We start from the raw sequence: 288,358 nt of genomic DNA on the forward strand, positions 1-288,358 counted from the left end.
AATACCTTACTTGTCTGTCGCTGGAACGAAATACATCACTGATTCTCCGAAGCAGTGATCCAACAGTTTGTTTGTAGGCTTTGAGAGGTATGTCGCATTACATATCTAGGCATAGGTCGTTTAACTCAGGCAATCAACGGGCCGCTGATCTGAGTACGCGGTAATAGCACCGGATTGCGATGTAGAAGTGTTCCACAGCATTTTCAGCAGGCCTATTTGATCTCTTAGACATGAACGCGAGTTCACTATAATGCTCCTCAAAGCAGCGTAGTACGGTTATGGCGCAGAGAACCGGACAATTATACTGCTGAAAGATGGCATAACCGTCGGGGCAGACAGCAAACAAGAAACGATGTAGCAGGTTTGCAGCTGGCAGCTGGCAGCGTGTCTTCGATTGCTACCAAAGGACCCATGCAAGTGCAGGAGAATATCTCACATAGCATAACACTGCTTCCACCAGCCTGCGTCGGTGGCGCGCTGCACGTTTCAAACTGCCATTCACCTCGATGACGGCGTTTGTGGAGACGACCACTGATCTAGTGTAGCATAAATGCGATGCACCCGAAGAGTCGACACGTTTCCATTTATCGACGATCGATATCCCTTTCCCACGTAAGTCGTAACTGACGATGTCGTTGCGTCAACATGTGAACACGTAGGGTTGGTCTGTTTCGGAGTACCATGTTCAACAATGTACGATGAACAGTTTGCTCTGAAACATTTGTGTGTGCACCAGCGTTGTGTTCTTGCGGCAGAGATGCCACACATCACTTCTGTCCTAGTTTACACAGCAGGCAAGTCTCTGAATCCCACGTTCTGCGGAGATAAGTGGGAGTCCCACTATTGAACGCCAAGTAGTAGTTTGATTGTCCTTCTACCTCTTTCTGCAGAATTCCACGACAATAACACGTGATTATTACATCACCTACGCCGTTTCCAAGCTACTCTTTCACAGGCTTTCCGTAATAATAATCTGCGCTTTGTCAAAGTCCCTTATGTCAATGTATTTCCCCATTTTAAATCCATGAGATCACCCGTCCGTTTCAGCTCCGCTTACATACATTTCTCACCGCGTCACGTGCCCGCAAGACGACCAGGCGGCATCCAACGTCGCGATGAGCAGTGCTCATAATGTTTTGGGCTTCTCCGTGTATTTCAAATAAATTAGCTAGCCAATCGTCCACGTATAACCACAGGTAGCTTGCTGGGATATTCAGAGGGATAAAATATGCTACAAGAGCTGTATCGAGGGGCAATAACTACGAGAGATTAACAGAAAGATAGCAGGAGAAAATTCTATACTCCATTTCATTAAGATAATCCACGAAAGGATTAACCTAAGTAGCGAAGTCTTGGGTGGGAAGACAGACTAGTTATAGTGTATGTCACCTATACCTTTTCTTCGGAAGCGTAGCTAAATTCAGAGACTTTTATACTGGTTTAGTACAGGGGGGGGGGGGGGGGGGGGATTTTGCGAACGGGCAGCCGGCTTCATCTGCTGCTGAGTGTGTGATACAAGAGACCTCGCATCGTGACTATGTTACTGTCTACCGCTGACGTCAGTGAATTCAGAGTACAGTCGAACTTCCTTAATGCATATGGCTTAGCAATATAAAGGCTTTTTAATTGTGGTTCAAGTTGCACAATATGCAAAATAATGGTAAAATATTATGAAGGAGAAAAAGAAAGGAAAGGTGATTCATAATTTACATACCTTACGTAATTTAAGAGATGAGAAAACTACAACAGTCACATTGCGACGGTCCTTTCGAACGTCACCATCTGACTATGTTGTGCTGGATTTACCACCGTATTCTCTTAATCTGTTCAGTGAGCTCCAGATGCGACAATCCGAAGCGCCTCTAGACGAAAGATGGTCAGGAGGACCAATACACATCTGACGTTGGTCAGATGTAGCTGCCCACAGGTATTCTCAGGCAGCGCGTGGACACATATGTCTGACGTTGAACTCGGGAAATTCTTTTTGTATTTCTACCATTATCTGGGTGGCTGATGGCTATCGATTGGGTGTAAATGATTTAGTTAACCTTTTCCCTTTGTTATGCTGCTGCTTCACGACGTTTATCAGATGGTACGGTATCAGACAATCCATTTTTATTTGTTTCTTCAGGGGCTTCGTGTTCCTCGAAAATCAGCATAGAACCTTGGAGAGTGCAATAATTTTTATGTTATTTTCATGAATCCTCAGTTATGTGTCATGCTGGAGGTCTTTTGAGGCATTATATGTAGAAGAGTATCATAAAGTAAACATACATCTCTGGTGATGCACCCTCTTTTTAATCAGATTTTTATGAATTGGGCTAGGTAAGCTACTTGTTCTGTGCAATTCCTTTCGGATCTAAAGCCTAATATCTCAACAGACTATCCGTCACAGAGCTCATGTGGCACAAACGTAAGCTTTCATATTATTATCAAAGATCACACAGGAGTGAAATAGGTCAACAGTGTTTGGGGATTGACGATTCTCTCCCAGGTTTCAAGATGGCCAATACTTTAGTTTTGAGTTGTATTTTCGGCATTGATTCTGTCGCGGGTGATTATTATAGTATTTGACAAGAATAAAAAGTACAGCAGCGATGCTGCATGAAATGTGTTAGAAATGTCCTTGGTAAGTTTCTGTAGGTGTACGGTACACAGGTAGGTCTGTTCACACAAATAGCGATAGGTGAGTTTTTGACGGGAACGAGGGGCCCAGATACAGTTCATCGGTGTTCAGATCAGGCAGATCTGGTGACCAAGCGATCACTGTGAGGTCACTGTTACGCTCTTCAAATGTCTGTAGTACGATTCTGGCCTTTTGACATGGACAGTTAACCTGCTGAAAGATGCCATCACCATCCGGCAAGGTATCGAGGGCGACAGGACTCACGTGGTCCGTAACAATTTTTGCCGACTCCACAGCTGTCACTATACTTCCGATTACAAACACAGGTCAAATGGAAATCCAGGTGAATGTTCCCCGAAGCATCAAATTCGTCCCGTCGACTTGTGCCCGTGGCGCAGTTCATACTGCAGCCTTGCACATGATCATCACATATTTCAACATCGTACTTGGTTTGTCCGATCAGGCGTTGGGCGTTCACGCCTCTTCGCCAAGCCCAGATCGGATGCTTGCATTCCATGTAAAGTACACTACTGGCCATTAAAATTGCTACACCACGAAGATGAAGTGCTACAGACGCGAAATTTAACCGACAGGAAGAAGATGCTGTGATATGCAAATGATTAACTTCTCAAACCATTCACACAAGGTTCGCGCCGGTGGCGACACCTACAACGTGCTGACATCAGGAAAGTTTCCAATCGATTTCTCACACACAAACAGCAGTTGACCGATGTTGACTGGTGAAACGTTGTTGTGATGCCTCGTGTAAGGAGGAGAATTGCGTACCATCACGTTTCCGACTTTGATAGAGGTCAGATTGTAGACTATCGCGATTGCGGTTTGTCGTATCGCGACAGTGCTGCTCGCGTTGGTCGAGATCCAGTGACTGTTAGCAGAATATGGAATCGGAGGGTTTAGGAGGGTAATATGGAACGCCGTGCTGGATCCCAACGGCCTCGTATCACTAGCAGTCGAGATGACGGGCATCGTATCCACATGGCTGTAACGGACCGTGCAGCCACGTCTCGATCCCTGAGTCAACAGATGGGGACGTTTGCAAGACAACCACAATCTGCACGAGCAGTTCGACGACGTTTGCAGCAGCATGGACTATCAACGCGGAGACCATGGCTGCGGTTACCCTTGACGGTGAATCACAGACAGGAGTGCCTATGATGGTGTACTCAACGACGTACCTTGGTGCACAAATGGCAAAACGTCATTTTTTCGGATGAATCCAGGTTCTATTTACAGCATCATGATAGTCACATCCATGTTTGGCGACATAGCGGTGAACGCACAATGGAAGAATGTATTCGTCTTCTCCATACTGGCGTATCACCCGGCGTAATTGTATGGGGTTTATTGTTTACACGTCTCGGTCACCTCTTGTTCGCATTGATGGTACTTTGAACAGTGGACGTTACATTTCCGATGTGTTACGACCCGTGGCTCTACCGTCCATTCGACCCCTGCGAAACCCCACATTTCAGGATAATGCACGACCGCATCTTGCAGGTCCTGTACGGGCTTTTCTTGGTACAGAAAATGTTCGACTGCTGCCCTGGCCAGCACATTCTCCAGATCTCTCACCACCTGAAAACGTCTGGTCAATGGTGGCCGAACAAGCGGCTCGACACAATACGCCAGTCACTACTCCTGATTAACTGTGGTATCGTGTTGAAGATGCATGGGCCGCTGTACCTGTACACGCCATCCAAGCTCTGTTTGACTCAATGCCCAGGCGTGTAAAGGCAGTTATTACGGCCAGAAGTGGCGGTTCTGGGTACTGATTTCTCAGGATCTATGCACTCAAATTGCGTGTAAATGTAATCACATGTCAGTTCTAGTATAATATATTTGTGCAATGAATACCCGTTTATCATCTACATTTTTTCTTGGTGTAGCAATTTTAATGCCCAATACTGTAGTATGGACGGCGATCTGTCACAAAACTTACGAGAAAGTAGAATGCTGGTGTAGGTACAAGTATTTCGGAGTACAACGTTCATCGAACATTATTGAATATAGGATTCCGCAGTAGACGAGCCCCATGTGTTCCCATCTTGACACACCGGTATCACCAATTATAATCATAGTGGGCATGGAATCATCGACAATGGACGGTGGAACGTGTCACCTGGTCGTATTATTGACGTTTCGTGTTACATTTGGTCGATAGTCGTTTTCAGACGCCGTCTTCCAGGTGAATAGCTGTTCGAAACAAGCAGTGCACCACGGAGGTAAGCCAAAGCCGCAGCATTATGCTATGGAGGACAGTTAATTGAACTTCCATGGAACCTCTGTTAATAATCAAAGGCACTGTCTCAGCTACGGACTATGTGGACACTGTAACTTCCTGGCAGATTAAAACTGTGTGCCGAGCCGAGACTCGAACTCGGGACCTTTTCCTTTCGCGGGCAAGTGATCTACTGACAGAAGTAACGCTGTGAGGACAGGGTGTGAGTTGTGCTTGGGTAGCTCAGTTGGTAGAGCACTTGCCTGCGAAAGGCATACGTCCCGAATTAGAGTTTCGGTCCGGCACATAGTTTTAATCTGCCGGGAAGTTTCATATCAGCGCACACTCCGCTGCAGAGTGAAAATCTCATTATGTGGACACTACCTTGGATCCACTTGCATCTCTTCACGCCTGAAGACTTCCCCGTAGCTTCCAGGAGGATAACGCTCCCTGCTACTATGCCACAATCTCGCTACTGTGGTTTAAGGAGGATTATAAAGAAATACTGATTATATCTTGGCCACCAGATTTTACTAATCTGAACACGTTAGCGAACATGTTCGAGGCTACTGGGCGCCTGCCCCGCGCCCATAAACCACCGTCCTATAATTTGCGGGTATTGTGCGTAGATGTCTGCCACCGAGTACCTCTGGACATCTGCCAAGGAATTTTCGAATCCAGGCATCTCAGAATCACGGCTGCATTGTGTTCTGAAGCTGAACCAAAATGCTGTTAAGCAGAGGATCTTAACATTCTGCCTCATACATGTATGCTACGGATTGCGAAAAATACAGTAAATACACATAGTGTATAACGAGTTTGGAACTATAGTTATAGCCTTATGACATCATGTGGTCTCTGCGTAGCTCAATATTGAAATAAAGTGCACAAAAATGTTATTCGGATATCATTAAAGACTTTGTAATTCCGCACAGTTTGTTTTAGCTATGCAGGCTAGAAAACAAAGGATGTACGTATTATTCCATATTGTACATAATTTTTCTGTTTACGAAACAGTCGTGTAACTGTTAATGAGTTTCTCTGGGAACGGCTACGACTTCAAAAAGATGTAAGCATGACTTTAAGAAATGGCTGGTCAGGGTAAAAGTTTATTTCCTCCTTTGTTTGTACGACTACCTCATCAAGCTTCAATCGCCGTAATGGTTAACAGCTGGAGTCTTTCGCTTCCCATATACAGTTACTGCACGAAGGTTTATTGGAACGCTTTCTTTGAAAACGACCTGTATGTTGTAACGGTATTTTCACGGGAATAGATGTTTCTGCGTAAACCGGTCATTGACATATGACATTTGTAAGTACGGAAAGCGTAAATAATGATAAATAAAACATTGAAACTGATTTTATTAGTGAATGAATGACACACATTCGAGAAACAGGAAATCAGCCTCTACAATACACACACTGAGATATACTTTCCTTACCATATTATACAACAAATGTTTCCTTATGGTATATGCTAGAAAAAAAGTACTTGCACAAGAGCCATTTCGTTTTAGAAGATATTGGAATGTACATAATTGTAAATAGCTATATGTGATACGCTTTTCTAATCAGCACCTTGAGATACTCTTCCGCAAAGAGTCGATAATCTGAAGTGTTCATGTGAACTATGGTGTTTGTTGAAAGGCGACTGTATCTCAGACAGAGTTTGCATTAGACGGAAGAGTTGGCAAACAGCGACTATGGACATACTAGTTTCATGCCTGCTACCCGAATTGATACACTTTGCAGAAACGTTAGACGAATCGTCCTGATCTCAAGGGGCATATGGCATAGTCCTGGAAAATCCAAAGTAATATTTATAAACCACGTTTTCAATTAGGTAGTAACGGAATTCAAAACCGAGTTTTGTCCGTATGTGACTCTACTACTCTAAAAAGTAGGACGATTCCAAAGCATCTTTCTTTAATCTGTACTAAGCTGAGGTAGTTTTTATTTCTACGTTGGTAATGAGAGTCTAGTAAGCCGATCACTTAATTAAAAAGCACTTCGATTGGCGTTCCGTCATAATTAGATGTGGTACTAAACATATGATCGAGAAATTGCTCCAGCACCAATAAGATCTCGCAACGTGAAAAGTGAGAACTGGAACAGACGATACATAGAAACTGATGATGAAAATATTTTAAATGCAGCAATCTAAGGAAAGTCTACTGAAGCACTCAGTACACGTATATTTTAGCGAAATTATTCAATGTCAAATACGTCCTATTAGATAGTGAATATTAATAGTGGTTTATATAGTTTCTTATAGAGCTCGTTAGATAAACGACTTTTAGATGTTACATCATTTCTAACACTGTACACAGGTAATGGAACCCCCAAAATAAACGAAAACTGTGGTAAGAATTTCATATTTTCGCATACCTTGCACTGTGAATACAGCATTACACGATACAAAACACTCAAGTCCATTTACTCACCGCCAGTATGAAGAGCTTAAGGGAATGTGCCGTAGCTGAACAGATGTATCACTTCGGTGTCAGATGCAGCCCATATGTGAAAAGTACTCACCTGAAACAACAAAAGAAACTGTCATATATAAAACAGGCGTTAGCTATAAACAAAGAGAACAGAAATGTTGTGACGTCACGTACAATTTGTAATGGTTGTCGTGGAATCAGAATATATGGTGTGGAATTAAAACATTACATGTTACGTTATTTTATAACAGAAATAGCCAAAGAGTTCTGTAGGGACAGTATCTTCTCAGTTTTCGAATGCACTGTAGTAATTACAACATAGCAACCAACAAGAAAACCTAGTAGTCAAAAGATTCGGAAAGCATTGCCACATCCATGTATGATGAACGGATGTTGCGGTCAAATGTGATTTACTACGTGAGCGTAGAGGCAGAGTGTTACAGGCAGCTGTACAGTGAAGATGGCGGCAGGTCGCTACTTAACCAATTTTGAACATGGGATGACTCTTCAGTATCGTACATACGATGTCTGCACAATTGTTAACGGTCTCAGGACGACCACGAGAGTTTGTAGTGGTGACGTGACGACCGTTCGTCTGAGTCATATAGTGGGATCAATGGTGTACTTGGAGAATGTGAGTCAGATCGCCATCGATGTGAGTGTGAATAGTTATGAAAGCATTTCTACCAAGGGCGTAAAGATACCCGAATATGGTTCAGCTGCAAACTACAGGTATCGCATTCTGTGCCTTTCCTTTTTTATGTATATATATTTGTGATGCCCGACTAGATCACGTAACAGTTTCAGTTCCTCTTTTGCCTTTGTTGTCTGCTGTTCCTCCCAGTACTCCCTCATTCTCTCTACACGTGGTTCTTTCTTGTTTTTTGTAATTCACGATACTGTCTACCTCGTCTTCCAAAAATACAGCCAAGTTTATTTCGTTAACCTGTTCTCATTCATCTGGCTGAGATTAAACTTCGCTTACCCATTACTTCCGATTTTTCTCTATATTTTTGTAGATCTTCTCGTTACTTCTCATTTTACAATCATCTCTAGTTTATATTGCTTCCACAATGTTTCTAATAGACTGACTTTCAAGTACCTCCAGCCTGTCCAACTTATAGTTCATCGTTAGGCTTCCTGGACGTACACCATGGCATGGTGTTTTATTTTAGTTTATCCAGATATTCTTCTTGTAAATAGTCTTTGTCATACCATATGCTCTTTCCGTTTTATTAACTCTTACACCTACTGCAAATTTTTCTAGTCGAATCTGTTGTATAGATTGTCGAAGATATTAAAATTTTCTTACTCGATATATTTTTTCTGTTTCTGTTTCTATGATTTTGGGTAGATATTTTATATATATATCACGAATTTTTTTTTCAGGTCAACGTTTGAGACCAATGTTATCTGCCATTTTTTACAGAAGCTTTATTTGAACAACTTGTTCAGTCAGATTTCCTGAAGTAATTACAAAATCATCTGAAAACACAGACTGTTTCCTTTAATTCCTCCCAGAATTAGACTTCCAGTTTACTGATTTTTAGCTCCAAAATTCCAGATTTTAAATTTTTTTCTACAATGCAGTTAATCTGAAAAGCTGATAAACCATTCCGTTGTCTATCTTTTGGTTTTATTTCAAACAGCTGAGACATTCATCCCCTAAACTAAACTGTAAATGTGGTAAGTGATAGAGTTTCACGAGCTATGTTTGATAATTTTGCTTTAGCGTCCAATTCTCTAATTATTTTACATATTGATTCTCTGTCTAGGTAATCAAATGCTTTGTTGAAGTCAATGAAGAATTATTGACCCTAAGATAAAAATCTGTTTAGAGCAGCGGTTGCTGTTTCGAAAACCTCCCTGATGTTCTCTTAGTTTTTTGCCTAAAGTTTCTACTACTTTGTCAAGAAATATTTTGGATAATGTTTTGAAAGCCACTGGCAAAAGTGACACTTTATGTAATTGTTGGAATGATTTTGTCTCTCCATTTATCTAGCGGGTGAATTAATGTTATTTTCCACTCTTCTGGAATCTTTCCAGTTTTACAAATGTTATCAAAAAGCTATTTGAATAATTTATAATAATAAAAATAGTAATAACAATAATAACAATAATCAAAATTGGTGTTGGCTCACATACAACACAAATTGTATTATTGATTCACTTAGGAGGTCTGATTGGGAATGAGAGAAGGACTGAAGGCTTTGATCTTGCCTAGTTATATACATGATACATAAGTAAATAAATAATATTTGGCTATTCAGTGTACAACTTAGGTTAGTTCGACTACTGCAGTTTCTTGAGTAAGAGTAAATCGTCGTCGTCTGCGGGAGCAGATGTATAGTGCGGCCATTCTATATCATCTTGTTCTGGAATTGCACCTATAGACGTTGAAATATATACACACAAAAATTCGTCAAGGTTGTACAGAATTACGTTACGTATGGTACTTACAAAACTTCTCAACCTCAGTCTGCTCTTACGTCATTAATGCGTATATGTGTGGGTTCACTGACGCAGTCACTATTTAATTTCAAGCTTCCTTACCGATTTAAACGGTGCAGTAATTATCTTCAGAACATAAAATATTCAAGCACTATGTCAAAGATATGCATTGTGAAATTCAGCGCCTTTGTGGGGTATTGTGCTGTAACACTTTACGAGTATGTTGTGAAGGTACTGTTAGTGAGGAGGATCCAGTGACACAATGCTACATTAGTAACTGACTGCATAGGAAAATAACACTGCTAAAGGCTTTCCTAATATCTTAATTGCACTTCTCGCTGGCTATAATTGCCATGAGTATCTTTTCTAATCTGAGTTACCAATTGTCAGAGAGAAATTTGTTTCATCAGCACGAAACGTCCTGATAGGTCGATCAGTGTAAGATAACAAGGAGAAAAAAACCTATAGTGCTCGAAATGAGGCAACTGGGACCTGAGAAGGAGACGAGTGAACGTTTTAACGCATTAAATTCTAGAAGTCAGTGTTTACTGATATATTTTTGTCGACTATGAGTCTACGTATCTTTGGTGTATTTTTCGTATTTGATAGCGGCTGCAGAGATAAAAATGATCATGAATTTTCATAAACAAACATGTGACCAAGTTGTTGATTTATAAAATTTAAGCCCGATGGCATCTAATCACAGGATTATATGTGTACGTGCTGAGCACATCATGTAATATAAATCCTTAACGTAGTAGTAAGAAGAGATGTGACATCGATGAAAATCAGTTTCAGGGAAGATAAATACGAGACCTAGATCAATTGGAAGGGTTCTACAAAAAAAGAGGAAATTGTATGTCTAATTTGATAAAATTTGAAATTTTCTGTTTCCTATTTCATAACGTACTTTAGAGTGTTTTGAACGTTTACATACATCCTACACTAAATACAGATAGTTTTAAGACGAACAAACAATTATTTTTTTATTTTGACATGTGGCAGACAATTTTCGGCATAATTGAACAGTCGTATCTTGGGAACAACACAGTGTAGAGTGCTGTAAATTGCCTTGTTTTGATGTCACTGTTACGTCTCAAAAGTTGGCACTACAAATAAACAAATCAGTCATTTGTCTCTGGCACTACTTAGTATGAATATATTGCTCAATCCAGTGATTTCTAAAATATACTTGTATATATTGCTCTTTTATGTGTGTATAAAATTACTTAGTATAAAAGTATGTGCAAGAAATGCAGATTTGCGTCAGCGGATTTGTCAGATCCGAATTAGTACCCGAAACTTCAGAAAACAGAGTGCAAACATTGAAGGAAGTGTAAATGACCACGATGATGTGCCTTAAGTGACAACGCCAATTTGTGCTTGGAGTGAGTTTAGACAAGCTGAATTTTCTGCTAAGCTTTAGTAGTAATGGTGCCAGTAAAATCTGTTTTCAAACCTTGGAAAATCCAGACCAGATACAGAAATGTTTGTATGAGAATACCCAGAATGCGAATTAATCCTTCAATAATATTGTGTGGTGCCGTGTGCTTAAGACTTTTTTGTTGCTTCGTGACCATAAGGTTAGCAGTGTTTGATGCTGTAATAACATTTAATGTCGGGAACTGTAAAAGGCTAAAGTTTCTGAAGAAGGTAAGTGTGAGAAAGGAAGGAAAGAAAGGAAAGAAGAAGGCAAGTGTGGACGATTGTGACACTGGAGAGGACACGGACTGAGGGCCAGCACAGTTTTACTACATGTTAGAGTCAGACCTAATAGTCTGAAATGAAGCAAATTTTAAAGCCCAATATCTCATAACTATTATTTGTGCTGTAAGTGACCCATTACCTAAAAAAGTACTGAACGTCGGAAAATCAAATTTGCGCGGTATGCTTACAGTAAGATTCAACACATATAAAAATATCCTATGTTTTTTAGTTTTTATGTTCATTTATTACAAAATTCTACCAGAAAAATGAAGAGTTAGCGAAAACTGTCATAACACAACTCATAATACAAGTTTTGTAATAATCCTAGTTCGATATATCTACAAAAGCGCATTTGTTACTTGAAAATTGTTGGTTGGTATATTAAAAATTTTCCGAGGTAATGGGTGACAATTTCAAGCTGACAGCATAGAGCATACAATCTACCGTCAAAATTGTTTAAACTTGCTGCGTAATATACACGGTCTATAGCGCATAGCTACTTCAGTGGTATGATGCATAGATGCGTGCTTCTTTCCATAAGACCCTCTCACCCCCACTCTCTCGCCCTCGACGTGCACTGTTTTGGCAGTGACGCTGTGCATGCTGCCGCATAGTTAACTGGAACAGCTTGGAAAGGGGGAGGGCAGGGAGCATATATCAGGCTATGCTTACCTGAACAGGCAGACACATGAGTGCAGCTGACGCTGTTGCACATGCAATGCTTACTTAATCAAAATAAAAAACTACTGAAATGCGAGTGCAGCCACAGGTAACAGCTACTTATGGAACGTAGATCCTTTGATTGGAGTCCACGCAAGTGAATATGAAGAGTCATCGAACGAATTCACGTGTAGGGATTATGAGAACGACAGCGGTTTGATTTTCAACAGGAGTGTACACACAATCATTTTTCTTCCTCTCTCAACGTGAAAAAAGTAGGAATCAAACAGAGAATACTAGTATGACGTAACTTTTGCTATTGTACTTGTAGTACATTTCGGAGTAAGAAAGTGAAGCATACACAAGAGGAGGAGGGAACGAAATGAAACGTCAAAGCTTGAGACTGTATTTCAGTGATTCAAATATCCAGTCAAATTTGTAAAGAACTTTGCAACAAACCCACAACTTTTGTAAACGCTGCTTAATATCCTGGCACTGGAAGTGGGATGACATCTGAGCTGGTTCCACAGCTGCTCAATCAAGGAAAGATCTGAGGAAGTTGCTGGTCAAAAGAGTTGTACAACATCACGCAGGTACTTAATAGAGGCAAGTGCCAAGTGTGAACGAACGTCGTCCCTTCGAAAAACGTCATCATGCTACTGTCACAGGACAGATAACACATTAAGGAATAGTACGTCTATGACATACCAGTGTGCCATCTGAGTTCCCTCATCCACCACCAGCTGTAACCTCATGCTGTACACTATGGCTCCCTGTACCATGACGTCAACAGTAACACCGCTATTCCTCTCCAAAACATTGAGAAACCAGGACCTCTTCTGAGGTCGATACCAAACTCGCCAATGATAGTATCTGGTTTTCCGGAGAACACAGTGCTGGCGTAAGCTGTAGCCAGCACTGCGGTCGGCAGCGAGATTGCAAGAAGATCGATAATAGGTACTGAATCAAGCGCACCTATCAGGAGAGAAGCCAAAGAGGGACTCGCAAGTAACGTGCCGCCAACGCCCTATCGGTCGCTGGTATTTGGATCGCGGCCGCGGATCGGAGGGCCTTGTCACCCAGTCAGTCACTGACAGTCAGTCCAGTCACAGACTGAGTCAGTCACATTCATAGTCAGCACAGTTACTAGCTTAGTGATTGTTCTAGTTGGCGTCTGTCAGTTCACATCACTGGTTACGAGAGTGTAATGTTTGTAGTGTAACTTCTACTTCACCAGCAGTGAGGCAACGTGGACTATTACGGAAGAACTTGTACCACCACAAGTAGCTTAAGACAAGTAGCTTCTTGTATTTATGAATTAAGAACCCTGTTAATACATATATGTGCAGCTGTACTATAGAAAGAGTATACCGGACACTATATAACCTCCTCTCCCTAGATTTCCATGTTAGAAGACTCTGTGTTGTCTACGAGGACACAACAGTGCCGACGAGGACACAAAACACAATGCTTTGACATTCTTCAGTAGTTTATGTTACACAGTCATGGCGTCACTACAAAGACAGTTGTTTGTGTTGTCGTGTTACAAGAGCCCTACGTATGAGAATAATTTCCTGGTCTGTCTGTTGCTAATCTGGTGCGGGATGATGCAGAATGCTGCAGGGAATTGTGGAGTTATCTATCACTAGATGTCTGAAATCTGTTAAAACCTCAGCCCACATAAATTAAATGACACTACAAATGCATGTAACTGATCCCATAGATTACAACGATGAATTGCGTTGGCTGCAGTCAGTTCCAGTATATTGGTCTCTGTCATCGTTTGTGCTAAACGTGCTTTGTTCCGTCTGAATTTCTTTAATTCCCTAAGGACCCTGGAAGATGAAGCGATACTTTACAGAACAGCTTAGTTACGATTCTCTTTTAACATAGAAATATTTAAAGAAGGAAGGTGTTTTGGCTTGAGAAAAAAAAATTGACTAGTAAACAGCAGAAGAACTGACCTTTAGCAGAAAGACGTTATGTATAAATTCATAAAAGCGAAGTTACCTTCAATAAACTTCCACTCAATTTCGCGAATGGGGAACATAGGAAACTTGTATGGAATACAATATCTGCATTATTTAACGTACTAAAAACCAACATTGCTGTGGCTGAAGGCAAAACCACACATACGTAATAATTACACGTCAAAAGCAATGAAACTATTTCCCAACAGAGAGAAACCAGTTACACAACTGGTGCTACATGTGAGCGAAAAACAGAAAGTATCTTCAACATACATGCTGTTGAAGCACAGGTAGTGACAAAAATTGTCATGTAATACACAGTCGATTTGCAAGAATGGGCGAATCATTAGACCCCATACAAAATGTTTGGATATCATAATAAAAATAGACAACAGCAGAATTATGTGCTTCTCACGAATGATTTATGTGTTTATAGTTTCTTGATTTTCTCGGAATTAGCTGCAACTATACCATATTCGAAAGTATTTCTTCATGAATCAGTTGTAGCTTGTGCCGCTGAACCATAGAGATTCGGATGTTTTTACGTTCATTTCACAGTCATTCATGTCTCTCGATAATTTACTAATGCTTTTAATGCTAAAATAGGACTATCTGTTTAATTAACCAGAAAAATAACTAAAAGTAATCAATCTTACCGGTGGATCTCACTTCATTAGGAGCGCTATTGTCATTCCAGCTATCAGGTGGTAACAATTTTCACAGTGAGTGTTGAGACTGTATATGGCAGACTGTACTGTAATCATTAACAGATGTTGTGTTTATATATACATTGACATCGTACCATGTCCTCCAGGTGTATCGTGTTTTGTGACAACCAGTGTATATGTAACTAGATATATATTGTTAGACACCCAGCACTTTGAGTCGCAGTCTGATACAGCATATGAAGTAACCACTCAGTATATGTAAGCTTGGCTACACAGTATGTGTGTGTGTGTGTGTGTGTGTGTGTGTGTGTGTGTGTGTGTGTGTGTGTGTGTGTGTGTGCGTGTGTATGTGTGCGTGTGTATGTGTGTGTGTGTGTGTGTTTTCTCCTTCGTCACTAAGGACAACAGTGTTCACACCTTGGAAACTTTGTTGCGTCCTCTTGTTCATGGCTGTAAATGTATCAGAGCAGGTTTTAATTACAGTCATCCAATGGAAGTCCTGTTACAGCTCTCATCATTCCTCCTCTGCCGTCTGTAGCTGCTGGCTTCGGTGACAAAAGGCTTCGTTCCTTATTACCAACTTGCAGTTTCAGTAGTTGAAGTGCCGGGGTTAGAGATTATTCAGGAGATATTATTTTTCAGTTTTATGTATTTATACATACACGCTGAATCTTCGAAGCTCTTTCGGCTCTTGAAAATCCTTGGAGCCATTCAATCGGATCCTGAAACACTTCTCATATGGCCATTACAATTCTTCAAATTTACGTTCTTGGACCTTACTTACCATATGCAAAATTTTCACGAACGTTCTTTTAGACATGTTCGATCAGTCGTTGCTGTGGTCACACGGATCTACCAAGACGTCTCTCTGTACAATTATCGTGCCTCCAGTGATAACAATGTACGATCCGATCACCTGGGAGAAATGCGCTTTAATTCTGTACTGCAATTCAGTCGATGACAAACGTTTATAGTGTGCTTTTTCCTGTCCTTCGGATTGAGGTTCAGCATAAAATGGATATGTTTTACAACAAAAAGACCTGAATGTAACAGCAATGATTGTTGAAACCAGTCCTCTTAAATGAAAAAGGTTATGTGATCTCGGCTTTTGAATGGTTTTTAACAATTGAAACAGATCGCCTTTCAATGCTCAGAAGAAGTAAAATTCAATCAAATGCATGGTACGCCTTCCTCTCAACTATTGCGAAGGCTGTTCGGTAACCACAGCGTTAGTAATGATGAACGAAATTCATTTAAAAAACAAAATCATTATTTTTAAAATATTGGTCTTTCTGAAAATTTCTCAATATTTATTCAAACCACTCCAAAAATAAGAAATTTTGAAGCTTCGTAAAACTCTTGTCTTTTCTGAACGATAACCTCCGCATTTGAGCAGATATTTGTTTTATCAGTGGGTCATATCTACATGATTTGGAACAAGAAGAGACCTTAAGGGGTCTTATACGCGAAATACACACGTGTGTGGCAACGATTCATAACGTAATTCATGCCATTTAGCGGCGACAGTTTCGAAAGATGTTATTTTTACGCAAGTACTGAAATTAGAATAATTGTTACGAGACTGAGAGTTTTAAGAACAGATTATTGACGAATTTGATCTATTGCTTTATTTTTTGCCGTAGATGGGTCAACGTATCAAAAAGACCTTAAACCTAAATTTTAAGCTGTTGTAGTGGTACATTTTTATCACTCTTTTGAGAGACTATAAAGGAAGCAGTTCTGAACGTATTTCTAGAAGTTCTCGATGTAGAGAGGAAGTAAATCAGCTACGAGACAATTTAGCGCCTTCCTCTACTGCACCCCACTCTCTTCTCCTCCGCAACGATCACCACATCTCTCCAATTCGGCGTGGGAAAAGATCTGCGGACGCCCTTGTATTTGCCGATAATTTCAACTGGGATCGTAGCTATAATTCTACTCGTACTCGGAAACGAGTAATTCACATGCGCCGACTACGGGCGAGACGTTTTAATCTCACAGAAAAGAATGAAAACAGGGTTCCTCAGGGCGTTACTGCGTCCATTCCCCGAAGATCCTGGTAGATCAGGGCAGAGCGTGTTCTCGTCATATTTCACTGCTACGTCTTGTAAGCCTGTATAAGAATTTAATGTCCTTTCTTCGCAACCGATTTGATACAGAGCAGAAAACATACAAGATCAGAGTCTCGTTAAGGAAGGGGATACGATTCTATAGTACAATGTGTTCATTGATGGAGGCCATATACACATACGGAAATAGGAAAGAAAAAAGCTAGAGTTTAAGCCTATACCTTGTTTGTACTGTGTAAGGCAATAGTGTAAAACCAGCGAGTAGATCAGCATAAAACAACAACATTCTAATGTATCAGATTTGTGGAAAGGGTTTTGGACTCCAGCCACAAAACAGGGACCAACGGCCTGAAGTAATTTGAGTTTGTGAATAGTGTTTCGTTTAATCTTTTCTCGCGAGCTTCTGTCAAGACTAGAATATTATCTGTGGTCTTGTCCACACGGACTATTTTTTTTACATCTTCAATGAGTTTATTAATTTGTTTCATACTTTAGTTTTTGTGTGAACTTTTTAGTGAAAAGTAGCTGTTTATAGACCTGATTTCAACAGAGTAATGTATTTGTTTCAAGAGTCTGAGAATTTTGAAACCTTAGCTTTCACTCATAACTTCGTAGAGGAGACATTAGTGGTACATTTTTCAAGTTTTCTCTTTAAATTTTCCGTGCAGACCAAATTCCATAGCGCCACAATCAGGTGATTTTACCTCTTACTGAAGTCTCTCTGTTCTTTCCCAATCAGTCCTGACTATATTTTTCAGCCTTTGTTTCGAGATTTTATGCAGTTTTTTATACAGCGTGGAACGGACAAGAGCGTGTTGCTGTGCCCAGATATAAGGAGAATTAGCGAGAGTCTAGAAGAAACTAGATATTCCTTGGCCACTGTCGACAGGCTTCTGGCTACTGCTAAGGCTGCAACGAGATTATTGCACCAGCGGCGAAAGCTGAGACAATTGTGGTTCTGTTTGAGTCCCCTGGAAACCCTGTGGACATCGCATGTTTTGATACACAAGACCTGTCTGTCTTCAAACAAGAGGGAATGCCAAGCAATGGTAAGTTGGCGTATCTCAGAAAGTGCAAGCGGGAAATGGTTGCAGTGGATGCGGCCTTACACCTTAGAGAAAGGTATCAAGTGTTGACAACCGGAAAGAAATGCCTCTTTGGTGGAACAGTGGCCTACTTTCCAGCCCATTCTGGACAAAGAGCAGTTTACATAGGAAACGACTGCACAAGAGGATGCTTACACTTTTCACTTGTCGAGATATATGCACTTGTAGAGTAATGAGAGTCACTACATCAGCTGACCATCACTGCCACACACATCAGTATCTAAAGCGGCTACACTGAAAAATGGTTATAGCAGAAAATTGTTACACTGGAAAATATTTACTATGGAAAAAGCTACACCAAGAAGTGGTTATACCAGAAATTGGTTGCACGGGAAAGTTTATTTATCCATTTAACCTGGTTATAATGGGAAATGGTTACATTGGAAAATGGTTATTTGGGAATGTGGCTATACTAGGAAATGTTTATACTGGAAAAATTGCACTGAAAAACAGCTACACTTGGAAACGCTGTAATATCAGGGAATCTGTTACAGTTATACTGTAACAAAGAGGTTAACATGTTAAAGTTTTCCGCAACATAGATGGCAATTCCAATAACTAAGACGTCCGGTGCTGAGGCCCCCACAGCATACATGCCACCAGTAGCTGAACCCTGTAGACAGCTGACACTCAGTGCACATATGGACTGTCATCTACTGATGTTGCAGTATAAATTGAATATACATTGTCTCACACCTGCATCAAGCTGTGATACATACACTGTCCTCTTCTGGTTTTAGAAGAGAAAGTCAATTCTAAATGTCGATTTATTTGCGGCAATTATCACTGCTGTGCCTTCTTATGATTACTGGCAGTAAATGACAATCCTCTTATACTGTGATATACTATTAATATTTTGTGTTCGAATCGCTATATTGTTAGGGTGATTTGGAATGTGTAGCAGGCCTCGTTTCGTACCTATACAAATGTGTATTGCTACAGTTCGGTATGCTATTTCGTCAATGTATGGTGTAGTTTCCACTTTGAGACAGCAGAAAATGACAACGTACCGAGCAGCAATGTGAAGGTAACACGCTATTGTGGAGTTGCTATAGTGTCTGGCAGCCTATGATATCAGTTTTGTTGACACGTTTTGACGAATTCAGCTGTGGACATTACAAAATTAACCTTGTCTAACCCTGTTTAAAAAGTGCAGTTTATGCTGTATGACACATCAACAGTAGCACTCATGTTTGTTTTGAAATTTTATAGAGCAGCTTTTATGTACACACATCAAAAAATGTTTTGCATCACCCCGGTTTCCAGAACTCCTGAAGATAGAAATTGGCTGTGAATACTGTATCACGGACACAGTCCCTTTGACTGTTCCGAGGTATCACTAAACCCACCCAAAGATGTAAACAACCATGCATGAGCAGCACCTGTTAGACGGAGGGGGTCCGACAGCAGAGCAGTTCCAGTCACTCCACCAGGAAGGAGGTACACGGCCGTGTTGTCTGAGGTTCAACCATGCCTAGACTGTCAATACCGCTGTTCAATCGCGTCCGCATTGTTACTTTGTAATAGGAACGGCTCTCAACAAGTGAAGTTCTGAGTGGACCAAAGCGATGTTGTTTCGACATGGAGGAGATATAGAGAGACAGGAATGTCGATGACATGCCTCTCTGAGGCTCCACTACTACTGCAGTGGATCACCGCTAACTACAGATTATGGCTCGGAGGAAACCTAACAGCAAAGCCACCATGTTGAATAATGCTTTTCGTGCAGCCACACGACGTCGTGTTACGACTCAAACTGTGCTCAGTAGGCTGCATGATGCGAAATGCCACTCCCGACGTCGATGGCGAGGTCCATCTTTGCAACCACGACACCATTCAGCACGGTACACGTGGGAGCAACAACATGCCGAATGGAGCGCTCAGGATTGACATCACTTTCTATTCAACGATGAGTGTCACATATGCCTTGAACCAGACAATTGCCGAAGGCGTATTTGGAGGAAAGCCAATCGGGCTGAAGGCCTTCGATACACCATCCAGCGAGTGCAGCAAGGTGGAGGTTCCATGGTGTTTTGGGGTGGCATTATGTGGGGCCGACGTATGCCGCTGATTGTCATGGATGGCTCCGTAATGGGTGTACGATAAGTGAATGCCATCCTTCAATCGATAGAGCAACCATATCGACATCATCTTCACGGACGACAGTTCGCGACCCCATCGTACTCATCTTGTGAATTACTTCCTTCAGGATAACGACAGCACTCGGCTGGAGTGGCCAGCATATTCTCCACACATGAACCCTATGGAACATGAATGGGTTAGATTGGAAAGTGCTGCTTACGGACGACGTCACCCACCAACCACTCTGAGGGACCTACGTCGAATCGTCGTTGAGGAGTGCAATATTCTGGACCAATAGTGCCTTGATGAACATCGATAGTATGCCATGAAGAATAGAGGCATGCATCAATGCAAAAGTACGTGCTACTGGGTATTAGAGGCTGTATGGTAGTACAACATGCAATGTGTGTGTTTTAATGAACAACAAGAACGGCGGATATTTTGTTTATGTTGATCTCTAGTCCAATTTTCTGTATAGGTTCCGGAACTCTCAGAACTGAAGTGATGCAAAACTTATTTTGATGTGTATATTTTGATGAATTTATCTGATAAATGCTTGGTACAGAGTAGAAACTATGCTTGTCTAATGATCCATAACATTTTGCAGCAAAGCCTGTAAGCAAGCTGTGTGGATTTCAATATGTGGTATATATTTTGATGAATGCATATTATAAATACATGATACAAAGATCAAATTATGCTCGTCTATCAACGAGTAATATTTTTAGTAGAGCCAATAAGCAAACTTTGGATATCTTAACGAGTAATAAAAGAAACTTAGATATGCAAATTGATAATGTGAAGCACTATTGTGCTTGTAAAATGTGGTGCAACAGCTGTGCTATGGTAACTCTCAAACGCTGACTGAACCTTAATCAGCACAGCCAATATGCAAGCCACCTGTATTCTTCTTTGATGTTACAGAACAGTTAAGTTACAAAAATAGTGTGAAATGTTTTTATACTAAAAGTACCACAAAATTTTATTTTAGAATTCTCATTGGCGATCACAAATCAGTAATTATACTTGAATATTACAACACGAAATCTCTCTCTCTCTCTCTCTCTCTCTCTCTCTCTCTCTCTCTCTCTCTCTCTCTGTGTGTGTGTGTGTGTGTGTGTGTGTGTGTGTGTGTGTGTGTATGAGTGTTTCTTTGTTTGTCTCTATACTTACAATCGTTACTTATGTTAATAAATAATTTCATTTCAGTTATAGGTTCCGTTTTAGAAATATCGGCATCCTGTATCTGTTTTATTGCACCACTGTCTGTGGGTATACCTCATGTTTGTCGTGTTCCAATAGTGACACTGGCTGTGTTCTCTGTATGTATTTCGTAGTATGAAGCTCTTCATGTGTATTACGAAAATATGCCGTTTAAGAGTTACTTTGGAATAAAACTCTTGTCAAACACCTTTTCTCCCAAAATGTTGTTTTATCAGTTCATTTGTCTTAAACCTTTGCTATGTATTTTTATGTCACATGTTTTGATCTGAGTTTCGTATTATTTGGTAAGTAAATATGGGAAGTACTACCTGCAAACGTTTTCGAGAGCCTTGAAAAATATTGCAGCCACCACTGAAAGTTGTTTTCGTACATAACTTTTAGAAGGTCTAAATCATTTATAGCTAAAAGCTATAACTGCTATTTACCATAACTTACTATATGAGTCTAGGTTACCATATGATGCATTGTCTTCTCAGCAGAAAAATGGTACTTGCTAAGGTGAAGCATTACTAAATAATTTGTGAACAACTCAGGTAATGTAAGTTCGTTCTGTGAACCATCAACAACACAGCATCAGTGTGAAATGCCAGCACCCTTTATGTACTTTAGATACGGAGATGTCACTGTAATACATGACAAGCTTCAGTTAAAAATCTCGCATAGGGAATATATAATTTGGGAATCATAACCTTATACAAAGTGTAGGCATAAAAATGGAATCAATTACATTCTGCTACTAGCCTGCATTCATTCAACCTGACTATTTCTTTGTGTGCTTGCTCCAACCCATACTATTCTACCCGACTGAAAGATTAGTTTCATTACATCGCTTCATTTTAGCGTGATGTGAAATATAAGAAGTCAGTTTAGCAATTTGTTTGTTTATCATATACGTTTTGTAAGTATTTAGGCATTAAAATAGTACTTGGGCACTTAATTTGAGGATGGACAATTTTGTTTCAGCCAGAAATTTGGGGCTTATGTTCATATTTGTGTGTGTCAGAAATAACATCGTGACACTTGGCATAGACATCGGAATTTTTGTGTTGCTGACATATGTTTGCGAAACATTTTAGGTGTTGAAAGAGGAATGCGATACTACCAAGCGTCATGGAATATGTAATTTCATGTACTATTGCGTCTTAAGCTCCACGCGATAAAATAATATTTCAACGTTCACAAGCGCTGCTTTATTTGTAAGTTCATGACATAAACGTAATGTGTGTGGGTATGGAGGGGGCGGGAGGGTGGCACTTTGCTGGCGTATTTTAGATGTAGAAATACTGGAAGTATGTACATTTTCCATAAATACTTCTGAAAATGGATAACAGCACTCTGATCGCTCAGCTACGGCACAGGGTCTATGTTGTGATAAACAGTTCCGTTTTAACTGGCTGGAAAGTACTGGAACATGTTTCACTGTCGGGTTTTAATGCCTGCCACCGCTTTAAGAAATGCGATGCACGGACTTGTATTGCGAATGGTGTCATAAATAAGGGGGCATGGCTGATCACATGAAAGATAATGGAGGTATGGCGTACTTCCATCTACTACTGTGTGGTCATAGCCCCATGCTTGTGGATAACTAGCATGGATTTTCTCTGATGCTAGTCTAGTGGATTTGGTCCAGAAGGTACTTAACGTTAATACTGCCCTTTCATACTAGTTCAACTCTGTGCCAGGGTGCATGAACCGTTGTGGCAGTCGCATCTCAGTCTCTTAGTAAATCATGACCACGTGTTTGCAATAAGTACGAGATATGAAGAACATGTTGGCCAGATCAACATTCGAGCCATATCATTATTCAAGTAGGTCAGAACTGCATGGAATGCCGCAAATCTTGCTTTATCTTCATAAGAAATAACATCACCGATACCTCGATGTAAAAGTGATGGCTGTTATCCAAATTACCAGCTATGTGCTGATGATGTGGCTGTTTCACGAATCTATTGGGATCAAATACCATCGTGCCAAATGCTGGACCTATATGACGATGTAGGCTTGCGATCTGGGAACTTTCGTTCTCCTCCGAGTAGCCATAAACGGTTATGTCAGTCGCGAGTACGTACTCTAAAGCAAGATCGTGTGGTGGCTCTCTTGTGTCCAGTGTTGCCGTTGGACGCACCACTGTTGCTGCGCCTCTCTCTTCTGTTTCGTCAAGAGAAGCCGCGAATACAGAAGTCGTTCTGACAATTTGCTATGCTCCATATCTCATTGTCATGTCTGTATCGGTATCTATCTCAAGGTACGTGACGGCGCTGTACGATACTGCACGATCGAATGAACACTTTCTCGTGTTAAATACGCAGTTTACATTGGTTTATGGAAAACTGGAGCCTACAAATGTTAATACTGTGACCACGGAACTGATCTCATTAGTAGTGGGACAGCAGTCCATGAAGATGTCATAGTTGGATCTTAAAGCATCGCAAAAGGTCTATGAATCTGTATTTTGTATTAACATAGCTTCTTCACTCTAAGTAGTTTACTACAACACATAGGTGAGGTTCCAGTTCTTGATCAGATAATGTATTTCGAAGTGGACTGTGTTTGTATATGAGTCGGATATTCAGGTTTAGGCAGACGATGAAACGAAGGAGTGTAAGAGGCATGCCAGTTAGTTTGTTCACAGCGTTGGCGTTGGTTGAAAGAACAAAACTCTTATTACAATGTCGCGTGCTCAAAAAGGTCAACGATTTACGAGGTACGTTCCATACTAATCTACAGCTTAATTTTTCCTATCAATCATGGGGTCCCATTTGACTTATCATTACAATTAATGTCTGCAGTATGGTGGTCTGACAGTAAGAGGCAGTACTACCACTAGAAGTGTAATCCCTGCTAAGCGCAGCGCATTTTTCATCTGCTGTCGTTACTTGAGTGGACAACTTAGAGCGTAATCATGAAAGAAATCACTGGACGACGTGTTTTCTGTGGAAGGGTGGTGTAAACACTGTGGGTAACCACAGGCGGCAGGCAGAGACCGTGCACCGTCCTGAAAATTGTTGTTGAAACACTCTCTTTCCCTACGACTCTGGAAACGACGGCTGTCAACACGTAAATGAGATTCTAGGCAGTAACACACCCACCTTATTTTCTGACTGAGCTCCTGATTACCACCTATTGGGCACTATGAGGATATCTGTGGGTCATTTCGCAGACTTAAGGAAACTGAGAGCAGCTGACTTGCGATGGGTTGCGCCAGAGAAGTGATTAGAGAAGGACCTTCAGAAGTTGAAGAGGCCACGTCTGGAGAATGCGGTGGGTATGGCGACACCCGGAACTCCATTTCAGAATTGGCAGCCATGTTTTTACCCGTATGTTGTCCGCTCACGTAACGATAGCTGTATGGAAAATAGGCTGTACTATGCAGAGATTACACTTCTAGCGAATGTCCTTACACGTATTGTTAGTACAACATTGTACTACATTGCTGCAACTGTAATGATAAGTGAAATGGCGGACCATCAATGATTTAGAAAAGTAAACGTTAACTAATATTGAGCGTCCCTGGTATCCACGTGGCCGATAATCCACATACACACACACACACACACCAAAACTTTACATATACACTGAAGAGTAAATATCCCTTTCTCAAAGAGTAATTAGTCTGCACTGGAGGAAGACTCTACATGACACGCAACCATACCGCTGTGGCTGGGAGCGAACCCTACGACAGACTACCAGTGGATATCACTTTCGGGGGCTCTTTTTGTGACAACGTCACGACGAATAAACTAATTCGGCTAGTTCAGATCTTTTGTTTTTTTTAGTTTACAGATACTGCTGTTGACTTGATTTCGATATCACATGATTCAGAATTCATTGAGAAGAGACTTTTTACCCTGTTACTAAACCTTATTTGACGTATTGTTTTATTCACAAGTAATATTGATACTGTAAAAGGAATATTCTACAAAGTTATGTTTATTTGGTCACTAACCAACTTTAGGCTTCTCAGGCGGTATTTAGGTGATACTGAATGTCAAAAACACAGATACCCCTAGCCGAGAGGTTGTAGGCGCTTCAGCCCGGAGCCGCGCTGCTGCTGCGGCCGCAGGTTCGAATCCTGCATTGAGAGTCGATGTGTGTGATGTCCTCAGGTTAGTTAGGTTTAAGTAGATTTAAGTCTAGGGGACCGATGACCTCAAATGTTAAGTCCCATAGCGCTTATCCCATTTTGTTATTGTTGAAGAAACAGATAAAGATGATGGACACAGATAATATTAGTACAGAAGACACAAAAATGACGCAATGCGTTAACATAGAAAAACATTTAGGAAAGCATTACACTTTTAGTCAAGTAGAAATGATTACGTAAAATAAAAAATGGGGAAACCATCGTTCTATGTGGAGGAACATATAACAAATGAGAATAAGACTAATTTACAATCTGAATCTAGCATTTGTAAAGAAAAATTATGTTAACAAAAGAAGAAAAAGGAAACTGAATCTGATTATTTAATTCTGAACTGGCAATGAATGTCATATAGTTATTGATTTCCAGTAGGGTGTTTCTACTATTCCTAAAAAAATGTAACACTTCACATACTATATCGTATGAATACCATACATGTAATGAAGTAAATGAAGTTCCATATTTTGTTAACAAAAGCAGAAACATAACAGTACTGGAAATCAACAAACGCGCGAAACGGAATAGCAGCATTCAGCGTTAAATTATCAGACTGAATTACCTTTTTTTTCCTTTCTGAAATTAATTTTCGTTACTAATACTTGATTGAAACGGTAAATTAACTTATTCCCGTTACCTGTTGTATATATCTCCATAGAGAAATTTTGCTTTCTCCTTTTCTAGTTTACGTAATTATTTATGTGACAAAAATGGAATTTTTCCCTATGCAATCACTCTATGTGATTTTTATATCTTCTGTACAGATAATATCTACATACGTCGCACATCATGTTTCCGTGTGTTTGCGATATTCATTTGTAATCCGAATGTGCCCTAAGAAGCCCAAAGCCAGTTCGTGCCCAAATAGATATAGTTTAGCATAACGTTAGGATATTTTCCCTTTTTAAAAATATTATTATTTTCTGAGAAGCAACGACAGAAATTTCGAAAAATAAATGGTTCAAGTGGCTCTGAGCACTACGCGACTTAACTTCTGAGGTCATCAGTCCCCTAGAACTTAGAACTACTTAAACCTAACTAACCTAAGGACATGACACACATCCATGCCCGAGGCAGGATTCGAACCTGCGACCTTAGCGGTCTCGCGGTTCCACACTGAAGCGCCTATAACCGCTCGGCCACACCGGCCGGCCAGAAAATTCAGTTAATTTTAAATAGCACTGAAGTTACAGATCTTGACCCTCGAACCACATCCCTGTAGGCAATCTGGCCATAGCATTATCTGATGGTTCAGCGTCAGTTACAAGTAGTTCAGCCAACTGTAGTGCCGTGTGCAAACGTACACGTGTCCCGTTTTCTCCATAGTAAATACCGGTCAGTACTTCTGTGTAACGTCAGCTGCCTGCTGTAACACGTAAGATGCATTGTACGTCTGTACACCTGTCTTGGATACCGAGAACTAGAAATCTTAAAAGTTGAGGTCAGGTTCTGGAGTTTCAGTGAACAGCAGTCACCTTGTCAAAAATGGTTCAAATAGCTCTGAGCGCTATCGGACTTAACATCTTAGGTCAACCGTCCCCTATAACGTAGAAATACTTAAACCTAACTAACCTAAGGACATCACACACATCCATGCACGAAGAAGGATTCGAGCCTGCGACCGTAGCGGTGGCGCGGTTCCAGACTGTAGCGCCTAGAACCGCTCGGCCACTCCGGCTGGGGTCACGTTGTCGGCACTTATCCCGCGCGCCCTCATTATGCCTCTGGTGCGGACGCTCCAGCCCCCAGTCAGGGGACAGCCAGGAAGGATTTCGCCGGCGGCCGCCCCCGCTATCTGGAGCGGCAGAACGGCCCACATTGGGCGCCGCTCACCTCCAAATAACCCAATTAATATTCATTTGGCGGCACCTCGCTTTGCGCCGCCACAGGTCGTTCGGGCTCTCCTCCAACGGCGACAGAGCTGGGTGTCCCGCCTCTCTGAATATGCACGGGGAACGCAGTAAAAATTTCCTCCCTCCTGAGCCATAACCGTTCTAGAGCTATTCGGAGCTACCACTTTTTACAGTCACTGTCAGTTATAAGCTTATCTTCATAACCTTAGCCCAGTGAGACCAGATACTGAGTCGTTGGTGTCCTGAGCCACCGCAGCTTGTTTAGGCTATTTTATAAAGAATATCCAGAAGACAGGTCATACGTTTAGATACCGGAAAAGGGAGACTCATAAGAGAAAACTGAAATGTTTGATCTTTTGGATAGTTCATACAGATATGGTACACAGATTCAGATGTGGAAAGCCACTGACTGAGACTCACCTAATAATGTTCAAAAATTTTATTTACTAACAATAGTTCCCCGTAGAACAAACGTTGCTTCTTTGAAAACAGAAGCTACTAACGTCAGTTGATATTGTATGTACTCAGTTCGAGCATGCTGGATGGCAGTAAATGCCAACTTACTATGTTTGAATGAAATTACAAAGAGTTGAACGAAACATTGTTTTTCTTCTAAATGGCGACCAGTATCGGACTTTTGTGCATTATCAAGCTATCTTTCCACATAAGCACTACCGTGCACGCTGGCCACATTGCTTGTATGAGTTGCTACATGGAAGACAGTACTTGCGTACTCTAACATTCATGGTGGTGTCTGTTTGTTCTATATCGTGTCTCCCTACCACTTTCGCGCAACGACGCCCTGAGAGTGTTCTTTAGGGAATTAACTATTTGAACCTGGGACCTGTTGCTGGTAAGGAGACGCCAGACCACACATGATATGTAGAATTCAGAAGAGTTCGGTGAGTCTAGCGATGATATAACCAAAAACTTTATGATCTCAGCATCAGCTCCACTGCACTCCCTGTAAAAGAATCTTAATACTAACTAAATTTAGTGGAAGGGGTTCAAGGCTTTCCTATTTTTAGCTAGCTGGTAAAATAACGTCGAAAAAGCAGTTACCTTGACCATTGGAAATTTTATTCTACTCACAAAACATCGTTTATAAATTGCACTATTAATAAAAGGAAGTGTTTTAATACAGGATGGTAAAAACCAATTGCGTTCAACAAAAATGTGAACGAATATTCCCTGAATGGGTTTCCAAGTTCTACAATGGATCAAAGGATGACCTATGCCATATCACATCTATAATCTAGGTTTAAATTAGGTTTCACAAAAGAGAAAACTATCAAAATGGTCTACAGTGACCCTCAATTATCTTTAATTACTTATCTAACTTATCGTAAATTACAGTGGCTGATGTGGCTTCTCAATAACTATATAACAGAAAAATCAGCGCGTTTCAGATTTTTACTTCAAGTGGCGAATGTGAGCAACATGAGCTTTAATTGACTATCGACACTAGTATTACACAAAAAGATGGTTTAACAGATGAGACTTCTGCAATTCTGAGTGAAGCTTTATGCGCTCAAAAATGCGGCATCGCGTGCGTTCATTACCTTGTCGGTGTTCGTCAGGGGGCGGCGCACAGCACAGCTCCGCTCACCTCGCCATCTCCGAAGTAACTCCTCACTTATCCTTACTACCATTTACCGAAGTTGGTTTAAAAAAAAACTATCTGACTGTGTTTTCATCTGAGCAATCAGGGTCACAATGTTAACAGTAAGCTACGCCTACAAAAATTCTGCCTATCCAGTGGGAAACGTTATACTTTTCGTGGTGGGGCAATGTTTATAAAGTTTGCAACGTAACAGAGACACGAGAAAGTCTCACGCTAAACCTTGCTGGTGGTGTGGCCCTTTTTATGTTATCGTAAAATCTATACTGATTTTCTGGAGGGCTCTAGCTTTTAACATGGGCTGGGGGGTGGTCCTTGACGTAACAGAGACGCGAAAAAGTCTCACGCTAAAATTTGTGTGCGGTGTGGCCCTAGTGGTTAGCTGGCGACGTGGGTGTCCAGTCCGTCCCTCATCGTAGGGCCTGCTAGCTAAACACGGTTCTGCTCTCGGCTTCTGTTCTCGTTTCTCCCCTCAGAACTGCGTCTGTCTCACGTTGGGAAGGTATGACATGCATTTAGGCATTCTTGTGTTAGTTTGTGGTATTCCACTTGCTCACTCGTTACTCGTTTTACTATGGTTAATTTAATGTCACGATTTATTCGGAGCTATGTGACATAGTACTGGATTTGCTTATCATGTCAGAGTTTTCATGGAAGGCGTTGGATTTGCCTGACACCTTAGATATCACCACCCTTCGAACTTAATTTTTGCACTGAATTTCGGCAATGATTGAATCGTTGTCTAAGTCAGTCAAACTTTTTCTAATTTTTCTAAATTTTGTTGCGTATTTTTCAGCCACATTATTCTGTGCTAAGCTAGTTGGTATTACTAATTTATATTTTCATATTCTTCGTATTATAATTACAAATGACAAGAGAGGTATATTTTTATGCTATTATTAATTATTAATTAATTTCTTTCATTATATAAGTGTGAAGTTTGTTTTTTAAGAAGTTTGTTATCGAAAGTGAGGAGTTTTTCACATCGATTTTCTTAGAAATATTGTTTTTATAAATATACTAATTAAGTAAAATCTATTCCTAACACATTTGCTAAATATCATGTGCAAGTAAAATGTTTTTGTTTCTAGACACTCATTTCAACATTGTTACCCTAACAAATAAGAATTATTTCCAAGAATTGCTTTGACAAAGAAATATACATACACAATTATTGAGATATTATCCTAACAAATGGCACAAATGTTAAAAAAAAGGGAAAACATCCAACAAGAACTTTTGTTCTTTATATACTGTCCATTTCAGAACTAATGACATTTTTCTCGACAGTCAATTTTTTTTACTTAAGTCCATACTCTCATCGAAGGGCCTTCTAGCATAACACGGTTCTGCTCTCGGCTTCTCTTCTCGTTTCTCCCCTTGGAACTGCGTCTGTCTCACGGTGGGAAGGTATGACATGCGTATTTAGACATTTTGTGTTAGTTTGTGGTATTCCACTTGCTCACTCGTTACGCGTATTACTTTGGTTAATTTAATGTCACGATTTATTCGGAGCTATGTGACATACTACTGGATTTTCTTATCATATCAGGGTTTTCATGGAAGGTGTTGGATTTGCCCGATACCTTACAGTACGATAGTCCATTGTTGCGTGCAGCTAAACAACCACTGGGCTGTCATACAAAAATATTATCTTGCACTTAGCCACTCATATAAGCAATGTGGGCAGAGTGTACATAATGGCGTTAAGGTAGGAATTATGAAGACGCTTTGATAATGGAAAAGACCTCGAAACTGGTCGTCATTTAAATAAAAATAAACTTGTGTGTAACTCTGACGGTTTTGTAATTTCATTGATATTTTGAAACTGAAATATTTAGTACAGCAAAGGTCATAGGCCTTTGGATTTTTACCACAAATACAAACATAGATAAAAGGTACAGTTTAAACTCTGACAGCTTCTACATACTCACTGACTTATAACACAAAGGATTTTGAACAATAACCAAATGCAGTCACTCAGAAAACTTGAAAATTGATGGCGACCATCTGTGTTTACCGGACCGGTAGTCCATTTAATTACACATGGTGAAAGTTCCACGAACTATTTGAACTATTTGAAACCACTTGAGCAACCGTTAATATGCCACCCTACGTAATGTTCGAAAACAATGACTTCCTTGGTGCAATGCAGCTGTTCGTCTGGATGAAAGCATAACGGTCATGATCATAGAACTTGTGTAGCAAAACCGTGACTCCTCCTGAAATGCTTCCACTTATCCAGGGTCCAACCTCATTGTCGCGTGTTCACTGTAATTTTGTCAACATGGCACACGTAAGTGACGTCAGCTGCGAAGCCGTATGTTTCCAACAATTCGATTTCACCGTCGTTCACTGAAAAGGCGAACAACTCCACTGTTTCCGAAATGCTTATTTCCAAATTCTAGGCTACATCTTTCCTTCCCCAAAGTCGCTTGTGTCGGTGGATTTCACGTTTTGATGCCAATATCGTCGTTAGAGTCACTCGCCATTCCACGCTGCTCGGCTTATATATAAGCAGCAACTAAAATGTTCCCGTTTGAGAGTAGTGCTGCAGTGTGTATGCAACATAGTGGTACTCCGAATGTATCATTTTCCTAAATATTTTCCCATTAAAATACTGTGTGTAATTTTTATATCTTCTGCACAAATGCGGGTATATAAGCACTGACATGCAGGCAAGGGATTGGAATGTCATTCGTCTTTTTACAACTTTAATGCGGTAAATGAGGGAATATGAGCTATGGCGACGCTATTACCAAATGCTTCCAGCAGGGCCACCGTGTTGTCATTCTTTTCTAGCCTGCCGAATAAAACCAGAAGACATCCATCGGAGAATGAAGAATGTGTATGTCGCTGTATGTCTATCGAAAACCACCGGTGTGGAATAGAGCGCGATTCCAAACAACACGTTGAGGGCAGATTTACGTCAGGTTGCCTAGGACCACTAACCCAAGACGCGGTTGTATAGTCTACTTGGTGAGTGGTTGCCTGTGTGATGCAGTTCAGCGTTAGTAAAACAGCATTAAAGAAACGAAAATCAACAGTGCATAGATGCGTTGACTCGTCAGGATGCTTGCATCAGTAAGGCAGAAGCAATGCACGGTCAGTTCTGAGTACACCAACACCAGCACGTGGACCAAAGAGGCTTACAACCAATATAGATAGGCTATCTATGCGTTAACAGCGGTGTGGGTGGCAGCAAGAAGCAGTAACGGTGGTCATATTTTCTAACGCCAGCACACTGAACGTATTAGTTAGGTGGATGCTACATAGGCTTTGTTTTGTGGTCCAAATGTAAAGTAATGGCTTTTTTCTGAATCATAAATCATGCCTCCTGTATGTTCCGAGTAACAAAAGTGGGTTTAAGGAAATGTCAAACGTCAATGGGGACATTATTTTTCCACGAGATTTCATATCTTTATGTATTCCCCATGTTAGGTATATATATATATATATATATATACAGCTGATTTACTAGGTTTGATCACCCAATGGTTTCCCCTGAATTTGGAGAGTAATTTCTTAACATATTCTTATGAAGTTCTTGTTAAAACATTACTTCACTTGTAGGTTACATCATTTGTGCCAAATTATATCATTGGAGACAGAGCAAAACAGAGACAACTGTACACAGATTTGATTTTCATTAAAAGGCAATAATGGCTCTTTCTTGTAAGCTGGCGTACTTGATGTAGAAATATAGTCTCACCTACATCTTAATGTCTAATAACTGTAATTAAAGGTAACAGAGATTTACTTATAATACAAATTGTAAAATAGTGTTCACAATCATTATGTTTTACTTTGTTTCTCTTTATTCATATTACGTTTGTCAGAGAAATATTAGACTGCCAGTAAAGATAATACGATTCAGTTTTATTTTATCCACTGATAGATGCCTCTTGAAAGCTCTGTGACTGTAAAGTCAATGTGAATCGTCCCCTTAGAAAAATTATACATAACTGTGCTTAAACTGACACACAATATTTTTTAGCGCAACGTAATCTGACTTTTAATAATCGCTACAAAAGAATGGCCCTGATTAATATTAACCTATACCTTTCACAAATCACTTACCTCACCAAAAATCTTCGTTACTCGAACTACTGCAATACAGCGAGCGCCACTACTGCCAAATAAATAAAAGATTCAAACTACTGAAGGCACTAACTACTGATAGGCATAGTTAGCAAATGAAAGATTTTGATAGAGAACAAACAATGTATTTACCTTAATAGTCATAATATATATAGCAGATCGTGACATCCAGTCTTACAAATTTCAAAACTCCGCCATCTATCTCCCCACGTCCACTGATGGCGGCTCACCTCCAACTGCGCAACACTACGCGCTGTTAACATCCAGCTGCCCAACACTACAATGGCGAGTATTACAACAATGCCAACCAGCCACTGACTGCACACAGCACAGCCAGTGATTTTTCATACAGAGCACTATGTGGTGTTACCAATAAAAAAACCTAAACAACCTACTTACAAATGGTTTGGCATGTTAAATTGTAACCAACTTTTATACGATGACAGCAGCAGGTTGACATCAAATTTGTGATGTGCTGTAGAATGCAGAATCATTTAGCATATTACACAAATGCATGAATATTCAATACCACTAACTTGATGTTAGGGGAAGAGATAAATCCTTTTTCCGAGAAAGAATACCTGACGAAATATGACATAACACATAACGGTTATGGCTTCTATTAGATGTGCCCAAGGCCCCACAGAAACAACAGAACAATAGACCAAGAACTGGTGTGAAGATAACTCCTCAACAGCAACGATAATTAAGTTTTCTAACCTCATTTTAAATGTTTATTTACTTTACTACTCGTTGCTTTTACACCAACGATCTGTTAAAAATACCTCTGATAACTATTTAAGGCAGTACTTAAAAGGGTGAAATGTCAGTCGCGTCAGAAGTAAAATAACAGAATGTGAAAGTCCTGGTATGTTCGTTATCGAGTCTGATAACATTTATAACGTCTTAGAGGACATGCGCCCCGAGGATCGATCACGTTTAGTGTTTGCTTGCCGTCCCACCAATTTTGGTGAATGGCTAGAACCAGTAGATTCTATTGAGACCCTCTCTTTGCTGATACGCACTTTTCAGCAATGACAAACCCTCTCTTAAATTTGGCTCAGTCGCACACAGGCATACTTTTCGTTGTACCGCGTTCGTCAATCTTGTACGCGAATGTGCGGCTGTGTGGGTCCCGAGGCACAAAAAATGGTTCAAATGGGTCTGAGCACTATGGGACTTAACATCTATGGTCATCAGTCCCCTAGAACTTAGAACTACTTAAACCTGCTGGTTCTAGAGCATGTTACGTTTTATAGCCCTTTACTTGAGATTTTCCTTTTTCATCTATCGTCGTTAACTAAATCCATTCATTGTGAAACTTGCCTGCTTGGTACTTGTTGGCTGTGATAGCCTTCTGCTGTTATATTAAACCTTTTCTTGTATTTAGGGGGCATGTATATTTATTTAAGGGCCATTGTCAAAGTCTCTGCTAGTGTGTACCAGCTGGAAGTCAAATTTAAATTGTGTGCCTTCCCAGTTTTTCTTGTATTTTGGCCGATTGTGTATTTAGTTGCTTAAGTGATTTTATTAGGGTATACAGATTAATAAGGGTTTTCCAATAAATACAGTCAGTGGCGTGACTTGTCGTCCTTTCGTATTTTGGTGGGCATTGTCCATTTATTTAAGAGGTTATCCATGCTTGGGAATTGTTTGTACCTTTAGTGACAGTCCTTCGTAATTCATATAACTGGTAAAATTCAGTTTGTTGAACCAGGTTAAGTCACGTCTATTTGGTATGACTTCATACTTGTATTTGGGTAATTATGTATATTCCTGGTTCTAAGCCCTGTTCTTAATACTATATATCATTTAAGTTTTTTATTAATGAATTTTACCTAATTGGGTACTTAAATTATTGTGAGCATTGTAACTCATTTTTTGACAAGATCCTTAATTTGAAATCATAATAATTGCTGTTAAGCAACAGAGTGTATTCCATGAAATGACGAAATACCTGGGTCCACCTTTCATGTGTTTCACCTTAAAATTATCCCATAGATTGTTAAGGGCAGCAGTGATAAATAAGATTAGATCGGCCTCAGTTTTTGCGGACATTTTGAACACAATCGCTGTAACATACTGCTGTGGGTTGCCATTATACAAATTTTGTAACTGAGAGAATGACGTCCGATTGCGGTCGACTTTTGAACAGTTATTGTGACTTAAATTGTTAAGGATGTTTAACAACTTATTCTAAGAATAGTTTGAAGTATGTGTCCAGCGTTTTTCTTAAAATTTTCTGAACTCTTCCTGTTGAACGATTTATGTCTTCACGAGTTGTGGGTACGTGTGATGCATGACGAGCTAAATAACATCTGTACCCAGTCTTTGCTCATACATACAACTAATTTACGACCGTTCACTTTCCACGGGGAGCGCCGCAATGGCGCAGATGCGGACTCGCTGCTACATAAAATCATGACGCAGGACTCTAAATAAAAAGTTTTCTAAGACAATTTGAGTTGCGCACCTCAGCACTAATGCAGCAGAGCTCTGCCGAACAAATGAAATCCCATTATCATAAAGAAAAGTCTTCAGATTGTATCTGAACTGACTGAACGAGGTCTCAATCATAATTTATTTAGCTGAACTTATAAAATTTCTTTGCCGTGCTATGCACAAAAGATGGAGCCGTTTTGCAGCAAGCCAGTTACAGAACATTTAAATTAATATTTCATGCCAGTTAGTGAATAGTGCAGCCAGAATAGTTAAAGTAGTGTTGAGAAATGCACATTTATTTCTCTAACAATTTTAGTTAATATTCAGTGTCAATATTTCACAGATGTTAAAAATTTCCATTTTCCATTTCATGCACAGTTATATAATACCAGCTTCAGATTATACACAATTTTAGCTTAGAAATACAACTTCGGGATGGTGAAATCATCCCATCCGAGTCGTAGGTGCTACTTATTTTTTATGCATCATGTTTTGGCATCTCGCATACTCCAGCTTGACAACGGCGTAACGTAATCGGTTCCTCGTGCGCTCGTAAGACTGCATTAAAAGTGGTCTCCTTGAAGTTCCACTAGGCTCTTGCGGCTTCATCCACTTTCCTCTGCTTCTTTCATTGACAAGGAATACGTCTGAATTTTTACTTCGATGCACGAGGTGTAGTATTTTGTTGTACATCATTACTTTAAAAATATCAGGTAATATTAAACGGTATTCGTCGTGGCAAACTATCAACAAGTTCATCAAGGCACTGTTCGTTCTGATTGTCCCACTCCTCCAGTGCGTTTCGGCGTAGATCCCTCAGAGTGGTTGGTGGATCACGTTGTCCATAAACAGCCCTTTTCAACAAATCCAAGGAATGTTTGATAGGATTCATGTCTGGAGAACTTGCTGGCCACTCAAGTCGAGCGATGTCGTTATCCTGAAGGAAGTCATTCACAACATGTGCACGATGGGGGCGTGAATTGTCATCCATGAAGACGAATGCCTTGTCAACATGCTGCCGATATGGTTGCACTATCGGTCGGAGGATGGCGTTTACGTATAGTGCAGCCGTTACGGCGCCTTCCATGACCACCAGCGGCGTACGTCGACTCCGCATAATGGCACCCCATAACATCAGGGAACCTACACCTTGCTGCACTCGCTGGACAATGTATGGCGTTCACCCTGACCGGTTGCATCCAAACACGTCTCCGACTATTGTCTGATTGAAGGCATATGCGACACTCATCGGCGAAGAGAACGTGGTGTCAATTATTAGCGGTCCATTCGGCATGTTGTTGGGCCCATATGTACCGCGTTGCATGGTGTCGTGGTTGCCAACATGGACCTCGCCATGGACTTTGGGAGTGAAGTTGCGCATCATGAAGCCTATTTTTGCACAGTTTGAGTCGTAAAACGACGTCCTGTGGCTGCACGATAAACATTATAACATTATCCTTAGGTTTCAGTCATCTACTGCAGTTGTAGCCCTTGGGCATGTCATCGACAGCTCCTGTCTCTAACCTAACCTAACCTAACCATGTCCGAACAACATCGCTTCAGTTCACTCCGAGACGCCAGGACACTTCCCTTGTTGAGAGCCCTTCCTATCACAACGTAACAATGCGGATGCGATTGAACCACGATACTACCCGTATAGGCATGGTTGAACTACAAAAAGTGGTTCAAATGGCTCTCAGCACTATGTGACTTAACTTCTGAGGTCATCAGTCGCCTATAACTTAGAACTATGTAAACCTAACTATTCTAAGGAGATCAGACACATCCATGCCCGAGGCAGGATTCGAACCTGCGACCGTAGCGGTCGCTTGGTTCCAGACTGTAGTGCCTAGAGCCACACGGCCACTCCGGCTGGCTGTTGAACTACAGACAACACGAGCTGTATACCTCCTTCCTATTAGAATAACTGGAACACATTGGCTGTCGATCCCCCATCGTCTAATAGATGCTGCTCATTAATGGTTGTTTACATCTTTGGATGGGTTTAATGACATTCCTCTACAGTCAAAGAGACTGTGTTTGTGATACAATATCCACAGTCAACGTCTATCTTCAGGAGTTCTTGGTACCTGAGTGATGCAAAAACTTTTTTCATGTGAGTATCTTTGACCAGCGCTGAATGAAATTCATGTCACATCGTTTTCTACTGTATTTTACAGTTATTACGAAAACGCATCATTACAACAACATTATGTGCAATTATTGCCGTATAGATGTACTAACAAAGTACAAGGGTACTGTAACCGAATATGTTATGTGCATGGTTATCTCATTATTGGAAATGGATTTACCGTAAATTTTCTTCACATGGAAATAGCATACCTTTTCTTAAATCTGAGAATCGTATACTTATCATCAGACTTATCAGAACAATAGCGTCTTGTGGAACTGAAACCCGGACGATAATCACTTCACACTAGAAGACAATACAGGCGTTTGAAAATTTGTGCTACAAAAAAATGCTGAAGATTTGATCGGTAGATCACGTAAATAATGAGGAGGTACTTAACAGAACTGGAGAGGAAAGAAGTGTGTGGCAAAGCGTGACCAAAAGAAGTGATCGGCTGTCCTGATACGCTCTGAATTATCTAGGGGTCACTAATTTCGTAGTCCTGTGGAGACCGGTGATGGAAAGGGGGCTCGGGGAGGAAATTTACAGAGAAACAGATTCCAAAGAATGTGGGTTGAAGTAGTTACTCGAAGCTTTAGGAAACCAGTAGCGGACTGAAGACCACAACAAAATGTTCAAATGTGTGTGAAATCTTATGGAATTCCTAAGGTCATCAGTCCGTAAGCTTACACACTACTTTAATTAAATTATCCTAAGGACAAACACACGCATTCATGCCCGAGGGAGGACTCGAATCTCCACCGGGACCAGCCGCACAGTCCATGACTGCAGCGTCCTTGACTGCTCGGCTAATCCCGCACGGCGGAGACCACAAGAACAGTGCCTAACGCCTTGCAGAAGTCAAGGAATATAGCATGAAGTGCAACCCGGCTTCACCTATTAATCATATAGATGAACTCTGCAGTACCACAGATAGGAGGAGAGAGCGGTGTCTCGCTCGTTACCACTGCGACCTTCCTACGTGTCCCAGTAGCGCCTGCTGCAGGCCTTGGGGCAGTGTTTCCACGGTAGGGGCGGGACGGACACGGCGGTCGCGTAATCGATATGCGGCGGCCGTCGCCCAGCCCCAACCCCACCTCCACCGCCGCCCCCGGCACGTTCGCCCCCAGGGGCGGCCTGCGGCCTCCGTAAACACAGCAGGGCAGCCACGCCGCCGCTGGCAGTGGTCTGCCCGTCTCTTGCCTGCTGCCCTCAGACCCATCAAGGTGCGGTCCGCTGCAACAACCCCTCGTCCGGTTGCCACCCAACTCCTCTCCTACCTCCCTGCATCGTCTCGTTTCTTTTGTTTTGGAATCTACTGCTATTTCGTCGAAAGTTGACACGCTGGGACCACTGAAGTGTAGAAATACTGTATTTAAAGAAAAAAACCTGACAAGTGCGAGTAGCAAACGTCACTTCATTATATTTGCACGCATGCGACTGAGCGCGCGCGCGTGTATGTGTGTGTGTTTGTAGGAAATAGAGAGAGAGAGAGAGAGAGAGAGAGAGAGAGAGAGAGAGAGAGAGAGAGAGAGAGAGAGAGAGAGAGAGAGAGGGGGGGGGGGGGGGTAGGAGAGAGAGCATGTGTGTCTACTTGCGAGCACATAGATTTTAGATATTTTTATGTATTAAGTCTTATTTTATGTCTTATTTCTTTTGCTACTTTTAACCTCGGTATCTGCCTCCTTAGCTGTGCGGTAAGTGTGTTCCTGCGATCTGGGTCGAATTCCACGTACTACCAGAAATCTATGCTCGGTGGTTGGAATAGAATGGGGTGTATTCGACACTATCAGATCACTTCAGGAGCTACTTGGTTGAAAAGTAGGTGACTGAAGATCTGGAAATCGGCAAAGACCGGAAAGCTGGTGTGTTGACTCCACAACCTTCTAAACTGCATAAAAGTAACGTAATATGACAGAGCATTACACAGTGGCTGCTGATCAGCATCACGCGGAGCTGTAGGCCTGGATGCCGAGTTATTAATTGTTAACCACAACAGTGTCGTAAGACATTGTAGTCCTGGCCCTGCGGACCTGGTTGTCATGTTCTTAAACCAATATGCCATAATCATCAAAATTTAACAGACGCAGAAAGAATGTACAGCGTTCAAAAGTACGAGACAGAAAATATCCTTTTGGGAACACTGCAAAGTAGCTTCCAGGTTGTCCTCTAATTTCGAAGCAGATGCCAGAGACTCATGATCAGCGAAGAAAATGAGTACATCATATCATTGTGTGCCACTCAAGAGATGGAATGACCTCACATAAAAAACATTTTATTCTTATTGTATGAGGTCATACAATAAATATAGGCAGTGACCTCACACTGACATATTATTCCTATATTATGAGGTTTATCCTATACATGATTTACATAACATTTCAGGGCGTCATAACCCTACGAACCGCCTGTTGTGGAGAACGATCTCGTAAGCATCTAAGTACCATACAAACATACAATGGTGACCGTAGAAGGCTAGAGGCATGTTGGATATTAAATGAAATAACAGGTTTACTGTTAACAGTCACTGTTTATTTATCTATACGACGCGTTTTAAACGTTTTAACTTCTATCATCTGGTGGATTTACATTTGTTAATATGACATTTGTGTGCCTGTTGTGCTACGATTTTTTGGAGGAACTTGTGGCACTGTCTAGTGGAGAAACAAAACACTATGTCAGAACGTGGTTTTGGGTTTGTCCACTAGACTGTGCCACAAATTCGTGCAAAAAATCGTAACACAACACGCACACAAATGTCATATTAACAAATGTAAATCCACCTGATGATGGAGGTTTAAAGCTTTGAAACGCGTCGTGGACATAAATAAACAGTGACTGGTAATAGTAAACTTGTTGTTTCATTTAATGTCAATAACAGTCAGAGTAAAGCCTAAACTAAAATGTGTTGGATGTAATAATCTGGTAAAGACTGCCACACAGGATCACAGTATATAGCAGTTTAAGGCATTACTGGATCAATATTATTATTTTTGGGGGCTCGAGATCAAAAATGTCTTCTATGACGACCGTATTCGCTAGTTTTAACGACCGTTTCAGAAAGCATGTTGCAGACTGTGAGATATATTGAGTTTCTCATGATTGTATTTCCGTCATTTTATGGAAGTGTCAGCAGATTAAGCTGCACAATGCTCTAGATATAAACTATGTTATTAAAGTGCACTTGAAAAGTGTTTTATTTTTATTTTATTTTACGTATTTTGGTTTTTGTACTTTCTTTCGAGTGTGACACTATTGATTTATTTTGTGTGACCACAAAATTTGACAACATGGTACAAAATATTAAAATTAATTTTCTCTGAGACAGTTAAGTCTCATTCTATTGTGCAGGAAGAAGCTAACTTTCGCGGTACTGGAGGAATCTACACTTACCTACATCTACGTCCATACTCCGCAAGCCACCTGACGGTGTGTAACGGAGGATACCCTGAGTACCTCTATCGGTTTTCCCTTCTATTCCAGTCTCGTATTGTTCGTAGAAAGAAGGATTCTCGGTATGCTTCTGTGTGGACTATAATCTCTCCCATTTTATCCTCAAGGTCTCTTCGCGAGATATACTTAGGAGGGAGCAATATACTGACCATAAAGACGCAACCACAGCACAAATTTTAATTCATATCTTCAGCTTCCAACACTATAGAGCAAAATGCCACCTCGAAATACGAACCATCCACGTCTTCAAATGGTTCAAATCGCTCTAAGCACTGTGGGACTTCGCATCTGACGTCGTCAGTCCCCTGGACTTAGAATTACTTAAACCTAACTAACCTAAGGACATTCTAAGTTCTAGGGGACTGATGACCTCAGAAGTTGAGTCCCATAGTGCTCAGAGCCATTTGAACCAATCAGTCAAGGTAGTACAGTATTCTTTCAGTGAATTACGTTGGAGCTCAGTGCATTCGACCGAGTGTGAACTGTTGGTGTTTGTATGGTCGTAGTTTCATAACTCAAGTAGCCGAAAGGTATCATTCCCATGAGGCTCCGTATCGAAACTTTATACCGTATACAAAGAAAACGGATAAAACTACATACGCTCATTTGCTACGTGAAGCGAAATGTATGTTGAATGATCATGGTGGATGGTCATTAAGGGGGATTCTGACGGGAAAAGCAGGACGACAGCTACGAAACCCACTACCCAACCGTGTGTCACACTCGCTAACCACGTCGATACCAAAATAACTCGAAAGGAGCTCCTGAAGTACGGAAATTCTGGCTGAGTTGGAATTCCAAAATCATTCATCATCTTTGATGCAAATGTCCATCACAGGAGATGTGGTGCTGAAGGCACAGGCCCTGTAGTATAGAGCAACTGAAAATTGCCACCAGATCGGATGAGATTTTTTCACGCTGTTTCCAACTTCTGACGTACTTTAAGTCCCAAGAGTAAAATATGGCGATGTTTCCGTGATGATTTTGTCAGCCATATTGTTATATTCTATTGTTATATTCCATGGATCCCATGGCTACTGCGTAAGGTCGTATTACGGCCAAGAATTATGTTAGCATTTTGCTGATGAGGTCCATTTCATGGTACAATGCTCGTTCCCCAACGGATAGTCTGTGTTGTAAGAAATCAGGATCCTGTTCACACAATTCGCATCTTCCACAACTTGCCAAGTGAGCATGAGGATGAATTGTCACATGTGTTCTGGTCAAGACAGTCACCAGATCTCAATATTATTGAGCATTTGTGGTCTTCCTCGGAGAGAAAGATGCGTGAACGCAGGCCACCTACATTCTATCGTGCAGGAAGAAGATAACTTTCGCGGTACTGGAGGAATCTACATCTACCTACATCTACATCCATACTCCGCAAGCCACCTGACGGTGTGTAGCGGAGGGTACCCTGAGTACCTCTATCGGTTCTCCCTTCTATTCCAGTCTCGTATTGTTCGTGGAAAGGAGGATTGTCGGTATGATTCTGTGTGGCCTCTAATCTCTCTCATTTTATCCTCATGGTCTCTTCGCGAGATATACGTAGCAGGAATCATATACTGCTTTACTCTTCGGTGAAGGTATGTTCTCGAAACTTTAACAAAAGCCCGTACCGAGCTACTGAGCGTCTCTCCTGCAGAGTCTTCCACTGGAGTTTATCTCCGCAACGCTTCCGCGATTACTAAATGATCCTGTAACGAACAGCGCTGCTCTCCGTTGCATCTTCTCTATCTCTTCTGTCGACCCTATCTGGTACGGATCCCACACTGCTGAGCAGTATTCAAGCAGTGGGCGAACAAGCGTACTGTAACCCACTTCCTTTGTTTTCGGGTGGCATTTCCTAAGGATTCTTCCAATGAATCTCAGTCTGCCATCTGCTTTACCGACGGTCAATTTTATATGATCATTCCATTTTAAATCACTCCTAATGCGTACTCCCAGATAATGTATAGAATTAACTGCTTGCAGTCGCTGACCTGCTATTTTGTAGCTAAATGATAAGGGATCTATCTTTCTATGTATTCGCAGCACCTTACACCTGTCTACATTGAGATTCAATTGCCATTCCCTGCACCTTGCGTCAATTCGCTGCAGATCCTACTGCATTTATGTACAATTTTCCTTTGTTACGACCTCTCAATACACCACAGCACCATCTGCGAAAAGCTTCAGTGAACTTCCGATGTCATCCAGAAGGTCATTTATGTATATCGTGAATAGCAACGGTCCTATGACACTCCCCTGAAATCACTCTTACTTCGGAAGACTTCTCTCCATTGAGAATGACATGCTCCGTTCTGTTATCTAGGAACTCTTCAATCAATCACACAATTGGTCTGATAGTCCATATGCTCTTACTTTGTTCATTAAACGACTGTGGGGAACTGTATCGAACGACTTGCGGAAGTCAAGAAACACGGCATCTACCTGTGAACCCGTGTCTATGGCCCTCTGAGTCTCGTGGACGAATAGCGCGAGCTGGGTTTCACACGACCGTTTTTTTCGAAACCCATGCTGATTCCTACAGAGTAGATTTCTAGTCTACAGAAAAGTCATTATACTATAACATAATACGTGTTCCAAAATTCTACAACTGATCGACGTTAGAGATATAGGTCTATAGTTCTGCACATCTGTTTTACGCCCCTTCTTGAAAACGGGGTTGACCTGTGCCCTTTTCCAATCCTTTGGTACTCTACGCTCTTCTAGACACCTACGTCACACCGCTCCAAGAAGGGGAGCAAGTTCCTTCGCGTACTCTGTGTAAAATCGAACTGGTATACCATCAAATCCAGCGGCCTTTCCTCTTTTGAGCGATTTTAATTGTTTCTCTATCTCGCTGTCGTGTATTTCGATATCTACCATTTTGTCATCTGTACGACAATCTAGAGAAGGAACTACAGTGCAGTCTTCCTCTGTGAAACAGCTTTGGAAAAAGACATTTAGTCACCCTCTGTTTCAGTACCCTTTTGGTCACAGAGTGTCTGGTCATTTTGTTTTGATCCACCTACTGTTTTGACGTAAGACCAAAATTTCTTACGATTTTCGGCCAAGTCAGTACATAGAACTTTACTTTCGAATTCATTGAACGCCTCTCGCATAGCCCTCCTCACACTACATTTCGCTTCGCGTAATTTTTGTTTGTCTGCAAGGCTTTAGCTGTGTTTATGTTTGCTGTGAAGTTCCCTTTGCTTCCGCAGAAGATTTCTAACTTGGTTGTTGTACCACGGTGGCCCTTTTCAATCTCTTACAATCTTGCTTGGCACATACTCATCTAACGCATATTGTACGATGGTTCTGAACTTTGTTCGCTGATCCTCAACACTATCGGTACTTGAGACAAAACTTTTGTGTTGAGCCGTCAGGTACTCTGTAATCTGCTTTTTGTCAGTTTTGCTAAACAGAAAAATCTTCCTACCTTCTTTAATATTTCTATGTACGGCTGAAATCATCGATGCCGTAACCGCTTTATGATCGTTGGTTCCTGTTCTGTGTTAACTGTTTCAAATATTTCGGGTCTGTTTGTCAACACAAGATCTAATATGTTATCGCCACGAGCCGGTTCTCTGTTTAACTGCTCAAGTTTGTTTTCAGATAAAGCACTTAAAAATATTTCACTGGATTCTTTGTCCCTGCCGCCCGTTTCCAACGCTTGAGTCTCCCAGTCTATATCCGGCAAATTAAAATCTCCACCCAGATCTATTACATGGTGGGGAAATCTACTCGAAATGTTTTCAAAATTTTCCTTCAGGTGCTCAGCCACAACAGCTGCTGAGCCTGGGGGCCTGTAGAGACATCCAATTACCATGTCTGACCCTGCTTCAACCGTCACCTTCACCCAAAGCATTTCACATTTCGGATCTCAGTCAATTTCCTTCGATACTATTGCACTTCTTATCGCTATAAACACGCGTCCCCCTTCACTGTCCAGCCTGTCTCTGCGTTAACATTACAATTTGAGTGTAGGATGTCATTACTGTTTACGTCTGGTTTCAGCCAACTTTCTGTCCCTAGTACTATACGGGCGTTGTGACCGTTTATTAATGAGTGCAGTTTCGGGACCTTTCTATAGACGCTCTTGCAGTTTACTATTAGCGCATTAATATTGTTATTGCCTGTTGCATTTAGCCTACTCCTACCTCGCCGCGTCTCAGGAGGCGTCTTGTCGGGCCTAGGGAGGGAATTCTCTAACCTAAGGAACCCCCATGTGCCTTCCACACGTACTTCGCTACCCTTGTAGCCGCTTCCGGCCTGTAGTGCACGCCTGACCTATTCAGGGGGACCCTACATTTCTCCACCCGATAGCGGAGGTCGAGAAATTTGCACCCCAGATCTCCGCAGAATCGTCTGAGCCTCTAATTTAAGCCTTCCAATCGGCTCCAAACCAGAGGACCGCGATCGGTTTTGGGAACGATACTACAACTGCCTGTACGAACTGAGGATGAATTCTGAACGCAGACGGCAGGAGTCATTGGTGCCGACACGAGCAACAATTTGCAGTCGGGTGCACCCAGTGCTCTCTACCGCCGCCGGCAGGGCATTCTCCACATCTCGGATGAGACCCCCCGGCAAGCAGACAGAGTGAAGACTGGCCGTCTTCCCCGACCTTTCACAGTGCGGCTGCTACGGTCGCAGGTTCGAATCCTACCTCCGGCATGGATGTGTGTGATGTTCTTAGGTTAGTTAGGTTTAAGTAGTTCTAAGTTCTAGGGGACTAATGACCACAGCAGTTGAGTCCCATAGTGCTCAGAGCCCCATTTGAACACCGACCTTTCCGCTATTTCCCTAAGGGGCTCCATCACCCGCCTAACGACGGAGCTCCCAGTAACTAATAAACCCCTCCCCCCGCGTGCTTGCTGAAGGAGCAGCCACATGTCCACTCAATGGCAGAGCGGGCGATGCCACACGGCCAGCTTCCACATTTACCCTCCACCTCGTGCGCCGCGAACGCAGCTGAACCAGCCACTGCCCTTGGGGAGAGGGTGGCCCAACAGCTCTCGGTACCCGCGAAGATGTCTCGACCGCAGGGACAGTGGGCGAAGCATGTAACACCTGGGGTGTACCATGCGAGGCACCAGACTCCCACTGCCGCTACACTCCGAGGCAGCAGACTGAAGACGGCTGACCGCGGCCATCAACACGCTCAGCTGTTCGCGAAGAGTGGCCAGCTCCTCCTGCGTCGGTACACAGCAGTCACACATCCTATCCATCCTAAGGAATCAATTTACTGTATAGAATAACACCTACTGGAGAACGTGGAGAAAGGAATATACACATGTGATAATGAAGGATGTTGGATTCAAGTAATTAATATAAAGAATCTGACTCAGGAGAGGAATTTACGGCGGACCACATCAAAACAAACTGAAGACTAATGGAAGAAAATACATCGCAACATCACTTAAGATGCTTTGATAGAAAACCAGGATGTGTCACGTGATCAGACTATGAAGATTAAGCAGGAACCGTCATCTCCTATCTCATCGTTGCACCAAGTTTCCAACATCTCTCTACAGCACCACATCTCCAACGCTTAGATGCTCTTTTCACCATAGTGTACACTCAATAGGTTGTTCATTTCAGTTAACATGTCTTCTAACTCCTCCTCTCTTCCACTAAGATCAGCGATGCTTTCAGCTTGAAGATGTTGGAAACGAAATTCATTGCAAAGGTGCGACGAGACGACGTCACCGTTTGGCTGATCAACTGAGAATGTTTTATCATACGCCGAGAAAATCTGCAATCACATTTATCACTGATACTATTTGACCATAAATTTTAAGTCCACTACTGAACCCAGTTTTTACTTTCGTCTTTGCTAGTTCGATGTATAGACTGAAAGGTAGAGAGGAAAGACTACATGCCTCTCTTACACCATTCATAATTCACAAAAAAGAAATATGTATCAAAGGTTAAACTTTTTTTTAAAAGACTACGGGATTCCTTTTAAATAATAACTGGAGAGATAAAAGCACGCTTCCATTTTGGACTAATCTAACAAATATAGAACTGTACGAATCTTTCTTTATGTACCTCCACTGACGTCAAACTGCGATTTGTTACAAATAATAGGATTGCGGCCATTGTAAGTAGCTTTTCCCTGTACTGAGCTGCTTAAACTCATCGAGTTTGAAGTACTGGACAGCACAATGCACCGGAACGTTTCGACCGCCAAACTAGGCAAATAGCTGCACACAATAGCGGGCCAGAAAGAACCGCATAATCCTCTATATAACCTAGGTTTGAGTGATGCCTCTCGAACTGCGGACGGACTGCACACTCACTGCAAATTGTTCGCATTTACAGCTGAAGCGCAAGTAATTAAGGGGCACTCCACAGTCCCGCAGTAGTACACTGCTGTGTATTTGTGAATTTATAGCAGCATTCTAGACAATTTATGTCAAGAGTAACATTATTTATATTCAAATTATCTCATAAATTATGATCATTTTTGTTTTGTATATGACTGAAATTATAACGTAAGTTCTCAGTATTTTTGGTGTGAAGTAAATGCAGTCGAGATAAGACGACATTTCAAAAAATAATGAACACAGTGCTGGAGTACAGTTGAGATTCTGTGACCATGTAAGTTCTAGAATTGATCATAAGGATGAATAGGTTGTAGGAAACTGGCAGGTCACTACTTGTTGAATGCTGTCAAACGTTAGGTTAATGGGATTCACAGTGGAACTGTTCGATAATTAGTAACATACTTTGTAGTTTGTTCCTTGAAGTATTGATGAAACTGTGAACAAGGTTTCGAGATAAATTACAATTGTCATAGAAAAATATTCTTCGAACTGGCCATGCAAAATGCTTTACCAACTAGTGTGTTTTTGGGACAGCATTGTTGCTAAGCCAGCCTTGGTGGGTATTTTCCAGGCGTTGGAATGATCAGAATGAGTAAATAATGAAAACAAAATTGTACTTTGCACACTGTGATCCCTCGATTGCCGGACACTCCTCATACGGTTGACCTCCGAGCTTTTTTTTTATTCTATTAATTATTTCCTCATGGCAGACAGGTCAATATTTCATCAGCCTACTTTAATTGTGTCGGAGTCGACTTTTTGTCTAAGAGTACGACGCAAACAAAAACAAGTCTTAAGGGTAAATAAATTTCTTAGCCTCTCAGTGCTATCTTTTAGATCACTTCCTGGAACCACAACTTGAGTTTAGTTGAGCGGGAACATACAAGCATTTGCAATAATTATTCCACTTGTTGGCTTAGTTCGCCGTTTTTTCCAAATATTTACGGTGCAGTCAAGTACTATTTGCTTTTACAACGAAATATCCTGACATATAAGACTATGTATTAGCACGTGCAGTTTGCAAAAGGAATGCGATCTGAAGCATTTTGTCAGTCGTGAAGTAGTGCTTGCCTTTCGTATTTCCTAACTTACTACTTTCGAAGAGGCGTCTCTGTCTGCAGCCAAATAGCAGAGATGTGTCCGAAAAATTCATATACTCTACAGATCTCTTTAATCTCTTCAGTCTCTTTAATCTATCCAATTTTATACTTCGCAACGTAGCAACAACACCTCTCTCGAGTGTTGAAGTCTTTCTCCGTTCACAGAAGTTGGTTTCATCTGTTGTAATTTCCAATACGTTACATTTCTTTTTCTTTATTGTATTTCAATTCCCCATCGGGGCGGGCTGGCAGCAACATATATGTTACATACCATTTTGGAAATAGTTGTAATAGAATCGTACCTATTCACTTACAAGCATATATTTCGAGATAACTGCCTTACCAAAAACATACATGTACCTGTCCTTGTCTCCACATATACAGGATGGTCCATTGATGTTGACCGGGCCAAATATCTCACGAAATAAGCATCAAACGAAAAAACTACAAAGAACAAAACTCGTTTACCTTGAAGGGGGAAACCAGATAGCGCTATGGTTGGCCCGCTAGATGGCGCTGCCATAGGTCAAACGGTTATCAACTGCGTTTTTTTTCATATAGGAAACCTGATTTTAATCACATATTCGTGTAGTACGTAAAGAAATATGAAGATTTTAGTTGAACAACTCTTTTAGCTTTGTGTTAGACGGCGCTGTAACAGTCACATAGGTATAAGTACGTAGTATCACGTAACATTCCTCCAGTGCGGCAGGTATTTGCTTCTTGATACATCACCCGTGTTAAAATGGACCGTTTATCAATTGCTGAAAAGGTCGATATCGTGTTAATGTGTGGCTATTGTGATCAAAATGCCCAATGGTCGTGTGCTATGTGTGCTGTTCGGTATCCTGGACGACATCATCCCAGTGTCCGTACCGTTCGACAGATAGTTACGTTATGTAAGGAAACACGAAGTGTTCAGCTACTTGTGAAACTTCACTCATGACCTGTAACAAATGATCATGCCCAAGTAGGTGTTTTAGCTGTTGTTGTGGCTAATCCGCACATAAATAGCAGAGAAATTGCGCAAGAATCGGGAATCTCAAAAACGTCGGTGTTGAGAATGCTACATCAACATCGATTGCACCCGTACATATTTCTATGCACCATTCATTGCATGGCGACGACTTTAAACGTCGTGTACAGTTCTGCCACTTGGCGCAAGAGAAATTACGGGACGCGTTCTATTTAGCGACCAAGCGTCATCCACCAACAGCGGTAATGTAAACCGATGGCTGCGACAAGTGGAACATCAGCGACCTTGGCGGGTTAATGTATGCTACGGCATTATGGGAGGAAGGATAATTGATTCCCATTTTATCGATGGCAATCTAAATGGTGCAATGTACGCTGACATCCTACGTAATGTTCTACCGATGTTAGTACAAAATGTTTCACTGAATGACAGAATAGCGATGTACTTCCAACATGTTGGATGTCCGGCACATAGCTTTCGTGTGGTTGAAGCGGTACTGAGTAGCATATTTCATGACAGATGGATTGGTCGTCGAAGCACCATACCATGGGCTGCATGTTTCTGTGGGGAAATTGATGGATATTTGCTATCGTGATACACCAACAACGCCTGACAACATGCGTCAGCGCATTGTCAATGCATGGGCGAACATTACGGAAGGCGAACTACTCGCTGTTGAGAGGAATGTCGTTACACGTATTGCCAAATGCATTGAGGTTGACGGATATAATTTTGAGCATTTATTGCACAAATGTGGTATTTACACGTAATCACGCTGTAATAGCATGCGTTCTCACAAATGATAAGTTTACAAAGGTACATGTATCACATTGGAACAATTGAAATAAAATTTTCAAATGCACCTATGTTGAAATCCGTTTGGCCTATGGCAGCGCCATCTAGCGGGCCAACCATAGCGCCATCTGGGTTCCCCCTTCAAGTTAGACAAGTTTCGTTCTTTGTAGTTTTTTCGTTTGACGATTATTTCGTGAAATATTTGGCTCGGTCACAATAAATGGACAACCGTGTACACATGTTATAAAAGCGAGATGCATAACGAAAAACAGAAGGCGGAGATATAGTATAATACGGCCTCGGTAGTAAAAATGACACAGAAAAAATTCCCTAGGATTCTGCGGTAGACTTTAGGGAGTAACATGGGAAACGTTGTTCAAGAATTCCCATAGGCACTGGATGATATCAGCTGCAAAATAATGTTGTAGGACAGATATTCAAAATCAGATACTGGGTTGTAAGGCGCATCCAGGAGTGGATATGTACTCAGATCAAATGGTTCAAATGGCTCTTAGCACTACGGTCATCAGTCCCGTAGAACTTAGAACTAGTTAAACCTAACTAACCTAAGGACATCACACAACACCCAGTCATCACGAGGCAGAGAAAATCCCGCCGGGAATCGAACCCGGTAACACGGGCGCGGGAAGCGAGAACGCTACCGCACGACCATGAGCTGAAGACACTCAGATCACAGTTTAGTAATAATAAAGAGTAGGCTTACACTTAAGAGGAGGAGATATATATAGAAATAGGATGCTGATATACTGACAAATGATTATGTGCACCTGATGGTGTATGGGGCTATAGATAATACGATAATGACTACCAGAGTAGACAGTTCGGTTTAAGGGGAACGGACGTCCGTGAAAGAGACTATTAAATAATTACAGTAGACAGATGTGTAAATAAGGGAATTAACTACGAAGAAACTTTGGTTAACAGAAGCAGTACTTCAAATGATTGAGGAACAAGACACAAATATTAACATAAGATTAAGCAAATATAACGTCTCTAAGACAGTGAAATAGGAAGGGGCTGTCGATTTGGAAGTCACAACATATTCAGTGTTACACTAAAAGCTTCAAAGAGTTTGGAAGACTTGCAGTCAAACAAGGCGTGAATGACTGATCAAATTTCTTCGGAATTTCTGAAATTATAAGGGAAAGTAGCGAGAACTCGATTACTCACGTAAATATGCAGAACTTACCAGACCGAACAAATTCCGTGAGAATGGATGGATAAATCAGAGAACGATGGCACCTGCATTCAGGTTTCTGACTGACATAATATGCAGATACATGTAAAAAATAAGGACCTGTTGGATGATAGTAAGGCATTCGTAAATGAAAAATCACATGTGAATAAGTTTTGATGTAATACTTCATAGTGAAGGCAAGAGTGAATAAACACCAAAGCAGCTCCAAAGGGTTACTCTACGTTGAAAGATCGACAAAAGAAAATGGTGCAAGCTGTTAGAAATTTTTAGAAAAAATGTAAGAAAGCTTCGTAATACACAATACATGCGACAACTGCTACGAAATTTCAAGCGACAAGTGTTTGAATTAAAAACAGCCTAAAGCAGGAAAGTACAATTTTTCCCTAAGTGGTCTAACTGTACACTGGAAAGCGATGCTGGATAGAAAGAATAGGCAAGGATTGGCATTAAATTCAGGGAAGAAGAACAGTATTGCACGATTCATTGATGACGTCGCTATCTCAAGTGAAACCAAGGAACTGTTGCAGGAGATTCTGAATAGAAAGAAAAGTCGCTTTGTATGTAATGGATAGGCAGTAAAAAGAAGAAATGCGAAAGGAACAAGTGGAAAGCGTCTACTTGTTTTGGCTAATCACTCGTCTATAGATCGATAAGAAGATTTGATTTAACGTGATTAAACTTATGCAAGTCATCCAAAAAAGTTTTTCATCTTAAATAAAGTGATAAAAGTGATTTTAGGAGTAGTTACATTTTCTTTACCGGACATTCAGAGACGAAGATAAGTGAACGAAATCCTGCAGTTAAAAGAAAAGTATTTACTGATAAATGGTGAAGGCGGCTCAGGTAAAATTCACAAGGAGCCAGAGGCATTGTCCATACGGAAACAAAGATCCGGATATGTGAGGAGCCCTGAGCCAGTCAATCTGGAACGGCAAGAGCCAAGAAATGAAAACATAGTAAAAAGGTAAGGTAAGGCTGGCAAACAGTGCTTTTTTGGTGTGTGTGCTGCTAGAGAAAGGTGCACTGAAAGCTTTAGGTATGCAGTGAGGATTTTCTGTGAAGCAGTAGACAGCGGTTGGCACATTGGCAAAAAGAACGTTCTGCAGGATAGTAGCCAGTTGGCTTTCCTAAAATGAACCGAAACTACAGTCTGAAGAATCGAGGGTTGCAAGTGGCCGATAAACTGTCACCAGAAAAAGAGATTTTTTTTAAAAATTCTTTTGCTTTGGCCAGAGAATACCATGCAAACAACTGATAAGGCCATTAATTGGCGGATGTAGTGTGACATCAGTATCATATAACGGCTGAGTTGACTTTTTCGAGAACGTAAGGACAGAAAATAAGCTGACTGGATTTGAAGTTTTATTGGCATCAGATAGAAGGCGGAGAAAATACACACATAAAAATATGTATCACCTCGGCTCCGGGAGACCTGTACAGAAAATTGGAATAGATATCAGCGAAAACATCATATCCGCTCTTTTTATTGCTCATGAAAACCACACATTGTATGTTGTATCACTATTCAGAGCGACCTTCAGAGGTGGTGGTCCAGATTGCAGTGCACACTGGTACCTCTAATACCCAGTGGCACGCCCACTTGCATTGATGCATGGTTGTATTCGTCGTGGCATACTATCTACAAGTTCATCAAGGCACTGTTGGTCCAGATTCTCCCGCTTCTCAACAGCGATTCGGCGTAACACACTGCTTGTGGTTGGTGGGTCACGTCCTCCATAACCAGCCCTTTTCAGTCTATCCGAGGCATGTTTGACAGGGTACGTGTCAGGAGAACATGCTGGCCAATGTAGTCGAGTCATTCACTAGATGTGCACAATGGGGAGGCGAATTGTCGTCCATGAAGACGAATTCATCGCCCGTATGCTGCCAATATAGTTGCACAATCGGTCGGAGGATGACATTCTCGTATCGTACACCCGTTACGGCGCCTTCCATTACTATCAGCTGCGTACGTCGGCCCCAAACAATGCCTCTCCAAAACAGCAGGGAACCTCCACCTTGCTGCACTCGCTGGACAGTGTGTAGAAGGGCGTGCAGCTTGACCCGATTGCCTCCAGACACACCTCCGACGATTGCCTGGTAGAAGGCATATGCTTCGTTCTAACTTCTAAAACCACGGGATATGATGTTTGGCTCTTTGTCACTTTACCTAGACTCTCAGCTTCTGGATCTTGGTACGTCAACTTTAGGAATTAATTCAAGGATGCAGAATAGCACACTTAGAAAGTAGCTGACCTGGTTAGTGGAGACTGGGGGAGGTCAGTGTTTAAGTTCACTGCAGCACAGTCCTAGATGTACGTCTGAAGGCACCTAGCCATGCCATAAGCAGTCTGCTCACATTACATTGACGAGCATGGTGAAATAACGTTCAGCCTACGTTCGACAGTGCAGGCACAGTTATAGTGATAGTTTCAACTTCTTCTTCAAGCCATACAGTCACTGTTAATCAAGCTTAGACAGACTGAAGTAAATTCATTAAACAAGAGAGATGATGTTTAGTATTCCACACCCAACGATGAACTTCAGCAGCTGTTATATGTACCATCACAATTTCATTCTTTGCCAACGTTTAACTGTTGATCAAGCATTTCATTTGTTTTTAATATTTTGTGTATGAAAACCACTGGAATAATTCAGTCCCACTAATAATGATTCTGATTAAAATAGTGAGAAGGCGGTCTATCATGATCATTGTTGTTGCATAAAATTATTATGAATGCTTCACCTTAAGTCTCACTGTCGGGGCCGAAAATTTCTAAAGTGTTAACTCAATCCGTTGCGTATATTTAATCCATTACTGATTATTGTCTCACAATTTCGACACATTCTATCCCAGGACATAGGTGAAACGCAATGAGTAACAAAAATGAGTAGAGTGATAAAACTTAATGTAAAAAATGTGGAGCATGAAGCGAAGAAAGTCTGCTGTCTTGCAAGCTAGATAACGCATGATGGGCGAAGCGAGTCGACAATAAGTTCATTAGAGACGGAGCACAAATTCGAGTTATGGAGGGATGGCGAAGGAAATCGGCCTTGCCCATTCAACCGAAACATCCCGGCATTTGCCTGAAGCGATTGAGGAAATCACGGAAAACCGAAATCAGGATAGCCAGACGAGGTTTAGAATCGTCGTCCTCCCGAATGCGAGTCCAGTGTGTTAATCACTGCACCACCTTCCTCGGTAAAATCAGAAGGCGAAATGATTCGTTACTTATGTGGTATTTGAGAACGACCACGAAAATTAATGTCGTTCATGAAAAAGGAATGAGAAGATTATCTAAAATACTGGAAAGGAATGATGTGGAAAATAATGACTAGAAGAAGGGGTACAATGTTAGGACATGTGACAAGATGGCGCGGAACAACTTCTTGGAAAGTGAAGGAATCAGCAGACGGTACAAACTGCAGCCACAGGGTATCCCACGTGCAATGGTTAATTTTCAGAGACATGACACAAAACAATTAGGAGCAGAAAAATCTAGTAAACATGGGCTCTGAAATGCATACCTACGAGCCCATTCTGTGCCGTGCAGAACAATCAGTGGCGCATTAAAACTGTTTCGTAAGATTCTCTGCAATCTCATTATAAGCCATCTATGAAAATATATCTATAAATGAAAATTCTGAAAATTCTTTTTCGAAAACTTCTTCCTCGTGAAGATGCGCTTCACATATACTGTTCAACTTGTTAGTAATACTGACTTTTCGTTGTGCATGGGTTGTGCATGTGAACAGTGCTGCAAGAGTTAGTGAAATACTGAGTTTGGAATAATGAAAATTAATCTTCTTACGAAATTGTCTCAACAATAGTTTCAGACATTCCAAACAGTTGCGTTATTTGTGACATAATGAAAACAGAGAGATCAAATTAATACTAATCATGAATGGTATTAGTTACGTGAGGGACAGAAATTTTCTCGAAGTAATAGTTCTGACAGACAAATATTTCAGTCTTTCCCATTCATTTGTGAGCTTGAAAAATTTCTCCATAATATCTTCTCCATCAGTATAATCAGTAACATGTGTTTACAAACAAGTTTCCAGCTCCATAAAAAGGGATTCACTCAAATTCACAAACATCAAATTTCCTTCGCTGAAATCTCAAATGGTAACAACTATGCTTCAAACAAGAATGCCCCAGTGCTGCACACTTGAAAGGCGAGAAAGCAAACCACATATAAATTTAAACACAGACTCAAAGATCTTATTCACATCTCGTATAAAGCGCTCATTCATCTTTGTCCTAGTAGAGCATTGGTGAATTATTTACAGTGGCAGAAAACATGTGAAAACATGACACCACAAATACATGTCTTGTTAGTGAAGACGGATCACAGCCTTAGTCGACAATAAGCCAGAAAAGGGAAGCCAGAGAGACGGCTGTTGGGACTGGAAGACATCAGAAGCAGTGCAGACACAGCGACGTGCGCAATGGGTCGTGGCGAAGCGTCCCCAGAACGACACGGGCCGTCCATCCAAAGCGTTGGAGGGGGTGGCCTTGGCCGAGCTCTGATGGCGGACGAGAACTGCTCGAACTACACGCACAGGCATCAGTCCAACCCATTCTCCCCCCCCCCCCCCCCCCAACCACAGTCCTCCTTCTCTCTCTTTCTCTCTCTGTCTCTCTCTCTCAGACACACACATACAAACACTAACACACACATACACTCACACACTCAAGAACCACGTTCATGACAAAGGGGTATTCCTACGATCCTAACCATCTGCACCCAAACTCTGTCTCTCTTTTTCGCAGTTTTTCTCGTCGGTGATCCAGCTGAGTTTGCTTCTCTGATAGACCCTGTTCAGTCAGACAAATTGTCTCCCAACCTTCTTACTTCCACTCTACTCGTCTCACTCACTAGTTCTCCCGACAGAAATAAGTCAATCAGAGAATAGTTCTCCTGACAGAAGGAAGTCAGTCAGCGCATTCGTTGATAAAATTTCATAGAGGGTGTAATCTTCTCCATTTCTTGCTGTTTCATAACGTTAAACTCAAGTTCTACATTGTTCATTGTTTTCTCGGTTCCCCCACATAATGTCTACATTCCCCAACATCATGCCTACACTACACACAGTATACGAGGCTTCGAACTTTACTAGTGGCAACTGTAACCTGTGATGATAGGGAAACTCTCTGTGTAGTGTGAGTGCTTGGGGTCACCTAGATTTGCGGCTTCATCCGACGTACGTATCACCATGATGACACCTCACTTCATAAGAGACTGCGGAGTGTAGTGAACAAATGCAGACCATGTACCAGACAACGTAGTAGCAATATGCTATGACAGTCTAAACATTTTAGGGCAGTGAACTTAACTGTTTAACGTAGGGTTAGGTATTATATGATAAATGGATAATTACAGAAATCGGCAATTCGGTAACCAGTGCAAGTATCTTAAAATTAAACACATTTTCGAATTAAGTAGAACGAAGTCTATGCTCGATAGCTCATATCACTTCCACAATGTTTCCTACATACCTTATTCGAGGGCGTGCTGAAAAATGGCAACTCCGAATTTCCTATGTGAAAACCCTTAAAACTTTTCAATTGAACCAAACGTTATTAACATTCTGCGTCTTTATTTCTCATGTCTACATATTTATCTCTCGCCCTGGCATCGAACACATTTCTTCAACAGAAAAATCAGTTTCTTGAATCTGATTCTTTAGTTTCTCACGGCGTACTTCTTGCTCGAACACCCCACGGGTGTACTGCCGGTCCATACAGTCCAACTGGCACAATACTTCGGCGATCAGACTGGCGCCATCGTCAGGTGCGCTGACGAACTGATCTCCTGAGGGTGGGATGTCGTCTTAAATCAACTCCCCTCGCGAGGCGTTCTCTCCGCGGTCGGCGCACTCCGCGGTCTGTGGAGCCGTCGGTGTAATTGCCTTGTCCGCCCTCGTCTCCCGCTAGCTTCCTTTGCTGAGCGTCTATTTAATGAGGCTCAATGCTGGCTCCCGTGTTCTGCTAAGCATGCCGGTGTGGCCGAGTGATTCTAGGCGCATCAGACCGGAACAGCGCTACTGCTACGGTCACTGGTTCGAATCCTGCCTCAGGCATGGATATGTGTGATGTCCTTTGGTTAGTTAGGTTTAAGTAGTTCTTAGTTCTAGGGGACTGAAGACGTCAGATGTTATGTCCCATAGTGCTCAGAGCCATTTGAACCAGGCATGCCCTGCTGAGGTTGTAGCCGAAATCTCTGTTGATGAGTCCGTCCCTGGTACGAATTTCGATAGCCTCTCTAACTACGATGTCTCAGTATTAGGATGTCTGTGACAGGACCCTGATAGGTTGGTAGTCCATTTCTTGATTTTCGGTCAAACAGTGCTCTGCCATCTGGCTGGCTAAGTTTGTACTGTGTGGAGGATGAACGATTACAGTGAACACAAGACATGGGATTGTTGCAGATGTCGCAGCGCTCGTGTATGGTCTGGCATTCTCATGCTGAAGGACCTGGTGCTCCATGCATGAACTAAGTCGCCCAATTCGAAACTCGATTACAGCAGTCTTTTTCTCAAGCATCGACAAAGTCACGTTTCACACCGCCATGTTACTCTCTACAATATGGAGCCCTTCAGCGGCAGAGAGCTGATAATATGTAGACGTGAAGGATAAAGAAGTAGATTGTTAATAACGTTTATTTTATTTAAAAGTATTTAAGAGTTTCCACACAAAAAGGATTTCATAGGCTTTATGCTACACACCACTTGACAAGTTTTAGGGAGCAGCTGACTGTTGCTAACAAAGGAAACTCCCCATCGCACCCCTCTCAGATTTACTAATAAGATGCCTCACCCGGATACTCCGTGAAAAACCGAAAGCAGCTGAAGCATGGAAACAGGAAGAAGGTGTACTGAACTTTGAAGAAAGCAAAATAGAACAGTGAACTTTCCAAGGACAAGAACTGCAATAAATAGCAGCCTAACACAGTAACAGTGTCATGGTTCAGTAGTTATGGAGTATAACTACCCAACGAGCGAGCCATGTTCACAACTCCCTGGCACCTTTTTTTTTTTTTTTTTTTTTTACAACATTATGAACTGTCCGTCTCGTCACTGAAATGTCTGTTCTCTTTCTGTCGTCTTGACAGTTTAATACAATACTTTGGTAACACTATATTAGTCATGTGGTAAGAATGCATTACTGTCGCATGTATATATGACGAATAGTGACAGCAGGCGAGATACCACATAGGCGACTTACAGAAATGAAAACAACAAATTATTATTATCGTATGCATCAATTACAGTAATACACATTTAGCAAAACAAAGAAATATATAAAAAATGAACATGTAAAATTATATATAGTACACAAGTTTTAAAACGGCTCAGACTACACTCGGATGTCGATGGACTCGATCCAGCGGAGTGCCTCGTGGAATGCTTGATGGAGCTTCTCAGTGCCACCAGGGAAGCGCCTGATTGGACAGTCATTCACAATGTGGCTCATTGTTTCGCTGTCGCCACAGTCACACACAATGTCACTTGAAACCAAACTTGTGCATGTTGTATTTGCACCTAGCCTCTTCAGTTCGATATCTGTTTAACTACACCCACACCTCCCTTGATTGGTGAAAGCCTGGAACTGGAACAGTTGGACTGTCTACAAGTTCGTGGTTTCGGGTTCTTGTAGCTTGCCACTCACGTTTCCACTCTGCGCCCTCGTCGAATCCTGTGGATAGCGTTTGGAATCCCATTTCATATGATTTGAGGCGTTTCCTGGGTAGTGATAGCAAATCGTCACGAAGAGGAATCGAGTTGTTTTCAGAAATTTGCTGACTGACGTTGTAAAGAGCAGCCTTTCGACGGAGTTCTGGTGGGCAGATGTCGGAAAGCACTGGCAGCCGGCAAGTAGGTGCAGACCGGACTGTACCACTAATTACTCTCATAACTGAGCTCAGTTGGACGTCTACTTTCACTACGTGGGCGCTTCGGATCCAAACTGGTGCACAGTATTCTGCTGCAGAGTATACCAGTGCAAGGGTACCGCTTGCCACCTTTCTCACAACGTTCACTCATGTTTGTATCTTCTTGGCCAAGTTATAAAGGTGTTTTTTGTATGTTAAAGTTCTGTCCAGAGTGACTCCAAGGTATTTTGGGCTTTCGTTGTATCTAACTGTGCCAAGAGGGCGGAACTGTGGACTGATCTTTGCTGATGAAAGGCGATTAGAGAGGTGGAACAGGCCTACCTTGGTTCAGAAACATTTGGTCTCAGTCGCCAAATAAACATCGTAACTCAACTTCAAAAACGTTACAAACATATGTTTTGACAGAGCACAGAGAAACTGTGTGACTGTGAAACTGTTGCGTTTATTTGTTGCAGCTAATGTGTCAAATTAGTATATTTTCATTTCAGTGGGAGTGATCACATTCTTATGAAAACCTATGTCGGGCAAGGGGGTATATCTCACTCACTTACTAGTTGTACAAATTAGGAGCCTCGATAAGAGATTCCTATCACGTAACACACGTACTGTCACTAAAGCCATGTATGATACACCAGACGTGTTTACCGGTGGAGGATTCGGTTGACTTGTCGCCTTGTCATCAAACGTATGCGATTCCCGTCCGAAGGCCATTTCCTTTCGGCCACTTTGTTTCGGTCACTTTCTTTCTTAGTAGGGCAGAATGGTTCAAATGGTTCAAATGGCCCAGAGCACTATGGGACTCAATTGCTGTGGTCATCAGTCCCCTAGAACTTACAACTAATTAAACCTAACTAACCTAAGGACATCACACACACCCATGCTCGAGGCAGGATCCGAACCTGCGACCGTAGCAGCAGCGCGGCTCCGGACTGGAGCGCCTAGAACCGCACGTCCACCGCGGCCGGCTCAGGGCAGACTGAACTGTCACTATAAGTCCCTACCAAACACCTTGCTAACGAATGTCACACCACGCCTCACACAAATTTGAGTAAATCGAACACCGAAATAAAAAATGGTACGAGGGAGGTTTCAATACGGCTCGCGCATTTGGCACTCCAAAATCGTGACCATTTTCTTTCTGTTTCAAGGTACCTACGCGGCGAAAAGGGAGGTGTGGGGCAAAGTGGGCAGAGGTCGCAATCCGAGACCTGGCCAAGATTTCCCGGCCCCACTGTCCAGAAATCAAGTAGAGCGTAGGGAACATCGTTTATTTATTTATTTTTCTTCTCGTTCTTGTTTTTATTTCTTTTTATTTATTATTTAGTTTTGGCATTAGTACCACTGAGAATTCCAAGAAACCGGCGTAATGTCAGACTAAAAATAACATTGCGATTACACTGAACAACAAATTTGAAGTGAAAGTGTGTAAATTGTATTTTTTGGAACATTCGTGTTCGAAAGTCTGACATGTGTTACACAAAAAAGTTATTTATGTCTGTCATCCTGCTTTCCCATGTGGTGAAGTTTGTATAATTTTTTGCTATAAATAAAATTCTCGACCTCTATTACTTATGTACTGTGTTTGACATCGTCCATCGCTGCCTGTAATTATTTCTGTCCAACTATTTCTCTGTTCCTTAGCAGTTGTCTAGCAGTTTATATCATAGCAAGCTGGTGATATGGATTTGTGAATTGAATGGTGAGTCTAACTTGAATATTTAATACTGTGACTAGGTGAGCGAACAGTGCACTTTTTTTACGTGTTAGATAACAGTGTGACAGGCAAAGAAAATTCGTGAGTTGAACTGTTTTATATCTTCTTTGATGCCATTTATTTGAAGTGCAGCTGATATCTGAACAGACTGTGGAAATATGGAAATGTTTATCCTGACCTAACGCTTAAGTTCCTATAAAACTGCTCAGTGCGGGAAAAATAATTACCCGTCAAAGTATCTTACACTTTTCGGTGAGGCATGTACATTCAATAAAATTTCCAGAGTTTCACCGAGGCCACTGACACTGTCAATGACGTCACGCCAGTCTGCCGTACGGGAAGCATTTGAACGGCCAACTACAGCGCACTGGGTACGGCGCTCGTAGCGGTGTCCTTAGCTTAAGACTCCCCCCTCGCTAATGAGCGAGCCCTTCACCGTAGACAGCCTGTTGGTTGCCGCCCGGCCGCTACTCTTGGCTGGCTCGCCGGCTTTTCCCTACCGAGGATGGCCGCGTGGCATTCTCTCTCCGGCTCGGCCGTCCCCGTCGAGCTGTTGACTCTGCCCGCCTGTTTATCTTGCGCCAAGGGAACCACATTAAGCTTTCACGTCTGCAAACACCAGGCGAGCAACGTTGCGACGCACAAGGAGTCCTGCATCTAGAGCGCCAAGAATTATTTTCGAGCATGAAATGCACCTCTAGCTATCGCTTGTCCACGACACTAACATCTGTAAAAATCTGGGCCGTTCTCATCCTCGCCTCTCAATATTTGTTGATGTCATCCGAGGTAAGGTTTCACATTGACGCGTCGACGGCCTACAAAAGATGTGGGTCAACAAATGTCATTACAAGGCACTTGGTACCATGTAATGACGTTCATGTCTGGGCGTAAAGCAGTTTAATCAGACTACCGCTTATTTAATGGAAGCGAATGACAGGTCATCTATACTTTAACGGGTTTCTCCTACACTTCAGATACTGGCTAAATAAAAGCCTTACTCCTCTTGTTGCGGAATACTTAGAATCTAATCAGTTTCCCAAAAGGACACTGTCTGCGCAGACATTCTCCATCTTGACTACCACATCACTGTAGTGAAGCCGCAATTTACATAAGGTGCATTCAAAAAGAAACGAGCCAGAGGCTGCTGAATGTAAATCACTGAAGCGATCGTCAAGATTGTATACTGATTAGGTTCCTTTCAGATTACGCTGATACAATAGCTCCCTACTTAGCAATCACATACAACCACTCGCTCACCGATAGATCTGTACCTACAGATCGGAAACTTGCGCAGGTCGCACCAGTGTTTCAGAATGGTAGTAGGAGTAATCCATCGAACTACAGACCTATATCATTGAGGTCGGTTTGCATTAGGTGTTGGAGCATATACTGTATTCAAACATTATGAATCACCTCGAAGGGAATGATCTATTTATACGTAATCAGCATGGTTTCAGAAAACATTGTTCTTGTGCAACGCAGCTGGCTCTTCATTCGCATGAAGTAATGGCCGCTATCGACCGGGGATCTCATGTTGATTCAGTGTTTCTGGATTTCCGGAAGGCTTTTGACACCGTTCCTCACAAGCGACTTCTAATCAAGCTGCGGGCCTACAGGATATCATCTCAGTTGTGTGACTGGACTCGTCATTTCCTGTGAAGTGATATCATGTACTGCCCCGGGAATCGTCCTGGGACCTCTGCTGTTCCTGATCTATACAAATGACCAATATGAGCAGTTCTCTTGGGCTGTTCGCAGACGATTCTGTAATTTACCGTCTAGTACGGTCATCCGAAGACCAGTATCAGTTGCAAAGCGATTTAGAAAAGATTGCTGTATGGTGTGGAAGGTGGCAGTTGACGCTAAATAACTAAAAGTGTTAGGTGATCCACATGAGTTCCAAAAGAAATCCGTTGGAATTCGATTACTCGATAAATAGTACAATTCTCAAGGCTGTCAATTCAACTAAGTACCTGGGTGTTAAAATTACGAACAACTTCAGTTGGAAAGACCACATAGATAATATTGTGGGGAAGGCGAGCCAAAGGTTGCGTTCCATTGGCACGACACTTAGAAGATGCAACAAGTCCACTAAAGAGACAGTTTACACTACACTCGTTCGTCCTCTGTTAGAATATTGCTGCGCGTTGTGGGATCCTTACCAGGTGGGATTGGCGGAGGACATCGAAAGGGTGCAATATAGGGCAGTTCTTTTTGTATTATCACGTAATAGGGGAGAGAGTGTGGCAGATACAGGAGTTGGGATGGTGCCTCAGAGGTTGCCCGCTTACGACTGTTCCACCCCAACAGCCACGCATCTTATAGGCGCGGAGCACATCGTAAGATTGAGGTTTTTTTTAGAGAGGTTGGCCTTCCTCGCAATCCAGGAGGTCAAGCCAAGATTACCATTTCCCGCAGCACACAACATTCCACCGCCGCGCCATACGTGGTCGCTGAAGCATGTCCGGGGGTTACGGTGACAGGAGAATGGCGGCGCTCACTAGTCCCCAGCTCAGGACCCCGGGGTCGCCAAGCCCGTACTCAGCGAATGAATGCTGAGCCCCCGGGGGCGAATGACAAGGCATCTTTAACGGGATTCCCTATACGTCCAGATACTGGCTCAATAAAAGTCCTTCCCTTCTTGTTACCGAATACATGGATACAAACCAGATTCTCAAAAGAAGATTGTCTGTGCAGAGGGTACTCAGTTTCGAAGCAGTCTACAGTGCCAGTGTACTGTAGCCGCAAGTAATGCAAGGTGCATTTAAAAAGAAAGAAGCCAGAGGCTTTTGAATAAAAACTACTGAAGGGGTCGTCATGGCATTGCCTACGTAAGAGGATGGCGTCCCTATAAGAACAGTGAATCCCATAATTCGCCGCTAGAAGGACATCTACAACTACATCATATGTCGCATGCCAAGTAATGGTGTATGACAGATGGTGCTTCTGATAGCATTAGTATATCCCCATCACCCTGTTCCACTCGCGAATGGCATATGAGAAGAATGATGGTCAGTAAGCCTCTGTATTGGCTCTAATTTCTAGAATTTTCTCATCGTGGTCATTACGGGAGACGTATACGCGAGTGAGTACACAATATCATCTACATAACTGGCGGACCTCACATACTACAACACATACTAGTAAGCTCTATGGGAAAACTATCCGATAAATTAGCGCCTTACCAAGAAAATATACAAACGTGAAATTAGTCTTCAAATCCACAAATAATATTAGCACAAGGCCATGTTCAGGAGAAGCTACATTAAAATCACAAACACTCATCACTTTAGCGTTTAAAAAGTATTCATGTGGGTATATTTCAAGGAAGAGACGATACCCCTAGTAAATGTTATCCAGGAATGCACTAGGTCGGCTATCAGACTCAATACTTCACTGGATAACATGTTATCCAGGAATTATTAGGTTTGCTTACGGATTTAGTACTTTACTGGATAACATTTACGTAGGGTGTCGTATGTTGCTTGACATAGGCGCACATGAACATGTTTTAAATGGTAAAGTCATGACAGCGTGTGGTTTTAACACAATGTGGACATTCATCGTTGATGACGGTTTTTTTAATTGAGGATGGTTGAAAACTTTGCCTAGTCACGCCAACTGTTACTCTGCGGTATTCTGCAACAGCTCCACATACCAAATAACATGTCATTTATATACACCAGAAGATACGACTTAAGAGTTGTGAAATCGGATATATGAGTCTCTCATCGACTTCAATAAACAGAGGGACAGCGGATTATTGGAGTTGTCGTTCAGTTTTATGTTTCAATAGTTTCATTTTATGAACTGGTCAATCAATCATGTGTGTTACTATTGGAGCCCAGAACTCCTCTGTGCCCTTGTGACAAATGGAGTGTGTAGCACATGGGGAGTCTGCACATCAAAAAGGCTGCTCTTGTATGCACAAAAATCGTCGCTCACAAGACATCTGCTTAAGTAGCTATAGCTATCTCTCTTCACGATCCTAAGGGACCTCCTAATTAGGGGTTCAGCAAGAGCATAGATGGGACAAGGTCTGAAATGGAGACCTCCCGCCCGCCGATTCTCTGGGCGTCTATTCTACCAAATGTCGCAGCCAGACGAGAGGCCAATATGTTACCACTGCCTAAGCTCATCACAGCAGGGTGTCGGTACGAATTTCTAATAGTACAGTAGCGACAGAACTCCGGAGCAGCACCTAACATACCTCCACCATTATCACCCACGAATCTTGACGTCGCAAAATCGTCACACCACTGCACTGCATTGGGGAAGTGCAAACCGTTGTAAATAAATATGTGATCAACTGTTTCCCGCCGTCCAGTGTGGCCGAGCGGTTCTAGGCGATTCAGTCCTGAACCGCGCGACCGATACGGTCGCAGGTTTGAATCCTGCCTCAGGCATGGATGTGTGTGATGTCCTTAGGTTAGTTATGTTTCAGTAGTTCTAAATTATAGGGGACTGATGACCTCAGATGCTATATCCCATAGTGCTCAGAGCCATTTGAACCACTTGAACTGTTTCCCACTGTGACTGGAACCCACTAGAGAACTCGATACTATACAATATAATTTTGTGATTACCAGCGGCACTTTCTTATGTGAATGATATGGTGGGGCTCAGTAGATACACTGCCGACAGAAAAACAGTACTGTACTCATTTCGGATACACATTATGCCATCAGCAATGAAAGGCAGGCATTTTTCAGCAATGAAATTCAGGCATACCATACTCCAACGATCCAGGGCAGTAAAGGGTCAGAGGTGTGGGATTCCGCAGTGGCGAGAGGGAACAGCGACAACGCTCTGCTGACGTCAGGCTGTGTGATGGCTGATGACCTGACAGTAAGCCTTTTCACGCCAGCGGCGCTCAGTACTGTGCTGCATCCTACAGTGGTGGATGCCCTCATTCAGTCTCAGGCCGGGAAGCCACACTGTATATACCGGCCAGCCGTAGCTGGACGCATTGCTACGCCGCGACTCCTTACAAATTATTCCATGTCCTATTAAAACTAGATGAGCCACTACATAATACCTACATGATTATCCGACACAAACACAAAAAGCTTTCTTTGACAGAACAACTCTAATGGTCCTATATATTGATGTGGACCTGAGGAAGATATTTCTGAAAGCAGTCGGCAAGGGAGAAAGCATTGAATGAAAGTAAATTGTAGATATTTGAAAATTCAGCGAAAAAGAAACTATAAGCCAAAGTCATCTGATTCTACAGGAGAATGATAAAGAGCAATGTATAGATGAACTGTGAGTTTAAGAAACATTTCATACAGTAGATATTGAAAAGAAAATGTGGAAGAGCCTTTCCAGAAGAAGAGACAGGTTAGTATATACGTATATATAGCATCTAGGAGTAGCTACAGTGACGCTGATAGTTGGGAAAGGTATAGCGTAGTGAGCCACGGCAGGGACCCTAAGCCGCGCGGGGTCGGCGCGTGGTTTGAGGCGCCTGCTTTAAGTAGTGTGTAAGTCTGTGGAGCGATGACGTCAGCAGTTTGTTCCCTTAGGAATTCGCACACATTTTGAACAACATGGGCCCATTGCTCTAATCATACTACTTGCTGTACGTCCGTGACATATCATCACATCATTCTATGAGCCCCAGTAGAACTATCCAGTCAATGGCCAACTGAGTTATTATGACCTGGAATGCTTGGGACGCACTGTGGCATGTGGTGTAAGAAACCTGTGGGATGGTCACTCAACACCAAGTCTGACCTGATACGTTTAAATACTGCCCAAACGGTCAGGCTATGTATTGAATTGGTGAGTCGTTGACACGGCGTCCACTGTAATGGAAATCTCTGCTGTCAAGGAGCCGCTGCTTGACTGGCATCCTGACTTGACAGCCTGCGTGTTGGTACCAATGCAGGGACCGAGGGTATTGAGGCACAGGGAGTTCGCCAGCACCAGACGGCAACAGTCAGACGAAAGTCTCGGGTTCGTACCTAGATGCACGTGGCACTGTAAGTTTAATCCCACCTTCGATTACCGTCGTCTACACTTTGACCTGGCCAAGCTGTTTCACAAGGAACTGGCGTAACATATTCGGTCTCCCTGGAAAACCAGCAACCCATGGCCACCGTGTTGAACCAACTGCTGACTGCCTCTCACCCTCGCGGCGCATACCATAGCAAGTGGATTCGGCGCCCCGTCCAGTCAGTGCCTACCTGACACTTGGCACGTACACGAGTCTTCTGTGATAAACTTTTTATTTTTTTGGTCATCAGTCTACTGACTGGTTTGATGCGGCCCGCTACGAATTCCTTTCCTAACCTCTTCATCTCAGAGTAGCACTTGCAACCTACATCCTCAATTATTTGCTTGACGTATTCCAATCTCTGTCTTCCTCTGCAGCTTTTGCCCTCTACAGTTCCCTCTAGTACCATGGAAGTCATTCCCTCATATCTTAGCAGATGTTCTATCATCCTGTTCCTTCTCCTTATCAGTGTTTTCCACATATTCCTTTCCTCTCCTATTCTGCGTAGAACCTCCTCATTCCTTACCTTATCAGTCCACCTAATTTTCAACATTCTTCTATAGCACCACATCTCAAATGCTTCGATTCTCTTCTGTTTCGGTTTTCCCACAGTCCATGTGTCACTACCATACAATGCTGTACTCCAGACGTACATCCTCAGAAATTTCTTCCTCAAATTAAGGCCGGTATTTGATATTAGTAGACTTCTCTTGGCCAGAAATGCCTTTTTTGCCATAGCGAGTCAGCTTTTGATGTCTTCCTTGCACCGTCCGTTATTGGTTATTTTACTGCCTAGGTAGCAGAATAATATAACTTCATTGACTTCATGACCATCAATCCTGATGTTAAGTTTCTCGCTGTCCTCATTCCTACTACTTCTCATTACCTTCGTCTTTCTCCGATTTACTCTCAAACCATACTGTGAACTCATTAGACTGTTCATTCCGTTCAACAGATCATTTAATTCTTCTTCACTTTCACTCAGGATAGCAATGTCATCAGCGAATCGTATCAATGATATCCTTTCACCTTGCATTTTAATTCCAACCCTGAACCTTTCTTTCATTTCCATCATTGCTTCCTCAATGTACAGATTGAAGAGTAGGGGCGAAAGGCTAGAGCCTTGTCTTACACCCTTCTTAATACGAGCACTTCTTTCTTGATCGTCCACTCTTATTATTCCCTTTTGGTTGTTGTACATATTGTATATGACCCGTCTCTCCCTATAGCTTACCCCTACTTTTTTCAGTATCTTGAATAGCTTGCACCATTTTATATTGTCCAACGCTTTTTCCATGTCGACAAATCCTATGAACGTGTTTTGATTTTTCTTTAGCCTTGCTTCCATTATTAGACGTAACGTCAGAATTTCCTCTCTCGTGCCATTACTTTTCCTAAAGCCAAACTGATCGTCACCTAGCGCATTCTTCTTTTCTATTCTTCTGTATATTATTCTTGTAAGCAACATCGATGCATGAGCTGTTAAGCTGATTGTGCGATAATTCTCGCACTTGTCAGCTCTTGCCGTCTTCGGAATTGTGTGGATGATGCTTTTCCCAAAGTCACATGGTATGTCGCCAGACTCATATATTCTACACACGAACGTGAATAGTCGTTTTCTTGCCACTTCCCCTAATGATTTTAGAAATTCTGATGGAATGTTATCCATCCCTTCTGCCTTATTTGACCGTAAGTCCTCCAAAGCTCTTTTAACTTCCGATTCTATTACTGGATCCCCTATCTCTTCTAAATCGACTCCTGTTTTTTGTTCTATCACATCAGGCAAATCTTAACCCTCACAGAGGCTTTCAATGTATTCTTTCCACCTATCTGCTCTCTCCTCTGCATTTAACAGTGGAATTCCCGTTGCACTCTTAATGTTACCACCGTTGCTGAGTCTGTCCTTCCGACAATCATACCTTTTTCGATGTCTTCACATTTCTCCTGCAGCCATTTTGTCGTAGCTTCTCTGCACTTCCTATTTATTTCATTCCTCAGCGACTTGTATTTCTGTATTCCTGATTTTCCCGGAACATGTTTGTTCTTCCTCCCTTCATTAATCAACTGAAGTATTTCTTCTGTTACCCATGGTTACCTTCTTTGTACCTATGTTTTCCTTCCCAACTTCTGTGATGGCCCTTTTTAGAGATGTCCATTCCTCTTCAACTGTACTGCCTACTGCGCTATTCCTTATTGCTGTATCTATAGAGTTACAGAACTTCAAACGTATCTCGTCATTCCTTAGAACTTCTGTATCCCACTTCTTTGCGTATTGATTCCTCCTGACTAATGTCTTGAACTTCAGCCTACTCTTCATCACTACTATATTGTGATCTGAGTCTATATCTGCTCCTGGGTACGCCTTACAATCCGATATCTTATTTCGGAATCTCTGTCTGACCATGATGTAATCTAATTGAAATCTTCCCATATCTCCCGGCCTTTGCCAAGTATACCTCCTCCTCTTGTGATTCTTGAACAGGGTATTCGCTATTACTAGCTGAAACTTGTTACAGAACTGAATTAGTCTTTCTCCTCTTTCATTCCTTGTCCCAAGCCCATATTCTCCTGTAACCTTTTCTTCTACTCCTTCCCCTACAACTGCATTCCACTCGCCCAGATTTTCGTCACCCTTTACACACGGCATTACCCTTTCAATATCCTCATACACTGTATCTGCTCATCTTCAGCTTGCGACGTCGGCATGTATACCTGAACCATCGTTGTCGGTGTTGGTCTGCTGTCGATTCTGATTAGAACAACCCGGTCACTGAACTGTTCACAGTAACATACCCTCGGCACTACCTTCCTATTCATAACGAATCCTACACCTGTTATACCATTTTCTGCTGCTGTTGATATTACCCGATACTCATCTGACCAGAAATCCATGTCTTCCTTCCACTTCACTGACCCCTACTATATCTAGATTGAGCCTTTGCATTTCCCTTTTCATATTTTCTAGTTTGCCTACCACGTTCAAGCTTCTGACATTCCACGCCCCGACTTGTAGAACGTTATCCTTTAGTTTATTATTCAATCTTTTTCTCATGGTAACCTCCCCCTTGGCAATCCCCTCCCGGAGATCCGAATGGGGGCTATTCCGGAATGTTTTGCCAATGGAGAGATCATCATGACACTTCTTCAGCTACAGGCCACATGTCCTGTGGATACATGTTACGTGTCTTTAATGCAGTGGCCTCCATTGCCTTCCGCATTCTTATGTCGTTTATCATTGCTGATTCTTGCGCCTTTAGGGGCAATTTCCCACCCCTAGCACAAAAGAGTGCCCTGAACCTCTATCGGCTCCTCCGCCCTCTTTGACAAGGCCATTGGCAGAATGAGGCTGACTTCTTATGCCGGAAGTCTTCGGCTGCCAATGCTGATTATTTATCAAAATTTAGGCAGTGGCGGGGATCGAACCCGGGACCCAAGACGTTTTGATTATGAATCAAAGATGCTACCCCTAGACCAGGGGTGATAAACTACTGGGAAATAAATAAATGTTTTAACTGCTTCTGGAGTTGATCGTCAATCATCCTGTCCACCTATCTCCACCAGATGTTAGTGGAACTCTAAAAAGGGACAACAGTAGAGACAGCAATGACCATGATATGCGAAACTGGTTACAGAGTGTTCCATTTATTAGTTACGTAGGATTGGAAAGATTACCACAACGTAGTAGAAGTGGGACGAAGTATCAAACCAGTTGAATAAGTGGCACACACAGTTAATCACAACTCCTTGTTCAGGGACACCATCTGTGTATTCCATAAAGCTGTGTATGTTGGTGGAACGGACCCAGGGTTTCTGGCAGCTCGTTACACAATTATTGAATTTTTTTCGTTCTCTTGACCCATGTAGTTAGATTCTGTATTGCACTAAAATAGTGCCCTACGAGGCAAATATTGAAGATATGCGGTCTTTGTCTTGTTTAGATTTGCCCAAGATACCTGCTGTTGCAACAGTAATGCCCTCTTTACACTCACATCAAAGTTCAGTGTGGGCGGCAATGGGCTGGTCGCGGCGGTCCTGTTTCAAGGCTATAGCGGTCAGAACACATGATACCTATTGACTTCAACGAACGTATAAAGATATTCTTCTTCTCGGGGCATATGAAGAGATTAATTCACGAGACTGGTCGATACTGACACGGTCTTGGATGCTACAATTGTCGCAGACATGAAAGAAGTGCACCAAGCTCCTAGAAGTCTTGGCCATAAAAGACAGTCGACGATGGTACTGTGGCGCATCGCCGTCCGCTGTACATTTATCATGGTAGTTGAAATTTTTAGTAGTACCAGTAGGAGAGCAGTTCTGGATTTGCCACGTGCTGCACTGTTCACAGACAGAACAGACTGAGCACCCAATGTTTAAAGTGTACGTGTTTCGTCCGAGACCTCTTGCGTTGGTTTTGCGTTGTGTGCTGTACGTTTAGGTTATCCTATACTGCGAGTTTCTTCATTCTTGTGTAGATATTTTCACAGAAACAAGGCTGACTATGGTAACAAACTATTGCTTTATACTGAGCATTCAGGTCCTTGGATCCTTATACCAAAATACTGGTGAAATTTTTCAGTGGAATTTTGGTTCACTGAGTATATTACTTTTAAATCAAATTAAATTAAGGTTAAGTATCATGACTACACCCATGCAATGCCTAGAATTCATAGTAAGACATACCGGAACGTGTTCTCTGTGGTTGTAAATACGTCCTCAGAAACACGACAAAGTTCGTTTCGCACTAACGGACTAGAATGGCAGAAATCTCATATCTGTTTCGTCATTTCTGCACGCGGAAACTCTCCGTCGTCTGCCGACCGCAACTGCAAAACGGATTCCTGTTACATAAGTTACTTGTGTTGCAAACATGCGACACACATTCACGCAGTTTCATTGCTCCAGTGCAAACAAATAATCGGTCAGCACACAGGGTCCACACTCGTATGGCTGCGGGACGTATATCGGCTGACGCTGATGTGAAGGAAATGAAGACCTGTTCGTGAGACCAAAATCATATTGTATAGGCAGTTCAGTCATACGGGTGGAATAATGAGGAAGAGTATAGAGAAACAAAGTAATATCGTGTGTGTTAAAGGATCTGGACAAAGCCTTTCGTGGAATAAGAACCTCTGAAATAGACCGAGAAATGTTTCAAATTGAAAAGCAACTTCTTCAGTAAAATGCCACGCTGGTCGACAAAGCACGAAGTATTCCATAAAGCTGTATTTCTGTGAGACAATATGTAGACGAAATGACGCTTGAGTCGTGCGGAAACAGGATTTGAAGAGAGTAGACAAGTTTAATTGTTTTCATACAGAAAATCGTCCGACGGGGAATGAAATTATAATTAAAAGGAAAAATAATACACGCTGTTCAGAAATATATATATTAAAGAAGGAAACAGGAGTTACAGTCTTAGCACTAGATAAGTGAAAATTATGCATGCCCGGACAATGAATAGAATTTCTATCACTGAAAAATATTTACGGTAGGATTAGCGCCTCTGTGGATCAGAACTTTTTCGGCGAAATAGGAAATTCTGCAGTTTGATGGTGTCTTTCTGATAGAAACACGCCGTTGCTCTCAGGCCGTGGATTGGTGGATCTGGTAAATTAATAGCAAAGTTTATCATGAGGCTTAGTAAGCGTGTTCCTTAGAAATTTTTTGTCCAGTGGTGTGGATGGATGGTATGCGCTGTTATTTATTGGTAAATATCTTACGCAAGAGGTGTCACGCGTTTCATACAAATGCATGAATACAAGTGTTACTCTGCTTATAAATGTACACAATTGCAAAAAAGAGGGCTGGAGATCTGGAAAAAATCAAGTTGCGGGATATTTCACAGGATTTTTTTCGGTCTTAAGCGGTATGTCGACACATTCTGAAGAACAGATCGATACATATAGTGAACAGAAATTGGTGAAATACGTGATATGATGACAAGTATCGAATTAAGTTTCTTAAGATAACATAGTATCGATGTATGAGATTAACACTCTAATATGAAAAATTATTGTGCAGTAGATGGTACATTTGTTGCTTCCAGAACATAAGTGCTCGAGAATGACTACATTAGGAATCGTAACTGATAAAACTAAATCATTTTGTCATTCATGTCTTCAAGACTGACTACATGCACATCTTCATAACAGTCTTCTTCACGTATGTTTAAGTACAGCTGCCTACATCCATTTGAATCAACATATTTGCTCTCCATCTACACTTACCTCTGTTAAACAATTAACTATTCCTCTTCAGCATTTAACCTGTCACTATATTGTCTTATTTTAGTTATGTCTGCCACAAAGCTTTCTATCTATCCGATTCGAAGCCAGTGTCATGATTCATTCTGCGCTAACAAATCTCCAAAGCTTCGACTTTAATTATGTCTATACTATTTTTTTCACATTTCATTCCCACTAACGCATAGCTCACTGAAATCCTGCTGTGAATGCAACATTGCATATAAAAAACGAAACCACAACGAAAGCTGTTGGTTGGAGAAGGAAAAAGTGCGACTAAAAACGTGTAAATCTTTTACCGGTGCGAAACGTGATAGACGTTCTATTTGGGAATTCTAAGGCGATCCTTATAACAAACCATTCGAAAAAAGGGTAAAGAACTAACTGATTCACCATACCAAAAGTACTTGGTTGGTTTGCGTAAAACACCATAGTTAATGCGAACTGTTTGTGAACTAGGGTGAAATTTTCGTAAGTTCATTTCCGTTGTTAAAACAAAATCATGGATTCGCGAAATCATGATGGAGCTACATTCTGTGAATACTCGTGATTCCTTTGGTTCATAAGGCTTGTGAAAGATTTTAAATTCAAGATCAGTAACTTCTGTATTAAAACGCAAATTTGAGATGTAGAATAACAGAGTACGCATCATAAAACTTACTATTTGCGGAGAGTTGGTTCAGGTTCAATCTCACTGTGCAATGGCTATGTTTATTAGTCACTTGATAACTTCCGAATCACGATAACAACGGCACGGCTATTTTCACGTGGGAGTTTGTATTTGCAGTTTACGGCCAAGATTACACTTCCAAATTATTTTTGATGTATTATGGAGTGCTTTTACATCATTGAAAGAGGCACACTAAGCAAGCCACAACGGCTGAAAGTAATATATTAATAAAGTAAAAGCTTTAAAAGCTTTAATTTTAAACAGTAACGTGAACACTCAGAATTGATAAAAGCTTTATTAACATCGTTCCACTTTAAAATTTTGTCTTGCAAAAAGGAGGATGTTTAGAATAGCCTGTTGTAGGCCAAGGCTGTAAGTTTGTTCCTGAAGGCCTCCGTACTGCAAGGACTCACATGGTATGTGGGCGTAGTTTTTACAGTAGTGATGTAAAAAGTGAGTCAGGCGTCAGTACGGAGCAGATTCGTGCACATTAAGTTCCACTGCTTCCACTGAATGACGTAGTTAGTAGTCACAAAAGAGTGTAAAATTCATTTGGAGACCACCTTTCATTACACTTGTAATTAGATAAATTTAGGTAAGAAAGACTATATATATATATATATATATATATATATATATATATATATATATATATATCAACACAAATGTGAGGTAAGACCCGGCGGAGGTTCGAATCCTCCTTCGGACATGGGTGTGTGTGTTCGTCCTTAGGATAATTTAGGTTAAGTAGTGTGTAAGCTTAGGGACTGACGACCTTAGCAATTGAGTCCCGTAAGATTTTATACACATTTGAACACATTTAACACAAAATCGCGCACGGTGCAATATCAGGTAACATGGAATAACAATGTGACTTCGACAAAATATTATGAAATTTCACAATTTCCTTAGTACGAAATAAAAATCTTTTAACGTAAAAATATTTCACTTTTTATGCGAACTAATACATCAGCATTCAGAAGTCGCAACGTTCTGGAAATTGATGAGACTTATTTAGACCAAACAACGCTACTTTGACTATGTTATTAGTATCAAAGCACAGCAGCCAGTTTCTTGTTCATTGGTGGATGTGTCGAAGCCTCTGTGTTTCTAAATACTCTTCAGTGCACATTTTATGAAAATATTTTCGGATTTCATTCAATTTATTTTCAGTGCAAAATGGTACAAAAGCATCGATGGAAACTAGTTGGAATTTCGCTTAACAGGAAGAAGTAGATTCTCGAAACAGTTCAAGAAAACCGCGGGTTGAGAGCAGAAATCGTTAAAGTGTTTGTCGTTGCTGACTCTACACTGTCGATATTAATTAAAAATAGAAATCAAATTACAGTAATACTGGAGCGTAGTATGTACGAGACAGACACAAAACTCATGAGAACAGCCAAACACGAAGATATAGAGACTGCGCCTTCAGTTCGGTTGAAACAAGGTAGATCTCAGAATGCTCCCTTAACAGGACCTTTTCTTTTGAAAAGGATGATGAACTTGCATGTCGTATGGGTATTGAAATTCGTTCAAATGCAGACGTGGTGGAACGTTTCAAGGAAAGGAAAATATTTGCGGTGATGTTAAAAAAGTTTTACCGACTATGACGACAAATTGGTTTCACTATACACTGGCTTCGATTCTCGAAGAGTATGACGCCGACGGAAATGACTTATTTCATCGGTACTTATCTAGTAAGACTTTAACATTTGGAGGACAATCGTGTTGATGGAGGAAAATCTCTGTGGAAAGAATCAACGTATTGGTAGATAAAGTTCGTTAAAATGGCTCTGAGGACTATGGGACTTACCTGCTGTGGTCACCAGTCTCCTAGAACTTAGAACTACTTAAACCTAACTAACCTAAGGACATCACACACATCCATGTCCGAGGCAGGATTCGAATCTGCGACCGCAGCGGTCACGCAAATACAGTTCGTCTTGACCTGAAAGACTATCCTAGACTGCCACCTAGAATAGTTTCAAACCGCCCTATTTGTACATATAGAATATTACCAGTGGAGTGGGAAGTGAACAAAACGAGTGGCTTGTTGCCACTTTGTTCATCAATAGATTCTTAGTCGGACAAGCGACTTTTACAAGCTGATAATCGTCCAACACATCCAAATCAGCCAATGAAGTATGATACTCAACACTTTGGTGGCTTAGGAACTGGTGGAAATTGAGAGTCAGCCAACATTAATTGAAATTTTGGGAAAGATTCTTTATTATTGGACCATTCCTCATAATCATTCCCTGAATTTCTTGTTGTCCTTCATGATGTGCAAACATGGCCGATTATGAGAGACAAGGACATTTTGGACTTCTCTCGTAGCTCAAATATCACACTATAGCAGACATCAATGACGAATTCGACAATCGAATTTACACTGCTTTATATACCCCAAAACGTAAAAAGAGCAGAATGTGGCAAACACGTGTAGCTGTTGAGTGTGTGTTCAAATGGTGGAACAGAAAAAAAAAGAAACAAAATGGATCGATCATATTAAGCAATTTGTCGAAAATTTGTAAATTCGAACGACAGCAAAATAATATATATTGTGCTATATACAAAAATAATATAATCTGCAATAATTTGAGAAACTGAGATGGACATCACGGATATAAATATGCAGGTCTCTCCACGTTGTGGGCCAAAATGTAGTAAAATTGAAATGGCATGCGACAAACCTCACAGTCGGCGTCATAGTGTTGCGAAACAAATTGACTGAAGGCCTCAAAGGGAAATATTTTTAGTACATCATCAATACAAATACAAATATGCCTAACAGGGCTAATTTGACAACTTTGTGAGGGACTGAACTATTTTATCTCACCCCTTGACGGAGTCAGGTTTGTATGAAGGTGTGCACAGCAGATGCGAGGTCGGCGCCAGACACATCGACCACCCATCGCCGACAGGATTCATGTTCCATGTTCTTTGGCTTTGTTACAAACAGCTGATGGCTTAAGCAATTCCTTTCTCCTAGCTGCCTGACATAATGTCTCAGGTATAACAGGACTGGCTGCTGAACCGGTTTTCCTTGGCTACCCCTCTTGGTGGCTACTAACAGGAGTGATTAATTTGCAGAAGGAAAGTCAGCATAATACTGGATGGTTGCAGCCAGACCAGGAAAATCAGTCGGATGGTTAAAGACTCATGCAGTGCACTGAAAGGTAAGTCTGTTGAACGTGGGGCATGAAGCGAGTGTGTCCCAAATGAGTACAGGCATCGAAATAGATGCAGAGAACTGTGTGAAGTCCAAAAACTGAAACAACAACCGGTTAGTATGCCGGCAGAAGGCAAACTCATTGTTCTTAAGATCCCTCTGAGTGCCTGCTGACCGTCTCACCGCTGATCCTTCTCCAACTGACGCCCCTATGTCATCACTGTCTCTTCACAGTCTTTCTGCCTGAGCGAGTGACTGGCGCTGTATGTCTTGCAGACCATCTCCTGTCCCACTGATGCCGTCACTGTCCTCCAGAATTCTTAATTTCATGCCGTATCAGCTTTGTGATAGGTAGGCCCAATTGGCAGTTTCACCGAACGACACATGACGTGGTATGACAACACACCTCACAGTCTTTGTGCAAGGCGCTGTCTTTAATACCGGCTTACTGCCTCACCTCTTGATATTCTGCTGTATCTTTTTCTGTAAGCGCATCTATCTATGCTGTAGTCATACACACACCCGTGGTTTTGTATTGGGTTTGTATCAATTCTTGCATCACTAAGTGAACAATGCCTGTTATTATAGACAAATCATTTTGTGTCCAAGTGTCCACACTTCAGGCACGACCTGCTACCCAAGGAAAATAAATTTTAATCACTTGCTTCTACCACATATGCTTTGTGGTACTAACCACCATAAAATCATAGTACTGCTAATAGCTATATTTATTACTTTGCAGGTTAAGTAAATACTGATGAAAAGCTATGCAGCACTCTCCTCTCAGTCACCAATAAATATATCTGCGCTCATATCCCCATGTACCAATATAAAGTGGAGTTTAACCATGGGAAGATCCTCGTAGTGCTCGTGGTAGATGTAAACAAGAATTGTAACGAAATGTAGGGAAGGCCACACAATGAAAATAAATGAAAGATATTCCGCACAAATGCGTAGAGAGACCCGTTATTGTTTAATTCTATTACTGATGAACGATATGTGAAGAGAGTAACGACCATTAAATATATGGTAATATAGTATACTATGGAACATTTAAAGTGGAACGACCAAATATACTAGTCGCAGTTAAGGCAGACAGCTAATTAAAACTGTTGAAAGAATTCTCAGTAAGTGTCGTTCATCGAAGAAGTAGCTTTCGATACATTTATTGGGATGTTACTAAAGGTTGCATCTCAGTCTGGGACCCTTTCCACGAACAATGTGAAGAGTAAGTAACGAACAGCGCATTGAATCACACATTCGTAAAGCAAACAAAAAAGCTTAACCTGTAGCATATCAAGGGGAGAGCCGCCCGCTGTGGCCGAGCGGTTCTAGGCACTTCAGTCCGCAACCGCGCTGCTGCCACGGTCGCAGTTTCGAATCCTGCCTCGGGCATGGATGAATGTGATGTACTTAGGTTAGTTAGGTTTAAATATTTCTAAGTCTAGGGGACTGATGACCTCAGATGTTAAGTCGCATAGTGCTTAGAGCCATTTGAACCATATGAACCAAATGGGGTCTTGAGTGATCCCAATAAAGACTTCGTTTCAGAACAAGATTCGTCAGAATCGTAGCATAACTTTGAAGTGACTTAAGAAGAAAGTGACATTGCCGGCGAAGAAGATGAATTTATTGGAAGGTCAGGAGGCAAACGAACAAGCTCAGTGTCCCCGGTGACTAGCTATCGTCAGTATAACATGGTCAAAGGACCTTGAGGGCCAGTGCACACTAGTGAACTTCTACCCACAATGAAGATTTCAACATTTTCTTCGATGACCATACTGTAGATACTAAATGCACGCTCGTCAATGCTGACGCTTCACGTGTTGTTCAGCATTACAATGTAAATGGTGCTATCAACAGAATGAGAATTTTTGTAATGCCCTCCTTATACGGACGGTTGTGGGAACTCAACTGTTCAGTATTAAATGTCGAATCATAACACATTCAGCCGTCTAAATTTTCACTTATTTTATTTGAGCAACCAGTTTTCGAACTACATCACGCCATCTTCAGGTCGACTGACCGACGTGTGGGAAGAATCCCAACTCAGGCGCAGTGAAAATAGAGGCGAGCATTCAGTGACTGGTATACGTAGATTTTCAGCTATTGCCTCGATGGTCAGTCATAAGAATTCGGACAGATGAAGATTCCGACAAAGGGAGAGAATGTTCTGCTGGAGCTTAGCTGCTGGAGGGAGTCATTTCCTGAAGCGTGGACGACAGACGAGAATATTCGTCGTGCAGATTCTAGTGCTATCATGGAACGGAATCGATTTGCGCATATTGTTCAGTTTTTCAGGTTTCACCTTCACCATGTACCATGGACCTTTCCTTTGGTGGGGAGGCTTGCGTGCCTCAGCGATACAGAAGGCCATACCGTAGGTGCAACCACAACGGAGGGGTATCTTTTGAGGGGTCAGACAAACGTGTGGTTCCTGAAGAGAGGCAGCAGTCTTTTCAGTAGTTGCAGGGGCAACAATCTGGATCATTGACTGACCTGCCCTTGCAACATTAATCAAAACGGCCTTGCTGTGCCGGTACTGCGAAAGGCTGAAAGCAAGGGGAAACTACGGCCGTAATTTTTGCCGAGGGCATGCAGCTTTACTGTATGAGGGTAGCATGGAGAGCTGCATCAAACCAGTCTCAGGACTGGAGACCACAACAACAATACAACAACATCAGGCTTGACGATAAAGTAACAAGTATGCAATTCTTGTTTAATTTCAGTGTACCTTTGGTCATCTAAAGAACCTAATCTGAATTACATTCTACATTGCTATGTTGACAAATTAAAAAGACGAAGGAAACCATGGGGTCTCTATCAGACAGTTATTTCGTAAACAACGTTCACGACTTATGCTTGATATGTTAAGGGTTGACGAAGGTATTGATCCAACTGTAGTGATAGAGGTACAAGATAGGCTTTTGCTTCATTACATTATTTAATTTTCAGATTCTGATACCGTACGTTCCTAGGTGTCATGTAACAAATTGCATCCTCCTACGTATATCATTTGAAAAAAAAAGTCAAGTTAGAGCAATTCGAGGTCGTTCTATTCTCCGACACTTTGCGATTAGGACAGCAAAGCGCGGAGTGGGTTGTATGGGAAGGGGGGAAGGGGGAGAAGGCAATGACAGTGGTAGACGAAGTACTCTCCACCATACACTACAACGAGACTTGTGAAGTACATATGCATATATATTAATGGGAAGCGTCCCCTGTGGACAATGTGGACACTAAGCGACATAGGTTGGAAACGTTTAGTACGTACAGTCTTGTTGAATACGAAGTCAGTATGTGGACCACGATGCCTGTGCTAAGATATGCCAAGCGGAGTAAAAGACAGCGGCGGAGGAGGAGTCTTTGAGGGAGTGCAGTTTTAATGGGCGTGGGCCTCTCGTTGGCAGCTATCCAGGCCGTCGCCGCGGGAAGCGTTCATCTCCTCCTAAAGAGGATGTGAGGCAGACCGCAGACGCAGCGCCGTGACGGACAGCCGGGAAATTAAACCGTGTATCTTCCCACACGACCGGCCGATAGTCTGCTCTCAGTAGCCTCTGTCAAATCGGCGGAGGACGTCCCCAGCACCAGAGGCGCCTCACTTAGTCGCAGCGCCGACTAACAGCTGCGATTACTCAGCGCAATAAATCACTACACGGAATGGACAAGCACATTTTAGTCAATGTGGTGCATCATACTGTTCAACGAAATACAAAATGATTCGATATTTATACCCTCATTTTATGGTACACTTCGAGCAATCGAAATTTTAGTTTCTAAAGGCAGTTTCCTCCAAATTTAATTACCTGTGACATTCAAAGACCTCGCGGTAAAGTAAGGACTATTGCTTGCGCTTCTACTACAGACTATGGATAGTCAAGAACGAATCGACAACCCTTCAATGGCGGAGAAGATAGACTTCAGGACAGTGACCAATACGGAGTTGTCGTTTGTAGCATTTTCCTTCGTATAATTAAATACGGATGTTGTACAGATGTTGCAGAGTTAACGCAACTGAAGAAATACGTACAGGAAATAACTTTTCGTGCTGCAATACATGTATAGATTCTCTTACCGCTTATATATGTGAAAGACCGTCCATTTAACATTCAGTAACAGAATTGATACAGTCCGCAGTCGATACTAGTTTTATAATAAATCCCATGAGAAGGAAAGTAACAGAAGAGATCATTAATGACGTATTCTATAGAATTATTAAGTAGTTCACTAAAAATAGGCCGCTCCTAAGTTCATTTCTGTACAAGAAATACACTCATACCAACAATTGATGTAGCACATGGAAAGGAGTGAATCAAAAGGATAGAGTGCTCCATATTTTTAGGTGTACATATTGATGGATAATTGAACTGGAAGAAGCATATTACTAAGCTACTCAAACAATTTAGTTCACCTGCTTTTGCTGTTCGTGTAATTGGTGAGCTTGGAACTAACATATCAGCCTTCTGATATATTTTACTTATTAGCACTCGGTTATGTTCAAATGGTTCAAATGGCTCTGAGCACCATGGGACTTAACTTCTGGGTTCATCAGTCCCCTAGAACTTAGAACTACTTAAACCAAACTAACCTAAGGACTTCACACACATTCATGCCCGAGGCAGGATTCGAACCTGCGACCGTAGCAGTCCCGCGGTTCCGGACTGCGTGCCTAGAACTACTAGACCACCGCGGCCGGCTGACTCGGTTATGTCTTATGAAAAACTTTTCCGCAGTAACTCATCACTTATAAAGGAAGTGATGATCGCACAAAAGCAAGCAGTAGGCATGATATGCGGTGTTCGTCCACGATCGTCATCTAGCTTACTCTTCAAGAAACTGGCTATTTTCACTGCACCAACCACATACATATATTCACTAATGAAACACGTTCTAAATACTTCATCAAAACTCCAGAAGAAAGTGAAATCCATTCGATAACACTACAGGTAAAATGGCCTCTATTACCCATTATTTAAGTTGTCATTAATCATTGGTGCAAAGCACAACCGGCGACCAGCTTAGAGACAGAAGTGATGACACTTTCTGCAGGACCTGACCATCATTTTGCAGGACAATCCTCAGGCACGTACAGCGCAAGCTGTAACTGATTTGTTTGACTGATGTGGCTGCGAAGTGCTACACCACCTACTACACTCTCCTGACTTAAGCCCTCGAAAGTTCAACTCGATTTCTAACCTGAAGGAAACACTTTACAGCATTCAATTCAGAACTGCTACAAATTCGTCGGGCAGTAGACCGCGCCGCTCGAACTGTCAACACAACCGGAACTGCTAAGAGAAGCCTACGACTTCCACATCGTTGACAAAGGGTTGTGCACAATTCTGGTGACTACTTTGAAACACGTATTTATTTTGTACGAGCTGTAAATAAATCGTTGTCACTTTCGAAGTTCCAATCCTCGTAAAATGTTCATTAATATTGAACAAACTATATATATATATAAGGTGTTACAAAAAGGTACGATTACAGTACTTGCGTCATGTGCAAAAGATCTAATTCTGCTTGTTGCGCATTAGACTGATGAAGTAATGAGCTCACTGCAATGTACTGTATCCTCCCACACCATTAGTCGGAGACGAAACCGGACTGGGGAATTACCGTCTAATGCTTAGACTTTCTTTAACCCTACAACACAAAGGCTTCGTTTGGAGTGACATCCTCACTGCAGAACACGGGCTATTGATGTGCGGTGCCGCATTATCTTCAGTGTTGAACCGCTGTTCTGCATCACGCCAGACAGCCATCGTTAGCGAATATGGTAGCTACCTGGAGAGAGACCCCGTTCTTTCAATGTCTTTTTGAACAGAGCGGTGTTGCTCCTGCCGTCAGGGTGTCGTGAGCTGTAGGATATGCCTTCAGATCATAGCTGGGAGCGGCTGAGGGTACTCTGGCGGTAGAACGTCGTGTCATTGACATTCTGAGTCGTAACGTACTACCCCTCATGCGACAGTACCGTGGTACCATTTTTAAAAAGGCAATGCTCGTCCTCCAGTTCCAGCAAAGTTTTTCCAGGTTATCCGTTAGTTATCAGGCGATAGCCAGAATTCGAAATCCCGTCTCAAATACCACGAAATGGGATACCTTCAACCTCAGTGACAACCTACTGTGATGAATTTTGCTCTACAATGGCCCATTCAGCCCTCAAGAGTAGGGAATGCTGCTTGAACGACATAGGAGGGAGCAGAAGTACCGCAGAAGAGGAAGGGCAATTCATCTCCAACGTCCTCCGCTGACGAGGTTAATGGTGAAGTCTGAACTGTGTGTACTGGATGTTTTTATTGACACGTGGGACCAAAATGCGACTGACTTTCAATGTATAACATGCAAGAAATAGCTTCGGGCATGGATGTGTGTGATGTCCTTAGGTTTGTTAGATTGTTTCCTATTCGATGATGGTACCTGAGCTGTGAGTACTGGATGTTTTATTGACACATGGCAGCAAAATGCGACTAGGTTGCAAGAAATGGCTTCGATCATGGATGTGTGTGTTGTCCTTAGGTTGGTTAGATTTAAGTAGTTCTAAGTTTTGGGGGACTGACGACCTCAGCACTTAGTCCCAAAGTGCTCAGAGCCATCTTTTGTTTTAAACAACAATATACAGGTTTTCTGTTAAAATGAACGGTGGACAGTACATGTTGTGCTGTAGAAATGTGTGGTTTCGTTTTCTTTCTCGCAGTCAGTTTCAATTATTATAGCAGGTCATCAGCAAAATGCGACTGACTCTCAATGTATAACATGCAAGAAATGGCTACATTAAATTCGCAGCAAAGATAATTTGTATTGCAACAAATGCTAAAATAAAAACAACAAACAAATGTATTGTTCCGTTTTTCCCTCTTCCATCCCTCAGTGACTTATAATGGATATTGAGCAGTGTAAATATCATGTTAAAATAAATTTTGTGATTTCGTTCGTCACAGTTGTTATTTTAAGACATGTTGCGTCTTCCCCCGCACCAACTGGTATCTTCCCCACGTGGTAGGGGAGCGTGACAGTTTCGTGGCCTTCTATGTAAATGTAAATGCATATTTCTCAGTTGGACATTTCTTTAACCAGACCAATATATCTGTGATTAACAGTTTAAATTCCAACTAAAGCGTTGATATATTTGGTGTTTTTGGCCATCAGTTATTTTTGTTAGTCAACAGGCGTATGTGGGAGACGTTCCATTCTCCCCTAAGTTGAGCAACTTTATTAGCAGAAATCTCTAAAAGTTTTTTGTACGGTTTACTTCAAATTTTTTTGCCATATTCTAATAAACATTCAGATAGACAAAGGGCACATTATTTTATGCACCAATGTGCAGGTTATCTGTTAAAATCGACTGCGGAAAAGAAACTACTGTTGTAAGCTGTGGTATGAAAATGTGTTGCATTATTTTATTTCTCTCAGTCATTTCACGGAAAGCTTATCTACTTATAGCTAGATTACTACAATGCTATGGCAGTCGTCTGTGGTTTCTTATTCGATGATGGTATCTGAGCCGTGAGTACTAGATGTTTTATTGATACGTGGGACCAAAATGCGACTGACTTTCAATGTATAACATGCAAGAAATAGCTTCGGGCATGGATGTGTGTGATGTCCTTAGGTTTGTTAGATTGTTTCCTATTCGATGATGGTACCTGAGCTGTGAGTACTGGATGTTTTATTGACACATGGCAGCAAAATGCGACTAGGTTGCAAGAAATGGCTTCGATCATGGATGTGTGTGTTGTCCTTAGGTTGGTTAGATTTAAGTAGTTCTAAGTTTTGGGGGACTGACGACCTCAGCACTTAGTCCCAAAGTGCTCAGAGCCATCTTTTGTTTTAAACAACAATATACAGGTTTTCTGTTAAAATGAACGGTGGACAGTACATGTTGTGCTGTAGAAATGTGTGGTTTCGTTTTCTTTCTCGCAGTCAGTTTCAATTATTGTAGCAGGTCATCAGCTGTAGACGTCAACGGTATTTTCCGTAAGGCGCCTTACGAAGGGTAGGGTGGAGTGTTACCATACTTCTTAAAGAGCTACTGATGTATAAGCAAGTCTATAATCTGAAAATACTGCTTACCACAGTCTCAGCACTACCAACGCACTTTCAGTCACATGTACTACAAACTTTATTACCACCACAAAAAGTTAAAAAATGCAAATTTGATTACTTGTTGTTAACTTTTACTCTCGACATACTTTTAAAGAGATAATGGTGTTTGAGTAAGGCCCTGGAAATACTGAATTGGACACCCATTAGCTAAGTGACATCAGCTAAGGGGACTTAAAATTTTATGTTAAGCATAACTGAAAAAACTTAAAACATTTATGGAATAAGGCAGAAGAATTCTCTTCTTTATTTTCTATGGTTAGGCACAAGTAACCACCCCCCCACCCCCACCCCACCCCCACCCCCCACTTGGTGTTGCGTGGGTTAAAAGCGCTAGGGACGTTGGTTCTCTCATATGAATTCTTTCCCATTACTCAAAAATAAAAAAAAAGTACACATAACATTGTGCAGATTTCTTTCATTTCTCGCAGTTGCGTTTAACAGAAAAAGGGGAAGTTGTATTTATGGCTTATCGGCTATTGATTGGATAAGTGCTACGCAATCTCAATCGTACGAAAGTTTGTAATGCTACTGATTAGCAGCTTAAACAATGCGAAATACTATCAGTGAAACCATCATCCTGAAATATTCAGCACCTGGAGAGGTCTGTGACACACACGGTATACCTGTGATTCTAGGCCAGCCATTTTAAGCTATTTCAGTTCACAAACAGTGTTTCATTTGCTGTACGAATAAACAAGGTTCAAGGTCAGAGAGATGGTCGAAAAGGACAGAGAGTGCGAGAGGAACTTGACATAGGGTGACTGGAGTAGGAGATGAACAGAGAGAGATAAGATTGCGATGGGAGGAGATGGAGAGAAGTAGAGGGAGCTGTTTGGGGAAGTGACCAGACAGCGAGGTCATCGGTCTCATCGGATTAGGGAAGGACGAGGAAGGAAGTCAGCCGTGCTCTTTCAAAGGGAAAGCACGGAAAACCTAAATCAGGACGGCTGGACGAGGGTTTAAACCGTCGTCCTCCCGAATACAAGTCCAGTGTGCTATCTAGTGCGCCACCTCACTCGGTAGAAGTAGGAGGTGATGGACAGAGAGAGGCAGTAGAAGTATGTTAGGATGTGCATCCAATTTCCATACATGCTTAGCAACAGCGAAGCATTGCCAGCTTCGTTAGTGCCCGAGAGCTGTGGTTACCTTGGCAACGAATCGTTCTGATTCACTGTCGACAGTGCGATTGGATGTAGTGGCGGCGTCAGTGAACCACAAGGATCAGCGGACTGGCTGCTGTCATCAAAACTCAGAGCGCTAGCAATATCCGGACAATCCCCTGCGCTCGAGTCCCGAAAGCTGCTTACGTCCGCTAATGAACGCTTTCGCCCTGTCAGTAATCTCCACTGCGGAAGCAGCGAAACGGCTTTCATGGTGGATCGCTTTTCGCCGCGGGTCATCCGACGTATGTGGAATGGGTTGCAGATGGTCTGATAATGAGATGTGCCCGTGCAGGATAATATGCCAGAGATGAGAAGGTGGTCCACTTTGCTGGGCGGTAGGCAGCGCCAGTATAGGCTGGAAATTGAAACTACGTAAGGCAAGCTATAGGTTTTCCTCTTACACGAGAGAGCACACTTTTTCTGTCTTTTCCCCAAGTCAGTCACTATCTATAGTTTTGGTTCTGTGGTACAGTAGAAAGTCTTTGTTTCGTACTTGTTTTTCAGCGCGCGCGTAGAAAAGTCTCCATGTAGTCACTGGTTTCGGTGTGTAGCATATACACTCCTGGAAATGGAAAAAAGAACACATTGACACCAGTGTGTCAGACCCACCATACTTGCTCCGGACACTGCGAAAGGGCTGTACAAGCAATGATCACACGCACGGCACAGCGGACACACCAGGAACCGCGGTGTTGGCCGTCGAATGGCGCTAGCTGCGCAGCATTTGTGCACCGCCGCCGTCATTGTCAGCCAGTTTGCCGTGGCATACGGAGCTCCATCGCAGTCTTTAACACTGGTAGCATGCCGCGACAGCGTGGACGTGAACCGTATGTGCAGTTGACGGACTTTGAGCGAGGGCGTATAGTGGGCATGCGGGAGGCCGGGTGGACGTACCGCCGAATTGCTCAACACGTGGGGCGTGAGGTCTCCACAGTACATCGATGTTGACGCCAGTGGTCGGCGGAAGGTGCACGTGCCCGTCGACCTGGGACCGGACCGCAGCGACGCACGGATGCACGCCAAGACCGTAGGATCCTACGCAGTGCCGTAGGGGACCGCACCGCCACTTCCCAGCAAATTAGGGACACTGTTGCTCCTGGGGTATCGGCGAGAATCATTCTCAACCGTCTCCATGTAGCTGGGCTACGGTCCCGCACACCATTAGGCCGTCTTTCGCTCACGCCCTAACATCGTGCAGCCCGCCTCCAGTGGTGTCGCGACAGGCGTGAATGGAGGGACGAATGGAGACGTGTCGTCTTCAGCGATAAGAGTCGCTTCTGCCTTGGTGCCAATGATGGTCGTATGCGTGTTTGGCGACGTGCAGGTGAGCGCCACAAACAGGACTGCATACGACCGAGACACACAGGGTCAACACCCGGCATCATGGTGTGGGGAGCGATCTCCTACACTGGCCGTACACCACTGGTGATCGTCGAGGGGACACTGAATAGTGCACGGTACATCCAAACCGTCATCGAACCCATCGTTCTACCATTCCTAGACCGGCAAGGGAACTTGCTGTTCCAACAGGACAATGCACGTCCGCATGTATCCCGTGCCGCCCAACGTACACTAGAAGGTGTAAGTCAACTACCCTGCTCAGCCAGATCTCCGGATCTGTCCCCCATTGAGCATGTTTGGGACTGGATGAAGCGTCGTCTCACGCGGTCTGCACGTCCAGCACGAACGCTGGTCCAACTGAGGCGCCAGGTGGAAATGGCATGGCAAGCCGTTCCACAGGACTACATCCAGCATCTCTACGATCGTCTCCATGGGAGAATAGCAGCCTGCATTGCTGCGAAACGTGGATATACACTGTACTAGTGCCGACATTGTGCCTGCTCTGTTACCTGTGTCTATGTGCCTGTGGTTCTGTCAGTGTGATCATGTGATGTATTTGACCCCAGGAATGTGTCAATAAAGTTTCCCCTTCCTGGGGCAATGAATTCACGGTGTTCTTATTTCAATTTCCAGGAGTGTATCAGCTGTAATCAACGTGGCATTTAATACTCCACATACGTAGCACAGCTACATCACGCTGCACCATTGGTTCAACGTACTGAATGAAGAGTAACCTGTAGCTGTAGGAAAATTTAGGAGCTAACATTAAAACTGCTTCGGAGTTATTACATCTATATCAAAATACGTGCTCCAGCAATAATCCAACTGTGCTGAAGTCTACTGTATTGTCTCCGTACACGTCCTTCAGCCTTTTATGAATGCAGCTGTGCGTTCACGTTCTACAGCATGGAACTCAGTCGCACAGCGTTGTCTCTGAAAGTGCTGCCATTTGTTGATGCAGGACGCTGTTACTGGAGTGGGCTGCAGCAAAAGAAAATATGAGGAATTGGGCAGAATTAAGTGTTACCACTTTACCAAATTAACGAAGAAGAAAACAGAAATAGGCGCCACTACTTTCCCAATAGTCCTCGTACGTTATATGGTTTTGCACCTTCTTATCAGTCAAGTTTCAGTATTTAGATCGCCACGATTATTCACTACGATGTCTATTGCAAAATGGAATACTTTCCTGGAAAATTAACTCTTAGGATTTTGTGGGTAAGGAACTCTATAATACACAACGTTTTCTTTCCAGGTCCTCCTCAGCAGTCTGTTGGCTGCTTGGCAGTCTCACGTCCATGAAGTATCCCGTGAGGAATTGTTGAACTAGAAATCATTGTCTCAGTTGAGATGGTGAGCCGTGTTGTATTTCCACAAGTTGTTTGCCTTGTGAAGTCTAATAGGAGAAGGCTGAGCGCTGTGTAAATAAAATGTTAACCCATAACTGATTTATTAGACTGTTGAAGACGGGTGTGTTGCTGGCGTTCGAAGCACCGTTCTTGAATAGTGTGTTGTTTATGTACTACATAACCTTCATCACATTGACAAGGAAATTCATAATGACGCGTAAGGTTTTATCTATGACTGCCTCTATTTTATAGACAGTCTTATAGCTGACATATGCACATTTTAATCGGCAGTGTACCCCTGTAACTATTTAATTTAATTCAGTCACTTCGAAAATGACTACTGTTAATAGTCCAAATATCATGAGATTGATTATTGCTGCCCTGGATGTTCGCCCGGTAAATGAACAGTACTTCTTACTATGCATAAATATGTGTATTATGACAAATTATCTTTCATCATGTCTTCCCTTGTATTAATGACTGCCACTGTGAATATACTTTTTGGGGAAATTCGCAGCTATTTAGCACTGTCTTCTGTCATGAATCATGGTGCGCATGAACTATGTGGCATGCTCGCTGACCATTGTATACATAAAATTTTTGGTCATTCGTCTCTATAACAGTTCACTATTTTCCCTGCAGTCTTTTGAAGGAAATGTAATCTTCACTACAGTTAACAAGAAAGTAATTCAGAGTCACGATAACTTTTCCAGAACGACTTAATAAATCTCCTTTCCACTTACAGGCAATTATCCCGTTTTCCAGACAATGTCTCCTCTCTTGCTGAGCAGTCTTTGAGACTTACTGCGGCGTCTTAACAGAATCTTCCATAACAAATTGCCTTCAGCTTACATTTGAATTTCATTGGCCAAAGTCATCAACAATTTAAATTGTGACTACTTGATGAGACCGAATGAATTATTCATTTGCAAGCACACCCGACCCACTGCTCAATAGGAGGAATACTGACAATTTATGCTTATGCGTCAGGAAATTCGCTTCTTCGCAAACATTCTCTCATATCAGAACACTGTAGAAAAAACTATTTCAAGAAATAAAAAGAAAACGTTGCTGGAAACGATTATGGGAGCAATATGCGGAGATCCCTAAATGAACAGCTCCCCTGAGCGTTATTTTCTATGAGTATTGATTGTGTTACGGAAACTCTGAGGTAGAGTTAAATAAATTAACTGTAGTAGCGTCACAATAAAGTGTTCACCAAAAGACTCGATGACATCTCTCTTTAACTTCAAGCAGCATTTGGTTGTGTTTGGAAGCTGCACAAACCGAAATACCGCCACATAAAATTTGCTACACAATAGATTGTATTTGTTTCTTGTGTGTCGCCTAGTCTTGGAAAAAATACATAAACAATTTAGGTATTTGTTATTTGTCGGCCGGCTAATTCCGAAAAGTAGTAGGTCGATTAGAGAATCTAGAAATACAAGTCGAGTTTGAGTATAACAAATCTTTATTTGCTCTTTCTCGTGGAAACAATTCACATAAACCAGACAACGGACACAGTCCTCTAAAATCTCAATACAAATTGCACAAAATGACGCTTATTGTGTGGGAGATACCAAATGGTAAATAAGACCTGTTGAGTAATCGTAGGAAGGTTTCCTCATCTGGGAAACTCGATAATCACACTTAACAAGACAAAAGAGATGTATAACGATAATGAAATAGGTAACACAATGTCTCTGGCAGAACAAGTAAGTTGCGATCTGTTCAGAATATTGATCACGCTACCGCAGCAAACACACATCCGTGTCTCCAAAAGTTAGCTAGGCTGCCTCAATCAGCATCAGATAACAACTGGGCAACAAATAGCCCAAAAACTTCGTTTTACGACCTAAACTCTCAGCTTTCAAAAAATGACACATGTAGGGGAAGAGTCACTGGCGTTGCCAATGTGAAAAACGAAAATACAAGTTGTATAGTACACGAAAAAAAGAAGCAAACAAAAATTTAAGAAAACTGCAAAAAATTCTCTTTCTTGGCTAACAATACGAACATTAGGAAAGAAGAAGCTAGTGCAGCCTGGAGCAGTGACCTACTGATTGGTCAACCTCTTCGTTCCAAGAACAGTGGCGGGGGCGACTCATTAGATTGGATACAAAAAAGTTTGGACCAAAGTCAACCAACTTTCTCACGCTACTTGGGTGGCACCACGGCGTCCTACCCTCTTTGGTGTCCGCACAGAAAAGGCAGAAATGTCTTGCAAAATGATTGTCTGGGGCCGGCAGTGGCAGCTCAGCAGTCCCTGCACTCATCGAGATCAGGCGCTGGCTCTAACCAACAAAGACGTGGAGAGGGTAGCGGCGTCACTTACCTGAATTTGCTCAACTCTTTGGGGATGCTCGAACGTAATAATGAGATTCACTGTCTGCTGACAAACAGGAACTAGATACCACACTGAGGCCACACATTCCCAGCGTGAAAAACTCAAATCTTTCCTGCAAAGCAAACACGCCTAGTTCTCTCAATAAAATAATGACGCAATCCTGGCAAAGCATGAAACAATGTCGCATATCGATATGTGACAGTCAATTCACAATTACTTAAAAAATTAATAAAAAAGAGTACCAGTGTTTGATGTGCCATCGACGATGACGACATTGGAGATTCTCAGAAGGATCCTAAATGAAATCCTCGTTGCACTTTTCAGAGGAACAATTCCTGTATTTTCTTTTTACCTGGGCAGTGCTCCCAAATACGAGTCCAGTGTCTAATTTGCTGCTGGTGCTAAGCGTATGTTATAATTGCATTGCCTTAGTCCACCAAAAAGGTAGTGTTATGCAGCTCCTAAAAGCGGTCTAGATTAGTTATCAAATTTTATAGAATTAGCAATTTTCCTCTTTCATATTTACAGTGTTCCTGCCGCAATGAGCACACTTCATTTAACAGAAAAAACTTCACAAGCAAACACTTGCATCATAAGGAAAACCAGTTTTCTCTTGTTGGTCTCTTTCAGTAGCCTTGGATAATCCTGAACTAACGCAGCGTCAAAATAATGGGGGGGGGGGGGGGGGACTATCTGTGCGAGGCTAAACCAGACAGTGATATTAATAGACATTTCTCAGTGGTAAATGATTTAACAGTTCTCGATTTTACCCTAATTTTTGAGCATAATAATCCTTACTGTGAAATCAAAGTACCTGTCTGATATTATGTCCTTTGTTATACGTCTATGTGAATCAGAATAAAGCAGATCAGTGTACTATCAAGAATGGCAGTGTAAGTCCCTTTTGTGTGACAAATTGTACAGCCGGCCGAAGTAGCCGAGCGGTTCTAGGCGCTGCAGTCTGGAACCGCGAGACCGCTACGGTCGCAGCTTCGAATCCTGCCTCGCGCATGGATGTGTGTGATGTCCTTAGGTTAGTTAGGTTTAATTAGTTCTAAGTTCTAGGGGACTAATGACCTCAGCAGTTGAGTCCCATAGTGGTCAGAGTAATTCGAACCATTTTGAACAAATTGCACAGATACCACACAGTAGCTACGAGATGGAGGACATGAAAAGGAAGCAGCAGTTTAAATGAAGTGAAACAGAATTGAAGCGTATCGTCTATACTTTTCAATCTGTAATCTGAGCAAGCAGTAAATAAAACATAGCGTAAATTAGGACATAGAACAAAAAATACAGGCCTTGTGGTTTGCAAGGGCATTGCAAACTCCTCAGAGACGGCAAAGACCACCTAAAAGGATGAATAGCGCCTTGAGGAAACATTTGGGATGAAGAACAACTAATGTATAACAAGAGTAATGAAATACAACCAAATAAAATCAGGTGTGGCTGAAGCAATTAGATTAGCAAATGGGACACTAAACGTGTTTGCGCCGTGTAAATTAAATATCGTAGATAGAAATAAAATGTATTTTTAAAACAGCAAGAATAGTTTTTCGAAAGATGAGGAATTTGTTAACATGTAACATAAAATTTGGGCAACGGCCTTGCCGCAGTGGATGCACCGTTTCCTGTCAGATCACCGAAGTTAACTGCTGTCGGGAGTGGCTGGCATTTGGATGGGTGACCATCCGGGACTCCATGTGCTATTGCCATTTTTCCGGTGCGCTGAGCATCGTGATGCCAATTGAGGAGCTATTCCACCGAATAGTAGCGGCTCCGACCAAAGAAAGCCATCATAACGACCGGGAGAGCGGTGTGCTGACCACACGCCCCTCCTATCCGCATCCTCATCTGAGGATGACACGGCTGTCGGATGGTTCCGATGGGCCACTTGTGGCCGGAAGACGGAGTGTTTTATCATAAAATATAAGTATTAGGAGTTCTGTTCTGAATGTATTAGTTTGGAGTATAGCCAAAGTTCATAACTGAAACATCAATAATAGTCCAAACGAGAGGCCATCACAGGATCTGCAATGTGGCGTTACGAAAGAATGCTGAAGGTTAGGTGACTGGGTCGAGTAATTAATTACAAGAAACCGAATCTAGTGAGGGAGAGAAGACATTTATGGCGCAATTGGCCTTAGGAGGGAACTGTTTCAACTGACAAATCCCTAAGCATAAAAGATTCGTCTAAATGGTGATGGGGTGTTGTGTATGTCGGGACGATAAAATTTATTTCAGATCGACACCAAGGTCTGAATCTAGCGAGGAGACAGAAAGGAATGTAAACCGAAGTATGTATGCATAGGTGAGTCGTATTCCACAGGATCGACTACCTTGACTGCTGTGTCTTCGAAACCAAGATCGTAACAACGTATATACTGCGTTAGCAAATGTCGTGAGACAGTGGGGTACACAGGGCGCAGGTGTGGATGTTGCACCCACGAACATATCCGTATTGGCTCCAGCTCTGCGACCTATTTACTATCAGCTGCTTACAGAGGAGTACCTGGGAATTGTAGACACACTTCCACGGCGATTCACTGCAGTCTGCATGGCCGTGGTATCTCGTTAGGCGATGCTACGTGCACATCCCATGACATTTGCAAAGTCAGGATATACTGTGCTCCGTGAAGAAAAACCCTCAGAACAGACCAGCAGTTGCATGTACTACCAGGTGTTTGCAAAGAAATTCTCGCGCCAGACACGTTAGAGGACACTGCGAAGTAGACGTGACGTGTGTGTTGCCTACAAGGTGGGTGGCACTGTCGTTGCGCCTCTGGTTATCGCTCGCGGTTACTCTGGCACGTCGCATGCATACCTCTAGCAACAGGCGCCCACAGACATGCATACAGCGTGAGGATGGGGACCGCACGCCGTTCCCGCGCTACTGTAAAGCCGTCCTATCTGCGATACACGCCCGTTAAGAGCGGTTTAAGTGCGCCTCGATACGTGCTTTTAGCGTAATCTGGGCATACCTTTTACGGCCGTCGGTAAAGGCGTCCCGCCGCTGGTTACGCCCCTCTGCGACAGACAGCGAACGGCCCGCTATGGTCGCATTAAGTCGTACAGAGCCGAGGTCGCGTCTCAGATGCATCCCTCGCCCGCAGCCATTCCCCGGTCGTAAAGCCGTCTACATCTGCGTTTACGAGTATACTCCGAAAAATCTCACTTTTACAGAAACATCATAGGTGTGCTGCAAGAACCACAATTGTATGCTGTCGAGCGTTATGTCCTAGGTATCCACAAGGAGTGTGAATCAATCATAGGCGATGCAAATATTGAATATGATCTCATGTCACAACGTCAGTTTTAAAATACACTGATGAGCCAACAGATTAAGACCATGCGGTTAATAGATAATGTGTCCATCTTCGGAACGAAATAGCACACCGATTTTGCATGTCAGGGATCCGACAGTTCTCTTAGTAGGTTTCTAGAGGTGGAGATCTCTTCTGAACGTCAAGTTGCAAGGCATCCCAGAGACGCTCAATAATATTCATGTCGGGGGAGTCTGGTAGCCAGAGGCAGTGTTTAAACTCGGCAGTGTGTTCCTGGAGTCACCCTCTAGAAATTCTGGACGTGCAGGGTGTCGCATTGTCCCGCTGGAATTGCTGAATTCCAACGGAATGCACAATGGACATGAAGGAGTGTCATCAGTCAGAGTCGTATCTAGACGTATCAGGGGTCCCGTATCACCCAAACTGCACCAGCCCCACACCATTACAGAGTCTCCACCTGCTTGAACAGTCCCCTGCTTACATACAGGGTCCTGCATTCATGAGGTTGTCTTCATACCCGTACACGTTCATTCTCTCAGTACAATTTGGAACGAGAATCGTCCGAACAGGCAACAGTCATCAGCAGCCCTATTTCGGTCTTCACGGATCCCAGGTGAGGCGTAAAGCTATTTGTCGTGCAGTCGTCAAGGATACACGAGTGGGCCTTCGGCTCCGAAAACCCATATCAATGATGTTTCGTTGAATGGTTCGCACGCTGACATTTGTTGATGGCCCAGCATTGAAATATGCAGCAATTTGCGGATAGGTCACACTTCTGCCACGTTGAACGATTCTCTTCAATCGTCGGTGGTCCCTTATGCATAATCTTTTTCGAGCTGCAGCGATTTCGGAGAACTGATGTTTCGTCGGATTCCTGATATTCACGGTACAGTCATGAAATTATCACACGGGAAATTCCCCACTTCATCGCTACCTGGGAGATGCTGTGTACCATCGCTCGTGCGCCGACTATGACACCACATTCAGAATCACTTAAATCTTGATAACTTGCCATTGTGGCAACAGTACCCGATCTAACAACTACGCCAGTGGGGAAATTCCCCACTTCATCGCTACCTGGGAGATGCTGTGTACCATCGCTCGTGCGCCGACTATGACACCACATTCAGAATCACTTAAATCTTGATAACTTGCCATTGTGGCAACAGTACCCGATCTAACAACTACGCCAGACACTTGCCTCATGTTTAAAAAGTTATGTATACCACTTATTTTACTGCGAAACTTATATCTCATCTTCGTGTCACACTGCTGTCCTGCAAGTTATATTTAAGAATGAAAATCCGTTTCAGTTACCAGTCAGTTCATAATTTACTCCATGACCGTATACGGAGCACAAAGCTTCATCTTCAGGTGCCACCAGATAATCATCGGAACATAAAAATATGTGGTGGTAGAGCCTGGCAGTCATGGGTGTCACACCCACAACAAACAAATGGACGCTAGCGTTGAACCATCGACCGCAGCGTCCTCCTGGACAGCATGACACGGAATCGTGTAATGTCCCCAGCTTAAGATGAAACTTTATGCTTCTAAACTGGCCTGGAATTAAACGTTACTGCCAACTGAAGCGAAATTTTATTCTATAAATGTATTCCTCAGAGGCAGATGTTCACTTGATCAGATATTTTGTGAATGCTATAACTTGCAAATTGATACTGGTGTGTGTGACCTTCACTTTGGATGTTCTTAAAACGGCATAATACTGCTTCTCATCCACGGCAAGCTAGAGTGAACGCTTGTGCTCGTCTAGCTGTTTCCAGAACAGGCCAGTCCTAAACGCAACAGAAGTAAATTGATGTTTACAACTCATAACCCGTAACGACCAAGACTGGAAACAATGTCAGTGAACTTCCTAAAAGAGCTTAATTGTCGCTTTCAATCGCTGTAGAAGCGTCAATTTACTGTATGAATAAGGAAAATAAGAATGGTCAAAGAGGAGACTTGCCAAAATGGCAGGATGGAGCTTTCGTGTTCGGATGTGTCCATAAAGAAACAATTAATGAACTGCCCAGATTGTTGGTGTAGCAATGTCAACTGCTCATCGTGTCTACAAGTCATTGTGTACAACTCACAGCCATGTAGCTCTGGGCCAGAAGAGCGTTTGTAAAAGGAAAGTAATCAGCAGGAATCGTAGACTAGTGTCAAATCTTGTGAATGACCATCAGTTTATAATCCACCAGCAACTGCTGCTGTCAGTCACTGCAGATGCATACTACCTTTCATTCGAGCAGGAATGTTGCAGAGGGAACTGCGTTCAATGTACATGTGGAGTCGAAAAGCTCACACTGACCGAGGTGGTAGAGTGGTTAGCACAGTGGACTCGCACTCGGAAGGAAGACGGTTCAAATCCCTGTCCTGACATCCAGATTTTGGTTTTCCGTCATCTCCCTTAATGGCTTCAGGCAAATGTGAGGTTCGTTCCTTCGAAAAGGTCACTGCCGATTTGCTTCCCAGTCGTTTCGTATTCGGATCACGTGCTCAGTCTATAATGATGGAGCTGTCGACGGGACGTTCAAGTCTAATCTTGCATCCTTCGCGTAACCCGTAAGAGGCCATTACTGAGGCCGTCGGCACATAAATCGACCATTCAAGCGCTAAAGTTGAGCGTACCGAGTTTCTGATGTCATAGTGCGGCAAAAGCACGTTGGTGAGTATTTCCGAACGTGAAGAGCAATATCTAACAAGTTAGATACTCTGAACGTGCATTGTAATATACACCAGCGAAATGGCTGATCCCCGCCGTCTCTCTTCAGCAACGAGCTGCAATACCCCATATTCGCTTTCAGTTGACGCCCATAAGTAGATATGCCATATCTAAGCACCAGCAAACCGAACCAACTGAATATCCCTCGAAATCCTTCGTTAATTGTGCTGTTTGTTGTAATAAAGTGATGGGAAATGTCATATTTGTGGGTATTATAAATATATGCCGTTTCACAGCAACCACACAATTGGGATCCATCAAAAGAGCATTGCTCGTGCTACTTCACAGTTAGACATTAGTTGATAAAACATCTACGCTTAAAGCTTACAGTAGATGACGAGACTCAGAGTTGTATGGTAATTCGTGATGTGTTCCTGCTTCAGGGCTAATTGGATCATACTTTTTTTACTAACCTTCGCGTTTTCTAATAGTTTCTGGTAAACTAAAATTTTTTCAGCGGGGTTCCTCAACTAAAAAAATATCATGTTGCGTAAAAAAACGGTTGCACCTATATGGTTGCTCCATTTGAAAAGCAAGACCGGTTTCGTAACATTTGTTCCAGTATCAGATGAAGTCAATTAAACATGTAGTTGCAGTACAATGGATATTAAACTCTTCCCCAAATCGTAGAATTTCAGTAAAGTCTAAAAACCCGGTTGCTTAACTGTACTTCACCGGCTGATTTGTCTGTCATGGGCTACGACAGGTTTTTAGAATGAAGTGAAATTCTACGGATCGGGACAACGTTTATTACCAGTTGTACTCCAATATCATATTGCGACTGACTGCATCTGATTATATAACTAACGTTAAGAAACCGACTTGCTTTTTAAATAAGCAGCGGTGTTTTTTACTCATCATGAGGTTCTGATATTTTCTTAGTAGTTTATCAGAATTCTATTCTATAATATTCGATGTTGTGTAAATGTATGGATACTCATTCTGAGGAGTGAGCTTGTTTCATTGGCTTATCTGCAACACGTCTCGGACTAGTAGCAGTTACATATTTTGCTCTCCCTTGTTTCAGGTTTTGTATTTCACATTTTGTGATGATTCTGTTGTTGAACAGGAAAAGTGATCAAGTAAGAACGTTTTTAGTGTATTAATAAAAAGTGAGAACGATGGAATAGATTTTATCTTACTTCGTGGACTATCAGAAATTTGTATCAAACTATCTTTAATGGAACTTTTAGAAGCAGATATCCTTATTGACGGGACATGGTAGTTATCGTATGGTCTTATAACATGTTCATGGATACTGAAGTTTTAAATATGTATAATACAGACAGAAAAATATGAGTAGCCTATGGACAAGGGAGTGCCGATCGCTGTGGTCTAGTGGATCTAGGCGCTCAGACCGGAACCGCGCGACTGCTACGGTCGCAGGTTCGAATCCTGCCTCGGGCATGGATGTGTGTGGTGTCCTTAGGTTACTTAGGTTTAATGAGTTCTAAGTTCTAGGCGACTGAGGACCTCAGACGTTAAGTAACGTAGTGCTCAGAGCCATTTTTGACAAGGGATTGATCTAACCTTGGAATTTTAAGACAGTCCACTTCCTAAACAATGTGATTTGCTAACCACATACAGCCGACAAGTGGCGCTGAAGCGTGGCGTAATCCTGTATGCCACATTGAGGCACACGTACTGTATGCGCAAGTAGGTTCAGCAGCACTTCCATCGCGGCACGCTCAACGTTCACGTTTGAAAGCACGGTTCGTGTGCCAACGGCTTTAGAGAGGCATCTAACGCTACTCGACGTTCACGGTTTGGCCTCTTTTCAAATAGCGCATAGCTTAGATTGGACGGACGTCCCACTGAGGCGCTAACTCCAAATATTTTTCAGATAATGGTTCTGTGCGATTTGGGTCCACTCAAGGAGGTTACCTCAAGCATGAGCCACGACGTTTAATTCTACCCCCTCCGGTCATCAGTCTACTGACTGGTTTGATGCGGCCCGCCACGAATTCCTTTCCTGTGCTAACCTCTTCATCTCAGAATAGCACTTGCAACCTACGTCCTCAATTATTTGCTTGACGTATTCCAATCTCTGTCTTCCTCTACAGTTTTTGCCCTCTACAGCTCTCTCTAGTACCATGGAAGTCATTCCCTCATGTCTTAGCAGATGTCCTATCATCCTGTCCCTGCTCCTTATCAGTGTTTTCCACATATTCCTTTCCTCTCCGATTCTGCGTAGAACCTCCTCATTCCTTACCTTATCAGTCCACCTAATTTTCAACATTCGTCTATAGCACCACATCTCAAATGCTTCGATTTTCTTCTGTTACCGTTTTCCCACAGTCCATGTTTCACTACCATACAATACTGTACTCCAGACATACATCCTCAGAAATTTCTTCCTCAAATTAAGGCCGGTATTTGATATTAGTAGACTTCTCTTGTCCAGAAATGCCTTATTTGCCATAGCGAGTCTGCTTTTGATGTCTTCCTTGCAGCGTCCGTCATTGGTTGTTTTACTGCCTAGGTAGCAGAATTCCATAACTTCATTGACTTCGTGACCATCAATCCTGATGTTAAGTTTCTCGCTGTTCTCATTTCTACTACTTCTCATTACCTTCGTCTTTCTCCGATTTACTCTCAAACCATACTGTGTACTCATTAGACGGTTCATTCCGTTCAGCACATCATTTCATTCTTCTTCACTTTCACTCAGGATAGCAATGTCATCAGCGAATCGTATCACTGATATCCTTTCACCTTGTATTTTAATTCCACTCCTGAAACTTTCTTTTATTTCCATCATAGCTTCCTCGATGTACAGATTGAAGAGTAGGGGCGAAAGGCTACAGCCTTGTCTTACACCCTTCTTAATACGAGCACTTCGTTCTTGATCGTCCATTCTTGTTATTCCCTCTTGGTTGTTGTACATATTGTATATGACCCATCTCTCCCTATAGCTTACCCCTACTTTTTTCAGAATCTCGAAGAGCTTGCACCATTTTATATTGTGGAACGCTTTTTCCAGGTCGACAAATCCTATGAACGTGTCTTGATTTTTCTTTAGCCTTGCTTCTATTATTAGCCGTAACGTCAGAATTGCCTGTCTCGTGCCTTTACTTTTCCTAAAGCCAAACTGATCGTCACCTAGCGCATTATCAATTTTCTTTTCCATCTTCTGTATTTTATTCTTGTAAAAAGCTTCGATGCATGAGCTGTTAAGCTGATTGTGCGATAATTCTCGCACTTGTCAGCTCTTGCCGTCTTCGGAATTGTGTGGATGATGCTTTTCCGAAAGTCAGATGGTATGTCGCCAGACTCATATATTCTACACACCAACGTGAATAATCGTTTTGTTGCCACTTCCCCTAATGATTTTAGAAATTCTGATGGAATGTTATCTATCCCTCCTACATCTTCATTAAGAATATTCTTTGGACACTCCAATCTTCCAGGATGACCACAGCCCTTTTCACAGACCATACGTTTCTGGTATGACAAACACCCGGGCAACCTATCGCACCGCGACCTATCCACAAAATCAAATCGTCTCAATCCCATAAAAATGTTAGCCGATCAGCAGAGCTGGCGATCTTCCAATTCACTGGCCTACGTTCCGACGCACGTTCAGAATATCTGACGGTTTCATCAACCAGTCACTTCCGCAGATTTACGCATTCAAATCATCACAGAGTCGCTTACGAGGCAGATGACATGCCTTGATCTACGTGTGTGCTCTTTTCCTCTCCAGATTGAAGCCGTTACCGACGTTAATGGCCATGAGCACAGTGTTAGCATGCTGTCTCCCCGCGGTCACTTAAAATTGTACGAGCTTATTACGTCACTTTCATGTCCACTCCTGTCGAGCCCATCGGTACCTTCTACAGCCCAACAAACCTGTAACAGCTAAACAATGTATTGTGCATTCCGTAAGAGTCGAGACACGCACTCATCATACTTTGACTCAGTGGTCAATACAGCCGTGAAAGCATAACAGCGAGACTACATAATCAACCGAAACAAGGATTTACTACTTGACAAATCATGGAAAACCACTCATATCATCTCTTCGTTCTCAGTGACGACACTGCTCTGAGACTACACTGCCTGGTGTTCCAACACAAGTTATCCATCTTAGCAACTAGACACATAATTTTTAAGTATTGAGGATTTGCCGGCTGCCTCTACTTTGCTTTATCCTTAGATCCATATCTTTGACAAATGTTCTCACGTAAACTCTCATGTCTCTGACACACGTGCATTTACACCCAAGATTGTGGAATAACTATATTCTCTTTACATGCGTTGACGGCACTTAGAGGTGGTTAAGTTTAGCATAGGAACTCATGTCAGGAGAGTAAATGCTTTCCCGCTATATGCCAAACACACACTCAAATCTCTCTCGTTTTTGGCGCTTGTAACTGGTAATTTACGTACATCATTCACCAATCACCTGGTGTTCCACGCACAGCAGATGTTTATTTTGATGTCATTCGGTTCGGTATTTGGTCAGCCTACAGAGGGTTGCACCTGTTCTTGTGCTTGTGTTTGTGGTTCATACTGTATTACTGCACCAAAGCGGTTTGTAGTCGTGTATTCTGATGTTGTGGTTGTGGTCGATGGCCATACTGTGTTACTGTGCAGTAGCAATCATTAAACACAATACAGAATGCTAACTACACGTACAATTCATTTTTACTGTGTTGCTGCTGATCATGGCAAACTACACGTTTGTGGAATACGCCGACATGATGCTATTGTATGGCAAAGCTCCGTGCAAAGAGAGGGCTGCTCGTCAATTGCGTACGAAGCGCTTCACACGCTGCCAGATACCTTTCCACTGCTTGTGTGCTACGGGGTACCAATGGGCCTAGGAGACGCGTGTATTCAGTACTGGCAGGACCGATTGTAGTGCTGGACGGCGGCGACGCACAGCCGAGTTTTAAGAGGTTGCACTCAGTGCGAGTACCAGAAACGCAGTAGGTAGACTGAATGTGGATCACTTAACTGTCTGGTGCGTTTTGCGTGGGAAGCAACTACAACCGTACCACTTTAAGAAAGATATAGGCAATGAAGCCACACAATGAAGTCACACAAACCCGAGTTTCCACGAAGGATAAGTTTCACAGATGAAGCTAAGTTCTCCAGGGAAAATGTCCTAAATTCCGACAACAGATACAGGCTGACCATTATTGAACTACGAGGGTCACTTCAAAACTAATGCACACTATTTTTGTAAAAGTACAGTTTTCAGTCTGCATGTGTGAAAGTTGTACAGTGTACAGATACATCCTTCCCGCTTGTTTTCAAGCTTAGTTCAATCTGTTCCCGTGAGTGGTGCCGTCACAGCATTTCAAGATTGCTCCTATACTTGACGTTCGTCTGAGGCAACGTGCTGTCATAGAATTCCTGTGCTGTGAAAACGAGACAGTGGGAAACATCCAAAAGAGGTTGAAAAGGGTGTATGGAGATACTGCTGTCGATCGCAGTACAGTTAGTCGGTAGGCAAGGTGGGCACAGCAATATTGACGATTGTCCTGGCAGCGGCAGGCCTCGTACTGCACACACTCCAAACAATGTGCAGAGAGTTAACGAATTGGTCACTGCTGACAGACGCATCACAGTGAACGAATTGTCACGCTGTGTTTGGATAGGGGAAGGAAGTTTTTGCAGTACACTGAAAGTGTTGGCGTTAAAAAAAGGTTTTTGTCAGGTGGGTTCCCAGAATGTTGACAGTGGCTCACAAAGAAACAAGAAAAACGGTATGCAGCGAACTTTTGAAACAGTACGAGAATGGTGGAGATGAATTTCTTGGAAATATTATGACGACATGAAACATTGCTCCATCCAACAACAAAAAATTCAAAACCACACCTTCTGCTGGAAAAGTTATGCCTACGGTGCTTTTCGATTCCGAAGAACTCTTGCTTGTGGACATCATGCCAAGTGGAACCACCATAAATTCTGATGCATATGTGACGACACTGAAGAAACTTCAAGCTCGACTGTGTTCGACTACATCGGCAAAAGCAAGATGTTTTGCTGTTGCATGACAATGCACGGCCACATGTTAGTCAAAAAGCCATGGAAGCGATCACAAAACTCGTATGGACAGCACTGAAACATTCGCCTTACAGTCCTGACCTGGCTCCATGTTACTATCATCTCTTGGGGACACTGAAGGACTCTCTTCGTGGAATAAGGTTTGAAGATGATGACTCCCTTGTGCACGCTGCCAAACAGGGGCTCCAACATGTTGGCCCAGAATTTTACAGTGCTGGTATACAGGCGCTGGTTCGAAGATGGCGGAAGGCAGTTGAGAGGAATGGATATTGTCGAGAAATTAAAATATGGTTCCTAAAGAATGTATCTGCACACTGTAAGACTTTCAAACACGTAGAATAAAAGATGGATTTAAAAAAAATAGTGTGTTTCTTTTGGAGAGACCCTTGTATATTATATAAATTTTTTATAAATTCTTAACGGTTCGCGGTTAAGATGTTGAAACTCTTTGGTTGGCCCCAGTGTATAGTGAGAATTAGTGTGCACATGCATGATTTGATTTACCGACAAAGTCCACTATTTTTTGGATAGGTTCGTCCATAAGAAACATCGGCGCATTTGGGGTACTGAAAATCCGCGTTTCTAGATGGAGAAGTCTCTTCGCCCTGAACGGGTGACTGTGTGGTGTGCCGTGTTCAGTCACGGAGTGTGTGATGTCATACAGGAGTGCTTTCGGGACCGCATTTTGGCTTTGAGGTACCAAGAGGCCACTGGCATGTATCTCGATTGGTCGCCATATTCTCCGGATCTTAACATATGCGAATCATTTCTGCGAGGCGAGGCGCACAACAATAACATCAAAACTGAGCTGAAAACATTCATTCAGGAGGTCATCGACAGCACTGACGTTCCGACACTTCAGCGGTTCATGCACAATTTCGCTATTCGTCTGCGTCACATCACCGCCATTGACATCCAGAATATCGAACACGTCATAACCTAAATCCGAATATCTGTAGCGACGTCTACAGGTTGAATAAAATGTGTGCAAGCCGTAGTTTGTAACTATTTTACATTTCTTTCGTATAGTTCGATAATTGTGACACTGTATGTCAGGGCTGATGAGAACCCGCATGCTGTGCGACCACATTGGTTTCAGGAAAGGTGAGGTCTGAATATTTGGGCGGTGTTCCTGGATGGACGTTAGTTCCACACTTCAGGGAAGCCATGTACTTGCGGATCCCTGAAGGCATACTGCATAGGCTCTTGGAAGAATTTCTGCTGTACGTGTGTCAAAACGTGCGCACCGTATCATTTTCCACTCGCTGCCCGAGATTATCTTCACCAGTGACTTGGAGAACAGTAGACAAGTCGTGGTGGCTCTACTGTTTGGCCATCACGTTCGTTCAACTCGAAACAGTTAGACTACTACCTGTCGGACCACATGAAATCCTTTATTTTCAAGATCCCTGTGGCATGCAAGGCAGACCTACCGGTGCGTGTTATGGCTGCAGGTGATGATGGACGACCAAGGAACATATGTGCCGGCCACTGTGGCAAAGCGGTTCTAGGCGCTTCAGTCCGGAACCACGCTGCTGCTACGGTCGCAGTTTCTAATCCCGCCTCGGGCATGCATGTGTGTGATGACATTCGGTTAGTTTGGTTTGGGTAGTTCTAAGTCTAGGGGAGCTATGACCTCAGATGTTAAGTCCCAAAGGGCTTAGAGACATTTGAACCGTTTTTGGGTCACGTGTAGCACAACATGCCCTGGAGGTACCGTTGACGTCGGTGGTCACCACATGAACCGCTACTTGTGTGTCCGCCCAGTTCGCAAAAAGCTGGAGTAAAACAGATTACTTGCTGTGGCCCCGAATGCGCTTCTGAAAGATGACTGATTGAAGCCTGTCTTTAATGAACTCGACATCGACGTGAAATTAAATTGCAACAAACCTTTATAAGTGGTAAGCAGAACCATTATCAGCAAACCTGAGTGTCGTGAAAGACGATAAGGTAACTTAACCGGCTGCTGTCACCAGAGTGTAACAGGTAGTGGCGCTGTAGCGGACGTTACCGATGGAGGACTGCCTTGTTTTCAGCATGTAGGTACTCGGGTGTGTTAGCGACTCTCCTAATTACCGCAACGAGGCATAGCTGTCTCTTTCGGTGGCTACCTGTGTGATCCGACACGCCCAGGCTAGCGTTTTGTCCCTTTGTATGTGTTTGTTACTCTATATGCCGCTACCAGCAGTGCCGGTACACTGTATGGATACAGTGTTTCAGACTAAGAGAGAAATTTTTGTATTTGCGTCATCAGTATTTCTGACACCAAAGGTAAGCAAATTCGTACACCCCAAGCTTACAATGGAACTAAAGTTATTCCATACATCTTCGAATTAAATTATTCATCATGATTTGAAAAATTCTGTCCCTTACTCCTTTATTCTGTGTGGCACTGTCACAGCGTCTTTAATTATTATTGTATTAACTAACAAGTATTGTATGTGAATAATAGGTAAGATAAAAACATTTTGGATGTGTTGTTAGCCAAAAGTCTAACTAAAATTAAAGACATCTCTATTACTCAGTTTTCTGTAGACGCGTGGCGTCAGTAGTTTATGTAAGTGACGATTAAAAAGATTTTGTATGAATGTGCTGCTGCAGCGTATATGGAACCTTACTCGACTCCAACGCGAGTACGTAAGAACCGACATGTGTGCAACGAATTAGTGTACCTTTCGAACGCTAACTGTTTGATCGACCTTATGTATATGTATCATTGTATCAAGAGAAGCGACACACAGACAGCAGTTAACTTGCATTATCATGATTGCTGCCACTAAACAGATCAGTATTTTATAGATCTGGATGGATGTCAGCTGTTTGTGACAAATGAAAATTTGTGCCGGACCGGTTACTCTAATCCGAATTTCCAGCTTATAGCGAGCAGTCGTCTTAGTCACTATAGCTACACAATCACGTGTCCAGAGCCGACCCAAACTTCCATTTGTCACAGAGTCCACGAGCTTTACGTCCGCACATTTCGTGATTCTCGCACAAGGAAAGAGGAATATCTTACAGCTATTTTAGCTAGTCGAGGCATGGCTACATCCGTGATGATTACAATGTCTGTATTATACGTGTCTGAATATTCCCTTTCAATTGATTGGGTAATCTTGTCAAGATCGATGCATTCCAACTATGTGTGAGAGTACGAGTCTGTGTACATTTGAGTGTGTATGTACTTCTGTCCATATTATAACTTAAAACACTTTTATTAGTATTCCCCGTATTTGTAGTACCAACAATGTGTGCACTGTCTGTGGTTATACGGACAAGACATGTGCATCAGTATTGTATGTGTTTCCATCCGTTTTATAACTAAAGACATGTTCGTTAGCATTCCATGTAGTCGTAATATGATTTTCTTGGTGTTATCAGTCTTCGCCGTCCATCGTCAGTATTTATCTGCCCAGAGAGCAAACACGTCTACTTCTTTTAGAGCCTAATTTTATAATTTATGCCCTCAGTATCGCCTAAATTAATTCTTCTAAATTTTATTATCTTTATCATACTTTTGTTGATGTTCAATTAATAAATTTCTTTTTTCTAGACTATTCATACCATTGGACGGATTTTGCACGTCCTATGCTGCCTCTGATAGAACTTCACTGTCATCGGTAAACCCGAAGAGTTTTAATTCTTCTCTTTGTACGTTAGATCCCTTTCTAAGATACTTCTAGGTTTCCCGTATTGATTGAATAATCTTTTCGTTTTTCTTAAGTCTACTGCCCACCGCGAATTATTCTCCTTCACCAGTCTCATTGTGACAAAGTAGCACTTGCACCCTACTTTCTCAGTTATTAGCTGGATTTATTTCCAATGTCTGTCTTCCCCTACAGTTTTTAACCTCTATGGTTTCCTCTAGTACCAGGGATTTCATTGGTGTTGTCTTAAGATACACTATACAAGTTCTCCCACAGATTAGACGAATGTAAAGTGCCTACATTTTTTGGAGCAAGTGATCTTAATGACCTGTGTCACATAATGCTCCTAATTTAGTCGGAAATACATCGATTCCGTAGAATAATGCTAACCGGAAGAATGCAGCCAGGATCGAAAAGCAAATATTTCGAAAAGCTCAATGATTTGCTTCAAGTAGCTGTGTTTTTGAATAAATAACTGAAACTACATGAAATTTTGATTGCAGAATAAAAAATTACAGTCGCCAGCTCATAATAGAGCTAAGGTTTCTTTATTAATAACCGAATCGAAACTGAAATTACCACATACAGGCGTGATTTTGAAACTAAGAACCACATGTAATAAAATGATTTTAATTTAAATGCAAAGGCACTCCTTGAAACTAACAAGAACTAATAATGTTTACTTATTAGCAACCAGTGACACATGGTGTATTGGAAGTCGTCAGTCACTGTAATGCTCGCTGCCTTGAGGTTTGATAAAGAAAATACCCATAACTAAACATTGTTCCTTAATATATGTTACCTCAGAAACTTCTTGATGACTGCAGTACCTAACAACAAACAATTTGCCAATACCAATGACGCGAAAATCGATATCATGTAAAATATTTGCAGAAACACAATAAAAATTATAAAAATCGCTTTATCAAAATAGCATACACACTTTACTTTATCTATACTTAGTTCTGGATGCATTTTCCTTACTTGGGTACTGATCGGATGCAGCAGAAGCACGACAACGCACAAATAACATTAAGTATTTGTGCATCTAGTTTCGCGAACTGTTTGATCCGAGGTAACTCCATAACTGTAAATGCAATTACTTTTCTCTGAGTTCAAATAGCTTTATGTTTTCCACTCATGGTTCTCTCAGTATTAACGGTGAAGGGACTGGGCCCTGCTGAAGGTTAATGAATCGGGCTAATTAGCAGCACTCAATATTTATGGTTCCATTAACAAAAATAATGGTGCTCAAAGTGCTGACACTACGACGCTGACAAGCTATTTACATAACTAAAAAGACAACTGGCTTGACCTTACTTTGTAACTAGTTGGATATGAGGCAACGTAAAGTATTTTGTAACGACTCTAATTGCCAAAAGGTTCTTCTTTAATAACAATAAACCTCCAATAATTTTGGATACACAGTACTCTTCTTCATTTGTCAATATTCTTTTACATGCTATGTACTCTGCCCGAAAATGTACTCGCTCCTCCAGTCACATTGCCCTGCCATACTTAAAACACAATTTTGAAAACATTCTCCCCATGCCCTTGAGCTCGGCCACCTTGCGTGCATCATTTAACCACACAGTACTTGCAACTCTCCCTCTGCTGCGAAATCTGCACATGCTCGAGCCCAGCGATATTATTGTCCAATTTGAAAAAGATTCTATGCATTCAATAAGAACTTCCCTGACTTTGCCAGCGCTTCTGCTACAAAGTTATTGCAATATTGTTTTTCAATGGGTTCTTCACAATTGTATTACAGTTATTTAAACAGTGAATACTGACAGTTAAAGTACATGCTCGCGGAAAACTTACATTAAAATTACAGAATTAATTGAAAGAAAAATTATGAGGCATTATGCTGTGTTATATTACTATCTAGTCCCTTCTTCTTGTCAGTATTTTGCGTATAGTCCTTCCTTCGCCGCTTCTGCGGAGAACATCTTCTTTCCTTATCGGTCCACCTAATTTTCTAGATTCTTTTGTTGCTCCAAATCTCTTCGATTATTTTCGATCCTTTCCACAATCAACGATTCGTTATCATACATTGATGTTCTCCAAACGTAGATTCCCAGAGATTTATTCTTTATTTTAAAGCATATGTTCGATACCAATAGACTTCTCTTGGCCACAAATGCGCTTCTTACCTGTGCCAGCCGGGTTCTTAAGTCCTCCTTCCTTCATTCGTCATGGGTTGTATGGTTTCCAAGGTAGCAGAAGTCCTTAACTTTGGATACATAGTGTCCACCAGTCCTGGTATTAAGTTTATCTCTATTCTCATTTCTACTACTTTCCACAATTTTTGTCTGTTGACTCTCAATCTGTGACCTTTTTTCATTAGGCTTCTTCTTCCTTTCAACAATTTTTGTCTGTTGACTCTCAATCTGTGACCTTTTCTCATTAGGCTGCTTCTTCCTTTCAACAAATCCAGTAATTCTTCTTCACTTTCGCTGAGGATAGCAATATTATCAGCGATTCTTATCACTGACTTCCTTTCACCTTAAATTTTATTCACACTCATTAACCTCTGACTTGTTAAACCAATGGTTCACTAATATTCACACCTGCCATTAACATGTGACATCTTCAGAATTGGAATTACACATTCTTATTGATGTGTAAGGGTGTCCTTTTTATCTAGTATACACTAGTGAGCCAAAATATGATGTAATGTAATTCGGCTCATGTAGGTGCGCTGATTTGCGTACGTGGTGATGGCGCCTGATAGCGTCCCAGAGGGGTTCCAAAGGATTTACTTCAGTCCTATTTTGTAGGCGAGACATCAACGTGAGTTCACTGTAATACTCCTCAAATCACCGTAGAACGGTTCTGGCTCAGAGAGACTATATTTCGGAAAGATGTCAGTTGCTCGGCCACCATTGACCAGACGTTTTCAATTGGTGAGAGATCTGGAGTTGGTGCTGGCCAGGGCAGCAGTCGAACATATTCTATATCCAGAAAGGCCCGTACAGGACCTGCAACGTGCGGTCGTGCATTATCCTGCTGAAACGTAGGGTTTCGCATGAATCGAATGAAGGCTGGAGCCACGCACGAGTCGTAACACATCTGAAACGTAACTTTCACCATTCAAAGTGCCGTTAATGCGAACAAGAGGTGACTGAGATGTGTAATCAATGGCACCCCATACCATTACGCCGGGTGATACGCCAGTATGGCGATGACAAATACAGGCTTCCAATGTGAGTTCACCGCGATGTCGCCAAACACCAATGCGACCATCAGATGCTGTAAACAGAACCCGGATTCATCCAAAAAATGACATTTTGTTATGCATGCACTCAGGTTCGTCGTTGAGTACACCATTGCAGGCGCTCCTGTATGTGATGCAGCGTCAAGTGTATCCGCAGCCATGGTCTCCGAACTCATAGACCATCCTGCTGCAAACGTCGTCGAACTTTTCGTGCAGATGGTAGATGTCTTGCAAACGTCCCCATCTGTTGACTCAGGGACCGAGACTTGGCTGCACGATCCGTTACAGCCGTGCTGATAAGATGACAGTCATCTCGACAGCTAGAGATACGAGGTTGTAGGGATCTAGCACGGCGTTCCGTATTACCCTCCTGAACCCACCGATTCGATATTCGGCTAACAGTCATTGGATCTCGACCAACGCGAGGAGCAATGTGGCGACACGATAAACAGCAATTGCGATAGGCTACAAACCGACCTTTATCAAAGTCGGAAACGTGATGATATGCATTTCTCCTCCTTACTCGAGGCATCACAACAACGTTTCACCAGGCAACGTCGGTCAACTGCTGTTTGTGTATGATAAATCGGTTTAAAACTTTCCTCATATCAGCACGTTGTAGGTGTCGCCACCGGCGCCAACCTTGTGTGAACGATCTGAAAAGCTAATCATTTGCATATCTCAGCATCGTCTTCCTATCGGTTAAGTTTCTCGTCTGTAGCACGTCATCTTCGTAGTGTAGCAATTTTAATGGCCAGTAGTGTAATAATCTGTCTTTTGTCAAATGTATTTCCCTATTTCAGCCCGTATCTTCACTAGGTTGCTGCCTTGACCATGTCTCCTTCCCTTGCATACCTTTGTTACCGAGCCACGTACCAGAAACGCCAACAGGCGGCATCCAACGTCACGATTGGCTGTGGTCATACTCTTTTAGTTTATTAGTGTATGCTGCCAGACAGTTTAATATTTATCTGACGGTGATTTCCAAAGTATGTCAATAATTATGAGGGAGTATCATTGCTGCAGTGTCTTGTTTCGCTGTCAGTGTTCTGTCAAATTCTAATAACAATCTAATAGTCCCCTTATCTTCAGCTACCTCTTTCGTTTCAAAAATATTGACTTCAAGTTCGTTTCCATTGTATAGCCCTAGTCGCTGAAAACCCGTAGTTGCCGTGATATGTATTCGAGTCCTGTTAGCCGATTTCCATCTTCCCCCTATGTCCATTCCCTCATTCCTCCTCCCTCCGCCCTTCTCCCTCTGTTCATTTCCTCCTCCACATCTCTCCGTTCATCTTATCCTCTCCTTTCTCTGCCCATTTCCTCCTCACCGTTTCCCTATAATCTTCCTCCCTACATGAATCCATCTCCTCCTTCCTCGTCTTTGTTAATCTCATCCTCCATACCATCTTCGTCCAAGTTATCGCCCCCACACCAATACCATGGTGGTGGTTTTTACCTCCACAATATTTCTTTGCAGACATTAAGTAATGTGTCTATCAAGTTTGGCTGAATTCGATCATTCGGTATAGGAGGAGTTTTCTACCTGTGGTTTTGCCAAAGTACGTACATTTGACATATATTTTTCACAAATGTTTAAGATGTTTCACATATTTTTGTCCACACTTTTCGTCTGTATGTGTGGCGAATTTCACCCCACAGTTTCGTTTTCACACAGCACAACTTTTGTAGCATCATGTCTTTTGAAAAATGTCTCGTACAAAAATATAGTTTTGCAGGAAAATTCAGAAGTATATCTGAATGTTTTTCACCAAATTGGTTGAGAATATTGTTAGTAAAAAGTACACAATTAAGTAAGACGTTATGCGTGATGAACCAATTTTTCACGCATTTCAACTTTAATTCTGTCATACCTCCTGATCTTCTGTCACACAATGATATAATTTTGTTAGCGAATTTTGATGCATATGAGGACCTGGTCTGCGAAATTTATTGCGAATAAAATTAGTAGCAAAGAAGTAATAAATTTAAAGGTCATGCAGGATGAGGGCATTTTCCACATGTCTCATTGATTATAACGTTACTTGCCATGAAGTGTGATAGATAGGTGGTTATAACGCGCACAAGCATTGTCGTCCATTAGTACAGGATAGGTGTACAAAGAATGGTTGAAATCGGAGTAGTGGTTTAGAGGGAGATGTAGAACGTACAAACATACACGCAAGTACTGGGTGATAAAAACCTCAGTATAAATTTGAAAACTCAATAGATCACGGAATAATGTAGATAAAGAGGTACAAATTGACGCACATGCTTGGAATGACATGGGGTTTTATTAGAACCAAAAAAATACAAACGTTCAAAAAATGTCCGATAGATGCTGCTTCATCTGCTGAGAATAGCAATAATTAGCATAACAAAGTAGGACAAAACAAAGATGATGTTCCTTACAGGAACTGCTCATATGTCCACCATCATTCCTCAACAATAGCTGTAGTCGAGGAATAATGTTGAGAACAGCACTGTAAAGCATGTCCGGAGATGTGGTGAGACATTGGCGTCGGATGTTCTCTTTCAGCATCCCTAGAGATGTCGGTCGATCACGATAAACTTGCGACTTCAGATAACCACAAAGCCAATAATCGCACGTACGGAGGTCTGGGGACCTGGGAGGCCAAGCATGACGAAAGTGGCGGCTGAGCACACCGTCATCACCAAACGATGCACGCAAGAGATCTTTAACGCGTCTAGCAATATGGGGTGTCTTTTTTTTGTTCTAATAAATCCCCATGTCATTCCAAGTATGTGTGTCAAGTTTTACCTCTCTGTCTACATTATTCCGTGGTTTATTAAGTTTTAAAATTTATACTGAATTTTTGATCACCCAGTATATATACCTTGCACATTTCACCTAATGACTTATCTGCACTAGACCAATATGTAGTCCATTTATTGAACCATGGGCTACTTCACTGCCAGAGTGAATGGTTAGAGGAGCTAGGTGTACAATTTTTCCCTTACGTTTTTCAACGCATTTCCTGTGCCGGGTGCAGTGCAGCGTTGTGTCCCCGAGGAGCTGGTCCATGTTAGGCATTCGCGGACAGAAGCCATATAGCCGTGCAGAGTTGAATCCCATATCAGCTAGGGCCAGTGTGAGGCGGTATAGCGGTGCAGACCACGTCTGGGGCATGGCAGACACGGCCTTATGACAGCAGCGTCCCGGGCCGGAGCGACGCGGCGCGGTAGATGGGATTGTCTGACCCGCGCTGGCAGCCAGTATGAGTTTGCGACAGGAATGGAGGTCCGGTTCGCAGGGCAATCACACGCCCCTCGTCTTGCTCCGTCTGCGTGCTCGACGCTCTAGGGCTCTAGGCTTGCAGTTCAGCATCAGTATTCCAGCACTGTCCGGGAAGCGGAGCTCTAGAATTTTCCGAACGGATTCTGATATTTCTTGCCGAAAAGGCACTCGATCACTAAGTCAGAAATGCGACTCTCCTTTCTTAAGGACTGACCTGCAGTACTCATTTCGCTCGTTTCTAAACAGTCCGAATGCTAGTGTCAGTGGTTGCTAATTCCCTCTGATGCTCTACACCCGGCAAAAACTGTGAATATAAATAAGTTTTGCGGATTTTTTTAAACATAAAATTTTGACCATGGCTGTAATCAGCAACCTTAATTAATTACAGTGTCACAAATTTCCAGCCGACATGTTGCAAATAGAATTTAATATTATTTAACTAGTTTTCAGTGCCAACTAGGAGTGCCTTCTTCAGAAGGAACTGTTACTTTACATATCGTTAAAAGGAAATTTGACTGACATCGCTCTAGTCAAAACATTAAAACCACAATTACAACATTTTTTACCTGACTATATAACACATAGAGTCAAAATTATAAAAGAATATATGAATATGTCACTAAGGCCACTACAATGGTATAGGACACGAGTAAGTAACAACCAAGGTCTCTCAATCACATACTTCCTCGTGCTGTCTTCTCTCATATAACGTATATAGGATATCACCTGTAAAGGCACAGATACTGTCATAATTTTCATACATCCATATTTAAATTGGATGAAGATGGGACACAGCTGGTATAATTTATTTTGTTAAATTTATTATTTATTAGGAGTTCCATTTTTAATAAAAAAATTTCATAATTGGTGTATTAAAATGTACCAACTTCAAAGTGTTAAGTGCTTTTCCGCAGGCACTTCGCGTAGTTTAATATCTGATGTTTTCTATATGGTCGTAACTGCGCCATGAAGTGGGCTAGACCTGTCATATACTGTCTACCTGTATTGCGTCCAAGCGCCCGCACTTCAGAACCTGACATGCTGCTCGAGGTTAAAATAAACAATAAAAGCTTGGCTACGCGGGGTACCATTGCGGTCTAGGTCACCCTGCTCGGTTCGCGAGACTCACCCTGTCGGAGATTCGAGTCCTCTCTCTCTCTGGCATGGGTGTGTGTGTGTTGTTCTTAGCGTAATATAGTTTAGGTTAGATTAAGTAGTGTGTAAGCCCAGGGACCAATGACCTCAGCAGTTTGGTCCCATGGGAACTTACCAAAGAAATAAATAAAGGCTTGCTTGTATCACACGTACTCCGAAGTACAAACCAGTCTTAAAACGTACTACTTGTATTAGCTTTAATTATTAGTACCACTAGGTAATGATGCAGTATTGATCAGATTACTGTCCTCAATCACCGATAGAAGTATCTGAGCTTATACACCCAACAACCTGCACATCTCAAAATAGCACGTATACGGCACGTTTCTATTGTTTGTTGAACACGTTAGGACTTCTGTCTTGCCCTAGTACCGTTGCAGTTTGTTCCTCCTTCTAGTATAGTGGAACCTTCTGATGATGTCGCAACGCATGTGCTATCAACCTACCCTTTCTTCTACATATCATCTCCACATATTCATTTCCTCGCAGGTTTCATAGAGAACCAACTAATTTCATATCACGCAACTTAATTTTAATCAACCTTCAACAACAACACATCTTTGATGGTCTTATTTACCTACTATTTGTTGTTCTACACTGCTTCTTGTATTTCTCTTTCCAACCCTTATGACAGTTCTCAGCACAAAATATGTACGAAAGTAAAGAAAACTAAATATCATCTAGGAAATGATATTTTGGTATGAGTACATCATTTGGATCTTTCAGTCCGCTTTCTTTTTTTAATTTCTGTTACAGATTCAATGGTTTTGTCAGACCCATCACAGCTCGTCAATTAGTCTACTACCGTTTGCCATAAGTTCTCTAATCTCATTTTCCCAGTTCTGTAACCCAGCATACTTTTAATACAAGAAATAAGGAAACTGTTATTAACATGTGCTACTCAATATAGCCAATAAATAAAAATGTAGTCTCAACAAGGCAGAAGAGGAAACGATAATTGTAGATTACGTAACGGTTTAAGCGTTCTTCAATACAGAATGAAAACAGTACAGCCACTTGTACCCTATTTTCACTAAGAAAACGATAACGGTTTACTATAACGTACAATACAGTAGAATAAGGAAAACGATATTTAACAAATAAGCAACCGACTCTATTTGCTATAATATCAATAATATATAACGGACAAAACCCAGGGTCAAGCTGACACTTTCTTCTTCATTCCCTAAGCTCTGATATAAGGCAATTTGCGAATTTAATTGTTTGTATTATTCATCGTTTTCAGGAGTCACAATCCTTTAGTAGGTACCCACAATTCCACACCTATTTATAGTATATCTGTTCAACAGTTATGGTAACGAAGCTTTCGGAGTGAAGCCGAAAAAGTTCTTCGTCAAGCAATTTGACACTGAAAACTCTGTTGTGTAGCGGAACTCAACAGAAATGTGTCAGAATTCTTAGTGACTAGGACACGTACCCCACAAAACGATTGGAAGTGTCTAGCGAAAATATCAGCGAATCGTTTGCTAATCCAGTAAAGTAAAACCGTGCTCAGTTGTCCCAGTTCGTGAGACGTTGCGAGATAAGCGAAAGGCACGCGTTCGAGAACCTGTCAGATACGCAGTTCCAAGCCGCCTGGACGTTTGCAACGTACATTCTGCTACAGGTTGCAAGACTATAGCCGCGATACCGGAATTCGTTATGTATTTCACGTAAAACAAACATATTAGGCCAGGAAAAAAAAACACAGAACGAATTGCAATTACTTTTTGACGTACCACTGCTCACGTAAACTGACAGCACTCCCGTTCGACTGAGTTAATTGCCACTGATGCGAATCAATGGTATCGGTCGAATACACACACTGCTGCTCAATTATTTCGACTGAACGTGTTCTGATATTACATTTTCTATTGTGTCAAACCGAAAACTGGTTCTCTTCTGTATCTGGCACCCTAATTGCTAGGAGGTATTTTATATATCGGATTTCTAACCCTGTCTGCGTTCTTCGCTGTAGTTACTTATTTATCAGGTATTACCCCAAGGGTAGCGGCAATGGCTAAGGTGGCCGCTGGCGATAAGCCGGAAATCCGGGTTCGTGTCCCGATCTGACCTAAATCTCCGTGTATCACTATTGAGTAACAGATCTGTACCTACTACAGGTGATACAGGGATACGTAGTCAGCGAATTAATTTCGAAGAAATTTATAATTTTGTTTTTATGTTTTGTGTTTGACAATGACTGGAGAATTCTAGTGTCTTAACCGTTATCGACCAACCAGCTGTCATCAGCAGCCCAAAGGAACAAGCAGTAGGTGTTTGCCGCTGTGTTCTCTTGTATACCAGCCGTGACGTAAGGCCACACACAACTCGCCTCACGCTGATTCCAACAGTAAGACAACTGAGCCTGTTTGAAACCTTGCCGACTTTTGGTCTCCGGGGGTAGTGTACAACTGCGATCCATAGCTGACCACAATCAGACGCCATTCTTCAGAAATACATACTTCCCGATCGCGGCGCTATTCCAAAGGCAGCACTCGATGTGTTGTTGTGTTAACGACAGCCGATGCGTTGCACGGTAATTCCATAGCCCTTCTGGTGCTAGCCTCCTGACAATGAAGCCGAATTACACAGTACGTTACCGGGAGGCCATTACTTGTTCTCGTACAGTAAGTGCAAATACACTACACGCCATTAAAATTGCTGCACCATGAAGATGACGTGCTATAGACTCGAAATTTAACGACAGGAAGAAGATGCTATGATATGCAAATGATGAGCTTTTCAGAGCATTCACACAAGATTGGCGCCAGTGGCGACACCTACAACATGCTGACATGAGGAAAGTTTCCAACCCATTTTTCATACACAAACAGCAGTTGGCCGGCGTTGCCTGCTGAAACGTTGTTGCGATGCCTCGTGTAAGGAGGAGAAATGCGTACCATCACGTTTCCGACTTTGAAAAAACCGGGCCGGCCGGTGTGACCAAGCGGTTCTAGGTGCTTCAGTCTGGAACCGCGTGCCCGCTACGGTCGATGGTTCGAATCTTGCATCGGGCATGGATGTGTATGATTTCCTTAGGCTAGTTAGGTTTGAGTAGTTCTAAGTTCTCAGAGCCATTTGAACCATTTTTGATAAACGCCAGATACTTGCTTATTGCGATTACGGTTTATCGTATCGCGACATTGCTGCTGGCGTTGGTCGAGACCCAATGACTGTTAACAGAATATAGAATCATGGGTTCAGGAGGATAATACGAAACGCCGTGCTGGATCCACACGGTCTCGTATCACTAGCAGTCGATATGACAGGCATCCTATCCGCATAGCTGTCACGGATCGTGCAGCCACGTCTCGATTCCTGAGTCAACGGATGGGGAAGTTTGCAAGACAACCACCATCTGCATGAACAGTTCGACGACGTTTGCAGCAGCATGGACTATCAGCTCGGAGCCCATGGCTGCGGTTACCCCTGGCGATGCATCACAGACAGGAGCGCCTGCGATGGTGTACACAACGACGAACCTGGGTGCATGAATGGCTAAACGTCCATATTTCAGATGAATCCAGGTTCTGTTTACAGCATCATGATGGTCCCATCCGTGTTTGGCGACATCGCGGTGAACGCACATTCGAAGCTTGTATTCGTCTTCGCGATACTGTTGTACCACCCGGCGTGATGTTACGGGATACACGTCTCGGTCACCTCTCGTTAGCATTGGCGGCACTTTGAACAGCGGACGTTAGATTTCAGGTGTGTTACGACCCGTGGCTCTACCCTTCATTCGATCCCTGCGCAACCCTATATTTCAGCAGGATAATGCACGACCGTAAGTTACAGGTCCTGTACGGGCCTTTCTAGATACAGAAATTGTTCGAATGCTGCACTGGCCAGGACATTCTCCACATCTCTCACCAATTGAAAACGTCTGGTCAATGGTGGCCGAGCAACTGGCTCGTCACAATACGCCATTTACTACTCTTGATGAACTGTGGTATCGTGTTGAAGCTGCATGGGCAGCTGTATCTGTACACGCCACCCAAGTTCTGTTTGAGACAATGCCCAGGCGCATCAAGCCCTTTATTACGGCCACAGGTGGTTGGTCTGGGTACTGTTTTCTGAGGATCTATGCACCCAAATTGCGTGATAATGTAACCACAAGTCAATTCTAGTGTAATATATTTGTCCAATGAATACCCGTTTATCATCTGCATTTCTTCTTGGTGTCGCAATTTTAGTGGCAAGTACTGTATGAAGCGGTTGAGATGTGCATGGTACGCAATATGACGATCCTCTCTTGTGGTTGTCAGACGCGGTCGATCGGAACCTTGTCGGCAAGTTTGCACGCCCTCGCGTTCCCATGCAGTCATACATCCTGCCAGTGTCACGTTCGAGTATCTCACAATCTCGAGTAACCGGCCAAATGGAGACCCACAATGAGGGAACTGTCAAACTCTGGAGGTGATAATGATGTTTCTCACGGGTATGCGGTGTTTCCGTGTTCCTCAAAGTGGTCACTCAGCATCTAAAGCTGTTCAAATCCCTTAGACACCCTACCAGATCCGTTATAAAGGCTAAACACTAACAAAACTTATGCAATATGGCGACCGTTGTACCTGTCTCCAAGAACTGAAAATTTCATCACTAATACATCCGCCGATGGTCCGTATCTCTGGGAAGTTGACTGAGATCGAAAAACCGCTTATGGGTGCTTCGTTTATTTTCCATGCAATGAATAAAACACCATATTCAATCAATCAATCTATGTCGGCAGTAACACTATTTCAAAAGTGTAAAATTCAAAGGTAAAAACGTTAATAAGTTCTTTGGTACCTTAAATAGCAAACCATATGAACAACATGGTTAGTGGAGTGTACATCGTCATTGATAAGGTCAGTGTTCGTAGTTAAATATTCACTAAGTAGTTACAGAATTACGGACATTGGCTGTGAGTGGGCATTTATTAATTCAATAGAGAAACCTGAAAATTAGTGGCAGACTGAGATTCGAGAAGTAGCGGCTCCGGTCTCTTAAACTGACGTACTGCTGGAACAGCGGTGTGCTGACCACATGATCCTCCATATCCGCATCCAGTGATGCCTGTGGGCTGAGGATGACACGGTGACCGGTCGGTACCGTTGGATCTCCAAAGGCCTGTTCGGACGGAGGTTAGTTCATTATCGTTTCTACTCTCTTGTCATTGGAATCGAAAGTTTTTCAAATTTAAGTTCCCCACCCGTAGAGCATGCAGTTAAACATAGTTTTGTAGTATCACTTTGTATTTTGAAAAGGAATCAGCTGTTAACGTATCGGAAGTAAATGGAAATAGTATATGCGTTATTGCCATTATGTGTTCTGTAGTTATTTACAGGTCGCTGTAGGTACACTGTTAGGTGATTAAATTAAGCGACTTCTATGGGACACATTTGTAAGTATGAGTTTTCTTACGCGTGTTATAATCTAAGTTACTCATCAGTATATTTACCGAAACACATCTCCTCTAGCCTCTTTCTGGCACTGCGAAAGGTCGCTTCCAGTTTATCAGAGATAAGAAGACGAAACTTCTGCTGCTCGATTGTAAATTAAGAGCAGATAGGAAACCTGCTAATCGCAGGATCTATTCTACTCTAGATTACAGCAAACGGAAGTTTTAATTGGAGGCTGAGTGTCACCAAGTTGCTTTATAAAATGAAATTTCCTCAAAGTCTTAACGTACCTATGATGATGAATTTTATCTGCTAAGAACTTCAGAATTTTTCTAGGCGATTCAAGTACTATAGCTGCACAACTACAAATGTCTTTCAATTTAAAATGTGTCGGCCTTGTGAAAAAGTGAAATTGCAAATAGTAATTTGTGCGGGTAAGGCAATGAATGGCATCGGAAATTAATTTTTTCAATGTCATGCGAAATATAGATCGGTTGCCGTTCTCTAATGCGACTGGAGTACTACAAACGTAACAGAAAACTGCGTCCTTTCAGTCAAAACAGGTTTGAGAGGAGCAGCTGTACTCGTCGGCATATGCCAATAGCCGTAAAAGTACATTGACAGAGAAAGGGCTGATCCGTTTCCAAAGCCCAACATATCTTATTTTTCTGAACTTGTCTTCATTGGCTATCATGAAAGGGAGCACAAGATTATAACGTTCGAAGAATTTGAAAGGTGGAAATGGAAACAGTGTGGATCTGTACCAAATCGGATTGTGGAAGGTAGGCAGATGACGATCAATGATCAGAATAGACATGACCTAATAATTGCGCATAGGGTGGGTAGAAATACTCGTTGCTAACAGAGATTCTATTAGTGGCTAGGACTTACTTTTTAGGCTTGGCGGTTTCCGTGCCAATTGTCACATAATCCATCGTTTCTATGAAAAGGAGAAGACGGAAATGTCGGAGACACCGTCTGACATGGATGTCTAGTGCAATTTTTTAACGTAGAAAGAACAAAATGAATATGAGGAAACGATGTCGTCAACGCCAGTGCATGTATCGTAAGCGTATGAGTACTGTGTCTGTGTTTGGCCCTTTTGTATAGATGCCCAACCGTGTTTGTTGATACATTCAACCTGGAATTCAACTGTCGTAAAGTATGTGATCAGAATGAGATTTTCACTCTGCAGCGGAGTGTGCGCTGATATGAAACTTCCTGGCAGATTAAAACTGTGTGCCCGACCGAGACTCGAACTCGGGACCTTTGCCTTTCGCGGGCAAGTGCTCTACCATCTGAGCTACCGAAGCACAGCTCAGTTGGTAGAGCACTTGCCCACGAAAGGCAAAGGTCCCGAGTTCGAGTCTCGGTCGGGCACACAGTTTTAATCTGCCAGGAAGTTTCATATGTGATCAGAGTTCTTTCTGTATGAATGCTAAAATTTTTCTACTTATCCCATTTTAATATATATGATACATTTAAATTTTTAGTAACAAATATGAGAATGAAGTTTAAATAAGGTGGTAACATATATGTATAGGATACATGTATGTATGAAGAGGACAACTCAGAAATAATTTTTTTGAGGAACAATGTACAATGGTGAGCATTCGTGCTATATGTAGTAATGGTCTAGGATTTGAATCAACTGGTATTGCATGAAGGACATCATCATCCTCATCGTCATGTGACTGATTGTGCCTTTCAGCGTTCAGTCTGGAGCATAGCCCCATTATCAAATTCCTCCATGATCCCCTATTCACTGCTAACATTGGTGCCTCTTCTGATGTTAAACCTATTACTTCAAAATCATTCTTAACCGAATACAGGTACCTTCTCCTTGGTCTGCCCCGACTCCTCCTACCCTCTACTGCTGAACCCATGCGTCTCTTGGGTAACCTTGCTTCTCCCATGCCAGTAACATGACCCCACCATCTAATCCTGTTCGCCCTGACTACTACATCTATAGAGTTCATTCCCAGTTTTTCTTTGAATTCCTCATTGTGGACACCCTCCTGCCATTGTTCTTATCTACTAGTACCTGCAATCATCCTAGCTACTTTCATATCCGTAACCTCAACCTTGTTGATAAGGTAACCTGAATCCACCCAGCTTTCGCTCCCATACAACAAAGTTGGTCGAAAGATTGAGCGGTGCACAGATAACTTCGACTTGGTACTGACTTCCTTCTTGCAGAAGAGTGTATATCGTAGCTGAGCGCTCACTGCATTAGCTTTGCTACACCTCGCTTCCAGTTCTTTCACTATGTTGCCATCCTGTGAGAATATGCATCCTAAGTACTTGAAAAAGCCCACCTGTTCTACCTTCTATCCTCCTATTTGGCACTCAATCCGTTTATATCTCTTTCCCACTGACATTACTTTCGTTTTGGAGATGCTAATCTTTATACCATAGTCCTTACATTTCTGATCTAGCTCTGAAATATTACTTTGCAAACTTTCAACCGAATCTGCCATTACAACTAAGTCATCCGCATATGCAAGACTGTTTATTTTGTGTTCACATATCTTCATCTCACCGAGCCAGTCTATTGTTTTCAACATATGATTCATAAAAAATATGAACAACAGTGGAGACAGGTTGCAGCCTTGTCTTACCCCTGAAACTACTTTGAACCATGAACTCAATTTACCGTCAATTCTTACTGCTGCCTGACTATCCATGTAAAGGCCTTTAATTGCTTGCAAAAGTTTGCCACATATTCCATAATCTCGTAGAACAGACAATAACTTCCTTCTAGGAACCCGGTCATATGACTTTTCTAGATCTATAAAGCATAGATACCATTCCCTGTTCCACTCATAACACTTCTCCATAATTTGCCGTAAGCTAAAGATCTGGTCCTGACAACCTCTAAGAGGCCTATACCCACACTGATTTTCAGCCAATTGGTCCTCAACTAATACTCGCTCTTACCTTTCAACAATACCTTAGAAGATTTTACCCACAACGCTGATTAAAGAGATACCTCTGTAGTTGTTACAATCTTTTCTGTTTCCATGTTTAAAGATTGGTGTGATTACTGCTTTTGTCCAGTCTGATGGAACCTGTCCTGACTCCCAAGCCATTTCAATTATCCTGTGTAGCCATTTACGACCTGACACTCCACTGTATTTGATGAGTTCCGACTTAATTTCATCCACCCCAGCTGCTTTATTGCACTACAATCTATTGACCATTTTCTCCACTTCCTCAAATGTGATCCTGTTTCCATCATCATTCCTATCCCGTTCTACCTCGAAATCTGAAACATTGCTGATCGTATTTTCACCTGTATTGAGCAACTCTTCAAAATATTCCCTCCATCTGCCCAAGGCATCCACAGGATTCACCAGCAGTTTTCCTGACCTGTCCTAAATTCTTGTCATTTCCTTCTTACCTCCCTTTCGAAGACTGCTAATTACAGTCCAGAATGGTTTTCCAGCAGCTTGACCCATAGTCTCCAACCAGTTTCCAAAGTCTTCCCAAGATTTCTTCTTGGATGCTGCAATTATCTGTTTGGTTTTGTTTCTTTCTTCAACATAACTTTCTCTATCTACCTGAGTTTTAGTATGTAGCCATTTTTGATACGCCTTCTTTTTCCTTTTACAGGCTGCCTTGACTGTGTCATTCCACCAAGCTGTTTGCTTCATCCTACTTTTACACACTACTGTTCCAAGACATTCTTTAGCCACCTTCTGTGTCTCTGTACCTTGTCCATTCCTTTTCCAATGACTGTAATTGACTACATTCAACTAACTGGTACCTTTCTGAGATCGCTGTTATGTACTTGTGCCTGATTTCCTTATCCTGAAGTTTCTTCACTCTTATCCTCCTACATATGGACCTGACCTCCTGCACTTTCGGCCTCACAATACCAATTTCACTGCAGATTAAATAATGGTCAGTGTCATCAAAGAATCCCCTGAATACATGTGTGTCCCTCACAACCCTCCTGATCTGTTATTATAATGTCAATGACAGATCTGGTTCCCCTGCCTTCCCAAGTATACCGGTGTATGTTCTCATGTTTAAAAAAGGAGTTTGTGATTACTTAGCCCATACTGGCACAGAAATCCAACAGTTGTTTCCCGTTCCTGTTGGCCTCCATATCCTCTCCAAATTCACCCATAACCTTTTCATACCCTTCTGTTCGATTTCCAATCCTGGCATTAAAATCACCCATAAGCAGAATACTGTCCTTATCCTTTACTCTATCAACTACATCACTGAGTGCCTCATAAAAAGTATCCATATTATCTTGATCTGTCCCTTCACAATGCGAATATACTGACAATCCTAATTTTCTTGCTAGACACTGTCAAATCTTTCCACATCAGTTGTTCGTTTACATACCTTACTGCAACTACGCTGGGTTCCATTTGTTTCCTGATGTAAAGCCGGACACCCCATTGTGCTATTCCTGCTTTGACTTCTGACAGGTAGACCTTGTATTCTCCCACTTCCTCTTCTTTCTCACCCCTTACTCGAATGTCACTAACAGCTAAACCGTCCAGCTCCGTCTTACTTGCAGCCTCTGGCAGCTCTACCTTCTTCCCAGAGTACCCCCCATTTATACTAACAACTCCCCATCTCATTACCATTTGTTTGCCAAGTCGTATCTTAGGAGTCCCTGGTCTGTCAGTTAGAGGTGAGACTCCATCACCTCCAAAGGTCCGAGGCAATTTGCTCTGACTGTTGCCAGCATCATATTTAAAGTATCAGGGAAGCAGGTTGCTAGCCTTACTTGCCGCGAGTCCCATTGAGTTTTACCCCTAACGGTTGAGGGACTAACCGGTGGATCCGGTAGTCTTTGCCGTATGAGCACAAAGGTGACCACGGCTCAGAATATGTCAGATATGCCCAGCCTTATTCCAAAGTAACTGGTATCCCGACTGTCAGGACCACTTACTTGGCCACTAATACGTTGCCCGCGGTTCATGAACTAGAACATGAGTACAGGAACCCACACCATGAACTACATGAAGGACATATATTTATAAATATTCAAAGCCTTCCACGTTGATAAAGTTACGGAATGGACTAATTTGCAATATTTGAAAAACAAAATAAGTTCTTCCAAGGAACTAATCCATTTTATACTGGTGTTCCTGTGTCTATTCTGGAAACCATGAAAGACGGCACTGTACAGAGCGAAGTTAAATGTATGTCGCTTGTGGTTAAGAATAAAGTATATATGACTTTTCGCAAATGAAAAGGAATGGTCACACCCTAAAAAAAGATATTTTTATTCCAGCCGCGACCATATCCAGAACCAATCAGATTCCTTGAGCCTTGCATTCCTGCTACCAAGCGATGCAAGTGTTGGTACTTAAGTTATTAAGTTATGTATTTTGAACATTATAGTAAATTTGTGCTTTATTACTACTTTGTTTTCAATTCTGCTACCACGTCTATGTATGCTTCGCGTATGATCAGCTTCCACACACAATGCACTTAATTAGTAAGGGTGTTAAGCTCACACAGTACATCAGCCTCTTACGATAGGTCCATCACTTAACATCCCGTATTAGATGACATGCTACTTAAGATCAAAATGTCCTGAGCTTTGCAGTCATACCGTAATTAATTAGAGAGATAGAGTATTTCTCGTTACCGCCTTTACTAGTGTTATTATGGCTTCTTACAACGATGTTATTCTTCAAAGGGTCTTCCTCTACGTAAGGACTTCGACTTCGCCTGCCAATTAGCAGCATTTATATCTTACCAAAGACAAATATTTCGGGTGAAGTTATTAATATATGGTGGTTCCAAAAGGACTTAGCAACGTTACTTACATATAGAACATTACCCAGAAAACTTATGCAGGCAGTAAAGGCTCCATCTTGTAGCAAAATACTGCAAGTTTCATACCACACAGTAGCCTTCACTTAGCTTCCACTTTAAATTTCACTTTGGCTGCAGATGCTTGTCATTCATTGGTCATACAAACAATTCCCATCTGACATCAGTTTCTAACCAATCTTCTATATTTGGCTTCACTTCTCCAATATCTGTTTGTGTGGCTTCAGGTGCGATCTCTTGCATAACGCTCTTCTGACAGACGAATGAGGTACTCCAAGCTATCGGGACACAAATTGTATTTTCTGCGAACAAAACTCTCTCTCCTTCGCGCGACGAGACCCTCTGAAACTAGTGGAGATATATTACGAAAAATTCTACAAACACTCTGGTCTAGGTTCTGAGCCATTAGTTAATTGCATTTCTCCTAGGAGGATCTTAGTGGAACTCATTATGAAACTGTTGAACTCTTGTTGCTGATTTTATTTCTGCCTTCCAAAACATACCAAGTACACGTTCATATCTTGTGAAGTCTACCATTTGGTTCTCAACTTGCTGTCGTTACTAGTGGCAGAATTCAGTACTACAACTACAGAGGAATCAAACTTGAAAAGTTGACACTTTACCAACATATCCAACAACGAAAGATCACCATATCGATCTGATATTTTAAATGCAAGAAACCATTCTTATATCCGCACCAGCAATCCACACCACGCGAAAATCTGTCCATAATTCAAAAAGTACGCAGTTATGACATCATTGTACAGATTTTAAATTTCGCGAAAACCCTCTGTTGTTCAGTCGCTCTGTCCCACTGCAGCAGCCTAATGATCGAGCGCGACGTATCGTTCAGCGGAATAAGTAAGAGGATCGTGTTCATAATGCAAATGAACAAACAAGCGATACTGTTTTGTTCGGTATGTGAAAGTGATTAAATTTAAAATAAAAAAATCATTAATTCAATTTTAGCAGCTTAACTACATTCAATCTGCTTTAAAGGATGTGTGTGTATGAGTGTGATTGTGTCTGTTGTACACCTCCTCCTAAACCACTTTTTCGATCCCAACCAAGCTTAGTGTCAGACAAGAATCGTACTGACGGTAAGAAACACCTACCACTCATAAGTCAAGGAATAGGAAGTAATAAACAATGAGGTGCGCGAGAAATGTATTACTTCTTTGGTAGTGACTGTTCGCAACATATACCGCAGGCAGTATACACATATACCATTGAATGTAGTTACAAAGATTTGTCATTGTACGGCACATACGGCGTCACAAGCACTGAGAGACATGGAAAAGTGCTGTATCATGCACGAAGTTTAAATACTTTTATTTTTTCAACTAATGCATTCCTACAGGCGAGTCATGTAAATTCCTGACACTTTCAGCGCTTTCGACAGATTTCTACTTCGAAGCTGAAACGGCTGTAGGCAGAAACAATAGCGTCTATACAGCTATAACAGACGTTGTCATGGGGACGTTTGCTAAATCGCATTTCAGTCACATAAAGCAGTTGCGCCAAGGCACAGAAATAAACATTATAGATAACTTGTATTTTGTATACTGTGCGCAATACATCATCCATATTTCCTTGTACGACTACGTGACAATATCTAAGGTATTTTGAAGAACACATGGAAATGAAACTTTTCGATGTCATGCTACAAACACAGTTCATTTCTTGTTTTCTTTTGTAAGCGATAATGAATACCCAGGCAATGTCAGTCTCGTCAGGTGAATATATACCAGGTGATCAAAAAGTCAGTATAAATTTGAAAACTTAATAAACCACGGAATAATGTAGGTAGAGAGGTAAAAGTAGACACACGTGCTTGGAATGACATGGGGTTTTATTAGAACCACCCCATATTGTTAGACGCGTGAAAAAGATCTCTTGCGCCCGTCGTTTGGTGATGATCGTGTGCTCAGCCGCCACTTTCATCATGCTTGGCCTCCCAGGTCCCCAGACCTCAGTCCGTGCGATTATTGGCTTTGGTATTACCTGAAGTCGCAAGTGTATCGTGATCGACCGACATCTCTAGGGATGCTGAAAGACAACATCCGACGCCGATGCCTCACCATAACTCCGGACATGCTTTACAGTGCTGTTCACATTATTCCTCGACTACGGCTATTGTTGAGGAATGGTGGTGGACATTTTGAGCATTTCCTGTAAAGAACACCATCTTTGATTTGTCTTATTTTGTTATTTTTGCTTTTCTGATAATATGAAGCGATAACTGTCGGACATTTTTGAACTTTGTATTTTTTAGTTCTAATAAATCCCCATATCATTCCAAGCAGGTGTGACAATTTGTACCTGTCTATCTACATTATTCCGTGATTTAACATCATATTTATACTAACTCTTTGATCACCCGGTATATAAGTAACACGGAACATTTATTGTCATGCGAGATGTTAGGTACACTTTCAGTGTAGAACGACGAGTTCTCTTTTTAAAAAATTGTTCAAATGGTGCTGAGCTGTATGGAACTTAACATCTGAGGTCAACAGTCCCCTAGAACTTACAACTACTTAAGCCTAACTAACCTAAGGACATCACACACATCCATGCCCGAGGCAGGATTCGAACCTGCGACCGTAGCAGTCTCGCGGTTCCGGAATGAAGCACCTAGAACCGCTCGGTCACAGCGGCTGGCGAGTTCTCGTAAAAGATTTCAAAACACGTTTTGCAGTAGTGACCTACTCCCCCCTCACCTCCCCACTCCGTCCTCATTCCGCGAATAGGAGGATTGTGATTGTCGCTCCGCTGTACAGTAGTGTAATTGGCGCACGGGTATTAAGCGACTGCATTGGAGCAGAGAGTTACAGAAGAGCGGTGGCACGAGCGATGCATTCAGAAGGTCATACGTGCGTAATATCACAATTATGGCGCAAATTTTAAACCACGATTGACGGCTGGAGCAAATGTTTCGCATGTGTGCGATTTTGTCCTTAAAGCATGCGATAGAGTTGGTGATGTTCCCTTGCATGTCGTCTCAATAAAATTCTGAATGTAAGAGAAGCTATTATGCCCTTTTACAATCCCTCTGTATTAATTACAGAAAAAAATGTAAATGCACAGACTAGGAAAATTCGTCACAGTACTAACGAAAACGTTAGAAAAAGATGGGGATACATAGAGGGCAGCATGAAACCGGTCGAATAATGATGACTTAAGGGGGGTAGCACATCACTCGGGCTGACTTAAAGCGGGAGAGGCAGCACAGGAGATTATAATTTCCACAGTCCATACTTTTACAAATAAATTCATAAAACTTTTTCAGCATGATCAAGAAGAATTCATGATTCTCCCTCACAGCAAGTTCAAAAATATACGAAAATATTTTTTTCGCGTGAAATTTCGTCAATTTTTCACTTACTATTGGTTGAATTCATAGGTAAGAGAGATTCTTTGATGAATTTTGCACAGCGTACAAACCATTTTTACTGGTGTACGGAACTCTAGAATTTTCCAAATCCATTACAAACTGTGGTAAAAATTTAGATGATTAACTATAAAACTTGAATTTTTTGTAAACATGAAATTTAAAATGTATCAGCTCATTTATTTTTCCATATATTAAATAAATTCTACAGTTTCATACACCTTTAAATATGGTTTGTATGCTGTGCCAAATTCATCAAAGAATCTCTCTTACTTCTGAATAAAAGTGTACCTAAAGCAACAAATGCATCAATAGTAAGTGAAAAAATAATGAACTTTCACAAGTAAAAAAATTATTTTATTATGTTTTTGAACTTCCACTGCTATGAGTGTGAATCCGCAACCCTTCCTGGTCATGCTGACGAAGTTTTATGAATTTATTTGTAAAAGTACAGACAGTGAAAATTAAAATGTCCTGTAGTGCCTCGCCTGCACCAAGGTATCCCATTTGATGTCCTACTACCCTTAAAATAAAAAGATAAGTTATTTGCAACATTAAAATGACCTGTAGTTAGTGGGTGGTGTTTCAAGACGTGTTGTGCGGGCTAGCGTGACCAGGAATACACGTGTGCTCCGATGGGGGTGTTCACAACCACGTTATCAGGTGTGCGGAGCCGTCTGTGAGTTCTGTGTAATGGTCAGCGCTGAATGCGGCTGCTTACCGCATTAGCGTGCTGCACCGTGCTGACAGAGGAGGACAGCTGTGCTTCAGCAAACAGTGGTGCAAACAGACACGAGCACAAACGGCGCACCCAGGGTCGCAACAGCAGCTCAGCTGGGGACCCCACCCCTGCCCACGCGCTTCTAAACAATGGCCGCGACCGTGCCCTGTGTGCCCGTCCTGATACAGGCGCACTCACTGCACCCCAATCGTTCTTTGCAGTCATTACGATAGCCGGGTTTCAAGTAACATACAGCCACACCCGACGTAAAATTACGTCACCCTCAAGAGACGCCACGTTAATATCGTTGTCTAATACATACAATCACAGCAGGAAGGCTGACATTTTGCAAAGAGACATCATATATCTATTCAACAACAGAAGATTGATTCAGTGCACATTCAGTCAAATCAGTGCATTTGGAATATATGAAACTTGTATGTAATGCAATATTTACACTATTTAATGTACCAAAGAAGCCACCACAACTCTAAGAAAAACTACGCGATAAAAAATTCTTTCCCTGGACGGAAGAAGCCAAATCCAAAATACACAAATGGCCATTAAAATTGCTACACCAAGAAGAAATGCAAATGATCAACGGGTATTCATTCGACAAATATATTATACTACAACCTTTGGCCGTAATAATACTCCTGGGCATTGAGTCAAACGGAGCTTGGATGGCGTGTACAGGTACAGCTGCCCGTGCAGCTGCAACACGATACTACAGTTCATCAAGAGTAGTGACTGGCGTATTGTGACGAGCCAGTTGCTCGGTCACCATTGACCAGACCTTTTCAATTGGTGAGAGATCTGTAGAATGTGCTGGCCAGGGTAGCAGTCGAACATTTTCTGTATCCAGAAAAGCCCGTACAGGACCGGCAAGATGAGGTCGTGCCTTATCCTGCTGAAATGTGGGGTTTCGCTGGGGTCGAATGAACGGTAGAGCCACGGGTCGTAACACATCGGAAATGTAACGTCCACTGTTCAATGTGCCGTCAATGCGAACAAGAGGTGACTGAAACCTGTAACCAATGGCACCCCATGCCATCAAGCCAGGTGATACGCCAGTATGGCGATGACGAATACACGCTTCCAATGTGCATTCACAGCGATGTCACCAAACACAGATGCTGTAGACAGAACCCGGATTCATCCGAAAAAATGACGTTTTGCCATTCGTGCACCCAGGTTCGTCGTTGAGTACACCATCGCCGGCGCTCCTGTCTCTGATGCAGCGTCAAGAGTAGCCGCAGCAATGGTCTACGATATGATAGTTCATGCTGCTGCAAACGTCATCGAAGTGTTCGTGCACAAGGTTGTTGTCTTTCAAACGTCCCCATCTGTTGGGGATCGAGACGTGGCTGCACGATCCGTTACAGCCATGTGGATAAGATGCCTGCCATCTCGACTGCTAGTGATACGAGGCCGTTGGGATCCAGCACGGCGTTCCGTATTAGCCTCCTGAACCCAGCGATTCCATATTCTGCTAACAGTCATTGGATCTCGACCAACGCGAGCAGAAATATCCCGATACGATAAACGGCAATCGCGATACTCTACAATCCGATCTTAATCAAAGTCAGAAACGTGATGGTACGCATTCCTCCTCCTTACACGAGGCATCACGACAACGATTCACCAGGCAACGCCGGTCAACTGTTGTTTGTGTATAAGAAATCGGTTGGAAACTTTCCTCATGTTAGCACGTTGTACGTGTCGCCACCGGGATAAACCTTGTGTATATGTTCTGAAAAGCTAATCATTTGCATATTACAGCATCTTCTTCCTGTCGGTTAAGTTTCGCATCTGTAGCACGTCATCTTCATGGTGTAGCAATTTCAATGGCCAGTAGTGTAGTTGTCCTATTCGGGCCAAAAGGCAGGAGTGTTCAACCCATTCGCTTTAGAGGGAAAAGCAATTACCTTAAAGAAATGTTAGTGGAGTAGAAAGCCAGCCCTTGTGTCCGAGCGGTTGTAGGCGCTTCAATCCGGAACCGCGCTGCTGCTACTGTCGCAGGTTTGAATCCTGCCTCGGGCATGGATGTGTGTAATGCATAGTTAGGTTTAAGTAGTACTACATCTAGGGGACTGATTACCTCCGATGTTAAGTTCCATAGTGTTTAGGGCCATTTGAACCATTTTTTGCATTAGCAAGTCGAGTGTAGAGGCGAATATGGGGAACATTAGCTTGCACACAAATTGTTATGTATCGTGCATAGTGCCTAGCGTAATACGATAAGAACACACAACAACAGAAAAACAGTGTGTGTGACTATGTAGAGAAGTGGCTGGAAGATAAAGAAGACTGTTAAAACATTTTCGACTATTACGATGGTTTGCATTTCCGACCTTCCTTTCCGAATAGACCTCATGCATGTGGCAAGAACAAGCCATTACTGCTCATTTTCCTCTGGGTAGCAATTCAGTTGTTGAAATGTGGACTCGTGGATACAAAACGGGTAGTCTGTACAGACAGCTGTAGTACACTTAGTGCTGCAGCTATGACATCGAATGGCGAAGTTTGTGATATGTTTGTGGGGAGACTGTTCGACGCATAGAAAGGACAACCAACACATTGCTTTTTGTACATATTAAGGCTCCACATGTAAAAATACGTGTACTTACGTCCGTCAGACTCTCTACATACTTCTCATGCATGTCGTGTGTGTTTACAATCTCTTACTAAGCTGCAATTACACACTTATTCCAAAGCACTTCTCCTTTAGTAAGTTTTAGCTGTTGTCACTGAATTGGCGAGATTTGCCGGTTTAGTCACGGTCATTCACTCTCATTCAGGTGTCTTGATAATTTACTGACGCCTGGAAAAAAAGTATAATGACTATTTCGTTAGTTAAGTAGAAAGATATTTAAAAGCGAACATTAATGAAACGGGTGACTCTCTTGCTTCCCAGAACGCAAGTGTCTTTCCATCTGTCATTCAATAACAAATTTCACAGCCGTTAGTGAAACGACTGGATATGTGTGGGAGTGTACTAATACCATGAAATACTGCCTTCAGCTTCATAGCCATCTCTGATCCGCAAGGAAGAGTACCAGATTTCTTCAGGTGCTCTAAAACCACTTATTGGTAACTACGGATTGTTGACTACCCAATGTTGACAGCTCTGTTTTTCTCTTTGTTCTGAATTGTTTCAAATGTTTTCTGTTGTACAGAGATCGTGTTATTTAGCACGTCGCTCAAGGAGAGAAAGGATGCTTGAGTGTTTATCAAACCGATAATGTACACTTGCAGCACTATGAACAAGGCTGATGTCATGTGGGAGTATCCAAAAAATGCTCATTATATAGGTCTAGGAGAAAGAGCAGTACCTAACCACCAACAACGTGAACTAAACAACCTGGTTCACACGTTCGCGAAAAAAAGTCATGATATGAAGAAATAACACGTTCATTGCAATTCAGATTATTCACTCACATCATTTTACGTAGATTCTTCACTCACTCACTACGTAGATTATTCACTCACATCCTTTTACGTAGAAACTACGCAGAGATCACAAAGAGGCCATATTTACAAGCTAGCTATGCTCTTAATTATTTAAAATAAACAACTGGCCAAGTTTGAGTGGGACTAACACTCTGAGTATTCCGTTCAAACATAATTATGTATATAGAGAGTTCTTCCTTCCCGAGAATCGACAAGATTTTTTTCCTTGTATCGATACTAATACTGGCAAGACGTCATTCTAGGGAGCTCCGAGACTTTCGACGAAGTTTTATGCCAAAATTGTTTGTTTAATATCCCATTTACCATTGAAAGTGCTGAGGAAAAGCGGACTTAACAGATGGACAGAAAGACAGAAGAATAAGTAATACAAAGATTTTTTGTGTAATATAATTACAAATTAACAATTTTCAAAATTTTTTTCAAATAGAAGTATCGTGAAAGCTTGCTTCTTCCAAAGTTTCATGGGAAAACTGGTGAGTGAGATTCTGGTGAGTGAGTTATGCATTATCTAAGTATGTGCCATAAATGACCTCACCTTCTGATTCGTTTGACTAAGAAGCTTAAATTTTTCTATGCCAAATTTCACGATTCGGGGCCAATGGGAAGTACCCCGTAGGTTTTGATGAGTAAGTTTGTGAGTATCCAAAGATCTAACGTAAATGGTAGTACCCTTTGAATGCATTGACTTAGAGAAATTTAAATACTAACTCTATACGTGTACACATTCATGAGGAAAAGTGGTCTTAAGAGACGGTTAGTCACACAATGATTAATAAGTGAGAAAAAGAAATTTTCCGGTGATCTATAAGTACCAATCATGAATTTTCGAATTTTTTCTTTATTTGTACTGTAAAGTCATGCCGCTTGCCAAATGCTATGAATCGAAGTCAACGGAAATACCCTATATACTTTGATATGTGATTGGCACGTATCAAAATATGTGACATAGACGGCCATATCGTTTGATAGCATTGACTTAGAAGTTAATATTATTTACATGGTCAAGTGGCCATTGACCTTAGTATGTGTCATAAACTTAAATTTCTTGTTTCTACCAGTTCATGAGATAAGGAGGCCTCGACGGACCAACAGACAGGCAGAGAGGCGGATAACAAAAGGTACTGTTTTCACCGATTGATTTACGGACCCCTGAAAAATGACAGAACCACGTGCCACGTCTCGAAATAATCCTTCTACACACTGTGATTAAACGTATCTCTGAGCTGCCCGTGCATTCGAAGCCTCACATCACTTTAGAAGATGGAAAACTGAGACGTTCTGGAGCACACTACGCGCATAAGCCAGTCACTGTCCTGTTTGTGAGGGTTCAGATCCATTGACGACAGCAGCTGCATGTGACGCTGTGAGATATCGGACACCAAATGTTCATTGGATGATATTTTAGCACACAATACAAATGAATGCAGCACAGCTGCTTGGTTATTGAGCCAAACACAAGACGGGATAGAATACGAGAACTGGGAAGTCAGATTCGGAGGCGATTGCACGTCAGCAACAACATTTCATCCCAGCATAGCGCAAGAGATCCGTAACGTACCACAGAGAAGCATTGCCAAATTCTACCTAATGTGATGACAGTGAACAGCACAGCGAAGAATGATGATTGCGCAGTTCACCTGACGAAAGACATTTATTGCAGCATCACCACAGGGAAGTAGAGTCTCATGCAAGATAGTTGTGAGAGAAATGATCGTCCTTGATCAGAGGTAAGAACAACTCAAAGTCAAAAGAAATGTCAGTTCAGTAATCGGCGTAGCACAACTGTACAGCAGCACTGAGCACTCAGGAAGCAGATAGCAGATAGCAGCTCCGCGGTGTAGAGGAGCGATATGATGCAGTCCAATGTGGTGCGGTGCTGTTTCAGTTTAAGCTCCCACAGATAGGATGCTTTAGGGTGCCGCTCGGATGGTCTCCAGCGGACCTGCTTCTGCAACTACCAGCTGAAGGTTTTACCAGGGCTTACGTGCACCGCATACTTCATGACCCGAGGATGCAAGCTACTCCCCTTGATACCAGTGCCGCCGTAGTTGATAACTGTGAAAAATTATGGCAGTTCCCGCTGGCTCCTTATACCATTAAGCCTGTAAACAGAATGTTTGTAATCGGCATTGAACGAAAATACAATCTGGGGAAGGGCAGCGCCTGCGGGCTTACGACCGGCAACCCGCAGGTCACAAACGCTGTGCTGGCGCCGACTACACAGGGATCCAGCTCCGTGTAGACTCTACGCAGGCAGTTCCCAAACGCCGTCAGAACTGGTTAAAACACCTAAAATCACTGTCAGCAGAAATTCCTGACGAATTTAAGACCAGTTAACATAGTCAAGTAGTGGTACACGTCTCTAGTCCATGTTAGTTATAATGTTTCAATGACTACTGTTGTCACACAGTGTTGCATGACTATGACCAGTATGCAGTTGCTTGTCCACACGTCGGTCGTTCCAGATGATAACACCAATAAATCGGGTAACTTCCTCCGTTGCGTGCTCATGGACAGGTGCAAATTCAATAGCTTCATTCTGACATTCTGTGAAGGCACCATGTCTACAGACTTTACTGCGCTGACTTCATAGAACAAACTGGCACTTACATACCGCCCCACTGCCATGCCTTACATAGGCGGTGTAGGGACTCATCAATAGCTGCTACCGGGTATACATCTACAGCACTCTAAAGCAACTAAAGTGCCCACCTGAGGCGGTACACATATTTTGTGCGCTGAGATCATCTGTTACCCGCAAAAGGCTATAGTCAGTTGCTAATTGTGACCTATACAGTGTATTTATGGACGTTAATGATGAGGCCGGCCGCGGTGGTCTCGCGGTTCTAGGTGCGCAGTCCGGAACCGTGAGACTGCTACGGTCGCTTTTATTTGTGTGTTAATATACGTTAACGATAAACTATCATTCGTTACACAGAGAAAATAATTTTTTAACAGTATACCTTACTTGGAAGACCAAAGACCAAATAACGCAGAAGACGTATTTAACACTTCTTCGAAATATCGAAAATCATTGGTGCAAGTTCCAACTGCACTATTATTAAAATTGGCTCGCAGAACCTAGGACTCTGGCTATGTATCATCAGACTTCCGTAAAGAAATTATCCACGTAATAACGAAGATAGGAAGGACATAAAAAGGCGAGAACTACAAAACAATCAGTTTAACGCATCATACAACTTAGTGACTGTCCGTGCAAAATAAACTCGCCCTGAGTAGGATCGCTGTAAAAGGGTCAAATGGTCCGCTTAACAACCGTTTCAGTGTTTCGTAACACAGAGACCTGACATCCAATATAAAGTTTTTCAAATTAAGATTGGTTTTGGAGGACTGCGTATATACATCTTACTTCATATTTCATGGTGTGCTGTTTGTTTTATTATGGAAGACTGATGTACCTCAGAAAGGAAAAAGTGCGAAACGGCGCCCTTGCCTACAGGTTGGTCCTCGCCGATTATACCAAAAAAGTATCTACTCTGCACATTTCGTTATGCTGTAGCTCTTTTAACATGTGAGAGGCCTCTGATTGAGTGATCAGGCTTAAAATTCTTTTAAAATGGACGAAATCAACAGCGAACGTTCGTGGAGTACACCCGCTCCATTCACCGCAACCGCCTACCGTCATTGTATGAGTGTCTGAGGATGCTCAAAAACGGACTGAAACCGGTTGCTGTCGAAATAAAAATTGTTTTTGCGCTTAAAACTGATTGTGTTCGCTTTTAACATAATTACGGAATATTACATAATTTGTTTGAGAACGGCCTGTCTTGTGCTTGGGCTATAGTTACACAACTGAAGTAGCGTCGCGTTTCTAGCGGCTAAAAGATAATGTATAAACAAATACCATGCTGTTGTAATTATAAATTTAAGTCTCTATAGTGCTCGCAAAATACATTTAAGGAGAACTGATAGACGTCCTTACTCCAAATACGTGTATTGATACGTCTGAAGAATGCACTGAAGGATAACATTGGTGCTGGACACATTGCTAATATTGTTTTCCAGTTCTTAAAATTAAATTATATTTTAACTTGCTCCAGCAGAAGAAATAATAACGTGCCTGTAATAATGGAGCTTTTAGTAGAATTTAAATAAGGAAAGAAAAACATTACTAAAAGTATTTCTGAAATTATGAAATAAAAACAGTACGCTAAGAAGACTTAGATAGATTGCATGATACTCTCTTTCGTTACTCACCAACTGGAAGACATCGTGAACCATCTGCTGCATCACTTGGAGATTACAAGTGCTTCATACGGCAAGGTACTCACCTGAAATGAAAGAAGACATTGACATCAGTACAAATATTGGAAGCTATGTTAAAAAGAACTACAGAGCTATAATAATACCGCAGAGAAGTACCGATTCCTTGATAGTAAGGAAATTTATTTTTTGCAAGTGGTAATGTACGTGAAATTTAGCACCATCTACTATCTCCAGCATCGCGTTCGTCAATGCGGAAGATTAGTTTACCGAGTCTTCCGACGAGGATAATGTTGAATAACAACTACAGAAACAAATCAAAGCCACGTGGAACCGAAAAATCTCAGAGTTCCTGTAGTTCACTTAAAATAAAATTTAATCAACACAGTTATGTATCATAAGGAAAGGATGTGGTCAAACATCTTCCTGTCCAGACACAAGCAATAAAATTCGAAGTCCTAGATATGCATCTATATCTATGTTAACTTGATTACTCAGCAATTCACAATTAAATGTCTGGCAGAGGGTTCACTGAAACCTTCATTGTTTATTCTTTGCTGTTTCACTCTTGAAGAGCACGAGGGAAAAACCAGCACTTACACAGAAGCGCCCGAAAAACTGGCAGGCACGTGTCTTCAAATACAGAGATATATAAACAGGCAGAAAACAGCGCTGCGGCTTGGCGAAGTTGTTCAGTTACTGCTCCTACAATCGCAGGTTATCAAGAGTTAAGTGGCTCTAAACGTGGTGTTACAGTCGGCGGTCGAGAGAAGGGGCACATCGTTTCGGAGGTAGCAGTAGAGTAGGGATTTTCGTGTATGACAATATTACGAGTGTACCGTGAATATCAGGAATCCAATAAAACATAGAATCTCCGACATCGCTGCGGTCGAAAAAAGATCCTGCAAGAACGGACCAACGACGACTGAGGAGAACCGTTCTACGTGACAGAAGAGCAGCAATTTCACAAACTGCTGCATGTTTCAATTTCATCGACAAGTCTCAGAGTGTGTACCATTCAACGAAACAACATTGATATGGGCTTTCGGAGCCGATTTTCCACTCGTTTACCCTTGTTGACTGCACGACTCACAGCTTTACGTCTTGCCTGTGCCGGTCACCATTGACACTGGACTGTTGACGGCAGGAAACATGTCACCTGGTCGGACAAGTCTTGTTTAAAATTGTATCAATCGGATGGACGTGTACAGGTATGGAGACATCTTCACGAATCCATGGACCCTGCATGTTAGCAGGAGACTGTTAAAACTGGTGGAGGCGTTCTAACGGTTTTTGGCGTGTGCAGTTCGAGTGATATGGGACTCATGATACGTCTAGATGCGACTCCGACAGGTGATACGTACGTAAAGATCCTTTCTGATCATCTGGATAACTTCATGTCTGTTGGCATTCCAGCGGACTTGCGCAATTCCAGCAGGACAATGCGACACCTCACACATTCTTAATTGCTACAGAGTGGCTCCGGGGACACTATTCTGAGTTTAAATACTTCCGCTGCCACAAAACCCTCCGGACATGAACATTATTGAGCATATCTGGGCTGCCTTGCAACGTGCTGTTTAGAAGAGATGTCCACCCCTCGTACTCTTACGAATCTATGGACAGACATGCAAGATTTATGGTGTCAGTTCCCTCCATCACTATTTCAGACGTAAGTCTAGTCCACGACACGTCGCGTTGCGGCACATCTGCGTGCTCACCGTGGCCGTACGCGATATTAGGCAAGTGTTCCAGTTTCTTTGGCTCATCTGTGTGTATCTTTCTATGCAATCTCAGATTTCTTTTATTTTCTCATACCGATCATTTCTCTTTATGTAGGTGGCCATCAAAGGGATACTTTTGTAATTGGAGGAGAAAGTTGATGATGGAAGTTTCACGAGGAGATACTGACGCAACGGTAAACGCATTTGCTCTATTACCTTACCAATTCACGTGTGATGCCAATGGCACTCTCCACCCTATTTCCCAATGATACATAACGACTCAATATATTTTTACTTCTAGCTTTTTCAGGTTAGATTCGAAATTAGTAAAATCTACAGCAGCGACATTATTTCAAACATTAGAGCAGATTTCTATAGATTCTTTTACTGACAAATCCCTATTAATGACAGAAACTGTGAAGTTGTTGAGCCGTAGTAAAATTTGCTGTTATGAAGAGAGCACCGCAGCGCGTAGTGTAAAGCTGTCGCCTTCCGTTTCTGGCGGTGGCGCCACTGTGGCAATCGCAGCTTTGGTATCTCCCTCTGGTGGAAAAGGGGGAAAATTGCCTGTTCACGAGCATTTAAGGGCACTATCAACCAGGGTCAGTCTCACACCAGTCTGCGCTGAGATGTCGGAGCGAGAGGATGTCCGTACAGCGAAGGGTGTGGCGGATCGCCGTCCGGCAGAGCTTGCTTTGCCGACGGCCCCATCCGGCCCCCCACCTAAGACGAACCAGGCATCGTCATTGGACACGACTATGGATTTCGAGTCGGCTGCACTGCAAGTACCGCTGCCCGAATCAGACGACGAGACGGCGGCACGACATGAAGCGTTCACCTCCACCAGGACGACGAAAAGAAGGGCGACCACCACCACAGGAACTACTCGAGCCCCTCCTAAGGGAAAGAAGGCAAAACCGGCGGATGTCGTCGTCGATGAGGAAGGTTTTCAACTCGTCAAACGGCCGGCCAGGAAGGCTCAACTGTCATCTGCACCGCCGGTTCCGACGACAAACAGTTATGATGAGCTCGCTGAGGGTGTGGAGTTACCTACTCAGAAGAGTGAACCAAGGCCGCCGCCTATTGTGGTCCAACATACTGAAGACTACGACGACCTCTACAGGATGCTGTTTCGTCTTGTTGGCCAAGACAACGTTGTCATCAAGCCTGCTGGCACCAACCTGTACAAGGTCACACTGAAAACAGCTGATGACTACAGAAAGGTTACGGCTGCGTTCGGAGAACAGGAAAAGCCGTTCTACACTTATCCGTCGGCAACGGACAAGACGCTAAAGATCGTCTTTCGAGGGCTCCCTCGAAACTACAGCCTGGATCACATCCGGCAGCAACTGGAGGATATGGGCTATGGATTTGGACTCAGGTTGATAACCCGCCTACCGTCTCGCCGAACCAGAAAGGAGACGCCGCTGGTTCTAGTGGTCACTTGTGATATCCCACACAACCGTGGGCTGTGGCAGGTCACGAAGATAGCGGCGACACCAGTCACTACAGAAAAACTCCGCTCGAAGAGGGGAGAACCTCAGTGCTACAACTGCCAAATGGTTGGGCATGTAGCACGGTTCTGCACGCTACCCCCACGCTGTGTTAAGTGTGCAGGGGAGCACGCTAGTCGCGACTGCACACGGCAGCGGACAGATGGACCGCCCAAACGCGCTGGATGTGGGGGAGAACATGTTGCCTCTTACCGCGGCTGTTCCAGCTTCCAACGGGCTGCGGCACGGAGCCGTGGCCAGCGCCCTGGCTCAATAAAGCGGCCTGCACCAGTCAGACCTGGAGTCAGTTTTGCTGCTGCTGTTTCCCCTGGCTCCTCTCCGCAGGCCCTCGTACCTGCGACGGCGCCAGCCACTGTTTCAACAGCTGCAGACAACAAGAAGGCCCGCCGTCAACGAGGCACAGCGCGACCACCAGCACTGCGTCCTGATCAGCAACAGAGTGAAGACCAGGGACAACACGACCGCTCCCAACAGGGATGCCAGGCTGTCGTCGTGGAAACCCCAGCTCAACACCCACACGCTGCATCTGCACCCTCCCAGGCGGCCGATTCCAGCATGGAAGAAATGAAGCTCCTCCTGCAAGAACTTCGGGAGCTTCTCAGGGATATCCCGCGGCAACTCATCGCCGCTGTTAATGCATCCGTTCAGGCAATCACCACCGGACCACTGAAGACCCAGCATGGCCCGTAGTCAACGAGGAGTCACTGTATGCGTGTGGAATGCCCAGGGCATCCGCACCCAAGATGGCGAATTTCGTCAGCTGCTGCGAGATGAAGCCGTTGACATTTGCCTCGTCTCGGAGACTTTTCTCAAGCCTGGAGTTCACGTCCGAGCAGCGAACTACGTGTGCTATCGGACTGACAGACCAACTCATGGCGGTGGTACTGCGGTCTACGTCCGGACTTCACTGGCGCACCATCAGATTCAGCTTCCGCCACTACAAGCGATGGAGGCAACTGCTGTAGCTGTTGACACCTCACATGGGCGCATCACGTTTGTGGCTGTCTACCGTCCACCTGGCAGGCAGTTACTCCAACAGGACGTTGAAGCGCTGCTGACATTACCTGGAACGGTCTTTGCCGGCGGTGATTTTAATGCAAAACATACTGAATGGCATTCTCGTCTTACCAACAACTACGGACGAAAACTTCTCCGAGTCGCACAGCGGTGGAACGCCATCATCCTCGGACCTCATGATCCCACCCACTTTCCTAACAATGGTGGACTTCCAGACGTGCTCGACATTGCGGTGGCCAAGGGGGTGCCCTATGTTATATCTGCCAGCACTCGCAACGCCTTATCGTCGGACCATGTTCCAGTTATCTTTGACATCGATGTCGATGCTCAGCGTGTGTCGCGGAGAGGAATCCAGACCAGGAACACCAACTGGATCCGATACCAGGAACTGATCGCTGAGGGCCTCCGAGATGCACCAGATGCTGCTGAGGTTGGAGTTGATGGCTATGCCCGATTCCTTCAAGACTGTGCTATACAGGCGGTGCACCAGGCCACACCGCGGCCGCGATCTGAACCACCTGACCGATCTCGGCAACTGCCACCACATCTAATGGAGGCGATAACCACCAAAAATCGCCTATTCCGTGAATGGCAGCTGACACGAAACGCAGCAACGAAGAGGGCACTAAACCGGATGAGGAGAGAGATAAAGGTTGCCGTTGCAAATCACCACCATCAGGAATGGTCCAACCGCCTGGCCACTCTTCGGGTCGATGATGGTACTGCTTGGAAAGCCACGCAGTTCTTCCTCCGCCGACGACAGAGGATACCGCCGCTACAAGTCGGTCAAAACATCGCCAGCAGCCAGCGGACAAAGCCAACGCCATCGCTGATGCTTTTGAACGAAATTTCCAGCCCATCATGGACCCCATGGATCCGGATCACATTCGACTGGTTACACAACGTCTTCCGGTATTCCTCAGTGCACCTGTGGGCGACGATCACATCGAAGAGGTGGATGCTGATGAAGTCTCCGTAGAACTTCGGCGACTCAACAAGCGCAAGGCGGGAGGCCCTGACCAGCTCACAAATGAAATGCTGCGACAGATGCCACCAGCAGCCACAGAACACCTGGCTCGACTTTTCAACAACATTCTCCGCACTGGACACTATCCTCAAGCATGGAAACATGCGGAGGTAGTGCCCATCCAGAAGCCTGGGAAGGACCCTCGTTTACCAAGTAGCTACAGGCCCATCAGCTTACTACCAGCGGTCAGCAAGGTCTTTGAAAGACTTTATCTCAGACGCTTACAACGTCACATTCAGGAAGAACGTCTACTGCCGGACGAACAATGTGGTTTTCGCCCTGGTCATGCAACAACGCACCAACTGCTTCGACTAGTCGAAGAGGCCCTTGATGCCATCGAACGACGGGAGTTTTTCGGGGCCATCTTCCTGGATGTCTCACGGGCGTTCGATTCTGTATGGCATGATGGGCTCCTTTTCAAGCTTCTGGACCTCGGTGTGCCCCTGCCGCATGTCCGCCTCCTACAATCTTACCTCGCCGACAGAAGCTTCCATGTCCGCACGGAGGACTTGTCGACGCGCCGTCTGGTCAGGGCTGGAGTTCCCCAAGGCTCCGTCCTCGGCCCCATACTCTACATCCTGTATACTGCAGACATGCCGCGGATGGACAGGGTCCACCTTGCCCTCTACGCAGATGACACGGCGATGTACGCAAGGAGCATGAATGCAGCTCTACTCCAACGACGCATGCAAGCAGCAGCTGACACACTTAGTCAGTGGGCCAGGAGGTGGCGCCTCAGCTTCAATGGGGCTAAGACGCAAGCCCTCCTCATCACGAAGAAACATATTCCAGCTGCTCTACCGCAGATCACCATTAGGGGAACCGCCGTACCTTGGGGCACTACAGCAAAGTACCTGGGTGTGACGCTGGATAGAGGGCTCACTTGGAGACAACACATCGATGATATAGTCAAAAAGGTCAGGGGTAGAATGACACAGCTCTACCCCTTCCTCAATCCATCAACTGCACTCCCACCTGACCTGGGTGTTGCGATGTATGACTCTAATCCCTCCACTCATCGACTACGCCGCTGTGGTTTGAGGCAACGCCGCAGCGAGCCACGTCGGAAGACTACAACGACTCCAAAACCGGATCCTACGGCTGGCGTTGCACCTCCCTCGGGACTTCCCGTCGGACGACCTTAACCGAGTCTCGAACATTCCAACTGTTAGAGAGAGGTTTCGCCAGGCTGCACGACTCTTCTACGAGAAGACCATGCAGTCAACAAATCCGCTCCTCCGAGCACTAGGCCACCGTGTGCAGCGTCTCAACGCCACCAGATGGCCACACCTGCTTCGCGACCAATAAGTGGCAAGCACGCCAGGAACGCCGTCCCAGCAGACTGAAAGGACATAAACACAACGAAAGGACAACCCACACACACCGCCAGCTTGGAGGAATAGCCAACCAGCTTAGACTCCACCGAACAACAGAGACCAATCTGTCTCTGTCAGGCTGAAGCTAGCTAGGGTCAGTCTGTCAGTCGAAGCGAGTCGGAATAGTGGGTCAGTCTCCACTGTGTCAGTCTGAGTCGCCGAGTCTGGTTAGTTGGTCAACCTAATTAGTCTGGGTCTGTCTCTCGTCCGCATTGGTGAGGCGGTTAGTGTCTGTCGGTCGTCCGGAGTGCTAGTATGTGTTAGGCCGCCCGTCTGCTCGAGTTTTCTCAGCAATGGGCGTTGGCGGTTGGATCGATCAGCTGGTCAGTCGCTCACTGGGACTCGAGATGACTAGTCCGCCTGGAGCGTGGGCGCATGTGAGGTCGCCACGTGGGTCCGGTGGCCGCGCCGTATAGCGAGGGGTAGTGGCTTCGCGGCCCACACGAGAGGGTCCTGCGCCAGGTCTTCGCCAGAAATGGCAGTTTATGAGAAGTTAAGTGACTGGAGATATGTTGTTTCATTTACTTGTTAAATTCTGCTTGTTTTCTTGGTCAGTCTCTCGTCCCCAGCTTGCTCGTCTGCCTCCGTCCGCATTTGTTAGGCAGTTAGTGTCTGTCGATCTGTAGGACGTTAATAGCTGCCTCTGTCATGTTTGCCGGATTCGGTGTTAACAAATTTATTGCTTAAGGCCGAATTCCTGAAATATGTTTTTATCTTGCCTACCATCTTGCGAGACGGTATATGCGTTATGTTAAGCATGTTGTACATTTTATGTAAGTCTGAATTTTATGGGTTTTATTTAAATAGTCATTTTTATAAGGTTGCCACTCTTCCACCGTAAGAGCCCTTATAAAAACAAATTGCACTTTTAGTGGAAAATAATTTCATAGTGTGAGTGAACCATTTCCATTCCTCTTACGGGGTGCATAGTTAATGTGTTTGTGTGAGTTGTTAAAATTTTTAGTTTAAACTAATCTGGTGTGTTGCAGATTTGCACCAGTGTAGTTTTTCAGAGGTCGTTGTGAGCGTTCGTGACTACGACCGTGTTGAAAGGGAGCGGAAGCTTCTCAGCCCGAAGGCTCCAACTGTGACCAAAAAAAAATCTGACTCTGAATAATTGTTACTTGATATTTCGAGGGTGCTTTTCTGCTTATAATTTTAAGTCTGTTTTGAAAAAAAATTTAAGATTAAAATTCACATTTGGTAAATTGTAACTTGATATTTCGAGGGCGCTTTTCTGCTTTTCTGTTTTCGAAAAGGCTTTTATGAATAAAATTTGCATTCGTTCAAATTTAATTTGTTTCCATCAGTTACTCCTTGGCACCTGCTTCCACTCTCGCATAGTGTGTTCATGTTCTTAATGAATTGCTAGTGCCGGCCATAGTGTCCGTGCGGTTGTAGACGCTGCAGTCTGGAACCGCGAGACCACTACGGTCGCAGGTTCGAATCCTGCCTCAGGCATGGATGTGTGTGATGTCCTTAGGTTAGTTAGGTTTAACTAGTTCTTAGTTCTGGGGGACTAATGACCTCAGAAGTTGAGTCCCATAGTGCTCAGAGCCATTTAAACCATTTGAATCGCTAGTAAATAAAGTAAATTCTTTAAAAATATATTTGAAAGTAAATTTACGGTTCAGTTGTCACAGGAACGTGTATGTCCGCAGTGAATCATCCATTCTGCAGTGGAAGCGATCTCCTAGACTGTCGCTAAGCCGTTTGCCTGGGCTATTCTTTCTTCCAGCAGTGCAAGTCCAGCAAAGAAAGCTTAAGTGTGTCTGAAAGTTTGAAAAATAGGTCCAGGCAGAATAACAGCTGCAAGAGCCAGTTCTGCCTGGCTACTCCAGTAAGTAGAGCACTGACCGCGAAAGTAAGTTTACATGTTCGAGACCCGACCCGGCAAACACTTATAATCGGTCAGGATTTGTCAATGTACATATCTTTGCTAAGGATAGTGACACGGCCGAATTATCCATCGAGAATAAATTAAGTTACCGACATTCATGTGATGCGTTGTCACTGTCGACACTAGGCAACAACTAGCAGAGGAAGTTTCTCTGCGCCGGCCGCGTTGGTCTCGCGGTTCTAGGCGCTCAGTCCGGAACCGCGCGACTGCTACGGTCGCAGGTTTGAATCCTGCCTCGGGCATGGATGTGTGTGACGTCCTTAGGTTAGTTAGGTTTAATTAGTTCTAAGTTCTAGGCGACTGATGACCACAGATGTTAAGTCGCATAGTGCTCAGAGCCATTTGAGCCAAGTTTCTCTGCAACAGTCCGATGCGGATCGTACTCGCACGATATAATATGCGAGATAACGTAAGAAGTTCTACTAATTTAATGAGCAAACTTGGTATGTGGTTGCTCCTTGTACAAATTAGTAACTATTCGTGCATCATAAACTATTTTATTGGCATGTGCTTTGCAAAAAATTAGGGAAATGTTGAACTGAAATGTGCTACCGCACACGCGAGAGTCTCCACTATGTAAATTGTGTCATAATTACATTTCATGCAGAAACGTTTCAGCCTCTTCTGGACTGTGTTCTTATGTAGTTTTTATTGCTGTACATGAAGTAGTTACGGCCATTGCCGAATGCTGGAATTTAAGTGTTCTTCCGGTATTTACATATGTTTTCCGAGATTCAAATGGTGAAATAACTGGGCTTTATTGCACACCTATTGTCCCACATGTGTATTGCTTCAATTTAATCTTTTTACGTTCTTAGTTGGTATCCCTTAACACAACACAATTTTTCAATGATGGCTCCGTGAATATAAATATGTTAGAGGCACCTGCTCTGGGTAATCATACACAATGACTGGGCAGTTACACATTTTTCTATTGAAAGATGCTATCAAAAGCCCGTTAAATAGTAAGTCGTTTATTTTATTCCCTTGTTGAGAAAAGGCGTTGTAAAGGTGGTACTAAACAAAGACATGTTTTCGTTACCAGTTTCAGAAGGTCATGAATTAGTTAAATGTTTATTCTTGATTGGATGAGGCAACTGTTCCAAGGGTATAACATTTATCATATAATATCTTCTATTACTTTTTGTACAGCCCGTCACAGACATCTATAGAAATTATATACAATGAGCCAGTTTAGAAACTAAATTTACGATATTTACTTGTCTGAATGACTGCATGATGGATATATAGAACTTTCGGCACAGCGAAACGTTATTGTTGTTACTTGTAAACTGATGTCACTTAAACAAGAAAAGTAAACGATTTGTCTTCCGGACTATACAAGGTACTAGTTTTTAATCAAACAGGGGTCCATGGGACGGAAAAAACAAGCCAGGAGGAAGGATTTAAGATTTTGTTTCAAATTTCCTTTCCTCTTTGTCAGAACTTCAATGTTGGAGAACAACAGTCTAAATATTGAACAGATTTCTCATCCACTGGCATCAGTAATGTGTAATTGACGCTGTTGTTTCTTCTAGCGTTGTAGCTTTAGAATTTAATGTTATTCTCAAATTGTGATGTCATGTGGTGACTACAAATTATATACTCTTCGCGAAACTGTGGTTAGCATTAGTAATTCGTGGGATGAGCTCCTATGAGATGACTAGCCGTTAAATGAAATGAGTGTATGGCATCGTTGTCCGGGAGGCCGCTTCCGGGAATTTCGGCCGACAAGTGCCACTGTTATTTGAGTCGTCGGCAGATTGGGCGACATGCGCACCGGTGATCAGAATGAAATTAGCACGACGACCACACAACACCCAGACCCCGGCCGGAGGAAAACCTCCGACCCGGGAATCGAACCCTGGCCAGTTTGCACGGGATACGAGCACGTTACCACACAGCTAAACAGCCGGACGCTAACCGTTAACACGATACGGTATTGTCGATGCCTGATTTACTGCAATTACAACTCAACTACCCCGTAAAATAATCTGTACATGATTCAGTAAGGAACTAAGGAGTAGAAATGCATAGATCTGTTAGTATGTTGAAATTTTTGTTCCACAGTATTTTAAAATGTGAGAAGAAAAACATATTAATCATCATACTATAAAAATTTTCACGAATAATCCGAAAAGCTGGAATGCTTCTTTCTACGCATTTGCTAGATTTATAGTTGGTTCTACTCTGCTTTGTTCGACACACAACAAGGAAGAATATATTGTGTTTTTCATAATTGGAGCGTTATTTACAGAAAACATTCATATTTTTTGAGAACAAATGCTTCAAATCGCTCTGAGCACTATGGGACTTAACTGCTGAGGTCATCAGTCCCCTAGAACTTACACTCCTGGAAATTGAAATAAGAACACCGTGAATTCATTGTCCCAGGAAGGGGAAACCTTATTGACACATTCCTGGGGTCAGATACATCACATGATCTCACTGACAGAACCACAGGCACATAGACACAGGCAACAGAGCATGCACAATGTCGGCACTAGTACAGTGTATATCCACCTTTCGCAGCAATGCAGGCTGCTATTCTCCCATGGAGACGATCGTAGAGATGCTGGATGTAGTCCTGTGCAACGACTTGCCATGCCATTTCCACCTGGCGCCTCAGTTGGACCAGCGTTCGTGCTGGACGTGCAGACCGCGTGAGTCGACGCTTCATCCAGTCCCAAACATGCTCAATGGGGGACAGATCCGGAGATCTTGCTGGCCAGGGTAGTTGACTTACACTTCTAGAGCACGTTGGGTGGCACGGGATACACGCGGACGTGCATTGTCCTGTTGGAACAGCAAGTTCCCTTGCCGGTCTAGGAATGGTAGAACGATGGGTTCGATGACGGTTTGGATGTACCGTGCACTATTCAGTGTCCCCTCGACGATCACCAGAGGTGTACGGCCAGTGTAGGAGATCGCTCCCCACACCATGATGCAGGGTGTTGGCGCTGTGTGCCTCAGTCGTATGCAGTCCTGATTGTGGCGCTCACCTGCACGGCGCCAAACACGCATACGACCATCATTGGCACCAAGGCAGAAGCGACTCTCATCGCTCAAGACGACACGTCTCCATTCGTCCCTCCATTCACGCCTGTCGCGACACCACTGGAGGCGGGCTTCACGATGTTGGGACGTGAGCGGAAGACGGCCTAACGGTGTGCGGGACCGTAGCCCAGCCTCATGGAGACGGTTGCGAATGGTCCTCGCCGATACCCCAGGAGCTACAGTGTCCCTAATTTGCTGGGAAGTGGCGGTGCGGTCCCCTACGGCACTGCGTAGGATCCTACGGTCTTGGCGTGCATCCGTGCGTCGCTGCGGTCCGGTCCCAGGTCGACGGGCACGTGCACCTTCCGCCGACCACTGGCGACATCATCGATGTACTGTGGAGACCTCACGCCCCACGTGTTGAGCAATTCGGCGGTACGTCCACCCGGCCTCCCGCATGCCCACTATACGCCCTCCCTCAAAGTCCGTCAACTGCACATACGGTTCACGTCCACGCTGTCGCGGCATGCTACCAGTGTTAAAGACTGAGATTGAGCTCCGTATACCACGGCAAACTGGCTGACACTGACAGCGGCGGTGCACAAATGCTGCGCAGCTAGCGCCATTCGACGGCCAACACCGCGGTTCCTGGTGTGTCCGCTGTGCCGTGCGTGTGATCATTGCTTGTACAGCCCTCTCGCAGTGTCCGGAGCAAGTATGGTGGGTCTGACAATGTGTTCTTTTTTCCATTTCCAGGAGTGTAGAACTACTTAAACCTAACTAATCTAAGGTTCAGATTGTTCAAAAGGCTCTGAGCGCAATGGGACCTGACATCTATGGTCATCAGTCCGCTATGACTTAGAACTACTTAAACCTAACTAACCTAAGGACATCACACAAGACCCAGCTATCACGAGGCAGAGAAAATCCCTGACCCCGCCGGGAATCGAACCCGGGAACCCGGGCGTGGGAAGTGAGAACGCTACCGCACGAGCACGAGCTGGGGACACTAATGTAAGGACATCATACACATCCATGCCCGAGGCACGATTCGAACCTGCGACCGTAGCAGTCACGCGGTTCCGGACTGAAGTGCCCAGAACCGCACGGCCATCGCGGTCGGCTACAATTACAAAAGACTATGAAATCCAGTGCTTGGAAATTCCCTTCACAAGCAAAGGAGGCGCACCGATTTAATTTGAAACCTTCCTTTGTTTATTTATACCTGTGGAGTTATATGCAGAGCACTGGGATACTCGTACACAAGTGTCTTAACGTGTAAGAGAAGATGGAAATCACAGGGAGACAGAAGTGGTGAAAAGGGCAGGTAACCTTTGAATGAGTAGACCCAGTTTTCCCATAGGTTGAACACTTTCTGTCTTATGACAAACTCTTTTTATTATATTTCATATTCTTCTTTGAGATAAATTGCTTATTAAATGGGACCTTTAAAGTATCATTTCAAACGTAATCGGTAAGGATTTCCAATTTAGATGTACCCTTACCAACATTTCCAGTAAAACATCCACCATTTTCATTACTCTTTCGCTTGTGACGTAACGTGGAAAACCGATGCCTCCTCGCCAGTATCAAAGTGACTCACGAAAGCAATCGCTTTCCAATTCAAATGGTCAAAATATTTGTGACAAATATTTTTAACGTCAGCATTCTAAAAATTGTGGTGTCACAATGAATAACATTTTCTCGAGGGTAAGTAATATTGTTTAGTTTATAGTATTATTTCTTTTCATGTGGTTAGGCCCTATTTCATCAGGTGTTGCATACACCCATAATCAACAATCGCCTAAATACCTGTTGTGCATTTTTTCGACGAGTTCATTCATTTCAGCAGATTTGAGGCTTCTCGTTCACGTGGTTCGTCTTCCAGAACACATCCGACATGTCAGAGCTGAGCTTCCTGTGACTGCTGAAAATGAAGCAGCAGACGTTTTTATCGCTTTTCGCAACAGGTGTGATTTTTGTTGGCGATAAATCACGGAAAACAGAGAATATAGGCCAATTTCGAAATACTGCTTTATTGTTTTGTACTAAATATATAAAATGTATCAATTTCAGGAAGTCATGAGTATCCCAACGAACGAGTTGAATCCCGACTCCAGGAATCAGAGTTCACTATTGTCAGTGCCATAACGCTGGAGCGTGTTGCGAACAGGAGTCCATGCGTATCGTGGATGTGATATCCAGTCCACATCCAGAGGCGTCCGTGACACAGAGGTGTCACGAAGGAATGACGACACCTTGTCAGTAACTCCTGCAGGTTAGTGCCATAGCTGCATACTGCAAGCCATGTGGTTCTCTTTGCCTACGCTTGGTTTTCTAGTGGTGCTTCGGCGGAGAGATTACGCTGCGTTGCCTAACAGTGCTTTATTATGTATCACAGCAATGTTGGCGGTTGTGATTACGTAGTCTGAGGTCTGTTGCACTGGTGGTACGCTTTGTTGGCATACTGACCGGCACACCACCCTGCGCTAAGAAATTCATTTCTGAGCTCGAATGGTAGGACTTATGTGACAAAATTTAAACATGTTCAATAAAATTTAACTGCTGCACAACATTAAGAAAATGACATGGAAAGAAGATGAAGAAATGACAGAAGACACCATCCTGCAAGAAGAAACAAACAGAATACTGAATGACTCAAGTTAATACAAGGCACCTTGAGTAAACGACATTACTGAGATGCTTGGACCAACATTCCATGATTAATTTCCACGCAGTATTCAGGATAGCCTCAGTCCTACAGAACAATGTACTGATTGGAATTCCTAAAACAGCAATAGATAGGCGTGAACGTTGCCATACCATGAGTTTAATAAGCCATTTCACAAAATACTGATACGAACTATTTCCAGAAAGTTGGAAAGAGTGGTGGTGGGAAATATCAGTTTTGGTTCTAAATTTTGACAAGGTTCACTAGAACATAGTAGTTGAATTTCTGAAATTAACAGGGATGAATTACTGGAGGTGGTTATCTATACCTACTCAGAAATCAGACCGCAATTATGATACTCAAAGTGCGTGATATGGAGGCGGAAAATGAGAAGAGACTGAGACCAAATTGTAGCCTAAATTCCACATTACTTAAGATGTGGGAAGTTGACTTGTAGCAGGAGAGGCGCCACAGAACATTTTGATTTCCACTGTCCATACTTTTACAAATAAATTCATAAAACTTTTTCAGTATGACCCAGTAGGATTCAAGATTCACACTCATAGCAGTGGAAGTTCAAAAACATAACAAAATAATTTTTTTTACATGTGAAATGACATCATTTTTTCTCTTACTATTGGCAGCATTTCTTGTTATAGGAACACTTTTCTTATTAAATAAGAGATATTCTTCGAAGAATTTTGCACAGCAGACAAACCAGCCTCATATTTCCCACGTTATTTTCACCTACTCGTCTTCCATTTCTATAATATTGCCCTCAAGTGCAGCTCCCCTGTGTAGACCCTCTTTGTACTCATTCCTACTTTCAGATTTCCCTTCTTTGTTTAGGACTGATTTTCCATCTAGGTCTTGACATTCATACAGGGGGTTCTCTTTTCTCCAAAGGTCTCTTTAGTCGTCCTATAGACAGTATCTATCTTATCTCTAGTGATATATGCTTCTACAACATCACAGTTGTCCTCTAGTCACCACTGCGTAGCCATTTTGCACTTCCTGTCTCATTTTAAAGACGTTTGTGTCCCTTGTCGTCCAATTCATTTACTGCATTTTTATTTTTTCTCCATTCATCAATTAAATTCAGTGTCCCTTCTCATCCTCAAGGATTTCTACAAGACCTCTTCTTTCCATCTACTTGATCCTCTGCTGCCTTCACTATTTCATCTCACAAAGCTACCCATTCTTCTTTTACCGTATTTCTTTCCCAGGTTCTTGTCAATCATTCCTTAGTGCAATCTCGGAAACTCTCCATAACCTCTGATTGTTTCAGTTTTCCAGGTCCCATCTTCTTAAATTCCTACGTTTTCGCCGTTTCTTTAGTTTTTCTCTACAGTTGATAACCAATAAATTGTGCCCAGAGTCCACGTCTGCCCCTGGAAGTGTCTTACAATTTAAAATCGGGTTCGTTACTCTTTGTCTTACTAAGCTGTCTCAAATTCCTGGTATCTCCAGGTCTCTTCCAAGTGTACAGCCTTTTTTTTTTTTTTTTTCAAGATTCTTAAACCAAATATTAGCTCTGATTAAATTATGCTCTGCGCAAATTCTACCTGGTGGCTTCCTCTATCATTCCTTTCCCTGAAACTGTATTCACGTACTATTTTCCGTTCTCTTTCTCTTCCTGCTATCGAATTCCAGTTCTCCATCGCTATTAAATATTCGTCCCTCTTTATGATTTGAACAATTTATTTTGTCCTCTCATTCCTTTCAGTGTATGCTGATACAATAGCTCCATGCCCAAAGACTGGAAAGTTGCGCACGTCACACCAGTATTCAAGAATAATAGTAGGAGTAACCCACTAAATTACAGGGCCGTATCATTAACGTCGGTATGCAGTAAGAATCTACAACATATGTTGTGTTCGAACATTATGCACTATCTCGAAGAGAACGTTCTGTTAATACACAGTCTGCAACACGGATTTAGAAAATATCGTTCTTGTGAAACACAACTTGCTCTTTACACACACGAAGTGATGAAATTGGCAAGGGGTTTCAAATTGATTCCGTATTTCTAGATTTCCAAAAGGCTTTTGACACTGTTCCACTCAAGCGGCTTTTAGTGACATTGCGTGAAAATGGAACATCGTCTCACTTATGCGAGTGGATTCGTAATTTCCTGTCAGAGAGGTCAGAGTTCGTGGTAATTGACGGAAAATCATCGAGTAAAATAGAAGTGATCTCTGGGGTTTTCCAAGGTACTGTTGTAGGAGCTCTGCTATTCCTTACCTAAACATACGATTTAGGAGACAATTTGAGCAGCTGTCTTAGATTGTTTTCAGATGATGCTGTCGTTTACCGTCTAGTAAACTCATCAGACGATCAAAGCAAATTGCAAAACGATTTCGAAAATATATCTAAATGATGCAAAAATTGGCAGTTGTCCCTAGTTGATAAAAAGTGTGAGGTCATCCACATGGGTATAATCTAAAGGCCGTAAATTCAACAAAATACCTAGGGTTTACAATTACGAGCAATTTAAACTGGAAAGAGTAGAGAAAGAAAATGTTTTGGAGAAGGCAATCCAAAGGCTCCGCTTTATTGGCAGAACACTTAGAAAATGTAACACATCTATTATAGAGATTGCCTACAATACACTTGTCCCTCCTCTTTTTGCAGTGTTGCTGAGCGATCTAAAATTCTTTCCAGATAGCGTTGATTGAAGGAGTATATAGAGGAAGTTCAACCACGACCAGCATATTCCATCCGCCGCCACCATCGTGCCACCATCGGTGTGCTCCCGTCCTATTCTTGCTAATGATGTGTCCCATGCGGTGCTAAGTTGGAAGCCGCTATCCCGGTTGACCAGGTTATCACTGACTCGTATTTCCACTGCCTCTTTAATAATATAGTCCCAGAAACCTTTCGCTCTGCGCAGCATCTGCGTTTATTTAAATTGAAACGTGTGTTCTTCACTGAGGTTGTGCTCGGCTACCGCCGATTTTTCCTTTTGTCCGAGGCGAACGGCGGCGGCGGAGCCGAGACCTGGCGCCCGCGGCTCCCTCCTCCCCCCCCCCCCCCCCTTCCCCTCCTTACTACCCTACTCACGCGCCACCGCCCGGATAACGCCCGCGCCTGATTGGCTCGACCGGTCCCGAAGATGCAGAGAAGCCCATTGTCCAGTAGCTATAAAGACCCGGACGAGACGTGAATCCGACGCTGCGCCTGAAGATAGCAAATAAGCAACTTGCCGAAACGTTTCCAGAGTACGACACATTGACTCCACCGTCATCCTGAGACGATTTTATCATCGAGATTCGCCGAGAAAGCCTTCATTCTCAAAATTGGCAACTATTTGTTTCATTTATATGATGGGAGGATACAATATTTTCTTACGATCGGTGAATAATAAACCTTTTTCCCTTCATTCACAAAGCGCTTATGATTATTCTATGCTGAAAATGTAATAGGTATTTTATTTCTCAAAATTATTTCTTGTAATCATCAAAGAACAACTACATGTTAAAAAAGATTTATCTTAGAGTTACATTATATGTCTGTGGTTATGTTTAGTTGTAATTGTAAAAAGAGCTTAATCACAGATTTCACTCGCTCTTCCTTGTGCTTTCGATAGGTGGAATTTTATCTGTTTGTGTGTGTGTGTGTGTGTGTGTGTGTGTGTGTGTGTGTGTGTGTGTAAGCTGTTAAATATGAATTATTGCGTGCTTGTGTATGTATACGTCTATCCCATGTATTAATTTCTCTGCGTATCAACAACTGAAAAGTACTGTGACTTCCGCAGCGTGAAACGGCGGGCCAACCAATAGTTGAGAACGTATGTGACATGTCACAGTCTTCGAATAGGGCAAGGAAGGCTGAATTACACCCTGTAGACCCTGTAGCTACACTAAATCTCACTTCCATGGACACAGCAGATCCCGTTTCGACAGCCAGAGGACAAGTGAGATACCTATTAGCAGCATAAGACAACCTCACTATTTACGTCAAATTGTATGCCACAGCGGCACCTGTCACAAAGAAAATGGCAAGAGACAGAATTTGGTGACAATATACATCAATATGTCTTGTCCATTTCCTATTTTTCTACGTAGTCTCCATCACGTTCTACTGGCGTACGCCAACGTTGTGGAAGAGTATGTATGCCCTGCACGTAAAAACTCTTGTCCTTTAGGCGTAGCCATGTTTTCACTGCATGACTGACCCTCTCGTCATCTTCAAAGTGTATCCCCGGTAGAGAATCTTTAAGCGAGTTGGGACGCGCCGGTCGGCACGAATAAAAGCATCCGCACGTTTCAGCATGTCTGGAGCAGTGGCTGCGACAGAACGTCCCGAGCGTGGCTGATCATGGAGTTCTGTTTCGGTATTTCCTGGGGCTGTTACTTTCTTCACCCATTGCCCTGCTGAACTGTAGCATCACCACGCACTGCACACAAACGTTTATGGATGTTCACCACGGTTTTCTTTTCTGCACACAAGAATTAAATAACAGCACTTTGCTTGTAACGTGAGACGTATGTAGACGCCATTTTGACGCTGTACTACGGCTTTATATTCTGCCGGAATGGTTCGAAACTTCACTGGCGCTCAGAACAAATCATATGTGAAGCACAAACAAGGACGTTTAACTATGTACACTGCCGTTTGTGAAAAGTGCAACACTGGGAAGGAATTACTCGTATAGCGCCACACTTAGTCGAAGTGGCTACGGGTGGGCAAGAAATACGTGAGACGTTTTACAGCGAACGGGGTACATGTAGGCCAAATAGAGCCCTCTCGTCTTGGTATGGAAGTGTTGGTGTTGCCCCTAGTGCAGTCGGTGCAGAGTTGTCACACTAGGTGGAAATCAATGGCTGCCTGTATGCCTCGTCGACTTGAAAGTGACCCATATCGGTATATGATCGAGTTCTAATGGGCAGAATGATCGATTCCCAGGAAACGGGGAGCAATGGATAGAGGAAGGTCGTACACAAAGACGAACGGGAACTGGACCACGGAACATGACCACACCACGGGATGACCATCATCTGGTCCACATGACCATTATGGACCTACGGCGTCATCCACGGTGTAGGTTCATCGCAGGCGCACTGCAACAGGTGTGAACTTGTTTGCATGTACGGTTCGTGGCCGTCTGCTGCAGATTGTACTGGTTGCATGCGTGCCATTACGTCGTCTTCCATTGTCCAGACACTACAAGCACCTCTGACTGCAATGGGCACGTGAAAATCGCCACTGGAGTGGTGGGTGCAACATGTAATCTCTTCGGATGAATCCCGCTTCAATGGGTCCTACAATGATGGCCGCATACGTGTCCGGCGGTACCGTGGTGAGAGCAACCTGGAGGGCTGCATTGTGGAGCGGCATAGCTTACAAACACCAGGTGTGATGGTTGGGGGTACCTTTCGTTACAGCTACCGATCTCGCCTCGTACGTACTGCGGGCACTTTGAACAGCAAACTGTACCTAACGGAGGTTGTGGAGCCTGAGGTACTCCCCTGCTTGGGGCACCTCCACAGGTCAAAATTCAACAGGATAATGCCCAGCCACATATTGCGACGAATGTACAGGCCTTCTTCGAAGAGCAACGGATATCATTGTTTCCCTGGCCTGCACGTTCACCAATGTCGTTTAGTGAACATGTCTGTGGTATGGTTGTTCGGCACCTGGAGCGTCATGGTCCTCCAGTAACTGGTGTCACGGATTTGTGGGCTGGGATACAAACAGCGTGGAGGGAAATCTCTCAGGAACGTATTCAGAACCTTACTGATTCAATGCTAAGGCGTATAGCAGCTCTATTTGCAGCGCATGGTGGCCACACGACATACTGAGCAGTAGGGCTCTAAGGACATGTACCGATAGTTACTTGTCATGTACCGTAAGTGTGTTATTAAATTAATTAATTGATTGAATTCATGTATTTCCTCCATGGTACTGCAATGTCTACAAACGATAATGTATATTATCAGATTCCCTTTTTTTTTTTTTTTTTTTTAGTGGTATTGAGGCATTACATATTGAACGACTCGAATTTCACTGGCTATAAAAGGACACAAAGTATAAAACAAATATTAGTGTCACAGGGTATAGTTTACTGCGGTCCTAAGTAGATGAAAAATAGCAATACGAAACAAGAGCTCAAATTTTTGGAAAATGTAAATGCTATTATAAAATCAAGGCAGAGTATGCTCAGAAGGTCATAAGGTTCTCTTGGAGACAATGTTTGACACGGAAGGCCGTACAGACATCAAATACGTGTGTATAATGTAGCCCTCAAGATTTTTTCGCATTTAACAATTTTAGCTGTCCAAGCATTATCACTGATGAGTTGCAGGCTGCCCCATTACTTGGCAAATGTGAATGTAAACTAATCCGGCAGAAAGCGCATGGCGTGCAACGATTTAAATTGCTGCATTTTCAAAATGGCAGAGAAACTGGGCAGTACAATATGTAAACATTTTGTCCGCAGCTCGTGGTCGTGCGGTAGCGTTCTCGCTTCCCGCGCCCGGGTTTCCGGGTTAGATTCCCGACGGGCTCAGGGATTTTCTCTGCCTCGTGATGACTGGGTGTTGTGTGATGTCCTTAGGTTACATAGGTTTAAGTAGTTCTAGGTTCTAGGGGACTGATGACCATAGATGTTAAGTCCCATAGTGCTCAGAGCCCTTTGAACCATTTTTTGTAAACATTTTCTTAGTGAATTTTGACTTAAAGCCCAACTTGAAAATTAGCCTCGACTAACGTAGACACTTACAATATTCTTGTGAAGAGTAAATAACTTTGCTAGTGACAATGGATGCATTAACTAATATAACAGTTAAGTATTTCTCTGGCAGTATGTAATACAAACATGCTTGACAACTTTGACACAGGTATTCCTGAAAGCACCTGTTGTTGCTGTTTGTTGCTCCTCTATTCCAATGCAATATAAATACCTTTAATGGGCAAATAGCAATGTTCAATAAAATCAGCATTATTATGTTCGATCAGATTTAGACAATGTACCACAACTGTTAAATTTTTCAAGTCGTCACTTGATAGAAAAATATATATAAACAGAGGAACGGTATAAGGAGATGTGTATAGTGTGAAAAAATATATTGCAGAAACACTCGTAAATAATACTTAGTAAACTTCAATGACTGTGTATGGCTTAAAGTCAGCGCCGCCACACCAGTCGAGAACGATGGAGAAAAGAGGGCTCTCAGAAGAGATCAGCTAATCGCACACTGACCGGCCTCCCTGCAGGACGACAACGCAACAGCAGCGGTCCCTCGGTGAAGACGACAAGATGCCGCGCCTCATTGGTGGCAGTGACATCGATAGCAGCTTCGACGTTAGCCACTTCGTTACCCGACACATCATAACCTCTTCATTAGCAATCTCTGCGTATCACCGTTAGAGATAAGCAGTCACTGCAGTTCAGTGCACAGATTTCTGTTAGCAGTGGTCGCTGGGACCAGAAGTGTTTGTTGTGTTTGCGTAGTCTGAAGAAGATCGATTATTTTGTATGTCGCCCTTTGATTGCGCCACATCTGCCCAACTGCACTCCTGGAAATGGAAAAAAGAACACATTGACACCGGTGTGTCAGACCCACCATACTTGCTCCGGACACTGCGAGAGGGCTGTACAAGCAATGATCACACGCACGGCACAGCGGACACACCAGGAACCGCGGTGTTGGCCGTCGAATGGCGCTAGCTGCGCAGCATTTGTGCACCGCCGCCGTCAGTGTCAGCCAGTTTGCCGTGGCATGCGGAGCTCCATCGCAGTCTTTAACACTGGTAGCATGCCGCGACAGCGTGGACGTGAACCGTATGTGCAGTTGACGGACTTTGAGCGAGGGCGTATAGTGGGCATGCGGGAGGCCGGGTGGACGTACCGCCGAATTGCTCAACACGTGGGGCGTGAGGTCTCCACAGTACATCGATGTTGTCACCAGTGGTCGGCGGAAGGTGCACGTGCCCGTCGACCTGGGACTTGACCGCAGCGACGCACGGATGCATGCCAAGACCGTAAGATCCTACACAGTGCCGTAGGGGACCGCACCGCCACTTCCCAGCAAATTAGGGACACTGTTGCTCCTGGGGTATCGGCGAGGACCATTCGCAACCGTCTCCATGAGGCTGGGCTACGGTCCCGCACACCGTTAGGCCGTCTTCTGCTCACGCCCCAACATCGTGAAGCCCGCCTCCAGTGGTGTCGCGACAGGCGTGAATGAAGGGACGAATGGAGACGTGTTGTCTTCAGCGATGAGAGTCGCTTCTGCCTTGGTGCCAATGATGGTCGTATGCGTGTTTGGCGCCGTGCAGGTGAGCGCCACAATCAGGACTGCATACGACCGAGGCACACAGGGCCAACACCCGGCATCATGGTGTGGGGAGCGATCTCCTACACTGGCCGTACACCTCTGGTGATCGTCGAGGGGACACTGAATAGTGCACGGTACATCCAAACCGTCATCGAACCCATCGTTCTACCATTCCTAGACCGGCAAGGGAACTTGCTGTTCCAACAGGACAATGCACGTCCGCATGTATCCCGTGCCACCCAACCTGCTGTAGAAGGTGTAAGTCAACTACCCTGGCCAGCACGATCTCCGGATCTGTCCCCCATTGAGCATGTTTGGGACTGGATGAAGCGTCGTCTCACGCGGTCTGCACGTCCAGCATGAACGCTGGTCCAACTGAGGCGCCAGGTGGAAATGGCATGGCAAGCTGTTCCACAGGACTACATCCAGCATCTCTACGATCGTCTCCATGGGAGAATAGCAGCCTGCATTGCTGCGAAAGGTGGATATACACTGTACTAGTGCCGACATTGTGCATGCTCTGTTGCCTGTGTCTATGTGCCTGTGGTTCTGTCAGTGTGATCATGTGATGTATCTGACCCCAGGAATGTGTCAATAAAGTTTCCCCTTCCTGGGACAATGAATTCACGGTGTTCTTATGTCAATTTCCAGGAGTGTATAAAGGACTACACAAAGTTAAGTACTTGTACTTCTAATACAGCTCATTATCACCAGTGGTTTGATTGGATGGCGAATCGAGTATGCAGCATTCCTAGACACAACAGTTAATCTCTGTGTAACATTTTTGGTCAACGATCAGAGAAGGATCGTTGGATGGTACATCACTCCAGTTTCTAGAAGACCGTAGCAGTGCCTGTCTAATAGTTCTCTTCTTGCCCTAAAATATACTGGTCTGTTGAGGTGAACTTCGTGCGTGGAGGTAAAATCAGTAAGGTTGCGTGGACTGTTCCGCAGACCATTTTTATATGGCGGCGAAGGAAGTATGGAAGAAATGCGAGTTGGCATGAGGCAGCCTCGACGTGGCGCGCCGTGCGGCGTCGGTGTTGGTGTCAGTATCGATGCAGGGCTGCGGCAGACGGCGCGCCGGCCGCCCAGATACGGCTTTGTCTGCCGCTGGCGGGCCATTGTCCCGCGCCCGATACCCGATAATTGCGAGCTGCGTCCCGCACCGTTAGCAGCCGCTGCGTAGGGCGGCAGCGGCAGCAGCAGCAGCAGCTGGAGGCTATCAGGGACGGGCTGGACCGTTGGTCAAGGGCAGGCCCAGACGCTCTGCTGCCAGACGGGCGACAGCGCTCTAGAGGAGCAATCAGTGGTAGGACATTGTGCTCGCGTTCGCGACGACGACGGTTTAAATTCTCGCCCGGCTACAGTGGGGAACCAAGTGCGTCGGATAGCTAGGGGCAGGCGCAAGTTAGTGCCGGGAGCTTGAGAGAGTGGGAAGTCCGCTACCAGCCCATCACGTCCTCTTCTAATTCAAGCGTGTGACAGCCGGCCGTGCTGATCTTCGTGCGATTGCGTAATAGCACATTAAAATACTTTTGATAATTGTAAATCGTCCAGTATTGTACTAAGATGATTCAGATGAATGTGAAATTTATTAATCTTTAGTTTCACCGTCATCAACAGAAATAGGAGTTTCAGAAATATTTTATTTCCGAATAAATCTAGAGATAGGCAGTTTAAATTTTAATAGTAGATGTATTTTAGTATAGAAACATCTATGGACGTTTCTGTGCTGCTTGGTTAAATATTTTTCAAGTGTCTCAAGGAATAATACATATTACTTTGGAATACACAAAAATGTCGCGTATTATCTACTCATAACGTGTAGCCTAAGATTTAGATATTTGTGCACCGTATTCTGGATATAAAATGATAAAGAAGTTCCAGATAATAAGAAGTTAATGTAGTACTTAATTGTACAGCACGATAAGCTGCATAGTTCGGGTGACAGAGACTACTCGAAAATCTATTAGGGACAATTGAAATGTTCTTGTCCGCAAGCCGTAGAGTCCGGAATAGGTACGGTAATCACGAAAATCGTTGTGAGCAGTGAAGCAATCATCCAACCGACGTATTAGTTTGAGAATACCTGTTCAGTAACACACCGTGTTCCGATGCGTAAATATGTCCGTAACTGCCTGGTGCACATCCTCGTCTGACGGGACTCGTTGACATTTCATAGCATTTTTAAAGGACCAAATGAGAGATAATCGCGTGGGCAGAGATTAGGCCGCATGCTCTACTATGTTTCACTTGAGATGCTTAACTTCCGCCCGGCCGATGTGGCCGAGCGGTTCTAGGAGCTTCAGTCCGGTACGGCGCTGCTGCTACGGTCGCAGGTTCGAATCGTACCTCGGGCATGGGTGTGTGTGATGTCGTTAGGCTAGTTAGGTTTGAGTAGTCCTAAGTGTAGCGGACTGATGATTTCTGTTAAGTTCAATAGTGGCTACAGCCATTTGACCCATTTTCAAGCGTAGCTTCCGCATTAGGACAGTCGCGTTATGTGGACATGCGTTATGATGGGCTAGCAGCTAGCATTGGCGCGCCATTACGTTACTGTAGTTTTAGGCAAACATGCTGCCTCGTATACATTCTTCATTCTCCGATAGGCGTCAGCTGATGTTGGTCCCTGGGCAGCCGAGAAAAGAATAGCGACACGTTGTACCTGTTTGAGGCATCTGGTAATTATGTCTCCATAGTTTAAGTTTCCGCATTTACCGCACGTACATCACAAACACACGATTGCCACACTAATCCATTTGGTACACGTCGTTGCACTTGCACTACATTGCATATACACTGCAGCAACTCAATCAGTCGGAACCTTTTTCATTGCCCCTTGTACTTAAAAGAATTTTACTAGCAATGTTGATTCGAATTGTGAATAGCATTTTAAACAGCATCTTCCTCTTACATTTCCCTGCTGTTGGAAGCATCAGGAAATAGATGTTCTTTAAACGGGAGAGTTATTATAAATCTAAGGTGGCACGAGTGCGTTTCCGAAGCTGTAATATGGGTGTGTTGCTGGTCAAGAATCGAGTGTTCCTTTTAGTATCCCCACCGACGTCATACAAGAAAATTCGTCAGGGCATTAAAATTCACTGTCAGTCAATGGCGAGTTGGTACTTGGTAAGTCTGTTAGATCCTGGTGATGTAATCACTTCTGACAGTAGCTGCAGCCAAGACCGCCAAGCCTGCGATTGCCGTACGTGGAGACATTTTAATCTATCGCGAGTTACATTATAGTCATACTTGTTTCAAGTTTCAGAATTTGAACTTTCATGTAAACTCCAGCAAGTTATTTGCTGAATTCGTTTCAAATTCCCTAGTTTTTGTTGTGCCACCTTTCCACAAAATTCGCGCGCGAGTAGAGCTTCAGACTTTCCACTTCTAGCCGAGCAAAACTGTCGCTGGCTAGTCAGTCCGAAGTGTAATTGGGTCAGTATTTGCAATTAATAGACCATTGGAAGCTCTTCCCTTCTGAACTACGGCAAAGGCTTGAGAAAGCGCAAAGTTTGTGTAATATGTGTTTTGTGCGCGTGAGAGAAAGGACATTTGAATACTTTTATTTCTTCTGAGAGCAGTGGTTAAATAATAATCTCAGGAACAATTTTCCTCAGTTCCTCACACTGTTAAGTAAGAGATTATTTCGGTTATTCCCTGATGCTTCGGTGGACCCAATATTAGGACAAACGAAATTTAATTCAAAGCTTCGCCATACGCTACATAAAACGTTTAAAGGTAAATTTCGGGACGGTTTCTTTGGTAAGCATACAAGCGATTAACTGATTACAGTTCCAAATTTATTGAGAGCATAGCTATACCGGTCTCGATTCACTGGCGGTTGTCAATAGACCAAAAGTACCTAGCGAGGTGGCGCAGTGGTTAGCACACTGGACTCGCATTCGGGAGGACGACGGTTCAATCCCGTCTCCGGCCATCCTGATTTAGGTTTTCCGTGATTTCCCTAAATCGTTTCAGGCAAATGCCGGGATGGAGCCTTTGAAAAGGCACGGCCGATTTCTTACCCAATCCTTTCCTAACCCGAGCTTGCGCTCCGTCTCTAATGACCTTGTTGTCGACGGGACTTTAAACACTAACCACCACCACCACCAAAAGTATGACTGCTTCAGAGCGTACTGGGAGTCAACGTTTCCATAAGACTACCATTAAAACATATAAACTTATACCAGTCATTGATGAGTACAGGAACACCCTGAAGTGCTATCAAATTTCATAGCTGTTTCTGCAAGTTTCGCAGAGAGCTTCGGTGAAGTTTGGGAAGTAGGAGGTGAGGTACTGGCAGAAGCAGAGCTGTGAGGACGAGGCGTGAGCCGTGCTTGGGTAGCTCAGACAATAAATCACTTGAAACTTCCAGGCAGATTAAAACTGTGTGCCGGACGGAGACTTGAACTCGAAACCTTTGCCTTTCGCAGGCAAGTGCTCTACCAACTTAGCTAACCAAGCACGACTCACGTCCCATCCTCACAGCGTTACTTTTGCTAGTACCTCGTCTCCTACCTTCCAAACTTTACAGAAGCTGTCCTGCGAACCTGCAGAACTAGCACTCCTGAAAGAAAGGATATTGCGGAGACATGGCTTAGCCACAGCCTGGGGGATGTTTCCAGGATGATATTTTCACTCTGCAGCGGAGTGTGCGCTGATATGGAACTTCCTGGCAGATTAAAAGTGTGTGCCGGACCGAGACTCGAAGTCGGGACCTTTGCCTTTCGCGGGCAAGTGCTCTACCATCTGAGCTACCCAAGCACGACACACGCCCCGTCCGCACGGCTTTACTTCTGCCTGAACCTCGTCTCTCCTGTAGTTCTGCGAGGTTCATGCTCCCTCACAAAAATTCTTCGTTCTCTGATGGCAACGCCGAAAGTCCAAATTTTGAAAAGACGAACAGCATCGCGTTCAATAGAAACCGTCAGCTAGTAGTAGAACAATTGCGCGTGAAATAGGTGTTACTCACAGTGGACGTTCTGCGTTAGCGACAGTCACATCCATACCACTCACAAAAATGTATGCTATGGGTCCAGCCGACTTGCCACACACGTAGCCTGCGGTACATGGGTCCTGCATCGCTGAATCGAAATAACCGTGTTTGCACGTCGATTTCTGTTCACAGAAGAATGTAAGTTCACGAGGGACACTGTTCTGAATTCATGAAACAGCCATGTCTTGGCAGACGAAAACTTTCATGACATGCATTTTCAGCGATTTCATCATCTGGTTGGTGCTGACATTCTGTATGGTAATGCCACCTCTTCCATTCACGTTAACAGGTCTTGTACACTCCTACGTAACGTATTCGACCCGTTGTTTGAAGCTGTGACACCGAATGTGAATTCAGCATGATGGTGCACCACCTCACTTCTCTCGTGCGCTTTGGACACATCTCAGCAGACGATATTGTGAAAAATGGGTGCTTCGAGGTGGCCGCCGAGATCGCCGGACTTAGCTCCCATTGACTACTTCTTGTGGGGCCAGATGCAAAATAGAATTTACGAGACACCTGCAGAGAGCAGAGGAAAAAGATATGTTGACACGAATTCTGGCCACTTCACTAGAAACTGAAGAGACACTAAGCGAGATAGAGAGGGTGCTTTGTAGGTTAAATGTCTGTAACAACATTGGTGGTCGCCTAATAGAATCACAGTTAAAATGCATCAGTACTGTTCTTTATGCCCAGTACGCTGGGTTATTTTTTGTTTTGGAATAATGTAAACACGCAATGTTTAATTGTTAATACAAATGAAGATGCTTAGATCTTAAGCATTAAGTTTCCCTTAGGAATGTATCTAATAACTGCCCTGCGCCACGCCTAATTCAATTCCTCAAGCAGAAGTGGATAAGTATCTGAATTGAAACGGTCGTAGAATGGAAACGGTACATTCCTGGACATGCATTCCTATTCCGAATGTTATACGATTGGTTCTCCCCAAGCCCTAGAAATCCGTAACAGGAATCAGCCAACATCGTGTATATTCCACTGTCTGTTTTACGCTACTACTCGTAGTCGTAATGTCCAGTACTTATGTTCTTGCAGATAATGACACACATAAACCGGTATTATAGCTGTAGAACTACATATTGTGTTTAAATAATACTTATGTTGTAAGGTAGAGACAGAATATTTACTGTCCTTACTTAGTGGCTAACGTTCGAACGGTAACGGGTTCCGAAATGGTTCAAATGGCTCTGAGCACTATGGGACTTAACATCTATGGTCATCAGTCCCCTAGAACTTAGAACTACTTAAACCTAACTAACCTAAGGACATCACACAGCACCCGGTCATCACGAGGCAGAGAAAATCCCTGACCCCGCCGGGAAGCCGGGTTCCGAACTGGATCGACAAGGGACATTTACGAGATGGAACCATTAAAAATAAAATTATTTTAAAATATGGACAATAATGGGTACATGTCTCTTTCAACACAGAAAGACTACAATTCTCTGAAGAAACGCTATATCTACGTTCGCATTTAGACCATCCCCCTGCGGACCAATTTGAAGCACATGACAGAAGGTACATCGCTCTGTGCTAGTTATTAGAGCTTTATTCCCTTTCATTCACGTATGGATCGCACTGTGGAAGACAGTTTGAATGCCTCTGAGCGTACTATATGTAATGGAATCCTGTTCTTACGATCTATATCAAAAAGACATGTAGGGCACTGTATTATATTCCTGTAGTTACCACTTAAAATCTGCTCTTGAAACTTTGTTAATAGACTTTCTCGGGATAGTCTGCAAGTACAGTACATTCACCATTTCTAATGCTCTCTCCCGCAGTTCAAACAATATGCGGCCATTTGTCCAGCCCTTTTCTGTATATGTTCAATATCTCTTGCTCATCCTGTTTGGTACGGGTCCCTTACACTTGGGCAGTATTCTAGGATGGGCCACACTTGTGTTTTCTAAGCCATCTCCTTTGTATTCTAATTGCATTCCTGTAGTATTCTAAAATAATCATTCTACCAATTCGTTTTCTCACGACCGAGCCTGCGTGATCTTTCCATTTCAAGTCCCTATTAAGTGACGCACCCAGGTATTTGTATGAGTCTACAGATTCCCACTTTGACCCACTGATATTATGTTCATAGGATATTATGTTTTTTTCTTTCGTTTTGTGAAGTGCACAGTTTTACTTTCCTGAACATTTAAAGCAATTCGTCAATCGTTGCAGAACTTTCAAATCTTACAAATGTCTGAATATTTTTACAGCTTCTTCCAGACTGTACTTCGTTGAACATAAGTGCAATAGAACCCCTCTAATCCGTCACCTTCGGGATTATCCCAAAAATCTAATATTTATTGCAAAAAATAAAAAAAAGACATTTAGTACAAAAAATTTAAGGATTTAAGAACTAAAAGATACCTACAGTAATATAAAAAGATGTTTTTTACACAGTGTTAAGCAGTATATTAACTAAAAAACGTCTATACACATTATAATATGTTTTGGTTTTTAAAGGAAAAACGGCAAACAATTTACAGTACTGCACTGCACATAATAACGTATAAACGATATATACTGTAAACTAAAAATGTTTATAGCACTGTATATAAAACTAATTTTTTTACAAGTAAACTACTGTATGTATAAACTAGGAAATTACTATACTGTATGCTTTGTTTTTACAGTAAAAACGAAAACAATTTACTTGGGAAAAAAGTCGGGGATACATTTGACGAGTTTTCCAAGGATCAATCACGCCTTTACTGGCAGCAAATTTACTTTCGGCTTCCCGTTGTTTGTGCAAAACTATCGCTTTTTCTTTGAGAATTGGCCCGGATATTGGAGTTTTTTTCCTTCTTTCTTGACAAAACCACATCCACAATGCGTTATCAAGCAGTTCAAGATTAGGCTTTTTTAATGTTTAGCGATTCTTCAGAGTGTGTTTATCGTCAATCGTAGCTGTATAGGAGTCAATGTCCTCCAATCCTTAATTGTTGTAACACCTACATTCAGATTCTTTGCAATTTTTTGGAGCAAATCTCCTTCGTCCAGTCTTTGTAGCAGTGCTAATTTTTCATTTAGTGAAAGAGTTACGTGTTTACGTTCGAATCCAGAAAAGTTGAAAAACAGACGACTGTACACACAGTGAATCTACAGTAATAAGTACGGTAGTGAACACGGAATTAAGCAAACAACGAAGTTTTTTAATCACAACAAAGGAAGAAACTGCACAATAACGCACAGTATAACAATATGCACAGCGATAGAAACCACAACAATGCCAGAATGAGATTTTCACTCTGCAGCGGAGTGTGCGCTGATATGAAACTTCCTGGCAGATTAAAACTGTGTGCCCGACCGAGACTCGAACTAGGGACCTTTGCCTTTCGCGGGCAAGTGCTCTACCAACTGAGCTACCGAAGCACGACTCACGTCCGGTACTCACAGCTTTACTTCTGCCAGTATCCGTCTCCTACCTTCCAAACTGTACAGAAGCTCTTCTGCGAGAGCGCTTTGGTAGAGCACTTGCCCGCGAAAGGCAAAGGTCCCGAGTTCGAGTCTCGGTCGGGCACACAGTTTTAATCTGCCAGGAAGTTTCACCACAACAATGGCCCGACAGGTGTCCAGTCAGTGACAAGTCGGCACAGGCTCGCGGAGCCTCACCATAGTCGGACTAACCGGAGTGACGGACCATCCAAGGTCGAATTATAGGGGTTCTACTGTGTATCAATCAAAAGCTGCTATTTAGATTGCCCGCAAGATCATTAATATACGAGTACAACTTGGACAGGAAGGGACCCAACACACTTCCCTCGGGTTCAGCTGAAGTTACTTCTACATCTTTTGATGACTCCAAAGACAAGACAACATGCTGGGCGCTCCCTAACAATAACTCCTCAATTTTATCACAAATTTCGTCTAAGACCCCGCACGGTCGTACTTTTGATAATAAGCGTAGGAGTGGTACTAGTCACATGCTTTCCAGAAATCGAGAAACACTGCCCATATCTGACCGACTTGACACATGGATTTCACGATGTTACGTGAGAAACGTGAGAGTTGGGACTGACTTGACGTGTGTTTTCGAAATCCATGTTAGTTGGCGTAGAGGATATCGTTATGTTCAAAATACCTCATCATATTTGAACTCGAAATAAGTGCCAAGATTTTAGAATAAATTGACGTCAAGGTTACTGGATGTTACTTTTGCGGATCACTTCTGCTACCCTTCTCTTACATAACGGTGACTTGTGCTTTCTTCTAGGTATTGCGTATGGTGGTTTGTTCGAGGGCTCTACAATACATTCTAGTTAGCGTGCGAGCGAACTCAGCCGCCGATTGGGTATAGAATCTTGTAGGGTTCCATCGAACCTTGGGGCTCGGTTCAGTTGTAACGATTTCAGCTGTTTCCAACGAAACTAACACTAATGTCTACTTCTCATCCTTTCAGTGGTACGAGTATTGGGAAAACAGTCTTGGATTTTCCTCTGTAGAGGAACATTTGAAAACAGAGTTAAATATTTATGCCTGTACTTTCCTACTCTCACTTTCAATTTATGATGAGTCCATGAGTGACTGGACGCACATTAGTGCAACTAAAGTCTTTACGTACGACAATAATTCCTTAGTGTTTCGTGAAACACTTTCTGTAAGTGTTCCACTACGGCAGTCAGTGAAGGCTTTTGAACATTACTAGCAAATTCACAAGACTCGTAAATTAGATATTATCGAGCAAATGATTAATATATGCTTCAGACAAAATGTGTTACCATTACCACTACAAAAAGTGTCACAATACAAGCTGTGGTATTCTCATACGTTTCTACCTCATTCGTCATCGAACTGCAAACGTGGGTTTTCAGTGAAGTGATTAACACGCAGGAAAACGGAACCTTTGGCAACAAATAATCTGGTTAATTCTATCACCGTGGCTTTTCATATTTGACTGAAATGCGGATGCACCGAAAATAATGCTCTATTTCAATGTGTTTCCTTGCCAAGCGTGTCTACTATTCGATTCCGTTGCGCTGTAATGGTTCCATTGAAATTCCACATTTGCACCAAAACGCAGCAACTTCTATTTTTGGAAATATTGCTCTGCAACTGCCTCATTTGTTTCAGGCAGGCAGATAGATTTTAGCCATGTAATACCACGTTATTACTCTTTTGAATTAGATGGTCGTAACGTTTTGTTATACGGCGTTGATTGAACGGGGAGTTTTTGTTTTTGTGAATTTTAGATAGCTTATCCTTCATACACTGTTTGCACATGAGTGCAGAGTTTTATAGATAAACTAACTGAGTACAGGGCATTGCTCCAAATGTATTATTACAGACCATCTCCAGCTTCCGCCCATCTCGTCCTTCCAACAACCTGTCCATCTCCTCCACCCTCTTCGTCCCTACACCACTAGGTGGCTTTAGTTCTTACCCCCATAGAATTTCTTTCCAGATCGTAAATATAATAATACGTGTACCATATTTGACTAAAATCGATGCAGGAGTTTAGGGTAAGCTTTTCACACGTGGTTTTACCCGTGTACGCACATTTTAAGAATATTTGACTTGTATTTGACATACTTCACACGTATTTGTACACATACAAATCTTACTCGGCAATTTCATTTTCACTCAGCTGAATTTTATGTCGTCGCCTTATGATAGAATTTTGCAGGTACATCCAGTGGTATATACGGATACTGTCTGCCAAATCTGTTGTAAATGGAGTTAGTAGTAAAGATAATATAATTGAACGTCATGTTTTCCACGGATCTCACTGTTAACGACGTCGTATCTCCTGAAATATGTGTTCAAATGGTTCAAATGGCTCTGAGCACTATGCGACTTAACTTCTGAGGTCATCAGTCGTGTAGAACTTAGACCTAATTAAACCTAACTAACCAAAGGGCATCACACACATCCATGCCCGAAGCAGGATTTTAACCTGCGACTGTAGTGGTCGCTCGGTTCCAGACTGTAGCGCCTAGAACCGCACGGCTACTCCTGCCGGCCAAATATGTGTCGTACAATGATCTCCTTTTCTAGATTCAAGTTACGGGACATATGCATACTGACTGCAAGATGTGCTGCAAATTGAGTTAGTAGTATGGAAGTAACACAGTGAAACAGTAAGCTTCATGCGGCAGTTTTACTACACGATCACCGATAAACTTCTTTCATCATATTGTGTGGGGTGCGAAGTTTGACATGGTCAGGAAATAATGTGGAAAGTTTGTCGAAAGTCGGTCTCACTCACAAATACCGAATGAGTAAATTATGACATTCACAAATCGTCGGCTACACTGCTTTCCACTGCCCACCCCTTTTGTGAGTAGGTTGTTCTTACGCCCAGTACGATTACTATTCTTTCTAGATAGTAATTGCTATGTGTACCCGTTTTAGTAGAATGCAGTTCAGAATCTAGCTGAAAATGTGGAACGTGTATTCATAAACCCGTACATCCATTTTATAATGTATATGGTTATGGATATGGATATGGATAGATGGTAGAACAGACTGACTTCCATATTTTATAATCATATTTGTTCTGTTTTACCCATTCGATTTGCGGAGCTTTCCTTGTCAGAATTACACTGAAGAGTCAAAGGAACTGGTAAACCTGTCTAACGTCGTGTGGGGCCACCGCTAGCACGCAGAAGCGGCGCAAAACGACATGCTATGGGCTCAACTAATGTCTGAAGTAGTGCTGGATGGAAGTGAAACCATGAATCCTGCAGAAATGTCCATAAATCCGTAACATCACAAGGGGATGGATATCTCTTCTGAACATCACATAGCAAGGCATCCCAGATGTGCTCAATAGAGTTCATGTCGTGGGAGTTTGGTGGCCAGCGGAATTGTTTAAACTCAGTAGAATGTTCCAGGAGGCACTGTGTAGCAATTCTGGACGTGATGGATGTCACATTGCTCTGATTGACTTGCCCAAGTACCTGCTGGAATTGTCTAAGTCCGTCAGAATGCACAATGGACATGAATGGATGCAGGTGATCAGACGTGATGATTTCGTACGAGTCACCTATCAGAATCGTATCAAGGGCCCCACATCACTAGAATAGCACACGCCCCACACCGTTACAGAGCCTACACCAGCTTCAACAGTGCCCTGCTGACACGTAGGGTCCATGAATTCATGAATTTGCCTCCATACCCATACACGTCCATCCGCTCGATACAATTTGAAACGACACTCTTCCGACCAGGAAACATGTTTGCAGCCATCATCAGTCCAACGTCGATTTTAACGGGCTCAGGCGAGAGTACACGAGTGGGCTTTCGGCTCCGACAGTCTATATCGATGATGTTTCGTTGAATGGTTCGCACGCTGACACTTGTTGATGGCCCAGCATTGAAATATGCGGCAATTTGCCGAAGGGTTGCATTTCTGTCACGTTGAACGATTCTCTTCAGTTGCCGTTGGTCCCGTTCTTGCAGCCGGCCGGGGTGGCCGAGCGGTTCTAGGCGCTACAGCCTGTAGTTCTACGTTCTACGTTCTACGTTCTAGGCGATTGATGACCTCAGAAGTTCCATAGTGCCCAGAACTATTTGAACCATTCCAACCGTTCGTGCATGATCTTCTTCCGCACGCAGCAATGTCGAAGATTTGATGTTTTACCAGAGTCCTGATATCACGTACACTCGTGAAATGATAGTACAAGAAAATCCCCACTTCATCGCTACCTCGGAGATGCTGTGTCTCTTCGCTCGTGCGCCGACTACAACACCACGTTCAAACTCACTTAAATGTTGATCAACTACCACTGTAGCAGCAGTAACCGACCTAACAATTGCGCCAGACACTTGTCTTAAATAAGTGTAGCCGACCTCAGCGTCATTTTCTGTCTGTTTACATATATCTGTATTTGAATACACATGCCTATACGCGTTTCTTTGGCGCTTCAGTGTATTTCTTGACATTTTCTCTTTATAAGCGTAGGCAAACAGCTGTTGCTACCCTGTTTATACTACTACCCTTTTTATACTGCCAAATTATATCCAAAGCAAGGAATTTTAATAAACTGTTTGTCAGGGTGGGGCAATTAAAAGTGTTCCAGAGAACAGAGTTCCAATGTAAAAAAAATACAGTAGAGGAAGGTAAATACGGTGCTGACCTGTTGAAAGTGACCATCCTCTGTTGGCACGATTGAGACATTGTCAGCAAATTGGAGAAGGTGATCGAAGCTGGACTTCTGGAATTGTTGCAGTTTCATCGAAAATATTCTCCAGCTATTCTTAAAGACTATGAGGGTTATTGTGATACGACTTAGACTTCAGTGCCCCCAGGCAATGTGACCAGCAATGGCTACAGCTACATCCAGACTGACCTCTGTTAACAACTCCGTCGGGCACGAAGATTGTGTAAACGTTCTCCAAGGTTCAGTTGACTGTATGGGCAGTTGCTCGATCTTATTGGAAGTAAGAGCAGACATTTTCCTCCTCCGTTTGCGATGCCAAATTGGTTTTGAAAAGTATCGAGTCGTCGCTGCAATTTTTATTTGCCCCAACCTGAAGTATCAATTGCGGTCTACAAAACGAAGACAGTGGTGCTTTGTCGCAGCATTTGACGTTACTTAGTTTGTACATCGTTTTCCCAAACTGCTTAAGCAACTCCCGAAATTGGAAATAGAAAGAAAAAGTATTCTTCTCGTATTTCGTCTGTGTTAGCATGTACGATGTTTCTAATGATATCATCGTTCATTAGATGTTGAATGCCAGTATTCCTACATTTATCAAACAAAGTACAAGGCAAGTATTTGTTGACGTGTCCGTTTTGATATTTTACACTGTTCTGTTTCTCAAAAAGTATTACTTGTCTTAAAAGTTCTTTTCAGTAAGTCATTTAGAAGCAATATAAATAACAAAACAACGACTGACCTCATATAGCTCTCACAGGACCAGAATTAACAACTTCTAGCAAGAGGTGGATGCAGTCCCCCGGTTCCCATCATATGATTCACTCTCTATTGGACACGTACAGGATGAGTATGATATTGCACTAAATAATGTTATGAAACGAATTAATGTATGTGGGTATTGAAGTCTCCTGGACTGATTCTTGCTGGATGCATTGAGGGTCCTTCACCGACGTACATCAAAGAACCGTGACAGCTGATTCTGAAAGAAAAATTCTTTCAACATCAGACTGTAGACTGACAGCTTAAAGTAACCTAATTTTATATAATCGTTATGTTTGTCTCGTATGGTAGGTTTGTTCAATTTGGAAGTGTTCTTGAAAGCAGAAGTATATTTGGTATAAGAGCCAGGAAAGTGTCGACGCAAAAATTGCATTTTATTAGCACCTGGGTGATTCCGTTGAACCCCATCCCAAAAGCCAGTTCAAAATAATGAGTTGCTACGAAACAAATTATATTTTGTTTCCGATCGGAAAAAAATGAAAATAATTTGCGAAATACAAGCATTATTTTAAGCGTTTCCATGCACGACCGGGTCGCAACTGACGCGGTGCTTACTGAAGACAATGAGTGGCTGAACGTAACGACAGAATAATCGAGCGTAATTGGGCAATTACAAATTTGCCTGAATGCTGGCAGCTGACATACCGCTGTCGAATTGTACAGCGTGACAGAGAAGTAAAAAGTAGCTACCCGGCATTAATTATAACTTCCTGATGTAAATTGGGCGCTGTTCTAGTCGCGGAAGTTGGCCAAAATATGTCGAATCGTGTTCTAGTAAATCACAGGTCGGCTATTTGGATGAAAAGTAAGATTCCTGATACATTAAGGTGTAATTGGGGTTCAGCTTGCACAATAATTTGATGACTTCTTATCGTCTGTTTTATGGAAGATATAGAAATTATTCTATACATCAGTGAAACGAAAGCTCAAAGCGATTTTCTAAAACCTAGAAATTCTTAGTAATGTATGTGACCTTCCACAACTAATGCCATATTCAAATTTCAGTTTCGCGACTCTTCTTACATATCTTCATGTCTATAAAAAAATGGTTCAAATGGCTCTGAGCACTATGGGACTCAACTGCTGTGGTCATCAGTCCCCTAGAACTTAGAACTACTTAAACCTAACTAACCTAAGGACATCACACACATCCATGCCCGAGGCAGGATTCGAACCTGCGACCGTAGCAGTCGCACGGCTCCGGACTGCGCGCCTAGAACCGCGAGACCACCGCGGCCGGCCTTTATGTCTTTAATACGTTGACTATCAGTTTTATTTCCAAAACATTAATGTGTGGTTATTTTAATTAATGTCTTAGCCATAAATAACAAAATCGGGGCTGGGGGACGCTTGAGGGGTAAGACATACAGAACTACTTGCAAGTACGTCCAGGGATTCAGAAGATGAGTGAGTAAAATCTACAAAACACGCTGAAAACAACCTTGCATCAGTGGACAGAGCATCTCTGCAAGTTTGTAACTCACACTACAGTTGCTCAATGTGGCCTTCGCTTATGATGTGGCAAGCGTCAATTCGTGCATTCAAGTCGTTGACGCGACATGTCTGGGAAGGCGAGAAGTCAGTTCGCTTTGTGAATCTGACAACTGGTGATGTGTGAAAGAATTCGCTGTGACAATACGGTGACGAGGGTTAACAGTGAAACTTCAGGACAGCACAACCTTCAGGTGCAATTTGTAACTATAAAAATTATGCTAACCATTAGTAGGCTTCCCTTTGGCAGTGGACCATAGATGTATAGCAGTAACATGCAATAAATTCCAGCTGGTTGTCTGACTACCTATTGTGGGACACATACACGTAGTTTCCGCAAGAGCGTGCCAATATGAAACAGGACGTAGAGAATGCTCCACTGAACAATGTGAGACCGGGAACCTGCCATTGGAGAAATCAATTTAAGAAGATATGGAAGTAAACTTGTCTACCGCTTTGTCTAGCATTACTGTTTTCCAGCTTGTTTACAGCTAACATCCCTAAAGTTTACACTTACTATCCTGTTTATTTACATGTACTTTCTTTATTTCCTCCAAGGAAACAAGGAGGACGAGAATGGGCCGGCATTGTCGGACACAATTACTTTGGGCCGTAAGATTTACCTGGGCCTCTGAATGGCCACCTGTATTTGAGGTTCGTACGAGGAGTCCTACCTGAGTTGTAGGAGAACGTAGTCTTGGCTGTTCCTGAGAGGATGTGGATTCAACATGACGGTGCACCACCTCACTTGAGTGTGGATGCCCGCAAATATCTCAATACTATATTTCCTAGTCCTGTATTGGAATGGGAGGTCCTACTCCATACCTCCGAGGTCACCTGACTTAAACTCACTTGGTTATTTCCGATGGGGACATCGCTTCTGTAAGAGACCTCAGTGGATACGAAGATGGAATTAGTTGACAGAACTGAAGCTGTCTGTGATGTTATTCGAAAAATATCAGGAATATATACCGGGGTCCATCAGAATCTTGTTCGCCGATACCATGCTTGCATTGAAGTTGATGTCCGTCAGTTTCAGCCCATTTTGTGAGCTACAGTGCAAATGGAACGTTCACAGAATCCTGGTATTTACAGTTAAGTGTAACTAGGGTAAATAAAAAGTACACGGTATTGTGACTTTTTCCCTATTATGTACATCTGTCTCCCAGCGGTTTAACATTGTGATTATTTCCGTTATGTTTAAAGTTGCGGCGTTTCCACGCTCAGTACCTTCCAAATGGGTGCATTGATGAAGATCCGTTTACAGCGAACGTCAGCTGGACAGCTATGCACGGAACAGCAGGACGTTGAAGAGAGTTGGGCTACAACTGTCCACCGCGCGCCTGTCTACGAAACAATTTCGTAAGGTAGGTGTTCTCTTCTTTCTTTAACCTTTTTCATGCTAAATTCGTTTTACGTACAACACATAAAACTTTTAGTAACCTGAATAAAAGAACCATGTAAACTAAAGTGATCACTGACACATTCTTCAGCATATCCTAGAATTTACAGAAACTGATACCCATAAACATGTTTTTATGTGAGTGATGTCAGTTCCAATGAAAATAAGAGTGAATGTGTCTTCCGACCCTGAACCTTGGAGGAAGTGGCTCGAAGAAGATACAGTGAGTGAGGACAATGACGTATTTGATTCTGAAGAATCGTATTCAAATGAAGATTATCTATTGATGGAAAGCGATCCTGACACTAAAACTGAGCAATCTGCAGATGGATACGATAAATAAGAACGGTAAGTCTAGTATTGCCTATTATTTTTGGAAAAGACAGTAAAAGAAGTGGTCTGAATCTTTTCCTAAAAGAAACGTGAGTTGTAGTAATGACATTAGTGGAACCTGTCAGCGGGACCCACCGTAACATTACTGGTGACAAATGGTTCAGCGGTATACCACAGACTAAGAAGCTACTAGAAGGCAAGGGAATGACATACGTTGGAAGGCTCCGTACACCAAGAAGGAATTCCCCAACGAGTTTCTACCTAATAACTAAAGACCTCAATATGCTTCTGTGTTTGGCTTCCAAGAGAATCGTACGCTAGTTTCATGCTGCCCTAAACTTAATCGAGATGTTCTCTTGATATCTCCATTACATCATGATGATACATTGGTAAAGATACAAGAGATTCACTGAAACCAGAAATTTTAACTATTTACAATATGACAAAGATTTAAGTTGATTTACTTGATGAATTAATTTAAAAAAATGATGTGTCGTGAAACACTAATAATTGGCCTATGGTTGTTCTCTATAATTTACTTAATGTTCCTGCCATGAACGCACTGTGCATATACCAAGAAAATTCTAGAACACTTAAATCATTGAAAAGAATGCAGTTTCTGCAAAGGTTGGCCTAAAAATGATGAAACCCCAAATTCAGTACAGATATGCTGTCCTTCAGATTTACATTGAATTACGATGGCGTGCACACGTTCTACTGGGCATAAATTCACCAGTTAAATCATGAGACTATCGCAGAGAAGGTTCCAAAGGACGTTGCAACAAGTGTGGAATACAGAAAGACAACACAACTAGAAAATGGTGGGAGTGTTTGCTCATTTGCACACCGTATGTCTTAACTGTTGTCTCTGAAGTAAATTATTGAAATATATATATATATATATATATATATATATATATATATATATATATATATATATATGTGTGTGTGTGTGTGTGTGTGTGTGTGTGTGTGTGTGTGTGTGTGTGTGTGTATTTTAATTCCATCCCTATACATATACAAACATTGACATAGTAGCTAAAAATTTATAATCATTTCAATGAGTTACTAAGAAACACAAATGGAGGGGGACGGGGGGGGGGGGGGGGGTGCAGGGGCAGGAGCTGGCCGCGAAGGCCGAGCGGCTCTAGGCGCGTCAGTCCGGAACCGCGCTGCTACTACGGTCACCGGTTCGAATCCTGCCTCGGGCATGGGTGTGTGTGATGTCCTTAGGTTAGTTAGGGCAGGATTCCCCCACGCGCCTAACCCCGTAACTATACACCATGCGCATACTCCAGGGTTAAGCTGTCTTCTCCGTCCTCAGGTTCGCCACCTCAGATTGTTCCGTGGGCCATCCTCTATGTACTGTTAAATTTTTGCACGCACTTACGCAATCATCCTGTAGCTCCCTTTGTTAGCCAAAGAGTTCCAACTAAATTGTGGATATAACTTTACAACAATTAACGAAATTTGTATTTTTCTCTTACGTTTTTGTGAGGATCATGATGTATCAATCGGTTCTGCATACGCGTAATGGAAAATGTGGTGGTGTTACTAAAACTGAACTATTGGATTTTTCAGGTTTTGGACCCTAATTACGCATCAGCACATATTTAGGAAGTATGCTCTCAATAAAAGTTAGCAACTATTCTCGAAATTTGTACTTTTAAAATGTTTGCTCTAGGTATTAAACGTTTCGGAAAATGCGTTCTTGTTGCTGGGGTTACGTCACTTATCGCGTTTCTGAACACAACTGATGTCAGTTACAGTTACAGTGGATGTAGGACCATCGACTGAACCATGGATCAATAGAAACCTGTCTGCTGGCCAAAAGAATCGCTTTTCCTTTTACACCAGATCAATTGTCGAGTCCGAATACGCCATCATCCGGCTGCTCGAAACATAAACCTAACGATGGATATAGGGCGGTTGGGATAGTACTAAGCGACGGGAGACATCCACTTTGGCTCCCGTGGGACATGTGGGAGTAATCTGAGATACCACGACAGCTGCAGACTATGCTAACAGTATTGCACACCGTCGGCATCTCCTCATGCTTCATCTCTACCAAGACAGAGGGCATCTTCGGGCAAGATAACATTTCGTATCACAGGGCCAGAACCGCTCTACAATGGTTTTGAGAGGCTTGATAGAGAATCGTGTTTATTTTTTGGCCACAGATTTGCATGTTTAGAACCCAGTGGAACAAATATGTTATGCTATCGGGCTACACACCCACAAAACATCGGCTTGTAATAATGTGCGTAGATACCTGATGGTACACAACAGCAGAAACCTACCAAGGATTCGTCGTACTCAAGCAATGCGGAATTGCTGTTGCATTGCTTTCAAAATGTATATCTACCCGCTTTTAAGGAGGTGATGTTTTGGCACAACAGCGTCGGTGGTAAGGGTATGACATGCTTTACTTCCAGTTTGGAGCGCAAAAGCTCAATCCTAATCGTTTTCAAGAACCAGATCTTATGACTGCCTCTCCAAAATGCAGCACAAGCAATAATATACAGTCACCCACTTGTTCACATTAGGCACCTCCATTTCCGATATGGGCCACATATCCTTACGTAAACTAGATTTTATTAAACTCTTTTGGTGTCATTTCCACGTGTGAGTCAAATGCAAAGAATTGAATGTAACGTTATGGTGCGACCATGTTATCGTATCAAGTAACTTGAGTATATTAAAAAGCTCTTTCTGAATATGCATATTAAGATAAACTCTACAATGTTTTCGTTGAGATTCCTCGATGCATACACCAGTAGGCTTATTTTCTGGGCCTCCCTGCATCACTTAAAATATGCTAATTTCAAGTTGTCATTCCTCACATCTTTCTCGTTTCGCCGTAGTAATTCTAACGAACGACTCAAATCCATCATCAAACCATAGGAATACTTCATTTGCTGTAGATACATTAACGGTTTAATAATGACCTGTTTGCAAGGATTCTACATCCTGATACCTGAATTATGGACCAACTAGTTTACATAGAAAGAATTAATTAAGTGGAAAAGATCTAGAAGGCAACATAGACAAAAGTTTTGTGAAAGGTAATATTTTCGTCACTAGTACAGTACTATGTGACATTGTAAGTTACGTAAAGCCACACGAGCTTTTCGTAGGTCTCCAAAATTTTCGTTCTTAACACACTACGTCAACATTATAAGGCTATTCGTTACTACTGAATCGACATAAAGTCACAAAATATTACACTTTTGAAAACCTCGATTCCCTGTGTGATTGTGGTATATATATATATATATATATATATATATATATATATATATATATATATATATATATATAGAGAGAGAGAGAGAGAGAGAGAGAGAGAGAGAGAGAGAGAGAGAGAGAGAGGTAGGGAGTGAGGGAGGGATGGAGGGAGGTAATATTAACCAGTGAATTACCAGCTGCTGGCATCTGAGAAGTATTCTGCCAGCTTATGATAATGTTCAATTCATCGTCGTTATTATCTGATATTTGACTGTGAACACTGACGTAATTAATTAATGCTTCTTGAGAAACTACTACGATTCAGAAAAGCACAATCACGGACTGCCCTGAGATGAGATATTTTGTAAATATTCCCTGTAATATAACTAGTAAAAAAATGGCTCAAATGGTTCTGAGCACTATGGAACTTAACATCTGTGGTCATCAGTCCCCTAGAACTTAGAACTACTTAAACCTAACTAACCTAACGACATCATACACATCCATGCCCGAGGCAGGATTCGAACCTGCGACCGTAGCAGTCGCGCGGTTCCGGACTGAGCGCCTGAACCGCTAGACCACCGCGGCCGCAATACAACTAATAATCCAGACAGATCTATATTTGCTAAAAGTATAGTTCTTTGTATTCACTTACGGTTTAGTACTGAAACATGTTTAAAAATAAAAATTCACTTGTTTTGATACATCGACTGTTCTGCAGTTTACATTTCGATGCAATTTTTTGAACAAGAAAATATTTCTGCAACGCGGTTACAGTGTGAAAAAGACAACGCTTTGAAATGCAGCCACTGAATACACAAACGCAGGAAAAGCGGTGAACGCCTGCAAAGCGCTGAATAACTTGCGCCTTGCTTTTCCTGCAGCACTGATCCATTGCTTTACGTAGGGCGAGTTTTGCAGGCGGTGCTCGTTTGTATTCGCAACACGCTGTACAAACACGACAGGCTGCCGTGCACAGAGCAGCGACGTAGCGTGCTGGGAACGAGAACATCTTCCGACCCTGTATTTGCATGAAACACATGACGGAGCGGACAGTTACGTCGACATTATCTTCCGTGTTTCAGCTACACTGATGACGCCATAGGCAAAACCGCCTACATCCACTTCTGCTGTAAACTGCACATCGCCATGTTCTTTTACGTTATGGTTTCATCCCGGTCACTGACGCAAAGCTCTTTCCTTTGGAACGATGATGTGGTTATTATGGACAAGATACATGACTTTCAATGGGGATTTAAAAATACACCAATATACCGAAAAGATATATGTTTTCCGATATAATATGCACCACTGTTGTATATTTTGGTGTTTTGATCATATCGGAATAACCCTCTCTCTTTTGCAGTAACCAATGTAAATTTAAGCAGTGACGTCCCTCTGTAATGAAAGAGACGTTGCCCTCAGAAAGATATTGTTCACTGGAGGGCTACAGTTTTATGTTTTCCGGATTAACGACATGTGTTGACATGTTGTGAAGCTACAAATTTGTTCACTTATTATTGACTTACTTTTTTTCAAACTCCTGCTCTTCTTTGTTTACTTAAGATTTCACTGTGTAAAATATACACTCCTGGAAATTGAAATAAGAACACCGTGAATTCATTGTCCCAGGAAGGGGAAACTTCATTGACACATTCCTGGGGTCAGACACATCACATGATCTCACTGACAGAACCACAGGCACATAGACACAGGCAACAGAGCATGCACAATGTCGGCACTAGTACAGTGTATATCCACCTTTCACAGCAATGCAGGCTGCTATTCTCCCATGGAGACGATAGTAGAGATGCTGGATGTAGTCCTGTGGAACGGCTTGCCATGCCATTTCCACCTGGCGCCTCAGTTGGACCAGCGTTCGTGCTGGACGTGCAGACCACGTGAGACGACGCTTCATCCAGTCCCAAACATGCTCAATGGGGGACAGATCCGGAGATCACGCTGGCCAGGGTAGTTGACTTACACCTTCTAGAGCACGTTGGGTGGCACGGGATACATGCGGACGTGCACTGTCCTGTTGGAACAGCAAGTTCCCTTGCCGGTCTAGGAATGGTGGAACTATGGGTTCGATGACGGTTTGGATGTACCGTGCACTATTCAGTGTCCCCTCGACGATCACCAGAGGTATACGGCCAGTGTAGGAGATCGCTCCCCACACCATGATGCCGGGTGTTGGCCCTGTGTGCCTCGGTCGTATGCAGTCCTGATTGTGGCGCTCACCTGCACGGCGCCAAACACGCATAAGACCATCATTGGCACCAAGGCAGAAGCGACTCTCAGCGCTGAAGACGACACTTCTCCATTCGTCCCTCCATTCACGCCTGTCTCGACACCACTGGAGGCGGGCTGCACGATGTTGGGGCGTGAGCGGAAGACGGCCTAACGGTGTGCGGGACCGTAGCCCAGCTTCATGGAGACGGTTGCGAATGGTCCTCGCCAATACCCCAGGAGCAACAGTGTCCCTAATTTGCTGGGAAGAGGCGGTGCGGTCCCCTACGGCACTGCGTAGGATCCTACGGTCTTGGCGTGCATCCGTGCGTCGCTGCGGTCCGTCCCAGGTCGACGGGCACGTGCATCCTCCGCCGACCACTGGCGACAACATTGATGTACTGTGGAGACCTCACGGCCCACGTGTTGAGCAATTCGGCGGTACGTCCACCCGGCCTCCCGCATGCCCACTATATGCCCTCGCTCAAAGTCCGTCAACTGCACATACTGTTCACTTCTACGCTGTCGCGGCATGCTACCAGTGTTAAAGACTGCGATGGAGCTCCGTATGCAACGGCGAACTGGCTGACACTGACGGCGGCGGTGCACAAATGCTGCGCAGCTAGCGCCATTCGACGGCCAACACCACGGTTCCTGGTGAATCCGCTGTGCCGTGCGTGTGATCATTGCTTGTACAGCCCTCTCGCAGTGTCCGGAGCAAGTATGGTGGGTCTGACACACCGGTGTCAATGTGTTCTTTTTCCATTTCCAGGAGTGTATTTCTTGACAGGATTTATTAATTCCCTATCATCAACATCATGTGTCACACGAGATCCCTTTTGTGAGCCTTGGACGTCTGCTGCAGCTTACTCCCCACTTTCCTGCTTAGTTCCCTCCAGTTCTAGGTTTCAATTAACTTTACATGCTCTCTGACGCCATACTCCTGTCATGCTGGTTTGTGCTTGAAAATATTTCCTTACTCAACATATTCCCACCTTCAGCTCAACACATTTATGGTACCTTTGGTCCTTCTTTAACCGATATAAATTATTTTGATTGTTCTGCGAACCACTCATCTGCAGAATTTCTGGTTTCCTAGTTGTTCAGAAACACTCTTCCCATCAGATGTTACTTGAGATTTGCTAACAGATAATAGTTTTACGGGGACACATCAGGTGAATAGGGTGGATGTTTGAGGATACAGAGTGAGGATCTGCGAATTTTTGCTACGTGGTGGCACCTTTTTTGAGGAGAAAGATGTATTAATTCTTCAACTATTATTTACGTTTGGTTTCCAACTACTGAGAAGTTCAACATAGTGCTTTCTCGTGGTCATTTTGTCATGTTGGACGTAGTCAATAAGTAGGATTCCATTTTTTTGCAAAAAGACGGGTGCCAGCAACTTGTCTGTCAATCTGAACTTCTTTGGACCTGGAGAACCACTGTGGCTGATTTCTTTAGACCATCCTTTGAACTCTGGATTCTAGATGTATATGTATGTTAGATCCACGGTCAGAAGACGAACCAAAAATCCTTCACTATACTATCGAATTTTGAAAAAAAAACATGGCTTGTGAACCAATCACTCGTTCACCCCTTTGGTCTGCAATGAGAGATTTGGGAACCCACTTGGCTGAGAGCTTTCTCATGTCTAAAATCTCGTAAATAGTGTGACCCATACTTTCTCAGGATATGTCGGTGGTCTCTAACGTCTTTTTAGCACTTGTGCACCAATCATTCAGGATCTTGTAATGAGCAGAATCCTCTATTTCGGGAACTGTGAATTGAGTTGGCTTTCCAGAACGCTCATCATTTTCATGAAGTGTATTTGCAGTTGCTAATATTGAAAACAAATTTCTGTATATTGGAATGAAGTTAATGAGAATTTGTACCGGACCGGAAGTTTAAATCGGATTTCCTGCTTGTCGCGGGAAGTCGTCTTACCAGTGGGCTACCCATAGCACGACTTTCGGCCAGATCAAAACTATCATATGTGGTAAACCACGTGTCGACCACCAGTTCTCTTCCATCAATTATGTACGTTTCTGTACATAGAAGATATTTTACTAAAAAGTACATACGATTCGTTCATTAACAATAATAACAATAATAATTGTAACTCATCTAAGAATGCATGCATGCGCCCGCATCTCGTGGTCGTGCGGTAGCGTTCTCGCTCCCCGCGCCCGAGTTCCCGGGTTCGAATCCTGGCGGGCTCAGGGATTTTCTCTGCATCGTGATGGCAGGGTGTTGTGTGTTGTCCTTAGGGTAGTTAGGTTTAAGTAGTTCTAGGTTCTAGGGGACTGATGACCATAGATGTCAAGTCCCATAGTGCTCAGAGCCATTTGAACCATTTTTGAATGCAAGCATGCAAGGAACCTCGGATCGTAAATCTCAATAATACACGCAATACAATATCGTATTTACCGCTAGCGGTAAGCTGTAAATCTGGGTTTGAGTCCCGGCCCGGCACAGATTTTCGTGATCGTCATTAGATTATACAGCTGATGGTATCATCGTAAATGTGTTTAGCAATGTTCCCTTTTATTAAATAATAAGAGCACGACTCTGTTTCACCGTCAAATCTCTATTTTGTTATGGCAATGTTCTCTTCAAATATAAACAAAAAACTAAAAACCAATGTTCGTGCAACACATTCGTTATTACGTACAACGTAAGAAACTAGGTTTAATGGCAATCCATCAGAATTAATCTACACCATTAAAACTGGGAAATGTCTAGGATTCATCAGCACTGCAGTGTACAATTTATAGTTGACTGTACTCCTCCAGACACCGTTTTCTCCCTTTCGAGCAAGGTATGCCAACTGTTTGTATGTCTGTCAATCCAGATGCAAGTTAATGTCACTATAATGCAATTATCACCAAACAAGTCATTTTAGAGATGATTCAATCTTTACACTTCTTAACTAGAATTATTAAAATAAATGACATTTCAATAGCAGGTTTAAACTTGAAATTACACAACAAAAATTTTTGCACTGGACTGGCATCCGCCAGTCCAATCCGGTAACGATTGTTTCTGTTAACTAATTACGGAAGGTATTAAATATGGAAATATGGTTTCAGACATAAAGTTGTGTGTTGGATGTGTATTCGAAATCTGATGGTCGCCACCCTCTTGTTGCGCAAAGCTGTTCTATTGCTGTTTGGAATAAGTTGGTAACTTGGGCGGCAGATCATATTTTCACAACACGGCCCACTCTGAGATAGTGACACACTGCAGCGAGTAACAGGGACAGGCGAATTAAAATAACCAGTTCTGTTGACAACAAAAACTCTCATCTGTTTTGTTTCTCTTCTTTGTTGCATATTGATGGCTCGAAGTGCATTTCTCTCCTGTGGTTTACCTTTCTGTAGTCGCCTATACAGTTATCGTGTTGATGGTTCAATAATAAAATGAATTCTGGTAGACATTCTGCAGTATAACACAAATATTTTCAGTCATTTCACTTCACGATCCAAATAACACACACAGCTCGTTCTCCATCCTCGCCGTTCAAGCTCGTACAACCAACTGCACAATGGAACCAAGAAATTGCTATCATACATTGATCTATGTATGCAAAGCCATCTTTGAGACATAATTTCACAGATAAAAACAATTGTGTACCGTTTTTGAGAAGACCGTAATTACCATTGTAACTACATGTATCTATAAGTGTTGACATTTAAACATTTTCGCATAGCTATGAATTAGTAGATAATTATGTTCTTTATGTTTTCCTTACGGTATCGTTCACTTCATGTGATCCGAGATCGGTTAGAACATTTATCTTATCATAATCCGTTTTATTACAGAACCCACCACGTTAGTAGACTATTAACTAAGTACACTGACGTGTGAGATATCGTAACATTTCACCAATAGCGAAATGACTGTAGCTGAAATGACGAAACGAAAAAGTTGTCATCTATATGAATTCTAACCCAGTACCTTTCGCCGTCGTCTTTTAGTCATGAATAGACGTTAAAAATCGGTTTATTTCATCCATAGGAAGATGACCACATGTCTGCACTGGAAATAACACAACCCAAATTTCTTTGCTGACTGCAGTTTCGAACCCTGGACTTATCATCGTCGTTGACTACACAAGAAGAGACGATGACTATCGAGTTCTCTTTCACCTGTAACTAGTCTGGCATTGTTGAACCTGACATGATACGATGGAAAATTCTCTGACTGACTGGAGATCGAAAATAATACCGAACGTTATTGCTGAAATCGCTCCCACAGGTGTTAAACATCATAATCGTTTGAAACTTCCTGGCAGATTAAAACTGTGTGCCGGACCGAGACTCGATCTCCGGTCCTTTGCCTTTCGCGGGAAAGTGCTCTACCGACTGAGCTACCCAAGCACGACTCACGCCCCCTCCTCACAGCTTTAATTCCTCCAGTACCTCGTCCCCTACATTCCAAACTTCACACAAGCTCTTCTGTGAACCTTGTAGAACAAGCACTCCTGAAAGAAAAGATACTGCGGAGACATGGCTTAGCCACAGACTGGGTAGCCCAGTTGGAAACGAGGTACTGGCGGAATTAAAGCTGTAAGGGCGGGGCGTGAGTCGTGCTTGGGTAGCTCAGTCGACGCCGGCACGGTAGCTCAGCGTGTTCGGTCAGAGGATTAGATGGTTCAAATGGCTCTGAGCACTATGGGACTTAACTTCTGAGGTCATCAGTCCCCTAGAACTTAGAACTACTTAAACTAACCTAAGGATATCACACACACATCCATGCCCGAGGCAGGATTCGAACCTGCGACCGTAACTGTCGCGTGGTTCCAGACTGTAGCGCCTAGAACCGCTCGGCCACCCCGGCCGGCAGAGGATTAGATGCCCAGTGTAATACAAAATTAAAAAGAAACTGTGTTAATCGATCAACAACGAACTGAAACGGGTGTCTTGCGACGTCCGCCCGAGCAGATACAACGAACGAAAGCGAACAAAATAAGATTAAAAAAAAAAAAAAGTCGGTAGTCGGCAGAGCACTTGCCCGCGAAGGGCAAAAGTCCCGAGTTCGAGTCTTGGTCCGGCACACAGTTTTAATCTGCCAGAAAGTTTCATATCAGCGCACACTCGGCTGCAGAGTGAAAATTTCATTCTAGATCATAATCGTTTGTCCGCTATAGTTGGTGTGCGCATGCAAACTTGAAATGACAGTATGGGAAATTTAGTGCCAGTTCACGATTAGAATAAAGACATTCACTTCATTGTGACCTCGAGGTGTTCGGAAAATTGGTGAAACAAGGAATCGAATGAATTGCATATGAAAGGCGCCAAACCCAGCGATTGAAAAGATCAGAGCTCGAATCAAAATCCGGTATCAATATTTTCAATATCTCAAGTGCCCGTGGACCTTTCATACGATTCGCTCATTAATAATGATAATAATAATAAATCATGTAAGAAAGCATACTCGTTGCATAGTTTCTGCCCCAACATTCACTTACTCTCCTGCAGTAGGTAGCAAAGGGACATGTGGCGCAACCCTATATTGTTCACCATATGTTAACAGAGGTTCAGAGGGTCATTTCGTGCTTGTCAAAAATGGTTGCCTGATGTGTGAATCGAACCCAAACTATAGGCATACATATCTAGAATCATTCCAATAAACCACCAACCTACACGAAGGACTGAGCCATGATTGTTTCATAAAGAAGAATGCTCCACACTCTCTGTACATTGACTACAACGTGCTTCAACATTCATTTCCTTGATCATCCACGTCGATATTCAGTAGCTGTCTAGCCAATGGGCGCGTTTGAGTAGGATTCTTTATCACTGAAATGAAATCACAACATCCCAGATGCACGAACTGGCAGCAAGGTCGGACGCGGAAATTTCTGCTGGACGTTTTCCTTTCGGCTTTTCATTCTGTGCTGATGTAGGTATTTACAGTATACTCATAAATATATTTTAAACCGCTTTTCGTCTGCTATAATTACGTATGTAAGGGCATAGTGACCTATCCTCATGCTCCATATTAATTGAATAGTATTGATGTATGTAATTCATCAGCGCAAAGCTTACCTAAAAAACAAGCAAGTGGAGATAGGACTCGCGCTCTAAGCATTCCATACAAACTTAATTATGTTTGTACATAATAATAATAATTATAATTTATTATTTCATGTGTCTCATTGCCATAATCCAAGTCTTTCTTGTGTGTCCCTAACTTACCCTAGTTATCCCGCCGGGAAACGTGGAGACCTTGAGTCGTTGGGAGGTGACGGCTAGATTAAAACGAAGTGTCAGAAACCGGTGTTCCATCGAGAATCAACCCCACAACTTCTCATCCTCCGAACACGCGCTTTGCCGCTTGACCACCAGGACCAGTGTGGCTCTACATTCTTCATCTATGAAAGTTGATGTCTTAGTTTTCGAGTTTTAAATTATGTGACATAATCGTATATCGCTGTATTTTTCATAGCACTGACAGAAGCTGAAATTCTTTGCAACTCCAAGGGACAGTAGACTTTAGTATCTCACATTAATTTCAACTTAATACTTCTACCCATTCTTGAGAAAATGGAATCTTAGCAATTGGCCATATCTTTAGATTTAACTAAAATACAAACTTAAAAAGAAATTACATCGCCAAGGGACCTTAGACATTATTATATAAAAGTAACCTCAGTTAGATATTTCTACCGGCTTTTGAGAAAAAGCGATGTTAACAGGTGTATAGAGAGACAGCCCAGCCACAAATGTAAAAGAATCGATTTAAGGAAATAACGGAAAACTTACATAATCATCAGAATGGTTAGACAGAGATTTGAACCACAAAGTATTAACTACATAAACAGAAAATAACATTTGACTGCATTCCGGAGGTGTGTCCATCGCAATTGCCCTGTGTTTTAACAATTGAGGCACCTAGCAGTCGCAGCATACGAAATGCTACCTAGTGTTCCTGCCGTACAAGAACGTCCGTGTTCACTATGCTGATTTCACAAAGAGACCTATTCAAGAGCTTGGCTGGAAAGCAGTCCCTATTGTACTTTTTCTGCGATGATTCTTAATATGGTGAAAGCAAGACTTCCCTAATGGTTTTCGATCTGGAGGCTTATAGCTCTGTACCAGAAGACATAAAAAGCAGACCAAATGTTTAGGTATTTTACGGGATTATAAACCTATGCTGTTAGCCACTATGTCACTGTTATATTGTTGATTTATGGTGATAATTAATTACGTTATATATGAGAGTAGTTGTAGATTCTGTGTGGAGCGGCTCTTCTATAATCAAATAATGTATTTGACAGCCCAGTGTTACACTATAAGTGAGAATCTTTCAGATTATTCATCCGAAATGACAACGAAATATAATGTGAATTGGCACATGTGTTCATTCAGTCCATACGCTCCTCTTTTTGCACCGCATTTATTGGTTAACATCAGTTTCAATTTTTACTTTTTGATTAACATAAGTATAGTGTTTCCCACTATCGCTGCGTGTGTATCTTCCTTCTTTCGTTTGGGTGGTTTGGTAATTTTCATTTGTTTTGTGTCGTTTTATTTTCTTAAGTACCATTTTTGTGAGAGAGTTTTTTTCTCTCCCTTAAATAAGAGAGTGTGTGTGTGTGAGTGTGTGTTTGCCTTAGGGAGAGAGAGAGAGAGAGACGGAGAAAGGAGGGGGAGAGGAAAATTCGTTCATTATTTATTCTGATTGTGTTTCAGATTTTTTCTGTTTGTTATTGTTATTGTTTCTAACACGATCAGGGAATTATTGATCACATTGATTAGATCATTAATTAATTTCTTTTCCAATGCAAGGGTGTCTTGTATGCCATTACAAGCAGACTTTCACAAACAAAGCACACTTGCAAAGAAAAAGATAGAAATTGATGACCAAATCAATAGAAGCAATAATTCCCTTATCATGTTAGCCACAAAAACAAAAACACGCAGAAATCTGAAACATAACTAGAATATATATCACTGTCTGTGATATCACTGTCACTCTTTCTCTCTCACTCTCTCTCACTCTCTCTTCCTCTCTCTCTCTCTCTCTCTCTCTCTCTCTCTCTCTCTCTCTCACACACACACACACACACACACACACAACAATATCCACTTATTTAAGAAATAAAAAACGCTCTCACAACGAACCACATAACAAAATACACACACACGCGCGAAACAAATGAGAAAATCAAACCACGCAAACAAAAGACGAAAGACAAAACGCGCGGTGATAGTTGGAAACATTACACTCTGTAGAAACACACATGTTGATCACAAAAGAAAAGCCAAAGTGAGATTTTGCAATAAATGTGGGTGATAAAACGCCGTAAATCGGGCAGCTGGTGCATGGGGACCGAATGAACACATCTCCAGTACCACACATATAGACTATCAACACTGGACATCGAAAATAACTCCAAGCGATAAACTAAGAAAATAACATTTTAGCTACAAGTTGGTTTGTAATTTAGAAAAGAAGAGAAAAACATGAAATGTTGTAACAGAGTAAATTATTATTACTACTATATACGATGGTTGTGGTTGTTAGTGTTTAACGTCCCGTCGACTACGAGGTCATTACAGACGGAGCGCAAGCTTGGGTTAGGGAAGGATTGGGAAGGAAATCGCCCGTGCCCTTTCAAAGGAACCATCCCGGCATTTGCCTGAAACGATTTAGGGAAATCACGGAAAACCTAAATCAGGACTGCCGGAGACGGGATTGAACCGTCGTCCTCCGGAATGCAAGTCCAATGTGCTAACCACTGCGCCACCTCGCTCGGTACTATATAAGACATTTGCTATACGTATAAAGAGAAACATGTATTACAGGCCCCTGTAGACGGTTCATAAATAAAAGAAGCGAAACGCGTACGGCAAAAGACGAACTGCTTTTCATTTAGATGCATAGACGGGACACACTTTCATGTATTCTACAATGTTGCCGGTTTTCCACTAGAATAGCGGCAGGAGGTATACGTTTGCTAAGACGACTTGCTAAACTGACTATCATTTGTAAAGCTCACCTTTCGAAGACGTGGCGACGCCGGCTGCCACCGCGTTTACTGGCAGCCGAAATTCTGAAGATTGGCCCGGTGGTTTAGATCTAACGTAGGGTTTCGAAAAGTATCCAGATTCATCAACTGTAACTTAAACATCATAAATAAAGAGCGGCGGGAATTCTATAGACGGCTCTCGTGTTCAGTAGCAATTGTAATTTTGTAATTTTTGTAAAGAACTATGCCCCTTGTAATTGTTTGTCAAGATCGTTCTCAGAATATAGTTATGTAATTTTGATGGAAAATTAGGTATGTAGCGCAACGTTACTTTTTAAGAATTTTTGTAAAGAACTATACCCCTTGTAATTGTTTGTCAAGATCGTTCTCAGAATATAGTTAACTTCTACCAGATTAAATGCATTAAGAATTTTCTATCCCAAAATCATTCACGTAAATGCTTTACGGAATTTATTGTTATCTTAAAAGAAAAGTCTAAACTGAGCTTCAGCTTTTATCAAATCTAAATTAACTTCAACTTAAAGAATTCCAGTCACAAAGTATTATGAAACTCCACCAGCAGCTTATAATTATGTTAAAGAGAAGTAAGTATATTCATTCCACAGTTTGCTGTAGCAGTCAGATGGCGATCCAGTATAAATAATTAAAGGTAAGAATCAGTCTTAATAATTTCAGGTAACGACTGAGGGCCACGGCGACAACACATTTTATGTTTCGTCGTAATAATCAGCAGGTAGTCTTGACAGAGCAGCAGTTAAAAGATTTTAAGAGACGCAGCGTTCAGTCAGCAAGCAAACGTTCATCAAATATTAGACGGGAAGGTTTCACTTGGCGATATCCATTCAGTACGACATTTTAGTGAATCTACTGTGGATATGAATATACTGACATTGATAATAGTGTGAATAAGTTACTGTTAAGTGGCGCAACGCATATACTAAAGTGTATAACTTTTATTCACAGGTCATCGGCAATTCTGTTTGCTTTATTGATTCGGCGTTGAAAAGTGTTTGTTCAGTGTTGAATCCGCTTTGAACAGTGATATATTTTGTTGCGTGTGATGATTATAGACAATGTCCCGCAGAATAATTATTCGTTCTCAAACTGATAAAACTGTACAAAATACTGACGAGAGATTCTTTTCTGGAATAGGCAGTAATAATACGTGTGAAAACCCTGATTCTGAAACGTTAGGTGAACAGACATTTAATAACTGTAACAATATGGAAGCGTTTAACGAACAAGTAACTTCAGAAATGCCCACAGACAATGAAACGGTAGTGCAAAATAATTTGGCATTAAATGCAACAGACGGTACACAGTCACAAATTCCGCATAGTAGACATAACAGTTTCAGTAACGAAACCACTACAATGCAGTCAGACAGAGAGGCTCCATTAAGCACTGATTTAGATTCAAACGGTACACAGCTACACAACCTGTGTAGCAGATCCAACAGTTCTCATGACCAAAATTCCGAAATTACGGAAAACGTGACGCAGTCACAATCATCTGAGGATGTTCAAATGAACACAGATCTACAGCCTTTAACAACGAATACAAGTAAACACAGAAGTCAATCCGAAACGGATCCAATAATGGCATTTTTGCTACAAATGAGACAAGACATGAATCAAAACTTTAACAGAGGGTCACAAGAATTAGAAAAAAGGTCACAAGATCTAAAAAACGAAATTAAGGCAGAACACGCACACACAGATCAGAAATTAGACAACATGTACCAAAATCTAAAACACGAAATCAAAGTAGAAATTCAAACAGTCGCTGAAAAATGTTCACAATCAACACAAGAATTACGCGACAAAATTCAAGAAATATCCGATAACCAAGCAACATTTGCAGTTAGTATACGGGAAACAATGACAGAAAACTTTGCTAAACAAAACGCTCAGATTGATGAACGTTTTAACAATCACACAGAAAACTGTTTGATACGTCACCGTAAACTGGTGCGATCGCAGGATAAAGAACGAAAAGAATTACTACAAACAATCACTAAACAGCGTCAGGACGACAAAAAGAAAGTGTTTGCCCAGGGCAAAACATATGTAGACAATCACATACAGTCGATCTCGGAAGAAATCGAAACGGTCAAAGAAACAAATAATCAAATACAAGACAGGCTTACAGAAATCCAAACACAGACAATCGATGTGAAAACTTCTACAGACACTGAAATCCAGAATGTTAAAGATAAATTAACAGATGACGTTCAGACACTAACTGACAAAATAGAACACATAGAAATTAACCATGACACAGAAAATTTAAAGGCAGATTTTAAGAAAGTCACCAAAAGCAACCGTAAATTACGAAACGAACTGACAGAAAAGATCAATGAACTCACTACAAGAATAGATCTTTTAGATACTAACAATGACGAGAGATCAGACGACACTGCACCAGTCCCAGTGCAACAGAACTCTAATAGTAATAACACGCCATTGACAAATATACAACAAACTATCACAGATCTAAAATCGCGTAATGATTCATTGCATCAGCAAATAAATTCTCTACAGCAAGAGATAGCGGACGCACAAGAAACCGCCGCACATAATCATTTTCAACAGAACACACACCGTTACGAAATGCCTCAGATCCATAATACATATAATGTTGGTAGACTTCAGAGAGTAAGAGATTTTACCCAGGAAGAAAGACACCCGAATCCATATTCAAGACAATACGACAACACTTACACACACAGACATGACAGTTTTGATCACAAACATTTTCTTTCAGTTAGAAAGTTTAAAACATTTAAAAACGACAGGGCGCAAATACATCCGTTGGATTTTATCCAACAGTTCAGGGGAGCACTTCCACCATCATGGCCAGTACAACATAAGTTAGAATTTATTGTCAGTTTTCTTGAAGGAGAACCAGCACGACGAATGCGACCAATTGCTAGACAATGTTTTTCCGTAGAAGCATTTGAGGAAGCATTTTTATCAGCATATTGGTCTGACACTACACAAAACAGCATCAAAGATCGGCTACTTAGTTTGCCAAACTTTGAAAATTCTACCTTTCCAACAATCACACAATTTTTCGAGTACATGGTGGAACAGAACCAGTACCTCAACGAGCCATACAGTAAATCGGCATTAATACAGCTTTGCATTTCAAAACTGCCCAGAGCTTTGAAAGTGTCATTACTGACAGGGCAACAAAAGGACAATGTATCCGCTTTTAGAGACATCTTACAACTATTAGAAGCACACCAGGCAGACTACGCATTTGTTAACAAAAATTTTTCACGACAGAACGGAAAACAAACAAACTCAGCTACTTTTGAACAAACACGATTTGGTAATAACAATCCGAGTAAACGCTTTCGCAGCGAAAATGACAACGAAAACAGGAGTAATGAAAAACATTATACTGACACGGTAAATTTATATTCAGGACAGCAACAGAATCCGAGACTTAACACGCAACCGAATAGGTCAAATTTCCATATGAATCATCGCTCAGATAATGCGACCGGGGAAGGCCATTACGCGGGTCGACCGCAAAATGAACAAAAACAAACGTTTCTACGGGGTGCAGGTGGGCTGCCGTACAGTCACAGTTATAACGACAGGAGAAAAGAAAACGAACACAGACCGCCGAGGACGTTCCACAATGACAATTTTAACGGAAACTACAACAGGGCCCAACAGCTGCGTTACCGTATGAATGTACCAGACACCAGATTTCATCCACCAGACACTGCTAATAATCAAAACGGCAGAACTGTACAGTTGATAGAACACATACCAAACTCCCAAGCTGAAAATCACATATCGGAAGAATTATGACTAGAGAAAACCTGCAATGAATCTCTTAATGTCGATACTATGAAATCACACAGAGAAAACATAACGACCGAAAATGCCATTACATTTGACGACGTGAGAGACACATTGTTACAGGAAAAACCAATCCTACAGAAAACAATATATCACCCAATAATAGAGATAAATTTACAGTCGCACAATATTTTAGCGATAATTGATTCAGGTTCACCTATGTGCGTAATTAACGAAGACACATTTAACAGATGCAATAGCAATAATGATTACCCAGTATTTCCTTTAAACAGAACGAAGGTCAAGGGAGCTTTTGCAGGAAAAGGCATTGAAGTTAAAAGACAGACACAATTAACATTTGTTTTTGCAGGGGAAACGTTCCACAGTGATTGTTGGATAGTTCCGAATTTAACAACAGACATGATATTAGGAATAAATTTTCTTGTTCAGTACGATGCGAAGATTGACTTCAAATCGTCATACCTCACACTACAAAAGGAAAACAGGGAAGTGATCGTAAGATTTCAAAACACAGTATCCTCCGAAGAACAAAATATGCACAGGATCGAGATTATTACTGATTCTCAAGATAACGATTGTTATATCGCACTATACACGAACACACTTAATAATGACTTGGTAGAGGAACAGGAGTACAATATGTTCGAGACAATTACACGCAAGGTAGACAATAGTGTAGCAAAATGCGACGCAGAACGCACAGAACTTGAAAATATTCTGGTACAACACAAAGCAGTTTTTGCCAATGTTCCAGGAACAATGACAGGATTTATGTACGAATTTCAGGTGAAACGACACGAGACTTTCAAAGCAAAGCATTATCCAATCCCACACATACACACAGAAGCAGTTAAGAAAGAATTACGAGCAATGATCGATCAAGGAATAATAGAACCAGCAGCCAGCCAATATATAAATCCACTACACATTGTTGAAAAGAAGGATGGATCACTACGTTTAGTTTTAGATTCACGTCAAGTTAATAAAATAATCATTACAGAAACCGACCGACCACAGACGTTAGAAGAGTTACTGCAAAAATTTCATGGCACCTCCATTTATACTACACTCGACCTCAAACCAGGGTTTTGGCAAATCCAACTACACCCAAATTGCCGAAAATATACGGCATTCCTTTGCTTTGGGGAATGCTATCAATTTTGTAAACTTCCGTTTGGACTAACGATTTCGTCTGCCGCCTTTATACGAGGCATGAATACTATTCTACCACAAGATCTGAAAAACAAAATTACTACATATGTCGATGACATTTTAATTGCAGCAGAAAACTGGGAACAACACAATCATACTCTTCAACAATTACTGAATACATTCGAGCAGAATGGTATAACTATAAACTTGCGTAAATGTGAATTTGGTAAAGCGTCAATAAAATTTCTAGGGCACATTATCTCACAAACAGGTATCGCACCAGACCCTGACAAATTGCAAGCACTGAAAGACATCGACGTGCCAACAAACAAAAAGGAACTTCGGAGCTTTTTAGGTCTTATCAATTATTTTAGAAAATTTATCCACTACAAAGCATTAGACACGCCCTTGCTATACCAGCTTACAAGTAAAAACACACTTTGGTCATGGAATGAAGACGTTGAAGCTGAATTCGAGAACTTGAAAGAAGCATTATTAAAAGCACCTTTGTTATCACACCCTGACCCAACACAAAACTTTTCCGTTGCAACAGATAGTTCAACCACAGCACTAGGAGTACATATTTTCCAAGAAATAAAGGAAGAAGATAAGACAGTCGTGAAACACATTGCTTTTGCAAGCAGGATACTTTCTCCAGCAGAGCGCAATTATTCTGTAACAGAATTAGAGACACTATGTGTAATTTACGCTTTTAAGCGATTCCGTCATTTTCTATATGGCCGACATACAACAATATATACCGATCACCGAGCAATCCAGTTTTTATTGTCAGCAAAACTTACGCACGATAGATTAAGCCGCTGGAAATTATACTTACAAGAGTTTGATTTTACCATTATACACATTCCAGGCACGCAGAATACTGTTGCCGACGCATTGCCGAGGTCCATTCACAATAAACGCATGGAGAAAGAAAATACCTTTTGCTACAACAACCATAGTATTATGTATATTAAACAAGTAGCTTTCGAAAACTTTATATCAGCAGCATTACAGGATATAGAGAGAGAACAGCAGAAAGATGAAACACTGAAAGAGATTGTAACGCTTTTGAAAGACAGAAGTAACGCTAAAGTCAGACTTCATTACACTGTACATCAAAATATACTCTTTATTCGATCATACCGAGACGGTAATAATTGGCTTTTATGCATTCCGGAAGGGATCGTAAATAAACTGATATGGTATACACATCTAAGTTATGGACACTACGGAGCGAGGAAATGCTTTCTGATTCTGCGACAAAATTGCCACTTTAATAACATGGAAAAACACATAAGAAAAGTAATAGCATAATGCAAGATATGTCAAAAAGCTAAATCATCAACAGTGTCACACATTCCACCATTGTATCCCATCATACTGGTTAAGTTAAGACACATGGCAGCAGTGGATCTTTTCGGTCCAATCCCCAGAACAAATAATGGTTATAGTTATATTTTTGTAGCTGTAGAACTAACATCCAAATTTGTAACATTTTCTCCACTAAGGAAAGCAACAGCAAGAACAGTATCAAGAGCGTTTGTAAGAGATTTTCTATCAGTAGTAGGACGTGTACAGAAGGTTATTTCGGATAACGGTCCGCAGTTTAGGTCAGACGTATGGAAGAAAATGTTAGAAAGTAAGAACATAACACCTATTTACATATCAAGATATCACAGTTCTTCCAACCCATCAGAAAGAATAATGAAAGAGATCGGGAAGTTATGCAGAATTTATTGTCATAAAAGACATACAACATGGGATAAATATATTTTACAGTTTCAAGAAGTGATAAATGCAATACCCAATGAATCTACGATGCTATCACCAACCGTAATACTGACTAATAAAGACCCACCGAACAAAATTACCGAACTAATTACTTTTCCTAAGACGCGTAGGCTTCGACATTGTGAAATAATAGACACAGCATTAGCAAACACTAAAAGAGCTGCAGATCGGCGGAAGAAACAACAGAAGCAGGTAAGTCGACTACAGAAGTACGAGATTGGCGACAAAGTACTGATTCGCACTCATTTTCTTTCCAACAAAGGTAAGCACAGATGCCGTAAATTCGAACTTCTGTATGCAGGCCCTTACAGAGTTCGTAATATTCCACACGCTAATGTAGTGCATGTGGAAACGCTACGTAAGAAGAAATCATTAGGGAATCATAATGTATCCAACGTGAAACATTTCTTGACTTAAATTTTTGCATTTCAGCTGACGAAAGGACGGCGTGACACGTAAGTATGCAACAATGGTAGTTTCAGCGCGCTTCAGTAACAAACAAAGCCGCGACACGCAGCGGGCCGCAAATATTTCACCGTACCTTAAAGAACACAGCAGTACTTAATGATGCTACGCCAGCCAAGACAAATAAAAACACGAGAAACATTTCCTAACTTAAAGAGAACATGCAGACAACGACACGACGTATGAATTTGTGCACTGAGAGCTCATAAATGAAAGAAATTTTTTTTATAACGTGACATAATTACTTAAGAAAATGTCGATTTTTGCAATAGCTAAACTGATAATATAGATCGTTCATTAATCAATTATTTTAGTGGTAACATTAACATGTACTCTTTATTCCAGAATGCAGCATTGTTGTCACACGTCATCAAAATGAAACGTAGTTTTAGTTAGAATAAGGATGTGAATCTTTAGGTCACGCAGATAGCTGACGCTAATTGTCATTACAGAAATTTTATAGGTCATGCCGGGAGCTGACGTGATTTTGCAGCAGTTAATATTATGATAAAGTGTTTTATAGGTCATGCCAGGAGCGGACGAGAAGTACCAGGAGATGTTTATTGAAGTCATGCCGTGCACTGACGATAATTAATACTGAATGTTTTATAATAAGTCATGCCGTGCGCTGACGTTAATTAATGCTGAATGTTTATAACAGGTTATGCAGAGAGTTGACACAGATGCAGAAGAAGAATGTGTATGTTATGTTAGTATATAAGAAATGTATAATGTTAAGAAATAATTTTGCTAGCATGTGACACATTGCAACACTATGGATGGGGACCACACATTACAATGTCTAACCAGAATAATGTTTACCTTAATTTTCAGCTGCAAAAGAATACTTTAAATAATTTTATGACAGTAATTTTATTGTATATTATGACCTGACATTTGACGACTCATAACTGACGACTACACCCCTGAATGGAAGATAAAATTTTAGGACAGTAAGTCAAGAAATGCATTGTCAACAAAATTTAAAATTAATGATGTAAGAAACTAAGATATGTAAATACAGAATAAGTAATAATGTACTTGTCTATAACAAATCTGTATACTATCAAATACTGAATAAGTAGGAACTTTTATGTCTTTTATATATGGGAATAATTTTCTGGAAGAATTCTTAAATTAAAACTACATATTGTTACAAATTACGACACAACATATTTTGTCATAGGGAAAATTATTTGGTAGTCAAATTATGGTACCAACAATGTCCGTGAACCCATCGCCAAAACAATTTTACCCGTACCTTAATTCCTGTGCATCCCCATGGTTATTGAGCACAGAATCAGTGAATTGTGAAACATGTGACTTCAACCAATGATGTTCTCGACGAGGTGTTTGCATACCTAGATGCACACCACAGCCCGATGTATGTCAATTGGTGCCTGCATACCTAGATACACACCACAGTATGATGTACGACAATAGGTGTTTGCATACCAAGATGCACACCACCAACCTTAATGGACCATTGGAGATGGAACTTAATCCTGATGTGGCTGCGGCAACTCAGGCTATTCGACGACGTACTTAGTGTTTGGGTACACTAAAACTATGGAGCAAGGCGATGATGGAACCACATGGCGAAACCTGGTGTTGTGCTATGTGAGGTAAAGGAACAGACTTTTGAGTGCATTCACAGACAGTTGCCAGTGCTTTGACCATGCTATCCAATTCCTTTTGTACCTTCCTTAATTGTGGTACTAAGAGATGCCAATTTGAATTAAATGTTTCATAATGTAAACTTTCAATTGCTTCATATGATCTGTATATTGATTTTCACATTTACTCTTATTCTTGTTGTTAAATTTAAGGGAACCAAATTTTACTTGATGTACAATTCCTACTAAAACCCTTTCTATTTACATATTCTCTTTATTAGAGATAGACAAATCATTTCGTATGACAGCATTTGTGTATACACTTTGTTCAAACTATTTTCTATAATGAAATTTTATACTTATGTTGAGTCCATATGACTCAACAACGTAGTAAAATTTTAAGAAAGCCGAGTAGCGGCATATGTAATTATGTAATAGGCGTATTTAAACTGTTTTAGCATGTAATTATCTGAACTGTTTCTTATTTAAATTGTTTTGTTAATTAAATTGCATTGTGTATTATTGAGAAAGAGCGGGAAACCGCGCATAGATACATTTTGAGAAAGAGCGGGAAACAGCGCGCAGTAATACATCTGTAATGGTAGCAGGGATTGTCTGCACCAAAAACCATTGTTGGCGGCGAGACCGCACTTTTGTAGCATTGAGCGTTGGAAGCGAGCAGTTGCGAGTAAGATGTGAGACGAGGCAGTCGTAGCTAGCGAGACATGAGAGGAGGTCGCTGTAAGCGAGGTATGAATTAACACTTTGAAAGAAGCGGTGTGCTCGCCAGCCACTCGCTATATGTAGCGCAATGCTAGTTTTTAAGAATTTTTGTAAAGAACTATGCCCCTTGTAATTGTTTGTCAAGATCGTTCTCAGAATATAGTTATGTAATTTTGATGGAAAATTAGGTATGTAGCGCAACGCTACTTTTTAAGAATTTTTGTAAAGAACTATACCCCTTGTAATTGTTTGTCAAGATCGTTCTCAGAATATAGTTATGTAATTTTGATGGAAAATTAGGTATGTAGCGCAACGCTACTTTTTAAGAATTTTTGTAAAGAACTATACCCCTTGTAATTGTTTGTCAAGATCGTTCTCAGAATATAGTTAACTTCTACCAGATTAAATGCATTAAGAATTTTCTATCCCAAAATCATTCACGTAAATGCTTTACGGAATTTATTGTTATCTTAAAAGAAAAGTCTAAACTGAGCTTCAGCTTTTATCAAATCTAAATTAACTTCAACTTAAAGAATTCCAGTCACAAAGTATTATGAAACTCCACCAGCAGCTTATAATTATGTTAAAGAGAAGTATATTCATTCCACAGTTTGCTGTAGCAGTCAGATGGCGATCCAGTATAAATAATTAAAGGTAAGAATCAGTCTTAATAATTTCAGGTAACGACTGAGGGCCACGGCGACAACACATTTTATGTTTCGTCGTAATAATCAGCAGGTAGTCTTGACAGAGCAGCAGTTAAAAGATTTTAAGAGACGCAGCGTTCAGTCAGCAAGCAAACGTTCATCAAATATTAGACGGGAAGGTTTCACTATATAATATCCCATGGCTCTAAAGGTGAAAAATTAAACAAATTGTGATCTTCCATGCTTGCTAAACCTTATATTTTATTGCTTACTCTGACTTACATAACAGTTTTTGAGAACACACAATTCAGTGGATTATGTGTGGGATCAATAATTTTTTAAATGAGTTACTTTTTTGGTCTACTCTTACTGCGACTTTACACATTTTCGAGGTAACCCCGACATGGTTCTTGTGTGGGACACAGGACTACAGTAGAAAGACTGCATCAGGTTTAAAAGAGCGTAATACCATGCTAACGCATGACTGTTTCGGCTGGATCGTATTACAGATAGTTTTGTATTGTTAAGTTAGATTTCTGTCATTAGGGCGCCCTTGTAAACTGTAATTCATTCGTATCAGAAGAGAGCGTATTTTATACCGGTTCGCGCTCATTTATATAACAGAAAAACAAGAAAGAGAAATTAACCATCAATAATATACCCCCTGTATTATCTAAAACACTCTAACGATGGTCAGAAACTTTTTCCGATTCAACGCGTGTAAAAAAAACTACTGGTTTGATGATGATGTCGTCAATCCACGTTTAAGGACATTTTCGTCCACAATCAGTTTTTTTATATATAATTCTTTGTAAGAAGTGAAAAGGCTAAACGTCTGAGGGCTATAGATTAGAAGAAGAAGTGCAATAGTGATAGTTTTCCAACCAGGCTCATAGATAAGATCTTTTATAACATTATCATTGTGTCGACGTGCGTTCTCGCACAGTATATAACTGTAGCTGCAGTTTTATAGGTCGCTTTTCGGATGTTGCAACTTCAAGGCCCTCATTTGAAACAGATGCTAACTGCAATGAATGCACCTATGGGATGCAGTTGTTAACACAAAACATCCTGCTTGTGTCACTAGGTGTATGGTCTTCTTTTTTTGAGGACTCACACTAACATATGCCTACGTGATTTTTTCTTTTTTCAACAAAAGTTTCTAATTCAGTGCAACCAAATGATTCGGTCGTCTGTAAAGATCTCATTTTCTCAATAACGAGTGCCTTGGGGCGGTAAATAATTTAAGTTTCTAAGTCAATGCAATGATAAGATAGGACCATATATGTCACATATTTTGAGACTGTAGTTCAGATGGTGACCATGAGAGAAGATTCAATAACAACTTTCTACGAGGCGCCGGCACGGTAGCTCAGCGTGTTCGGTGAGAGAGCTTGTTGACCTCTGTAATAAAAATAAATAAATAAATAAAAAACTGAGTGAACAGGTCAACAACGAACTTGGACGGATGTCATGTGACGTCCGCAAGGACCAAACGCAACGATCAACAACGAACAAAATGAAAGAAAAAAGAAAAGAAAACGAGTCGGAGCATGGAATGTAAGAAGCTTGAACGTTGTAGGGAAGCTCGGGTGTAGGATTGGTTATGAGCAGGAAGGTTGGGCAGAGAGTGCGTTACAATGAGCAGTTCAGTGATAGGGTCGTTCTTTTCAGAACCAACAGCAAACCAACACCGACAGTGGTAGTTCAGGAACACATGCCGACGTCGTAGGTTGAAGATGAAACAGAGAAAGTATATGAGGGTATTGGAAGGTTAGTACACTACGTTAAGGGAGACGAAAATCTAATATTAATGGGAGACCAGGACGTAGTTGTAAGGGAAGCAGTAGAAGAAAAGGTTACAGGAGAATATGGGCTTGGGGCAAAGAATGGGAGAGGAAATAAATTGCAACTACTATTAGTGAATACTCCGATGAAGAATCACAAGAGGAGTAGGTATACTTCGGAAAGGCTGGGTGATACAGGGAGATTTGATTACGTCAGTCAGATAGAGATTTCGAAATCAGATACTGGATTGTAATTCTTAGCCAAGGAGTAGTAGCCAAGAGTGTAGTAGGCTGAAGTTTAAGAGGTTAGTCATCAGGAATCTATGTGCAAAGAAGTAGCATTAGGAATTACTAAGGAATGATGAGATACGCTTGGAGTTCTCTAAGACTATAAGTATAGCAATAAGGAATAGCTCAGTAGGCAGTACCGTTATAGAGGAATGGGCACCTCTAAAAAGGGCAATCACAGATGTTGGAAAGGAAAACATAGGTACAAAGAAGGTGTCTACCAAGAAATATTTCACTTGATCGACGAAAGAAGGAAGTACAAAAAAACGTTCAGGGAAATTCAGCATTACAGAAATACAAGTTGCTGAGGAACGAAATAATTAGGAAGAGCAGGGAATCTACGACGAATTGGCTGCATGAAAAATGTGAAGAACTCGAAAAAGGAATGATTGTTGGAAGGACTGACTCAACATATAGTAAAGTCAAGACAACCTGCCGTGAAATTGAAAGCAATGGTGGTAACACTAAGAGTGTAACTGGAAATCCATTGCCAAATGCAGAGAAGAGAGTGAATAGGAGGAAAGAGTAGATCGAAGGGCTGTATGACGGGCAAGATATGTCCTATGTGCTAGAAGAAGAAATGAGAGTCGATTTAGAAGAGATAGGGGATACAGAATTAGAATCAGAACTTAAAAGAGCTTTGGCGGACTTAAGATCAAATAAGGCAGAAGGCATAGATAACATTCCATCAGAATTTCTAACATTATTCGGGGAAGTGACAACAAACTGACTATTTAAGTTGGTGTGTAGAATGTAGGAGTCTGTCAACATACTATCTGACTTTCGAAAAACTGTCATCCACACAATTCCGAAGACTGCAAGAGATGACATGTGCGAGAATTATCGCACAACCAGCTTAACAGCTCATGCATCCAGCTTGCTGACGAGCATAATATACAGAAGAATGGAGAAGAATATTGAGGATATGTTAGATGACAAATCAGTTAGGCTTTAGGAAAAGTAAAGGTATCAGAGAGGCAGTTCTGACGTTGCGGTCGCTAATGGAAACAAGGCTAAAGAAAAATCAAGACACGTTCATAGGATTTGTCTATGTGGAAAAGGCGTTCGGTAATGTAAAATGGTGCAAGATGTTCGAGATTATGAGAAAAATAGGAGTAAACGTTAGGTAGAGACTGGTAATATACAGAACGCACAAGAGCCAAGAGTGGACGATCAAGACCGAAGTGCTCGGATTAAGATGGGTGTAAGACAGAGACGTTGCTACTGTCCCCTATTGTTAATTCTGTAAATCGAAGACGCAATGACGGAAATAAAGAAAGATTCAGGAGTGCAATTAAAATTTGAGGTGGAAGGATATCAATAATGCGATTCGCTGATGATATTGCTGTCCTGAGTTAAAGTGAAGAAGAATTATATGATCAGCTGAATGGAATGAACAGTGTAATGAGTACTGAAAATGGATTGAGAGTAAACCGAAGAAAGACGAAGATAATGAGAAGTAGCAGAAATGAGAACAGCGACCAATTTACAACAGGGTTGATGGTCACGAAGTAGATGAAGTTAAGGAATTCTGGTACCTAGGCAGCGCAATAATTAATGACAGACGGAGCAAGGGGGACATCAAAAACAGACTAGCAATGGCAAAAAGTGCAATCCTGGCCAAGAGAAGTGTGCTAGTATCAAACATAGGCCTTAATTTGAGGAAGAAGTTTCTGAGAATGTACGTTTGCAGCGCAGCATTGCATGGTAGTGAAACATGGGCTGTGTGGAAACCGGGACAGAAGAGAGTCGAATCATTTGAGATGTGGTGTTACGGACGAGTTTTGAAAATTTGGTGAACTGATAAGGTAAGGGATGAGGACGTTCTGCACAGAATCGGAGAGGAAAGGAATGGGTGGAAAATACTGACAAGGAGAAGAGACAGAATGATAGGACATCTGTTAAGGCGTGAGGGAATGACTTCCATGATACTGGAGGGAGCTGTAGAGGGCAAGAACTTTAGCGGAAGGCAGAGATTGGAATGCATCGAGCAAAAAATTGAGGACGTAGGTTGCAAGTCTACTCTAAGATGAAGAGGTTGGCACAAGAGAGGAATTCGTGGCGGGCGGAGTCATATGATGTCCGCCTAGAACAAATGCAACGAACTAAACGGGAAAAAGCAGTGAAGGGCGTGCGTCGAAACAGAGAGGTCATGATATCGATTCTTCAGTCGGATCACCAACTTTTGACACTTCGTTTTAACCTAGTCTTCACCTCTCAACGATGTAAGAAGTCCATGTTAAACTGTAGGTCACCTTTGCCCGGCTGGATAACTGGGGTGGGTTGAGAACATCCAAGACTCCGAAGTGATGATGTAAATGTACACTTATTTGCGTTGCAAGAAATAGTTTTTATTTTATGAAGAACACAGCATTTTACTATCAAGTAATAGAGAGTTTTATTTGGTTTGTCATTATCAGCAATATTTTGCTCACGTAGTAGGTGCTTGTGTTCTCTACAAGGAAGACATTACTTTTTATTCCTAGCAGACAGCATTTACTTAATTCAGTCAAGACACTCCTCTTATGGTTGTGCGAATAATAATAGAACCGAAGTGATGTCAGAAAAGGCACTTACCGCGAGCATGTTGAAAGGCACAAGAGGAGATAGAGCCCCATAAACAAACAAAAAAGCAGGAAAGAAGACTTGAAAAAAATGTGGCGCCCAATGAAAAGGGAGTGAGCAATATTAAATTATTATTATTATTATTATTATTATTATTATTACTATCTAAAAACATGATTAACTTTGAACGGAATCCTCAGAAGGCGATTCTTACTCGCACGTGTCCAGTGTTTTAGGTGAGCTTTTCCCTGGTGGATTACATACATTAATATTCTTCTCATAATACGCTGCAAGAGAAAAGGTCACTACGCTCTTACCTAAGAAATTGTATGAGAGGGAATGAGATTTAAAAACATAAAGACGAGAGTGCGGTCGATGACAGTCCTCTGCGTTAGCAGTGCGCCATATTTATAAGTCGACCACAAATATATACATCAGCACACAATCACTACTGGGAATCAACACTTCAAGCAGAAATTTCCAGTTGTGATGGCAGTTCGTGCAGCTAGCTGTTGTGTGGCTTTATTACACTGATTAAAAAATTAAGTTAAACACTATTTGAGTAGACAGCTAGTGCATATCGATGTGGACGAAGATGGAAATGAATGTACTAGTCAGGTTCTAGTCAACCTTCTTAGAATCAGAATTTTCTTTCTGTGTGGGGCATCCTTCCTTATGACAGAATGAGAAACAAATCCTCTGTGTATGGTGGTGGTTTATTGGAATGACTCTTCCTATGTATGCTTAAGGTCCGGGTTCGATTCACACATCAGGCAACTATTTTTGACAAGCACAAACAGACCCTCCTCACCTCCGGAAAGGCAAGCTGAATACTGGAGGGTTGAACGGTGGTTCTAAAGCCACATGAAACATATTACTTCGCTACCTCTTTTAGGAGAGGCGGTGAAGGTTGTGGCATGACAGAGCCGGTAGTTACACCAAATAGACACATGTCACGAGTATGTTTTCTTACATTAGGCTTTTTTTATTATGTAATATCAAGTCGACACCTGCTTTTTATAATTACATTTACTCCAACAAATTTGGATGTACAACCGTAATTGTTGTGTCACATCTAACAACGTGTTTCGGATATTTGCATTAGTGTGATATTAATTTGCATATAGATTGTTAGCCAGACAGAGCAGTTAGTTCTTGTGGCCTCTTGAAGTAAGCATTTTGTACAGTCAAACGGCAGTCCTGAAAAGAGAGCAGAGGACCTGCAGGGCAGTTTCTCATGTGATTTGCGTACAAATCAGGCGAAACGCAGTTCAGGTCGTCCGGATACTTTTGAGCATGAATACACATACACAGATGGCAGTAGTATCGCGCCCACAAGGTATAAAATGCAAGTGTGTAGGGAGAAGTGTCGTTTCTACTCAGGTGATTCATATGATTATGGCCGCAGGACGAAAATGGTAGTTTAAGCGAGACCGATAGGGCATTTCATTTTGAAAATTGTTCAGTATTCTGAGGTCCTCACTGTCAAGATTGTGTCGAGAATACCAAATTTCGGCCATTAATTCTCACCACGGGCACTGCAGTGGCCAACGGGCTTCACTTAATGACCGACAGCAACGATAATTGCGTAGAGTTGTCAGGGTAACAGACACACAATAAAAAGTAAAATAACTGCAGAAATCTAAGTGGGATGTACGGCGAAAGTATCCACTAGTGTAGTGCGCCTCATCTCGCCTCGTGACCATGTTGGTTGCACCATGGACTGCTGGAAAACCGTAACCTGGTCAGATGGGTGCCGATTTCAGTTGGTAAGAGATGATTGTAGGTTTCAAGTGTGGCGCAGACCCTAGGATGCCAAGAACCCAAGCTATCAACAAGACACTTTGTAAGCTGCTGGAGGCTACATAATAGTGTGCGCTGTGTTTACATAAATTGGACTGGGTCCTTTGCTCCAACTGAATCAATAATTGACTGAAAACGGCTATGTTCAGCTACTTGGAGACCATTTGCAGCCACTCGTGGATTTTATATTAGCCAAAAAAAAAAGTAATATTTAAAGATGACAATACGCCATGTCACCAGCCCATAATTGTTACGACTGGATTGAAGAACATTCTGGACACATGGAACGAATGCTTTGGCCACCCTGATCGCATGATACGAATACAGTCGAACACTTGTATCACATAATCGAGAGGTCAGTTCGTGCCGAAGTCGTGAACAACCTTCACACTTATGGACGACTACATAGGCATAGATAGAGCACCGTACAATTTTATTACTTGGTAGGAAATAGTGTTAAGGAGGAAGTGCGGATGAATAGGGTTTAAGAACACGGCAACGACAAGGAAACAGTGACGGAACAAACACCCAATTTGGTGAAGGATGTCGAACGTATTCGACAATGTGTCTTTGGAAGGAATCATCTTGTAATTTGCCTTTAATGGTCTAAGGAAATTGCTGTAAACTTTAATTTTAATGGTTGCTCAGGTATTCAAACCGTTTGCCATCCAAGTTGTACACAAATAAAACTTAATTTTTGACGCCATCTATTGAACAAACCACAAGGTTAAAGCTGGCGATCTCTTAAGTTCCCTTGCCTTCTTACTAAAACTGGAAGAAACAGACATACGGCATATTCGGACCGTTTTCACAATCAGACTGCTCGTAGCAGAAAGGCAACTCCAGTAGGGGAAACGAATTGCAGAAAAGGGATGATAGAACACTTGAGTAGCAACGACAACGGAGGGACCTACTGTTACAAGATGTATTGAAAATTCACTAGTAACTGTATGGTGCGAAAAGTGACATTTGACTCTAAATAGCGAAAAATCCGCTACATTTCGATTACGCAATAAATTTAAAGGCTCTGAGAACAGCTAAATATTACAATTATGCATAACTTAACGTGCCGTCCTCTTCTGGGGTGTTACTGTGTGATGTAGGATCGCGTCAGATCGGACTGACAGAGGACTTTGAGAAAGTTCAGAGAAGAGTAGCTCGTTTTTAATTATCGCGAAGTAGCAGAGAGAATCACACGAATATTATACGCGAATGGTGGTGGGAATCATTAAAACAAATGCTTTTTTCGTTGCCGCAAGACGTCCTTAAGAAATTTCAATCATCTACTACCTCCTCCGAATGTGAAAATATTTTGTTGATGCCCACCTATATTGGGAGTAATGATCACCATTATAAAATAAGGGAAATCAGAGCTCGCAAGGAAATATTTAAGAGTTCGTTATTCGCACACGGTCTTCGAGAGTGGAACGGCAGGGAAATAGCTTGAAAGAGGTTCGATGAACACTCTGCCAGGCACACAATTGCGAATTTCAGCATAATCACGTATATGTAAATGTGTAATTACCACATAGTAGAAAGAATAAAGTCTTTTTTTTGTTTGTTTGTTTTCAGGTACATGCTTGCTGTTCTGCTACACACAGAAGTCCCCGAGCTTAACTACCGTAATATGCCACCAGATGAGCCAAAACAATACCTTTCAGCTTATTCATACGTAATGAATGAACTGTGCCTTTCAGTTTCGCCTCGTCTAGCTACGTAATGTAGCGCGTCGATTTCATTTCACACCATGGACTTGAAGACAAACAAAAACAATTACATAATACAAATTGGCGTAAAATGAACGCATGGATTTGAGTTGTGTAATGTCAGTGGCGGGAGTGGAATATCGGGGTGGAAGACCTGTTGTTTTGTGCGTTAGAGCGTCCAGGTCCAATAGCAAGGGTGCAGTGGACAGTAAATCATCACGTTTGCGCTGCTGAATATTTCTTACAAAGTAACGACTCTGTGAACATAGTTCCACTGCTTTTCCGTACATACTTCAGCGTTGAGTGAAATGGTTCGATATCTGATCGCGACGTAATATTACATTGCGTCGCCTCGTTTCACCCAAGTTTGTCAGTCTTGAAGCACGCCATGAGAACGCATGATAATGTCGATAGAGTAAGGGCACGTGTTTCCCAAAGTCGTCGCCGCTCCAGTGCGCGGTGCACTCCATTTCTGGTCTCCAGGTAGCAGAACATAAAAAATTTCCCGTCAATGATTAATTCAGTGGAATCAGAGGACCTACTTCATTCCATGTAAAGACAGCCCAAACCATTATGGAACCACCACCAGCTTGCGCAATGCTTTCTTGTCAAATTTGGTGTATGACTAGGAGAGGCCTATCATCGACCCCTATCATCACCTCTTACCAACTGAAATCGTGCCTCACCTGGCCAGACCACGATTTCCCAGTCGTCCAGGATGTAACTGATATTATCACGAGTCCAGGAGAGGCGCTGCAAGCGATGTGGTATAGTTAGCGAAGACTCACGCTCTGGTCGTATGCTCCCAGAGCTCATTAACACCAAATTTCACCGCATTGTCCTACCACACACGTTCATGGAACATCCCAAATAAATTTTTTGCGGTCATTTCACTCGGTGTAGCTTGTATGTTAGCACTGACACTCTACGCAAACGTCGCTGCTCTCGGTCGTCAAATGAGGACTCTCGGCCGCTGAGTTGTAGGTGGTGAGATATAATGTCTGAAATTTGTTACTCTAGGGATATTCTTGACACTGCGGATCTCGGAGGATTGAATTCCCTAACAATTTCCGAAACGGAATGTCCCATGCTTCTTGCTCCAACTACCACTATGATTTGAAAGTCTGATTAATTATCGCCTTGCCGCCATAATCACATACAAATGACAGTCCCGCGAGTGCGCTGCAATTTTACGAGAGGAATTTGAAAAGTCCGTACAAAGTCAAAGAGATGGGACCACCAGCGCGTATCGAGGTCATGTTTAGTTAGTAGCATCATTGGGAAGAACGCACACCAATTTTCACCCATATTGGTCTATTTCTTTGTGTTCGGCATTCATGTGATTCAAAGAAGTTGAGTGATTGTCAAAAAACAGACGAAAAAGAATTTCCTGTGGTGATTAAAAATTACTTTATGAAAGGGAAATTGCCTCAGGAGACTAGAGAGAAGCTTAATGAACAGTACGGTTACTCTATACCTTCGCTAAGAACAGTTTATAAGTGGTTTCAAAATTATCGGACTGGCCATATAGGCACAAGTGATGCTGAACCTTCTGGACGCCCTGTGGAAGTTACAACTCCAGAAATCACTGATAAAATCCATGATATGGTGTTGGATGACAGAGGAGTTAAGGTACATGAGATTGCTAGTCCTGTGGGCACAATATTTTGCATAAACATTTGGACTTGAGAAAGCTATCGGCCACAAGGGTTCCACGATTGCTCACGCTTGACCAAAAACTGAATCGTGCGAACTGTTGCAAGGTTGGTTTGCAGCTGTTCAGGAAGAATTCACAGGACTTTTTGCGTCGTTCCGTCACTGTGGATGAAACATGGATACATTACGATATTCGTGAGCCCAAAAAAACAATCTAAACAATGGATTACCAAGGGAGAATCTGCACCTAAAAAGGTGAAGACCATTCCTTCGGCCAGAAAGGTTATGGCGACTGTCTTCTGGATACGCAAGGGATAATCCTCGCGAACAATGTGGAAAAGGGTAAAACTATTACAAGTGCATATTATTCATCGTTACTGGACCGTTTGAAAGCCGAGCTGCAAGAAAACGTCGCGCGATTGGACCGCAAAAATTCTTTTCCATCACGACAATGCACCAGCACGCACCTCAGCAGTTGTGGTGGTAAAATTAATGGAAATAGGATTGCAACTCGTTTCACATCTCCAGTCTTGGCTCCCTCGGACTACTATTTATTCCGCAATTTGAAGAAATGGCTGGCTGGACCAAGATTTTATTCAAACGAGGAGGTGATTGGGGCAACTAATAGCTATATTGCAGACCTGGACAGTTCCTATTTTGCGGAAGGGATCAAAAAAAATTAGAACCGTGTTGGATGAAGTGTATAAGTCTAAAAGGGATTATGTCGAATAATAAAAAAAGGTTTACCCCAAATCCGTAAGTAACTTTATTTTTGCACGGAGTTTTTCAAACGCCCTTCGAATACCTCGTGTACGTGATCCTACTGCCCTCTGTGTGTGTGTATATATATATCGCTGTCCCATGAATTCTGCACTACACTGTATTTATGTCGCTCTTCTATGTCCGACTTTTGGTCAGCAGACGCCTTGGAATCAGAAACACCTATGAACATGTCCGGCGCAGCTCTGCATGTTACTTGAGCAATGGAAAAGTTTCGTTGGCCTCTACGCTACTACCAAGAAGATTCAGCAGCAATTTACATACTCATTGTTTTGGCGTAATAATTAAAACTGAATGACCGCCGTCGTATGTGTAGGAATGTATGGAAAAAAAAAACAGTGTGGGTTGCAAAACAGAAAAACTATTCCTCACCTAGCTAGGGCTGACTGACGAGTTAACCCCAACGGAGGAACGAAGAAGAATAGGTTTAGGGGAGGCTCCGGCTGACGGGGGGCTTTGGCGGATCACTGTCCGGCAGAGGGCGGCACGAGCGAATGCGCTGCGGCTCTCCCACGCCGGCCGTGCGCTGCTCCGTGTCTGCGAATTTCCGTGTGGGCAGGTCGCGTGCTGGGCGCCGCGCGATGGCTCCCGGAGGCTTTCTCGTCTAGGCCGGCCAGCCACGGTCGCATCAGCGTAATGCGCCGAGTCGGCGCCGGGGCCGCCGTGTTGCGTAAACCACAGGCCGCGGGGAGGCGCGCAGACGAGGCCCGTGTCACGTGGGAATGGCCGCGCTCGGGACGCAGACGTCTGATAACGCCTCTGACACGACACGTTCCCAGTACTCTCGTCAGAAAAACCACAGCTACAGGTCAGCGGCACGTAAGATGCAGCGCAGCTCTTTCTCTGCTTTAATGCCATGCGTTCTGCTGTTAGGCCGGGCTGTTGATTCCATGTTCCGTCAAATATTTGAACGGAGCGGAAACAAGACTCCATAGAAAATTCACAAAGGATTTGTTTTGTCCAAATTTTTAAAGCCAAGCAAAGCGAAGGAGATCGACAAATGAGTTACTAAAGTCAGTAGCGTAAGATATAGTTTTTCAGAAAAATTATTTGCGTGAAAGTGACCGCTATAATTAGCAGTAACTTAATTGGTGAGTTAAAGAGAAATTGAAATATTTCACGTACAGCTATTGCTGCTTATTATGCAAAACACGCATCAAAACGTGTTTCTTCTTTCTTTCTTTCTTTCTTTCATGGTGAGAAATTTATTGTATATACTGAAATACTGCGGAAATTGATACTCCCTGCTGTCTCGAGCGATCGACTTTTAATTACATTATATTTTATGCTTTCCGAACAAAACGTGAGAAAAACTGGAAAAGCGAAGTTCAAAAGTTGGTTCAAATGGCTCTGAGAACTATGAGACTTAACATCTGAGGTCATCAGTCCCCTAGAACTTAGAACTACTTAAACCTAACTAACCTAAGGACAACACACACATCAATGCCCGAAGCAGGAGTCGAACCTGCGACCGTTGCGGTGGCGCGGTTCCAGACTTTAGGGCCTAGCACCGCTCGGCCACAAAAGTGAAGTGGCCACATGTTTTCTAGAATGATTTGTCTGATAGTAATAAATTGGTACGCTTCGTTTTCTGTAAATGATATCGAGCATCACTGTCAAATGTTTCTCTGGTCAGTTTCGTTCCTTACTTTTAGACAAATGATTCCATAAAACGTCAGCCTCATTCTTCATTTTTTTTTAATTTATGCATAAAGATGAAATCAACGACTGTGCTTTACGCCCGTATGTATACCGTCGATCAATTACATAGTGAAAACACAAAAGATCATATCATTTTCTTTTTAGATTACATTGAAATATCTGTTCGTTCGAGTTCGTTTGAAACATTTTGATCTGAAAAGAACAAGTGCAGAGTGGAGATGGAAAACTTACAAAGTACCATATTTTTCTCCAAGCAGTGCTTTCAGTTCTCTGCTACATGTCGCTAAGCTTCATCCATGTAAACCATGAATAAAGTCTTCAAACATGGGATGGAGTTAGCTCATGATCTTTGTGTATCACTGCGCTTCCTTTTCAGTTCCAGCATTTAAAACGTATGACTGTAGTGCTACTAGTGAAAAACCTAATGCTGTAATTCTGCTCTAGAACTGTCGTGAAGAAAACGTTGTGTCTACCTATTAGTGTCTGGAAACAAAAAGTTACTTTCTGTTGAGTTGCTGCTATTTTGTGGTAATCCGATATTTATGAGACTGTAGCAGTGTTAATAACATACGGTGATACTCAGAAGGAAAAAGGTAGCAACCAGGCACTGCTAGCAATGTTTTTTATTTACATTAAGTAGCGCCGATTTCGAATCAACAATTCCATCCTCACGCGGCTGTTTAAGCGCGTGTTATATTCGTTCTGTGATGACATTAGCTGTTGGCTGTGTTGTAAATAACAACAAATATATATATGTAAACAGACATCTGAAGCTAATCCTGTCTGTACGAAACCTGTAACGGTGCTGTTTGTGTGAATAAAGAACATTATTGGTGGTGGCTGGTTGCTGTTTACTTCTTTACAAGAATCAACTTCCAGAAGTTTTGTAATTGATATTTAGAAAGAAGTCAGTGTCCTTATGTGATGATTAAAATTTATTTTCTAATTTGTGTCATCACTTTTTGCGGTGATGCCGTTAAGATCTTAACTCTATGGTATCAGAGTACCTAATCTTTTATTTATACAAATTATATTTATCGTTTCTCCTTTCCTCTGATAAATGTGAGGCTTAGCACATAGAACGATATTCCCGACAAAGGGCTTTGATACGGGAGAATACCCGTTACATATTATGGATTTCCTTGGGCTGCTAAGGCATTTTTAATAACAGTCTTTGTATTCCGCCAAAGGCTTCTACATTTTCTACTTTATTTGCGAAAAACGTTTTCAATCACGTGATTGGTTTCAGTCGACGAAGTTTTAGTTTGGCAGCGAGGCTTTGTGCACCGAAAACATAATAATATTACTGTTTCATTTGTAAAAGTATGCCACGTCATTGCTACAGCCGCCTGTTTCTTAACTTCAGTGCTGGTATTCGGCATTACTTCCATCAAGCGTGTATTTATATATACTGAAGTTCTGGGACACTGCTCAAGCTAAATACGCTCATGGTGCATCTCATTTTGAGGGGACGATAATATATAGCTTCTAGAAATATTTGAAAAATCATGGTTTACATTCATTTGTATTGTCAATTTCTTAAACAGTCAGTTTAAGTTTTTACGCATAAGCTTCAGATATTAAAATACGAAGTAATGAGAAAAGCAATCATAATGTACATTTCGCCACTCTTGATGTGTTATACTTACAACCTTCAGACTGAGTGTTTCGTTGCTCAACGTTTGGAGGTTCCATGATAACACACCAGTCAGTGCAGTACTTCCTACTTTTGCTGATGTAACGACATGTTGTTTTTCTTTTCTTTTTTTTAGGTAGTTGTGACAACTGAAGTTTTACAATGATAATGTAACTCCTGGTGGTTGCACATAGCTTCAATACAGTAAGATCTTATGTAGCGGACTCATACATTGGTATATGGTAAATATATTCATGATATGTTCAGACTTCAGACTGGCAGTCACATCTACAAATGGTGGTCCATTGATCGTCACAGGGCCAAATATCTCACGAAATAAGCGTAAAACGAAAAACTACAAAGAACAAAACTTGTCTAGCTTGAAGGGGGAATTCAGATGGCACTATGGTTGGCCCCCTAGATGGCGCTGCCATAGGTCAAACGGATATCAACTGCGTTTTTTTTAAAAATAGGAACCCCCATTTTTATTGCATGTTCATGTCGTACGTAAAGAAATATGAATGTTTTAGTTGGACCACTTTTTCTACTTCGTGATAGATGGCTCTGTAATAGTCACAAACATATGGCTCACAATTTTAGACGTAGGTACGTTTGAAAATTTTATTTCGGTCGTTATAATGTGATAAATGTACCTTTGTGAACTTATCACCTCTGAGAACGCATGCTGTAACAGACTGATTACCTGTAAATATCTCATCAATGCAATAAATGCTCAAAATGATGTCCGTCAACCTCAATGCATTTGGCAATACGTGTAACGACATTCCTCTCAACAGCGAGTACTTCGCCTTCCGTAATGTTCGCACATGCACTGACTATGCGCTGACGCATGTTGTCAGGCGTTGTCGGTGGATCACGATAGCAAATATCCTTAAACTTTCCCCACATAAAGAAATCCGGGGAAGTCAGATCCGGTGAACGTGCGGGCCATAGTATGGTGCTTCGACGACCAATCCACCAGTCATTCCGCTTCAACCGCACGCGAGTTATGTGCCGGACATCCGTCATGTTGGAAGTACATCGCCATTCTGTCATGCAGTGAAACATCTTGTAGTAACAACGGTAGAACATTAGGTAGGAAATCTGCATACATTGCACCATGTACATTGCCATCGATAAAATGGGGGCCAATTAACCATCCTCCCATAATGCCGCACCATACATTAACTCGCCAAGGTCGCTGAAGTTCCACTTGTCACAGCCATCGTTGCCCAATAGTGCATATTATGCCGGTTTACGTTACCGCCGTTGGTGAATTACGCTTTGTCGCTAAATAGAACGTGTGAAAAAAATCTGTCATCGTCCCGTAATTTATCTTGTGCCCAGTGGCAGAAGTGTACACGACGTTCAAAGTCGTCGCCATGCAGTTACTTGATTATAGAAATATGGTACGGGTGCAATCGATGTTGATATAGCATTCTCAACACCGATGTCTTTGAGATTCCCGATTCTCGAGCAATTCGTCTGCTACTGATGTGAGGATTAGCCGCGACAGCAGCTGAAACACCTACTTGGGCATTATCTTTTGTTGCAGGTCGTGGTTGACGTTTAACATGTGGCTGAACACTTCGAACTTCCTTAAATAACGTAACTATCCGACGAACAGTCCTGACACTTGGATGATGTCGTTCAGGAAACCGAGCAGCATACATAGCACACGCCCGTTGGGCATTTTGATCACAATAGCCATACATCAACACGATGTCGACCTTTTCCGCAATTGGTAAACGGTTGATTTTAACACGGGTAATGTATCACGAAGCAAATACCGCCTGCACTGGCGGCATGTTGCGTGATACCACGTACTTATACGTTTGCGACTATTACAGCGCCATCAATCACAAAGGGAGAAAAGCTGGTCCAACCAAAACAGTCATATTTTATTACTTACTACACGAATATGTAATAAAGAAAGGGGGTTCCTATTTAATAAATCGCACTTGATATCAGTTTGACGTATGGCAGCGCAATCTAACGGGCCAACCATAGTGCCATCTCGTTTCCTCCTTCAAGCTAGACGAATTCCGTGCTTTGTAGTTTTTTGTTTGATGGTTATTTAGTGAGATATTTGGCCCGGTCACTATCAGTGGACCGCCCTGTATAATTAGTTTTTCTAAAACTTATTGAATATGGTACGATGAAAGTTTTTATAACATTGGAAAATTATACTGTTTATTTTGTATTATTTGGTCTGTAGTTTTTAAATGTTTAAGAGTATTGTTACGTTACTAAAGCGCCCGTGAATTAACATTGTCTTCAATTCTTATGCCAGCAAACATTTTTACGTTATCCAAATAAAATAATTTAATCTTTTGCGAAACGGATTTTTGGTTTGCCTAGATACTGTTTCCAGTCTTCTTGTAGCGCACCGACCATATTCGATAAGAAAAACCACATGTATTAAATAGATTTCAGTAAACCAGCCGCAGGCGAACGAGGATCTATGCCGCACAAAACACAACACTGCTGTCGCACGACGCCGGGTGAGGCGAGGTGTGGAAACCTCAACGAAAGAAGGCGGAAGCCTTCCTACACGAGCAACCGCGGGTATGTTTAGTTCATACGCCGTATGGTGTAGCAAAGCCCAAGCAAGTGCAACCCGTGAATATATAAATACCTAGCCACTATTGTGCTGAAATAATCTTGTATTCTATCACAGCAGTACCACCATGGGGCAGTAATACTTGGAGAGCCATATGGGACGATGTATCGAGTCTGCAGCTCGATCTCGCGTCAGGATTTTGAAGTAAACACATCCTTACACATTAACTGCTGTCTTTGTTTTTGGATGTGTGAAATAGGTATAAATATTTATTGTTGTATAATTCCCTTTAAACTCCTGTGTAGTGATTTAATAAGCTGCCAGCCCCGGGTGAGTTACGTGAACGTAACCATCAGACCCTTGCTGGAACTAGTAGCTGCCGCCGACAGGCTGCGCAGCGGTGCGGAAACGCAGACGCGGTTCCAGCGTGTGTCAGCTACAGACCTGGCAATGCAGTAGGCTACAGCTCTCTCTCTCTCTCTCTCTCTCTCTCTCTCTCACTGTACCTGTGAGTGACGAAGCGAGCCGCTGAACAGGTAGCGTGAGCGCAACCGTAGCGGGCACAGGGTGAGCACTCTGTGTACATGTGATGGCCGGTGGTCCAGGGCGACGGCGTAGCTACTGTACTATTCTAGGGGATGCGCTGGCTGTGTACGCACACTCTAACCTATACAGACACAGAACAGCGTTTTGATCATTGCCGACACTTTATTTAGTAAACTGATACATTGAATAACAACGCAAGAATTAGGACCTGTTAATTTTTTCATGTTAAGTGAAATGATGAAAATATTAGCCAATTATAATGTAAGTGTAATAGAATACCCGAAACGTGTGGCGATAAAACTTCAGAATTATGTGGATAAAAGAAATGAAACACTTGTGGCTAAACAGGAATTCACAGAAAAAAATAGGATTTCTGTGGTAAGGTCTTACGGGAGAAAACTGCTGAAGTCATCAGTCCCTAAGCCTACGCACTACTTAATCTAACTTAAGCTGACTTACGCTAAGGACAACTAACACACCAATGCCCGCAGGAGGACTCGAACCACCGACGGAGAGAGCCGCGCGGACCGTGACAAGGCGCCTCAGACGCAATTCACGAACTTCACTAATTAATGTATGTGCAAATTTGCGTGTAAGGTTTCAGCTGACGGAAGGGGGCTAACAGTTGACAAAGAGACAATGGTGATTCATAGGTGGGCCGCCTCCGTAGCTGTATGGTCAGGGTGAATGACTGCCATGCCAAGGATCTGGGCTCGATTAGCGGTACTGTATCGGATATTTAAATTGAGAACTCTAGACTGAGGTGCTCTGAAACGTGTGATGCCAACTGAATAGCTACGTGGCCGAGTAGAATCGGATCCACGTCACAAAAACCGAGCACGTCCGGGAGAGCGGTACGCTGACCTCCATAACATTCAATGACGGCACGGTGGTCTGTAAATACTGATGGTTTCACCAGAGCCTGTGAATGGAGTTTACATTACACTACGTTGACGATACATACAAGCGGAGTCAACTGCGTCTACCTATGTATTTTATTCAACCTGAAACACTTTAAGAAACCATGCGGGAAGTTTTCATAATCCCTCGCTTGTAAAATGCTAGTCCTACGCATGGTGCACGGAATGGCAATTGAATGTCAATGTAGACAAGTGTAATGTGATGCGAATACATAGAAAGATAGGTCCCTTATCATTTAGCTACAAAATAGCAGGTCAGCAGCTGGAAGCAGCTAATTCGATAAATTATCTGGGAGTACGCATTAGGAGTGATTTAAAATGCAATGATCATATAAAGTTGATCGTCGGTAAAGCGGATGCCAGACTGAGATTCATTGGAAGAATCCTAAGGAAATGCAATCCGACAACAAAGGAAGTAGGTTACAGTACGCTTGTTCGCCCACTGCTTGAATACTGCTCAGCAGTGTGGGATCCGCACCAGATAGGGTTGATAGAAGAGATAGAGAAGATCCAACGGAGAGCAGCGCGCTTCGTTACAGGATCATTTTGCAATCGCGAAAGCGTTACGGAGATGATAGGTAAACTCCAGTGGAAGACTCTGCAGGAGAGACGCTTATTAGCTCGGTACGGGCTTTTGTTAAAGTTCCGAGAACATACCTTCATCGAAGAGTCAAGCAGTATATTGCTCCCTCCTACGTATATCTCGCGAAGAGAGCATGAGGATAAAATCAGAGAGATTAGAGCCCACACAGAAGCATACCGACAATCCTTCTTTCCACGTACAATACGAGACTGGAATAGAAGGTAGAACCGATAGTGGTACTCAGGGTACCCTCCACCACACACCGTCAGGTGGCTTGCGGAGTATAGATGTAGATGTAGATGTAGATGTAGATATTCGCTGGTGGTAAGAGTACTCCATTTATTCAAGAGAAATCGACAAAAATGGCCTTCAAACTACACTAAGTTTCCTACAAATTCCCTGATAATTTATCTCTGTAAGACTGACTGCTTGTGCATAGCAGCGAGAGAAAGTGAAAATGCCCCATGTGGTTTTGCTAGGGAAATGTGAGTCACCGTGTATGTGTAACGGTAATCTTGTGTAGCTCAATTACATGGCTCAAAATTATCAATTGGACGTTAATTCGGGGACCTGGGTGCTCCTAAGCTGCCTAGTAAACCTACCAGGGAAAGGGTATCCACTGCTTCACTTGGAATTTCAATCAATTATCATTCCAGGCGAATCGTCACTTTACGGAGAATTGTACATTGGGTTAAAGACAAACTAAAAGTTCCTTGGTGGGACATAGACTCGAACACGCGGCGATTCAGTCTCTGGGCATGTGCTTTACCTTCAAATCTCCAGCCACGTGCAATACGTACGTACTGAAGTATTTTTCGTTCATTTGTGGGAGTCGATTAACAGGTGTGTTGAAAAATTACTAATTATGACAAAGATTGTGATTTGCGCCTAAATCGAATCTCTGGATCATTGAAAGCTTTCACAGACGTAGATTATACTCAAGAAAAAGTTAGTCATTGGGAGACGCTACTGTCTTCCAGATTAACGTGCAATGCTGCTCCTGGAATATTGCTTGATTGTATGGGGCCCATAACTAAAAGGACTACCAGGGATTAATGAACGCATACGAAGGGTGATAGCACAAATGGTCACACGTTTCTCTGGGCTTCACTGAGATTCTCAAAACCTGGACTGATTGCCATATGAAAATCGGCGTAAACCATCCAGGGAAAGCCTGCCTAAGAGACTTGAGGAAGCAGTAGGCCCGTCGTGTAATTTAGGAATATGCTGCAGCACTTACTGGTTACATTGATTACACTAATTAGGTACGTGAGCAAGCACTCCAGATGAAAAATTTGAAGCAGGTTTTGTTAGTTACTCCATTGTTATAACTTAAATTGATTAAATAGGCTTCCTGTGTCTTTGGTTTGATTTAATATCAATCAGTGTTCTTCATTTCGTTATTTCCTGAGGGGGTGCGAGGGGAGGGGTATCTGCGAGGAAAACATCCGAAATTTTTAAAATTATGTGCAGAGTTTGTTGGTATTCGGTAAGTACTTTCATTCTTCACTACTGGATGAATATATTCTGGATAATTAGTGTCCCCTGAGTTGCGTTTTCTAAAAATATACGTATTTGGCGACCGTGGTTTGTCTGAACTTTGCGTTTAGGATAGGCCATTTGTTGAATCACGAGTTTTCAGCGTAACAGCGGACGTATGCTCTGCCTGGAATGAAGCGCTAACATCACTCCACCCTTCGCTAGAGAAGGAGTGCTGTAGGTGATGAATTTGTGTTACAAATGAATTTCATTTGTTTTTTAGTGTCGAAGCTGCGGAATGGTGCAATTTGAAGCATCGGTCTGTATTCTTAGAGGTAAGAAGTAATGTTACCATACTAGCGTTAATACTAATAAATTGATTCGCATTTTCTGAATCCGCATTAGAGTCAGTTGTTTGCGCCAAATCTAAACCTCTTCCGGACCGGGACTCGAACCCGGAAATCGTACTTCGATAGCAAAGGCGGCCGTTCGTAATAAGCGGAAAATGCGGGTTTGGATTCTGGCTTCACCTGTCACAAACAGCTGACTTGAAATCGCATTCACAAAATGCGAATCTATTGTGTAACGTTTACCAAAGTTGTAATAATCAGCTCAATTTCTGTGTGTCTGACAGGCGTGTTTGAAGGACCTAAAAGAGACACTGAATAAACATAGACGTGACAACCACGAATAGCGTTAAAAAAATTAAAGCCTCCGAATGTTTTATTCTCTTCTCAATATTGCTTGAGCTGTTACTTGGCATGCATATTACTCAGTCGACTTTACCGCTTCGCTGCCATAAGTTGCAATCCTCTTCCACTAGAGGGCTGAGAATTGTAGCGTGTAACATGTCGGTGTGTGCTGTAACTATGTCGGTGCACGGGAAATAGCGTGCTGTAATTCCTCAGAACACTGAAAGCATGGACTCCACGACTTCGTTCAGACTTGGAGCCCCTTCTCGTTCAGACTGACAACGACAGACCACACACGAGCTCTGCGACATCTGCAACTATCCGACGGTTTGGGTTCGCTGTCAGCGATCATACTCGGTACAGTCCCGACATGGCCCCACCCACAGTTTAACAACATCTTCGAGGCCGTCATTTTCATAGTGATGAAGCGGTGCAAGCCATGTGAGGTTGTAGCTTTGACAACAAAATCAGACATTCTACATGGTCGACATCAACAAATTGGTCTCTCGTTGGGAGAAATGTGTTCGCCGCCTGATTGTTCTGAATTAAATATGTGGACCTGAACCATAAAAATGTAGATTGTTAAAAAAAATATTAGACAGGCTTTCAGAGTCTCCAAGAAAAGCTCGCTGCATTACTTTTTAATACGCCCTCTTACATAAGAGGTCTAATGTAGAATGCATCATAACACTGAATACTGAAATTCAGCCCACTCCAACTGGTTTCTGATTCGACTACATTGTAGTGTGTTAGATAGTACGGGGCATCGGCTACACCGTTCCCAGAACTATTCTGAAGATCATTGTAGTGAATCAGCTGACATCTATAACATATCTCGGGGTATTTTCTAAATTAGTATTCGACGAAAATTGTAAGGCATCCGGTTTTACGGCCTTACATGAGACTGATCCACGACAGGACGATAATAATTATGTTGTATCAACAAAACGCAATTGCAGTTAACCTCATGTACTGAAAACTGACAAAACAACCGACCAGGTGGTTAATGATATCGTAAAACTCCCATTTAGCAAGAGAACGGCGAGCTTCAGTTCAGAAAGGTATAAGGCCAGACGAATACATTATTCCGTTTAATGTAAATAACGCCGGGACCGATTGTGAGTAGTTGCACTGCAATCCAGGAAGAAAAATAAAAAATGTGTTCACCTCTAACTAGAAGGTAACTGGCTAAAGCCCTACTTGGCGACGCAGATGCAACACGTTGGGCAGATCCCCATTATATAAAAGATTTTGACACCTAAAATTTCTGTCTCTCTCTCTCGTCTCACGGCGGACCACGTAAGTGGAAACAAGCGGGGGCGTTGAGAGTTTTGCTCTCTGTGAAGTGAGGATGATAAGCTTCACGATTTGTGGCAACAGGTAGCAAATCTATATTTAATTATTCGTGCAGGAACTTTTGTTGGCAGAGAAATTGTGCACGTCACTCCAACCCATGGCTAGTGAGCAGTAGCCATTATTTCGACTAGGGAAAGAGTAACATTCTACAGAACACAGGAAAGTTGCGACTGAGTGAATTCAGTCTTGGCCAGAGTAGGGAATTACTGTTTTGCTCCAGCACAGAGACAACACCGTTGCAGATGCCAGTTGGTAAAGTACCATCGCACATTAGGCCACAGTAAATGTTGAGTCTAGATTTTGTTCACTCCAACTTGCTTACACTTCGACCATTTAATATCAAAAGCTAGGATACTAACCTTCACTCACATTGAGTAGATGAGGGTTTATTCATTCGTTCAAAAAGAAAATTTATTTTCCACCAACTCAGTGCATTGACCAGCATTCACAAAGTAGATTTAAATGTGCTGATGAGGATTTTTAATATTCATTCTTTCCTGCGCAAAAAATTTTTTTGTGTGTAGTGACAATGATTTTAATAATCGACATTTCAATATGTCCGAGAATTAAATATTTGGTTATTGAGAGTCCAAAGTAAGTGAACATGATTGTTGTTTATCATTTGACCCGTGAAAGCAAAAGTTGATAAATTATATGCAGACCAAAAAACGGAATAGCTGTGTTGTATTTCAAGAATCAACCCCAAACTCTCCCTTTCATTAATTCATTCATTGTATCTACATGACAGCAACATTACTAAAGATTTTCCTTACGACCCGTTCATAATATTAGCTGCCGTACAGGGCCAGGTTCATATTTGTTTAGAATGTGTGTTTGACACCCTGGGCTTGAGAAGACAGTTCAGATGTTTTGTCCATTTGCGCGCTAACTGCTAAGCTAAGTTTGCACACATTAGTACACTCTCTGTGCAGATACAAAGGTCGGACTTACGACAAAATTACGCAGAAATGTCTGTAGCACTTCTGAAAGTTGGAAGAAAATATAAAACTGTTTGACAGATATAACACAGTAAGGAACTTGTGAGGTAAGATTTCTGTCGAGTCTTTATTCGAGAATAACGAGAACTGTCTTACAGAAAATCTCAGTTCCCCAGTTTAGTGCGTTGTGTCTAGTGCAGTCGATCACAAGTGGAAGGGCTTTATAATCGGCCGATATTTGTATTACGTTGCTCTTCCACTGCATAAACAGATTACTTTTTTAATGACCCACATAAACACCTACAAGAAGTCGCACATTTCGCTGTATGACCTATATCAGCCACACACGTTTCTTAATATCATGAATTGCCAGACTTAGAAAACCTTTCCTAGCTGCATGTCGTTTTTGTTAGTAAATTTTTTCTCACGATTTATATCAAAGTAAACGTTGCAGTAAAGATTTTATGCAATTACACCTTAGTACAAAACAACAAAAAAGTTGTATAGTCTACCTGCTTTGACTTAAGGGCACCATACTAGTTGCCATCTCGCTACACAGATTCAAGCTTTAGTATTTCACTTATTCCGTTACATGTTGGACGTAAATTCTTAATGTGTAGACTATGACTTCACTTTAAATTCGGCGAATAGTTTGACGAAATATTGAAAATCAAATTTTGGTGGACCCTGGAAGCCGTGAGAGACACATCTTGCCAACGCATGTGTTGATCAGATGACATCTTTAAATGTACAAGGAGCGTTCAATAAACGATGCAACACACTTGTTTCCGAAAGCAGATCGGTTTTGTTCAGGATTCAAATTGGATTGGACTGTTTGGGGGAAGAGACCAAACAGCGAGGTCATCAGTCTCATCGGATTAGGGAAGGATGGGGAAGGAAGTCGCCCGTGCCCTTTTCAAAGGAACCATCCCGGTATTTGCCTGGAGCGATTTAGGGAAATCACGGAAAAACTAAATCAGGAGGGCCGGAAGCGTGATTGAACCGTCGTCCTCCCGAATGCGAGTTCAGTGTGCTAACCACTGCGCCACCTCACTCGGTCAGGATTCAAATGCACCATATTATTCCGATCTCTTTATTGCTACATTACTCTGTTTTCCAACACAATTTCCGTTCAATGAGACGACCTTACACCAGCTTACTGGGAGGGTCTTTATGGCTGCGTGGTACCACTCTATTGATCGACGTAGGAGCACACGTCTTGCTGCATCAAGAATGCCCCCATCATTCACGTACTGATTTCCGCGGACTGCATTCTTCATTAGGCCAACCAGATGGAAGTCGGAAGGTGCGAGATCTGAGCTGTGGAGTGGATGAGAATGAACAGTCCAGTGAAGTTTTCTGAGCTCCTCTCGTTGTGGTGACATGGGGAAGGACGAGTTCGTTCACATTTTTGTAGCGACGAAGAAGCTGTAGTCGTTGCTTCAGTTTCCTCAGGGCAGCACAACACATTTGCTCTTTGATCGCTGCACCGTGAGGGAGTGCGTCAAAGATAACGAACAACCCCTTCAGCGTCCCAGAACATGGTCCACTTGAGGTGTGGCTTTGAACTTTCCAACATCGCAGGAACCAGAGTTGCGTCTTGTCGGTTAGCACGCGTGACATGGTACAGGTTTGCGAGACCTTGTTGCCACAATGGCAGACGCCTCGCCGAACGACTCATCACGCATTTGTTCAGTGCAAGGTCTCCGTAGACATTCTGTAAGAGCATTTGAATATCTGCGATGCTTGGTTTTTCGCCAGAAGAAACTCAATGACATCTCTCTGCTGGGAACACATCCGGAACAGATGTCATTTTGAAAGCAACGGGAAGCGCCAGTACCTATCGGAACTTCATGAAACAATATGCGCTGAAGCTGCGATACTCCATGATGTAGCACAAGAAATTTCAGATTTTTTCAACCGAATTTAGCCGAGAAAAAATGTGTTGCATTAATTACTGTACGACTCTCGCAAACATCTGTTTATCTGAGTTTGTCTAATATTCTTATTTTTATAGATTCGCAATATCTTTACCTAAGCTTAATTTCTGTTTGTAGCTTTATCCTAATGGCAGTGATTAAAGTGAAGTTCAAAGTTAACATGCAATTACAAAAGGAAGCTAATGTGTAGGACATGCTTAGGACAGTATACTCCAAGATAAGATCCCATTTTAACAGCGACACATAGGAACTGGAGCAGGCCTTCAAGAGTTTTCAGTGTTGGAGGATGATGATTAAGAATTAACACCGTTCGACGCCGACGTCATTGGAAACAGAACAACCTTGAACTGAGGGTGGAAGCCAACCGAGTCCTTTCCATAGAACTGCTCCACCATTTTTCGGAACTCATTTAATGAAAAGACGGAAAGTTTAATACTGGATTCGTGGATGGAAATTTTAACTACCGTCGTACCGAATAAGTGTTGCACCACGCCACCCCTTTCGCTCATTGGTGTTGGGAGAGGCACTACTGATAACCTACACACAGCCAACAAATTATATATTAATTTTATAACTGGTTACAACTGGAAGTTGATAATGTATCCGTGAGGAATATTGTATTGCCCTCTGGCTGAGTCATTTCAGAACGGCCTCGATGCCGCTTTCAGTACTGCAGGGACATTTAAATGTTTTTATTTTTGTTTTTATTCATTTATTGACTTTCATAACATTGTCATGCAACTATCTCAACTCAGGAAATGTTCTATTTAAATTTGTTTGGATAATACATGGTAGATATCAGTTTAAGTCGCTAACAAGACATTATAAATAAGAATATTAGACAGGTAAGATTGGCAGGCGTTGTCAGATGGTGGGTTTCTCGCGTGGTGGTGTTGATAAACCTGAAAATTGGTCCCAATCCGTGATGGTTATGGAGAAGTGATGTTGAAGGTCAGTGCTACAGCGATAAGATGCAGGAGCACTAGGTCGTTGTCTGACGCCAGTTAGTGGAGCGTTTCGAATGATAACTACACTGCGATGTTCTTTAAAATGGACCTCCATTTGGCAGTTGTAGGGGACTGGTATGTGGGTGAGAGTGTGGGAACCATAGACAGATGGTCCCAGAGTATCTTCCAGTTTAACCACGAGTCTGCCCTTGGCATTAGCGATACGAGAATGCCAAGCTGGGTGCTTGGCATTGAGTTCAGTCACAAGGATAACTTGCAAAGGTCCGCTTCGACAAGTGGCTGGTTAGGGCTCAAATACTCTGCAGCAAATGTGATAGCTCCAAGGCGGGTAGCGACAGTGAACGCTCTTTCCTCTATATGTGCCAGTGGTTGGATAGCCTCTTGATTGTGGAGATTCGTCTCACGTAGGTACACTACTGTGCCCATCCTTGGGGATCTAGCTGGTGTATGCGACAGAAAACATGTTGCATAGACGAAAATCGTCCCCTGGTTTGAGGTGATATTCTGTAACAAGTGAAATATGCACATGGTGATTGCGGAGGAACATGTTAAGTTTAGTCTTCACCTGCTTAAATTCACTAGCAATAAGAATACAGACGACTTAATCCTGAAGTGGTTGGTGGTTGTGTGGTAGGCGGTTGGCCATTATAGAAAATATAGCTGAGCACTTCAACCAGACTGATAACCTTGTGAGCCCATCCTCAGACTGATACATCTTCTGGGATACTTCATGAAAGACTGTCCTGATGTGGAGCTGTGTGAACAGGAAGATGACCTGGAGTATACCTTGCGTGTCATCTTAAACAAAACATCTATCTCAATCACTGAGGAGATATCGCAGGTGGGTTGCTTGACCCTGCAGTGGGCAGGGCTGGATGCTGTGACAGCTGCAGAATGTGCAGCAATGGCGTCGGCGTGAGTAGGCTGCAAGTGGACCATTGCGTTCGGTAAGAATTGGTATTCAACACAGGAGGCAGATGAAAGGGAGGAAACCCTGCTGCAGAGGCACAAGTTGTCGTAGCGAACTGATCTCGAAGAGGTCCCTGTGCATATGTAGCTTAGAGGTCGACAGATTTGTTCTGTAAGACTGAGAAATGGCTGCAATCCCGAGATTGTAGTGTTGGACGATACATCCTCTGTTCCTTTTTTGGATGGTGGGAAGAATTCATTGCCTTCTGCTGTATAGGACAACCCATTCAAGAAGCCATATGGTGGGGTTCACGTGAGCATCTGGCACATGGGGGCATTTCTGAGGCCAGGAGTTTGTAGCCCCCTGGCGCTTGTGGGCCTGCATGCTTCACACACTACAACGTCAGTGATCAAAAGTATCTGGACACTCACAAAATCATGCGTTATTCAAATTAGGTGCATTGTGTTATCACCTACTGCCGAATAATATCAGCGGCCTCAGCAGTCATGAGACATCGTGAGCAGATTGGGCCCTCTGAAGAACTCACAGAGATAATATCCCCAGGTGGTTGATGTCACTTGTGTCATACGTCAGTACGCGAGATTTCCTTACTCCCAAACATCCCTAGGTCCACTGCTTTCGATGTGAAAGTGAAGAGGAAACGTGGACACGTAATGCACAAAAGCGTACAGACCGAACGTCTGTAGACTGACGGAGACGGACGACAGTTGAAGAGGGTCGTAATGTGTAAATGGCAGACTATCATGCGGAAACCCATCACAGTGATGAATCACGGAACAAAATGTGGCGATCGAATGGCTGGGTGTGGGTATCGCGAATGCTCAGTGAACGTCATCTATCAGCGTGTATAGTGCCAACAGTAAAATTCGGAGGTGGTGGTGTGATGGTGTGGTCGTGTTTTTCACGGACGGGGCTTGCACCCCTTGTAGTTTTGCGTGGCACTATGACAGCATATGTCTCCGTTAATGTTTTAAGCACCTTCTTGCTTCCCTCTGTTGAAGAGCAGTTCGTGGAAGCCGATTGCATCTTTCAACACGAACGAGCACCTGTTCATAGTGCACGGCCTGTGGCGAAGTGGTTGCACTACAATAACATCCCTGAAATGGACTGCCCTGCACAGAGTCCTGACCGGAATCCTACAGAAAAAACCTTTGGGATGTTTGAGAACGCCGACTTGGTGCCAGGCGTCACTGACCGACATCGATACCTCTCCTCAGTACAGCACTCCGTCAAGAATGGGCAAACATTCCCTAAGAACCCTTCCAGCACCTGATTGATCGTATTCCTGCGAGAGTGGAAGCTGTCATCAAGGTTAAGGATAGTCCAATAACATACTGAATTCCAGCATTGCCGAAGGGGGGCCCCATTTTCAGCCAGGTGTGTGAATACTACTTTTCATCACATAGTGAAGCTCGATGGATGATGGATCATACACATAACGACCTGCTGCAGCATAGTACAGAAGATAACTGAAAGAAATCCTTAGTGGGACAACAGAGATGACATGTTTATTCAAAGGCGCTTAAGCCATCCAGATTTATGATGGACACCTGGATATTATAAAAGGCGGGACATGGGTTTTAATAGCGTGTACGTCCGGTACCGACAGAAATGTATGTTCCTAAACTTGCTTCCACGCTGGCCACAAGTTTGATAAGTAGCTCTTGTGGTAGGCCACTCCATTCCTCAATCAGCGCGGTCAGCAAGTGCTGGATGATCTTTGGTGTGTGTGGACGTGCCACAGTACATCTCCCCACCGCATTCCTCACGTGCCCAAAGAGATTTAAGGGGGAACCTCTCGACTAATCCAGTCGCTGAATATCTTCTCGTGCCAAGAGCTCCTGCACCTGCGCTGTTAGATGCTGTCGGGCTTTACCATCCATAAAAATGAGTTCAGGGCCGAATCCACCCGTGAGAAGACTCACTCGGGGAAGGAGTGCAGTTTGACAAAGACGTTGATCGTTGAGAGTACCGTGTTCAGCGATTTCAATATGCCCTTGCAACATTGTGCCTCGACACACAATAACACCTGGATCACCAAACTGATCACTTCTGACGATGCTGGACGTACCATCATATGGCGAGAGGTGGGAAAACATAATTCGTCATAGAACATTGTTGAAAATCATCTTTTTGGTGGAGAAGGTGGTGTGGGGAGGCGTAATGTTGCATTGGGGCATGGACGGAATCTCTGAACGCAGAAACTCACTGCTCAGTGTTATTGTGACACTGTACTCCTTCCCCATGTGCAGCCTTTCAGAGGCGCATTCAATCCTCACTCCATTTTTTTTGGGTAAATAGCGTGTTGAAACGCGTTCGTGGCTCAGCTTTAGGAACGACAGGATATTCGCTGAAAGGACTGTCCATTACGAGTGGCATGCGTCAGGAAGACGCATTGCAGCACTTTCACACGCACCAACTACCATACGGTAGTTGTCAATTAGGAATGGAATGCCGTGCCACAGAAACACCCTACCAGTCTTTTGGCCTGCATAGTAACACAATGCAGGGAATGCGTTGCCGTCCTTAATCCTAACAAACGGCATTCAGAACCACATACAGTCTTTAATAAGTCCAGAGGATCATCACAAATCGCACTGGCTTCAGTGCAGCTATTGTCTTTGAATGGAAGTGTCATTTCTGTTTGTCTCATTGCGTATTTTTTGAATCACATTGTGTATTACAGCTCAGCAGTTCTTTGTATGTATGGTCCAGCTTTCACCAAACAAAGTTTTTTAATCTGTGACAAATTATGGTAGGCGCTGATAGATATCAGAAGGTTTACATCTGATGTCATCTAAAATCTATTTTCCTCGACTTCCGGAAGGAGTTCGATACAGTTCCGCACTGTCACCTGATAAACAAAGTAAGAGCCTACGGAATATCAGGCCAGCTGTGTGGCGGGATTGAAGAGTTTTTAGCAAACAGAACACAGAATGTTGTTATCAATGGAGGGACGTCTACAGACGTTAAAGTAACCTCTGGCGTGCCACAGGGGAGTGTTATGTGACCATTGCTTTTTCACAATATATATAAATGACCTAGTAGATAGTGTCGGAAATTCCATGCGGCTTTTCGAAGATGATGCTTTAGTATACAGAGAAGTTGCAGCATTAGAAAATTGTAGTAAAATGCAGGAAGATCTGCAACGGATAGGCACTTGGTGTAGGGAGTGGCAACTGACACAAACAAAGACCAATGTAATGTATTGCGAATACATAGAAAGAAGGATCCTTTATTGTATGATTATATGATAGCGGAACAAACACTGGTAGCAGTTACTTGTGTTAAATATCTGGGAGTATGCGTGTGGAACGATTTGAAATGGAATGATCATATAAAATTAATTGTTGGTAAGGCGGGTACAAGGTTGAGATTCATTGGGAGAGTCCTTAGAAAATGTAGTCCATCAACAAAGGAGGTGGCTTACAAAACACTCATTAGACCTATACATGAGTATTGCTCATCAGTGTGGGATCCGTACCAGAACGGGTTGACGGAGGAGATAGAGAAGATCAAAAAAAGGGCGGAGCGTTTCGTCACAGGGTCATTTGGTAACCGTGATAGCGTTACGGAGATGTTTAGCCAACTCAAGTGGCAGACTCTGCAAGAGACGCGCTCTGCATCGCGGTGTAGCTTGCTCGCCAGGTTTCGAGAGGGTGCGTTTCTGGATGAGGTATCGAATATTCTGCTTCCCCCTACTTATACCTCCCGTGGAGATCACGAATGTAAAATTAGAGAGATTCGGGCCGGCACGGTGGCTTTCAGACAGTCGTTCTTCCCTCGAACCATACGCGACTGGAACATGAAAGGGAGGTAATGACAGTGGCACTTAAAACGCCCTCCGCCACAAACCGCTGGGTGGTTTTGCGGAGTAAAAATGTAGATGTAGATGTAGAAAATATTTTAGAAGAATTTACAAGATTTCCATTAACTGAACCCAGCGAGGTGGCGCAGTGGTTAGACACTGGACTCGCATTCGGGAGGACGACGGTTCAATCCCGTGTCCGGCCATTCTGATTTACGTTTTCCGTGATTTTCCTAAATCGCTCCAGGCAAATGCCGGGATGGTTCCTTTGAATGGGCACGGCCGACTTCCTTCCCCGTCCTTCCCTAATCCGATGAGACCGATGACCTCGCTGTCTGGTCTCCTTCGCCAAAACAACCCCTCACCCCCACCCCCACCCATTAACTAAGTCAAAATTTTAAAACCTTACTACGATTATCAGATGTACGCGAGTATTCATAAAGTTGTGACAATGTATGAAACGAAATCCAAGTGTTTAGTGAGCACACACTAATTTGATCGATTAGGTCTAAGTACGTTTCGTAAAAACAGCCTCAATTTACGATGCGAGATCTGAATAAACAACAAATACGTCGGTTTCATTGTTTCACGTGCTAGACTTCGTTTGACACATGACGTGTAGATCGGAACAGAATGTGTCAGCATCAGCCTTTGTAGTTGCCACAGCTGATTTTCTCTGCAGCTACACCAGTCGGGTGTAACGCCATCTCGCCTCCAGTGCACAACTAAAAGTACGTAACGGAGGAGGGGGGGGGGGGGGGGTAGTTGGAGGGTGGTTGGATGGTTGCGCTCTGGTTGGCCCTTTCCGCCCCGCTAGTAGTCTGGGCTGCAGGGGTGCTGCCCTTTGTTCTCCATTGTATATAAATATCGCGCTGCACTGCAGCACCGTTCCGGAAGAATAGCTCGCGGGGAAAGTTGAGCACCGATATAGAACAACTTTTTTCCCATCTAGTTCTCTTTTACCGTACGCTCTCCTTCACTGTAAGGAAATGTGCACATCCGGGAAGCAATTTCGTACATCCTGAATAACGTACCTGCAAATTCCGTTATATGGCTAATCTGAAACTTCGTGTATGAGTGGTCATTAAGTTTTATCATTATGCTCAGTGTGGTTGACTAAATGAAGCTGTGATTTAAACTGTCGGTTTCTGTATGTGAAATGTGCAACCAGTTGCATTTGTCTTTTCATACAGTTTTTTGAGCCACAAACTCTCTTTCGCGCCACTGAAGCTGACTGTGAGGTGGAGGTGTTACAAGAACATTATGTTCTGGATCATGTGCATTCAATGCAAAGGTCACTGTGATAGCTATTTTAAGGAAATTCAGGCATAAGCTAACGAAGGATGTACGAAATAAAAAAGATCGAAACGTTTTATGATATTAGTAGTGCATTGCATCTTCGTATCCACGACAAATTAATTTCCGAAAGATCATTTTTGACAGCGCACACAGCCCCCCCCCCCCCCCCCACATACACACACACACACACACACACACACACACACACACACACACACACACACGCACGCACGCACGCGCGCGCGCGCGCGCACGCACGCACGTGGCATTTTCGTGCACTTGATTCTACGGTAAACAGACACTGATGGTAAATGCAAAGAGTGTGTGGATGCTAGATATTACAGTTTGCCGTAAGATACAGTAAATTACAGACTACGAGGGGCACTCCATGTAGACTTAAGCTCTATTTATTCCTATCATTCATGGTGCACCTCCTGACGCATTATTACAGTTGCAGGTGTGCAGTTTGTTCTTTGGCCTTTTGATAGCACAATCACTGGAAGCGCAGACCCTGCGCCATACAGCAAATTTTCCCAACTGCTGTCATTACGCGAGGGGACAACATGGAGTGTGACAGGCGTCGTGGTTCCTGTGGAATTCTACTCTAAACACAGTGGATATTCACAACCGATTGATGATTTTTTTGAGGAAAGAGTGCGCCGTCGCAGTGAACCGCGTAAAACTGAGTGGATGGGTGGAAAAGTGGCCACACGTCAACGGAGAAAGGATCGAGTTAGTGAAGGAAAAGCATATTCAAGAGAATTGGTGTATCACGTTCACGCTACTGGTGGCGGCCACAGGACTTGGCAGAAGCACTCTGCATCGGATAGTGCACGAACGCCTTCAGTTTGGAAAGGTGAGTGCCAGGTGGATCCCCAAATTCTAGAACGCAGTAAAACAGGGCAAGAACGCCTGCAGTGACATCCTTCAACACCACAACCAGCATCCGGAAGATTCTACACCCAATCTCGTGATTGGCGACGATACGTGGCTCCACTACCATTAAACAGAGACCAAAGTCCAATCAGTACAATGGAGCGGTACAGACAGTTCCTGCCGAAGAATTTCCGCACAGCTCCTTCGGTGGAGAAACACATGGCCATAGTCTTTTCCGCCAGGGAATGAACCCTTGTGATCGACTAGTTGATTGCTTGTAGTGGCTCTTTTCAGCTTGCATCGTGTAATTCAAAAGAAATGATCAGGAAAATGAGTGAAAGCAGTGTTCTTGCAACATACCAGCTGCGGTCACTGACGTGGGATTGTAAGTACTGCCACACCAATGGTAGTCTTCTGGTTTGGCGCTTTCGAATTAGCACTTGTTCTGGACTACTAAAATAAAAAAAAAAAATAGAACGCTGCGCTGATTCATATTTTCATATTTCACAGACGTCCAGGAACTGCGAGCAGCTATGATGCGGTGCATACGACGCACTGCAAGACTGTGGTTCGAGGAGGACCTACAGAAGTTACCCCATCAGTGGCGCCAGTGTCTGCTGTTTAATGAAGTATGTACTGCGTCAGAGTGTGTGTGTGTGTGTGTGTGTGTGTGTGTGTGTGTGTGTGGGAGAGGGAGAGAGTGAGAGGGAGGGGGGCGGGGGTAGCGTAGCGCTATATGTGACAGCCAACATTAAAAATTTACGAATACAGAGAAATGGATGCAAGTGTCCTTTACATTCTGTAGATGTGTTAACACACTGAAAAGATACGTGTAATGCGTATAATTAAGATTTAATTGTCATCTAGGAGAAATCAAGCTGCTACCACAAAATGTGGTGATGGCGTGTTTCCTTTGCTAAGCACTCACAGTTAAATGAAACTCATTTTACTTAACGTCGCATGACTTGGCGAGAACTTTGCCTGTAGTAGTCTGCATTTTGGCTGTTCAGGAAGCATTGTATCCCGAAGAGCAGCTCATCATCTTCCTGAAGATGTCCCACGTAATTTTTTTTCCTTACCGTAGAGAAGAATGTGCTAGATACCATGTCAGGAGATTGCTGGATTTGGGAAAAGTTTGTTGGAAAATACAAGTATCATGCGTGAGTGTGTTCATCGCAGATACAGCAGGGAAAATAGATTCGACACATCACCAACTAGCGTCACTTCATCTTGACAGTCTCCAGAAACCACATCCGTTAATTCAGACGGTATGCTCCTCTGGCGGTTTGCCCTTTCCGACCACAATTACTTAGCACCATATTACGGCAGTCCCAAAAGTGCTCAGCATCAACTTGCCCGATGACGGTTGGGTCTTGACGTTTTTCGATGATAGTGAATCCACTGCTTGATTTGTTCCTTCATCTCAGGCTCCTTGCAGCGCTGTGCGCAGCACTCGTACATGGTGATTGGGTGGCTAGATTACTAATCACGACTGACCTGACACAGCTGCTGCCTTGGTTCGCAGGCTCTTCGAATAGGCGTGAGCAGTGGCAGTCCGTTATCATATGCTAATGTGTTACAGCACACTGTAAATATCGCACGATAATTATGCCCTTCCTCCTAGAATATGACGCAGAAATTTCATTTAAGTTACGCCATTTCTCTTCGAATGCATGCAATTACGCAAATAAAACGGACGACTATATATTTTGTAGCGCTCTCTCTATCTGGTAACTAGAAACGGGTATCGAGTGGTGAAATGATGGTCAGATGTGCTACTACTAACTGAGAGAAGTTATGCAGCTGTCTGTTTTCAACTGCGCATGCTAAGATGTAACGTCATCCCTTGTGGTGCTCTAAGTGCTATGTTGTTCACATCAGCAGGTCACCATTTTTTCCTCTTTTTTTTTTTTAATAGCATGTAACGTATTCTGCAAGCGCAGAGTACGTGAGTTCTTTGCAAAACAATTGAGGTAAGGACGCCATGACATAGTGATAAAGCACACTGATTGGCGATTCGTTGGTTTAGGTTCGATTCCCACTGCTACAATTTTTCCTTTCTGTTTTATTCCTCTCAATTCTCTATGGTTAATTATAAATCTTAAATATATTTGAACATTTCAGTTTATAATTTATTCAAGTAAGTTATGGTTACTACCCTTGTAAGTTAAAAAACTATATGCCACCACACTGTAGCACAGTGGTAAAAGTTGCACAAGCCGTTCCTGGGTGTGATCATTCATAGGTCCCAACGGGCGACAACCTTCGTCACGTTCCGGACTTCGTGCAAGACGTTGTGAACTGATCCACAACTGTTTTTTAGTTTTATTTTCGCTATCGCCACGAGCGTGATTCGCCAATATTCGAACACCTAGGCCTATATTTCTCTCTCGATTTTTGGTTTCTCACGAACGGAAGCTCTGCCACTTCATCATTCGTTTCATGTAACGTGACCCCTCTGTCACTTGCGCATAGTGTTTGCTCTGTCCTAATCAAGTGTGCCACGCTAAATTTTATGCTGGCAACACGGCACTAAACCTGTGGACAGACGATGGTCCAAGATAAGTTTTTATTTTTATTTATTCGTATGAAGGATATTTTAATTTCCTTCGCCCAGCATTCCATGAGAATTTGTAATAGAAAACTTGTCTGGGTGTTTGAAAATTAATGTATCGTGGAGTCAGAGGAGGCAACGGGCTATGACAGACACGCAGCGACAGAGTTAGAACTTTCAAACTCAACGAATCTCCCTTCCTCCCTTCCCCTCACCTCACATACTCCTATTGTTTCAAACAGAGGAACGGTTCTCTAGGAAATGTCGCGTTATACGCGAAGAGAAAGGAACAAGCTACAATAAGGACAAAAAAAAAAGAGCCCAACCTGGAATGAAAGAGTTGCCAGACATTTAAAACCCAACGAATCTCTCTCCACTAGTTTGTTTAATAGAGGAAGCGTTCTGTGGATAGCGTGGTGGGAGAGACGACAGAGAAAGAGGCAGGCTCGAACACAGACGAAAAAGTTAGGACGGGAGCGTGAGGTAGGATTGGTCACCTCAGACTCAATCTATCTACCCCTCACCCACACCTCCCACCCACTCTCGTAACAGCTCAGAGAAATCGTTGCGCTAGGGCGGGGCTTAAACGAACTACTATTGGCTGAACGGGATAAGTCAACAGACGTCCTTCTCAAAGCACTTCAGTCCGGACTTTGGAGGACTTTATCAGAATCTCTTAGTTTTGTGATGTATCAGTTTAGTTTACGTTTGCATTAACTTCGTTATGTCAGGTGATAGTTTTGTGCAGTTATTCCGTTCGTAAGAATTTCGTAGGATGCCCCTTCCAAGTTAGGCAGTGCTACATCCCCACTCCGTCACCAGTTTTATCGTAGTGAAAGGTCATTAATATAATGGTATCCAGAATGAGATTTTCACTCTGCAGCGGAGTGTGTGCTGATATGAAACTTCCTGGCAGGTTAAAACTGTGTACATGACGGAGACTCGAACGTGGGACCTTTGCCTTCGCGGGCAAGTGCTCTACTAACTGAGCTACCAAAGCACGACTCACGCCCTGTCCTTACAGCTTTACTTCTGTCAGTACCTCGTCTCCTGCCTTCAAACTTTTACAGTAAGATCTCTGTAGATGCTTTAGTTCTCTTGTGGACTCAATGTAAGCACTTTTGTACTAATAATACTATGTATATTTTCCATTCACCCTTTTAAGATGACGTGCACACATTACAGATGCTCGACCAACTAAACTTCAACCATCTGCATCTCAGAGATCATGAGCTCCGCCCCGACATTTACTCTTCCTATCTGCTGTAGGTCCACCTTACCCACTCCATCTCATCAGGGCGTCCTCTCTCTCCCCTCCCCGAATTTCCTTCTCTTACTCCATCTCTTGTTCTTTCCCCATCCCATTTTCCCAACAACTACACTCTCTACTCCATCCCTTCTTCTGCCAAAACAGCCAATGTTACCCCTTCGCTGCTTTGCGTCACATTCCTACCCTCCTCATGGGCCAACCATTTCCCATTCAACAACGGACTCCATACGTCATGAGAGGTCCTTCCAATTTCTAGTAACAGGAAAGCTCCTGTCTTAAATGCCAGGTTTTCGGGAACATGTTTTAAATGTGCACTTATTGTGTTTCATAGTTTCTCTTTTATTATTACTGTTTTTAGCTATTTGTGCTAGAAGTTATCTATCGTATATCTAAAAACCATCATTTTACTTTTCACTTTAGTGTAAATCTATCCACTATTTGATCCTTGTTCATCGTGAATTAGCAGAACATTGGGATACTTGTACCGTTGCCAGCCACCCCTCTGGGAGAATGGAATAAAAGAAAAAATGAAAATGATGTAATGAAACGCGTGAGGCAGCTGCTCAATATACAGTGTGGCTAAGACAATTGGAGCTTTTGATCGTCTTGAGACCTTGACCTTGTTCATTGTAAATTGTGGAAAAATCTGCTACATTTCGATTACACAATAAATTTAAAGGCTGTGAAAAAAGCTAAATATTTAGGGATTACAATTACGAATAACTTAACGTGTAATCATCACATAGATAATGTTGTGAAGAAATGAAACTGAACACGGCGATTTATTGGCAAAACACTTATAAAACGCAACAGGTTCACCAAAGAGACTTCCTAGACTAGCTTGTCCGTCCTGTCCTGGGATGTTACGGTGCGATGTAGAATCGCATCAGATCGGACTGACAGAGGACTTTGAGAAAGTTCAGAGAAGAGTAGCTCGTTTTGAATGATCGTGAAGTAGGAGAGAGAATCACACGAATATTATAAGCGAATGGTGGTGGGAATCATTAAAACAAATGCTTTTTTCGTTGCCGCAAGACGTCCTCAAGAAATTTCAATCATCTACTACCTCCTCCGAATGTGAAAATATTTTGTTGATGCCCACCTATATTGGGAGTAATGATCACCATTATAAAATAAGGGAAATCAGAGCTCGCAAGGAAATATTTAAGAGTTCGTTATTCGCACACGGTCTTCGAGAGTGGAACGGCAGGGAAATAGCTTGAAAGAGGTTCGATGAACACTCTGCCAGGCACACAACTGCGAATTTCAGCATAATCACGTATATGTAAATGTGTAATTACCACATAGTAGAAAGAATAAAGTTTTTTATTTTTTGTTTGTTTGTTTTCAGGTACATGCTTGCTGTTCTGCTACACACAGAAATCCCCGAGCTAAACTACCGTAATATGCCACCAGATGAGCCAAAACAATACCTTTCAGCTTATTCACACGTAATGAATGAACTGTGCCGTTCAGTTTCGCCTCGTCTAGCCACGTAATGTAGCGCGTCGATTTCATTTCACACCATGGGCTTGAAGACAAACAAAAACAATTACATAATACAAATTGGCGCAAAATGAACGCACGGATTTGACTTGTGTAATGTCAGTGGCGGGAGTGGAATATCGGGGTGGAAGACCTGTTGTTTTGTGCGTTAGAGCGTCCAGGTCCAATAGCAAGGGTGCAGTGGACCGTAAATCATCACGTTTGCGCTGCTCAATATTTCTTACAAAGTAACGACTCTGAGAACATAGTTCCACTGCTTTTCCGTACATACTTCAGCGTTGAGTGAAATGGTTCGATATCCAGAGCATTCGAGACACTTTTTTCCACATCACAACTTGTGTAATGATAAAGAGCACGACAGTTACATGGTAAATACGTGAAATATGTCAGAATGCTATATGCGCTCCTCCAAGCTAATTTCCCACACATGTTGATTATAAGAAGTTATACCGTTTCGCAAAATCTGATTACCGATTTCACTGTGTCGTGATTTAATTAATCCATTCTGATTACTAAAGAAAAGGTGAGGAACCTGCGAGGGAGTAGAGCAAAGGCAAAGATCTAGGTCCAAGTAAGAGGTTAGCACGTGGTTTTAGGATTTTTTCAGTAGTGTACAACGGACCTGTACGGCTGCGTAAATACACTCCTGGAAATTGAAATAAGAACACCAAGAATTCATTGTCCCAGGAAGGGGAAACTCTATTGACACATTCCTGGGGTCAGATACATCACATGATCACACTGACAGAATCACAGGCACATAGACACAGGCAACAGAGCATGCACAATGTCGGCACTAGTACAGTGTATATCCACCTTTCGCTGCAATGCAGGCTGCTATTCTCCCATGGAGACGATCGTAGAGATGCTGGATGTAGTCCTGTGGAACGGCTTGCCATGCCATTATTTCCACCTGGCGCCTCAGTTAGACCAGCGTTCGTGCTGGACGTGCAGACCGCGTGAGACGACGCTTCATCCAGTCCCAAACATGCTCAATGGGGGACAGATTCGGAGATCATGCTGGCCAGGGTAGTTGACTTACACCTTCTAGAGCACGGGATACATGCGGACGTGCATTGTCCTGTTGGAACAGCAAGTTCCCTTGCCGGTCTAGGAATGGTAGAACGATGGGTTCGATGACGGTTTGGATGTACCGTGCACTATTCAGTGTCCCCTCGACGATCACCAGAGGTGTACGGCCAGTGTAGGAGATCGCTCCCCACACCATGATGCCGGGTGTTGGCCCTGTGTGCCTCGGTCGTATGCAGTCCTGATTGTGGCGCTCACCTGCACGGCGCCAAACACGCATACGACCATCATTGGCACCAAGGCAGAAGCGACTCTCATCGCTTAAGACGACACTTCTCCATTCCTCCCTCCATTCACGCCTGTCGCGACACCACTGGAGGCGGGCTACACGATGTTGGGGCGTGAGCGGAAGACGGCCTAACGGTGTGCGGGACCGTAGCCCAGCTTCATGGAGACGGTTGCGAATGGTCCTCGCCGATACCCCAGGAGCAACAGTGTCCCTAATTTGATGGGAAGTGGCGGTGCGGTCCCCTACAGCACTGCGTAGGATCCTACGGTCTTGGCGTGCATCCGTGCGTCGCTGCGGTCCGGTCCCAGGTCGACGGGCACGTGCACCTTCCGCCGACCGCTGGCGACAACGTCGATGTATTGTGGAGACCTCACGCCCCACGTGTTTAGCAATTCGGCGGTACGTCCACACGGCCTCCCGCATGCCCACTATACGCCCTCGCTCAAAGTCCGTCAACTGCACATACGGTTCACGTCCACGCTGTCGCGGCATGCTACCAGTGTTAAAGACTGCGATGGAGCTCCGTATGCCACGGCAAACTGGCTGACACTGACGGCGGCGGTGCACAAATGCTGCGCAGCTAGCGCCATTCGACGGCCACCACCGCGGTTCCTGGTGTGTCCGCTGTGCCGTGCGTGTGATCATTGCTTGTACAGCCCTCTCGCAGTGTCCGGAACAAGTATGGTGGGTCTGACACACCGGTGTCAATGTGTTCTTTTTTCCATTTCCTGGAGTGTACTTCCTCACTGTAGTTCAGTGCCACGTATGGAGGAACTTCATAATAAAAAAATCTTTCTTGCTGCATTATTAATTGCTTTCTTATGAAAGGTCGCCGATATTTAGTTACTACCGTCCCTCAGCTACGCTAATTATATCTGAAAAATAGCATTTACATCTACTGGGATCCAGACCAAACACTTACTCATTCTTGTTGTCTTGGCTGCATGAATAGTAGTCTCTGATTGAATAATACTACGTGAACTATGTTGGGTTTCCTCAGTATCACTGTTACTTACAGTTTAAAATTCTGCCACATTCTGCAACATGATAAGTTAATTAACCTTCCCAATTAAAAGGCTGTCGTAGTTATTTGTCTTCTCTTTGATATTGCACGATAAAGCTAGTCAGCGTTAGGTGCATGAAAAAATGAGCCTCTCAGGGTCGGCCACAGGTGATTGATTCTTTTGAAAGAATAATACGAAGTACCTCTAATATATGCCACTTTTGAAGATTTCACAAATGCATGATAAGCCACCTAGAGAAGACGTACGAACTTGAATAATGACGAGACTCTTCATTTATGGCTTATTTACTACTGGGAGAGAGCTTCCATATAATTATACAGCATTCGTTGTTTTTTTAAGCACAGGATAAGTCACCTAGAAAAGACGTACGAACATGTATAAGGTGGAGACTCTTAATTTATGGCGTATTTACTACTGGTGCAGAGCTTCCATAAAATTATTCAGCCGTCTTTGTTTTTTAAGTAGCATTACTCTTAATATTGTTTTTGGACCTTTTTGCATGCAGAGTCTTAAAATACTAGGTTCTATGGTTGGAATAACACAAAAGAAACTTTTCTAGCATACGGTATTTAACGTGTTGCAGTAGGGAGGCTTATAATATCAGTTACACAAATTAGACAAATGTGTTTCATTTGGAGACCTTCTGCCGAGACAATAGAAGTAATGGAAGTTATTTCACCGTCCATCAGCTCAGCACGGGTTGATGCAGCGTTTCTCCCCTGTAAAGACAGAAAACGAATTATCGCACGGAACTGCACTTTATCGTTTTGAAAAGTCTGTTCTTGTGTCGTCGTAAGATACTGTCGTGCGGGATTTTCTATGAGTAGCGAAAGCATAGATATTTACCTAAAAAAAATATTAATTACTTGCCTTTGTGTGTCCAAGACGAACAATTAATTCACAGCTACCACTCGTATTTAGGTGTACCCGTAATTTAATACGTGTGCATATCTTGCTGACGGCTTAACTACGGGAGATACGCTGTTTCTTGTCGCTAGGTAGACAGTGTATCACAAATTTCTGTCTCATCTCTTTAAAGCTATCTCCGTTCTTCATTCAGACGTCCATTTCTCCTTTTCTTCATTCGACTTCGCTCTTCTTATTGTCCTGACCTTAGTAAGTCTTATTTATAAGCTATTCAATAAATATACAAATGACTCTGAGCACTATGCGACTTAACTTCGGAGGTCGTCAGTCGCCTGCGACCGTAGCGGTCGCTCGGCTCCAGACTGTAGCGCCTAGACCCGCACGGAAGAAATATACAGTCTATGGCAAAAATATTCCTTCGACGTCACACGACCCTTTGTTTTACGTAAATGTACACAGATACTTGGGATGCAGTTTAATTCACGGATACGACTGCAAAGTTTATATTTTCAAAATAATCATCCGATTTTACCATGAAATATCCTTAACTTGTATGTAGCACTTTTTATCACACATAAGGTAAGAGTTTTCATTTATCTTTCTTAAGATCGAACGCACATTAAACACCCAGATGATATCTATTTTTACCTAGCGAGGTGGCACATCGGTTAGCATACTCGACTAGTACTCGGGAGGACGACGGTTCAGATCCACGTCCCAAAATTCAAATCTGGTTTTTCCGTGCTTTCCGTAAATCGCTCGCGGCAAATGCCAGGATGATTCCTTTGAAAGAGGAAGGCCAATTTCCTTCCACCATCTTTGAGATAATCCAACTTTGTACCTCATACTAACGACAGTCAACAGACCCACCGACAAGGTAACTTCCGCTCCACCCAACCAGCTTTTAATAGGGAGTTCATTGGAACAACGTATTAAGTATTGGCGCCAACAACCAACTAGATATTGAACTGTCAAACTACACACTCTGCTGGCCAGGGCCAACAAGATGAGGAAAATACACTTCCTGAATTTACGTCAACGGCCAGGGCAGGTAACATTGACGTTAAGGCAGAAGATTCCGCTGGTGCACTTATACTCAAAATAACCAAGTCCAGTCATACTTCACCGGAGGATGGCTCAAATTTGACAACTTGAAAACACACGTTGTTGTTCGCGGGAATGTCCCAACAGCCGACAACGAGATCCAAACCATACAATGTAAACAGTCGTGACTTGCTGGTAGATTAAGTCAAAACTCAACTTTAGCGTCCAGGATCGGTTAGCCACGAACCCCGTAGCAATGGGAACAGAACCACACACCTCGTCTGCAAATGGACGCCGCCAGCGGCCTCGGCCAAACAACACGCCGCGGAGATATATTCGCTACTCCACGCCAACCGAACAACTGCAAAGGTCCGGAAACGCTGAAAGGACCAAATATATGTGTATAAGTAGTCTGTTTAGGTTTTTTTATTGGTAACGCAACATAGCGCTCTGTATGAAAAATCACTGGCTGTGCGGTGTGCAGTCTGTGGCTGGTCGGCATTGTTGTCTGCCATTGTAGTGTTGGGCAGCGGCAGCTGGATGGTAACAGCGCGTAGCGTTGCGCAGTTGGAGGTGAGCCACCAGCGGTGGTGGACGTGGGGAGAAAGATGGCGAAGTTTTGAAATTTGTAAGAATTGGTGCCATGAACTGATATATATATATATATATATTATGACTATAAAGGTAAATACATTGTTTGTTCTCTATTAAAATATTTCATTTGCTACCTGTGCCTATCAGTAGTTAGTGACTTCCGTAGTTTGAATCTTTTAGTTAGCTGTCAGTAGTGGCGCTCGCTGTATTGCAGTAGTTCGAGTAACGAAGATTTTTGTGAAGTAAGTGATTTGTGAAACATATAGGTTAATGTTAGTCAGGGCCATTCTCTTGTAGGGATTATTGAAAGTCAGCTTGCGTTGCGCTAAAAACTATTGTGTATCAGTTTAAGCACAGTCGTGTATAATTTTTCTAAGGGGACGTTTCATATGTCGACCCTTAGCCGAGGATACCTCACTGGAATCTTCTGATTTTTTTCTTGTAGTTTGTGTAATAAGTGTAGATTTTGTTTATTGCTAGCGCGTAATTGTAGAGACAATCTCGTTTGTAGTTGTAGTCTTTCATTGTTGTACAGTAAAACAGTTGTGGCATGCATGTAGATTTGCACCAAGTATTTCGCAGCTACGCTTGCAATTAACTAGATATTATTTTCAGTGCTATGTTAATGTTTTCTCTTATTTTTGCTCTTCAAATTGTGTTTTTCTGTGTTGTCGTGTGAAATATTGTGACAAAAATGGCGTGTGAAAAACGTAACACTAGGCTCCAAAGTAAACTGAGAAATGACAGTGAAGACGAAAGCAATATGTTAGCGCCACCACGTAATGAATTAACTAATGTTCAAAGTAGTAATTTGGTAATAGTGCATAGGGAAATGGAGCGGGCTGCAAATAATGGTGTAGACAGTGAAACAATTAGTCAACAAGGAAGCATTATCGATCGATCGGTCGGCAACAGCTCGCGTGAGGAATCCGAAACGACTGGACACAATCTAGGAAATACTGTACATTCAGGTTATGCGTCCGCATCGTTTTTTCAAGTAATACAAAACACATTTTCTGCTTGTCAAAATGTGAATGTTGCCGGTGCAAATGCACTGCCGAAAAGCATAGAGGAACAGATTCCAGACACTAATACATTATTATTGCAATTAATGCAGCAAATGAAACATAATCAGAGACAAACACAGCAACAGTTAGACACAATGGAACAAAATCTTCAAACGTTAGACACAATTGAACAAAATCAGAGACAAACACAGCAAAAGCTTCAAACGTTATACATAATGGAACAAAATCTTCAAAAGTTAGACACAATGGAACAAAAGCTTCAAAAGTTAGACACCACACTTGAACCAACACGTGAAGATTTAACTAATGTGGTACATAACATCGAATCGAAATCTCAAAAAGTCTGTAATGACGTAAAAACACAAATTTGTGAGCATTTCCAACGTGTTTTTTTTCGCGGCATGAAAATGCATTACAGAATCACGAAGCCGCCATAAAAGAACTGCAAACTATTGTTCATGAAAATCATGAGACCTTGCAAGCTAAAATTGACTCAGTTGCATATACCGATTCGGTTACGCAACTTGCAAAAACTCAAGCGAACTTAAAGGACACAGTAGATACTTTGAAAATTGGTTCAGAAAGACACACAGAGGAAATAAATTCACTATCTGATTAAGTAGCCGAACTTTCAGATCAGTTCACTAACTTATCTACGAAGGTAGATTATGATCTGAGTGACCCAAACCCTTAGCCTTCACTGACACTGAATAGTATGAACAAATTAGAAAAATCAAACAGCATCAAAATCAAATCAACACACAGTACAAAAGAGAAATGCGGGAAGTACAAGATCAGTTGGCTCAAGTAATACAAGAATTACATATTTCAGAGGACACTCGCGCCCCAGTATGGGAAGACGGACATAGCAATACAGAACAACCACAAAATAATAACACAGGGCATTTCGAAAATCATGAAAGAAATTGGCAAGTTACACTGAATTTTGAGATGGAACCGCCGAAGCGATGTAACAATGACCGACATGCGACTCGCCGACATGATGATTTTGACTATAAGCTGTTCATTACTACACGTAAATTCTAAACATTTAAGAATTCTGGCAACGACATTCATCCACAAGCGTGGCTTCATCAATTCCCTTGTTGTTTTCCTCCCAACTGGTCATTAGAACACAGATTAGAATTAATGCGTGGCTCCTTGGAGGATGAACCAGCTGTAAGAATGCGATCGGTCATTCACGATTGCCACAGTGAAGGAGAATTAGATCATGCCTTCCTCTCAGCCTATTGGTCTCAAGCTACACAAGACCGAGTAAAACATGACATCATAATGATGAAACATTTCAAACAATCTGAATTTTCCAGTCTTGTGAAATACACTCCTGGAAATTGAAATAAGAACACCGTGAATTCATTGTCCCAGGAAGGGGAAACTTTATTGACACATTCCTGGGGTCAGATACATCGCATGAACACACTGACAGAACCACAAGCACATAGACGCAGGCAACAGAGCATGCACAATGTCGGCACTAGTACAGTGTATATCCACCTTTCGCAGCAATGCAGGCTGCTATTCTCCCATGGAAACGATCGTAGAGATGCTGGATGTAGTCCTGTGGAACGGCTTGCCATGCCATTTCCACCTGGCGCCTCAGTTGGACCAGCGTTCGTGCTGAACGTGCAGACCGCGTGAGACGACGCTTGATCCAGTCCCAAACATGCTCAATGGGGAACAGATTCGGAGATCTTGCTGGCCAGGGTAGTTGACTTACACCTTCTAGAGCACGTTGGGTGGCACGGGATACATGCGGACGTGCATTGTCCTGTTGGAATAGCAAGTTCCCTTGCCGGTCTAGGAATGGTAGAACGATGGGTTCGATGACGGTTTGGATGTACCGTGCACTATTCAGTGTCCCCTCGACGATCACCAGAGGTGTACGGCCAGTGTAGGAGATCGCTCCCCACACCATGATGCCGGGTGTTGGCCCTGTGTGCCTCGGTCGTATGCAGTCCTGATTGTGGCGCTCACCTGCACGGCGCCAAACACGCATACGACCATCATTGGCAACAAGGCAGAAGCGACTCTCATCGCTGAAGACGACACGTCTCCAATCGTCCTTCCATTCACGCCTGTCGCGACACCACTGGAGGCGGGCTACACGATGTTGGGGCGTGAGCGGAAGACGGCCTAACGGTGTGCGGGACCGTAGCCCAGCTTCATGGAGACGGTTGCGAATGGTCCTCGCAGATACCCCAAGAGCAACAGTGTCCCTAATTTGCTGGGAAGTGACGTTGCGGTCCCCTACGGCACTGCGTAGGATGCTATGGTCTTGGCGTGCATCCGTGCATCGTTGCGGTCTGGTCCCAGGTAGACCGGCACGTGCGCCTTCCGCCGACCACTGGCGACAACATCGATGTACTGTGGAGACCTCACGCCCCACGTGTTGAGCAATTCGACGGTACGTCCACCCGGCCTCCCGCATGCCCACTATACGCCCTCGCTCAAAGTCCGTCAACTACACATACGGTTCACGTCCACGCTGTCGCGGCATGCTACCAGTGTTAAAGACTGCGATGGAGCTCCGTATGCCACGGCAAACTGGCTGACACTGACGGCGGCGGTGCACAAATGCTGCGCAGCTAGCGCCATTCGACGGCCACCACCGCGGTTCCTGGTGTGTCTGGTGTGCCGTGCGTGTGATCATAGCTTGTACAGCCCTCTCACAGTGTCCGGAGCAAGTATGGTGGGTCTGACACACCGGTGTCAATGTGTTCTTTTTTCCGTTTCCAAGGAGTGTATTTTGAAAACATGTTGCACAAGAATCAGTACCTGTCAAACCCATACATCCCCTCAGAACTCATCCGCATTTGCTTAATCAAATTACCGGAACATTTACGGCATATTATTTTGGCAGGACGTTTAAAGACGACATTGAAGCTTTTCAAAGGCTCTTACAAGAATTAGAAATTGACAGTGACAATCGCGGAACGCGAAAATAGGAGCACAACAATTACAGGTCACATCCGTCGCAATTCCGAGATGTTGTTGTTTTGGTCTTCAGTCCTGAGACTGGTTTGATGCAGCTCTCCATGCTACTCTATCCTGTGCAAGCTTCTTCATCTCCCAGTACCTACTGCAACCTACATCCTTCTGAATCTGCTTAGTGTACTCATCTCTCGGTCTCCCTCTACGATTTTTACCCTCCACACTGCCCTCCAATGCTAAATTTGTGATCCTTTGATGCCTAAAAACATGTCCTACCAACCGATCCCTTCTTCTAGTCAAGTTGTGCCACAAGCTCATCTTCTCCCCAATTCTTTTCAATACCTCCTCATTAGTTACGTGATCTATCCACCTTATCTTCAGTATTCTTCTGTAGCACCACATTTCGAAAGCTTCTATTCTCTTCTTGTCCAAACTAGTTATCGTCCATGTTTCACTTCCATACATGGCTACACTCCAAACAAATATTTTCAGAAATGATTTCCTGACACTTAAATCTATATTCGATGTTAACAAATTTCTCTTCTTCAGAAACGCTTTCCTTGCCATTGCCAGTCTACATTTTATATCCTCTCTACTTCGACCATCATCAGTTATTTTACTTCCTAAATAGCAAAACTCCTTTACTACTTTAAGTGTCTCATTTACTAATCTAATTCCCTCAGCATCACCCGATTTAATTGGACTACATTCCATTATTCTCGTTTTGCTTTTGTTGATGTTCATCTTATATCCTCCTTTCAAGACACTGTCCATTCCGTTCAACTGCTCTTCCAAGTCCTTTGCCGTCTCTGACAGAATTACAATGTCATCGGCGAACCTCAAAGTTTTTACTTCGTCTCCATGAATTTTAATACCTACTCCAAATTTTTCTTTTGTTTCCTTTACTGCTTGCTCAATATACAGATTGAATAACATCGGGGAGAGGCTACAACCCTGTCTCACTCCTTTCCCAACCACTGCTTCCCTTTCATGCCCCTCGACTCTTATGACTGCCATCTGGTTTCTGTACAAATTGTAAATAGCCTTTCGCTCCCTGTATTTTACCCCTGCCACCTTTAGAATTTGAAAAAGAGTATTCCAGTCAACATTGTCAAAAGCTTTCTCTAGATCTACAAATGCTAGAAAAGTAGGTTTGCCTTTTCTTAATCTTTCTTCTAAGATAAGTCGTAAGGTCAGTATTGCCTCACGTGTGCCAACATTTCGACGGAATCCAAACTGATCCTCCCCGAGGTCCGCATCTACCAGTTTTTCCATTCGTCTGTAAAGAATTCGCGTTAGTATTTTGCAGCTGTGACTTATTAAACTGATAGTTCGGTAATTTTCACATCTGTCAGCACCTGCTTTCTTTGGGATTGGAATTATTATATTCTTCTTGAAGTCTGAGGGTATTTCGCCTGTCTCATACATCTTGCTCACCAGCTGGTAGAGTTTTGTCATGACTGGCTCTCCCAAGGCCGTCAGTAGTTCTAATGGAATGTTGTCTACTCCGGGGGCCTTGTTTCGACTCAGGTCTTTCAGTGCTCTGTCATACTCGTCACGCAGTATCGTATCACCCATTTCGTCTTCATCTACATCCTCTTCCATTTCCATAATATTGTCCTCAAGTACATCACCCTTGTATAAACCTTCTATATACGAAAGAAATAATATCTGGACACGACAAGGCTATTCTCACAATAGAAATCGTGACCAAAACAGACACCACCCGTATGACAACCGTTGGCAGAGTAGTAATAATTACAGGATAAGATCACCTCTCCGCGGTAGTGACTATCACGGAGACAATCAGAGAAGCAAACAATATGGGAACCAAAATAATTACTATCAAGGGAGACAGATTAACTATAGACGCAACGGTCCAGCGCGCAGTTACGATTCAAAGAGAAATTCTCCACCACGTGACCGACAAGAAAGAAACTATGGAATCTACCGACATGACGACAGACGATATGATCGTAACGACAGACCTGAATTGCACCAGAACTGGTGGGATTCAAACAGAGCAGGGCCCTCTCGACAAGGTGAATTTGTAGACGTTAGGTCTCCAAATCCCAATAACGACGCGCGCCAACAAAGACAATAGGCAATGACTCATACCACTGGCAGCCACGAAACGTACTTCTGAAACTGACGACGCAGCTGCCGTAGCTAGTAATTACGTAAAAATGGAAGACATTAGGGACATCTTACTCCAGGAACACGACGTAAAACATAAAAACATTGCATATCCTGTGATTCACATTACAGTGAATGACGTAAAATTTACGGCAGTACTTGACTCTGGCAGTCCCATTTCAGTCATTAGTGAAACAGCCTTCAGCAAATGCCACAAATCGAACGATTGCCCCACACTTCCGTTACGTAAGACTAAATTACAAGGTGCAATCTTTGGGAAAAGCGTAGATGTACGCCAGCAGACCAACTTAGAATTCTCTTGTCAAAGCCACAGCTTCTCAATGAACTTTCTTATTGTTCCATTGTTGTTTACGAAAATTATATTGGGAGTAGACTTTTTCAATGAATACAAAGCAATCTTAAACTTTCACGATGCTGAAATAAGTTTACAGAAAGAAGGTAAATCAATAGCTTTGAAATTTGAAGATTGGCTCTCAAACCATGACGAGGAAATTAATCGGCTTTACCTTCTGTTAGACAACAGTTCGGAATTTTCTACGGAACTAGACACTATCAATCACTCTGCAAGTACTGACAGGGATGATATCGACGGCATATTTGAAACTAATGAGTTAATTCAGAATAAAACTAAAACAATGGAGAATTGTAATGACACTGATAGGCAGGACTTTTTTGAGATTTTACAAGCACATTCCACAGTTTTTACTCACAAAACAGGAACAATCGAGGGATTTCAGTACCAATTTCGTGTTCGTGAGCATACTAAATTTTGTGTTAGACCATACGTAATTCCAGCACATTATAGGGACCGTGTTAGAACAGAAATACAATCTATGCTTGACGAGGGCATTATTGAGCCTGCAGTAAGCTCATACAACAATCCATTACATGTTGTTGAGAAGAAAAATGGATCGATCAAGCTTGTCTTAGATTCGAGACAAATCAATACTATCATCATTCCTGAAACAGACAGGCCGCAAACGTTGGAAGAACTTCTTCAAAATTTTAATGGTGTAAAAGTGTTGCCTTCCATTGATCTCAGATCCAGCTTTTATCAGATCTAACTTCATCCAGAATGTAGAAAATACACAGCTTTCCTTTGTTTCGGCGTTTGTTATCAGTTTCGGAAATTTCCTTTTGGTTTGAACATTTCTTCGGCAGCATTCATTCGCGGGCTAAATTCCATATTACCTGAGCTCTTAAAACGTCACATCACCTTATATGTGGACGATATTCTGATAGCAGAAGCCTCATGGGAACAACATAATCGCATCCTCAACAGCGTGTTACATATTTTTGCAGAATCTGGAATTACAGTTAACTTGGAAAAGTCTGAATTCGGTAGGACAAAAGTGAAGTTTTTGGGACATATTATTTCTTCTGAAGGCATTCAGCCGGATCCTGAAAAGTTAGAAGTAATCAGAGCCATTCCAGTTCCATCCACAAAAAAACAAGTCCGCAGTTTTCTAGGTGTCGTAAATTTTTACCGTCGTTTTCTGAATATGCAAATTCTAGTTACAGCAAAACTTTATTCTCTCACTGGAAAAAATACTATTAGGAACTGGGACGAACAAGCACAGTTGGAATTCAATTCTTTGAAAGATTCGCTACTTAACGTGCCAATACTAGCTCATCCAGATCTCTCACAAGACTTTTGCCTTAGCACAGATTCTTCTAAAGTCGGGCTTGGTGCCCATTTATTTCAAGAAGCCATAGAAAATGACACTACCGTTCAGAAAACCATTTCTTTTGCTAGCCGAGTGCTAACAAAATCTGAAAAAAATATTCCGTTACTGAATTAGAAGCTTTAGCTATCGTTTGGGCATTTAACAAATTCCGTTTCTTTCTTTATGGTAAGTACGTAAAAGTATACAGTGATCATCGTGCATTACAACTTCTTACGTCTTCAAAATTAAATCATGACAGGTTAAAACGTTGGGCATTGTTTCTGCAAGAATTCCACTTCACAATAGTCTACATTCCCGGCAAGGAGAACATTGTTGCGGACGCACTGTCACGCGCACAGGCTGGGCTTGAGAAAAGTATCACAGAAAGCAACCTCGAGAAAAATTTCAGTATTCTTTACATTCAGAAAGTCGCCTTTGAAAACTTCATCACCACATCTTTAAAGGACATTGCTCATGAACAAGATAAAGATCCGATTTGGAAAGACATCAAAAGTAAATTGCATGAAAAGACACACACACAGATTCGACATTATTATCTGTTTAGAAACAACATACTGTTCAAACGATGCTCTGTTGATGACAAGCTATGGGTACTTTGCATTCCAGACGATTTTGTTAATAAGCTCATTTGGTACATTCATTTCAGCTATGCACATTTTGGTCCACTTAAATGTTATCATATTCTTCGAACGACTTGTTATTTTAACAATATGGAAAAGAGAATTCTAAGAGTCTTGTCTATTTGTAAACTTTGTCAAAAGGCGAAACCATCTACTGTCTCTCATCGTGCTCCATTGTTTCCTATCATTCCTACTAAATTAAAAGAGTTTGCTGCTGTTGATCTCTTGGGACCGCTTGTTAGAACATCTAATGGATTTTCGTACGTTCTAGTCGCTGTTGAACTTACTTCAAAATTTGTTTCTTTCACTCCGTTACGTAAAGCCACTGGACGGTCTGTATCCAACGCCTTTGCTAAAAATTTCTTACGTGAAGTTGTACACGTTAGTAAAGTAATTTCAGATAACGGACCGCAATTCAGATCTGCTGTTTGGTCACGCATGCTTCGTAACAATAAAATCAAATCAGTTTTTATTTCATTGTACTCACCACATTGTAACCCGTCTGAACGGATTATGAAAGAAATCAATAAGCTTTCCAGACTTTATTGTCACAGAAAGCATCAGCTTGGGGACAGATATTTACACTTATTTGAAAACGTGCTGAATTAAATGCCTCATGACTCCACTGCTTTACCACCTGTTCTTGTAATAAAGAATAAAGAACCACCGAACAGAATCAGAGATCTTGTACCTTTTCCGAATACACGTAAACTTCGACACAAAGACATAATTGATTTGGCTATTAAAAATATAAATTCTGCTGCAGACAAAAGGAGAAAATTACACGGTAAAGAAAATGCAAAGAAATTATATATTGGTCAGAAAGTTCTCATTAAAGCTCATTCATTGTCACATAAGAAGAAACACTTGAGTCACAAATTCTTTCTAGTTTACAATGGACCTTACAGAATCCGACGTATACCACATGATAATTGCGTTGAAGTTGAAACTGTGCGTACTAGGGAGAGTAAAGGTTTACACCACATTTCACATGTAAAACCGTTTATTGAAATATAATCTGCTTTTTAACTTTGTCTTTGCCATAAAACATTTCACATCACATTTCTAGTATGCTTTGTCACACTGAGAAACTGTTAACATGCAACAATGTTTTGAAGTTAACTATCCAGTCTAGAACCTGGGGAACATTTTAAACAGAAATTACGAATGCATTGTCATAGTGAACACACAACACAGTGTTATTGTGTGTGTACATTCTTGCTTGTTAGTTGCACGATTACGTAACGACTATAAGGCTTACATACTTAGAACATATACTGTTAATGAGGTTTTAATGCAACATTTTGGTTCCGTTGAAAAGACATTCTTTATTTGAAGTACTTTCTGTGAGATTAAAGATGACTTAGCGTTTGGTTTCTTTGATAGCTACACGATTATATCACGACTCGTTTCACGTGATCGATGAGGCGACCAACCGAACGACCCACCAACGGTCGTGCCGCTCCAATCTCCCTACGTCTGACAGGTCGTACCTGTCACCAGAAGTCGGCGAGCACTGGCTGTCGGTGCCTCACTGGCGCTCTGTCATCCGACTTCACTGCCGGAATGTGGTAAGACTGATTTACGATTCAGAAAGAAGAATAGAGTAGGCATTACCGTTATGGACGACAAGAACCATGAGTGAATGTAGCAAGTTCTTTTTCACAGAAGACTCACAGCGCCTACTGTAGACATTTTCATTGATGTGTGGGTATTTTTATCATAGTTCAGGCATGAATATAAGTGTTAATAGGTAATAAAATGAAAAATAATCACTTTATGATGAACACCAGAGACCACAGGCCCATTGTACCAAATTATTCTGATGTCACTGAAGAAAAGAGTAATAAATTATTTAAACAGCAATGCGGCAGAGAAAAGATTAATTAAGGAATGAAGATTGGCCCATATCCTGAAACCTCCTGCGTAATGTGTGTCTTTGACTGACTGACCGACATCCTGTAATAGAAAGCTCAAATATCGATTTCACAAAAGCAGCCGTAGAAGTACAGCCAACGGCCTTGCTGCAGTGGTAACACGGGTTCCCGTCACATCACCACGGTTAAGCGCTGTCGGCTTTGGCTAGCACTAGGATGGGTGACCGTTTGGATCTGCCGAGGGCTGCTGGGAAGCAGAGCGAACTCAGTCCTTGTGAGACCAATTGGGGAGCTACATTACTGAGAAGTAGCGTCTGCGGTAACGAATACTGACAACGACCGAGAGAGCAGTGTGCGGATCACATTCTCCTCCGTATCAGCATCTAGTGACACCGGTCGTTCGATACCGTTCAGCCCTCGAGGCCGATTTGAACGGAGTAGTAGCGTAAAATTATTGGCATGAAGTTTTATTGATCTGTTGCCGACTTCCATTTTTCCTTCCCTACAGAGAGTTTGAGTCGTTATTTAGGTAGTAATTTTGGGCTCCAATGTGCCTTTTGGACTAATCCTGGTGCATAGCTTTTGTTGCAGGAAGATCAGTATCTAAAAGCTCATCTAGGTTGGAGCACTTAAATTCGAAGAAGACAATGGTGGCCGAGGTAACCAGTTGTGTTCTTTTCGAAGGAACGTGTAACTTGCTTAATCGATTACCACAAAAGACGTAAATCTGGATTTGACTGTAGCCTGCCCTGTTCTGAAGACCATGAATGAATAACCACTTTGCCAGATGGTATGGTTGTATTATTGCTGCAGATTGTGATTGACATATCAGATTCTAGCTAGTAACATCACCGCCGATTCCTTGATGACGCAAACTGCCATGTATGAAACACCTCCAGATGTCTGATTGACTTCATAAATGAATTAATTTGTTAAACATTTCACGTTAACATGAAAAACAAATATGATTGAAGATGCAAAACTGTTATAATGTTGAGTATATTAGTGTCGGATTATTCATCCATAATTTAATGAAAAGTCAGAACTATGTTCTACTCCTATACTGTGTGTCATGTCTATAGATATCTGCTAGCGAGGTAACAAATGCAATCAATACTTAAAAAAAAAAAAACAAATTGAAACATCAATCTTAACGCTTAGGCATATCCGTGTGAATAACAAGCATTTTTTAAGCGTTGCATCGTTTACCTTTCACTAGTGGGGCTGTAAGCGAGGAAATACTTCAAAAATGTTTGTAATTATGTGCTAAGCGCTCTTCAGCACTAAATGAATATAGTCTATGTAATTCGTGTGACAGGGGTTTCCTCCTTCAAGTTACACAGTTTGTTAAATTAATAACCATTTTATTGTATTAAATCTTTAATGTAAGCAAAAACGTAATAAGTAGATTATGACAGCATTTTAAATATTCAGATTCGGTCAATATTGAGGTTCAATCGTTCGAAGGTAAAAGGCTAGTAAACATTTCTAAAATGAATACCTTATGTGTTATTCGAAATACTACATCTTTGATACTGCGGGCTCAAAAATGTGTCCCTTAAGGGCAATGAGCATTTGTTTAGTAGAACAACAGTCGTCAAATAAACATGTGGAGCTCAAAAATGCGTACCTTAAGGGCTATGAACGCTTATTTAGTAAAAGAGATGTTTGGCATCAGTAAGGATGAACATGTGTTCATATCTCCTCAGTTGTGCACTACAGAGCCCATGTTTACTGAGCATATTCTTGTCGTGTTTTGATCCATATTACCATTTTTCAATATATGGTAAGCAAAGAACTTGCTGTACAAGAGACCTGATTCACAATAACAAAGATGAAGTGCTCATAGTTCGTACAATATACATTTAAGAGCCTACGTCTGTTAGACTTTTTGCTTCAAATGATAGTTTCTATCTTATCCCTGAATATTCACCATTTGTGCTGGGACACACTGTTTAAAACACCGAATACGAAATATTTGTTGCCATTGGAAGCAACGATTGGTGTGCCTTTTAGCCAATCAGTAATATAGAGTACACAAGAAAGTGGATATGGTATTTCTCTCGTTTCCACGGAAAGGTCCGCAGCTCGTGGTCGTGTGGTAGCGTCCTCGCTTCCCGCGCCTTGGTTCCCGGGTTCGATTCCCGGCGGGTCAGTGATTTTCTCTGCCTCGTGATGACTGGGTGTTCTGTGCTGTCCTTAGGTTAGTAAGTTTTATGTAGTTCTAAGTTCTAGGGGACTCATCACCATAAATGTTAAGTCCCATAGTGCTCAGAGCCATTTGAAGCATTTTCCAAGGAAAGATCCAAGTGTTTGATCGGGAATGATGAGAGAAAGCCCGTAAGAGAGTGTACATATTGATAGCGTTTGTAAAGTCCGGATGTCTGAAAAAATTAAATATCTAAGAAAGGATCACTTCAGTACTGGTTAGGTTCTCTTTCAGATAAGATCGAATTATCAAAACTTGCTACGAGATGTATTTGAGAATCAAAATCAAAGAGCACATTCAGATTCAATATGTCTATGCTTGTAAAACCGACTTTGGATAAATGCTACTCTTGAATTTACCGGTATTTTATGATTTGGATAAGTGTGCGTCATAGTTCAGATTTTCTTTATATCTATGCCCAGGATCTTGTTCTTGTTGTTGCATTCCTTTCTTAGCAAGCAAAGATATTGGCTAGTACTAGAATTCAACAAAATTAACCATAAAAATACGAGAAACGAGAAAACTTGTCAGTTTTTTGTGGAGATGCCTTTTGTTTCAACAATCGAGGCTCTGCACACTGATTTCTTAAAGTCACTTGATTTGAAATTAGTTCTGAACACCAATACGAATTTTCATCATCGTAATACTGAGGGGAACAATTCGCACTAGACAGTGGAAAAGGGGAACACGTGTCGCTGAAGTTTCCCTAGCCGATGGTCGGGTGGGCTTAGCGGTATTTGGCGCTGATGGGTTCACTGAGTCGAATAATCGCGTTCCGGCAAATATTACTGGCAGCACTTGGCAGCACATTTCCAGGCGCTTAAAAATCCGATACTGCGACACTCTAGGGCTACGAAGCGCTCCGCAAGCTTTTGTATAACAGACACGATCGTCGATACTGCAGTACGTAAGGCATTCCCACTCTTCGACATGAAGTGTGCTGTATGCCTGGATCTAAAAATGAATAGCGTTTCAGTTCAACAGCATGTAGTAGGCTCATAAGGAAAGATTAGGCAGGTGTGTAATTTAGGAAACGCGTCTGTACTTCTATAGAAAATTCCTTTATGCCTCGTGTAAGAAGGGCAAACCCCATTCTATACGTGTCCCAATTCAGTTACAGAAGGGACTCGGCCTATCAAGACTGAATCATCATTTCTCGACGTTCCTGCTCCTGGTAGTCCGGTCCCACGACTGTCATTTGAATATAAAATTTCCTTTTTCCCAAATATCCAGATACTCTCAAGAGACTTCTAATCAAACTGCGTGCCTATGCATTATTGTCTCAACCGGGCGACTGCTATTCTAATTTCCTATCAGAAAGTTCGCAGAACGGAGTAACCGACGGAAAGTGAGCGAGTAAAACCGAAATGTTATCTGGCGTTCTACAAAGACGTTTTAAAGGCTCTCTGCAGTTACAGATGTATATACACAATTTACGTGACGAGCAGCCTTTTCAGATAGTTTGCAGATGATGCAGTCATTTATCGACTAGTAAAGTCTTAAGAAAATAGAAAGCAATTGCAAAACGGCTTAGCTACGGTTTTTGCAAGATGTGAAAAGAGCTCTGAAGAAGGAAAAGTGTGAGGTCACCCAAATGAGTACTACAAGGAATCTGTTAACTTTCGGTTTCATGACTAACCACAAATCTAAAGAATGTCAATTCAGTTAAAAACTTAGGCATAACAATTATGAACAGCTCATACGGGAACGATTGCTCAGGTAATATTATGGAGAAACCCAACTAAACCTTATTTTTATTGACACAACATTTCGAAGATACAACAGGTCTACTAAAGAGATGGCCTACACTAGTCTTGCCCCTCTTCTGAAGATTTGCTGCTTTGTATGAGATCCGTATCAGACGATTGACGGAAGCCAACTACAATGTACAAAGGAGAGCAGCTCGTTCTGTATTATCAAGGAATAGGCTGAGAGTGTCACGGATATGATACGCGAGTTGGGGTGGCAACCATTAAAACGAAGTGGTATTTCGTTGCGAAATCTCAATCACCGACTTTGTCCTGTGAAGGTTAAAACATTTTATTGACCCTAAACTACATAGGGATAAATGGTTCAAATGGCTCTGAGCACTATGGGACTCAACTGCTGTGGTCATTAGTCCCCTAGAACTTAGAACTACTTAAACCTAACTAACCTAAGGACATCACACACATCCATGGCCGAGGCAGGATTCGAACCTGCGACCGTAGCAATCGCACGGTTCCGGACTGTGCGCCTAGAACCGCGAGACCACCGCGGCCGGCTAGGGATAAATGTTCATAGTAATAAAATAAGCGTAGTCAGAACTTTCACGGAGGGTTTTAAGTATTCATGTTCCCCACGACCTGTTAGGGAGTGTAACGGTAGAGAAATAGTCCGAAAAGATTCGAAGAATCCTCTGCCACGCACTCAAGTGTGAATTGCAGAGTACTGACGCAGGTGCAGAGGTAACTATTGAGAATGTTACGCACCAGTTATTACATGTCTGATTTATTTATATATATATGTGTGGTAAATACATCACACATTTGACAACTGGTGCGTAGACAGTAGTAAAGTGAATGACACACGTTTCTTGTGAATGCAGTTTGGTGGACGTGTATGGGTACGCAGTCATCCAAGCGAACTTCTTCTCGAAACATACTGTGATACGATGCGATGTTTCAGTGACCGTGTCGTTAAGAAGTTCGATAGAAAGTTCCTTCGGACATGCATGCACGCATTGCAGTATCGTATTTATTCACCGAAAATGTCTTCCCTGTACGGGAATATACATAATGGATGTACGAATGGAGTTTGTGGACACATGATTGACGACATGTGGAGATTCGGATCTTGCCGATAGTCGTGCTCGGAAACCTAACGTTAAGACGACCGCCCACGACAAGCGGGGAATTCGGATTAGAGGTCCAGTGCAGAACATGCATTATCGTAATTCCATTATCCATCTGATGAACTGTGACACGGAAGCCACCTGGTGTGGACAGTGTAATGTCACTGAGGATCGTCATTTGGACTTCCATTGGACTTTTGTTGATATTCTAATGCAATACGTAAATATTACTTTGGACCGCCTGCAACCCTTGATATGTGATATCTTCCCCAACGGCGGTGCCATCTATCCGCAGGATAAGCGACAGTGTCACAAAGCCAGCACAGTGCCACAGATGTTTCAGGAACACGATATTGAACTCGTGTTGAGGCTTCGGTCATCAAATTTGCACGTTTTGAAGCCGATGGAATCTGAGATGCTATCGAGTGCCGGTACTGCATCTACAAACCATTCGACAGTTATTTACAGTAACTGCGTTACTTGTGTGTTGACATCTGCTGCCTCATACCTCAGGAAACGTACCAAGGATTTGTTGAAAATATACCATGCCTTCCACGTTTGAATAAGGATGCTATTAAACAGGCTGATAAATTGTTTTGGCCCTCAAGCCCATATAAATGAGTTACGAACATTGTCGGAAACGCTGTGAAATTTTCCGCGATAATATGGTAGCATAGGGTTTACTGCAGGTATAATATCGTCGGTTAATATTTCTCAGGAATGAAAACAGGTAGAATAATGGGGTTAATTTTAAAACACGTGAGTACTCGTTATGAATGTGCCGCAAAAATGCACTGCTCAATGGCACACAGAACTCCAGTAGCAGCGGTGAGAACGAGTAATTTCCTTTGATGTCGGAAATGGAAACGTGATCTTCGCATGAACAGTATGTAATCATTCGCTCTCTTCAATTGCGTGATGTGACCCTAATTTAAATTCATCGCCACTTGAATTAGACATGTTGCGATGGTGTCATGGACGTATGTAATGTGGGATCACAGTTGCCACAGTTCGAAGACTGCAGAACGTCATACAGCACAAACCAAGACAAAGTCGGCCGCGCACTAAGTAGTCTGACATGTTGACGCTAGTGGGGGAAATTGTTCTGGGGACCGCTGAATGAGTGTGGAACATGTCGCTTCCAAAGCGTAAATTTCCGTGCGATCTGTGTACACAGCTCCGAAACAAGATCTGAAAATGCGAAAAGTGTCCTCTGGGTGGGTGCTGGAGATGCTGACGAACGACCACAAGACTGGATGCGTCAGGCAATAATGACGCGTGATGACGTGATGAATGGGGCTTTCTGATGACAGGTGGATGATACTTTTCAGTCCTCAAACGAAGCACCAGTCAGCACACAATGCAAGCACACACACGCACAGCTATAAAATAAATTTCCGGTAAGTGCTACTGCTGAAATACTTATAGTGGCCATGTTAAGGGACAGCAATGGTCTAATCATTATTCACTGCGTTTCGAAGGGCACTACGGTGACAGGTGGATCCTTCAAAGATGCTCTCAAGAGCAAGTTTCTTCCAGCATTGGGAGTAAAACGGACAAAAAGTCTGCTCTTGAACTCCTTCATCAAGACAATGCACCGGCGCATCAGGTGAACTTATCGATGCCGTTCCTTTGTGACAAAAACTCTGAAGTAATTTCTCGTACTCCCAAATCGCCGGCCGGAGTGGCCGTGCGGTTCTAGGCGCTACAGTCTGGAACCGACCGACCGCTAAGGTCGCAGGTTCGAATCCTGCCTCGGGCATGAATGTGTGTGATGTCCTTAGGTTAGTTAGGTTTAATTAGTTCTAAGCTCTAGGCGACTGATGACCTCAGAAGTTAAGTAACATAATGCTCAGAGCCATTTGAACCATTTTGAACCCAACTCATCTGACCTGACTGCTGGAGATTTTTGACTGTTTCCAACGAAGCCATCGTGCCATAGCTTCAGCGTTTTTCCATGGCCATACCTGATTCAAAAAGAAGCCTTTGCTGCGATCACGGCATCATGAGTTTGGCTCTGTAAAAATGCGTGTGGTTGCAGGAACATTATGTCGAGAAATGACACAAGTTTCACAATTTTCGTAAGTTTAGTTTGCAATGGTATAAAACTGGAGATGTTATAACTTGAATGTACCTCGTGTCCACAGGAGCCAGAGGACTATAAACTTATATCGAAATGCAGGAGAAGCCCTCTAAGGATGGACGCTTGGTGCTGGAATTCCAAGATTAACCTCAGTATTAACACATTTAATGTTTGCGAATAAATATGCGAAATGACCCACAGTTTTATTTGGCGATTGCCGAACAGTCACTGGAAGCAATTACATCCTCTAACCCCAGGGACAGCAACCCATTTTACGTAACGCGTAATACCTGGGGCGGAAGGGATTACTATACTTCAACCAGAAAAAAATTAGAAGAGAAGAAATTTCGTTAGTTGTTAACATTTATTAACAACACCCTTTATAAGTACGTAGTGATCTGTAGGTAGCGTTCAGAACCCAAAAATATCCTGTAGCACAATTTTTGCAGTACAAGTGCATTTTCAGTAATGTGTAAATAGAGAGAAATAGTTCTTTATGATCACCACAAACAAATTTAAAAATATAGATTTCGTTAAATGTTGTTGAGTTTTATCCACTACATACTTTTTAAAGGTATATGGGTCAGTACGAAGCGACGTGAACTTGATGAAGTTTGTTGTTCGCTAGTGACATTCATATTTTGATTCACGTTCGAGTAAAATAGTCAGGAAAATTGTGGAATCTTGTATAATCAGTCGTTGGCAAAATAAGAAAGATTTCAAAATTTTAATATATAATGTACATGACTAAAAAATGTCCGAGCCGGCCGCTGTGGGCGAGCGGTTCTAGGCGCTTCAGTCTGCGTTACTGCTACGGTTGCAGGTTCGAATCCTGCCTCGGGCATGGATGTGTGTGATAGCCTTTGGTTAGTTAGGTTTAAGTAGTTCTAAGTCTAGGGGACTGATGACCTCAGATGTTAAGCCCCATAGTGCTCAGAGCCATTTGAACCATTTTTGAACTCCGTCCGAACTGGCCTGGGAAGGCCCAACGGTACAGACCGACCGCAATGTCATTCTCTGCCGACAGGGATCACTGTATGCGGATATGGAGGGGCATCTGGTCAGGATCCCGTTCTCCCGGCCTTTGTCAGTTTTCGGGACGGAGCCGCTACTTCTCGATCATGTAGCTCCTCAGTTTGCCTCACAAGGGCTGTGTGCACCCCGCTTGCCAACAGCGTTCGGCAGACCGGACGGTCATCCACCCAAGTGCTAGCCAAGCCCGGCAGCACCTAACTTCGGTGATGTGACGGGAACCGGTGTTACCTCTGCGACAAGGCCGTTGGCAGTGTACATGACTAGATAACAATTTTTTCAAAAGGTGGGCAAAAAGGAGCCCCTCCGTCCCGTTGACAAATGGCTCAAAATGGCTATGAGCACTATGCGACTTAGCTTCTCCGGTCATCAGTCGCCTAGAACTTAGAACTAATTAAACTCAACTAACCTAAGGATATCACACACATCCATGCCCGAGGCAGGATTCGAACCTGCGACCGCAGCAGCAGCGTGATTGCCTACTGAATCGCCTTGAACCGTTCGGCCACAGCGACCGGCGGTTAAATATATATCAGTAGGCGTACAGACATACTTCAATGGCAACAACCACATAAAATGCATCAGAGGATAGGCGGATGTCTCACTGACATTTGCTGTAAGAATCGTCATGAGGAATAGGCCATCAATTAATGTGGTAGTTTACAAGATACTCATTCGACCGATACTCGATCGTCAGAATAGGAACAGCACCATCTAAAACAGGTAGAAGAAATAGAAAATACCGAAATAAGAACAGCGCCTACCGTCACAGGTTCGTTTAGCGTGCTCGAAAGCATCAAGTTGGTGTTCATTGAACTATAACGGCAGCCGCTACAAAACAGATGTTGTTTATCGCGGTGTGGTTCATTGTTGAGCATCCGAGAGTGCACGATCCTAAAGCTGCCAATCCATATGTTGTTTCTTCACATGTACGCTATTTTTTTTCAAAACTGCAACACCTAGAAGGAATGGTCTGAATCAATACAGAATCTGAGTGTTTGTAGAACACCTGCGCCCTCTTTTGTATGGCCAGACAGGTCATTGATGGTCCAAAATCAATCGGTGCAGAGCCACGAGACGAACTGGAAACGAGCAAGGTTGTGCCGGTAATCGTCGTCGACGTCGAAGGGGGTGATATTAACATTTGTGTGAATATTAACGGACAGCACGATAAATCTGTGGTAAGCCGGTCTGGCCTAACGTGACATGGCAGCTCATACTTGCTACTCCGTAACGACAGTGATGCTTATCTGGAGCCACTGGACTGAAGTGGGCCGTACAGATCGACTATCGGGTACAAAACCACACTATGTGACCATAGCGCGGAAAGAGCGCCACTTTCGTATTATTGTATTATTATCACATTGTAATGGTTGTATTTGCTATCGACAATAAGAGACAGCACGTGGTCACTTTAACGAGATATTTAAATGTCATATAGTCGGGCTTTTACGGTATTCCATGGCTAAGTGTTACTTACAGGAACGTGAAACCATGTATATCAAGTACGAGGGCACGCTAAGAATTTTTCACGTCACAATTCCGAAGGCTTTTTAAATAAAATAATTGGTATTAATATCGAACATCCATGTATTTCATGTCTAAATATTTATTTCACAACATAGACACCCTGGTGACCAACACATTCTCCCAACGTTTGCTGGTACCGTCACTGCAGAAATTTTGACTTTACTGACATAGCTGCGGCATCACATCTTCGTGCACTGCTTCATCAGTACGAAAATGAGGCCCGCGACGGTGTTATTTAAGCTTTGGAAACAGGTGAAAATCTTATGTGGCCAAGTCCAAAATGTATAGAGGGTGATCCACGACAGTTGCTGATGCTCCAGCGATCGTGTGTTGCCTGGCATTGTCACGCTGAAGAAGAGGGCGCTCCATGTGTGGACGAACTCTTCGAAATTCAAACTCTATTACAGCACGCTGTTTCCCACAAAGTGACCATAGTTACGTTCAGCTCCGCCATGCAACAAGCTACAACTCGGAGCTCGGTAGCGGCAAAAGGCTGTAGACATGTACGCCTGAAGAATAAATATTTAGAACCTTAATAACGTTCGTTTTATTTAAAAAGCTTTAATAGCTTTTACATACATATTGCAGGGGCATTTATTTTCAGCACATGCTCACATATTAACGAAAACAGAGTTTAACGGATACGACCCCATACCAGACGACTGAAGTTTTCCAACAGACATACATGTTATAGTTTCTGTCTGACCTTTTTCAAGAGAGTGGCTCAGTAATTCAAGAAACTGATAACAAATTATCCATCAAAGAATCTATTCGAGAAAATCCACAGATATTACAACCAGAAGTTCGATTGATTGTCCCTGTGACATCCTTCATTCAGATTTCATTAGTACAGTGTTTCACGAGGATTTATATTAATAAAGGTTTCTTGGGCTTCCAACCACAAGTGGTTTAAAATCCACGACATTTCGGCCGAGTACTCCACGGTCATTGTCAAGTGGTGACAGGAAAGGTAATCCGGCTCCTGAAGATTCATGAAATCGATTCGGTTTTCAGGGCTCCAGCAAAATTTCGACAGCTGTTTAGGCCTGTGAAAGACGACGTAGGCCCCAGAACGTCAGGAGTATATAAAATACCATGTGAGTGTGGACGGCTCTATACCGGACAGACTGTGCGTACCATTGAACAGCGCTGTGTAGAACACTAGAGATGTTTTCGTCTACGGTACCCAGAGAAATCAACGGTAGCAGGCATGCATTAGAAAACGGTCATCGTATTGCGTTCGACAGGACATCTATTATCAGACGGACTAACAGTTTTTGAGATAGCATAGTAGAAGAAGCGATCGAAATAAAAATTTGTGACAACACGCTGAATAAAGACGGCGGCCTGCAGCTAAGCACATCGTGGGACCCGGCCATCGGAAGGTAGAAGCGGGCGAGACGGCCGCACTACGCAAACATTGCCATATATGGTGCCGGAGCGGGTACCAGTGACGCCACGAAAGGTAGTGTGGCTATATAAGGACAGCAGCAGCTACCAGGAGACAGTATCTGCTGCGGGAGTAGTTTCTTCCGCAGCGCCTATGACGCTTTTGACGCAGCGTCCGCCCATACGCTGCCGCTCACATAGGCCAATCGTAGCCGTGAGGCCAAAGAATAGTTCACGAGGTCCACACAGGAACAGCAGCTTCGCTGCTTAGGCTGTCTCACTCCTGGTAGATGTAACCAGAGATTTGCAGTGCAGTGCAGTGCCAGAAGACAGTCACCACTTGACAACGGCCAGGGAGTACTTGGACAAAGGTTATTGGATTTTAAACCACTTGGCGAGGCTGGAAGCCCGAGAAACCTGTATTTCATTCAGATTGTCATACATCGTAGAGATTGCTCAATAAATTTAATAATTTACTCTGGTTTATGCTCTCATAGTTCTATGCAGTAAACGGCACCATTAATACATTAATATAACAATTTTCAGAAGCTAGAGAAGCAGTATATCTGTCCAAACATATCTATATACATATGTAACTGTGATTTCAGACTTATAACCGTTTTTATGAAAGTGTGAATCCACACACATGTGTGTGTGTCTTACACGGTGTATATGTTCAACAGAAATATTATATTATGCTGAATTATTTTAGCGAAGCTGTAGCGATCAGAAAGATAGCATTCTTAATGACTGTCACTGACCATGGCAGCAGGTAGGTATTGCCAAATACACCGGAAATATTAGAGCGTACAAAATGACTGCTGCAGGGTGCCTAGGCAAGGGATGAATAATAGTACACCATATTATCACATTATTATACTACCAAAAGATGCCGGCGTGGGTGGCCGACCGGTTCTAGGCGCTACAGTCTGGAGCCGCGCGACCGCTACGATCGCGGGTTCGAATCCTGCCTCGGGCATCAATGTGTGCCGTCCTTACGTTATTTTAGGTTTAAGTAATTCTAAGTTCTAGGCGACTGATGACCTCAGAAGTTAAGTCGCATAGTGCTGAGAGCCATGTGAACCATTTTTTTACACTCTCTCTACGGACCATCCGTGACTAGAACAGAAATGTGGGGAGATTGCGGCGGTAAGTAAAGTATACCTTACCACACACCACTAGGCTGCTTGATGAGTATAGATATAGATGCAGATGTAGTTGTAGAAAGGAGGACGTTATAACTACTTCATTGGTAAACCGTTCCCACCGGCTTCGAAAAGATACGTTACAACATGCCTTGCAGTTGTTGGGGAAGTTGAAACACTGCTGTAAGTACGCCTACGGTGCCTGAGGGCGAGCGACGGTGACGAGGTGGAGCCAGGGCCTCCGCAGCCTCCGCTAAGATCGGCCGCTCTGGCAACCCGGCCCTCAGCGGCCACACTTTGCGAAACCAGGCACGTCTCAACTCTCGAGAGCGTTGCCCTATAATAAATCCGGCTCCTGTGGCTCGCGATGCAGCACTTCCAGCAGAACTTCCTGTATCCGCGACGAATATCATGGACGTGCGGGCAGGCCAACGAAAATGTGGCGTTACGTATGGAAAGACTGAAAAATGGCAGGTACGTGAATTATTTACAGACGTGGTGTTTTGCCTCAATCTGTTCTCTTCCGACGAGGCTTCTCGTCTTCCTGCCCCGCGCTATGTATTTTGAAGCAAAGTGAACTGAAAATATGAGTGTCTGATATTACTTCGCCGGCCCTGGTGGCAAAGCAGTTCTAGGCGCTACAGTCCGGAACCGCGCGACCGCTACTGTCGCAGGTTCCAATCCTGCCTCGGGCATGGATGTGTGTTATGTCCTTAGGTTAGTTAGGTTTAAGTAGTTCTAAGTTCTAGGGGACTGATGACCTCAGAAGTTAAGTTACAAAGTGCTCGAAACCATTTGAACCATTTGATATTATTCCGTTTTTTCGTTTTAGAAACGCGAGCTCGGATTGTGAAAGGGTAGAGAGTATTTAAAGCGTATGTTTTCAAGCTAACTATTCTGTCATTATCCTTAAGCGATGTAGGGAACCCACGGAAAAACCTAATTGTGGATGGAGGTTCAAGGGTTCGAATCGCCATCATCCTGAGCGTGAATCCCGTCTTAGTATGGCGCTACATGATAGGTTTCTGCATTCAAATCCCGTTTTCACATACATTTATCTCGTTTACTTCACTACGCACACTTCTGCACTATTCATCCAAAGTACGTTCAGGCGCAAGTAAGAATTCTAACGTTTCAGCAGGTACTTTCATCATAAAAGGTCAGAGCAGTGTTTCCCCCCTTCGATCCTGTACTAGGTATACTCCTACAACGGCCTTTAACACCAGATTTTGGAATGGGTAGGCAGGTTATCGCGCCATCGATAAAACAGTGATAGGAATGTGGAATCCCAACGTACATAAGGGAAGATCAAAAAGTTTTTTTGCAGCGTATAGGTATATAAACACCGACATGTAATTCCGAGTACCGTACGGTACATACAGAAAAGTGAACTACGGCAACGTGATTGCCAAATGTGTCCAAATAAGACCAGTGTTCTGTCATTTTTCTCTCGGCTCCCGAAGGACAGATATCGATAGACATCCATCAGAGATTGAAGAATGAGTATGGGGCAACACGCCCGCCGCAAAACTGATGTCGAATCGCAACCAGCACGGAACTTGAAGCACAAGTCTTGCTGCTTCCACCACTGTATTTCCGTACTAAACACACAAAAAATAGTTCAAATGGCTCTAAGCACTATGGGACTTAACGTTATCAGTCCCCTAGACCACTTAAACGTAAGTAACCTAAGGACATCACACACAGGCAGGATTCGAACCTGCGACCGTAGCAGCAGCGCAGTTCCGGACTGAAGCCCCTACAATCACTCAAACAACATGGGAGACTTTCAGTTAGGCTGCATCTGATTATGATATACAAACGCAGTTGTGTGTAACAGGCGGATACATGAGGGCAACTGAGTTACTGCACATACAATTATGTAAGATCTATAGGCCAGTAATCCAACAATTTATTTATTTTCTTTCTTCTTGAGTTTGTTATATAACTCTAATTTTACAAAGCACATATTTTGATTTAATATTGTCACCATCGCTCATGATAATGAAACTACAGATATGTGTCGAAAGATGGTGGTGTTGCTGACCTTTGATGATGGGGTCCCGGCTTCAGTTCCACACTGTGCCAAATGTTCTCGAGTCGAAACTGGGTGTGTGCGTTCTCCCGACTGTAGTTTTTATCATAACTGGCGCGCAAGAGACCGAAGAAGCGTCAAATAGAAAGACTTATATCAACTTCCTATTCAGCTGATATCGATAGTTTCCAGCAAATGAAGATATACACCCGTTTCATCTCATGTTACTGATACCCTAATGCAACAGTGGATAACGTCTCGAATTAAACGCTTATACAATCCTCAACGTGGTTTATCAGTACTCCCATGTTAGTACTCTTAAATGGGAAAGTAGCTCTGTCTGCAAATTTTTCAGGATTAAGTCACTGAAACGATGCCTATGAAATTTGGTATGGAGATAGCTTGAACCCTGAAGAACATAGGGTAGATTAGAAAATTAAATCAACACATAAGAGAGTGAAGTCAGAAATGTAAGATTTTTTCTTATATCTGTGAACATTAATCATGATATTAAATTATTAAATTTGTTGTATAATTTACATGTGTAATGTATAGATGTTATTGCTCCCCCGCACTAATATGCTTACGTCGCAGTCCTTGCTATATTTGCTATATATACAGCGACTTCAAAAAGTATTTGCCCAACTTCAGTGCACACAATATAACAAGCAAATTCATAAATAATATACACTCCTGGAAATTGAAATAAGAACACCGTGAATTCATTGTCCCACGAAGGGGAAACTTTATTGACACATTTCTGGGGTCAGATACATCACATGATCACACTGACAGAACCACAGGCACATAGACACAGGCAACAGAGCATGTACAATGTCGGCACTAGTACAGTGTATATCCACCTTTCGCAGCAATGCAGGCTGCTATTCTCCCATGGAGACGATCGTAGAGTTGCTGGATGTAGTCCTGTGGAACGCTTGCCATGCCATTTCCACCTGGCGCCTCAGTTGGACCAGCGTTCGTGCTGGACGTGCAGACCGCGTGAGACGACGCTTCATCCAGTCCCATACATGCTCAATGGGGGACAGATCCGGAGATCATGCTGGCCAGAGTAGTTGACTTACACCTTCTAGAGCACGTTGGGTGGCACGGGATACATGCGGACGTGCATTGTCCTGTTGAAACAGCAAGTTCCCTTGCCTGGTTCTATGACGGTTTGGATGTACCATGCACTATTCAGTGTCCCCTCGACGATCACTACAGGAGTACGGCCAGTGTAGGACATCGCTCCCAACACCATGATGCAGGGTGTTGGCCCTGTGTGCCTCTGTCGTATGCAGTCCTGATTGTGGCGCTCACCTGCACGGCGCCAAACACGCATACGACCATCATTGGCACCAAGGCAGAAGCGACTCTCATCGCTGAAGACGACACGTCTCCATTCGTCCCTCCATTCACGCCTGTCGCGACACCACTGGAGGCGGGCTGCACGATGTTGGGGCGTGAGCGGAAGACGGCCTAACGGTGTGCGGGACCGTAGCCCAGCTTCATGGAGACAGTTGCGAATGGTCCTCGCCGATACCCCAGGAGCAACAGTGTCCCTAATTTGCTGGGAAGTGGCGGTGCGGTCCCCTACGGCACTGCGTAGGATCCTACGGTCTTGCGTGCATCCGTGCGTCGCTGCGGTCCGGTCCCAGGTCGACGGGCACGTGCACCTTCCGCCGACCACTGGCGACAACATCGATGTACTGTGGAGACCTCACGCCCCACGTGTTGAGCTATTCGACGGTACGTCCACACGGCCTCCCGCATGCCCATTATATGCCCTCGCTCAAAGTCCGTCAACTGCACATACGGTTCACGTCCACGCTGTCGCGGCATGCTACCAGTGTTAAAGACTGCGATGGAGCTCCGTATGCCACGGCAAACTGGCTGACACTGACGGCGGCGGTGCACAAATGCTGCGCAGTTAGCGCCATTCGACGGCCAACACCGCGGTTCCTGGTGTGTCCGCTGTGCCGTTCGTGTGATCATTGCTTGTACAGCCCTCTCGCAGTGCCCGGAGCAAGTATGGTGGGTCTGACACACCGGTGTCAATGTGTTCTTTTTTCCATTTCCAGGAGTGTATAATGAATGAACAATAACTGTTTTTCTTACATATTTTAATGCCTATATTTAGCAATAAAACGATGTTTGTGTTCATTTGTTGTTTCATTTGTAAACAAGTTCATGTTATTTAAAATTGTCCAGAGTATACGGCTAGTAAACAAGATCCGAGATATGCAACTGCACTAACACGCGCACCTCTCCCTTTACATTTGCACTTGAGTTTCATCCACGCAAGTGGATGGTTTCCCATCTGTTTCCAAAGTCGTTGAGCGATATTTAAGTGATATGGATCGAAAATGTGGCGAAACTACAAAACAAGAGAGAGACACCTCCATCAATTTGTTTGGAAAGGGAAAATCCTTTCAAGATACCGTATAAACAATGTGCGGGCCTACCGATGCAGCGAAGGCTATTATACACAAGTTTAACCACAACAAAACTTAATAAAACAAGTCACGAAGCGACCTCCTGCTGTTCTATCCGAGATGGGAAAGTTACACCTATTTAAAGGAGTAAAAAAAAAAAAAAAACAAAATCCGAAAGTAAGGGCTCCAAAACTGTCTACAATAGTTGAGATGCATATACGAGAAGGCTTGTGTCTTCACAAGCCATTAGAAATTTGCTTTCTTAAGCTGGTTAGGAAACCATACACACCCGTAAAATCAACAGATGGAAGCGAGCTGGTTTGCAAGACAAAATATATTCGATTTTTTTTCTGGAAGAAATTTACATTTATGGGCGAGAGAGACGATTTGAGCTGTTTAAGTCAAACGGGTGAATGGTAGTATGGAGAAATATAACTGTGATTTTGAACAGAGAATTTGACAAACTCTGGTAAACATGGAGGAGATTGAGTACTTGTCTGGGCGAGCATAAGTGTAAATGCCGGGGGGGATTTTTGATTTATTGATGGGAATATGGACCACAAGGTTTACATAAAGAATAGGATATGTCGGTAATATGAGTCTTTCTGATGATTATATTTTCACAAAAGATAATGGTTCAGTACATAAAGCTCCGGGAACTAGGCTGTGGCTTTTGCGTAGTGCTCCCTCTGGATGCCGGCAGCTTCGCAATCCCCAGACAGTGACCGAACACACAATTTGTGCAATGTAGTAGACAAAAAACTGACGAATCATCAGATATCCAACATAAATTGGCTAAAGAATGCTCTACTAGAAGACTGGCCTGAATCTCTAATCCATTCCAGTAAGAATGCAAGAAATTATCAAGAGGAAAGAACGGCATACTAAGTACTAACCATAACACCCTATATTCAGAGTGCAATTTCTAGAACTGAAAACGAATAAATGTTTCACATCCTAAACTGCTTATCTTCATTTTTGAAACTTATATCGATGTCACAGGAAATTTCTATTTCTATATGGTATTTTCCTTTCGCTTATTAATAAACACGTCCACATCCCTGCTTTACTTCATTTTGACGTTTTTCCAATACCTATACACCCTTGAACACAAATCACTGTATCAGACGAATATCTATCAGTGTTTATTCTCACAGTAAGTATAACAGATGGAACATGTGTTAATGCAGACTTAGGTAACGGTCAATAACATTTGATTACCTAACGAGACTACCAAAAGACGTTAAGAGCTCACGGTTAAAATACAAAGAAGAACAGTAGTACTGTAAAACATTGTGTGGGTAACTGGATTTTATCTCAGTGTTTTGTTAACTAGAGACTGACTTACCAGGATAACTGTCATAATTTTGTGTAATAACGCAGGCGGCTTGAGGTTTTCACATTGATGCCATGCTATAAAACGGCGATATACGCCAAGGCTTGCTAATGAGTAATGCCTCGAAATTTTGAATGTTAAATCTCCGAAAACTTTTTAAATAAGACAAACCTTTTTAACACCCTACATCTTTATTACTCATGTCAATGTATATACACAACTGGCCATTAAAATTGTTACACCAAGAAGAATTGCAGATGATAAACGGGTATTCATTGGACAAATATATTATAGTAGCACCGACATGTGATTACATTTTCACGCAATTTGGGTGCATAGGTCCCGAGAAATCAGTACCCAAACCAACCACCTCTGGCCGTAATAACGGCCTTGATACGCCTGGACATCGAGTCAGAGTTTGGATGGCGTGTACAGGTATAGCGGCCCATGCAGCTTCAACACGATACCACAGTTCATCAAGAGTAGCGACTGGCGTTTTGTGACGAGCCAGTTACTCGGTCACCATTGACCAGACGTTTTCAATTGGTGACATATCTGGAGAATGAGTTGACCAGGGCAGCAGTCGAACATTTTCTGTATCCAGAAAGGAACGTACAGGAATTGCAACATGCGGTCGTGCACTATCCTGCTGCAATGTAGGGTTTCGCAGGAATCCAATGAAGGGTAAAGCCACGGGTCGTATCACATCTGAAATGTAACGTCCATTGATCAAAGTGCCGTCAATGTGAACAAGAGGTGACCGAGACGTGTAACCAATGGCAGCCCATACCATCACGTCGGGTGATACGCCAGTATGGCGATGACGAATACATGCTTTCAATGTACGTTCACCGCGATGTCGTCAAACACGGATGCGACCATCATGATGCTGTAAAGAGAACCTGGATTTATCCGAAAAAAATGACATTTTGTCATTCGTGCACCCAGGTTCGTCGTTCAGCACACCATCCCAGTCGCTTCTGTCTGTGATGCAGCGTCAAGGGTAACTGCAGCCATGGTCTCCGAGCTGTTAGTCCATGCTGCTGCAAACGTCGTAGAACTGTTCGTGCAGATGGTTGTTGTCTTGCAAACGTCCCCATTTGTTAACTCTGAGATCGAGACGTGGCTGCACGATCCGTTACAGCCATGCGGATAAGATGCCTGTCATCTCGACCGCTAGTGATGCGAGGCCGTTGGGATCCAGCACGGCGTTCCGTATTACCATCCTGAACTCACCGATTCCGTATTCTGATAACAGTCATTGGATCTCGAACAACGCGAGCAGCAATGTCGAGATACGATACACCGCAATCGCGATAGGCTACAATTCGACCTTTATCAAAGTCGGAAACGTGATGGTACTCATTTTTCCTCCTTACACGGGGCATCATCACACCAACGTTACACCAGACACCGCCGGTCAACTGCTGTTTGTGTATGAGAAATCGGTAGTAAACTTTCCTCTTGTCAGAAAAATGGTTTAAATAGCTCTGAGCATGGGACTTAACGTTAGAGGTCATCAATCCCTTGGAACGTAGAACTACTGAAACCTAACTAACTTAAGGACCTCACATACCTCCATTCCCAGGATTGGAAACTGCGACCGTAGTAGCCGCGCGGTTCCGAACTGAAAAGCCTAGAACCGCTCGGCCACAGTGGCCGGCTCTTGTCAGCACGTTGTAGGTGTCGCCACCGTCGCCAACCTTGTGTGAATGCTCTGAAAAGCTAATGATTTGCATCTTCTTCCTGTCGGTTAAAGTTCGCGACTGTAGCACGTCATGTTCGTGGTGTAGGAATTTCAAAGGCCATTAGCGTATATTTCTCAGTATAATCACCGTGGTGACGAACACCTCTCTCCTGACAAGAGACCAGTTTGATTGTATCGCCCCCTTATAATGTTTGTCTTTGTTGGCGGAACCACAACCACACCTCTGACTTGAAAGTGAAATCGTTGACAGAGTTCTTTGAGTCTTAGAAACAAATGAAAATCTGATGGGGCCAAGTCGGGACTGTATGGGTTATGTTCGATGACAATGAACCCAAGACTTCGGACTGTGGCAGGTGTCAGAGCGCTTTCTCACCCACCGACATTGTTGCGTTATACTTCCCCATATTACGAGTATACACTTCAGTTCGGACCCCTCTAGCGGCTGTGGGTTGCAGTTTGCGTCAACGAAGAGCGAAAGCCGACAGAGTGATATACGTGACATGTCATGACATGTAATATCTCAACAAATGCTTAGAACAGCATTAAAAATTCGGAAGCATTACTTTTCAGAAAGCCCTTTTAATTTCCTCCAGTAGCGCTATGAAATGAGGGAGGTGTGTGTGTGCAGACGAAACACGTCGTACTGGCTCACGGTTCTCTAACTGATTTTCAGACACTGGGGTAGAACGTACATGTGAAGCCGCACAGTACGGGCTGGTGGACCGCAGAAACGAGCAGTCGTGGTGTCTGTGGGTTACGGATCCTCCGAGGGCCGCTTAGCCGTGCCGCGAGGGCAGGTAAGCCCACCAATTTGCAAAGGGCCCAGCGGAAGGGCTCGATGGGCAGCGGGGGGCGAGCCATTAGGACGCTATTGCCCTGTGAGGGACGGCCTAATCCCACCGCCTCGCCACAAAGGAGCACCCGAGGCGACGACGAAGCCGGCACAATTGTCGAGGGCTGAATGCGAACGCGGTGGCTACCGGCGTCCGAGGAGGCGAACAAGTAGCAACCGCTCGGTCCTCATTTGTTACAACTTGAGCTACTCACAATCTGTAATGAAATCTGTAAATGAAATGAAATTAGTGGAGGATAAATTAAATTATGTAGCGAATATATAGCTTGGACCCATATTCGTGCGCTCGGACGCCACAGCTCGATTCCTTGCCTAATAACTGTAAGAACACGCGTAATAAAATTACGTCTCTTGCATATTTTATGTAGAAAATGGACGTCATGAAAAGGCAGTCGTCTCTCATCACTGCAATCACGTCCAGTACCCTGCTGGAAAAAATGCAATTTCGCAAGGATTGTCTTCCATGGAATCAAGGCGTATCATGTGCATAATGATGGTTTGTAGTGTTCGTGATACATTTGCCACATTCATAGGCGATCACGTGACTCTCAGGAGCTGGTCTGTGCAGCCTCTGGTTCGACACTGCAAGCAGTACTAACACTGCATTTAAAGGTGAACAGTGTTTGCAACACTAAGTCTCTGGTAGACACACGCTCCTACGACGAGTACGTACTGCTGTTGAGCAGTTTCTGCCATTTGAAACGGGTCGTATTGTGGGCATGTGAGAAACTGGATGGACTTGTCAATGGATTGTTGCACATTTGGGCACAATGTATCGGCTGTGTGTTGCTCTTTCTACAGTGGTTCATTGAACACAAACGCACCTGTAAACCACTTTCTGGTCGTCCGCGCGGTACGGACGCACTTCAAGGCTGACGCATTGTGCGAACGATGGTGGCCTACTGAACGTTATCCAGAGAAGAAGTCCTGGCATCTGTCGCACCTGCTGTGCCATCAAGGTCCATAGGGAACAGCCTGCCTGCAGCAGGATTGGGATCACGTGTGCGTATGGTCAGGCTGCCACTGGCACACCGGCATTTCGGAGCACGGCCACTTCGATGTCGTGAAAGGGTCGACTTGAGTTTATTGCTGACCTGCTGTCTTCATTGATCAGAGTGATTTCTGTCTGTGTGCGAGTGACGGACGTACACGGGTTTAGCGTATACCCGGCAGACGGCCTACAACGGAGTGCATTCGCCACAACACACAGCTTCCACCCTAGGCTTTTTAGCGCGCGGGGGCCATCAGTTAACAATTCGCAGACGCGTTTTGTGTCTCTGATGATTAACGTAAAAATTGTCCGCTATATTCCAGGTGTAGCTATCCCCGCGCAACTGTCATTTATTTGAAACGAACGTGATATAAGTTTTCAGCAGGATATGCAAGTCCACAGAAGGCAACGTTCTATTCGTGGTGTACAACAAATGCACTGGCCTGCAAGATCACCAGATCTCTCACCGATTGTACACGTATGGGTCATGGTGAAGTGAGAGCTTATTCATTCTCCATATCCTGCGAGAACCATGGTCGAATTACAACGATAAGTACACGACGGTTCCGACAGTCTATCGTAAGATGACATTTGCCACGATTACGATTTTTTGCATTCGAGGACAGACGCCTGCGTTGGCGCCAGAGTGAGCACACAGTGTATTTATTCGACTATTTATGCACAATTCACCATCACATAATTGTTTCATTGGTCTTGATTTGTTATCATATACTCATACAATGAAGAAATAGCAGTCACATCACTTGTCAATCTAGTGACCGTCTTTTAGGGTGCTGCGTTTTTTACTGACAGTGTGTTTCCACTCAGACCTACTTAGCTATGCTTCTCGGTTAGTGCTCTGGTTATAGTTTACCTTTCTAATATTTATTATTAGCAGTTTTTTCAGGAACGAGAGTATAGTCCTCTTTATTACTCTGCTTTTAAAGACGTATTGAATGATTAATCTTTTATATGTTTCCTTCCACGCAGAAATACCTCTCTCCCCTCATGTAATCCACTTCATTAACAATATTTCTTTCCTTTTCTTCAGTTATGCTATTCTCCTCAAGTAGTTACAAAAAATAAAGAACTCCAGCACTCTCCTTATGGGTCTTCCTCTACTTCTTTTACCATTGCTAGTTTCTCGCAACAATGCTAAACGCAGTCACACGGTGTAACAGAATTGTTTCACACGGTTTCATTAAATACGTTCGAATCCAGTTTACGGCATGCTCTCTGATATTGGTGCTATTGATTAGTACCAGCATGCTTACCACTTTCACGTACGTTAAATTTCTTCAGGACATTATCTCTCGAGCAGATCTAGAAGCCCACTCACTCATAATCACCTGATTAGCTGAGTGGACGCCGGCACGGTACTTCAGCGTGTTCGGTCAGAGGGTTAGCAGCGCTCTGTAATAAAAGAAAACTGAGTGAATGGATCAATAACGAACTTCAGTTGGTGTCATGGGACGCCTAACATGGCAACGAAAGTGAACGAATAAAATGAGATTTAAAAAAGGGTGGTCAGCGTGACAGAATGTCAATCGTAAGGGTCCGGATTCGATTCCTGGCATGGTCGGAGAATTTCTCCGCTCAGAGACTGGGTGTGGCGTTATCCTAATCATTATCTTTTCATCCCCATCGACGCGCAAGTCGCCGAAGTGGCGTCAAAATCGAAATACTTGAAGAGAGAGGCCCTAGTCACACGACATGTATTTACCTAACTCTATTTGAATGCGGATGAACTGACTGCACGCATCCATACTGCTGTTGTTACCGTGGATTAGGTTACCTCCGAAAAGTTCAGAGAAGCTTGATCTAACAAGATGCAAACGATTGGAAATACAGAGAAGTCGCCTTGAGCAGCCGGTTTGGAGACTATGTTTTGTGAAAAACATCCTGTCACAACCACCCACTCTTCCTGATTTCAATAAGTAAGATATGCTTAACATCTCCACTATTAAGAAGTTTTGTGGTGGTTGTTGTTGTTGTTGTGGTCTTCAGTCCTCAGACTGCTTTGATGCAGCTCTCCATGCTACTCTATCCTGTGCCAGCTTCTTCATCTCCCAGAACCCACTGCAGCCCACATCCTTCTGAATCTTCTTAGTGTAGTCATCTCTTGGTCTCCCTCTACGATTTTCACCCTCTACGCTGCCCTCCAATACTAAATTGTTGATCCCTTGATGCCTCAGAACATGTCCTACCAACCGATCCCTTCTTCTGGTCAAGTTGTGCCACAAACGTTTTGTGGTTATTTATATAAATAGTTTTGTGGTTATTTATATCCTATTATAGTTAATTTACTTTCGGTATTTCACTACCGCAAATTCCTAAATGTTTCTGACAGTTAGCCTTATGTTTGACATTAAGAAATTATAGTTGTAGGATATGTCTCGTTTAAGAAATAGCATATGTGATCGCATTATTCGGCAGATCGAAATTAGAAAGAATATTTCTACATCTACACCCCATATCGAACTCCGGAACTCGAGTATTCTAACGCTAAAATGTACTCACTTCACAGCACAGCACAGCCAAACAGTAATGAATAAAGATTCTTGTCGTACATCCGATTACAGTGTCGCCAAACTGCCTTTTTTGGGTAATTTTTGTACAGAGAGTATATGCACGGGAAGAACACTTCTTCTATTGTTAGCTGGAGTGCTTGAGGTTTGGTTCACCCTGTGCTGTGACTAAATTATTTTTGAAGACAGAACAAAGTAGGTCAGTTCTGTTATTTTTGCAGCAAAAAGTCTGCATGGCTCGTGAAGATTAACAATAATAAAGTAGAAAATTTACCCTAGACCAGGACTCTTATCTTCATTTCCTGCTTTTCTTGGATGGTCACCTTAATCATTAGGCTATCTGATTTCGCCCCAAAATTTGTCATTAAAACAAAACTGATGAGGCTTCCGTGGACATCTATTCACTTACTGCCTGTTGGCTGTCGTCTCGGTATCATACCCCAACGTTTGTTTTGACCTTCCTCCGGAGTTACTGGCATTGTGATAAATGCAGTAAGTATAATAAGCAGACTATGAGGTGTGCTACGTGTGATAAAGATAAGAAGCACGTGAATATGAAACACAAGATCATCATCTATGATTAGTTTAGCAACTAAGTGAGCTTTTTAAAGCAATACCCGTCTTTTCCCTCACAATTTATTTCGTCATTGTCTTCGTTTCCTTTCCTCCTCCGATCCTTGATATATTAACATATTTATATCAACGTAAGTGAGAATAATTACTTGTTTTTGTTCAAGATTTGACTGAGGTTCAACTGTTTGATGCTACCAACATCATTAACATGTTATTGACAGTATGTCCGTGAGTCTTGTATGAACGAAAAAGAGTCATCTTGGGCGACATATGTTTAGACGCCACTGCGGCCGTCCTACCTATATTCCACGGATTGCAATCACTTAGAGCCTACTTGTCGTTAAATTCTCAAAGTCCCGTTACTCAGTGAGAATAAAATTGGCACCCTTAATATATTCCAAACGAAGCCAAACAGTAATTCAAAGAGAATAATATTTTGGGTCTCGTAAAACTTAAATCTGTTTAGGTTTGGTCAATCTCATTGTAATGAGATCTAGGATAGGTTATAGGGCTACAGTATGCAAATGAAATTTAGAATAGCTTATGTAGCTACGGTATTACGGAACGCAGTAGAAGAGAATATGGCTGCTAAGGAGCTTGGTAACATGCAGAACTTGGCCTGCTTAGCCAAAATAGGCAGTATTTGGAACACACACACACACACACACACTGTTGGAATGGAGACAATGCTCGGCCTGTGCCCGTTATACCTGTGCTTCAATATGAAGGCAGCGGCAGGAGAATATAGGCTAGAAAGTGGATCTAACTGGATACTTGTAGTTTATTCAAAATTCCATACGAAAATAGGGAATTTGGTAAACATTGAAATGGCAGGGAAATGCAGCTGACTATACAGTAACTTCCAGTTGCTACAATATACGTTTCAGTTTAACAAGTGGAAGTAAGGTGTACAGGAAGAACGAACTACGACACTGTGTAACAGACGTCATCTGGGTCACTGACGAGTCGAAAACACACGGAAGCCCCTGGACCGTGGTGTAAAGGGATATCTCCATCAGCTCCGACAACGAGAACAAAGATCGTTGTAGAATGCCATGGAGCCCTTGCAACACCTTAAGAAAGCAGCACGGTAAACCTGATGTGCGTCCCTGGTTAGTCAAGGATCAAAGGCAATGACCAAGCTCTAAATGGTTCAAATGGCTCTGTTCACTATGGGAATTAACATCCGTGGTCATCGGTCCCCTAGAACGAAGAACTACTTAAACCTAACTAACGTAAGGACATCACACACACTCATGCCCGAGGCAGGATTCGAACCCACCGACCCCAATGGTATATTCCAAGGCGCTAAAGACTTGCACCATTGCAGAAGAGGGCTGTATTCATTAGAGAGATTTTAAACATCTGCGTTGCATTGGGAAACAGTTGCGTGGTTTCGTGGACGAGATCCTTTTATTGTGTTATGCAATGAAGGTATGACTATGCTTTGAAATTTTGTGTGGGCATCGACTGGAGAATATGAGTTGTGGCCCAGGTTCTCACTACTCCTCGTAACCAAAACTGTGGAAAGTTTGCTGTTGATCCTTCGCGCCTACTTTATGAATTTAATGTTGGCATCCAGAATTTTTAGGTGACTCAGAACCTCACCGAACTGCTCCTGACCATTGCGCCACCCGAAGATACACGGGAAACGTTTGTAAAACCATTAAACAAACAGTAGCCATTGTTCCCAAGACGAAAGTCAGTATGCAATACATCACTGTTACTCATCTACCATTAAAATAAAACATTTTTACCAGATGTTCTCCTATTCGGTTCGTGGAAATAGTACGACTGGGTCAGCGGAATTGTGGTCAGACCTTGGGGCGAGCTCAGATTGTCTTTTGGTTACGGAAACTGATCGCGAACAGCGGGAACTGAAGATCGATTTCTGATCCAGGGCAGACTGTCGCACATAACAATACATGTATTTCTTAGTGTGCAGGAAGAAAACATTCGTAAATACTTTTACAATTTAAATTTTCCCTTACGACATGCATAATCGCGATTAATTGTTTTATCTTTTTCTGTAAAATAATGTTTGGAGCACTACTGGCTGGATCCCCCACTCAGCGCGGGATTTTGACTATCTAAGGCGCCGACTAGGCAGAATTTAACACTATGAGCCACAAGAGAGCATCCAACAACTCTGTCAATCAATGCCAAGCTGAGTAACTGCTTGCATAAGGGCCGGAGGTCGACCAACGTGTTAGTGTCTTGCTCAAATTCTATTGTGACCCCTCGTTCTCTTGAATAAATCATCAAAAATATCTGAAATTGTAATCATAAGCTTGTCTGCGCTTATAAATTAAATGTACCGATTTCCATCCCGTTCGGGTAATACCTTCGTAGTGCCTGTTTTTCTCCATTAGCGTGTATTTCGATTTTGTAATATACCTTGCGCATATCCTAGTGATTAAAATATTTGGCCAATGTTGTGTGTAGCTTCAACTCTAGTGTCGATGATTGAAACTGTCAGAACTGACAGCAGAATTATTTTAAAAATGATCGAACAGTCCACAGGTTTACCGCCGCTTCATAGTGTCCAAAGGGCACAACATTTCGCCATCAATCATGTCGCAATCATCTGGTGCGCGGGCGAACAGGTGGACTGTTCGCTCAGCAAATAATCTGGGAGAAACTGAAGAATCACAATTTTAAAAAAATATTCGTACACAGCCCCTGATAGGAGGAACGCCACGCTGACGACTTTTCTGACAGGGTAGTACTAATAGTCGACAGGTGTAGGGAACATTTTAAATTGTAGTGGGCAAGTAGTGTTATCGAAGGTGTTACGACGCCTACAGTTCCACTTGTAACGCTGGCAGAGCTGTGTATCTCATTGCATCTGGTGTGAGGTGCTTCTCAGCTCATCTCTCACGACTTTTACTACAGCACTGCACGAGTTTTGGTGGACGGTGCAGCACTGGTTGATCTCACTGAGGTCCCAGGTTCGACGGCGCAGCCATCTAGGCAGCAAGAGCGGCACGACTGCTGCGTTTTGAAGCCGGGCTGTGGGCACATTCGGTCGTTCGCTTTGCTGTGGCAGTGTCTGGGGTTTGAGGACATACCAGGAGGTGACGCAGCATGGCTTCTAAATGTCAGAGGGCGAATCACTGACGCGAGTCACTGACAGCAGTAGCGAGTCGAGGCTTAGCTCTCAGCCACACGCGTCAGAGTTTGTAGTGCAAAGCATCTGGTTGCTGCCCAACAGAGTGAACCGCTGCTACAGTCTACAACGCGGGTGTCCAGCGGCATTCTCCAAAACCTCGTCGACAAGTGATGTACAATGTAGCTGCAGTACAACATTGTCGTTGAGTTAAATTTAATATCAGTTTATGAAAACATTACTTCTGTTAGTTACAGTACAAACAAGAGTGAATGCGATGAGGAAGCGGGCAGATAGAACGTGGGGACCAAGTATATTAATACTCTGTGGAGCATCCCTTGCGTTGGTGTACACCGCGGCAGAATATTGCGCAACAGTTTGGCTTCGCAGCCTTCATATGAAGGAAGTTGCCGTTCATCTGAATGCAGCCCTGATAACCATCAGTGGTGCAGGCAAATCTCCATCCGCGCGCTGGCCGCCAGAAGTGTCGAACGTATGTCCGGCTCATCTTCGACGGAAGGTGGGTCTCTACAACCTTTGCCAGCTAGATTCTAGAAATTAGTAAGTTCCTCTTTACGAAGAATTTCTTTCAGTATCTAGGAAACGTCTAAAATACAGGATACAAGGATATGTATAAAGAGTTCAAATGTTCTATAGCGGATTCGGCCACGACACTGAGTGGAATGTAAGTGGCAAGAGGTGTGGATACAGCATGAAGGACACCCGACTGAAGAAGGTACGGGCAAGTACAGCGTGCAAGAGTGGGTCTGTTGCACTGACAATACGTGGTGTCACTCAGACAATGGACATCTTTCCGAGTGTCTGAAACGACTTTTCCCCAATGTCATCAAGAGTCTACAAGAAACATCCTACGAGGTGCTACACTTGATTGAGTTTTCTGACGTTTGTGTGTAGTCTCAGAAGTTTGACCATTAAACAGTTTAAATAGTTGCACATATGTATATTTTTGTTTAAAATGTTCTTGGATTTGTTGTAATTGATATGTATAATAATAATAATAATTATTATTATTATTACTGCTATTTGAAATAGCAACAGTGGAAGGGGACGGAGATTATAACACAGAGTTGGCTGATCGGCATGGTAGAAATGACAGTTACGCAGCACTACCACGAATGCTAGTGGTTAGCGTTGCTGCCTGTGGATCACAACGTCCCTGGTTCGATTCCCGGCCGGGTTGGGGATTTCTCTGCCCGGGGACTAAGTGTTGTCCTCATCATCTCATCGTCATCATCATCTCATCATCATCATCATCATCATCATCATCATCATCATCATTCGTAACAGTGGCTAGATTGGACTGTGTAAATAATTGGAGTTTATATGGGCGCTGATGACCGCGCTGTTGAGCGCCCCAAAAGCCAAACATCATCATGACTGTCACGAACTGTAGGTGGTGACGATGATAAGATTGTAAGTGGAAGGCAATTGTGGTATCAAAAGAGGAAGAAGCTACTAAATATGAAAATCTTACATAAAAATTTAGTGAATTTTAACAGCATTTGCATTCATCATGCCTTCTGACTACGAAACTACTGTGCTTGTAAGTTTCAATTTTCGATCAAACTGTCAACCTAATTAGTTTCAGGGTAATGTTTACAAAAGTTTGGTTTCATTCTCCGCTTGAGCAAGTTTAATTTATTAATTTTAACGAAATAGCCACTATGCTGAACGCATAAAGGCCCAATCAAAAGAGACGACGAAAGGTAAAATATCGGGGATAGTTCGTGCAGTCATTATTATACAATGGTTGGAGGCAGTACCAGGAAAAATATACTAGATGTTGTAACCAGTAAGGGATCACTGTAGAGATGGAGATGCGTTTGATGGACACTTTTGTACATCCCTTATGAGTAAATCAAAACCGTGGTCAGCTGCGAAAACGTATCCCAGCACAAATTTTAACTACTTTATATATCCTGCAGAAAGATCGTGTTTATATTTCCGAAGGAGCAATAGATTGTACTTTTCAAGCGAGAGAATGTGAAAATCTCGCACGTTGTTTTTGAAGGTCAGATGTAATGTTGCGGATTGTATTTTTAAAAATGAAGAAACCGCAGAAGAGCTGCTTAATCCACTATCTTTTATAGTGTAAAATACCGGTTTCGGTACACTTAAAATTCCATGGCCTGGTTTAAAAAGCAAAATCACCGGATGATGGAACTTTGAGTGTTCTGAAAAGGTCATGTATCCAGTAAAATAATGTGAACTAAGCAGCTGTTCTGTGGGTTCTTTGTTTTTCGGAATGGACTTGTACAGTTCCATCTGCCCCATAGGAACAACTTAACGTGGGTTACTAAAACGACATTGATAAGAGCAGATATCACATTGTATAAAGTGATCTTATTCAAATAAACGTCATCAACAATATGCATAATTTATGGCAGTTACACGCTTAAGAACAGAGACCCAAAAGAGGTATGAACCTTGGTCTATAATACGGAAATAACAACTTATTCTAAATCAAATATTATGTTAAAGTAGATTTAAAGTAGATTATTTTGCGATTGACCCAGCTTGTTACTTTTTCGACCGACTCAGCAAGCTACGCGGTATTACTTTCGCTATGAGGGGGCGTTTTTATCGGTTCATCTAGTCTACCACTCGTACGTTCGCATACTTAACAGGTAACAAGGGAAATAGGAGGCGCAGTACGTGTGAAGTTCGTTTAAAAATAATTTAAATCTTGTTCCAACAGTTATCTGTTCTGATTCTTACCTTGAAAATAGCAGCGTGGCAGTAATGCGACGTGCTTACGTTTTTTAAGACTGAGTATCAGTCAATGCAATTTATTTTATTGTCTCAGAAAAAGAATCACGTATAAAAAAGAAATATGGGGCCGGAGTGGCATCCTCGTCACTTTACTGGGAGTAATATCCTATCCCACGAAACTACGTAAACCTTGGACTCCCCACCACTTCGGGGGTCAAGAAACATGCTGCCTAGAAAGATCGAAAAGTACGTTTTGTATTTCGAGTGACATCGGATGATTTCAAGTTGTTCTAGTAAATAATGCCAATACCCAATGCCCACATGAGCACGTAGTGCGTTGCGTGTCCTCCAATCCAGTGGATTGCCGGCGTCTGGCAAAAATAAAGCGTCGGAGGAGTTTCACGATGTGCTGCGTCAGTCGCCAAAAATCCTTTGCCTCATTGCACTGCAGAGAATGTTCGTCGGTGTCCAGCATGCCACATATAAGACAGAGCGGGGGAGCTACCATGCGAATGTCGTACAATCGTTGGCGGTGGACTGTCTTGCGGTTTATTAATGTATACCAAGACGATCTCGCTACCGTGGTGAGGAGAAGACTCGCCAAATCCGTCGCCAATCCCTCGTTGGTTATTTAAGTTCGCGACACTGCTGCCATGATAGCGCCGCAAGTATCGATATATCTCATGGGTAGTGGTGATCCTGCATAAGGTATCTTTAACTGAACGTAACTAAAATCAACAAAGAATCGGCCAACGCGAGAAAAGGAAGGCGATATTGCGCTCACCGCCACCGGCGCTTCAAAGCACAGCGGAAGAAACACGTCCAGGACTGCCGACGTGATGGCGTGTTGCCGTTGGTTCCATGTCTGTAGCGTCTCTCGCAGGTACAGAGCCACAGCCTTGTTCCCCACATTCGTGAGATTAAGTCCTCCAGAATGGTTTGGGAGACTTAAAGTCTCGTATTTGACTCTAATCAACATCCTTTGGCTGACACAGTATCCAAATGCCGCCATTAACCTGTCAGCATACCATATGGCATTGGCAGTACCTGTGCCAAATGTGGCAGTCGCGAGGTATTAGTGCGTTCCACCCTTTGGAGCAGTTATTGGGTTCGAAGTGAATTGTTGGATACGTGAAGTCGAACGTGCTGGAGTAGACCATCATGGAACACTGTGATCAAGGCTGGCGACTACGCGCATGTCACTTGGACACATGATGCATGTTAATACGTTCTATATACACGTTGTCCAAGCACCAAGCACGGATCTAAAGTCCCTCCAGTCGACGTCTCGTGATCGGTAAAATGCACGCTCGAGCGATGGGGCCCTGGAGGACAGATCACGGAACACCATGTAGAAATAATAATGTTGTCATGCTCCTGTCATGTCATTGTGAACTCCAAGGGCTTTAGTCCACTATTCGTGCTCAGAGGGGTGCACGCCAATGGGATGTCCTCCGTTGTTAGCATCCTGTAAGTGAGTCGTCATCACTTGGGGGTGCCAATTCTTGTATCTCTCCGACTGGTTCTGCCCAGACGCAGTGATCATCAATCCCAGAGGCGTCCTCTCATGCATTTCGATGTGGCTGCCGGGACATTGTCTCTGAGTCTTCCGTCGGCATTGCTGGGTCAGTCGGTGTCAATGAAAAGGGGTCCGTCTGAAAGGCAGGCCATCTGGTCACCATCTGAAGTGATCCTGTCAGCGTCCTCTAAGGGCACATGTTCTGTTTCAGACATTTATTCGGCTCGAATAAATTCAGTGTCCTCTAGACTAGGGGATGACGTGTCACCCGAACTATGGCGACGCTTTTTCAACGCTTCGGCGATCGTTGTTTGCGCGGCCTGTCCTTTGCCAACTTGGGCGACGCCTCACTGTGTTCTCTAGAGTTTGTTGGTCCACTGCTGCAGCCACTGTCTCGACCTCCACTTCCACGCAGCTTGCTACATGTGAGGGTGCGGGAGGTTCCTCCCTCATATGACTTGACGTGGATCTAGGGACATTCTCCGTGTCACCTCAATGCTCCCCTCACTCGGTCTGCTCTTGCATCAACATGTCCCTGTCACGCTCTGAACTCGGCAACACCTCCCGACGGGCCACCGACACGTATGTCTTCGGCAGCTGCAATGGAACTTCTCGCTATGACGCTTCTGCATGTGGCAGTTTCATGACGCGGAGTTGTATGCACACCTAACGGACTGTCCTTCCCTACCACTGCCATAACATGTTGAGTAGCTGGCCATCGTAAATCACAATATCTCGACATCCTCCAATGCATAAATAAAAATTATTTTGTGGTAAGGTCTTACCGGACCAAACTGCTCACATCATTGGTCCCTATATAAATAAGAAGGGATATATTTGTTAAGGGCGATACACACCTGTCGGACGCCGTTTACAACTGGATAGGTGCTAAAACTCGCCCAGCGTTTAGGCATATGGTTGAGTAACGTTGATTCAATAATCATCGTTTGTGGTACCTCAAACGGCAGTTCAAAGATCCGAATTATCCTCACAA

The sequence above is a fragment of the Schistocerca gregaria genome, chromosome 8 (assembly GCF_023897955.1).
Source record: "Schistocerca gregaria isolate iqSchGreg1 chromosome 8, iqSchGreg1.2, whole genome shotgun sequence".
Lineage (NCBI taxonomy): Eukaryota > Metazoa > Arthropoda > Insecta > Orthoptera > Acrididae > Schistocerca > Schistocerca gregaria.